A 288,358-nucleotide genomic window follows, 5' to 3' on the forward strand; every position below is an offset into this window, starting at 1 on the left:
ACTTATTGATACGTTAGGAAAAGCACCAAGGCAGTATTCTGCACAATTGTTCAAAAAGATGTAACTGAATTAAATACTGTTAAACATATTAGGCAACCTGCATTTATGTTCTGGCTCTTCTGCAATGCTTCCCAGCTCATTTAGGTCTCCCTGCGACCAAAGGCATGGGCTTTATCCCTGCCTGGGTGAGCAAGGGTTGGTGATTCAAATTATTAAAAGCTAGTGTGGTGTAGTAGGTAGACCAGCGGACCTGAATGGGAAGCCTGGGTGAAAGATCCCTGCTTTTTCCATGAGGTGCAGTGGTGACCAGGGCCTGTTGCTCTCTCCCCACTACCCCACACTGTTTAATACACCTCACAAGATGGCTGTAAGGGAAGGGAAAAAGACCTACACTGTCCAGAGTTCCTTAGAGGTCGGGGGATGCAAGTATAATAATAGATAAAGTTTGAATGAACAGCTTCTAAAGCAACCGTGGGTATTTCTTATTTGCATAACCCAACGTATAATGTAACCAATCCACCACCATGCCTCTCCTCCTGGTTTGTTGCTTGCTCGCTCTCCCCATAGGATGTTGCTATTTAGAAGTGCAGGGAAGCAAAGCCTTGAAAATCCCCTTCAAAAATTAAAGGATTGAATTAATATAGGAAATACTAATTTGGGAACTAGGCTGGGTTTTCCCACTAGTAAAACTTCTCTTCCTCCACCATAAAACAAGGCTTATGATTTCCCCCAATTAAAGAGCTGTCTGCTACCTGCAAAAATTCTATTTTTTCATCTTTGCTGAAGAAACAATCCCATTTTGTATACCCTTTATCCTCCACCCTCCTCTCCATTGCACCAAATCATCACCTGTGAAGTATGTCTTAGCCAGGCATAAATGCTTCGATCCCTCTGTATTTTACTGATGTCGGAGATCAGCAGCTCCCAGAGGTTGGAAATAAGGAAATGGAAGTGGTGGTGGTGGTGGATGGGGGCAACAGAGTTCTGTAAAGTTTACATCCTTTCTGGCTTCTTCCCCCAAAGAAGCTTTGTGGTTAGTCTGTTAGTTTAGAGGTGGGAGGAGAGAAAGGGACTGAAGTGTGACTGTGTGAAAACCCATTTTGCATGAATATGTGCCAGTTTGCAGATACTTGTGTGAATTATGTGTGCCTGTGTGCGTACATGCAGGAAGTGAGTACCGTGTGCATGCATATATGTAAAGCTGATCCCAATATGTGTGGTAGAAACAGGATGTCAGTATGAGTATACTGATATTACGAACAGTGAATGTTACTGATGGCTTTATCACACCAGGGTTATACTGTGCAATCACTGTGAATTGCATGCAAAGGACTCAGAAGTTTTCCACCTTACAATCTGCTTTGATTGTGAAGTGCTCCCATGCATCCTGCCTTAATTGTGCAATAAAGCCAAAAGATTCACCGTATTTAGCCCCTACTTTTTGAGCGTATCTTCTGAGCTGCCGCTGGGGCGCAGGAGCAGGATTTTAAAGAAATCCTTACAGCTGCGTAAGCTTTAAAGATAAAGACGCCAAAATTGGCACAGTAATAGATATTAGGGAGAGCTTTAAGCATACCAAATTTGAATTGAATTGGGTCATCTGTTGATTTTTAATGATTTTTTTACATTTCCCCCCTTAAACTCACTTCCTGGTATGCAAAGGATCGCTGTCGCCCGGTAGCAAAAACAACAACAACTACAAGCAGATACGTGGGATGAAGCTTTGACTGTGCTTTGGTATTACAGCCTTTTTCAGCCATTCAGTGCCAGCATTGAACAAACACATGTGAGGAGGTGGCAGGGACTCCAATTCTTCATTAAATACCTGGACAGATGTATGCACAGAGGTGATATCTAGCAGCATGGCTAGTAGCCACTGATAGCCTTACCCTCTACGAATTTGTTTAATCAATGTATAAGAGGAGGTAGGGAAGCTTCATTGGATGCAGTGCAGGCAGAAAGGGTTGATACAGTAGAAGGTATTGCTAAATAGGGAGAGGCTGATGATCACACTTTACATTTTAGCATTTATATAGTGTTTTTAGAGGGTTCAAAGCACTTCACATATATCACCTGGTCTAATGGGGGACTGAGGCCGTAGCTAGACCTAAGGTTTATCCCAGGATCATCCTGGGTTTGTCCCTGCCTGAGCGTTGGATGCCCTGTGTGGCACTTAGATGAACAGGTTTGACCCCAGGACAATCCTGGGATAAACCTTAGGTCTAGCTATGGCCTGAGTGTGACGGAGAGTATCATGTCTAAGGCCCTCTCTACCTAGTAAGTTCATAGCAGAAGGTATATTTGAATCAGGGACTTCCTGAGCCACAATTCAGACATTTTGCCACCATGCCACATCAGGACCAAGTCCAAGGAACCTTGCCAGGGATTTGCCTGTTGAACGTAGATATTTTTGGTAGTGCATGTGCCACCTTGGGTTTATGTATTTATTACATTTTTAAACTGCCCGATAGCCGAGAGACTCTGGGCAGTTCACAATTAAAACCCTAAACTACCACAAGTTGAAGAGACCTAACCAGAAAGCATCTTAGAAAGAATGGGGCGTGAGTTTGTGACAGAGAGGGCACGATCCAGTCAGAGTTAACCCCTTCTAAGCCGCCCTTAAACTTCATGAGAGAGTTGGGCATGTTTTGCAATGTACATTTGGCTGGATTGTGTCGTGTGTGTGTGTGTGTGTGTGTGTGTGTGTGTGTGTGTGAGAGAGAGAGAGAGAGAGAGAGAGAGAGAGAGAGAGAGAGAGGATGTCTGCCTGCCTGCCTGAGAGAAAGACAGAGTGTGTTTGAATTTGCTTGATGGGGAGGAGATGTAGGTGTGCCATCGGGCCCCCTGCAAAGAGGAGCAGCAAGGCCATATCCAGAATAACTCTGAATAGGAAGTCCGGATCGAGCCCCGCACCCAGGCTGCCCTGCTTTCCCTCGGGAGAGCTCGCCGCTTCGACGGCTTCTCAACCTCCCTCCACGCCCCCCCCCCCCTCCCCGCGTCTCTCCGCAAAGATCTGGCCGTCTGGCTGCTGTGTCCTTTCCTCGCCGGCCTGCTCTGGACTCCGGGCTCATGTCCAAAGCCAAACTCCGTTTTAAATATTTCAGGAGCCAAGAGGTTGCAAAGCAAGCCGCGATCGACTGCAGCCCCCCGCGGCTCGTCCTTCGCCCCCCGTGGAGAGGCTGGCGCTTGGAGCGCGGGATTCGCACCTGGGATCGCTCCTTTTAGAGTTCTGGCTGGTTCTGACCCTGACAGAAACCCAGGGTGGATTCACAGCCTCGCCGACATCGGAGCCCCCCCGCCTCCACTGGCCTCCCCCCGCTCCCTCTGCGCTTTCGCCTTCGCCTGCCCGAGTTTCCCCGCGCAGCCCTTGCGCTCTGCACAGCCCCGGGCCGCCCTCCTTCGCTCCTGAACCCGGACCCAGCCACTCCCGAGCAAAGCAAGGCGGCAGGCGGCAAGACCGGGGTGGGGGGGGGGGGGAGCGCAGCTTCGCCTCTTGGCCAGAGCCACAGCCGAGACCCCGCCCCCGCCGCCTGGGCCAGGCTTCTGGGCCAATCACGCGCTCGCAGGGAGCCGGAGCCAGGCTGCCATTGGCGGAGGGATCTGCATGCCGGCGCCCCAAAGAGGCTGGCACGGGAGGGCGGCGCGGCGCGGCGCGGCGTTGTCTGCCAGGCACTTTCCGCGAGTGGACCGGCAGGTGACGCTGCCTGAGGTCGGGAGCCGGAGCGACGCTGCTGGGCAGCCCCGGGCGGCACCAGGGCGAGGAACGCGCGGCGCCCGGCTTCCAGCCCCCCGCATGGCACGGGAGGGTCGCCACGCGGCTCGGGCGCTCGTCTCGCCGGGCGCTGGGCATCCACGCTAGCCCAAGGGCAAGGAACGCGGCGCCCTTGCCCGTGCGGAGGGTGGACCATGCCCGCCCAGGTGGCTCCCTTCTCCGCTCGGATCCTGCCCTCGGTCCTGAGGAAACGGGCTGCCCCTGAGACGGCTGGGCTTGAAGGGAAACGGCAGCAGGTAGGGCACGAGAAGGAGCTGCGTTGCCTTTGCCTCTAGATCCAACCCCCCCCCCCGGCCTCTCCCTCCCTCCCTCTGCAAGAGGCAGGGCGGTTTCTTCCCTCTACCTGCCCCCCCTCCCGCCCTCGGCCCCAGCCTCCGTGCCAGTAAGGATGGTGGCGGGCAGCGTCCATCCAGCGGAGCGGCAGATGGCACGGTGGTGGAGCCCGGGCAGGCGAGGACCCAAAGTGGCACCGGTCCAGGGACACCATTTCTCCGTCCACCCGGCGCAGGGAACTTCTCCAGGGAGGCCTTAAGAAGAGCCAGGGGCACGGGCGCCCAGGGTTCCCGGGAAGAGCGCCGCGGCCGCCTCTGGATTGCTAAGTGGAGTTAGTTGCTCGCAGTGGCCCATCTGTACCCTTCTCCGCGGTGGCAGCCGTCGCCCCCGTTCCTAGAGCGTTGGGGGGAGGTAAGTGTCCAAAGTTCCTGCTCGCTCTCATTGGCAGCTGCCCTCTGGCCATGGCCAAGGCAGCCTGCTCTCTGTCGCCGGTCCGAGTTGGCTCCCTAATGCGAACCCGAGCAGCGTGCCTGTTGCTGCTGGTGAAGGGAGCACTAACTGGGGGCCAGAGCGGGGGCGGGGGGTAGAGTCACATTTGGTGAAATTGTCGGGGCATGCCATGCGCAGTGCCTGGCGATGCCACACATCAGGCAGGGAGTTGAGTGCTACAGGGGAGATCTGATGGAGAGTACCTTAACACTAAGGTGGGGATGCTGGGCTCTCATCCAGTGACATCGCTATGGTCTCGGAGTCCTTTCAAGGCAGACTGTGGATACAGACTTGGTGGGGCCTGGGCCCCAGTTAGCAGGGACATGATGGGTAACGTGCAGGTTGAGTGAGTCTGTCGTTAGTTGCTGCGACTGATTAGCTGGCATTCATCCATCCCAAACCTTTCCTATCTTCGCAGTGTCCGTTTTACACTGTCGCGGGTGGAGGGAGGCAAGTTTAGACCAGCCCTCCGAGGGGATCTGTGTGTATTTGTGGCTCCACCCTGTAAACGCTTGAGCCGTCCTCAGTTTGAAGACTGTGCGCTTGCCTAGCGAAGGCTCAAGCCAAGCAGGCAGTGAGCAGGACTTAATTCCGAACAGGGCTTCAAACCGAAATGTGACGGCTCGGCTGTGAAACGTGTAAACGTAAAGAGTTCTTGTGAGCGTGTGCAGCGCGAATTTCCCTCACCACACAAAGTAAGTGCAGCCCCTCCCTTTCTACCTGGGATGATGGGGGTAAGGGCCACTCAGCTCCTGGATGTGATTTCCAGGCTGGCAGCCCTTGGTGGTCGTGAGGGTCCTGCTCCCAAACAGATCACAGTGGGAGTTCGGCTAAATGAAATGAAGTTTCTCACTACGGCTGTTGGGTGGGGATGGGGGAAATTGGCTATTGGCAGTCCATGAGGAATATGCAGTCTTAAAGTTCCACATTTTAAATTTGGGGGCTGCAGCCCCCCTCAATTACCAGGTAACCACCCCTTTCTAACTCAGAAGACAGGGACCTAACATCCCATCCACCAAACCTGCAATGCATTTTGCTGACTGCACAATTGGGAACCATTCAAACCTCTGCTTCCACTTTAAATCACCATCTGCCATTCTCATATGCAGCCCTCCGTGTGACTGGTGGCGTAAAAAAGGCAAAACCTTTGCAGTTTACAAATACAACCAACCCTTGAATCCCAGGACTAGCACGCGAGGCGATCAGACACCTTGTTGGGGCAGAATCCTGGCTCTCATCTCAGAAGGCTTCTGTAACCCTCCGGATGGCAGCCTTCTGACAGCCACAACGTGGAGAAAATAGTCATAATTAATTCTGTGGAGCAGCATTGAGCATAGTTTGTAAACAATTTGGCTGCAGCCCTTTGGAAATGCATATATTTTATAACATATACTGAATTTATACCTGACATTGGAGGTTATCTACACACTAGCCCTATATAGTTGGTGGGAAAAGAGTAAGAGAGCAACAAGGTTGTTATCCAGGATTTTTTAATTTTGAAAATATTATGTTTTGGAAATGAACTGTTCTGTGTCAGTAAATTATCGATATCAAAATGTAATCAGGAACTTTTGGGGATTATAGGGAAATATCTATTTGGAGGCTAATATTTGATATCGTGTTTGGCAGGGCATTTTGTTGGACTCCATGGAAGTCCTTTTCTTATTTGGGATGCCAGGAATTCGTATTTCACTTCAGGTGAGGATCATTTTACACCATATGAAGAGGGAAATCCAGGTTTTCAGTAACATCTCCCTGATGAATGTACCTGTATGATATATTTGCTTGATGCAACCACACTTTAGATGCCCGCTAAGCACAACTTAGGTTGACATCTAAAAATGTAATTGGTGAAGTGGTCCCAAGTGGACATGTTTTCAAATGTAACCCAGACCTGTTAAAACCAGAGCCCTGCAGTTGACTTAATCAGAATGTGGATTGCTTCCTTCCATCCTCTCTTGGAGAGGAGGAATGAGAAAGGACAATAAAGTTACACATTTATTTATTTAATTAAAACATTTGGATCCCGCCCTATATCATTAAGATCTCAGGGCGGCATACGTAATGACATAGATCTAGTCAGCTCCAAAGGATGTTTTCAATTAATTCATTAGATCCTTGTAAAGCATGAGTGATGGTTTTCCCTCCGTTCAATCCATGTGTTCTGTTAAGTATGTACTTAATAGAAACAAGAAGAGGTGGGTGGTTATAAAGTTCTTCTTTGTTGTTGCAAGTAGAGGGCAAGGAGTTTAAATGCCCTGTAAGCCAGGATTTCTCAAAGCAGGAGCTCCAGCACCCTGTGACTGAGAAATGTAAGGCGTTGGTGAACGTCAGGGAGACGTTTCAGCTGCCTGCTCCTTTGGCTAGCTGAGAGTAGACGTGTGTGGCAGACAGTGCAAGAAAGAGATGGAGGAAGGTTTGCCTCCTTGCTTTCTGGCAGAGCTCTTGAAGAGCTTCACGACTGGCAGAAATTCAACAGGTTTTGCTTTCTCAGCACGGAGATGGCGTGATGGGGGAATGGTTCAGCTGCTGAATTTCTGCCTGCTAAAGGCACAGGGGGGAGGCAATCTGAGATGGAGATCAGAGATCGAAATAGATTCCGGCAGTGTGAACCACATATGCATCAGTATAGGGGTATGCAATAGCAAAGATAATTTTAGGCTTGGACCTTTAATATAGGGGTGTGTGTGTGTGTGTGTGTGTGTGGTGATTTGATAAAATAAATGGTAAACCTTCTTCAGTTTAGTCTTTCTAAATAACTGTCAGTTTTGTATTGTTAAAATGGTCAGGGTGTTACATTTGAAGACAGAAGAGCTGGGTCTAAATCTTGCCATGGCCAGGAACAAATCACCCCCACCCTCTCTTTCTCTCAACCCACTTCTCCATTTGTAGGAATGTAATATTCATTCTTTAACTGGCTATTTCATAGGGTTATTTTGTGGATAAACAACTGCAGGCTCATAAGACCCTTGTGTATTAACAGTGCGGGAAGGTAATTATTCATCTTAGATATGTGTAGTTAGGGCAAGAATGCAGCTGCCTTGATGGTTCTGGGGACAGTGTAAGATGCGAGAGTGGAGCCTCTCTGTTTGAGCCAGGATTTCCTTGCACATTGTTGAATGTAGTCTTGTGCACAAAAGCATTGGATTATCCAAGAGCAGTTGCCATCTTTTTCCAAATTACATAGGATTGGCCAGTGTAATTTCATCATCCAAATATGCACCCCATCTTTTCCATGACCCGCCCACAGATATCTATTAATGCATGCATGCATTCAGTTCAGTGCTCTTTCTCTGGCCCGTTCTCCCCTTTGGCTTCTTACTGCTCCTCCTGCCATCCTGGCTTGAAAGCTGCCAGCTGATTCAGGACCTGGGACAAATGTTCCATCTGCCAAATGTGCTGTGTGGTTCTCACTTTGTCCATCACAGCATTAGAAGCAGCAGAAGGAGAGCCCAAAGCAAAAGAGGAGAAGCCTCCTATGCTGATAATAGTCATGTAGTAGAAGAATTTCTGGAAGATGAGGATCCTCTTACCCTTGAGTGGCCTGGTTCAGATAATGCGCTAAACCATGCTGCTTAACCACAAAATGGTTAAGGGAATGCATTAAGGTCCCTTAACCATTTTGTGGTTAAGCAGCATAGTTTAGCGCAGTGGTTCCCAAAGGGGGTGGTACTGTCCCCTTGGGGGCAGTGGGATTGCATAGGGGGGGCGTTAAGAGGCAAGGGGGCGGAAGGGGGGGCACTAAGAGGCAAAAGGGCGGCAGGGGGGCGCTCGAGGTGGTCTTTTCCGAGAAGCGCCTCTCCAGAAGGTCTTAAAACCCAGGGTCATTTTTATGGGAGAAGGTAGTTTGGTCCCAAGCCATATAGGGGAAGAATCCACACATGTATTAATACTGTTTAAGAAGATTCCTTTTAACAGTGAATTGAAATGTTTCAAAAGCACCAAAATGCTAATGAAGAGACATACCCTGCTTGGTGTGCCCCGCCACGCCGGCTGCAAAACCGAGGCGTTCACTCTCTTTTCCCTCCCTCCTTTGGCAAGCCTGCGGTGGCTGCTTTGGATTTTGAAAAAAATATCCAATTAATTGTTACTGTTTTGAATTTTATTGTTATTATCTTCCTTAGTGGGTTGTTGAAAACCGCTATTCTGAATAATGATTTTTATAGTGTAGGGTAGGGGGCACTGGGCATGAGTTTGTGGAACCAAGGGGGCGGTTACCTGAACAAGTTTGGGAACCACTGGTTTAGCGTGTTGGCTGAACCAGGCCAGTGGCAAGTGGTTCCTACTTCCACACAGGAAAAGGTACAAGAGCCCCATCCTCCTTTGCATCTGATGATGCCACGAAATCAATAATTCCCAGACTGGTTGCCTTGCAGCACACGATTGTGCTGCAACAGGAGCAAGAGGAGGCCATGTAAGATAAATAAATTCAATAATGGACAGCTCCTCAGAGCACAAATTAACTATCCACAAAGGAAGCTGCCTGCTGCAGCTTGGCCTAGTTCATTGCTCCTAATCAAAGTTTATCTTGGGGACGGACAATTCTGCCACATTTCTGCATTGAGTCTGATTGGATCTGATCCAGAGATGCAGCAATTATCTCTTCCCACTCACAACCTACCCTGGCTCAGAGGAGGCTGCCTGTTGTGTGTCTATAGGAGTCACTGTTCTGGGCTTGCCTCCCTCCAATCAGGAGACACATTTAGATGATGATGTTGTTGATGATGTTGATGATGCTGAGGGTGATGGGCGGTTCTCAAAAAGTGACTCAGACAATAACATGTTCTATTTTGGTGTGAGTGGATCATTTTTACACACTCCAAAGCACATTTTTTCAGGCACAGAATTGACTTACAGTTTAAATTCGGGGGGCGGGGAGTGCTTCAGGGAATGCTTCTGCTATCAGAGATTTAGGGAAAAGTACAGTAATGTCTCGCTGACAGATTATTGCTTAGATCTATTATCTCTAGTACTACTCTTACTTAGAGATAATATTGTAATTATCTCTTGATACAAGGACCAAATGGGTATAATTTTAGGTTTCAAGAGGTGGGGAGCCACGTCCAGCAAAAGTTCAGATACATTAACAAATCAATCGCTTAGCTAGAATATATGGTTGTTGATAACATGTTTATAACCATGGTAACGTTGAGCAAGGGTGCGCAACCTGTGGCAGTCCAACTCCCAGCAATGCCAGCCAGCACAGTTAGGGATGGTGGGATTTGTATTATTATTATTATTATTATTATTATTATTATTATTATTATTATTATTTTATATAGCACCATCAATGTACATGGTGCTGTACAGAGTAAAACAGTAAATAGCAAGACCCTGCCGCATAGGCTTACATTCTAATAAGTACAACAACATCAGAAAGGCCACAGATTGTCCACTCCTGATCAGCGTGTGGGATCAGTGACTAAAGTGTAGAACTAGCAGGCTTTTCTTTAAAGCATCAAGTTTCTTAGCAGTCTTAAATAGTCTGGCTCCTCAGTTGTGAAAGGTGTAATCTGGATAATAATAGTGCAAGAGTGTCTAAAAATCACAGTCAGGTTGAATGACCATGACAGCTCAAGATGTCAAAACAACAACATGTTAGATTTTCAGTTATGCACATGTGTGCACGCGCATGCGCGCGCACACACACACAATGTTGTAGACTTTGGGACCCAATCCACTTGGGAATTCATGACCCATTGGACTGAATAGGAACAGTGCAAGAGAACTCCTACTTATGGCAATAGAGCTCGCTTCGTAGAATCTGCTGTGGGATTTTGTGCCTTCAGTATATGAAATATACACAAGTGGAGAGGGACAAGGAAGAGCTAAATGTTCAGTGACCATTTATGTTATGGCCTATAGTAGTCTACACTCAAATCATAAATAAAGGGAACTTTATTTTTGCATTAAGATGTGCTAGTTTTGAATCCTACCTCTCTGATAACTTTTAACAGCAAAGAGCAGAAGAGTGGTAAAGGGATAAATAAATATATGTAAGTCCTAATCAGGGTTTCATAGATGTGAGGAATATGATTGAGAACTGGAGCCTTTTGAGGCACTTTGTTTAGTCTGCAAGTATGAGGGCTAGAAACTTGAGCAAAGTTTTTTTGCAATCCAAATTCTGGGTTAGGAGGTAGATTCTGAGCAAACCTTGGCTCACCTATTGTTTTACTAAGTTTAGCTGAAAAATTAAGAACTCATGTAGCAGTATAGCCCTGGGGAGAGCAAAGCACTGGTTCTTTACAAACCATGGTTTATCACATAAGACCCAGCACACAGGCTCCCTTCCCTCTCCTGTTTGGTACAAATTCCCTTTTCTCCCCAATTGTTTGCAGTAGCTATGGAAATGTTCTCGTTCCATATGCACCACTGCTATACCCTCCAACTTGCCTCTATTTTCTGCTATTTGTCCCTGAAAAATCACTGTTCCTCTTTGGCCCTCTGTTCTTGATTTTCGCCCTTTTAGCCTCTCTGTGCATGGAAAAAAAAGGACTCAGATTCTGTCTGGGTTAGGGCTTGAGGCAGGGGCAGGGGCAGAGCTTCAGGAGGGAGGGGCCTGGCCCCTGACATTATCTGGCTCCAAGGAAGTGTCCCAAGAGGCAATCTCACCCCAGGGCTGGAACAGCACCCTGCCCCTGCTTTTACAGAATGCCTTCTTAAAATTTTGTTAGGATGAGTTGCTAGTATTTTGTCCAGATGTTTTGGCCTATGACACCCCATCTGCCCTAGCCAAGATAGCCTATGGTGAAGATGATGGGAGTTGTAGGCCAAAAGATCCAGAGAGCCACATGTTGCCTACCACTGGTCTAGACGTTTAACCTCTGAGTGGGACGGGTGGATGGATGGATGCATCTTGTATCTAGCGCTCACATCATAGGGAAATACCTGCATGAGAAGGGTTCATGAAGTGCACGGTTGGCCATTTTATAGAATCATAGAATAGCAGAGTTGGAAGGGGCCATCAAGTCCAATCCCCTGCTCAATGCAGGAATCCGCCCTAAAGCATCCCTGACAGATGGTTGTCTAGCTTCCTCTTGAAGGCCTCTAGTGTGGGAGAGCCCACAACCTCCCTAGGTAACTGATTCGATTGTCGCACTGCTCTAACAGTTAGGAAGTTTTTCCTGATGTCCAGCTGGAATCTGGCTTCCTTTAACTTGAGCCCGTTATTCCATGTCCTGCACTCTGGGAGGATGGAGAAGAGATCCTGGCCCTCCTCTGTGTGACAACCTTTCAAGTATTTGAAGAGTGCTCTCATGTCTCCCCTCCATCTTCTCTTCTCCAGGCTAAACATGCCCAGTTCTTTCAGTCTCTCTTCATAGGGCTTTGTTTCCAGACCCCTGATCATCCTGGTTGCCCTCCTCTGAACACGCTCCAGCTTGTCTGCGTCCACACACCCTGTGTCTGCAAAAGTGGTTTTTCAATGGCTAATAATATACAATAGGACAACTGGGGGTTTCTGCTATATCTTTTACCAAAAGAGCCAGAGCTGTTGTGGCTTTTATATCCGTGGAAGGCACAGGACACTGTCGAATAAAACAAAAGCAGGCCCCCAAATCTGCAATGGGAGATAGGGCAGGAAGGCAACGTTCCTCGGCAAGACAACAGGGGCATTACCAAAGCACGTCTCTCTTTCTATCTGTGATATGTTGCAGGGGGTGCAGTGCTAACTATAGTTTCATGGTCAACTACGTGTTGAGACCATGGGTTGAGGTGGGCTGTCGAACCACATGTTGTTTTAACAACAGCCACTGAGTTGATAGAAATATTGATGCTCCTGAAGAATGACCGTATGGGGTCTGAAGTGTGTCTCTGTGTGTGTGTCCTCCCTTGCCTGCCTTAAATGGCTGGTCTGCCCAAATGGGATGGAGCTACTGTGATGGAGTCATTAGCCCAGCAACCTGCTGACCTGCAGATGTGTTGGACTACAACTCCCAGCATCCCCCAACCAGCAGCAGATTGGGGAGGTCTGCCTTAGAATTTTGGACTAGAGAGTCTCTGGATTAAATCCCTACTTCGTTAGGAAGGTTATGCCATCTTGCAGCCCTATCCTCACAGGGTTGTTGTGAGGATAAAATAGGGGTAGGGAAAGCATGTACACCCCCCACCCCCGAGCTCCGTGGAAGAAGGATAGGTTGCAAACATCATTCGGAATATTGATGATGTCTGTGAGCCCTTCGCTACCTTTTCTCAGGCACCTGAATTTAACTCCTTGGCACACTCTGCAGGCAGCGATCAGCCTGGGAAGGACCAAGGCGTGGCCAGCCAGCCTCAATATTCCCCGATGCAGGCTGCTGGTATTTTGATGACCTGGCATTCTCTAGCTGCACCTTTTAGGAACGCCTCTAAGGAACGCCATTGCCTTCATAACATGATGTTTACGGAGCATTGCCAGAGGGCAAAGTAATCAGCTAGTTTTCTGCGTCACCCAGCTCCCTCCATCCCTCTCTCAGGAGGTGCCAGCGATTCGCTGTGGAGCCAACCGTCACTGTATGGAGGCCCAGGAGGCTGGATGCTCCCATGCACACAAACAAGAGGAAAGGTGGAAAGGGAGGGGGGGGTCAGCCTGCCGGGCCCTGATAGCATGACACGCTGTCCCCTTCCCACCACCCTGGGCACCTTTCCCCCTTGCATTTGTGTAGCCCTTCAAGCTGTGGCCCCATCCTAGCCACATTTACTTGGAAGTAAGTCACCAAGTTCAGTAGGACGAATGTAACCCTGTGAGAGTGTGCCTAGGGCTGGTAGCTTAGTCTTGCAGCAGCCTTGCAGTGTAAGTTCTTGCGATGATATTTCTACTGAAGCGGAGAGACCCCACCTTGTTCAATAAGACTGTGGCTGAGCTGGTTTTCCCCCTCCACCCCAAAATCTAATGCCACATAAACACTCTCCTCCCCCTGTGCTTTGCATTCAGTGACCTCAGCTCCCTCCCATGCCAGGTTCCATATTTACGGCAACACTCAACGTGAACCAGAATCCGTTTTAGCTAGGATTGCCAACTGACCAGAAAAGAACAAGTCTGCCTAGCGTATTCTTGTGTCTTTAACAGAAGCCTATTCCGCACAAAGGAACATATAGAGCTTTTTTGCAGCATGGAGAGAAGTATTTTTGCTGGCTAACGTTTGCTGAACGAGCTACTGCTAAAGGCATCGCTCTGGGGTCTATTGGAAAAGTTTGTTTACTTCACCCCCAAACGCGCATTGATACTGTGGGTGAGAAAGAACATATTCACAACTTGTTATCTTTCTGGACTGTAAATATTTTAAATTGTGTGAAGTGGTAACTAAGTAACTAATCTGTATTCCTAAACCCACATGAAAAGGATGGATTTGGTTTTTAGTGTGAGGTCCCTATCCAAATATACTTGGGGCAGTAAGTGCATTCATTGCTGCTGTGTCCTTTCTTTAAAACAACAATAGCAGGTGTGCCAGAGGGATTTTCATCAGCATTGAGGTGGGCAAGAGGAGTGGGGGTGGGGATTTCTGATGAAATTCCACACTCTGGACCTGCTAGTAAGAGGCAGGAAGTTTTCCATTCAGATTTCACCTAAGCTACTCATGACTTTTCTCAGCCCATAATGTGGGGGTGAAGCTACTACATGCATACCTTGCAAAGTTGTTGCCAAACTCACTGCATGAATGGATATCAAAGAGTTTTCTCATTCCCCCCCTCCCATTCAGGCTGTTAAATGTTGTTGTTATAGGGGAAAGAATTAGGGAGAAGGCAGAAAAATGTCACAGAGGTCAACAAAGAGCCCTTCTACATCTGGGCCAGATAGATTGGGGCCAGCGTAAGAGGTGGCATCTGGGGTAGCAGCTTCAGACATTGCCTGCAAGACTTGTTCTGTTTGAAGACTTCTAGGACATGGTGCACAGTGAACCTGAAGGAGCAGGTTCGTAGCTTGGGGGTTCTCCTAGAAACACCTCTGTCTCTTGAGGCTCAGGTGGCCTCGGTGGCACAGAGTGCTTTCCACCAACTACGTTTGGTGGCCCAGCTATCTGGACAGGGATAACCTAGCATCAGTTGTCCATACTCTAGTAACCTCCAAATTAGATTACTGCAATGCCCTCTACACGGGGCAGCCTTTGAAGACGGTTCGGAAGCTTGCAGCTTGTGCAAAATGTGGCGGTCAGATTGATAGCTGGTGCAGGGAGGTCAGAGCATATAACACCAATTCTGGCCCGCTTGCATTGGCTGCCTATACGTTTCCGAGCCCAATTCAAGGTGCTGGTTTTAACCTATAAAGCCCTACATGGCTTGGGAGCACAATACCTGATGGAACGCCTCTCCCGACATGAACCTACCGTACACTGCACTCAACATCTAAGGTCCTCCTCCGAGTGCCTACTCCGAGGGAAGCTCGGAGGATGGCAACAAGGGAGAGGGCCTTTTCGGTGGTGGCCCCCCCAATTATGGAATGATCTCCCCGATGAGGCTTGCCTGGCGCCAACATTGTTATCTTTCAGGCGCCTGGTCAAGACTTTTCTCTTCTCCCAGGCATTTAACGGCATTGAACAACACTAAGTTTGTTTTTTAATGGACCCCAGAATTGTTGTTTTAAATGGATGCTGCTGTTTTTATACTGTTGTTTTTATGTCTCTGATGGCTTTTTAAATTTTGTATATTTTTAATGTTTACTGTTTTTAGCTTTTGTGAATCGTCCAGAGAGCTTTGGCTGTGGGGTGGGATAAAAATGTAATAAAATAAAATAAATAAATAAATTAGTACTGGGTGAAAGAGGTGTAGGTGTTTATATCTGGTTTGTGTCATAGATCGTAAGGAGGAGTTGCGGAAGTGACCTGGGAAAAGGCAGCTACCCTTTTCTTCGTGCTATCCTGCTGGGCAGGTCCTGTCAAAATTATGGATGTGAGAGTGTTCACATCCCTCACAGCAGGGCTGAGCAACTTGTGGGCCTCCAGATGTTTTGGCCTATAACTCTCATCTGCCCTAGTCAGCCATACAATTTTTCAAGGGGGGCGGGGAGTTTTCTCCAGAGCTTTCTTGAGATGGCAGGGACTGAGCCTCCTGAAATCAAATTCAGAAACAGAACAAAGAATGCAAACTTGAAGAACTTATTCATCATCGTCATCAAGATTATAATTCATGTGATGCCATTAGTGCACAAGGCACAGAAACAAGTCAAAAGCAGGCAGCACCCTGACCCAAGGAGCTCGCAATGTAAAACTGAACCTGGCGAAGGCAAAAGAGAGCGAGAGAGAGAGAGAGAGCAGGGTGGGTGTTTGTGTGTGGGGCGAGACAGGTTCGTGAAGGGATAAATGTGAGCAAATGCAGCTACAGGAATTTAAGATGCATTAAAGGTAAGAGAAGAAGATTAAGGAATTAAGCCAAAGGCCTTGTGAAACTGATGGGTTATGGAGAAATAGAGGTGGGGGGATGACGACACTTTATCATGTTCAGAGAGGGAGCTTTATGCATAGAGGGCAGCTATGGAGAATAGTCTGATTCCTCTTAGGGAGCACAGGATCGCTGTCCTTTGGCTAACAGCCGTAGAGTCAGAGGAGCAAAGGGCCTGGGCAGGAATACAAGGGGAAATGAGGGCAAGAGAATACAGTGGGCTATTAGTGTATTGTCCTTCCTCCAGGGAGCAGGGCTGGTGCCAGACTTTTTTGCGCCCTAGGCAGGTGAGCTGCTTTCACCCACCTACCCCACCCCCACCCCAGTGTACCTGGGCATGGGGTGCCATCTCGCCCACCCAACTGAAGTGAAGCCAGGACGCTGGGGGGGGGGGGCAGTGGGCGAACGGCTTTGGAACGGCGCGCCTGGCCGGAAGCCGCTCTGGGAGAGCCACTTCCGGGCGTGCCGTTCCGAAGCCCCCCGCCCGCCCCCGCCCCAGCGTTCTGGCTTCGCTTTGGTGCCCACCCAGCCAAAGTGAAGCCAGGACGCTGGAGTGGGTGGGTGGCTTCGGAACGGCGCACCCGGAAGCTGCCCTCTCAGAGCCACTGTGGGAGAGTGGCTTCCGGGTGCGGTGTTTGGCGCCCCCCTTACCTTGGCGCTCTAGGCGGCTGCCTGAGTGGCCTCTATGGTAGCACCGGCCCTGCCAAGGAGGTCAGGGCAACGTGGATGGGATTCACCCCTGTTTGATCCACACAACAACACTCTCAGCAGTGGAGGCTGGTGGCTGTGATGTCAGTGGGGTGGTGAATCCGCTCCAGATTTTAGTCAGAATTCTAAAGCTCTTTTTGAGTTCTGATTGTTTCTGACTAAAGCCTGGGGCAGATTCACCGCCCCACTGACATTGGTACCGCCAGCCTCCACTGCCTTCAGTTTGGGTTGGCTGAGTGAAAGTGATTTGCCCAAGACCCTTCACCGTTTGATCCCAGGCCTCCCTGTCTCAATGTTCTAACCATTACACCAGTCTCCCCCAACCTGGCACCCTGCTGGCTGAGAGTGATGGGAATTGCAGTCTAACACATCTGGAGGTTACCAGATTGGCAAAGGCTGCATCACACCACAGTCGCTCTCCCAAATTACTTCTGGTTGTTTTCTTGTCTGAACTGGGAGTCTGTTTTTATTTTATATTTTGCTATTGTTAGCCGTCTTGTCTGCCATTTTAGGCACCAAGGCAGAGATATAAGTTTAATGAAATTAATAAATACATTTCGGGTTTTTTTTTTTTTTAAAAAAGGACACAACTTCAGTGCTTTTTAAAATTTTATTTTAACAAACAGAACAGCCGAACTTTCTAAGCTCACTGAATTCTGGAGATCCCGTGGTCGAGACTGACTTCCAGCCCTTGAAGCAATGCATAGCACCTCTCTTCCCTTTAATGATACATAAGAGCCGCTCCGTCTGAGAAATGTATTCTACCACATTACAGGGCGCGTTGCATCGCCCGAAGCCACGAGTCGAGCTGTGTGTTGTGATCCCAGCCGGTCTTGCAAGCTTACTTGGGTCTCACGACAAATCCTCGGAAAAGCCGGAGCTGCCGCATGATGTCATGGCTTTTGCCAGACAGAAGGGGTCAGTCTCTCCTCTCAGTCAGTGCTGACTGGCTGTGTGTTAAGGCCTGTCGCTTGCTTTGGAACAGTGCCTTCCGGATGAGGCAGAAACCTGAGGTCCATGGGGAGATTGCTCAGACCAGTCTGTAGCCTTAGGCAAATGGCTCTGTGCTGCCTGCCGATGGCTGCCTTCTCCCCTTCTGTCCACGCTTCCTTCATTTTTAGCACAGCAATCTTCCCAAGTCATATGGCCCAGGAACCTGCAGAGCAGAGCTTTCCAAACTTTTCATGTTGGTGACACACTTTCTAGACATGCATCATTTCACAACACAGTAATTCAGTTCTTTTGAATTTTTTGAACCCGCATTTTTGACCTTGCTCGTGTGGCACAGAGCAGTAAGCAGCAGTTACTGCAGCTGAAACTCTCCCCACAGCCTGAGTTCGATCCCAGCGGAAGCTGGTTCTCAGGCAGCCGGCTCAGGTCGACTCAGCCTTCCATCCTTCCGAGGTCGGTAAAATGAGTACCCAGCTAGCTGGGGGAAAGGGAACCACGACTGGGGAAGGGAAGGGCAAACCACCCCGCTACAAAGTCCGCCAAGAACACGTCAGCGAAAGCAGGCATCCCTCTAGGAGTCAGTAATGACTCAAGTGCTTGCACGAGAGTGTCCTTTCCTTTCCTTCCCTTCCCACCCTACAAAGACCTAGCATAGGTTTCCACCCCTACCCTGCCTAGGTAGGTCTGCCCTGCAAACCCCAGTAACCTGAGGCAACCACCAGCCATCAGTGCTATGAAGCACACAATCCTTACCTATTAAGCTATATAAAGGCCTAAAGTGATGGTCATCTTTCTTTGTCCAGCCGTAACATGTTACTAGCAGTCTTTGCATAGAATGTGCTCTTCCCAGGTTTCTGTGCTTGCGTGGAGACAGTGTTTGCACTGTCCTATCAAGAGCCCTGCTTGTACCTTCTGAACTATCCTATGAAGAACCAAATGCAATAAGTGTGGGAGCAAGGAGGGTTACCTGACTCCAGGGTGCAACCTGGACAGGGGCACAAATTGGAAACCAAAGGCTATGTCAACAGTTTTATTAAAAATTAAAGCCAGCATGTAATATTTTCTTGCTCAGAGGCTTAGCAAAGGCAGCAAGCCAGGCAGACCTGACACTATGGGGGTTCTCATTGGCCTTGGGTCTGCAGAGTAAAGCACATTCAACCACTGGAAGAAAAGAAAATCAGAGCCACGTGGCATTTGACAGCAGCAGCAGCGGTACACAGCAGGATTTTTATTTTATTTTTAGTTTATCTGAAAGCTTGGCATTTTAGCCACCTTATCCTTAAAAATGCACACAGTCACTCTTAATTAACCTCAGTCCCTGTTCTGGGGTCGAGGCAGAGCAGGTGTAGAATGAGGAGTGCCCCTGGATGTAGAAATTACTAGTTACCAAACTTTCAGGTTGAAAAGCCTCATCTGGTGAAAATTCTTAGCGGCAAGTCAAAGGAAATGTCTTTATTGTGAACATATGTCCCCAAAGCACAGGAAACATGTTCAGAAGAATAGAGATGCAGAGTGGAAAGGGCTTTGTGATGAAACGTTTATGATGCTCCGTAGTCTCATGTTACAAGCTGCCTCTACCCACCCACCCTGGTGAATTGAAGAGTTCATCATCATTGCATGGATCAAACAATTATTGGACCAATGAAATCCCAGCTGAGCCAGGCCCAGTCTTTTAATTACCAAGCATGGAGTTCCTAGCAGCAAGTCAGGTTAACAGTTCCCTGACTGAAGGTGCTTTCTTGGGAAATGACATATATGAGGAATCCTGAGCAATAAGGAGGACGGTTAGCCAGTGATTCATTTCAGGGGGGATGGAGAGGAGGATTATGAAGTAGAGAGGAAAAAATAAAAACAAAGGCAATGAATAAGCCTGTGAACTCTTGGGGGAGCCTTCCCCAACCTGGTGCTGTCAAAAGGTATTGGACTATAAGTCCCAGCATATCTAGCCAGCATGGCCATTGGCACCAGGTTGGGGGAGGCTGCTGTAGGGAATTTAGAAGCACAGGGCATGCAGGTTGTGAGCCAAGGCAGAGGTCAGCTTCTAACCACGTCCCCTCCCACTGCATCTGGAGAAATGTTCTTGCTGCATGAGCCAGTTGTTGACACAACCATCAAGCATATTACAGTATTACTGGGAAGGGAAAGGCACCGTAGCAGTGTTGTCCCTTATGAGACATACATCGCGCCATCCACTAAATGCAATAAGCTGACGAGGTGCAGGGAGAGCCATTTGCCCTGTGAAAGAGAAGGTGCTTTCCAAGTTCTAGCTCTGTCATTTCCAGAGTGAAAAAGGCACTCAAGTCACAAGGCTGGGGGAACTCTGCCCAAAGATCTTGGAGGGCTACTATGAGTCAGAGTAGAGCAGGAGTAGGCAACATTTTGGGGCCCATGGACACATTTGGGAATTTAAGAAAGTGTCATGGATGCCAACACAAAATGGGTACCATAGGAGCAAAGCACAAGGAATCCATCCCAAAACCTGAGTATAAAGCAGAGGTGCCGTCTGAGTCCCAACACATTGCACAACTCCTTTGAACCCATAGTTTCCAGTGCCAACAGAAAGCTATTTCACAGAAGGCAAACTTTTCTCTCTCTCTGCCCCCATCCAGCCAACTCATTCCCTCAATCTCTTTTTCTTTCTCACTCTGGGTTATCCAGACACACTCTCCTGCCCACCACAGCTTAAGGGACAGAAGTGACAGGAGTCCTTCCCCCGCCCCTTCCCCCCTCCTCCTTCCTCCTTCCTTCTCTTGGTGGCTGCAGGGGCCCCTGCAGAGAAAAGCATCAGCCGGCCACTGCCAACTGTCTTCATTTCCTCAGGATGTCTCTGAGTTCCATGTCTGGCCCAGAGGCATTCATGGTCAATGAAGATAGCAGCAGTGGCAGGCCTTCACTTTGCTTTGAAGTGATCCCAGCTGCCAGAAAGGACATTTGTTAATTAATTCTAAAAAGGTGAGAGGGCTGGAGCACCTCAATGGATGCCAAGAAAAGTGTCTGGGGGCACAATGGTGCACCTGGTGCCATGTTGCCTACGCCTGGAGTAGGCAATGCTGGGCCATAAGAATCAGTGGTCTGATTTGGTCTAAGGCAGCTGCGTGTGTCTAGTCATATGAATAGCTTTGGGTTACCTGCTCCTAAAAATCAGCCAGGGAAGAAAGAAGTCCCACCCTTAACAACTGAGAAATAGGAAAATGTTTATGGTGCCAGAGAGAGAGAGAGAGAGAGAGAGAGAGAGAGAGAGAGAGAGAGAGATTTTCTCTCTGACAAATACAAAAAGTAATGCATCCAGTTGTACTGAAGTCTGTAATCTAATAACATACCTTTAATGTACTTGGCATACACAATTTCTAGTGTTTTCTGAGATAATATGGTGGATGAAAGAACTCAGCATGAGAGGAGGAGGCACAACAGGGAAAAGGAGCAGGAGGGAAGATGGTGGAATGCTGGTTTGGGGGGGTCTTCTGTCTAGTGAAATGAGGTAGATAACTACCCTCTGAATGTAATTTAGCCAGTGTGGTGTAGTGGCTAAAGTGTTGGACTGGGAGTTGGGAATTCTAGTCCCCACTCAGCCATGGAAACCCACCGGGTGACTTTGGGCCAGTCACAGACTCTCAGCCCAACCTACCTCACAGGGTTGTTGTTGTGAGGATAAAATGGGGAGGAGGAGGATTATGAATGCTGCCTTGGGTTCCTTGGAGGAAAAAAGGCGGAATTTAAATGCAATCTATATAAATAAAAATGAAAAAGACCGTTCGTTACTGTCGTTATATCTCCGAAAGTTCTTCACCGATTGCTTTGAAATTTTGACACAGCGTTGCGTTCGAATACGCGAGCGTTGTTATCTATGTTCTCTATGGGGTCAAAGGTTTGTCTTAAAATCGAAGAAATAGGCCTCCTCAAAACCAGTCCTGCTGATCATTGTGACATCACCAACCAGTAGGCCAATCCGCTCCCTCTGCCTCCTCTCCTATTTGCATGTACTCTCGCAATTGGCTGAGTGAATATAGATGTCACACCTGTGACAGTTACACGTTCTGAAGAAAGGTAACTGCCAGGAGTTTCCAGTAACCTCCTCACCGTAAAAACATGCTTTTATATCTCCGAAAGTTCTTCACCGATTGCTTTGAAATTTTGACACAGTGTTGCGTTCGAATACACGAGCGTTGTTATGTTCTCTGTGGGGTCAAAGGTTTGTCTTAAAATCGAAGAAATAGGCCTCCTCAAAACCAGTCCTGCTGATCATTGTGACATCACCAACCAGTAGGCCAATCCGCTCCCTCTGCCTCCTCTCCTATTTGCATGTACTCTCGCAATTGGCTGAGTGAATATAGATGTCACACCTGTGACAGTTACACGTTCAGAAGAAAGGTAACTGCCAGGAGTTTCCACTAACCTCCTCAACGTAAAAAAAAACTTTTTTAAAAACCAAACAAACTGCTTTACTTCATCCAAATAATGCCTCGCAGAAGATCACACTTAGGTCGTCGTACTCGCGGAGCGGAAGCACTGTGACGAGAAATTGCAAATCAGACTCAGGAAGAACGGGCTTCAGCAAATGAGAAAAAAAGAAAAAAAATGGCTCAAATACGTGCCAAGGAATCAACCAAGCAACGTTCAGCCAGACTTGAGGATGCACGGTTGCGAGCACGGCAATCGCGTACTACAGCTACAGATCTGCTTTGTTCTCAACATAATGAACGTGAAATGCTGAGAGGGGCTGAAAGACGTCAACGAGAAACAGCACATCAGCGTCAAACATGACTCCGTGGTAAACAATCACACGATTACAATCGCCTTGCATTCCGGTACAACCCAGCTGATGATTATAGTTTGAGGCGGCATGTTCTCATTGGCACTATGACTGAAGTGTGTCCTTATTGCAAGGCTCTTAAATTTAATGGAGAAACAAAAGGAATGTGTTGTGCTGCTGGAAAAATTAAACTGCCTCAACTTGGAGAACCACCAGAGCCATTACAAACTTTGCTTGCCGGATATACCACTGAATCAAAGCATTTCCTATCTAACATCAGGAAATACAACTCATGCTTCCAAATGACGTCGTTTGGCGCAGAAATCATCACAGCTCCATTTATGCCAACTTTCAAAGTCAAAGGACAAATTTATCATAAAGCCGGCTCCTTCCTTCCGTTTCAAGATAGTCAACATAAATTCCGACAAATGTATTTCATTGGTGATGGCAATGATGAATTGAATGCACACTGCGGAATTTATGCCGGCATAAAAAGGTCCATTGTTTCAAAACTGCAACAGCTACTTCACGAAAAAAACAATTTAGTACATTTGTTCAAAACAGCAATTGACATGATGCCATCTGATACACACAAGATTGTTATTCATGCTGACAAAACGCCTGTTGGAGAACATGTGCGAAGATTCAATGCTCCAACTATAGACGAAGTGGCAATTGTTATAGTCGGAGATCAATCTTGACAGGACCTTTCAAAGGTGAAGATGTCCTCATTCCTTGCATTCCTATGATTCCAACAGATATGCCATTTCAATTTAAGAGATTGCAATTCCCAATTTGATTGGCGTTTGCAATCACCATCAACAAAGCTCAGGGCCAATCTTTAGAATTGTGCAGTTTAGATCTAGACACAGATTGCTTCTCACATGGACAATTATATGTTGTGTGTTCTAGAGTCGGCAAACCAGACAATCTCTATATCTACACAGACAATGGAACAACTAAAAATATTGTATATCCACAAGCATTGTGAAATTAAACATATTAGAAACATCCTCTTTGTCTTTTCTTTCTTTTCAATTTAACCAGACTGAGCCACAGCAACACGTGGCAGGGTACAGCTAGTCTATATAAATAAAAATGTAAATGTTCGTTTGTTCCTAATCTAAAATCTCTGAAAGTTCTTCACCGATTGCTTTGAAATTTTGACACAACGTTGCATTCGAATACGCGCATGTTTTTATGTAACTATATTATAGATGGGGACAAAAGTGTGTCTTAGAATCGAAGAAATAGGGTATATAAAAGCCCAGAGGCCTCCTCCAAGCCAATTATGCAAATAGGAGAGGTCATTGTTACATCACCAACCAGTAGGCCAATCCACTGCCTCTGCCTTCTCTCCTATTTCCATGTTCTCTCCTATATGGCGCCATCTAGCGATGTTTCTCGGAACTGCGGCCTTCTATGGAAGTTCCAAGTTCTGGAGAAAGGTAACTGCCAGGAGATTCCGGCCTAGCAGAGGGGCCAAAACCCACTAACCTCCTCACCACACCTGTGACAGATAAAAACATGCTTTTTTAAAAAAACAGCGCCATCTGTTGGACGTAAAAGGAACACATGCTGGTCAGGCTGGAAGATACATAAGCAGCAATGAAGCTGTATGGCGAATTCTTTCATTTCCCATACATGAACGATGTCCAGCTGTTGTTCACTTAGCAGTACATCTAGAAAATGGACAACGCGTTTATTTCACAGCTGCAAATGTGCAACAAATAGCCCTGAATCCACTGGCTACAACGTTAATTGCTTTCTTCACGTTATGTCAAAATGACGCGTGCTTCGTTCGATGTAGAATTGCATCGTGAACAAAGTTACAACACGGGTGATCTTTTGTCGTATGTGCAATGAAATATTCCTAAGCTAACGCTTGAGCAAAATGGCATTTACGATCAAATAATGCAAACTGTCAATAATGGGGTTGAAGAAATCTTCTTCTTAGATGCGCCAGGAGGAACTGGTAAAACGTTCCTAATTACATTGATTCTGGCAGCAATTTGATCCCAAAATGACATAGCCTTAGCTCTTGCGTCGTCCGGAATAGCTGCGACATTGCTACCAGGTGGAAGAACTGCTCATTCCGCTTTGAAATTGCCATTGAACATGCAATTCATTGAAACTCCCACATGCAACATTTCCAAAGCATCCGGCATGGGAAAAGTATTGCAAAAATGCAAACTTATTGTTTGGGATGAATGCACAATGGCGCACAAAAAATCGCTCGAGGCTCTTGATAGATCATTGCAAGATTTGCGTGGAAACATCAGACCATTTCGGAACACATTAATATTGCTTGCAGGAGATTTCAGGCAAACATTACCTGTAATTCCTCGATCGACACCAGCGGATGAAATAAATGCTTCCCTGAAATACTCTACTTTGTGGCGACACGTAAAGACGTTAAAATTAACTACAACTATGTGTGTCCAGCTGCAAAACAATCGATCAGCTGAGATATTCTCACGTCAATTGCTGGAAATTGGGAACGGAAAGGTGCCGGTTGATCTGAGCTCAGGACGAATTTCATTGCCTCATAACTTCTGCAATTTAGTGATGTCAAAAGAAGAATTGGTTGAAAAAGTATTTCCAAATATTCAAACCAATTATAAGAATCACGATTGGCTGAGTGAACGAGCTATTCTTGCGGCCAAGAACAAAGACGTCTACGAACTTAACAATATTATTCAGTCTAACATTCAAAGCGAGGCAGTCACATACAAGTCCGTCGACACTGTTGTGGAAGCAGATGAAGCGGTTAATTATCCAACAGAATTTTTGAATTCACTCGATCTGCCAGGGATGCCACCGCACGTACTGCAATTGAAAATCGGCGTGCCAATTATCATGTTGCGAAATATCAACCAGCCAAAGCTTTGCAACGACACGTGGCTTGCAGTAAAAAAATTACTGAGCAACGTCATAGAAGGAACAATCTTGACAGGACCTTTCAAAGGTGAAGATGTCCTCATTCCTCGCATTCCTATGATTCCAAAGGATATGCCATTTCAATTTAAGAGATTGCAATTCCCAATTCGATTGGCGTTTGCAATCACCATCAACAAAGCTCAGGGCCAATCTTTAGAATTGTGCGGTTTAGATCTAGACACGGATTGGTTCTCACATGGACAATTATATGTTGCGTGTTCTAGAGTCGGCAAACCAGACAATCTCTATATCTGCACAGACAATGGAACAACATAAAAATTTGTATACCCACAAGCATTGTGAAATTAAACATATTAGAAACGTGCGCTTTCTCTTTTCTTTCTTTTCCATTTAACCAGGCTGAGCCACAGCAACAAGTGGCCGGGTACAGCTAGTAATAAATAAATAAATAAATTCATCCTGTCCTTAAAGGCTTTCTCTTCTACTGACCATAATTCTTCACCAATGTGCTTCACAAACTGTAGTTAGTTCTCAACACCACACAGTTTACAGAACACAGTCCTATAAAGTGAACTTGTCAGCTATCCTTGAGCCACACCTGTGGCTGTGTGGCAGCTGCTTTTCCATGCTGCTATCTTACATGGGTGGGTGTTAAGCAAAAATGATGCAACCAGGTGGGTGGTGTCATATTTGGTGGCTTCAAATTCTTCCTCCCCCACTTAAGCCCACAGAATTACTTAGATGAGGAGTTTCCATCTCCTTTTCCAAGACCAGAAGGTATGGATTGAAGAAGAATGCAGACAAGCTGGAGCGTGTTCAGAGGAGGGCAACCAGGATGACCAGGGGTCTGGAAACAAAGCCCTACAAAGAGAGACTGAAAGAACTGGGCCTGTTTAGCCTGGAGACAAGAAGATTGAGGGGAGACATGATAGCACTCTTCAAATACTTAAAAGGTTGTCACACAGAGGAGGGCCAGGATCTCTTCTCGATCCTCCCAGAGTGCAGGACACGGAATAACGGGCTCAAGTTAAAGGAAGCCAGATTCCAGCTGGACATCAGGAAAAACTTCCTGACTGTTAGAGCAGTATGACAATGGAACCAGTTACCTAGGGAGGTTGTGGGCTCTCCCACCCTAGAGGCCTTCAAGAGGCAGCTGGACAACCACCTGTCAGGGATGCTTTAGGGTGGATTCCTGCATTGAGCAGGGGGTTGGACTCGATGGCCTTGTAGGCCCCTTCCAACTCTACTGTTCTATGATTTTATGATTTGCTGGACTCATCAGCTGCTCCCCTGGTGCAGCCCACATCCAATCCCTCATTGCAAGACTGATCGAGTGGAGCTTTCCTATACAATTCCCATCGAGTCTGACCCAGACAATTGGCCCTGTCCAAGCAGTTGCTTTGTTCACATGTGGCCTCCTGCTGCCTGGGTCTTAACATGGAAAAGTGGCTGAAGGGTACTTCCGTGCTGTCTAAAGGCACAACCATAAAGGTGTTCTTCAGTACAAGCCCCACACAAATGCATAAAAGTCATGCAGGAGCTCTACTGCTCTCACTTCTGGAGGAAACCAAGTCGGCTCTTCCATGAGGCAAGGTGAAGTGGCCACCTCAGGCACCAGATTTGGAGCACCACTAAAGGTGATAGAAGGGGAGGCACAATCCACCATTTTATTGTGTAGGTCCCATTCATTTCAGTGGGTCTGGAGCAGGAGAGCCTCCCAGGGGATTGTTCCGGACATTAATGTTTGTGGGCACATGTGCCATTTGGGCTTTAAGCTCTAAAATGTCTTAGCAGGGACTTCCAGATTCAAGTTGGAGGCAGTTTTGATGATTCTTATCAAAACATTTGGCTTCCCTTATAATTCCTCAAGTTTTCTCCTGGGGAAGCATTCCTAAATTCATCTCAATTTTTAAGCTTCAGGCAAAATCATCAGTCTTGGACAGCGCTAAGCTCTATCCCTCCGAAAGCTAGTCATGAACCCACTTCCTTTCTGAAGCTGGCAGCAGTGACAACCCTGGGGAGATACAGTACACCAAGGCACTGCCTGGATTTCCAATTATTAAGGCATTAGCTAATTGTCGGGGCGATTAGCATTGATTTTTGTCATGCTACATTCATTTCCTGAATCAGCTTTTGCAGTCAATTAAGAATGGTTTAACCAGGGGCCAGACACCTTGTTGGACATGCAATGGGCTGGAAACCTAACTTTCAAGAAGAAGGGAAGCACAATACATGCCATTAACTTTATTGCAGCAAGGTGAATTTACACCAGCTTCCTCAATAGCTTTAGTTCTCCTGCACGGCCAATTATTCTCGTGCCCCTTGAGGAAAGAGGTTCTGCTTCTGGATCCTCGTACGCCAACCCACGTCTGTAATGGCCAATATGCAATGCTGAGGTCACACACCTTACAGCTCTGTTCCAGGGGAAGATGATTTTGCTGCTGCTGCTTCTCCTGGCCTGCTCCCCCAATCCAGGGGGTTGCTAGGTTGCAATCCAGACAGCTTTAGTGGTTGTGATGCAGCAGGAAAGTGGTACCACAGCCATTTCTTCCCTTTTTGTCCCCAGGTGCAATATCCCCCCTCCATCTGCTGAAGCAAGTGGGGTGGGTGGGACTATATTTGTATGCGGGAGGAGGGTGACTGACAGTACTTTGGATGGAATGGGGCAGGAGATGCAGCAATGGTGGTCTCTCCTGCTGCTTCCATATGGGGTTTAAAGGTGACAATTTGCTTCCCTTGATCCTTCTGCCTGCTGTGCTACAGAAGGATAGCTCTGCTTCCTCCAGCAAGTGGGAGAAGAAGAGGCCACCAGTGAGGGAGGAAGCAGCAGCCAGGCACCTCTCCATCGTGCCTGGGTCCAGCTCCAGCTGAGAGCCCCCCTCCCTCCTGCTACCAACTGTCTCTGCAGAGGCCACCAGTGAGGGAGGAAGCAGCAGCCAGGCACCTCTCCATCGTGCCTGGGTCCAGCTCCAGCTGAGAGCCCCCTCCCTCCTGCTACCAACTGTCACTGCAGAAGCCACCAGTGGGGGAGGAAGCAGCAGCCAGGCACCTCTCCATCATGCCTGGGTCCAGCTCCAACTGAGAGCCCCCTTCCCTCCTGCTGCCAACTGTTAACTGTCACTGCTGAGCTTTGCAACTAAGGTTGTAGTGCCTGAATTTGCTTTCCTTTCCCCCCTCCTCCTCCCTCCCAATCCCCTTTCCTTTTGTGTCATGTCTTTTAGATTGTAAGCCTGTGGGCAGGGACTGTCAAGAAATACTTTTGTAAGATGCCGTGAGAGCCTTTTTTGGCTGAATGGCAGCATAAAAATGCTTAAATAAATAAATAAATAAATAAGAAGGAGAAACAGGATGGAAGAAGTTGGGGTTGCATCACCTTTCATTGTTACAGAGCTATTAAAAAGACAGATGTCATCTCTGGAATAGGCCCTGGCACTCCTAACCCACGTCAGCCTGAAACCACTCCAACGGGGTACGGAACTTCTAGCCCATGGGCCCAATCCAGCCCGCGGAAGCGCCGCATCTGCCCAGCAGAAGCTCAGGCGTAGTAATGATTACAAAGTTAAGTCAAGGCCTAAGGTTCAAATACAACCCAGGATGGCAGTTCGTATGGATACTTATTTGGATATTTGGCCCACTTTTGTTGAAGCTTTGCGACTGGGGAAGGCAATAGCAAACCACCCCGCTACAAAGTCTGCCAAGAAAATGTCAGCGAAAGCATGAGTCAGCAATGGCTCAAGTGCTTGCACGAGAGGTTCCTTTGCTTTCCTCTCCTGTTGAAGCTTATATATAATTGCTCGAAAGTTGTATTTTCATGTATATGCATTCCATACGTATTCATTGCTATGGATATATATAAATCTAGCTAGGGTCATGTCTACACCAGGGGAGGGGGAGGATCTTGCAATACCCCTCAGTCCACATGGGGCTGTGCAGCCATTTTTAAAAAACACACGCACAAAAGAAGAGCTGGAGCGCACTCACACTCCAGCGAAAATTACAAGGTAACACCCCCCCAAAAACCCCCACCCGCTCCCCTCCCTACCCCCTATGGGCACGGAGTGCCTGAAGAGCCCCATGCCTGGTTCCCGGCTCCTCACGTTTACTCGTGAGGAGCTGGGATGAAACCGGGATGGCCGTCCACACCTCCCGTGGTCTCGGGACGATTCCGAGACCGCGGGGAAAATTGGGCTAAAAGCTGTCCCAGTTATCCCAGGGAAATGGAAGAATTTTCCCTCTCTACTCCCGGGATCCCCTGTGCATCATGTGGACGCACAGGGATGATCCTGGGGCGATCCCTGGGATAAGGCATGGTGTAGACATGCCCCAGGTCTCTAGCCTGATGAGCATCTATACAAAAGATGTGTGAAAACTGACCATTTTCTGCTTTCTGCCCCGTGGTCTCGAATATGTGGAGTGTCTTGGATAGCCTTGCCTTTAGAAATGCACAGTGCCATCTACCTACTCCATTGCTTTCAAGGGAAGGCGCATGCAAAAGTGTACCTTACAATGATCCTTAAACCCCCAATTAGCTTGCACGCAAGTTTCCACATCCAACCACCACTTTTTCCTTTCTGACAAGCTTGTGCAATAATTTCTTTCTGCCACTGTCAACCAATGGGATTTTTCTCCTCAGAAAGTAAAATCGGATAGATTTGGATACGAGGAGGGTTTTAAATAATTGTCCGCACCCATGGAATGATAATAGCTAGCACAAAAATAAAATCTCGTCAGATTACCACGGCGTCCCTTTTTGTGTGGGAGGATCCACTTCTGATGTTTTAATTGTATCTCCTAAAGTTTCCTTCGCTTTGCTCTGCACATCAAAGATGTTACAAAGGGCGTATTTTTCAACGAGGTGTTTTTCCCTAACCGGTTTAAGCTCTTCAGATAAGCTTTGCAGGAACTGAGCTACTGGAACAAACCAAATCTTCTTATTTATTTTATTTATTTATTTATTACATTTTTATCCCACCAAATAGCCGAAGCTCTCTGGGCGGTTCACAAAAATTAAAAACCATTAGGAACATAATAAAACATCCAACAAGCTAAAAACCTAAATACAAAATACAATATAAAAAGCACAACAACTTTTTGCAAAGTTCAGGTTGGCCTGAAGCGGGAGGGAACATGTGCCACTGCTGCATCACGCCCCATTCCCATCATTGCCTCACGCTTACCTTTCCCACCACTGGGTCGGCTCTTCCGGCTGTGGGGCTCTTGTGAGAGCTTGGCGGGCCAGGTCTTGCGAGAGCTCCGTTAGATCTCATGAGACCTGGGTGAACTCTTGCGAGAGACCCACAAGTCTTCTTGTCGTGCGGCTCTCCATGAAGCCAATGAAAAGGCGCGTGATGAATGAAATAGAGAGCAGGTGGCTGCTCCAGAGAGGCCTGGCAGCCGCTCTTTCACTGTGGCAAATGCCATGATGGAAGAGAGGCTGGCGGGGCTCTCCAGAGCACCCACTGGAGGTGGCAGGGCAGCAGCGGTGGCGAGCCTTTCTACTGGGGGAGGGGTGGGGTGGGGAGGGGTGGGGAGCAGTGCAATTCACCATTCCTTCTGCTCCACCGTCTGATGTAGGCGCCTCACCCTGCTTCATTATAGGGCCAGCCCTGTGTCATCTCCACAGGCTAGTTCTATCCCAGCCCTGGGTCATCTCCACAGGCTAGTTATATCTATACCACTTGCTAACACAAATCATCATTCTGTGCCTAAATAATCCAAAGCCTGTGCCAAGAAAGTGAGACTTCTGCAACGTGTTTATATTTATTTTAGGTAAACTTGCTTAGTTTTATTTTTTTTTCTTCTTTTTTACAAATTGATTTTGCTTCTGCTGATTATAGGGATGGGCAGTGCTGGGTCACAAAATTCCAGTTACCTAAACAGTTGGGTCATCCCTTTGCACACACACTTTCCAGCCCAGCGGTAGGCAACCTAACCTGTTGCCCTCCAGACATTTTGCTATTTTAATCTTTTTATTATTTCCAAACACCAATAAATAAAAAACACTACAAAACAAAATATAATGCATATAAACAGACACACCCACAAAAATCAGGCAAAACAAAAAAATTGAAACAAAAAACAGAATAAAATGTTCTTCCAATATTCTCCCCTGCAAAAATATATAACTATGTTGTTGTTGTTGTTGTTGTTGTTTTTCTCACTCTCTCACTGTCAAATCCAAATCTCTAATTTCTCTCTCAATGTTTTCTACACTATTGGTTGAATAGGACAGAAACCTACACCCTCCAGACATTTTGGACTACAAACCCCATAATCACAGATCATTGCCAAGCTTAGTGATGGGAGTTGTAGTCCAAAACATCTGGAAGGTGCAGGTTTCTGTCCAATTTTCACAGTCATTAGGGCTAGAAATGTGTTTTTAAAAAATAAATAAAGAGTGGGAGCTTAGATTCTCAAAGGAATTCTCTGTTTGAAGTCTCACCCCATGCTTCTACAGAATCAGAACAATACGCGCAGAGCTTTGGGTACTGAAAAATACAGACCTGAATATAAATCACAATAAATTTTGTAAATGCATTACAGCTTCCTAGCAGTGCATGACAAAAGTGCTACATCTATTTTTTCTCACCTGAAGTACATCACTGTGAAATATTCTAAAGCTTTCTACCATCTGAACAGCCGACCCATTGTTCCACAGGGGTTACTTCTGGCATGGCTGGGTGGCAGGGGCTTTGCAGAGAGGAGCCTTGATCTATATACTGTTTTTTTTCTTGGCATTGATTGGCTGGGCTGATGTCACAATGGCTGAGCTGCGATGATGTCACAGACAGACTGAGCAATAAATGGGGATGGGGATAGGGACAGAGGCTCAGAGTCAGGGCTGCTGAAGGAAGGAAGGAAGGAAGGAAGGAAGGAAGGAAGAAGAGCAAGTGTTGGTCTGAGAAGCTGGACCAGAGGAAAAGGCTTGTGGGAGCAGGGGGGAGGAGGCAGCAGGCCCAGAGGAGTGGTGGGCCTAGGAAAGGGAGGCTGGAGGGGGAGAGGAGAGAGAGCCAGAGGGAGGTGTCCGAAGGCTGCAAAGAGAAGCAGTGGGCCTAGGAAAGTAGTCGTGGAAGGGAGAATGGAGCAGTGGTCGGAGGGGATGCTTAATCTACTTCTCAGGGACCATTTTCCTGGTCAAAATCCCTCCCCCCCAGTTGCTTTTTCATCTGTGGGAGTGGGGATATATCAGGTCTTTGTATCTCAGAAGGAAAGAGGTGATCTCTAAGGCCCATTGTACCCTGGTCGCAAAGGATTTCAGCAGAGCTTGAGTTAGGTCTGGTCCGGAGGACCACAGATGGCCCATGCATTGGCCACAAAACTGGCTGTATGTGTCCTTGCTTCTCCAGAGGCAGGGCTAGAACCAACAGGTGGAAATGCCAGGGAAGCAGATTTCAGCTAAACATTAGAAGAAACTTCGTAACAGTGAGAACTGTTCAGCCGTGGAACCGAATGCCTCAGGAGCTGGTGGGTGCTCCTTCACTGGAGGTGTTTAAGCAGAAGCCAGATGGCCATCTGCCTGGGACGTTGCAGCTGCACCTCTTGGTGCAGGGCCCACATTGAGCAGGGGGCTGGACCAGAGGAGTTCCGAGGTCCCTGTCCGTTCTGTGATTCAGGAGTTGGGCTGCGACATTGTGGACAAGGTGCAGCTTCTGAGTTGACATCCAGGGCAAGGAGAGCAGGGATGTGCGAGTGATATGAGCCGAAGTTGGTAAATCCATGGGGAAGGGGGAAAAGCAGAACCATGCCTGTTGGCCCTGCTCCACCATCGGGGTGCTCCGCTGGCTGCACCCCCAACCTATGCACATTAAATAAAACGTTTGAAAGGTTTGCGCAGGGTGCCGGAGAGTACCCACTCAGTGCCAATCTCAGTCCTTCTGGATAAGGCAAACAGTTCTCCCCCCTGCTCTCCCCTTCCTGCACTTGCTCTATACATGGAAACATCTTCTGAAAGGGGTTAAGGTCCAGATGTAAGGGGCAAATCTCCAGCCTACTAGGATGGAGAGCTGACATGGCCCAGGGAACTGCAGTAGAGGCTGGTAGCTCCGATGTCAATGGGGTGGTGAATCCAGGTTTCAGTCTGAACCAGTCAGAACCAGTCAAAAATTGAGGAAGGGAAGCTTCCACAAGGTGCTGGTTTGTAGGCACACCCACACCCACACCCACACACCCACACACACACCCTCGTGGCGTGGCTTTGATGCAGGTTGGCCAGATTCAAAGCGGCAACAACAGAAGTCAGATTCAAAGAGGCAACAACAGAAGTCCTCTGCCTCTCATCATTGTATAAAGGAAGGCTTCTCAGCAGATACAGCTTTCCCAGATTTGTATGACAAGCTGAGCCTGCCTTCCCCAACCTGGTGCCCTTCAGATGTGCTCAACGACAACCATGCTAGCTGGGAATGATGGGAGTTGCAGTCCAATGTATCTGGAGGGCTGGGGAAGGTTGCCCAACGCAATTCTTCACACAGCAGCTGCGTCTCCCTTTGCAGGTGGTCATCCTAGCTGTGGGGTTAAAGAAATCCCTGCATCCCTGCATGGACTCAGGTTTTAGTCTTGTGGGGCTGGAGAGTCTATCCCACTTTCGCTTGCTACCTCTAACCGTGGAAGCACAGAGCCCGCTTTGATTTTGGCCCGAGTTACAGTTGCCAAGGCAGATTTCAATGAATCCGAAAGTTGCTGAGGCAAAACCCTTTGTCAGAGGTTGCCGCACATTCAGTCGAGGACCATTCAAAGAGAATGCAGAAGTGCGTTCTTAAAGGGTTGATTTGGTACCTTGAATCCGATAGAGCTCATGTTGAAAGTCTTTTCCTCCCCGTGCTGAAATGCTGAAGTGGAAGTTGGCAGAGGGGGAATGTGGAAGGCTGTTTGCCTACTGCCAATCTCTAATATTGCTGTTCTCTCTCCTACCACCACCACAGCCTCTGGAGGCACAGCGATTTCATTTTGCTTATTTGGCTGACAACACACAACCTGCGAGGCTGAGCGAGGTTCCTTATATATAAACTTTTTTGAAGCTGGGATTTAATTAGCAGCTGCCGGGTAGGAAGAAAAGTACGCAGCTTGAAAGGGCTCGGTGATTCAGGTCTGCAGGATTCAGCAATTTGACATTCTAATCCTGCTATTTTTCACCTTTAAACCTAACCAAGCCAGCAATGCGGCTCTTTTATTGTTCAGCCGCTTCTGAATTCTTCAGTCTTGTCTCTCCGCTGAATTCAAGTGGGGCCATTTGTGCAGGACTGAAGGCCCTCCTCCTGTGCTGCTTGGTATCCTCAAGTGAGGGCTGGGTTCTGGGCAACTGTCTGAAGTGAGCCAGGAGCCTTGGCTTAAGCCAGGAGTCAGCGCTGTTGGGCAAGGATGCGGAGCTCTGGACCACCTTGTTGTTCAAGCCAAGCTCAGCAGGAACAGGAAGTGTATACTATTCCTTCATGTCTGGAAGGATCCAATGGCAAGGCTGGGTGAGGAGTCAGGCTGGAAGGTACTTCACTGAGAAGACAAGGGCCTACAGTTTGGTGGTTCACCACACACGGCAGCCAAGAGATACTGCTGGTGTGCTGCCCACCCTGTGGTCCAGTAGTCTTCTTGACTGAACTGACAGAGGTGGTCTCAGGTTTGGTGTTGAATAGGGGGACCATATGAAAAGGAGGACAGGGCTCCTGTATCTTTAACAGTTGCATAGAAAAGGGAATTTCAGCAGGTGTCATTTCTATGTATGGAGAACCTGGTGAAATTCCCTCTTCATCACCACAGTTAAAGCTGCAGGAGCTGTACTAGAGTGACCAGATTTAAAAGAGGGCAGGGCACCTGCAGCTTTAACTGTGGTGATGAAGAGGGAATTTCACCAGGTTCCCCATATATACAAATGACACCTGCTGAAATTCCCTTTTCAATACAACTGTTAAAGATACAGGAGCCCTGTCCTCCTTTTCATATGGTCACCCTAGTGTTGAAGCCCCCCTAGATTGTTAGTCTTGGGAGCCTCAATAGTCATGCTAAGATTGCCTAGACAGGGGAGTCTCAGTGCTTCATCATTGCCATGGCAACTATGGGACTGTTCTATTATCCCAAAGTCTCATTGCGGCCCAACCCATTTAGGAGGACACACTCTGGAGTTATTTTTCTCAACTGAAGTGGATGGTACTTGAGTGGGCCATTGCTGTACAACTTGAGGTACTCTTGACTGAGGTTCTAGAGCTGTTTCAGTCAGGATTCAGACCTGCTTTTGGTACTGAGTCTGCTTTGGTCACCCTGATGGATCAGGGTGAGGAGGATGAGGGGCGCATGATCCTGTTGATTCTCTTGGGGCTCTCAGAGAGGAAAATAACTCCATAGCGGTGCATTTTAAGAGCATTTATTGTGATTACATGTTCATGTGTCATGCTAGAGTTGGCAGAGGGCCAGTCCACTGCCTCCGTAGTGCTGCCATTTTGAGTTTGTAGGTATCACCCAAGAAGGGTGGAGTAGGGATGTACAGATTTTGTGTGTTCCGCCTGTGTTTCACAGATTATCAGGTGCCTTTTGTTCCATTATCGGCTCGTTGACGGAATCAAATGTTCCCCAATTTCCTGAATTTGTGCAAATTCGCGCTTGCAGAAATACACAACTCCTCCCCACAAAATGTGCAGATCCTCCCAAAATGTGCCTTTTCATGCTTTAGCTTGTGGGGGAAATGTGCATTTTGGCCAGTGTTTTTTTTTTTTTTTTTTTTTTACATATTTTTCTTCAACTAAATCTGTGTAAAATTCCAAAAGTAAAAATAACGGTCCATAAGTCTGCAGAATCTGTGGGACTTGGAGGAAACTGGTCTGCTGCAGCATCCACTGTCAAATTCATAGAAACTCAATTTAATTCTGTTGTGGATTTCTCCGACTCCCTAGGGTGGAAGCAACATGAGGGAATTCTCAGTTTCCATGCCCTTCCTTTTCCAGGTTAATGAGTCCTCAAATCCTGAAGCTGGTGCTGCTGAGGCCATTGCTAGACGAGGATTTAGCCCGGTGTGAGGCCCGGGCTCCCTGCTGTGCATTCAGAGTGAGGGGGCGAGCGAGCAGATGGGTGAGCGAGGGGGCGGGCGACCGAGCGGGGGGTGCAAGCAGACGGGCGAGTGGGGGGCATCAGACATTGTGGGGGGGGGAAATCGGGGGCAGGGGGGAGCGGGGAACCCTTTTTTTTAAAAAAACCCCTACCTTCTCATTGGTGCGCTCCTGCGCATATGGCCCTTTAATTAAAAAAAAGGAGGACGCGACGGGGCTCTCCCTTACCCCGTCGCGTGTTACGTCTAGCTAGGGGTGACGGCCCATGCTAGCTGCAGCGTGGCATCGCCCCTACTCCCCACTGGATTATCAGGTAGGTCTAGCAAGGCCCTGAGAAAACATTGCATAACTTTGCGAAGTGCTGGTATGGATTCTCCTGAGGCTGGAGACAGACAATAGATGGGTGTCTTCCTTTTTTTTAGAAAAGGTAGAGTAGGATGAATCATAGAATCATAGAATAGCAAAGTTGGAAGGGGCCTACAAGGCCATCGAGTCCAACCCCCTGCTCAATGCAGGAATCCACCCTACAGCATCCCTGACAGATGGCTGTCCAGCTGCCTCTTGAAGGCCTCTAGTGTGGGAGAGCCCATGATAAAGCCTTCATTTCTCTGTTGAGCATACTTGGGCCTTTTTCTCCCATTATTTTGTCTGGTCCAACAATTCTTTTGCAGGCTTTTGTAGTGCTTCCTCCTGGGAAAAAAAGCCCAGTAAAACATTTGATCAGAAACTGATGGTTTTATTTATACTTATTTACATAGCTTCCTTCCCACTGCCAAATCACAATACAACAATTAAAAGATAACACATAAACCAAACTGTAAAGCCCAGCTCAAACAGCAGATGACATTCCTACTTTTTAAGTCCGTCGTTAAAAAGATGGCCTTCCTCGCATCCCCTCTTCCCAAATTGAGAAGGGAGGTTTCTTGCTGCTGCTTCTTAGAGGCCTCTGAGCAGCAACAGTAAAAGCCCCAATTGTAGCTGTAGCTCATCTCCCATTGTAATAGGAGCACAGTTGACACCTTTTAACCTGGCAAATTGTGGACAGTCTCGCCATTCACCACATCAGTAGGTCAAGAGGAGAAAGCCATCTCAGCGCTTACAGCGGCTGCTTTCTTACTTTAAGCTAGCACAGCATTTCTTCTTCTTCTTCTTCTTCTTCTTCTTCTTCTTCTTCTTCTTCTTCTTCTTCCTCCTCCTCCTCCTCCAGGGCAATGGATGTTTCCCCTTTGTCCCAATTTCTGCTTCGGTTCTACGCCTTGTGTGGCGCAGAGCGGTAAAGCAGCAGTTTCTGCAGCTGAAACTCTCCCCACGGCCTGAGTTCGATCCCAGCGGAAGCTGGTTTCAGGCAGCCGGCTCGGGTTGACTCAGCCTTCCATCCTCCCGAGGTCGGTAAAATGAGTACCCAGTTAGCTGGGGGAAAGGGAATAACGGCCGGGGAAGGCAACGGCAAACCACCCCGCTATAAGGCCTGCCAAGAAAACATCAGCGAAAGCTGGCGTCCCTCCAAGAGTCAGTAATGACTCAGTGCTTGCACGAGAGGTTCCTTTCCTTTCCTTCCTGGCCTGTGCCAAGGGACATTCCTTCTCTGGCATCAAATCGTTATAAGTTTCATGGCAATGCAGTCTGCCCCAGACTGACGGGAGATGTATTGTTTCGTTCAGTCGACCAAAATGGCGAATACCTCATCCAGGACTTGTCACTCATGCGATATTTACTGATGTCCTTTTGGGATTCTGTTTCTTATGTGGAAAGATGTCTGAACACCTTCCGTGATATGTTTCCAAAATATGAACAGTCCATAACAATTTTCAAGGGGTGGATGTTCTTAGCGTGCATGGGGGGTAGATGAGGGTCCCACCATAGGCTTCAGCTTCCTTAAATACACTAGTACCTGTATCTAGCCTTTAAAAAGCCTCCCCTTCTGCAAAGAAGTTCCTTTGCACTCACGGGACTGTGGCGGTTAACCTCTGCCTCTTGTTTGTCTTTAGCACAGGAGTCCTTCATAGAACTCATTGGAGAATCAGGGGGCATCTGCAGGGGAGGGTCTTACTTCACCAAATGCTCTGAGTGTGGAAATTGATGTGCAACTTTTCAAGGCATCTTTGTAGGTCTTTTCTTCCAGGGTGAGGTCACAGTGGCTACGCGACTACTGTCTTTCCGTCCCCACAGTCCATGCTTTCACTGCTCTCTGGCCATGTTGGTATTCCAGGTGTCCTCACTGCAGATGGTGTGTGTGTGTGTGTGTATGAGAGAGAGAGAGAGAGAGAGAGAGAGAGAGAGAGAGAGAGAGAGAGAGAGAGAGAGAGGCTGCCCTTAGAGAGGCAAGAAACATCAGTGAGAAGCATAGTCGTACAATAGAGGCCCAGTTCTCAGGGTCAAAGCAGACATGTGAAAAGCTTCCAGACTCTCTTGACCTCCTCCTCCTCCTCCTCCTCCTCCTCCTCCTCCTCCTCCTCCTTCTTCTAAAAAACCCTGAAATGCAGCTTAGGGCGGATGCCATTTTGCTCCCTCAGGGGAAAAGATGTGGGGACTCTGTATCTTTTCTCTTGCAGGTGGGAATGAAGCTTTGGAGGGGAGAGGTGATTTTGAGCAGAGAAATTACAGGAGGAGAAAGGGTTAAGTCACCCCTCCCCTACCATTCAAATCTGCAACATCGCAAAGGATTTTTTAAAATTAGAAATGTTCAGTGTTCATTCACCTCTCATACACTATGATTTCTTTATTTGATATATGAAAAATAATTCTAGACTGTCCTTTATCTTTTCAAATTCCAGACCAGTGTGTACAATAAAAAAACATGGTATCAAAACAACATATCGTCATCCTTCACATAACATAAAACAAAGAGAAAGAAACCCATAAAACTGCAGACAGTGTCAGTAAAGCCCATTTAAAATGCCTGGGAGAAAAGTATGTCTCAACTTGCCGCTGAAAAGATTGTAATTGCCACTCAAACGTCCTTAGTGAGTGTGTTCCTGGAATGCCGTGTCACCACAGAAAAGGCCCTCTCCTACATACAGACATGATGTGCTTCTCCAACTGATAGAGCTTGGGGACGATTTTAATACAAGAACATGATGGCATGAGAGGAGGCACTCCGTCAGATAACTGGATGGTCCTAAGTCAGGATGGGCGAACCTATGCTGAGTGAATTCATTATTTACTCAGTAACAAAACCATCCTTGTGAGTTTGAATGAGTTCTCCTTCAATACAAAACTGCGTTCCATGTATAGGAGTTTTTGCGCAGGCACAATATCCAAGTGCAACTTAGGAGCTGTGGTTTGGAGTCATGTGGTGGGGCCTGACAGCTTGCCTCATCAGGTCATGTGCCCTCTTTCTGATTGGTTGTTTTCACGTGGCCTGCCTGCGTGATGATGTCAGGTACTGTTTATTCGCCCTCGTTGCTTGCAGGTATGAAGATGGTCCTCCTCGGAGTCAGAGCTGTGGCGGCAGCGATGACAGTGAGGAGTACTATCATTAGGGTGACCCTATGAAAAGGAGGACAGGGCTCCTGTGTCTTTAACAGTTGGATAGAAAAGGGAATTTCAGCAGGTGTCCTTTGTATATATGGAGAACCTGGTGAAATTCCTTCTTCATCACAACAGTTAAAGCTGCCCTCTTTTAAATCTGGTCACTCTACTATAGCTCCTGCACTTTAACTGTTGTGATGAAGAGGGAATTTCACCAGGTTCTCCATATATACCAATGACACCTGCTGAAATTCCCTTTTCAATACAACTGTTAAAGGTACAGGAGCCCTGTCCTCCTTTTCATAGGGTCACCCTAACTATCATTAGTTGCTTCATGTAAGTTTTAGGGGGATCCAGGTGGTGGGATGACTGAAAAGTTACTGGGGGATCTGCGTACTATTTTACTATGAGTGCTTTGAAGCTCACAATCAAGTCTGAACTTAACAGCGAATTTGTAATAGTTCAGTTCGGGCTCACTATGAAGGTGAGCTTTACAAACAGACAAGTTTCCACCAATGAGCCGACTAATTAAGAATTCAGCAGCATCGCTTGTATGGAGTGGTTGAGGTCTCTTAAGCACCAACACTTTGAACTGGGCTCAGATGCAAATAGATGACCTGTCAGAATTCTCGCAGCTGAATTCTGAGTTAATGGAAGCTTCTGAATCATCTTCAGTTGGGAGATTACCAGAGCAGGGAGCACTGTGACCGGGCTTGTCTTATACATGTCACATACTAAGCACCATCAAAGTTGGCTGACTTTGGCAAACTTTATTGAAACAAACAGGAGCTGCAGAACAGCACAGGCACATGTCTGCGGTGTGCATGGAAGCACTTGGGTGGTTGGTTCGACATGGGGGAAAGGGCAATTTAGAGAGATGATTCTGGGGGGAAAATAAGAGGCTATTCATCACTAATTCCCAATCTGAGATCCACAAGAAGCAAAAAGGTGAGCTGAACCTGAGAACAGCGGCTTGCCTACATGAAAAGTTTGCCCTGGGGTGGTTTCACAGTAGTGGCACATCATCTATATGATGCATCCACCACTGCGAAGACATCCGGAGGCAAACCTGGAAACTCCGGTCCAAAAAAGTTGGGTATTTACCCCAACTTTTTTGGCAGCGGAGCCCATGGTGCCCTCTGATTGGTCGCCATGGGCAGCCCCATGCCTATAAAAGTAAAAAAAATGGAGGGGAGGAGAGGAACAGGGTCGTTCCCCCCCTTTTTTAAAAAATCTATATCTGCACAGCTGCACAGCTACACATAATAATAATAAAAGAAATAGAGGGGAGGGCCAGGCAGCCAGCAGGAGTAGAGGTGGTTCGCCCTGAGTCCCTGCCCCTTCTTTGCGTCCTCTGACTGCCTCGTTCCTTCCACCACCACCCCGTTTTTTAAAAAAAATATTATCTGTATATCTGCAGCTTCGGAGATACAGATAATAAAAAATTTAAAGAAGGGGAATGGCCCCGTTCCTCTCCTCCCCCTCCCATTTTTTTTAAACTTTTAAAGAGGGGAAAGGTCACACTTGCGTTCCTTCCCGTGTAGATGCCAGGAAGGAACGCAAGTGCGGGAGCAAGGCGCCTCACGGCACCAAAGCACCACCGTAAAGTCAGGGTCCAGGAGGCTTCATAATAGCATCACAGAGCAATTTAATGAATGAAACTTACTTATGATGTGAGTGGATAGGAATATAGGAAGCTACCTTATTGTGAGCCAGACCCTTGGTCCACCATGCTCAGTGTTGTTGAGTTTTCCCTGCCCTGCCTGGAGATGCAAGGAATCGAACTTGGGGCCTTCGGCCTGCAAAACGGGTGCTCTGCCACTGAGCTATGGCCCCATGTGTCCTACTTTATAGAGGACAGTCCTCCATTTGAATGAGCCCTCTGTCTGAAGAGTTGTCTAGCCCAAGTCCAGTTTAAAGTCCAAGAATCAGAAGAAGACAAACCAGAGTTCTTGAAATTGCCCCCGATCAGCGGACTGAGCAGGCACACCGGTCAACTAGTCACAGCATGCTTGACTATGGGGATATAAGCATTCCATTTCAGTTTGAATTATAGTAATTCTTTCTAAATCTGTATGCAGATTTTATGCAAATTTGTCCTCTTTTGTCCTCTTTTTGTGCGATGCATTTCTGCAGTTTTGGCGAAGTGCAAGTGGCCACCATAAGCGCATTGCTGCCTAATATCGTGCTTCTGCTTCCAGCTAACAGCAGAAAAGCAACACCTCGGCTGTGCGACGGGGTTCTCTTTTGGAAGCCCGCTGCCCCAGTATTGCTTCCAAAATTCCCAGTATTGCTTCGGATAGCATCTCTTCCACACAGAGCTTGGAGGTCCCATTCACTGCAGATGCTGGGGAGGTAACCTGGGACCGTGAACTTCCATACAAAGTATGGGCTCTACCATCTGGCTGTGGGTCATAGAATCATAGAATAGCAGAGTTGGAAGGGGCCTACAAGGCCATCAAGTCCAACCCCCTGCTCAGTGCAGGAATCCACCCTAAAGCATCCCTGACAGATGGTTGTCCAGCTGCCTCTTGAAGGCCTCCAGTGTGGGAGAGCCCACCACCTCACCAGGCAACTGATTCCATTGTCGTACTGCTCTATCAGTCAGGAAGTTTTTCCTGACGTCCAGCTGGAATCTGGCTTCCTTTAACTTGAGCCTCTTATTCCGTGTCCTGCACTCTGGGAGGATCGAGAAGAGATCCTGGCCCTCCTCTGTGTGACACCCTTTAAAGTATTTGAAGAGTGCTATCATGTCTCCCCTCAATCTTCTCTTCTCCAGGCTAAACATGCCCAGTTCTTTCAGTCTCTCTTCATAAGGCTTTGTTTCCAGACCCCTGATCATCCTGGTTGCCCTCCTCTGAACACGCTCCAGCTTGTCTGCGTCCTTCTTGAATTGTGGAGCCCAGAACTGGACACAATACTCTAGATGAGGCCTAACCAGGGCTGAATAGAGAGGAACCAATACCTCACGTGATTTGGAAGCTATACTTCTATTAATGCATCCCAAAATAGCATTGGCCTTTCTTGCAGCCATATCGCACTGTTGGCTCATATTCAGCTTGCGATCTACAACAATTCCAAGATCCTTCTCGTTTGAAGTATTGCTGAGCCAAGTATCCCCATCTTGTAACTGTGCCTTTGGTTTCTTTTTCCTAAATGTAGAACTTGGCATTTATCCCTATTACATTTCATCCTGTTGTTTTCAGCCCAGCACTCCAGCCTATCAAGATCACTTTGAAGTTTGTTTCTGTCTTCCAGGGTATTAGCTATCCCACCCAATTTTGTGTCATCTGCAAATTTGATAAGCGTTCCCTGCACCTCCTCGTCGAAATCATTAATAAAAATGTTGAAGAGCACTGGGCCCAGGACTGAGCCCTGCAGTACCCACTCGTTGCCTCTCCCCAGTTTGAGAAGGTTCCATTGATAAGTACTCTTTGAGTCCGATTCTGTAGCCAACTGTAAATCCACCTAATAGTTGTTCCATCTAGCCCACTTTTAGCTAGTTTGTTAATCAGATTGTCATGTGGTACATTGTCAAAAGCTTTGCTGAAGTCAAGATATATGACGTCCACAGCAGTCCCACAGTCCACAAGGGAGGTTACCCGATCAAAAAATGAGATCAAATTAGTCTGACAGGATTTGTTCCTGACAAATCTATGTTGGCTTCTAGTGATCACTGCATTGATTTCAAGGTCTTTACAGATTGACTTCTTTATAATCTGCTCCAGAATTTTCCCAGGGATGGATGTCAGACTGACTGGTCTGTAGTTCCCAGGTTCCTCCTTTTTGCCCTTTTTGAAGATAGGGACAACGTTAGCCCTCCTCCAGTCGTCCGGCACCTCACCCGTCTTCCATGATTTTGCAAAGATAATAGACTTCCGCTAGCTCCTTCATTACTCTAGGATATAGTTCATCGGGCCCTGGAGATTTGAACTCATTCAAGGAAATTAGGTGTTCTTTGACCATTTCTTTATCAATCTCAAACTGCAATCCTGCCCCCTCAACTTCTACTTCACTTTTTCCAGGGGGGTCATAGACCCGCTTTTGGGGGAAGACTGAGGCAAAGTAGGAATTGAGCACTTCAGCCTTTTCTTTGTCCTTCCTCTCCACCCCCCCACTTTCTTTCGCCTCTTCCTCCGCTAACCATGGGCAGTTTTCATGCCATTTGCCGGCTTTGGCAGCTCTCTCCACCCTCCGCTGCGTTTCAGGCTCCCCCTTTCAGAGATGGACACATCCCTCAGGGGAAAGGGGCCAGCGTTTGCTGCGCTCGCTGTGTCCGTTGGATTCTCAAGTGACCGAGCAGCATCTGACATAATGCCAGAAATATTTGAAGCCTATTTCTAGAAGAACAGATGGGTATCTCACTGGCAAAGCAGAAAGTGCAGCCGGGCACACATGAAGTAGAGGATTTATAAAGGAAGAAAAGGGGGGTGGGTGGGTAGGGCTGAGGAAAGGTTAGACTCAGATAGCGGGAGAGGGCCAGTAGCTGGGCGCTGCTGTTTGTTCTTTGATTTCAATAGGAGGCGGCTAAATTACAGCTCCGAGAAGCTGGGCTGCTGGAGTGTGGGGAAATGGGACACTATAAAAACCTCTCTAATAGGCTGAAATTAAGGAAAGGGTATGCATAAAATGGCTATCAGGAAACATTTCCTAGCAGTCCGAACCACCAGACCGTGGAATTAGCTCCCTGGGGAAGCGGATGGAGCCTTGTCGCTAGAATCATTTATTGCTGGACAAGACAAAGTAGTGGAGAACGATCCATAGGGACCAATCCTGCATTAGCCACTGGAGAGAAAGAGATGAAATTGGGTTTTCTGCCTCCTAATTTCTGCTGCCCCTGAAACGCGACAAATAGGTACACATCAACAGGCAGGGTTTTGCGCCGCTGTGCGAGGGGATTGGGACCTGCTGGGCCCAAAAGTGACTTAGAATAACGTGAGAGCCAGTGCAGTGCTGTAGTGATAGTCTTGAGTTACGAGCCAGCTCAGATCTCGCCTTTGCCACAAACTCCTTGGAAGTCCTTAGCCCAGCCACTCTTTTCTCAGCCTTGGCTCTCCATCTGCCACGGGAGGGTAGTAATTACACCTACTTGGCAGGGCTGGTGGAAGGACTGCAATAAGTCAGGGGCAGGCAACCTGGTGCCCTCCAGATGTTTTGGACAACAACTCCCATCAACCCCAGCCAGCAAACTGATAGACAGGGCCGATGGAAGATGGAATCCAAAAGTTCTGAATGGTTCCAGGTTGCCTGCCACTGACTTACACTTACCCCATTGTAGTCCTTCCACTAACCCTACCAAGTAGGTACAATTACTACCCCCCTGTGTCAGGTGGGGAGCCAAGACTGAGAAAAGATGTTGTATGTGAATGTTTTTACCACATTTTAATTAAAATGTGGCAGAGCCAGCAACAGGGTCTAGAAAAACATTTTTGGTGGGCCAGATCCAGTCCACAATCACCCGGTGAACCCCGCTTTAAAGAATAATTCAGCACAGTACAGAAGGCTACATCCTTTGCAGCCAAAGGTGGCGGACATCTATACAGACGGTAAAAACAAGACCTGGAGCTGACTGTAGTTCAGATCATGAACTTCTTATTGCACAATTTAGAATCAAACTAAAGAGAATAGGGAAGACCCACAGATCAAGTTAGATATGAGCTCACTAATATTCCTAATGAATATGCAGTGGAAGTGAAGAATAGATTTAAGGGACTAGATTTAGTAGATAGGGTCCCGGAAGAACTATGGACAGAAGTTCATAACATTGTCCAAGAGGTGGCAACAAAAAACATCCCAAAGAAAAAGAAAACCAAGAAGGCAAGATGGCTGTCTGCTGAGACACTGGAAGTAGCCCAAGAAAGAAGGAAAGCAAAAGGCAACAGTGATCGGGGGAGATATGCCCAATTAAATGCAAAATTCCAGAGGTTAGCCAGAAGAGATAAGGAATTATTTTTAAACAAGCAATGCACGGAAGTGGAAGAAGACAATAGGATAGGAAGGACAAGAGACCTCTTCCAGAAAATTAGAAACATCGGAGGTAAATTCCAGGCAAAAATGGGTATGATCAAAAACAAAGATGGCAAGGACCTAACAGAAACAGAAGAGATCAAGAAAAGGTGGCAAGAATGTACGGAAGATCTGTATAGGAAGGATAGTAATATTGGGGATAGGTCAGACGGTGTGGTCAGTGAGTTAGAGCCAGACATCCGGAAGAGTGAGGTTGAATGGGCATTAAGAAGCATTGCTAATAACAAGGCAGCAGGAGACGACGGTATCCCAGCTGAACTGTTTAAAATATTGCAAGATGATGCTGTCAAGGTGATGCATGCCATATGCCAGCAAATTTGGAAAACACAAGAATGGCCATCAGACTGGAAAAAATCAACTTATATCCCCATACCAAAAAAGGGAAACACTAAAGAATGTTCCAACTATCGTACAGTGGCACTTATTTCACATGCCAGCAAGGTAATGCTCAAGATCCTGCAAGGTAGACTCCAGCAATTCATGGAGCGAGAATTGCCAGATGTACAAACTGGGTTTAGAAAAGGCAGAGGAACTAGAGACCAAATTGCCAATATCCGCTGGATAATGGAGAAAGCCAGGGAGTTCCAGAAAAACATCTATTTCTGTTTTATTGCCTATTCTAAAGCCTTTGACTGTGTGGATCATAACAAACTGTGGCAAGTTCTTGGTGGTATGGGGAGACCAAGTCATCTTGTCTGCCTCCTGAGGAATCTGTATAACGAACAAGTAGCAACGGTAAGAACAGACCACGGAACAAGGGACTGGTTTAAGATTGGGAAAGGAATATGGCAGGGTTGTATACTCTCACCTTACCTATTCAACTTGTATGCAGAACACATCATGCGACGTGCTGGGCTTGATGAATCCAAGGCTGGAGTTAAAATTGCAGGAAGAAACAATCTCAGATATGCAGATGACACCACTTTGATGGCTGAAAGCGAGGAGGAGCTGAGGAGCCTTGTGACAAGAAGAAAGAAGAAAGTGAAAGAAGAAAGTGCAAAAGCTGGGTTGCAGTTAAACCTCAAAAAAACCAAGATTATGGCAACCAGCTTGATTGATAACTGGCAAATAGAGGGAGAAAACGTGGAGGCAGTGACAGACTTTGTATTTCTGGGCGCAAAGATTACTGCAGACGCTGACTGCAGCCAGGAAATCAGAAGACGTTTACTTCTTGGGAGGAGAGCAATGACAAATCTCGATAAAATAGTTAGGAGCAGAGACACCACACTGACAACAAAGGTCCGCATAGTTAAAGCAATGGTATTCCCTGTAGTAACCTATGGCTGCGAGAGCTGGACCATAAGGAAGGCTGAGCGAAGGAAGATAGATGCTTTTGAACTGTGGTGTTGGAGGAAAATGCTGAGAGTGCCTTGGACTGCAAGAAGATCAAACCAGTCTATACTCCAGGAAATAAAGCCAGACTGCTCACTTGAGGGAATGGTATTAAAGGCAAAACTGAAGTACTTTGGCCGCATAATAAGAAGACAGGATACCCTGGAGAAGAGGCTGATGCTAGGGAAAGTGGAAGGCAAAAGGAAGAGGGGCCGACCAAGGGCAAGATGGATGGATGATATTCTGGAGGTGACGGACTTGACCTTGGGGGAGCTGGGGGTGGCGACAGCCGACAGAAAGCTCTGGCGTGGGCTGGTCCATGAAGTCACGAAGAGTTGGAAGCGACTGAACGAATAAACAACAACAGAAGGCAGAGAGAAAATTTCAGTGACTGAAATAAAATGGTGACTGCCATTGTTATTACATATGATGACAATGGCTTTGGCTTCCCCCTCACACAGACTTGTGTTTCCCTTCTTTCAGGACCAAGTACACACACACCCACACTTTTTCATGTCACATGACTGTTTTTCTTGGCCCAACTCACTGATTCTGCTTTCATTTGAGTTTAGGTAGGGTGACCATAAGAAAAGGAGGACAGGGTTCCTGCATCTTTAACCATTGTTTAGAAAAGGGAATTTCAGCAGGCGTCATTTGTATGGCAGTAGCACCTGGTGAAATTCTCTCTTCATTCCAACAGTTAAAGCTGCAGAAGCTAAATAGAATGACCAGATACAAAAGAGGGCAGGCCTCCTGCAGCTTTAAATGTTGTGATGAAGAGGGGATTTCACCAGGCGCTGCATGCATACCAATGACACCTACTGAAGTTCCCTTTCCTAAACAACCCTTAAAGATTAAGGAGCCCTGTCCTCCTTTCCATATGGTCACCCTAGTTTAGGAATAAAAAAGTAACCACAAGTAATGCCCTTTACATTCACCATTTGTGTGTGTGTGTGTGTGTGTGTGTGTGTGTGTGTATCTTGGGGGAGGGTTTTTTGGGGGGATGAGGGGTTGCAATTAAATTAAACAGCAGAGCACTGTTTGGAATATTTCTTCCTCTCTTCCTGATTGAATCTTTTTGGTCCAAGATTGAAATATGAAATATTTTATTTTATCTTTAAAAACATATTTATAGCACCACTTCTGGCATCGTGGCGCTTTACAATAACACATAAAACAATTTCCATTAAAAAAATAGCGCCCCCGTTGAGGACTAGAGCTCTGGATAAATGTGTCATCTGTCCAATAAAGAGATGAGATGCCCTACAAATATTATTCCTGGCCCAGTTCACCATCAGCTTCATCAACTATAGCGTCCTACTCTCTCGCTCAACATGCGAGAGACCTCTTAGGTTTGGACCTCTTAGGTCCAAACGTGAAAGCAATTAATGTGAACATTTTTAATGTAACGATTAGCTGCCATGGAGGTGAGGGAAGCAAGCAGGAACATGACCACAGCATGCAGGGAAGCAGGGAGGCACAGCTTGACCCTTCCCAGGTGCTGAGCAGCAGTTTCTGCAGCTGAAACTCTCCCCATGGCCTGAGTTCGATCCCAGCGGAAGCTGGTTTCAGGCAGCCGACTCGGGTCGACTCAGCCTTCCATCCTCCCGAGGTTGGTAAAATGAGTACCCAGTTAGCTGGGGGAAAGGGAATAACGGCCGGGGAAGGCAACGGCAAACCACCCCGCTCTAAGGCCTGCCAAGAAAACATCAGTGAAAGCTGGCATCCCTCCAAGAGTCAGTAATGACTCAGTGCTTGCAGGAGAGGTTCCTTTCCTTTTTCCCATTGTGCCAATGCTAAAATGACACAGTTATAGAATACACTGTCCTCTTCAAAAGATCCCGATGCAGGCTGGTTGGTTGTTTTCCACAGTTTCTTGAGGGGTAGCTGAACCGTCAGACCTTCGTTGACCTCAGTGCCTTGGGAACAGGATTATAGGAGGGCTTGTATACATTTGCATTTGATTCAAGCCTCTTTCACAAGTGGAGATGGGCCATTTATAAATATGGCTAATGCAACATGCAATGCTGGACACACAGCGAGACATACACAGCATATTTAGGTTGAACGACAATCCTTGGAAGTGGGACTATTACATTTTTAATGGATGCTCCTTATCTTGTTCTTGGGGACAGAAACAATCCTAAAGATGCCTCGTATATCACACTGAACACTATCTTCACCGTAGAAAAATGTAGCAGCTAAGCTCCCACTACAGCAGAAAATGTTGGCCGTGCAGTTTATACTGGCAGTGTTTAAATAATTCAAAAGTGTGTGTGTGTGTGTGAGAGAGAGAGAGAGAGTGAAGAAAGAGGGAAGTATAACAGAATAGCAACAACAACAACAACAACAACAACTAGGCATTTGTTTTGTACACGGTGCTTGACAGTATTCAGAGCACATATATTACCATTGTACACAACAACCTTGTAAGGTAGATTGTTGTTATTATTATTTCCGTTTTGCAAATTGGAGCTGAGACTGATGGCCTTGCTAGACCTACCTGAAAATCTGGGCGTGTGTGGGGCCAGCCCGCGCTACGTGGGCTATCGCTCCTATCCACACATCAGACGTGACGGGCTACAGGAAAGCCTCGTTGCGTCCGCCATTTTGTTTTAGACTTAGAGGGCCGGGTGCGCAAGAGTGCACCACTGGCAATGGTAAGTGTTTGTTTGTTTTTTAAAAAAGGGCTCCCCGCTCCCCCCGCCCCCAATTTCCCCACCCTGGCTGCGATTCCTCCCCGCGATCCCCGCTTCCCCCCATGAACTCCCCACGATCCCCGCTTCCCCCCCGCGATCTCCACCTCCCCCCCGCAATCTCTCCCCATGCCTCAATTGGCCCAGCGCTCCTCTGGAGCGCTGCGCCCCATCTGCCGCTTTTCCTGGCTACTAGCAAGTAATTGCGGTAGCCGGGAAAAGCGGCGGACTGGTCTACATGCCCACGGTCTTGGGCTCAGCCCAAGACCGTGGGAAATACCAGCCCACAAGCTGTGCCAGTTATCCCAGGCCAAGGGACGGTTACCCCTGCCTGAGCCCGGGATCATCTGGATGCACAGGGGCGGGTCCGTGGCTCGCACTGGGCTAACCCGTCATCTAGCAAGGCCCTGAGAGAGTCTGAGTTCCCAGGCTTCCTTAAGAACCTCTCTGTGCCTTCTGTGCTGTGCTGCATTATTGTTTAAAGCAGGGTTGACCGGCAGATTGTGGACTGGATCTGGCCCACAAAACAACTTTTTTCTGGATTCTGTTCCTGGTTCTGCCAAATTTTAATTAAAATGTGGTTAAAAACATATTTTTGTATACAATTTAACTGATAAGAAAGCCGTTTTCAAGATGTGTGTGATTAAATGAGGGAGAGATGAGAGAGATTGCACACATCATAGTCATAGCCAATTTATTTGTATTCTGTACTTTCCACAAAGTGGTTGACAGAAAGAAATAAAATAGCCATAATTATAATACAATATAAACTCAATTACAGTTCAATTAAAACATAACAAAAATTTAAATAAGCACAAGCCATATCAATAGGTCAGTTAACTATATCCAGTGCTAATAATATCAACATTATAATCACATTAAGCAATTCACATAGCAGTTCATGTTAAGAGACCTAAGAATACCTCACCTACATCAAACCCACAGCAAAAAAAGAGGAAAGAAACCCACCACGTGAGGCCCATTAAGAAGCAGAAAGAGACCCTCCTCTTGGTCTGAGCCCAGAAAGGACACCCTAATCCCATAGCAGCTCCCCTGCCCTCCCCATCTAGAACATTACAAATCTATTTGGCTTTTGGATGTCATGTCCCAACCGTGTTCTGGAACAGTGAGGACATCACTGCTATATGTGGCATCAACTCTTAGTACAGAACCACCGCAGCCCAGGCCCTGGTTCTTTCCAGACTGGACTATTGCATCCTGTGGTATACAGGGCTTCCCTTGAAGCAAATCCAACACCTACAGGCTGTACAAAATGCAGCAGCCAGGTTGGTCAAGGGGCTCCCAAAGTGGTTTCCTATCACTTTGGTGCTTCAAGAGCTCCATTGGCTGCCGGTGGCTGCTAGGGTGCGATACAAGGTCTTGTTGACCATGTATAAAGCCCTGCATTGCTTGGGTCCTGGATACCTGAGCACTCGCCTCTCTCTTGTGTCTCACCATTGGCAGACTCGCTCTCAGGAGCAGATGGTCCCCCGCTACAAATTGGAATGTGCGGGGGCCAGGGCTTCTTCAGTGGCTGGCCCCCGGTTATGGAACAATGTGCCACTGGAGATTAGACAGGCTCCCACTCTCAGTTGCTTCAAACGCCTTTGTAAGGTGTTTTTATTTTCACAAGAGTTTGAGGAGGGGGGTGGTTTAAATTGGGGTTGAGGGCTTTTAATGGTTTGGGGGTGAGGGTTTTAATGGAATTGTCTTAATGTGGGTTGAGGGTTTTAATGGAATTGTTTTATATATTATTGTAAAGCGCCTCGATGCCAGAAATGGTGAGGCGGCGCTATAAAAATGCTTTAAATAAATAAATAATAAATAAGAACATGGCCACCTGTGAAGGGGTTATGTTGTGGAACCTTTGCTTCAGCAAATTTTACAAAATGATGCCACAAAAAGTTTGCAGTGCTTACAACTGATCTCAAAATACTTTCTTGTCCTAATTGTCAGTTCTATGCTGTTGTTTCCCAGAACTTATTTCCACAATGCCTCCCTCAGTGATCACTTGGTCCCTACTATTATTTCAGGTTGTGTGGTAAAATATATCTTATCCTGAAATGTCAGGCCTGGAAAACATGGTTCTAATAATGTCAGAGCTACACAATAAACACAGTAATGATATGAAAGGACTGCTGGATTTGGCTTGGATGGGGTGTGCTTCCTGAGAGGAGCCACAAAGTAGCTGAGGGCAACACCCACTGCTCCTGGCCTGAGGAAAGAGAGGCCACAGCCTGAGAGAGCTCAGCGGAGGAGCCTTTGTTTAAATAAAACTTGAAAGTTCGTTTATAAAGCAGAGGCTGTTGGGTTCTGTGGGATACAATCTACCAGCTTTGGTACAAACATCAGACCATTTCCCCTCCTTTTTCATTGTGGGAACAGAGGTATCACAGGAAGCCTTCGGCCAAGCAAAAAACCTTAGTCCTGTGTCTGCATCTGCTGTTGCTGGGCCAGCACAGTAGAGTTCAGTGCAAGTGTCATGACAGAAGTTGCACAACTAGCTCTAGGGATGCTGCTATGTGGGAGAACCTGGCCCTGACATCACCGCTGGTTGGCCACTGTGGGAACATGATGCTGGACTTGGTAGGCCCTTGTTCTGATCCAGCCTGGCTCTTCTTATGCAAACGTGGTGCAAAGGCCGTTATGCCAGTGCACATGGATTTCACCCCAGCCTGCCAACTGCATTATCTTTATTGATGCTTACATAAACAGAGGTGGCAGGGGCCATTGCTCAGCAACAGAGCTCCCAAGTTGAAGGTCCTCAAAAAAACCATCTGGCTCCTCCAAGATCCCAGCCAGTAGGGATGGGTTTGCCTTCCCCAATAACCCAAGCAGACAGAACTGGGCAAGACTGTCCAATGGTCTGATTCAGTATGGTCTGATTCATATGTTATTCATGTGTTACTAAAGACCATTTCCATATTATTCCAGCCCGGTTCCCTCTTCTTTTGCTTCCTCTTCCTTCTCGTCTTCTACGCTCATTCATCACTAATCTTCACTTCACCTCCAAGGATTCTATGCCTTGCTCTTGCTGTATGCATTGTCCTTAGTTTCCTGTTATTGCTGGAGTGACATCCCTCCTGCCCTGACATGATTCCTTCATCATCCTCATCAGAATACGGTTGCTTTTTTTACCCAAGCCTTCACACATGACTTGCTTCCTCTTCCTTTCTGTTTCCTGACCCTCGGATATTTTCTCTCTCTCTAGATCAGCTTTCCCCAACCTGGTGTCTTCCAGATCTGTTGGACTGCAACTCCCATCATTTCCAGCCAGCATAGCCAACTCATGGGAGTTGCAGTCCAACAAATCTGGAGGACACCTGGTTGGCGAAGGCAGCTTAGATCATGAACCTGCTGGCAAGGAGTATTTATTTTGAAGCTTTGCATTGCGCCTAGTTCATTTTAGGCACTTGAAGCCTAAAGTGTTCAAAAGGACTAGGTGTATGTACGTTCTAGGTTTATAGAATCATAGAATCATAGAATAGCAGAGTTGGAAGGGGCCTACAACGTATGTATATACGTTGCCAATGCACAAATTACCAGATTTAAACAGGTGCAGATGGAGCCTTGGGCAAATGGGTGTCAGAGCCATAGGATGAATTATGGTGTTTTTAAAAGCAATGTTTATAAAGGTCATTAGTAATTCTAAATGCTCAATTTAACTTCATAAAAGGACTGGATTTCTAGGACTGTGTGCTCAGCAGTTTGTGAAAACCGAAGTCTCCAGGTTTTTTACTATACTTTATAGCTAGCAATAGTGTAACTAGATCGGGGTAATACAGGTCTGTGCAGTGGATGCTACCTGGACAGGAGCAAAAATCGGAGAGATCACATTATTCATTGACATCAAAATAAATATTGAAAAATTCCATACAATAACTGTGCACGTTTTCAAGAACATGATAAGCTAGTACTTGCTTGATCAGAGGCTTAGTGAGGGCAATAGGCCAGGCAGAGTTGTGCCACTTTAGTTTCTCCTTGGTCCTGTGCCTGCAACCTAACACTGTAAAACACATGCAGACACTGAACACAGCGGGTGGAGGAGGCGTACAGTATATGACCCTGGCCAGCTCATACTGATTGAATGGCAGCTCAAGGAGCATCTACCTGAGCAGTGAAAACATTTTTGAGCAGCAATATCTGAAGAATCCACAGCACTCCTTGGCTCTTGAGTATCGGAACATTTATGCCACTGATGCAGACTGCAAGGTTGAAAAGCATCTGGCAATCGGAATTATTATTTACCTACCCCCTTCAAAACAACGTTTTAAGAAAACCTTGGAAAATGTTGGGGCAGTCTTCTTTTCTCCCCTCCTATTTCATAGAATCATAGAGTTGGAAGGGGCCTACAAGGCCATCGAGTCCAACCCCCTGCTCAATGCAGGAATCAATGTACATGGGGTTCCCAGGCAGTCACCCTTCCAGAAACTGACCAGGCCTAGACCTGCTTAGCTTCATCAAAGTTGCACTATTTCTCCCCCACCTCCTCCTCCTATCTGACTTTCAACTAGCCAGGCTCCCACAGCAGCCATTATGTAACTAGCCACATCCTCCGTGGGCATCATTTCGTGCCTATAGCAAATTCCCAAATGTGTCCATGGCTCCAAAAAGTTCAGGAACCCATGAGTTAAAGCTATGGGTATTATATTGTATTTAACAAAATCCTGACTTTCCTGACCTTCATGCTGATTTTCAGTTTTCGTCCATCGTTCCTCTTTCTCAGTTTTGGGTCCCTTGGAAGTGCCCTCGAATTGAGAGTCTGGCATGGGAGTAAAAAAGAGTGTTCCTCGGTGGTGTCTCTTCCATCCATGGCTGGAAGCAAAGAACTGCCTGTGCTCACATGAGACATTAATGCTAATCTGGGGGGGGGGGGAAATCCCCCTTTCAATGGCAAACCTTCATTCCATATTGCAAATAGGGATGGGTGGATCACTCTATTTCTGGTCTGTGTCAGTTTCTCATGTTTTCAATCACAAGTCCATTTGGTCCCATTTCTATGAAAACCAAGGAAGGAAAGGAAAGCAACCTCTCGTGCAAGCACTAAGTTATTACTGACTCTTGGAGGGACGCCAGCTTTCGCTGATGTTTTCTTGGCAGGCCTTATAGCGGGGTGGTTTGCCGTTGTCTTCCCTGGCCGTTATTCCCTTTCCCCCAGCTAACTGGGTACTCATTTTACCGACCTCGGGAGGATAGAAGGCTGAGTCGACCCGAGCCGGCTGCCTGAAACCAGCTTCCGCTGGGATTGAACTCAGGCTGCGGGAAGAGTTTCAGCTGCAGAAATTGCTGCTTTACCGCTCTGCGCCACACAAGGCTCATATTGAAAAACAAACCTTCACCTAAATATGCATTTAAATTGAATGGGCAGCACCCCTCCAATTCTCTTCCAACCCACTGATTGCATTGTGCATGCAGCTCCCTCTACTTGCACAACAGTGTTTTAGTGCTTCCGGGGCAACCTAAAAGAGTGGAAACACTCAGATCTGGAAGGTGGCAGGTTGGCGGACATCACATAAGGAAGCTCCGCTGACCTGCTTCCTTCCAGAAGCTGGCTTCCCCTAGGAACCATGAAACCTTCCTTGCAGGAGTGGTGGGTCCCACTTGTGCAATGGAATTGGCAGGACCCACCACTTGTTGAAGGGAATTGACTGGGCATGTTTAGCCTGGAGAAGAGAAGATTGAGGGGAGACATGAGAGCACTCTTCAAATACTTAAAAGGTTGTCACATAGGGGAGGGCCAGGATGTCTTCTCGATCCTCCCAGAGTGCAGGACACGGAATAACGGGCTCAAGTTACAGGAAGTCAGATTCCAGCTGGACATCAGGAAAAACTTCCTGACTGTTAGAGCAGCACGACAATGGAATCAGTTACCTAGGGAGGTTGTGGGCTCTCCCACACTGGAGGCATTCAAGAGGCAGCTGGACAAGCATCTGTCAGGGATGCTTTAGGGTGGATTCTTGCATTGAGCAGGGGGTGGACTCAATGGCCTTGTAGGCCCCTTCCAACTCTACTGTTCTATAATTCTATGATGGGGCGGAAGGGAATTGGCAGGGGGATAGGCGTCCTGTTGGATTCTGCCCAATGTATTCCCCCCTCTAAAATACTCATTTTTGCATACACTTTCCTTCAAATATGCTTTTTTGTGCACCTTTTTTGATCTGAGAACTCCATTGCAAAATTCAGAGAAGTGCGGTCTACAAGGTAACTGAATTCTGACAATGTGTTATAGTCTGGGAAGTGTGAATTAAGCCCATTTGCTTAAAAAGGCAGACCTAACGAAATCCCCAATGGCACTGGGAGATGCCGCTTGACAAAAGCAAGGCTCATTTTCACCAGGCCGTGGTTTGCAGGTCTCCACTCTAACAAGGGGAAATGCTCACTGTTTATGAGGCAGAATGTGTAAGGCAGCCTTCTCCGGCCCGGTGCTCTCCAGATGTGCTGAACTACAAATCTCATAATCCCCAGAAATCAGGGAGTTGTAGTTCAACACATCTGGAAGGCACCAGGTTGGGGAAGTCTGATGTAAGGCTTTACTTGTTCCTACACATGTGGACACATTCTTGACAATGAAACAATGCTAAAATATAGACATATGGTAACGTATCTATGATTGGGCTTCCATGCCTAAGCAAATTGTTGAGCAAGTTATAAAAAGTGGTGATCATCAATAGACTACTGAACAAAGGCTCAATTTTTCTTCCTTAGGGCCAGATTTTCAACTTCTCATTAAGTTGCCAAAATCAATGGCCAGCTTATCAAATTGCTCACTGGGTTGTAAATCATCCGTTTAAATGAAATGGATTGGGGGAGCCACTTCCTGGTCCTTGGTCCTGATTACAATTAAGATGACAGTGGATATGTATCAGACTGCAAAGAGCAGGAAGAAGAATAGTTGCTCTGTAAGGAAAGTGCAAGGACCGTAACACTGTGATGGGAATGTTCATGAGCATGAGCAATCGCCTGTACAAAATATACAATGGAGACAAATGGGGGAGATTAAAATAATAGATGTTAATGATGCAAAAATAATGAGGTTGGAATATTAAAGGATGTGTGCAGCATAAGTGTAAGACGAAATAATATGGGGTAAAAAAGCAAAGCCAGTCCTATAGCCAGGCTGGATTTAGCTATGGAGAACTTCTGGGGTAGCCACAGCCCAGTGGTGTGTGGGGCAAAAGGGCTGGGGCCAAGATGCCCAAAATGGCAGCACATATTAGCTTGAAGCTCATACTGCAAGTAATTAAGCCTTTGGAGAGGCATTTCGAGATTTTAGAATAGGGGGAAGAACCACACAAAAGGCAGGGAACCACCAGATGATTGGCTGTCCTGGGAAAGGGGGTGGGGCTAGGGAAAGCGGGCATGGCCCTCTGGGGAACCCTGTGGAGCTGGACTCATGGGTCAGATTTGGCCCACGTGCCTGACGTTTGACACTCCTGCCCTATAGTTGAATTCAAGGACAGGGAACCCCAGTTGGGTGGGGGCTGGTGACCCCCACTTGTCCCTTTCCAGGCCTGATGGTGTCATGGGGCATGGCCATGCTCCCGCTTCCATCAGGGCCTTGGCCCCATCCCCTGGTGCCATTTGGTCCCTGGAGCCCTTCCAGCTGGCCCTTTGGCCAAGGAACTGGCTTTGCTGCTGCCCTCCACCCAAAAGCAAAAAAAGAGAGGAACCCTCACTGTGTGAGACTGCAAAGAAAGGGAAAAGATCCACCAACACTCCTGGAGTTGAGCGCACAAAATGTGTTTTGTGACATGTGTTTGTCTTTGTTAATCAACAGTAACTTTGCTATTTATTAAATGTTTGCTAAACGTCCATTGACATTCATTATATGACTACTGGCTAGGATCAATTGTGCTAAGGCTTTCGTATATGCTCAGCACATTGGGCTCTTTTCCCTTTCTTTGCTGTCCTCCACCATGCACCCCCGTTGGTGCGGCTTGTCTTGTCTGGCATTTGTCTCCCCCCATTTGGGAGAACAGAGGGCGGGCGAAGGACTTCGTGCACCACTCCCCCTCCCAATTGGAGATAATACCAGGGATTTCTCTTCCTGCCTCCTCCCCAGTTTTCTTTTGCCACTAGGGTGACCATATGGAAAGGAAGACAGAGCTGCTGTATCTTTAACAGTTGTATAAAAAAGGGAATTTCAGCAGGTGTCCTTTGTATATATGGAGAACCTGGTGAAATCCCCCCTTCATCACAACATTTAAAACTGCAGGAGCCCTGTCCTCTTTTGTATCTGGTTACTCTAGTATAGCTTCTGCAGCTTTAACTGTTGGAATGAAGAGGGAATTTCACCAGGTGCTGCCTGCATACAAATGACACCTGCTGAAATTCCCTTTCCTAAACAACTGTTAAAGATGCAGGAACCCTGTCCTCCTTTTCTTATGGTAACTCTATATATGGCATTTCCCCTTAGTTCCCAGGTACCTCTTTGAGTTTCAGGGTTTGAAGCTCAGTCGACTTGGCACTCCAGTATCCAGAACCCTTCATCTGGTGAGGGATGTTCTGTTTCAGGGGTCAAAAGGGGAAGACCTTCTGGAGTGAGACTGGGAGAGTACTAGTAGTCGATGCAGTGTCAGGCACCTGGGTCGCATCATGCAAGGCCTCAAGGCTCTCCTTCTTCCTAAAGGGTCCCTGAAGTATAGGGGCAAGAAGCTGCTTTTCCTCTCGTTCTAGCAGGCCATGGATTCCCTGAGAGGGGGCTTGAGACTGAGCTAGAGAAGGCTGTTCTCCAAAAGAAAGGGAAGTGTGTTCGAAACCCTTCAGAAAGCCGTGAGGTCACACTTAGGGTCAGCGCAACCCTTTCATCTTTGCCTAGTGGTAATTGCAGAGATGCTGATCAGTGGACTTCGTTTTGCGCTTAGAATCGCAAGCTGAGTTCAAACCCTGTACAGGAAAGATTTCCACCTTGGAATTGCAGGGCTTAAGAGACAGAGTGGAATCTCTCTGAATTTAGGAGCAAACCCCTTAATCGCCCTGAGCTGAAATTTAAATAAAATCTGAGCCTTTTGAGATTGCCTAGTGACTGTGACCGACTCTTCAGACTTCCCCTATAGCTAAAATGATGTGAAATAGGATTGTTCACACTCATGCCAAAAGTATGTCCAAAATTAGTTATTTGGTACCAAAAAAAGCCATTCAGTATATACTCAAAATAAACTCTGCCCATCAATAAATGAATGCTGATTGACATACATCTGCTCAATTTGAAAGTGTTATTTTATGAATAATATGAATTTAGGGCTGTGCCAGATTTGTGCTGGAAAAAATGAGGTTGGGGGAAATTTCAAGAGAACTCTCCTTCCCCCCCACACACCATTGAGAGCTGCTTCATTCCTTCCAATCTGCAGGGGGGTGTCTATACGCCCTATTTACCCTATCATGGCTGCACAGTGGCGCTGCGTTGTTCATGTGATGCAGCCACCAACTCGCAGCCATGACGGGCTTTTTCTCCGAAGCAGCGCTTTTAAAAAGTGTTGATTTACAGTGACCTTTTCCTTTGCTCCAAGGTCCCCATGTTCCCCCCACCCTGTGTGTCAGTGGTGGCCTCGGTTCAGGTTGTACAAGTGGGCAGATTGGTTAATGTTTCCTTATCAGGGCAGGCTTACCAAGCTGAATGGCTGCTGGTGCTGCAGTTTATAGCCCGCGCTCCCTCCTGCTGTCTAATGTTATCGCTTCTGCCTCGCACAAGCGATGCTGCGGAGTTTTGAGGGAATGAGACGCCAATGCAGCATCGCATAGACACCCCTCCGGTTTCATGCCGTTTAAAGACAGCAGCAAGAAATTCCCTAAGGCTTCTTTCTTTGAGGCCAATCGTGAGTCTTGTAGGCATTATTATGTCATTATTATGCAGCCTGTATAATTTGGCTATGTGTTGATGTCACAAAGCCAAATCTAAGTAAAGGCAATGTGTCCCACCCTTTGAAATATCATATTTGTCCTGGTTTCCAGCTCCCCACCCCCAATTGTAAAAATCAACTAAACTAAATACTGAAAGAGGAAGGGTGTTTTCACAGAGCATGAAGTTTTTCAAGAAATTCACTACTTCCTAGTTCTGTCTCAATCCTATCAATGTATTGGACATTTCTGGCAAGAGGCTTACCTAATCACACCGATTTTGTTATTTGAAGGCTGCAGCCTTATGCAGAGATTCCTATTTTTATTTTTCTCCCCAAAGAATACTGAGATTCTGGGGTCCCGGCAATTGCCTGAGGGCGCAGTCCTGTGACACGTTCAGTCCATAAAAGGTTTTGGTTTGGTTATCAACAGGGCTCTCAAACGATGAACTGCCTGTTAAAATAAATAAATAACGAAGAGGTGGCAAAGCTTTTATCTTCTTTTGAGCCAGGCAAGGCCTGCTTTCGCGTTTCCTTTGGAAGCCCATTTGGCCAGGTCACTGCTGAGCTGCCAGAAACGTGTGTCTTACAAGTTTATTCCCTTTTCTTCCAGGCTGCTGGTGCTGAAGGGCCCTTGGGGAGAGATGATCACTGCTGTGTTGAATTGTTTGTCACATTTTCCGTTCGGCTGCCTTGGAGTCCCCCAGGGGAGTTCAAGTGCGCCAGAGCCCACAGGAGGTGATAACCGTTCCCTGTTTGCACATGCAAGGGAAGCAGGAAAAACAGCAGGGTGAAGCTTCAGCATGGAATGAGCTGTCTCTGGCAGACAGTGGCGTCTCTTGCATTCACAGCATCGGGGTGGGGTGGGGGATAAAGTGCCAGACAGTGCTCTGGTGGCACCGCACAGGTGGCCGAGGCTCTTTGGGGAGAAAGGGGGCCTTGGGCAGTGGTGGGAAAAGGCAGCTGTTCCTTGGTGGCAGTTGGCGCTTGATAGAAACAGGTGGTGGTTGAGGGACCGGGAATGAGAACTGATCGAGGGGGGAATGGTTTGGGCCATACAGGCCTCCTCCTTCCACCTTTGCTTACCAGGCCTGGCTGGCTGGCATGTCAGGATCCAAAGGGATTGGTCTTTAGGTGGACACTTAGGCATTACCAAAAAAGAGGACAAAAAGAGGGCACTGGCTCGCATAACGTTTGCATATGCAAATTTATGTGTAGAGGAGCAAATTTAGAAATAATAAGGACAATTTAAATAGAAATACAATAACATACTGGGGAAGACTGGCTAGATGACCGGTGTGCCTTCTCAGTGGGCCTGTTCAGATGACGCTTCAGGCTCTGTGGTTAGCAAAACTGTGGTTCTCTGGGGTTAGCACTAACCATAAGCCGTGCTGTCGTACACAACACTTTAAGCCACGGTTAAAGCCGCTAACCCTGCTGCAGACAGTCCGACTGTGGTTAGCGAGTCAGCAGGGTTTAGCAAAACATATTGCACAAGACACCTTAAACCCTGCTGCTTAACCAAAAGCCTTAACCAGCAGGGTTTAAGGTGTCTTCTGAACAGGCCCAATTTTCTGTCAAGACACAACTTCAAGGCCTCTCTGTGCTGCTTCTTTCCTTATGGTTCTTTGACAGTAAATTGGACCAGTCAGACCTTTAAAAGGAGGACTGTCCTCTGCCAGTTCTCCAAAATAGAGGACTATCCTCTGGAAAGAAGGACACCCTAAGTAGAAATGTGGAGTGTCTCCCATATGTGCAAGTCTGTGTAATGTTGCTGCCTCACCCCCCAGTGTCAATAAAGATGTGGACAGGGATGATCCCATAGAGATTGTTTACTTGGGCTTCCAAAAGGCATTTGACAAAGTCCTTCACAAAAGATACCTGAGCAAACTTAGCTGTCATGGAATAAGAGGAGAGGTCCTCTTATGAATTGGAAAGTGGGTCAAGAACAGGAAGCAGAGAATGATCAGTTCCCACAATGGAGGGATATAAACACAGAGGTCCCACAAGGAACTGTCTCTCGGCCGTTGCTTTTTAATTTGTTCGTAAATGATCTGAAATTAACGAGGTGGCCAAGTTTCCTCATAATCCCAAATTATTTTGTGTGGTTAAAACAAAAAGGGATTGTGAAGAGCTCTGAAAGGATCTCTCCAATCTGGGAGAGTAGGCATCAAAATGGTAAATGTGGTTCAACGTAAGCAAGTGTAAAGTGATGCAGGTTAAGGCAAAAAACTCAGCTTCACATATATGCTGATGGGATCCGAGTTATGTCTCCCAGAATTGGAACCGAACTCAGATTATCTAGTTCAGCCTTTCCCAACTAAGTGGCCCTCCAGATGTGTTGGAGTACAACTCCCAGTTGGTGCCAACATTGCTATCTTTTCGGTGCCAGGTCAAGACTTTTCTCTTTTCCCAGGCATTTAGCAATATGCAATGAGCTTAATTGGTCCTGGATCTGCTTTTAGGTTTGGCTGACAGCTTATAGTTGTTTTTAGATGTATGTTCTTGTCTATACTCTCTGTGGTATGTTTTTATGGTTTTAAATTTTGTATATTGTTTTTAATGTTTTAATCTTATCTGAACCACCCAGAGAGCTTCAGGTATGGGGTGGTATAGAAGCATAGTAAATCATCACCATCATCCCTCCCCATTAGTTATGCTGGCTAGGGCTGATTGTAGGCCAAAACATCTGGAGGGCCACAAATTGCCCACCCCTGCCTTAGGCAGATAACCCATTTGCCCTCAATGCCAGAAGGAGATCCTCAACAAGGGCCCCATGAGACACTGAGAGGTGTATGCTCCACAGCTAGCTCCTCTCTTCCTGGTTATCTGCTGGGCTACAAGGTGTACTGGGTTCTTTCTGAGTAAACGCTTCCTCTTGAGGAGACCCTGGAGAGGGAAACTCCCTTCAACCAGCCATGCATTACCTTCTCCCATATGAGCCTGCCTGGTTCTTCTGGACATGCCCTTCTTTTGAGACCTCCACCTTCAGAGGCATGTTTGGCAGTGACCTGAGAGAGGGCCTTTTCAGTGGCTGCTCCCAGGCTGTGGAACTCCCTCCCAAGGGAGGCAAGGTTCGTTCCCTCTCTGCTATCCTTCTGCTATATTCAAGAAGGCCTTTGCCCTGGAAGTGGATCTGTGGTTTGGATGCTGTTTCTGTTCTGTAATTTCTGTTCTGTTGTTCCCCGCCTTGATCCAAGTAGAGAGGCGGGTAAGAAATATATTACTATTATTATTATTATTATTATTATTATTATTATTATTAATAATAATAATAATAATAATAATAATAATGTTTGTTATTGTATTTTAATGTGTTTTATTGTTTTAATCTATTTTAAACTGGTGTAAATCCATGTTGCCATGGGAACTAATAGTCCTGCACCTTTCCCACTCACACCCCCCCCCTCAGTCCACTCACTACAGAGGATCATAGAATCATAGAATCGCAGAGTTGGAAGGGGCCTACAAGGCCATCGAGTCCAATCCCCTGCTCAATGCAGGAATCCACCCTAAAGCATCCCTGACAGATGGTTGTCCAGCTGCCTCTTGAAGGCCTCTAGGGTGGGAGAGACCACCACCTCCCTAGGTAACTGATTCCATTGTCGTACTGCTCTAACAGTCAGGAAGTTTTTCCTGATGTCCAGCTAGAATCTGACTTCCTGTAACTTGAGCCCGTTATTCCGTGTCCTGCACTCTGGGATGATCGAGAAGAGATCCTGGCCCTCCTCTGTGTGACAACTTTTTAAGTATTTGAAGAGTGCTATCATGTCTCCCCTCCATCTTCTCTTCTCCAGGCTAAACATGCCCAGTTCTTTCAGTCTCTCTTCATAGGGCTTTGTTTCCAGACCCCTGATCATCCTGGCTGCCCTCCTCTGAACACGCTCCAGCTTGTCTGCGTCCTTCTTGAATTGTGGAGCCCAGAACTGGACGCAATACTCTAGATGAGGCCTAACCAGGGCCGAATAGAGAGGAACCAGTACCTCCCGTGATTTGGAAGCTATACTTCTATTAATGCAGCCCCGAATAGCATTTGCCTTTCTTGCAGCCATATTGCACTGTTGGCTCATATTCAGCTTGTGATCTACAACAATTCCAAGATCCTTCTCGTTTGTAGTATTGCTGATGAGCTGATGAGTAGTGCAAACATGGCTTATGCATAGTAAACCCCTCCAAAATGTGCATGCAGTGTGGCCCTGCCCCCTCCCTTGCAGACCTCGATTGGCCACCTCCATCCCCCTCTCCCTCTCCGCTGGTGGTGACAGCCTATCCACACAGTTGTGCCCGGGGCTTGCCTTGGTGTCACACTGGCCTTTGCTAGACATACCTGGGAATCCGTGTGGGAGGAGGGGCGAGCCAGCGATACAAGTAGCATGGGCTGTCACTCCAATCTAGGAAAGCCCCGTTGCGTCCACCATTTTTTTGTTTAAAGGGCCCGCTGCGCAGGAACGCTCGAGCGGCAATGATAAGGTTTTTTTTTTAAAAAAAATGTCGCTGCTCCCCCCGCCCTGATGGGCACAGCGCTCCTGAGGAACGCTGCACCCCGTCCGCCGCTTTTCCCGGCTACTCGCGAGTAATTGCGATAGCCGGGAAAAGCGGCGGAACGGTCTACACACTCACGGTGTTGGGCTCAACCCGAGGCCGCAGGAAATACCGGGCTACAATTGGAGCCCGTCACCCCAGGGCCAGGGAGGGTTGACCCCTGCCGGAGCCCAGGATCCCCTGTTCATTATCTGGATGCACAGGGGTGAGCCCGGGGCGAGCCCCGGGCTAACCCGTGGTCTAGCAAAGGCCACTGTTTGGCTGAACAGGGCTGTGCAGAATTGTATTGCTATTAAAGCTCAAGCTTTGAACTTTTGTGACCTTTCAACATTTTCTCCACATCTACGCTGCTCAAACTCCAGTTTAAAAATGAGCAAAATTGGTCTGGTAGATCTCGAGTAATAAGCTGTACATTACCTTATTCTTATACAAGGTTGATATGTAAGCTACTTTGAGTGTTATTTTTTGGTAGAAAGGTGGGCTATAAATAAAATAAATGAATACTTAGCTGGCTCTGGATTTTCCACTAGGTCCATCGCTATTGTGGGAGTTGGGGTTCAAGGCTGAATGTGAGAGGCTGTCATGCCCCCCTTGGCAAGATGTGCTTAAGACTCGGTAACTTAGCTGCCTTTTCAGATCTCCAGCCATACTGTGGTTACCCACAGAGTCCCAGTCTTCCTGTTTGGGTGAGGTCTCCCCAGGGTCATGGTTGGCAAGTTTGCTGGCCTCAGTTTTTTAATACACTGGCATGAGGCCGATTTTGAAACCATCTTGGAAATTGCTCTCTGAGCTACGCATTACTAAGCCTTTCGTCTCCTCCTGCTCATCACTGGAGCTGGAATAGCCAGCATGCTTCAGGTCAAGATTAAGGGGTCTCAGCCGAGAGGTGCGGAGACTTGAAACAGGGGTTGGAAGGGGCTCCAGAGGCCGGTAATAAAACACAGCGGTGGCAGTTCTTTTGTACATGCGGAGGAAGAGATGGAAAGGCAGGGGGTAATGAAGGCCTTGATCGAGATTCTGTGCAAGAGCCATGTGGGGACCCAGGACTTGAATAGCAGGGAGCGCACTGAAAGTGCTGATTGACATGCATTAGGACTGGAAGAGCAGGAGGAGCGGGGTCACGAGCGACGTGCGTTAGCGGAGCCATTTGAGGTCCTTTATAAGAAAACAGCAGGGCTGTTACCAGTCACATCCAAAGTGTATTATTAGAGCTTCATGGGAGCCAAAGACTGGCATTTTACAGTGGGCTTTTGGACTAGGCCTGAATGGCGCAGCCAGATAATGTGTGCAAGGGCCATCGCTCCAGCATTGACCTGCCACACACGTTGTGCATGACTCAAGCGCAAAGTTAATCAGACGCATGGAAATAATCCTTCACATTGCAGTTTCCTGGAGCGCTCTCTCTCTCTCTCCCTCTCTGTGTGCACGTGTGTGGTTGGATGGAAAATGCTAGGGCTGTGATCCGCTTCTCCTCAGACCAGAGAAGCAGAAGCGGATTGGGGTGCTTCGCCTCCACTTAAGGTGGAGGCGAAGAGGATCAGGGGAGCAGTGGAGCATCACGGAGCGGATTGAGGTGAATGCGGATCCTTCGCCTCGATCCAGAGCTCCGCAAAAAAGGTAAGGGGTTTTTTACTTGGCCCTGCCGCTGCCGCTGCCGCCCATGTGGCGACGGCGGCAGAGCCAGGTAAGGAGGCAAGGGGGAGGGGGGTCTTACCTGCATCCGTCGCGGCCCATCGCCGGCTTCACTAGAGCCTGCGGCTCAACCCGGAAGTGTAGGCCATAAGCGGGGCCTACACTTCCTGGCTGAGCCACAGGCTCTAGTGAAGCTGGCGACGGGCTGGGATGGATGCAGGTAAGGGGGAGGAGGGAGGGGGCCTTACCTGGCGCCGCCCCCCACTGCTGCGGAGCTCCGATTTGGAACTGGAGCTCCACAGTGGAGCGGAGCAGACCCTAGGCAGATCAAGGCGGGGCGGAGCAGGCCTGATTCGCAATTTGTGAATCGGGAAGAGAAGAGGATCGGGGGGTCCGTGCACAGCCCTAGAAAATGCATTGTAGGCTGGAAGAGCTGGTTACCAGACTTTGTACTCTATAGACCATATTTTGATAACAAGATGCACTGATATCTATATCCACATCTGTGTATAGCCATAACTAAATCCTCCTGCCCACCTCCTATACTTGCCTTTACAGTTCGATATATGCTGCACGGGTGGGGTGCGGGAGAGTCATAATGGATTTTCCCCCCTTTTCTTTCTTTTATAGATAAGCAAGCTGTAAGTAATTCATTGGAAATGTTGGAATCCAAAAGATCAGATTTATAGTGGCCTGTATTGCACTCACAGTGAAAGAACAGGAACACCAGGTGCTGTGTGTTGATGGCATCAAACAGACCTGGGCTGATGTCCAGCTGTTGTGGCTCCTTGTTCTGCTCTCCTCAAACATGGTGGTGGAAGAGGCAGTGGTGGCCAGTTCTGGACCCAGGTTTTTGAGGGCCCTTGGGCAAGACCCCCCCTCCCTCAGTTGGCCTTTTCACTGCTGTTTTCACCAGATGCTGCTCCTCATCCTCTTTCTCATAGAATCATGGAATCATAGAATAGCAGAGTTGGAAGGGGCCTACAAGGCCATCGAGTCCAACCCCCTGCTCAATGCAGGAATCCACCCTAAAGCATCCCTGACAGAGGGTTGTCCAGCTGCCTCTTGAAGGCCTCTAGTGTGGGAGAGCCCACAACCTCCCTAGGTAACTGGTTCCATTGTCGTACTGCTCTAACAGTCAGGAAGTTTTTCCTGATGTCATCGTTACTATTTGGTTGCTTGATACTCAATGGCATCTACTTCTCCTCCTTCTCACCTATAACATTGTCCAGACCAGAATTAGAAGCCAATGAACCAGCAGGTTACAAAGGTGAAGAAGAGAAGCAACTCTAGGGGGTTCTGGTCCATGGGCTCCTGCTGGAGTGTAAGCCCTGGGCAGCTGCCTGACTATGCTTACCCCTGAAGCTGGCTTCGTTGGTGGCAGGAAAGGGATGTCTGTGAGGGGTAGACATGCTTCAGAGTCTTCTGCCCAGACCAATATGCTTCAGAGTCTTTGCCTGCAGCCACCGCTGCTCTGAACAGACTTTGTGGCACTCAAGAGACATTGGCTATTAGAGGGATCAGGCGGTATAAAGGCCTCTCCCCAGTCCTCCTGCAAGTGGCGACAGCAGGGGTTCATGCTGTTACGACTGTGTGTACAATACACCATTATCTATCTATTCTATATTAAGGGGGGCACCACCACATCATGGCCTTGGGCTGCTACTTTTGCCTATGAGTGGGATTGTGGTCTCTTTCCTCTTTGTCAGGAAGGTCATTTCTCTGCCACTGTTTGCTTTTTTCACTAAAGATGTGCAGAATTCCTCTGAGAAATGTTGCTAATCTTCCTGCGACTCTTAACTTCCCTTGAAATGTCACAGATACTTTACTCAAGCAGGATCCGCCAAATGCATCTCACGAGTGAATTAGGGATGTGCGAACCAGCACACACACACAATGTGTGCATGCGCGCACACTTTTGCTAGACTTATTGAAATTTCTTTTTGCTTTTTGTTTTGTTGTTTCTCTGACATTTTGCCTGAAAAGAAGCTTTCCACTTTTACTTCAACATCCCATGGCTACTAATTGTCATCCACTTCCTTCGAATTCTGGTCTGTCTCAGAGTGCTATAAAGCTGTGACTGTTTATAAGAAACACAAAAAACAATCAAAGAACCATAATTTTCAAACAGGCAAGGGCACCCTGGGCTTTGCCCACTGAGTCACTCCTGTGTGAGTCAAACATGGGCTAACAAAAAGCTCTTCAACCCTCTTCAAACCTGCCTTGAAATTCAGTTCATCTCCCCCAACCCCACCGCCACTTGAACAGATTGGGTCTTTACTCTGCTGGCCCCTTCCCTTTGGAATGACACACACACCCTGCCAGGGCCAGGGCCAGACTATTTTGTGCCCTAGGCAGGTGAGCTGCTTTCACCCCCACCCCCATCCCAGCGTACCTGGGTGTGGGGCACCATCTCACCCGCCCAGCCGAAGTGAAGCCAGGACGCTGGGGTGGGGGAGCTGGCGGCTTCGAAACGGCGTGCCCGGCCGGAAGCCGCTCTGGGAAAGCAACTTCTGGGCACGCTGTTCGAAAGCTGCCCACCCACCCCAGCGTCCTGGCTTCGCTTTGGCTGGGCGCCCACCCAGCTAAAGCGAAGCCAGGACACTGGGGTGGGGGGGCCAGCGGGCGGGCAGCTTCGGAATGGCACGCCCGGCCTGAAGCTGCTCTGGGAGAGCCACTTCTGGGCGCGCCGTTCTGAAGCCACATGCCTGCCCCCCCACCCCAGCGTTCTGGCTTCACTTCGACGCCCACCCAGCCGAAGCAAAGCCAGGACACTGGTGTGGGGGGCGGGTGTGGCTTCGCTTCAGCTGGGTGGGCGCCCAGCCAAAGCAAAGCCAGGACGCTGGGGCAGGCGGGCGGCTTCGGAACGGTGTGCCTGGAAGCTGCCCTCTCAGAGCCACTGTGGAAGAGCGGTTTCCAAGTGCGGCGTTTGGCGCCCCCCTTACCTTGGCGCTCTTGTGCTTTTATAATGATGTTTTGTTTTATAATTTGATGTAAACCACTGTGGGATTTTCAAAAATAGGAAGTGATATATAAATATTCTAAAATAAACAAATACCTAAATATTCAGGATTAAGGTAGGCCCTGAGCAACTTCTCCTTCCATCTTCAGATAGGGCAGAAAGGCCTTGCATAATGGATTTCCCCACAAGCAGCATAAGGATTGCACTGCTGTGGGTTGCGCACATCCACATCACACCCGCTGCACACATCATTGTACGCCTGTGTCAGCCCTCTCATGGTAATAGTTTACCATACAAAAAGCAAGAGCTGCTAGTTGCACAGCTGTATTTGCATTAGAAGAGCATGTCACATGCTGTGATTGGCACGTCTTGTTTCTTGCACTTTGAACAGTTCATTATTGAAGGTGGTGATGGGGATCTGTTTGCAAGTTTTGCATTTACTCTTCTGGAAGAACTAAATTTGCTCCCCTGGGGAGATGCTTCTTGCTCAGCGGGGCGCCTGCTTCAACCAATGAGTCCACAAAGGTTTGTCGGCTGTGTGAAAGCCAGAATATAGCATGTGAATCAATTAGAGCTGATTGAAATACTTTCCTGCTGGAGCAACATGGCTGGGTAAAAATAAGGAATATTCCACTGGGGAGCAAAAAGTCAATTTTCCTGAAAACATCTTGATTTCCCTCTCTTGTCTGCTGAATAAGATGGAAGTGAAAAAACATCATCATACAATAACACTTGCCTGGTCCTTTGATACGTGTATAGGTAGGCCACAATTTAACACAATCTGAAAAATCAATGGGCTTAAACTAGCCTTGACTGTAAACACTAGTCTGGTTGCCATTGGTGACTCAAAATTGCATGCAGGCAAAAACATGAGGGGTGGAGCAAGGGATGTAGGGATGTTGTGAAATCCATTCCATCTGTTTTTCACAGATTGTCAGGTGCCTTTCATTCCATCATCAACTCATTGACAGAATTGGATTTTCCCCAGTTCCCCAAATTTGTGCAGATTCACACTAGCTCAAAATTCCCATTTGCAGAAATTTGCACTTGCTCAAAATACGTATTTATGTAAATTCACACCTGCTCGAAATTCCCATTTGCACAATTTTGCATGTGTGAAAATGCAGAAATCCCACCAATGTGAAAATCCCCACCCCCCAAATGCACATTTTCATACTTTAGCCTTTGGAGGAAATGTGCATTTCTGACTGTTTTTTTAATTATTTATTTTTTACATTTATGTATTTTCTACAGCAAAATTTGCAGAAAATTGTGGAAAGTAACCAAAACAAACAAACAAACAAAATCCAGTCTGCATATCCACGGAATCCATGCAATTCAGAAAAAGCCGGTTCATTGTGGAATCTGCTCGTTGGATTCACTGAAATTCAAACTCATTTGATTCCGTTGTGAATTTCTCCATCATCCCTAGGTGGAGTGCTGCAGCTGTCCTCTGCACCCAGTATAGAAATGCAGTTCTTTCTTCATCCTCGGCTAGCCCCAGCCAGCTAGAAAAAACATTTTCTGGCTAGTAACATTTGTTGACTTATTTACAAGGCTGGCTTAAACGTGCTGAATGACTTCTGGGCGAGCAAGGAATTAGTGTATAACATAAGAAACAGCAGAAGAGCAGCTAGGTGTGCCACTTGAAAAGTGGGAAACAGAAATGAAGCGGAATAACGAAACCAAATGGAATAATAACAAAAGTGACAGTGATTTATTAACTGAATAACTTAACAAATGAAGTTTCAATAACAGAAAATAGCTGAAATGTAAAAAAAATTGCACATTCCTAGAAGGAATTAGATTTAGTGTCTCCCTTAACTTCAAAAGACAAAGGGCCCATTCAGAAGACACCTTAAACCATGGCTTTAACCACAGCGAATAAGGCTTTTTGTTTTATTCACCATGGTTAATGCCGTGGTTTAAGGTGTCTTCTGAACATAGCCTGGCTTTCTGGCTTAACCACCGTGGTTAAAGCCATGGTTTAAGGTGTCTTCTGAACAGGGTCAAAATGAAAATCAGAATTAACATTCTGAGGTTCTTAAAAAAATAATAAGTAGGATTAATTGGTGGGGGGAGGTGAAATCCCAACAATTTTTACCTGCAGGAAGGCACTGAAGTCCTCTGTCTTCTTAATAACCATTGATACATTATGTGGGACTTTCTCAATTAACTGAAATTGTCCAGATTGTACATTCCCTGGTTGCAGAGAAATCTTCTACAACCATGGCTGCAGTTCCACATACAAACAAGTGTAGTGCAGTGAAACCACAAATTTGATGAAAATTAAATCAGGGCGAGCAAAAAGCCACGGTGCTGTTCCCGAAGTTTGGAGTTCTGTACCGAGCGTGCTTGCATGTTTTGCAAGCAGGAAAAAATCTCATAATCTCTACAAGTGTCTACCATTCACAAACTGTTGCGGTGATGACACCCTCTGCTACTCAGACATGGAGGGATCCAATGCACGTGGGGCATGCCCCTAGGACATGCTTCACCACAGCAGCACCCCCATACCATGGGCTCCAGTGACACAGGCACCAATGGTGGAGCTGCCATTGCCAGGCCCTCCTGCAAGCAGGGGTTCAAGTCCTGCTATAGGACACACTGCTCAGGCCAGAATTGGGGGCTAGCAAGTAGTATCATTTTTTAAATTGCAAAGTATAAAGGGAAGGAAGGAGAAGCCACTTCACAAATAGCCCCCACAGCTGAGAGGACACACAGCGCTCCTTGGGAGAAGGGTTCAAAATCCCTCTGTGTGTCTGCAGGTGGTGGGGGAGTTGCCAAGAAGAGAAAGGGTGGGAGTCTTATCAGGCAAAAAAGGAAACCCCAATCACACACTGACAGCAACAACCTCCAGTAGTTCAACAAATAGGGCATGAGGTTGGGAAAAGGGTGACGTGAATCAAGACCCATCATGGGAAGTGGGGGAGGATATTAGGGCTGTGCATGGACCCCCCCCCCGATCTGATCCACACCCGATCCGCAAATTCCAGATCGGGTCCGCTCCGCCCCGCGTCGATCTGCCTATGGTCCGCTCAGCTCTGCTGTGGTTGCAGCCTGTCCTTCCGGTTTGAATCCTCGGGCTCAGGTGAAGCCGCCGGCGGACTGCAATGGATGCAGGTAAGACCCTTCCCCCCTGCCCCCTTACCTGGCTCTGCCGTCGCCGCCGCATGGACTGCGGTGGCAGCACTGGCACCAGGTAAGGCCCCACTCCCTCCTCTCCCCTTACCTGCGTCCGTCGCATTTCGGCAGCGGCTTCACCTGAGCCCGAGGCTCAAAGCAGAAGGGCAGGCCGCGGACTCAGTTAAGACCCTTCCCCCCTGCCCCCTTATCTGGCTCTGCCACTGTCGCCACACGGACTGCGGCAGTGCCAGGTAAGCCCCCACTTACCTTTTTTTTGGAGCTCTGGATCGAGGCGAAGGATCCACTTGGTCTCGATCCTCTTCGCCTCGATCTGCAGCCCCCCCGACCCGCTTCATCTCCACCTTTGTCGGAGGCAAATCAAGACGCCTTGCTATTGCTTCTACGCTCCGAAGCAGAGCACAGCCCTAGAGGGTATGCTTGCCTGGCCATTGGTAGTCATGTAAGGGACAAAAAAGAGGTGGCTCACAGGAACTGAACCCCCATTGCACAAGTGCCACAGAGCAGCTCCTCCCCCTTCAGCCCCAGCAGCAAATATGGAACAGGGACACCATGGGGCATTCATCTCCCTTCCTCAGCTGCTAGCACTAAGAATCAGCCACATCCATCACCAGGATCCCATGGGCTGCAGTTGGAGCCCCGGCCTAATGGAACAGCTTAGGGTTCACATACAGAAGATCCCGTGTTTGCATCCAGGATCTAACTTCTCACAAGAAAAGATGGGAAGGGGCTCTCTCAGGCACATCTGAGCCAATCAGGAGAAGCATTGCATGGATCAGTAGCTCTTCTGGCCTACCCCGCAACCTGGCCAATCCCCCCCCCACCTCTGTTTTGCCTGATAGCACTGCTGGGTAGCACCCAGGAGAACTCTTCGCCCATCTCCTCCCTCCAACGGACTGCTGCATACACTATGGAAGCAGGATCTATCCCATTTATGAGCCCCCAGAGCAGGAAGTGGAAGGGGCCCTGGCCCTGGTAGCATCAAGTTTCATCCACCCATCCGAATCTCATTCTGAGATTAGCCAAAGCCAGATTGGACTAACTAGGGCAGCCTTCCCTGACCTGTCTTGGACTACAACACCTATCACCCCCAACTGGCAAAACCACTGGTTAGGGATGATGGGGATTATAGTCCGACACATTTGGAGGGTGCCAGATTGGGGAAGGCTGGACGAGGGTCATTGCCCATCACCCTAGCCACAAAGAAACGACGACTGCGGCAAAGTTCCAGCCTTTGTTGTAGAGCACCAGGGATGGAGAAAACCCTAAAAGTGACAAAGACCCAGGTGTGGCATTGCTCATTTGTTACGCCAGCAGGGCCCCTGTGCACACGTTAAGCTCCTCAGAGCAGGGAACTGTTTTTTGCATCGTTCCCCTCTGTGAGATTCCATGTTCATTGATGGTGCGATATAAATAATACCAGCAGTGAAGGTTGCTGTCACTTGTTCTATTCTTGCTACGGTTTTTTCTGGCGTGGGGGGTAGGGTGGGAAGGGGACATGTTTGCACTTTTGAGAACAGAACAGAATCACGCGTCGACTTGGAAATGAAGACCCGCGGGAGCAGATTTCCAGCTGCTTTTCATCCAGAACTGGGGCGGGATTTATACAGGAAGCAAAGTTGCCCTCACACCCAAGGCCCTTGAAGTCATCCACACATCTGTCTTCGTTCTGAGATGGGCATTGAATTCTGTGGAGAGCGGGAGAAATCCCTGCCCCAGACTGGGAGTGAGTGGTGCTCGTTCAGACTGGGTGCTTGTCGGATGTTGTGTTTGCTTTGTCTGTCTGGGATTTTATTTATTTCTTTATTTTACGTGTCTCGCTAGTTTGGCAAGTGGCTCTGTGATCCTGACAAATTATTCCCGTTGCTGTCACTCAGCATTTCATTTCCTCAGCGACGGAGGCCTGAGAACAAAAGAAATCAGCCGTGCTCCTTTTCAGGGCACGTGTGGCAGCGCTAGGATTGACAATGTCTGATTTGTAAAATACTGGTCCCGCAAACAGGGTAGGGGATGGGGGTGGCAGAGCAGGCGCCCCCTTGAAGAACAACTGGGGCATAGCACAGAGGCAGGTGGTCGGCAGGTACAGACACGGCTGAGATGTAGCCTGTGATGGATAAATGCTGGACAAATTTAAGGGATACGTGACATGAATAAGATTCTATGATTCTGTGACAAAAGCGAGCTGTGAGCCGGGCATGCTATTATTCTTTCTCAGTGTGAGCCCCTGTACCTGTAATATGATTAGGATATTGGCCTGCTTTTATAGGCCAGTTGTTCAGTAGGGCTGCCAGTTTTCCAAGAGGCTGTGCAGTTTGCAGTGCTGACATCCAAGGGTGATAGTAGAAGCATGTGCTCATGCTTCTCTGCTCCATGTATACTCAACACATGTGGGGAGAGGACGTTGGATCTGCCGGCCGGCCCCTGCTACTTTGCCTGCCAGCCCAATCCCCAAATCTTGTGAATTCAGCACATGCACAGAAAAGGATGCCCATGCACAGCTGTCTCACTGTCTGAACGTATGGTATACGTGCTCAGGTCAGGAAGCAAGGCCGGATGCGTGCGGATGTTGGGGACATGCCTGGTGGCACGGGCTCGCTTCCCAATGCACACATTCATTGAACACAACATGTGCATGTGCGGGAGATTGGGACAGTCTAATAATGTCCGTCTCACCATGCTGTGGAAAGCTTCATCTGCCAACGTCTGTGAGTCAAGCTGGTCTCAAAGGCATGAGAGCAGGCCAGGCCGTGTCCCTGAGTCACTCACCAACCCAAACTGGCACTTTAGTAACGTCGTATGCTGCCTTATACTGAGTCAGACCATTGGTCCGTTGGTACTGCCGACACTGGCTGGCAGCCATGGCTCTCCAAGTTTTCAGGCAGGAGTTTTTCCTGCCCCACCTGGAGATGTCACTTTGATTCTTGAGCTGTGCTATGTAAATGCTGTGTCAGCCTTCTCTGATCTATTGCCCTCCAGACGTGTTGGGCTGCACATTGCTGGGAATGATGGGACACCGTCCAACACATCTGGAGGACAATAGGCTGGGGAAGATGGTGCTATGGGCTGTTATTCAATGTGTGAACATTGTATCAGGTGCCTAGTCTGGGCCGCTGATGCAGGCATGCTGTCGCTCAGTGTAGGGGAGCACATATTTTGCTGCCAGAAGGCCCCTGATTCAATAGCTGGCATCTCCAGTTAAAAATATCTCAGTTGGAAAGACGGCCTGAGGTCCAGGAGGGTGACTACCAGTCAGTACAGACAATACTGGGCTAAATGGACCAATGGGATGGCTGAGGGCCAAACCAGAGGTTAGTTTCCCTTTGATTCTAGAGTAGGTGGGGCAACAATATGGATCATAGCGCAAGGATAGGCAGATTTAGCACTCCTCCGCTGTGGGCCTGGTACAGATCGGAGGGGGCACTTGCAATTTCAATTGCAAAATAGTGAACCATTTGCTGTTTTGTAACAGAAATGGCAGGTGTTAGGGGGGAGGGGGAAAGGGGGAACCTTACCCCCCTCACTAGGGTCCTGATCCAGATTGGGTCTCTGCACCCATTCTAGAGTCAAAATGGAGAAAAGTCATTTTATTCTACTTTTATTCACGTTATCGTTAATGCACATTAATCCCACCCCACCCCACCCCAGTAAAAAAAAAAACCCTCCAGTCTGCAAGTCCATGGAATCCACGTGACTTGGAAAAAAAATGGTCCATTGCAGAATCCGCCGGTCGGAGTCGTAGAAATCCGAACACACTTTCCCAGACATCCCTGCATTCAGCTGCAGCTCTCTTTCAGATGCCTGAACCTACAATGTTCCATCCCATGAATCCTGTTTAGGGGCAGGGTATAGCGTTACTGGCACCTCTCTCCTCCCTCAACTGTTAGCCCCAGATGGCTCAGGACAAAAGAGCAGGATGGAGACAGTGAGGCCAAGAAGCAGCCTCTCCACATGGAGCGACATGCTCCAGGGCCAGCCGGTGGTTCTGAGTCCGGAGAGGTGTTCCAAGCTGAAGGATGCCTATCCCGGTGGGAACTGGACTCAGCACCACTCCTACCATTTAGCAGGAGCCCAGGTGGCAAAGTTTTAGTGTACCACTGAAAGTCAGCACATGGTCAATTATTCAATGTGTATCTTTACTACCCCAGGTGGTGGCTGTTTGGTTTTTCTGCTTGGACCATCTCTCGTAGGACCCCGTGTTCGGAAACACTTCTTCACTGGAAGCATTCAGCTTGGTGGAACACACAAGGTGTGCAGCCTTCCTCCTAAGTCAGCCTTCCCCCTAATCTGGTGCCCGCTGGACCTTTTGGCCTTCAGCTGCCATCAGCCTGAGCCAACATGGCTAACGCTCAGGAACTCTGGGATTTGTAGTCCAAAGCATCTGGAGGGTACCAGGCTGGAGGGCACCAGCCCTCGGTACTGTTTGGTTCATCTTCTTCTCCTTGTGCCTTCCCAGTGCAGGAAATCCTGACGGAGTGCCAAGAGGGAAGGAGTGGAGAGAGAATGAAGAAGCCAGCTGAGCAGGAGAAGCATGAGGTGGCAGCGCGACGCTCGGTTTAACGGGCTCCGGCTGATGGTCCCATGGGTGTCGTCGCTATTGGTCCTGGCCCTGGGCTGCTGGGGGCTGGCTGCTGCCGCCGCCGCCATTGCCACACCACACGAACAGCATGCCTCCAGGGCCTCCTCCAGCCAAGTGCCGCTGGACTGGCTGCTCACTGACCGAGGACCATTCCACCGAGCCCCTGAGTATGCTGACTTCATGGAGCGCTATCGGCAGGGCTTCACCACCAGGTACAGGATCTACAGGTAAGCCAAAGAGACTTGATGGGGCTGTAAAACCAGAACGCCCTTTTGTTTCAGCAGGTGAAAAAGCCAAGTGCCTGGGATGTTCTCGTCAATGGATGTCTCTGGGCATATCTACCCTAGGGACTCCAGCTGGTTAATGGCCATTCCTTCCCATTCAGGCAGGTCTGGGCAATTTGGGGCCTTCCAAATGTCCTGGCCTACAACTCCCATTAGCCCTAAGCAGCACACCAATGATGAGGGATGATGGTTTTTTTGGGCCAGAGCATTTGGAAGACCACAAGTTGTAATATCAGTTTTTTAGGCATCAAAAGAGCGCAGAGAATCCATTTACACTGTCAATTTGTTAATTTCCATGAAGCAGGTAAATAATATAAAAGAGTGTGTACATCACTGAATATTAAAGACTGTTCCAGGACAAAAATTATCTATACAATAACCTCTTCTCCAAAACAAGCAACTACGGGACATTTCCAAAACATATGTTTAAAAGAAGCATTAGCTGTATTGCACCACCAGCAGTTAGCAAAATTATGCAATCCCTTATTAAAGACACATTGCGGTGTCCACTAGACATGAAACAAATGTTTCTGCTGAATAAGGCGCAACCTAAGATCCATAGACATGACATGTAGACATCAAAGCAGCTATCCACTTATTAGGCATTTTGTGGTGGTGCCCACAGCAGTTTTTCCAAATTCTCAAATGTGCCCACGAGTCCAAAAAGGTTGAAGAACCCTGCTTTAGGAGAAGCCATAACAGTTGTTTGCTGCATTAATTTGTGGGAGAGGAGTTCGTTCTTTCACTATTCTGCCAGGCACCAAAATGTCTACAGCTACCTCAGATGGAGATCCGATGCTGCCCGTAATGGACTATTAACAGTGGGACAAACAAGACCCTCCTTTCTCAAGATCCACTGCTTTACCATCATCTAGGGTTCTCTCCTCCCCCAACCCTTATTTCTGAGGTGTAGTTTCTTCACAATGCTCCAATTCCGTGGCTATTTTCACTGTTCGGAAGGACTCAGCAGCGATTGTCTAGTCTAGCCTTCTCCAACCCAACACACTCCAGAAATATTGGACTGCAACTCCCATAATTCCCAGCCAGCATGGCCAATATCCATGGGAGCTGCAGCCCAACGCATCTGGAGGGTGTCAGGTGGGGCAGGCTGATCTAGGCCTGGAGGGACAGGCTCCCAACCACTTTCAAGCTCCCCTGGAAGCATTTTGGTATGGTGTCACTAGGTTTGGAACCAGCAGAAATGTTGGCTCATACCAAACCAGATTGTGATGGCAGTGCAACTGCTGGTCGGGTGGTCTGAGGGCCAACAGAAGTTGGTACTTCAGCCTCCTATCGCAGTCTGACATGAGATGATCATTGCCCATATTGGGAAAAGTGGCAGAACTGCTTTGTCACCCTTACATCTGGTTTGTATTTGCCATGAGCTCCTTTTGAGATGGTTTCCCTATGTATTTTAAGTGGGAGCCAGAGAGATTCTGTTGTGTTCCTTTTCTAAATGAGGGCATAGATATCCACCCATAAATCCAACTTGGATCATTAAAGATTAACAATCCTCTGGCATGGGCATTCAATCACCCAAGCCCTGGCTGGTGGGAGAAAAGTCACCGCCTACTTCAGGATCCCATCCCTTTCTGGACCTCTGCATGCACAAGCATCTGGCAAGCAACCCCCTTCTCCACTAGGAGGGTCTCCATCCCACAGCTTGAGAAGCACTGCCACAGAGGAAGGAAAAGGAAAGGAAAAGGAAGGAAAAGGAGGAAGGAAAAGGAAGCAAAAGGAAAGGACGGGGCGCTCTTCGAAGCCCTAAATGCATGTGGGGTGGGTGGGAGTGTAAAGCTTAACCCGTAAAAGACCACCTTTGGAATGGTGTTTGCTCAGCTCAGCTTTGGCATATGGAGTGTCTGGCATGTAGCTCGATTGTCCTAAGCCAACATTTGGGGATTTCCTTCGCTAGACTTCATGCTATTTAACTTTGAAGAATGGTCATAAATATTTCAGTGGCTCTTGTCAGAGTAAATAAGTAAAGCCTGTTTTATGAGGCAGGATCCGTGGTTCAGTCATTATTATTATTTTTTAAAATGTGTTGTGGTTGTTTGCTCGCTTAGTCACTGGCTTGCTAACTTTGGGAAACTGCAACAGAACTGCCCAGGCATCAAATTAGATTGGAAAAGCAGGCATTTTAGATCTTTAATTCCTTGAGAGACCCAGAGGCTTGCATGCAGTTCTGCTCTTTCTGAGACATTTCTCTCCGAGAAGGGATTTTAGAAGTTGCCGATACTGCAGTGTTATTTGCACCTCCGCCTTCATTGGTGTGTTTGTGTAATGCACTAGCGACTTTCCATCAAGTCACCAAAGTGCATCGATAGCATAACGTTTTGATCCAAAGTACAGATCTGTATGTGGACAGTTCCACCGGACAGTTGGTCAGATGAATTACAGTGCAATCCTATACATGTTAAGAGCCTCGTGTGGCGCAGAGCGGTAAGCAGCAGTTTCTGCAGCTGAAACTCTCCCCACGGCCTGAGTTCGATCCCAGCGGAAGCTGGTTTCAGGCAGCCGGCTCGGGTCGACTCAGCCTTCCATCCTCCCGAGGTCGGTAAAATGAGTACCCAGTTAGCTGGGGGAAAGGGAATAACGACCAGGGAAGGCAACGGCAAACCACCCCACTATAAGGCCTGCCAAGAAAACGTCAGCGAAAGCTGGCATTCCTCCAAGAGTCAGTAATGACTCAGTGCTTGCACGAGAGGTTCCTTTCCTTTCCTTCCTATACATGTCTACTCAGATGTAAGTCCCATTGGTGTAAGATCGCAGCGTTAGCATTTATGTCTGGGACAAGCCACACCCAAGTCTGAACTGCAGGAAGAGAAAAAACTTGTTTGGCTAAGTACAGCATCACAGTCGTAACAGAAGTAACATAGACAGCCGAGCGTCATGTCAAAATTAGCCAAATGTAAGGTTGGCTCTGACTTTTGAGAACATTGAAGGCTCTGCCAAGCAGCAGACTAGGTGGAGATCCATGTTCAGGTGCCACAACTGTCGGAATCCAGAGTTAGGGTGCTGGAAGAAGAATGATCTGTTCCACGTCAATAAAGTGGTGAGTGTCATGTCCCTGTTGGAATCCTCCTCTGAAGAGAGAGAGTTAGAGGCCTAACAGGGGATGATGCCCAATTCCTGCCAGGGCCCACATCACAACAAGGACCTCAGTCTGTGGAGGGGCCTGCTGAGGCCCCAGCTGCTCAAGAAGAGGGCACTCTGCATCAGAGGGGGAGGCTGAGCGTCCCCCAAGTCTCAGGGCGTGACCACGCCAAAGGAGGCAGGCCCAACTCAGGGGGCACCAACCAAGTGCCAGGCTGCAGTGGCACCTACTCAGGAGGAAAGGGGCTCCTCATGTGTAAGGTCCTGATCAGAGAGCTCTAACGTACTGCAGCTAACCCAGGGTGGGGCAGCTGGCTCTGCTGTTAAAAACCTTCAGTCTGCCTAGGCAGCATTGGAAGCAACATCGTTCCAGTGCTATGTTCTGTGACTCCCAGGTCTTGCCCTGTGACTGATGTTCTGTGATACTGCCTCTTGGGCCTCCTTCTTGACTCTGTTTCTGGACTGTGCAATGTATCTCCCTGTGTTTTGACCTCTGCCTCCTCTTTGGTCCACCGCCGCCTTCACTCGACCTGGTGTATCTGACTGCTTGCCTGTGCTTGACCATTTGCCTGCTTAATTTTTGTGAACCGCCCAGGGAGCTCCGGCTATTGGGCGGTATAGAAATGTAATAAATAAATGTAATAAATAAATAAAATTAACTGACCACTCTACTGTTGACTTCCTTGAGTTGACTAGCAAAGAACCGGGACGCGGTTTAGAGTGAGTCGGTCTGGTTCTAAATGTACATGGAGAGGTTCTAGTAAACATCACCTCCTAGCTAGTGTGACATAGCTCAGGATGGAAGGCTGTAGCTCTGTGGGAGAGCACGTGCGTTGCATGCAGAAAGCCTCGGGCTCGTCCCCTAGTAATGCCAATTAAAAAGCGTGTTAGGTAGCCGGGCTGGAGAAAACCTCTGCATGAAGAGCCTGGAGGAGAGCTTGGATGGCGCTAAAAAAGATTAGACAAGGCATAAAGCGTGTGGCTATCAGTGACTGCTAGTTAAGATGGCTGTATATATTGAACCCAGTCGTAGAATCTGAATGCCTCCGTGTACTGGTTATTTGGGAACAGGAATGGGAGGCAGGGCCGGTGCTACCATAGAGGCCACTCAGGCAGCCGCCTAGAGTGCCAAGGTAAGGGTGGCGCCAAACGCTGCACCCAGAAGCTGCTCTCCCACAGTGGCTCTGAGAGGGCGGCTTCTGGGCGCGCCGTTCCGAAGCCGCCCGCCTGCCCCAGCGTCCTGGCTTCGCTTTGGCTGAGCGCGCACCCAGCTGAAGCAAAGCCACAACGCCCCCCCCCCCACTCCAGCGTCCTGGCTTCACTTCGGCTGGGTGTGCGCCGAAGCAAAGCCAGAATGCTGGGGGGGGGGGGCAGCGGGTGGCTTCGGAATGGCGGACCTGGAAGTGGCTCTCCCAGAGTGGCTTCCAGCCAGGTGTGCCGTTCCAAAGCCACCTGCCCGCCGGGCCCCCCACCCCAGCATCCTGGCTTCAATTCGGCTGGGTGGGCACCCAGCTGAAGCAAAGCCAGAAGGTTGGGGCGGGGGGACGGCTTCAGAACGGCACGTCCGGAAATCGCTCCCCAAGAGCAGCTTCCGGCCGGGCATGCCATTCCGAAGCTCCCCCCCACCAGCGTCCTGCCTTCGCTTCAGCTGGGCAGGCAAGATGGCGCCCCGCACCCAGGTACACTGGGGTGGGTGGGTGAAAGCAGCTCACCTGCCTAGGGTGCAAAATAGTCTGGCACCGGCCCTGGTGGGAGGGTGCTGTTGCCCTTCTGCCCTTCCCACTGGGGCAACTGGATCTCTTAAATCCAGCAGTGCCGTTTTGATGTTCTTCTGAACACAGCTGTTGCTCCAAGTAGGCAGTGCGGAAGTAGATGGAGCAGTGTTCTGACATGGCATAAGGCAATCTCGTATCTTTGTAGATGTTCAAGGCAGCAGTGAGGTCAGTGGTCAAAGGTAGACACAGTCAATATGTATGTAGAACAGAGTTCTGAGCAGGATCAATGCTGGGTTAGCAGTAAACTACACAATGCCTCCCAAACTTGCTGTGGCTTCACAGGGAGCTTTGAAGTTTGTTTTATTTATTGGCCATCTCGCTTGTAAATGCAAGCTCAGCTGCCAGCCACTTGGGGCTGGAGTGGCAAAAGTGGGCCAGACAGCCTAACCGGGTTTGATAAAGTTCACAGTGGGTTTTATGGGCAGCTGTAAGAATTGTCATTAAGCTAATGGCACTTTGTGTTTTGTTAGAGGAGTTTCCCAGACCTTCTGGGAGAGGAGGCATCTCGCTTCTTTGCATGCTACAAGGGAAGAGGTACTAACAGGTGCTTTTAGTGCTGAGTAGTGCTGCTCTGAGTATCAATTCTATGAATTAATCAATAAACCTTAATAATACTAATACAGAAAGTCATGCACCAAGAGAGACAACTCCAGTAGGGAAGGAGTGCATTACCCTTTCCCTATCACTCTTTGGAGAAAGCTTTATTCTAAATCTAGTCTTAAAGGTGATCTAAAGATATTTTTAGATAAATGAAATAGCTAACTCATGATGTGTTGTGCGTAACAGCCATTCTACATGTTACAGAAAATGTGATGGTAGATATATTTATTTAACACATAGTTACCCTACTCTTCAGGCAAAAAGTCTCCCATAGTGGCTTACAAATCAATTAGAAAACAATACATTTCCTGCTATACAATCTAAAAAATATGACATAAAAGGATAAAGGGATGGGGAGGGAGGAGGAACAAAGCAGGCACCAGTTCATAGTTACATATGATGACCAGCTGGGATGAGAAGTGTTCAGGGAGAAAGGGATAAAAGGAGCTGGACTTTCAGGAGAGACTATGAAATGGCCCTATCACTCCTCCTGCTACAGCCCAATGGAACACCTGCTGCTAGGTTGGGAACTGGGAAAAGTGCAATTGAGCAGAGCTGGTAGAATGACACTGCTTCCTATCAGCTGAGTTACATCTGTAAAAAGAGAGATGCAAACAGGCACTTTTATGTGTAAATAGCTTCCACTGAATAGTGTTGGGTAGCTGCAACATGAGAGGACATGAAGAGCCATTCTGGATCAATTCAAGGATCCATTAAGAGGTTAATCAGATGAGCATTTTATTGCATGCTCCTTGCTGCCTACTTATGGATGGGCGCGTGTCCATTAGATGGCAACGTCCACCTCCTGCTCCTTCCACTTGTTCTTCCGTTGCAAAATAGACCACTCTTAATCCAACTTCTTTTAAAAAACAGAATGTGCTGCGATCTCCTGCTGTGTGCAGGAAAAGCGGCGTGATAAACACAGCCTCTGAATGGGCCACATTGTCTTTGTTTACTTCCTCTTTCCCCTCCAGGAAGAATGAGGAAGTGCGGAGAAGCAAGGGTAAGGAAATGTGATTTCCCTCTTTCTGATGATGATCTAATTTTCATCATCATGTCACCAACAGTGGACTGCCAGTTATTTCTGAGAAGCTAAGAAGCAGACCCTGAAGACAATAATCCTTTCTTGCTGTTTGCTATCTCATCCCAACCCTGATTCACGCAGCAATTTGTATAGTACACCTAGAATGTGTTCTGCAAACTGTATTAGAGTTCCATCATGGCACACGCTCAATGATGTCATCTACGCTGTGCTGCAAGGCCACTGGCCTTTCATGCAAGAGCATGGCACAATGATATTGTTGTGTACTTTAGATCTTTGTATATGAACAGTGAGACTCATCCAGAGGAGGGCAATCAGGATGATCAGGGGTCTGGAAACAAAGCCCTATGAAGAGAGACTGAAAGAACTGGGCATGTTTAGCCTGGAGAAGAGAAGATTGAGGGGAGACGTGATAGCACTCTTCAAATACTTAAAAGGTTGTCACACAGAGGAGGGCCAGGATCTCTTCTCGATCCCCCCAGAGAGCAGGACACGGAATAACTGGCTCAAGTTACAGGAAGTCAGATTCCGGCTGAATATCAGGAAAAACTTCCTGACTGTTAGAGCAGTATGACAATGGAACCAGTTACCTAGGGAGGTTGTGGGCTCTCCCACACTAGAGGCCTTCAAGAGGCAGCTGGACAACCATCTGTCAGGGATGCTTTAGGGCGGATTCCTGCATTGAGCAGGGAGTTGGACTCGATGGCCTTTTAGGCCCCTTCCAACTCTACTCTTCTATGATTCTATGAGAAATCTACTAATGTCCAGACGGTGGAATGTGGACAAAATCTTTTCAGGAGTGAAACTCAGCGGTTTCACCTATCTTTTCAAAAGACCATTCTATTTCGTGGGATTGGACTTCTATCAAAGGATCAAACTTGAAAGGATCTACAATTTTTAGTATAGACTCTGTTTTTTAGTTGTTTTTTATCCAATTTTGTATGGCATCATTTTAAAGTTATAAACCACCCGAGATACTGGGATGAGTCAAGCCAGAAACTGGATTTAAAAAAATAAAGATATCCCAGCATGCAAGCACTGAAAGGCACTCTTCCCTGAAATGAGTAGGAGCATATATGGTGATGCACCTTCTGTCTTAGGCTTTTGAAAGCCTGGTGGTTTCTCCTGAAGCTCCAAAGTCAAGTGGTGCCATTGCTCTCAATGGTTAATTTTTCAATCCTTGCAGAGCTGCTTTCTATCAGGAAGCCAGAACTGCTAATAAAATAAAGATTTACTGTGGAGAGAAATGAAACGTGCAAATATTTTAAGGCAGTTAAGACACTGCTCTGGGCATCCAGAGGAACTGGCTTTTGTCTGTCAGTGACTGTTCTTTGTGTGCCAGACTTTGTCGCTGTTTCATAGAGGAGAAAAGATGGAGAATGGAGATAGGGCTGTGAAGGCAACTGGGGAGTGAAAGGGCTTCTTTACATAATCAGGAGCATTGAAGCTCTTTCAGTTTAGGTGGTGCTCCAAAATGAGAAGATTTCTTCTTGAATTTATTTATTTATTTATTGCATTTCTATACCGCCCAATAGCCGAAGCTCTCTGGGCGGTTTAAAAACAGCGAAGAGTCTTGTGGCACCTTAAAGACTAACTAACATATTATGGGATATATACACTGTGTGTGTATGTGTGTGTATGAGCGTGTCATCAGACGGGCAGATTTTCACGTTTCCCTACCGTCATTATGGCCTCCTGCTGCTGTCCCACAATAGTGACGGTCTCTTTACATGGGTAGAGAAAGAAGCAGAAGCAACAACCACATGGCCCATCTCACGCTCCTTTTCCTGCACACAGCAGGAAATGGTGGCACATTCTGGTTCTTTTTTTAAAAAAAGATGGATTAGAAGGGGTCTATTTTGCGACAGAAAAACGAGCGAGAGGCAGACGAGGAAGTGCGAGCATCCGTAAGGGAGCAGTAGCGAGCATGCGATAAAACACTCCCCTGATGACACTCTGTGTGTGAATTATAAGTAGTGAGATCTGAGGGGAAAGAAATGCAAAAAGTACAGACTGATAATTACATCAAACTTTAAATGTATGTAAAATCATTTCATTGACCATTCACAAAGTATTGTCGATAATACACACATCAGGGAATTGGTAAGCCAATTAACGCCAGTATTGGGTTAAAACCAGTTATCATGATTTAGGCAATGATAATTGTAATTGAACTTCTCAACAAGTTGTAATTCAGCAGTTTCCCAATGGAATCTCCCTTTGACATTCCTTTGTTCAGGAATGACCACTTTAAGGTCAATAAAAGAATAGCCAGGGGAGTTTGAATGTTCACCAACTGTTTTCTGAATGATTGCATTTCTGGTTTCTGAATTACTGCATGTCCATTTATTCTTTTGAGTAGAGGCTGGCACTCTGGGCAGGTGATAGCATTTATCACATTTGAAGATGAGCAACTGAGCAAACATTTGATGCTGTGGCTGATGTTATTAGCTCCTGTAATAGTGTTGCTTATCGCAGTTGGTGTTAACCCTTTTGCTAGTTATCTTGAGTTGCTCTTAAGTAACTGGGCGTTTGGTATGAATCCAATTAGAAAGTTACTCAATTGTACCCTGAGATATACCATTTGAGAACTCTTTTTCCTTCTCTTTTTTTGGGGAAAAACATATCTCGGAAACCAAATTGGAATATAGGCATTACTTAATTTTCTTTTCATTTGAGGCTTCTGGTAGGGAAAAAAAAACATCAGGGGAAACTGCAGGGGTGGGATGGGTGGGGTGGGGTGGTCGCTTCTCCCACCTTGGTTTCCACACACCCCATCACTCTCCCCCCACAACTTTGTATTATTAATTCCACCTTCTTAAGGAACTGACTCTGGCAATATTTACATGGGCAGTTATGCCAATATGAATGAAAAAAACCCAGAAGAGTTGCTATTGTTGTTGCACTCTTCTGCTTGTTAATATTTCAAGGTTGGAAGGTAAACCATTTAAGAGAGTGACCTATTGCAAGCTTAAAGGGAGACTGAAACAACCGTTAAAACATTGTAAATGATTGATCTGGATTCTGTTACACAGAAGACTTCCAAACTGTATTTCCTTCTTTATATATGATGCCTTCCCTTGTTATGTCAAGAGCTTATGGGGGGAAGATTACAATATTTGGGGTTGGTCTGAATGGTCTTTCAGGTATCCCTTATAGGCCAGTGCCTCTGATTGCAAAGAGATTCGGGATCACTTCCAACCAACTCTGTAATTCTTGAATCTAAGATTTCTTTAGGTAGAGCTATTGGTGTAGGAGACCCATGATGGTATCTCTTAAGAGCTTGTCAGAGAACAGTGGATAGCTGGCAAAACGTTGGTGATATGTTTCAAAAGGAGCTATAAGGGACCAAGATGGCATGGGTGATGGATGGAGGTGACTCATCTCCCCGCCCCCTGCCCCTCACTAGACAAGGGGAAGAGGCAAATGACATCTCTCTGTGTAGCAGGAAGTCAGTCAGAGACTGAAAGGAAGCAGAGAGCTGACATTGTTCTCTGCATGAAATCTAGGCCATGAGGGTTTCCCCTAGAAGCTTAATGGGGAACTAAACTCTGTTGGAGTTTTATTGCTTTGAACCCCCATTTTATGCTCAACTCTGTGTGTGTGTGTGTGTGTGTGTGTGTGTGTGTGTGTGTGTGTGTGCCTGCCTGCCTGCCTGCCTGCGTATATGTATGTATGCATGCCATCAGTCACAGAAACGCCACAAATCTCCAATGACCTCTTTTCATGGAGACTAGACCCTGGGTAAACAGTGGAATCCCTGAAATGTCTCACTGCTTGGAAGTGGGGTGGATGTGCATAACTATATCTGTCTTATCACAGCAGTCCTGCGTAGGTGCCCTGTGACAACAGTCCTGTTTAGCACTCAAAAACGGGTTCTCAAAATTGTAATTTCAAACACCTGGAACTTCACGTATGGAGAAAAATTGATTTCTATTTTTGGGATTGTTTTCTCAGGTCCGTAGAAATGAGCTTGGTGAGGGCATTGGCCACAAAATGCAAACAAATAATGTATCCATCCCTCCTACTTAATAACAGCACTCAGTATTTATATAGCACTTTTGAGTGTGCAAAGCATTTCACATATATTATGTTGTTGTAGTTCCCTGCAAGGTAGAACAGTGTTATTATCCCCATATTGTAGATGGGAAAGCTGAGGCTGAGAGGGAGGGAGGTTTGGGGTTGTTGTTTTTTGCTGAAGACCACCACCTAGTGAGATCAAGATGGAGGCAAAATGTGAATCAGAGCCCTTCTGAATCATCATGCTGTCTTTTAGACATTATGCTACAACACCTCTTATCCACCCAATACCTGATGTTTTCATACTCCTGTAAACATCTGGTTCTGAGCCAATCAGCATGGCCCAATTAATGAGGTGCTGTGCTGAATCAATCCCTGTTGTCTTGCTAGAAGAAGGCAACAGGGTGCTAAGACATGCAGCAGACGGTTGGGGATTGGTCTGAAAAGCACTCACCTCTCCTAGGGAAGGAAACAAGTGCTGAGACCAATCCCTACAAGTCATTTGAAAGGAGGAAACCAGCTGTTTTCTGGTATTCAAAACAAGTGGTGGTGGAAGCGGCAGGGGACAGGTTCCACGTATTCCCTCTTTGAGGGTGACATAGCAATTGGCCTTTAGATGCTGTTCTGTGTGCCATATTCTACACCAATCCTCTTTCTTTGCACCAGCAGTGAAATTCTCCCGTGGTCAGAGTAATTGGGAGAAGACAGCATGTAAAAATACAGAATCATAGATTCTCCATCTCGATAATTTTATTAGAAAGTGGTAGGAGGCTGAGTCCGTAGATCCAGAAGTTTTCCTTTCTGTCAAGGATGTCAGTGTCCTTTGTTTGTTCAGCTGAAAGCAACTGTAAATCTGAGAGACTATGTGCAGGTGAGTTAAAATGTCTGGAAAGAGGCTGTTCTAGTCTTTTGGTAAGAATCACAGACTAGAGGTTATAGCAACTTGCTCTTAGGTCCATTGCAGTTTTTCATATGCAGTTACATTTTGTATATATTCTCTCTCTCTCTCTCTCTCTCTCTCTCTCCCTCTCTCTCTCTCTCTCTCTCTCTCTCTCTCTGGGTGTGTGTGTGTGTGTGTGTGTGTGTGTATTCAATTGAACATTCAATTTTTCAGCCCGTTTGACAGAGTGAGTACTTTCACTTAAGCCCTAAACCTAGTTTGTAGAATCTCAGAATGTGTCTTAGGCAGTGCTGTAGTGGGACATCTTGAAGTGCAGGTCCTCATCATAGCAGCGCCCATAGCCACGTCCCCAAAGTGAGTCCAAAAGTTCAGGCTGCTATGTTGATCCATATCACCAAATGGCCTTTTGTGAAGGAAATGAGTCTTCATTGCCTATTTAAGACCAAGTCACCCCAACATAGTTTGAATTACAACAAGGGCAGTTCATAACAATATATTGTTGCTGGGAACATCCATTTTGTGTGAGGATTGCAGCTCAGAGGGAACAGGGGAAGCCTAAGGGGTGTGTGTGGATCCCCGCTAATAAGAAAAAGTTCCGATGCTACATCCCTGTGGGCCCTGGCTCCATTACATCACTGGTCTTAATGCCACATTCATAACTTGCCTGCAAAGTTCAGTAATAAAACAGAGATGTCTCCCCCATTGTGATCTCTCCAGGCTGGGATTCAGTGCATTTGGTGATATTGGCACATTTATTTGTACTCCCCAGTAGCAAACTTAGAAAATCGCTGCCACCAGGATTGTAGCCAAAGTGGGTCTACAGGGAAACAAGAGGGAATGCTTGCGGGAACCTTGAGGTTTTGTAGAAGTACAAAAAAACACATACACACCCGACGAAGAGCCCTCAGTATGTATAAGATCTATGGAGTGTAGAGCAGGGACTATAACTCCCATGATCCCTGACCATTGGCCATGCTGGGAGTTGTAGCCCAAGACACCTGGAGGGCACCAGGTTGTCTATCCCTGATGTAAAGTGACAATTGGAAAAGAAAAATTGAACTCGGGTGGTGGCAGCAGGCACTGGCTGCTTGTCACAGGTCTCATTTGTCCTGCTCAAGCCATACATGGACTATGTAAAATCTTTTGTGAACCGCCCAGAGAGCTCCGGCTATTGGGCGGTATAGAAATGTAATAAATAAATAAATAAATAAATTTTCTGTCTGACATTGTCAGGTGCCTTTCGTTCCATTGTCCAGCGAAGAACAGAATCGGATTTTCAAATTTTTAAGTTTCTGAATTTGTGCTAATGTGAATTTGCACAGATTCGCACATGCACAATTTCCCCCCAAATACTTAAATTCTCCCAAAATGCACATTTGAGGAATTTTTTTTGCATATTTGTGGGGAATTAGTGCATGTGTGCACATGAGAATTTGTGCAAATTCACAGTTTGGCCATTTGGTGTTTTTTTTAAAAAAAACCTGTGGGTTTTTTTGCCTCAAAATTTATGCAAACTTCCTGATGGTTAGGAAAATGGCCTGCAAGTCCATGGACTCTGCCTTTCAGGGCAAAAGCTTGTCTACTGCAGAATCCATGGGTTGGATACATGAAAAAATCTGAACTCATTTGGCTCCATTACAGAGTTCTCCAACATCCCTTCTTCTGGATGGACAATAGCATTTCTTTTTCTCATTCATTTCCATAATAATCCTGGGAGGTAGATGCCTACTATTCTGTTTTACAGATGGGAAGCTGTATGGTACGTATCTGGTGAGATGCTTATTTGCTTGAGGCAACCAAAGCAGTCCATTGCTAGACAGGCTTTGAATCTTACCTCAAGAGTTATGGGAGCCGCTACGGAATGGCTAACTGCCACACTGCTGCATCAACAATGTGGCTACTTCCACTACCAGTGTAGCCTGAACTCTTGGGGCAGAGCAGCGTTGTGATGGGAAGTAACTGTGGCACCTCAAGCATCGATCCTCATGGTTACAGTAGTCCATTTCAGGCATTTACTTCCTCCCCATTGAACTGGCAATGCTCCCGACCTGACCCATGATTTGCTGAGTCTGAAGGGGGCACCTTCTCACACACACAGAGTTCCCAGCAGCTGGACAGGAGCCCTAACTATTCAGACCACGGTCTCCCAGGCCTTCCTTCACCCCTCAGTCTTTCTCCTCATCCTGGCTAATGCAGAGGCCATGAGGAGGTCAGAACATTGACAATGTTTTGATATTTGGCTACTCGCCTAACGGACATTTATTCGTTCAGCTAAAAATTCTGTTCCAGCTTATCCGGCTCTTTCCGTTCCCTTGTTTGTGTAGGCTGATGTGTTCTGGCATCATTTACTGATTTTTAGCCAGTGGGAAGGTAGATGGAAGGAGGCGCCACAGGTCATGATGGACGAGCTTCCACAGAGTCCCAAGCCTAGCAGTTTTTCACGGTGTTTGCTTACAAGCTGCCTCGTTCTAATCAGTGCTGTCAATTTCTCACTTTAATGAGCATCATCAAAGCCCACCAAATTATTCCTGAAAGAATTGTGTGCATTTCCCCCCTCTCCCTGCTTACAAAAGCCTTAACAGCCCGGAGGTGGGTTGGGAAAATACACACAGGAATGAACGAGATGCTAAAAGGCATCTGACAACAGCATCACTGCCGGCGCCGGGACCTGGTCTCGGTCTGTTGTTCTCTCAAGCCCTGTGCCTTGAGGGAGCCTGGGGATTTCCTTCTCCTCTTGCCTATACTCTCCTTCTTTTCCACTGTGGGACCTCAGCCCTCTTGAGGTGCTCCTAGTGACGGAGATGGGGCAGGAAGAGACAACCCTGTGAGACCAAGGCAGCCTCAATCTTTCCATTGCACTCGGGTGGGGAGGCAGACAACTGCTAAGCTTTTGTGTTTTCTTTGAGTAGACTAATCCACTGCTGATTAATTAAACACACACACACACACACACACACATTTCCCCCCGCAGCATTTTAACAGGGCAAAGTGATTCATAAGCTTTACCTCAGACCAATATTTGTTCCTTTTTGATGGGATTATTCTCTTTCTCTTCTCCCCAGCGAAGTTTTCGCAAGAGCATTCTTGCTAGGGAGCAGATCCAGCCATGGAGGGGGGGAAAAGCGTTAAAACTAGGGCTGTGCTGAACTTGGGCAACTTACTCTTTTGATGTCAAACTTGACATGTTAGAACAACTTTCCCCAAGCTGGGGCCCTCCAGATGTTTTCGACTACAATTTATGGTATTCCTGAACGTTAGCTACACTGGCTGAGGTTGATGGGTGTTGAAATTCAAAACATCTGGAGGGCACCAGATTGGGGAAGGGTGTTAGAACCTAAGGACATTGCTGAATCAGATTGTGGGTCCATGTAGTCCAGAATTCTGTTTCTCATACAGGCCCCCTGCTTCCAGGAAGCCTTTCAGTCAAGGCCTGAAAGCTAGTCACTATCTCTCAACATAACTTACCTCACAGTTATCCAGTTTATAAGACTTTTGATACCACCCTTTTATAGAGCTCAAGTTTCCCCCTTTTTATCCTCTCAAGAACAGAATGCAAGGTAGCTTCCGTTAAAAAACTAAACATGTGGGTGATTAAGATGTGCCGCCATATGCCTGGGCAAAGAGGAAAGTCTTAACCTGGCGCTGGAAAGATAGCAGTGTTGGTGCCAGGCGAGCCTCGTCAGGGAGATCATTCCATAGTCTGGGGGCCACCACCGAAAAGGCCCTATCCCTCGTTGCCACACTCCGAGCAGTGTGATGCAGAGATACAGAGTAAGTACATATGCAATGGGAGAGAAAACTCTAATAGACTGATGTCCATCAATCTGGCTCTGTGTTTCTAAAAACAGGTAGTTCCACCCTCATTCCTATTTAAATTAGTGGGATCTACTTCGAAGAAAACATGTCTACAATGTATGTGTGTCCCCCCCTCCCCAGGCTGTTCAACATCAACAACTTTCCCTAGATTGTAACTGCTGCTGGGTTTATTTTGGTTTTTCATAGTATTTTTTCAAACCTTTAAACCTTTATATTATGTTTTGATTTGCTGTATTTTATGGGTTTAATTGTGAACTGCCCAGAGAGCCTCTGCTATGGGGCAGTATAAAAATGTAATAAATAATGAATGAAATACATGAAAACCGTTGAGTGCGGTCATCCAGAGTTTTGGAGTACATTGTCATCAGTACACTGATGACCTGCAGCTCTATTTCTCCTTTTCATCTCCATCAGGTGAGGCTGTGGATGTGCTGAACCGGTGCCTGGCCGCGACAGTGGGCTGGATGAGGGCTAATAAACTGAAACTCAATCCAGACAAGGCTGAGATGCTGTTAGTGGATGGTTCCCCTGACTGGACAGTGGGTGTTCAACCTGTTCTGGTTGGGGTTGCACTCCCTCTGAAGGAGCAGGTTTGTAGCTTGGGGGCTCTCCTAGAACCATCTCTGTCACTTGAGGCTCAGGTGGCATGGAGTACCTCCTACCAATTTTAGTTGGTGGTCCAGCTACACCCCTATCTGCGCAGGGATAACCTGGCTTCAGTTGCTAATGATATAGTAGCCACTGTTAGATTACTGCAATGCACTCTATGTGAGGCTGACTTTGAAGACGGTTCAGAAGCTGCAGCTTATGCAAAATGCAGTGGCCTGATTGATAACAGGGACCAGAAGGTTTGATCATATAAGACTGACTCTGGCCTGCTTGCATTGTCTGCCTATACATTTCCAAGCCAGATTCAAAGTGCTGGTTCTAACCTTAACCCTAACCCTAACCCTTACATGACTTGGGACCAGAATACCTGATGGAACGCCTTTCCCGACATGAACCTACCTGTACACTACATTCACCATCTAAGGCCCTTCTCCATGTGCCTACTCTGAGGAAAGCTCAGTGGATGGCAACAAGGGAGAGGGCCTTCTCAGTGGTGCCCCCCCCCCCAATTATGGAATGATCTCCCCAGTGAGGCCTGCCTGGAGCCAACATTGCTATCTTTTCGATGCCAGGTTAAAACTTTTCTCTTTTCCCAGGCATTTAGCAATATGTGATGAGCTTCATTGATCCTGGATCTGTTTTTATAGTTCTTTATAATTGTTATATATCTAAAAACAATTTCTGTGTATGTTGTACGTTATTGTAGTTTTAAATTTTGTATATGATTTTTAATTGGTTTAATCTTATGTAAACTGCCCAGAGAGCTTTGGCTATGGGGCAGTATACAGATTATGATGATGATGATGATGATGATGATGATGATAATAATAATAATAATAATAATAATAATAATAATAATAATAATAAGTGTCTGTGCCTGGAGTAGAGAAAGAGAAGGGCTTATTATGCCTGAATAAGGGCAGTAATTCACAAACTGTGTTCCACAAAAAAATAATTATTTAAATGAAACCAAAGACGTTGCCCACTGCATCTCTACATGATCTGCTACTCCTACTTTGCCTTCTACCATTTAACTTTTGCTGCAGTGGCCCATTCTTTATAGTGTTTGAGCAGAGCATTCAGTTGCTGCTGATGCAGATACGCAAGAGAATTACCCACTTCAGAGGAGGGGTGCTCTTGCCGAGTTTCTGCATTGGTCTCTGCTCAGAGATGGCTCCTTTAAATTAGGAGGCACACTCAGGACAGTGACTCAGGCAGAAATAGAAGTGGGTGGGCTCCACGGAGAGTACTTAATCTTTATTCTGCACACTCTAGAAATCAATATTTTCAGGTGAAAAAGTGAAGTGTGCCTTTAATTACAGTGCAGAAAAACATGTGGCCTCAGCAATCAGTGGTTTGGGAAACACTGACTTAGGGTTGCAATCTTGCAATTGTCCTTTGAGCCTAAACTCCCATCTTCAAGCTTCACTTCACATTTAGCCTGGTGTAAAACCCCGCTCAGCGGCCGTGTGGGTGGATGCATATATATATATATATATGTCTTGGAACTCTTTGTTATTGCTGGCTTTGCCAGGCATCCGTTAATCCCCTGCTTCTCCTCCATCTTTCCCAATCAGACTTAATTAAAGTGTTTGCAAGCCACAACCTGGTTTTAATTACAGTGAAATTGTCAAGATTAGAATGAAATTGGCCAATCATTGTTTACAGGGGTATTGTTCAGGGAACACAGCAGGCTTCTAAATCTTCTCCATGCCAGCCATCACAGTGCAAAGACTATGGGAGGCCTCTTAAGCGGAGGTCTGGTTGGCATGTATCATACAGTTTGCTTCACAGGTTGCCCATGTTAAGCTGATAGGTATAAAATAGCCTTCTCCGACCTCCAGATGTGTTGGACTGCAACTTCCATCATTGCCAGCCAATGTATCTGGAAAGCAGCAAGTCGGGGAAAGGCTAGTATAAAATTAATGAACGGCAACACATTTATCTTTGGCAGAGGTCTCAAAACAAAGTATGTCCTGATAGGTGGCCAAGAACTATTCTTGCTAATTACATTTTTATCCCATCATTCTGAGGAGCTCCGGGTAGCGCACATACAATGTACCATACATAACAACTCACACAAGCCACCCTGCAGAAAAATGTGCTGCATTCAGACAACACGATAACCCACGGTTCAAAGTGTGGCTTGTTGTTGAACTGTGGGTTATCGTGTTATCTGAATGGAGCACGTTTTCCACAGGGTGGCTTGTTAACCGTGCAGTGTGGTTTGTTAACCACTCAGAACAACCCAGGGAGCTTTGGCTGTTGGGCGGTATAAAAATGCAAATAATAATAATAATAATAATAATAATAATAATAATAATAATAATAATAATAATATAAACCAAGGGTTCTCAAGATGGCTTGTTTGAGAAAAAAACCACACTGCATGGTTAACGAGCCATCCTGCAGAAATTATGCTGCACTCAGACAACACAATAAGCCATGGTCAAACAAAAACCCATGGTTCAACAACAACCCAAACTCAGCCACTGAGTATGGGTTAGCGTCCTGTGTGAACCCAGTCATAGGGTATGTTTCTTCCTCCTCTCCCTCCAGTTCTCATAACATTCCTGCTGGTTAGACCAAGATATCATGATTGGCTTATGGTTATGTACCTAGTATCACAAATAATCCCATATTTTACATGCAGAAAATAAAAGTTGTTCCATAACTGGAGGGCTTTTAAAAAAAATTATTATTATTAATGACTAGTATTTTCTACGACACAGCTGTATGGCTCCATTTACAACAGCACACATACCTTTAGTAAGGGTGAGCAGATGAAAAGGGTGCAGCAAGGCTCCTGCACCTTCCAAGGGGAGGAAATTTTGGCAGGTGCAGATTTTCCATCCCCTCCATGACAAGCTGCCCCTGCCAAACCACTCTCTTCTGCATAACTGTTAAAAGGCCTGGGAGCCGTGTTGGCCTCCTTCACATTTTGTCACCCTAAGCAGGGTTGTGAGCAACACTGTGGGGTATAGTCTGATGTGGACTCAGAATTCATCCTCCAAAGAATCAAGAGCTTCTTTTCTTTTTGTTTGTTAAAAAAGCCCCCAATGCTTCTAGCCATTAAGGTTATGAAGTTATGCTTGAAAGTCTCTGTTATCTCCTATGAATTGGATGAATTGTTGAAGGAGATTTCATCTGAAATTGTCTTATACCAATTCAGACTGTTGAATCATTCCAGCCCTAGTGTTATCTCTTCTGACTGACGGCAATGCTCAGGCCTTCGAAGGACTATGAAGACGAATTCCTTTTAAATGCATTTTCAGTGTTTAATGATTCCCTGTTTAGCTTTTGATAGGTTGCTTTTCTTACTATTTGTGTTTGATAATTTCATAGAATCATAGAATAGCAGAGTTGGAAGGGGCCTACAAGGCCATCGAGTCCAAAACCCTGCTCAATGCAGGAATCCACCCTACAGCATCCCTGACAGAGGGTTGTCCAGCTGCCTCTTGAAGGCCTCTAGTGTGGGAGAGCTCACCACCTCCTAGGTAACTCGCTAATCTACCGGTGTGTGTGTGTGTGTGGGTAATAGGAACAAAATGGAAGTCAACCGTTGACTTCCAAAATGGAACCGTTGACTTCCAAAATGGAAGCCACCTCCCTGGTCACTGGTTCCATTGTTGTATTGCTCTAACAGTCAGGAAGTTTTTCCTGATGTCCAGCCAGAATCTGGCTTCCTTTAACTTGAGCCCGTTATTCCGTGTTCTGCACTCTGGGAGGATCGAGAAGAGATCCTGGCCCTCCTCTGCGTGACAACCTTGTAAGTATTTGAAGAGTGCTCTCATGTCTCCCCTCCATCTTCTCTTCTCCAGGCTAAACATGCCCAGTTCTTTCAGTCTCTCTTCATAGGGCTTTGTTTCCAGACCCCTGATCATCCTGGTTGCCCTCCTCTGAACACACTCCAGCTTGTCTGCGTCCTTCTTGAATTGTGGAGCCCAGAACTGGATGCAATACTCTAGATGAGGCCTAACCAGGGCTGAACAGAGAGGAACCAGTACTTCACGTTATTTGGAAGCTATACTTCTATTAATGCAGCCCAAAATAGCATTTGCCTTTCTTGCAGCCATATCGCACTGTTGGCTCATATTCAGCTTGTGATCTACAACAATTCCAAGATTGTTCTCGTTTGTAGTATTGCTGAGCCAGGTGTCCCCCATCTTGTAAATAAACTCATTTATTTACTAAATAAACTCATTTAGTTTATTTGCTAATGTGTTTTTTAGTATGTAATTTGATCAATTGTAAGCTACTTTGAGGGCCACTTATGTGGTGGAAAGGCTGCATATTAATGCCATAAATAAAAAAATGAATGAATAAAACCCTCCAAGGTTTTGGGCCCTTTTCTCAGTCCTCCTGCCTGGAATCTGTGGATCCTTTTCACTGTGGGGGCTATGGGAGCTGAATATGGGACGTTCTGCATGCAGTGAAGATGCTCCCCTTCTGATTCAGTGCAGTGGGAGTTGGACAATTCCAGTGCCCTGCTAGGGGTGGAGAAATTCATGACATCAATTTTTTTTAAAAACAGATTTACCTGATCCACACCTCCTGTACTGAACACAGAAACAGGTGCAGCTTGCAGTCGGAAATTCATCCATATCAGGGCTTGTGATAGGTTCCATGAAATGGGCACCTTTTGATTCAGCACAGGGCATGGACTTCCCGTGCCCTGTATTCAGTTGCCATATGTACCTACTTGGACTCCTAAGGTCATCCTCAGGGGTCCTTCTCCGCGAGCCCCTGCCAAAGGAAGTGAGGCAGGTGGCTACCAGGAGGAGGGCCTTCTCTGCTGTGGCACCCCGGCTGTGGAATGAGCTCCCTAAGGAGGTTCGCTTGGCACCTACATTATATTTTATTTATTTATTTATTTATTTATTACATTTCTATACCACCCAATAACTGAAGCTCTCTGGGCGGTTCACAAAAACATATGCCTTCAGACGCCAGGGTTTGTCCCTTTTTATTCTCCCAGCATTTTAACAGTCTATAAATAAATTTTAACTTGGTGTTTTAAATTTGTAATTTTGTATTGCTGCTGTTTTTATCTGGTTGAGCTTTTATATTGTATTTTATAGTATGGTTTTATACTGTTGTTTTATACTTTGAATGGGTTTAATTTTTGTGAACCGCCCAGAGAGCTCCGGCTATTGAGCGATATATAAATAAGTAAATAAATAAATAGTTCTGTGCCCTTCCTCATGGGTGCCAGAAGAAACAATGCAAATTAGTTCCCCCACTTCCGAATTATGCAAAATAAGAGAAAGTATGCAAATATTCTCAGTTCAAATTAGTTTTGGAAACTGCAGCAGAATTTAGGCTGCTGTTGAAGAAGTGTGGAGTATAATTTTAAAAAAGCAAACCCCAAACCAAGTACAATTCTTTGAGCAGATTGATGGTGGCCTTGGCACAGAGATTTTGATAATTTCTTTAGCACAAGCCTGACCTGAAGCTCTGGTTCTTCTGGTCATTCCAGGCAGTTCCTAATGTGGCAATGCCTTTCTAGTCTATTGACACTTAACAGGTCCTATGAAGTTACCTTACACTGTGGGCCTTGCTAGACCCTGCCGGATAAGCCGGCAGGGAGGCGGGGCGACGGCGTGCTAACTTTAGCGCGCGCCTCCCCGCCTCCTAGACGGCCGACGTGCAGGAACTGCGGAAGCCCTGTAGCGTCGGCCATTTTTTTTGTTAAAGGGGCCGCATGCGCCCCGAAGACTCCGGAGAAGGTAGGTGGGTTTTTTTTAATTAAGCCCCCCACCCTTTTAAAAATTAAGCCCCCTGCCCACTCTTTCCCCACCCTCCCTCCCTGTCCCCGTCCCCTGTGTCGCCCTCCGCCATCCCTCCCTGTCTCCCGCGTCGCCCTCCGCCATCCCCCTCTCCTGCCGGTCCGGCCTTCCCCCCCCCCCCGGGATCCCCCCGGCCCGATGGGCACAGCGCTCGTATGAGTGCTGTGCCCAGTCCGTGGCTTTTCCCGGCTACTCGCGAGTAGCCGCAAAAAGCCACGAACCTTGCTAGACGTTCCGCAGTCCCGGCCTGAGGCCGGGACTGCGGAAAAGGCGCGCCATAAGTGACTTCGCTTATGGCGCGTTAAGGGAGGTCTGAGCCCGGCTTGACCCCGGATTCCCCTGTGCGTCATCTGGACGCACAGCAGGGAAACCGGGCCTCAAAGCGCGCTAAGGCCTCGTCTAGCAAGGCCCTGAGTCAGATTATCCATCCATCTAATGCAATGTTCTCTGCTGCTCTCTGGAAGGTGTTCTTTCCCCCTACCTTCTTAAAGAGACCTTTCAGGTCAGCCTCCTCCAGCCTGGTGCCTTCAAGATGTTTTGGACTTCCAACTCCCATCAGCCCCCAGTGCTGGGATTTGAAGTCCAAAGTACCCCCCCCCCCACAGTTTTATATATCTATGTAAATATTAAAAATCATATATAAATCAAATTAGGGTTATTGTTGGCCATATTTAGCTTCATCTGCTGAGCAAAAACAAGTCTCAAGTTGTGCTACGTTGTCTTCTGTCCATTACCCTCTCTCCAGTGGTGAAGCAGATTTCTTTATTTCTGCCACTCTCATTTATGGCAGTCCATTCTAGGTGTCACTTGCTTCATTCCTTAGCCATACTTTGGACCCATAATACTACATGGAAGAGAGGCAGAAATGCTGAATTATTAAATTTAAAAAGTTGACCCAGTAATGATTTTTTTTAAAAAAGTGATTGCATTAATAATGAATATTTATGGCAGAAGGGGAAAGGCTGCGCCTTGAACATATATTACCAAGAAACCTCTAATTACAGAGTCTTAAAATGGGTATAAATGTAAAAACCTTATGTCCATTGCCAGCTATTCTTATAAACATTTTATAGAGGGGTTAGCTGTATTAGTTTTTTCCAGCAAAAGCAATAAAGGTTCTTGTGGCACTTTAAGACTAGCACATGTAGGGCATCCAATTTGGTGGTGCATAAAGGATTATCCCCAGCTCTCTCTCTCTCTCTCTCTCTCACACACACACACACACACACCCCTCTGGAGAAGGAAAAATGTTATTATTGGGGTCAGATGGAAATGAAATGCAAACAACACAGCCTGTGACAATTACGTTAAAGGTTAAATATGTGCAAAATAAGCATAATGACCATTCACAAGAACAGTAATTTGTCCTGACAACTGAAGAGAATACTTCATGCATCTGATGAAGTGGACTTGTCCTGGAAAGCTTCAGCGATAATAAATGTGTTAGTCTTTAAAGTGTCACAAGACATTTTGTAATTCTCACATAAATACCAAGCACATACACAGCTTTGATAATTCACTCGTCCAACCTTTCCAGGTTGGAGTCCTGGTCTAGTTCCAATGGGAGGCCCAATAGCCCATTTCAGATCCTTTCAAAACATGGAATTGCATTTATTGGATGCAGGGCCAGTGCCAGACTATTTTGCGCCCTAGGCAGGTAAGCTGCTTTCACCCACCCACCCACCCGCCCAGCCGAAGCAAAGCCAGGACACTGGGGTGGGGGGGCCGGCGGGCGGCTTCAGAACGGCGTGCCTGGCTGGAAGCTGCTCTGGGAGAGCGACTTATGGGCGCGCTGTTCTGAAGCTGCCCACTTGCCCCCCTACCCCAGCGTTCTGGCTTCGCTTCAGCACCCACCCAGTCGAAGCGAAGCCAGGACACTGGAGTGCAGGATGGGTGTGGCTTCGCTTCAGCTGGGTGGGTGCCCAGCCGAAGCGAAGCCAGGATGCTGAGGCGGGCAGGCGGCTTCGGAACGGCGCGCCCGGAAACTGCCCTCTCAGAGCTGCTGTGGGACAGCGGCTTCCAGGTGCAGCGTTCGGCGCCCCCTTACTTTGGTGCTCTAGACGGCCGCCTGAGTGGCCTCTATGGTAGCACCGGCCCTGATTGGATGCAATGATGGTCACACGCCCCTTTTGTTTTTTTAAACTTTTTTGTGAATATGCAACCCCCACCCCCATTTTAAGCATTTTTATGGAAGCTTGGCAACAAGCAGTTACTCCACCTCCCATGCTAGTTCCTCTGTCTCCATTCCAAGCATAGGAAGAAGAGATAACCAGAAGGTTCACTGCAGACAGGAGAGGTCTTTTGGCCTCTCCTTTGCTGTACATAAGTTTCAAGAGCATCATTTCCTGCTAAAGGAAGTGAGGCAGGTTGCTACTAGGAGGAGGGCCTTCTCCACTGTGGCACCCCGGCTGTGGAATGAGCTCCCCAGAGAGGTCCGCCTGGCGCCTACACTGTACTCCTTTTCTCGCCAGCTGGAGACCTTTTTATTCTCTCAGTATTTTAACACTTAATTTTAACTTAAATTTAAATTTTACTGTTCTAACTCTGTATTTTAATCTTATATCAATTTTGCTGCGTGGTTTTATCCTGGTTGTGCTTTTGATACTGTATTTTGTATTTGTGCTTTTAACCTGTTGGTTGTTTTATTATGGTTTTAATTTTTGTGAACCACCCAGAGACCTTCGGCTATTGGGCGGTATAAAAATGTAATAAATAAATAAATAAATAAATTGTAGTTTCGGCTGCCTTCTGAATCAAGAGGCAAAGGAAGCTACTAATCCCATCCTGTGTAGCCGTCGCTCCCTGCTAGGGAGAAGCCAAGTAGAGGAACGCCTTAGGAGAAGCTGTGGACTTTTAAAAGGAAATACAGTGAGTGAGACCCAGAGTAGCGGAGTTCCACTTACACTGGACGGAGCGGGTGGGGAGGTCGTCTTTGCCATTCCTCCTGCCCCTTGTAGCCGCATGTGCCTCTTGAAAAGCTCCCTGGAAGGCTGGGTAGGGGGACCCTCTGGTGCAGTATGGGAGGAGGGGGGCTGCAGGAGGGAGGGGGAATGAGCCAAGACCGCCTCCCTGCCCTCCTCTTCCAGCGCAAGTGAATGGAACCAACGCATTGTCTCATGTTTTCCCTTGGCAGCCCTGACTCCGGCTGAAGCAGATGTGCAGGCGTCTTGTTACTCTCCAGTGAGCTCACCTGCTTGACTATTTTATAAAGGCCTGGAGGAAGGGAAAAGTGTGGCCATGCATATAGATGCCCCTCTCCTCCTCCTCCTCCTCCTCCTCCTCCTGATATTTGGGCCTTCTTGCTTTATCTAAGATTGCCTATAATACTAGCTTGACTTGTGTAAAGCCTCCCTAATGCCCTGCCATCTGGGAATGTTGGTTCACGCAGATGGAGCGTGGCTCACAAATATTCCTTTATGGAACAGGATCAGACTGATATGAACTGAACCCCTTTAGCACTCTTGGCCTGGTGCCACAATGTGTCTCTGCAAGCTGTTGGCGGCACCACTCACTTCTGGCGGTAGCAGTCAGCAGTGGTGTGAGCGACTTGCTGTCAAGGTACTAGGTATGAGAATGAGGTCTTCAACATAGGCCCTTTCTATACCATCTGTTTTTCCAGGGATCATCCCTGTGCATCCAGGGGATCCTGGGAGCAGGGAAGGATGAGATCTCCATTTCCCGGGATAATGGAGACCTCAGTTATCCTGGTTTTACCTGTGGTCCCTGGACAATCCTGAGGACTGCAGGCAGGGCTGGTGCTACCATAGAGGCCACTCAGGCGGCCACCTAGAGTGCCAAGCTAAGAGGGGCACCGGGCAGCACTCACACGCGTTGGCTGTGAGCCGGCACGGCCCAAGGATTCAGCTGGGCCTGGGCAGGCGAGATGGTGCCCCGTGCCTGCCCAGCCGAAGTGAAGCCAAGGACTCTGGGGTGGAGTGGGGGTGGCTCCACGTTCGGACTTCTGCCCAGAAGCCGCCCTCCCAGAGGAGGGCAGCTTCCAGGTGGAAGTCCGAACGTGGAGCCACCCCCACCCCACCCCAGCGTCCCTGGCTTCGCTTCGGCTGGGCAGGCGCAGGGCGCCATCTCGCCCGCTGAAGTGAAGCCAGGGACGCTGGGGTGCGTGGGTGGGTGGCTCTATGTTTGGACTTCCGGAACGCGAATAGGGTGCATGGGGGTCTTTGAGTGAATGCATGTGTTCATGCGTGTGTTTGTTTGGAGTGAGTGATGCTGAGTGTGCATGTGTGCGCAAGTGTGTGAGTTGGGGGGGATGATTTGGAGGTGCTATTCCTATTAAATAATGCATTTTAGACCCATAGATGTTCCTTTCCAATTTGTTTGCTATAATTGGCATGATGTATTTCTTTAAAATAAATTTAGCAGTTTCAAGTTTTGTGCTTCTTATTTTTTCCAGGAAACATAAATCAAATTTGGCATTTTTGGGTGTGTGTGTGTGTGTGTGTGTGTGTGTGTGAAAGTAGCTCACCTTGCCTAGGGTGCAGAATAGTTTGGCACCGGCCCCGACTGCAGGCAGTGTGGGCGCCTGTCCCAGCTTCTTCCCTCCTCCCCACAAGTTGCAGGGGTCACCAGAGTGAAGGAGCCAGAATAGGGGGTGTCCAGGGCCATTGGAGGTGGGGTGTGGAGTGGGATCAGGGCTTTTTTTTTAACCTTAATTTTTGCTGGAGCGCAAGTGCACTCCAGCTCTTCCTCTTTAAAAATAAAAATGGCCGCCATGACGAGCGCAACGACTAGGACATTGCGCAGCCCATATGGACTGAGGGCGACGATCCTGGAAGCAGGTAAGTCCGGGATCCCCCCTCCTTCCCTCTACACCCGTAGGTGTAGAAAGGGAGTTGCCATCACATATTCCTGAAGTAAAACGCTAGATGCGAGTCGGGAGGTTTCTGCTTGAGAAAAACCTCCAAGGAATTTTGAGGGCAGCAGAAGGAGAGCCTCAGTAAGGCTAGAGAAATATCTGGGGTGGGTGGGATGGCGGTGTTGTGTATATCTTTACCAGGGGCCCATCAAAAACATTCTCACAGGTTGTTAGCCAAGCTGTACTGTGGAAGTTGTCTTCTGCCCCTCGCTAGCATGGACTATCCTGTTAGGCATCTGGGGCTTGTGAAACAGTTCTCCACACAGTGGCTAAATTGGCAATACTTGCAAAAATAAAATGCCACGGTGATGAAAAACGACATGCCGAATGTACTCCCATGTTTGCTTACTCAGAAGTAAGTCTCACTGAATTCAATCAGATTTATTTCCTAGTATTTTTTATTTTATTTTTTATTTTATTTATTACATTTTTATACTGCCCAATAGCCGAAGCTCTCTGGGCGGTTCACAAAAATTAAAACCATTAAGAACATAATAAAACATCCAACAATCTAAAAACCCAAATACAAACTACAATGTAAAAAGCACAACCAGGATAAAACCACACAGCAGAAATTGATATAGGATTAAAATACAGAATTAAAATAGCAAAGTTTCAATTTAGGTGTTAAAATACTGAGAAAATAAAAAGGTCTTCAGCTGGCGACGAAAAGAATACAGTGTAGGCGTCCGGCGGACCTCTCTGGGGAGCTAGTTCCACAGCTGGGGTGCCACAACAGAGAAGGCCCTCCTCTTAGGCTTAAGGACTTTTTTCAGGGTGATCATCTCTAGTTTTCAGTCTGATTTTCATGTAGTATCTTTCTTCTTTCAGAGATCTATGGCTGCACTTTCAGTTAAGTGTAAAGTGTGAATAGGTATTGAATGTGTTTGTGAGGTTGTTTACAACTAACTACATCCTGGAAACACCATATACAGTATATCTGTCTGTATGTCTGTGAATCTATTTATGAAATCTATTTAACAAATCCCTCCCTCCCTCCCTCCCTCTCCCTCTCTCTCTCTCTCTCTCACACACACGCACCACGCACGCACGCACGCACGCACACGCACACACACACACACACACACACACACACGCATGCACACTATTGCCTATTCTGATGCACAGCAGCTTTCCAAGGCCTTAGGCAGCGCTCCGTCTCCCCCACCCCCAAACATGCAAATGAGGCATTCAACCCACCAGGATGTTCTCTCTGTCTTTAACAACTGCATCACAGACAGGTTCAATGGATTAATTCTCTTTCCACTGCACTTCCACAATGTGACACAGTGCAAATTGAGGATTGTGCTTAAAAAGATGTATACACAAACCCGATGTGCCCAAAATATTTAGCAGAACCTGTAAACACACATTCTCAAAGGGTTTCCTCCCCATCGTGCTCTGAAGTGTTAGAACCTTGCTCTTTTGTATTTTATAAAATGTATTTTATAAATTTTTTTACATTAAAATCACTCCACTGGCTGCCAATTAGTTTCTGGGCGAAGTACAAAGTGTTGGTCATTACCTTTAAAGGCCTACATGGTTTGGGTCCAGGTTACCTGCGGGATCGCCTTCTCCCATACAGTCCGCCCTGCACACTCAGGTCCTCTGGGGAGAACTTACTTCAGTCAGCTAAAACTAGGCTGACATCAGTTTCCCAGAGGACCTTTTCTTCTGTCGCCGCCAGATTGTGGAATGGCCTGCTGGAGGAGATTCGTAAAATTAACTCTCTGTGTGATTTTAAGGCAGCTTTAAAGACTAGCCTTTTCCGGCAGGCCTATCCAGATCAACGTTAAATCAAGAATTTTTAAGATGTATTGATTCCTGTTCTAATGTTGTTCCCCGCCTTGATCCAAAGGGAGAGGTGGGTAAGAAATAAATATATTATTATTATTATTATTATTATTATTATTATTATTATTTATAAACATTCCTTGAAACGGGATCTTTCTTGGTTTTTCCTCCAGAGAATTTGCTCGTTGGAAGGTGAATAACTTGGCATTGGAAAGGAGAGATTTCTTCAGCTTGCCTCTGCCTCTGGCTCCAGAATTCATCCGCAACATTCGTCTCCTGGGGCGCCGGCCCAGCCACCAGCAGATCACTGAAAACCTGATTAAAAAATATGGGACCCATTTCCTGCTTTCAGCCACTCTTGGAGGTGAATGCTTCGCTTTATTCCTATGAGCTCTAAACCCACAAGGCATAGTCCCAAGCTGCCTCAGCTGATTCATACCTGGGGCTTTGGAAATGAGCTAACTACAATAGCTGTGAGAGTGCAGGCTGTTTGGTGATGGAGGCACTTACTTACGAAAGCTCACACAACAACAACGATCCCAAGCCTGTTTCTCAAAAGTAAATGAGTTGGGTTAAGTGGAGCTTACTCCCAAGTAATTGTGTATAGAGATGCAGCCTTATAGCCCTTCCTAGGGCTTGTCTGTATGCTCTAAATGCCCTGTCATGGCTCGCAGACACTTCTGGCTGTCCCCCTCAAAACTGCGTTGCAAAGTGTCGATTTACTGCGACTTTTTCCATTGCTCCTATGTCACCACAGCTGTATCTCTGGCCACAGCTAAACCTAAGGTTTATCCTGGGATCCTCCAGGGTTCGCCCCTGCCTGAGCACTGGATCCCCTGTGTGTCACCTAGATGTACAGGTTTGGACGATCCAGGGATAAACCTTAGGTCTAGCTATGGCCTCTGTCTGTCAGTAGTGGCTTCGGTTCAGGTTTAGAAAGTGGTTGTACCTAGGGGTGGAGCCCAGCGCAAGGTAGGTGCGGGGAATGCAGGACAGGGGGCAGGCTTGACGAGACTTGTAATGGCTGCCATGGCGATGTAGAAGTCAGGGAACGAAAGTAAGGGCAGTTATTATCACACACATAAATTAAACTAGGTTGACCATATGAAAAGGAGGACAGGGCGCCTGTATCTTTAACCGTTGGATCGAAAAGGGAATTTGAGCAGGTGTCATTTGTATGCATGTAGCACCTGGTGAAATTCCCTCTTCATCACCACAGTTAAAGCTGCAGGATCTATGCTAGAGTGACCAGATTTAAAAGAGGTCAGGGCACCTGCAGCTTTAACTGTGGTGATGAAGAGGGAATTTCACCAGGTGCTACATGCATACAAATGACACCTGCTCAAATTCCCTTTTCGATCCAACGGTTAAAGATACAGGCGCCCTGTCCTCCTTTCCATATAGTCACCCTAGTTAAACCGGCTTTCAAAGTTGTCCAGAGTTGCCATGGAAAAAAAAGAGGTTTTTGCAGTTTCCCGATCCTTCAATAATTGCTCCAAATTCCTGCCATCTGACAACAGCGCTGTAATGGATCCCGGGTTGGTTAGCCAGTTGTCACTCCTGCTGCGTAACTCTTTTGATTCTTATTCACAGCAGTGATGCTGTGGGGTTTGGGGGGAGGAATCAGGAGGCAAAGCGGAGTTGTATATCATCAGCATTCCCTCACTTGGTGCCCTCCCATCAACACCAGCCAGCATGGCCAATGGCCAGGGATGCTGGCTGGAGTTCCAGGGAGCTGAGGACAGCATGTGGGGACCTCCCTCCCCAGCTCCTCAAAACAATCCTGTGAGATGGGGTAGGTGGAGCGACTGTGGCTGAGTTCAGACGACTCATAGAATCATAGAATCATAGAATAGCAGAGTTGGAAGGGGCCTACAAGGCCATCGAGTCCAACCCCCTGCTCAATGCAGGAATCCACCCTAAAGCATCCCTGACAGATGGTTGTCCAGCTGCCTCTTGAAGGCCTCTAGTGTGGGAGAGCCCACCACCTCCTAGGTAACTCGCTAATCTACCGGGTGTGTGTGTGGGTAATAGGAACAAAATGTAAGTCAACCGTTGAGTAGCGTGTCATCTAAACTCAGCCTTTGTGTAGTAGTCAAAGATGTCGGAGCTTCCTTCTGAGTGAGGATTTGAAAGCAGGCTTCCTCAGTTAGGGCGTAACCAATTTCCTAATTTTACAACACTGGACTTATTCACACTAAGCCATGGTTAGGCTGCTAGCAGTTTTGCAGCAAATGGTTCGTGAGCGTGTTTAAACCACAGTTATGTAGCCACCATGGTTAGGAATGGTTCAGACAACACACTAAGTCATGGCTCACACAACATGCTAAGCCATAATGTTTCGCTCAAAATGCTTAACCACCGTGGCTAAACGTGTCGTCTGAACACGGTCATTGTCTTTTCATGGCTTTTCACAGCCCAGCCCTCTTCATTCTTGCCATCTGTTTCCCTCTGCCTCTTCTCAGACCGGCTTTGAACCCCTCAAGGCAGCAGGGGTCCATCGGATCACCTTTTCCCAAAGCCTGGCAATGAACTTATCACACCATTATTAATTGGTGTGGAGGATTTGTTATTATCGATTAAAGCCATCATTCGAGGGAGGACTTAAAGTAGTTGCATGGATTTTTAGAAATCCATGAGTCATGTCTACTAAAAGCAACCAAACAAGCCTGCCAGGCAGCTGAAGACAATTAGTGGCCTTTTACTGTGTGCGTGAGTGATGGGTTTAAAGGCTATTTTCCCACTTTGCCAAGGCTGCTGCTTCTTCCGCTATCCTCCTTTGCCAGCATTTGTGCCAGACATCCTTCTTTGTGCTCTGAACTGCTGTAGGTGCCCATCTGTTGAATGTCCGTTGTGGAAGTGCCACTCATCGTATGTGTGGTGTAACTCGGGTGAGGAATCCATTCCTCAGGTGAGGAATCCAGTTGTTGGTGGACTGCACCTCCTGTCAGCCCTAGCAGCAGAGCAAATAGTGAGGGATGACAGGAATTGAAGTCCAGTCGCCTCTGGATGGCCACACATCTCCCACCCCCGGTCTAACTGAACTGTTGCTAGCCACGCCGAGCAGCCACGCTCCCAGGTCTAACCAGATCTGACTGTGCTATAAAGGAAGGAATTGTCCAGAGGCAGGACAATAACCTTAGTTCATTTGTTCAATGAGAGTTCACTGGACATTCCAATCGTATCCCCTAGGCTGACGCTTTGCAAAGCAAGAAATATGGGCAGCGTCAAGCATTGTGGGGCCTTTGAATCAGGAGTTGGTTCACTGCTTCTTGCACCACCAAAGTCACTGTACAAAGGAGGGAGCTGCAAGCAGTTATTTATTTGAGATATTTATATACTGCTAAATATAATAAAATCTCTAAGCAATTCACATATAAATATAGTTCAAGCTGTGACTCTTCCAGAATAACCCAGAATCCTCCTGGTTCAGGGAATCTGGTCACAGCAGAGGGCCAATCAGAGCCTAGTGCCCCATATGCAACTTCCAGAGAGGGCCGGTGCCAGACTATTGTGCGCCCTAGGCAGGTGAGATGCTTTCACCCACCCACCCCCACCCCACCCTCATCTCAGTGTACCTGGGCACCGGGCACCATCTCGCCCGCCCAGCCGAAGCGAAGCTAGGACACTGGGGTGGGGGGACCGGCGGGCGGCTTCAGAACAGCACACCCGGCCAGAAGCTGCTCTGGGAGAGCGACTTCCAGGCGCGCCGTTCCAAAACCTCCCGCCTGCCCCCCTACCCCAGTGTTCTGGCTTCGCTTCGGCGCCCACCCAGCCGAAGCGAAGCCAGGACGCTGGAGTGGGGGGGCGGGCGTGGCTTCACTTCACTTCAGCTGGGTGGGCACCCAGCCGAAGCAAAGCCAGGATGCTGGGGCAGGCGGGCGGCTTTGGAACAGCGCGCCCGGAAGCCGCCCTCTCAGAGCCACTGTGCAAAGTGGCTTCTGGGTGCGGCGTTCGGTGTGCCCCTTACCTTGGTGCTCCAGGCGACTGCCTGAGTGGCCTCTATGGAAGCACTGGCCCTGCTTCCAGATCTGCCAGCTTTCATTATTCTGTTGAAAGGAAAGTCACCCTAATGGGGCATTGGTCTAAGTTCCTTTGGATTCCACTGTGGGACAGACTAAATCCAGTCCCTCCATGTCTTTGCAGGAGAAGAGTCCCTGACCATTTTCGTGGACAAGCGCAAGCTCAGTCGGAGAGCAGAAGCGGGTGGTGCATCAGGAAGTGGCGGGAGTAACACCACGGTCTCCTTGGAAACACTGCACCAGCTGGCTGCCTCGTACTTCATCGACCGTGAAAGCACTTTGCGGCGCCTCCACCACATCCAGATAGCAACAGCTGCCATCAAGGTACACCCTAGAAGGGCAGTGTGAGGGCAGAGAGGTGTTCTGGGCCAGACGAAACCTTGAAAATGGACTTCTAAATTAGCCCTGTGTGGTGTGTATTGCAGTAATTTAGGCCTGGAGGTTGCAAAGGGGTGAATGATGGTGAGTGGGCCCTCATGCCTGTAAAATGGGGCTTCTGCTGTCTCACTAGAGGCAGGTGGTGAAAAGTACTTCAGGACAGGTCCGCCACCTGAGGCTCCCTCTTCCTCCAGTTTTGACAGATGACTACTCCTGTTTATATAATCCTAGTCCAGGTCCTGGCACTTTGATGGACAGGTTGGGGAGTGAGGCCCATGTGTGGCTGCCCAGTGCATGCGATTCTTCCCCTTCAAAACTGGTGGTGGTGGGGAGATTGCATGAATCAAGCTTTCACCCTGCATGTAGTTTTGCACTACTTAAGGTGTGTGAGGGATGGGAAGGTGCAAGTTCACTCTTCCACTGTGGTGTAGAAATACATTTTGAAGTGTAGACGGATACCCATCAGGACAACCTCCAAAGTCCCAGCCCCAAGGAGAGTCCAAAAATTCCGACAGCTGTGTGGATCTCTATCCACAAGAAGAAGATATCAATAAAAATCATTTAAAAAAATCTTTTAGATTTTTTTTTAAATATCGAAGGGGTGTGTGTGTGTGTGTGTGTGTGTGTGTGTGTGATGCTCTCCAAACAGCCCAATGTATGGAATGCTACCTCGTGTGTGAGGATTGGCATGGAATATTCATAGAATCACAGAATAGCAGAGTTGGAAGGGGCCTACAAGGCCATCGAGTCCAGCCCCCTGCTCAATGCAGGAATCCACCCTAAAGCATACGTTACAGATGGTTCTCCAGCTGCCTCTTGAAGGCCTGTAGTGTGGGAGAGCCCACAACCTCCCCAGGTAACTGGTTCCATTGTCATACTGCTCTTACAGTCAAGAAGTTTTTCCTGATGTCCAGCTGGAATCTGACTTCCTGTAACTTGAGCCTGTTATTCCGTGTCCTGCACTCTGGGAGGATCGAGAAGAGACCCTGGCCCTCCTCTGTGTGACAACCTTTTAAGTATTTGAAGACTGCTATCATGTCTCCCCTCAATCTTCTCTTCTCCAGGCTAAACATGCCCAGTTCTTTCAGTCTCTCTTCATAGGGCTTTGTTTCCAGACCCCTGATCATCCTGGTTGCCCTCCTCTGAACACGCTCCAGCTTGTCTGCATCCTTCTTGAATTGTGGAGCCCAGAACTGGACGCAATACTCTAGATGAGGCCTACAGGAGCGCTTCTCACTGCTGCTGTTTTAGTGTTTTATTATTATACTGTAAGGGTTCTTTAAAATAGTTTTTATGGTTTTATCCTTGTTGTTAGACACTTTTGAACAGGAATTATTTTCAGCAACCATATCAAAATAGAGTCCAATTCTCAATTGTGTCCCAAGATGCCACCATTATAAGAAAGCAATTCTCATTAAAAACAACAACGGCTTCTCTTGCCTGCTGGCACAGCTTTATATCTATTATCCACCTGTGATATGAATCGCTGGATTACTAACATGCTAGGAAACGAGGCATTCGCATAGCCATGGTTGCACGGTAAAGTTCTTGTTCCACGGGAGGCCCATGACAGCAACATCAACACAACAAAAATGGAGCCCCGAGTCAGAATTAGCCAAAAACAAAGCCAAGAAAAGGAAACAAAGATGCGGACTTTGCATGAACAGATGAATCTGCCTGGTATGGAGTCGGACACCTGGCTCACCTTACCCAGTGCTGCCTCCTGCAGCAGCAGTTCTCAAAGGCTTTGAGCCCTGCCTACCTGAGACCTTTTATAGCTCTAGCTGACGGAGGTGGAACCTGGGATGTTCTACATGAAAAGCATGCCAGCCTCCCTCCCTTGCCCCCCCCTCTTCCTTCTGTCCCCTCCCCATTTTAGACATAGCAAGAGAAGGATGCCTTTTCCCACTGGCAGCTCCAGTCCCCACCCCACCTTCTTTCCAAAACAGGAGTAAGAGAATGTTTGAGTTGAACAAACAAGTCTTAGAGATCCGGTCCCAGGGTTTCCTTCTGCTGCTGCCCATGCCCTGACTGATCCCATTTTCAGCCATATATCCGGGGGGGGGGGGGGGGGGCAGGCAGAGGGGACAAAGTTGATCCAGAATTTCAGCCCCCCTCCCCTGCTTCCTCCACGAGTGTACAGCAACAGCCAGGCTCCAAACCAGAAAAGACACTTCCTTCCCAGTTCCCTTTACTTTTGTATGCCATTTCTAGTCCCCCTGCCCCCATATCAGCCCCTCCATACGTTTAGATTTTAATTTGCAGGTTGCTTAAGCAAGGCTGCCATCCCTGAGATCGGCTATCGGGCTCTGCAATTATAAACCCATCGCTGTAGTCAGCCTTCCACAAGCTGCTCTACTCCCCCCTGCCAAGCAAACAGGAGGGGCAGCAAGCAGGGAGTCAGAGGCAGACCACAGTCAGTGCCTTTGTGCTATTTATGGGAAATTGGCCCAGATAATGATGCTGAGCTTCTTTGGAATGGGGGAAGGCTAGAGGCAGGGTTGTCCTCTGTCAACAGGCCAATTACCGCACAATTATTTCCTCCTTTTAGAGGCAATGCAACTTCTTGCATTGTCCTAGGCTTGGAGCGCTGGGCTCTTGCTTGCAGAACGGGCCTTCAAGACTTGTTAATTGAAGGCTCCCTCTTATTTGATTGTGTTTGGACGAAGAGGTGCAGGGAACGCTGATCAAATTTGCAGATGACACAAAATTGGGTGGGATAGCTAATACCCTGGAAGACAGAAACAAACTTCAAAGTGATCTTGATAGGCTGGAGCGCTGGGCTGAAAACAACAGAATGAAATTTAATAGGGATAAATGCCAAGTTCTACATCTAGGAAATAGAAACCAAAGGCACAGTTACAAGATGGGGGATACTTGGCTCAGCAGTACTTCAAACGAGAAGGATCTTGGAATTGTTGTAGATCACAAGCTGATCTACAACAAGCTGATCAACCAACAGTGCGATCTGGCTGCATCATCATTATTATTATTATTATTATTATTATTTATTTATATAGCACCATCAATGTACATGGTGCTGTACAGAGTAAAACAGTAAATAGCAAGACCCTGCCGCATAGGCTTACATTCTAATAAAATCATAATAAAACAATAAGGAGGGGAAGAGAATGCAAACAGGCACAGGGTAGGGTAAACAGGCACTGGGTAGGGTAAAACTAACAGTATAAAGTCAGAACAAAATCAAGTTTGAAAAGCTTTAGGAAAAAGAAAAGTTTTTAGCTGAGCTTTAAAAGCTGCGGTTGAACTTGTAGTTCTCAAATGTTCTGGAAGAGCGTTCCAGGCATAAGGGGCAGCAGAAGAAAATGGACAAAGCCGAGCAAGAGAAGTAGAGACCCTTGGGCAGGCGAGAAACATGGCATCAGAGGAGCGAAGAGCACGAGCGGGGCAATAGTGTGAGATGAGAGAGGAGAGATAGGAAGGAGCTAGACAGTGAAAAGCTTTGTAGGTCAAAAGGAGAAGTTTATATTGGATTCTGAAGTGAATTGGAAGCCAATGAAGAGGCAAATGCTATTTTGGGCTGCATTAATAGAAGTATAGCTTCCAAATCGCGTGAGGTACTGGTTCCTCTCTATTCGGCCCTGGCTAGGCCTCATCTGGAGTATTGCGTCCAGTTCTGGGCTCCACAATTCAAGAAGGATGCAGACAAGCTGGAGCGTGTTCAGAGGAGGGCAACCAGGATGATCAGGGGTCTGGAAACAAAGCCCTATGAAGAGAGACTGAAAGAACTGGGCATGTTTAGCCTGGAGAAGAGAAGATGGAGGGGAGACATGATAGCACTCTTCAAATACTTAAAAGGTTGTCACACAGAGGAGGGCCAGGATCTCTTCTTGATCCTCCCAGAGTGCAGGACACGGAATAACAGGCTCAAGTTACAGGAAGTCAGATTCCAGCTGGACATCAGGAAAAACTTCTTGACTGTTAGAGCAGTACGACAATGGAACCAGTTACCTGGGGAGGTTGTGGGCTCTCCCACACTAGAGGCCTTCAAGAGGCAGCTGGACAACCATCTGTCAGGGATGCTTTAGGGTGGATTCCTGCATTGAGCAGAGGGTTGGACTCGATGGCCTTGTATGTCCCTTCCAACTCTGCTATTCTATGATTCTATGATCTCTTTCTTGGATTTCTGTGTTAATGCCACCCTCGTTTTGAGGTTTAAGAGGATAATGTTGTGTAAACAGGGAGCCTTTCTACATGAAGGATTTATTGTGCGCTTGTGATTCCTCACTCATAGTTGTTTGTGCTTTACATAATGTCACCATCTTCCAGGGCCTCTCCCATGCTTTGGAAACATTATAGTGTTTTTCCCCTCTAATAAAGAAAGTCCAGTATTTTTGTGAATGGTGGCATGAAACCCTGGTGTATTTGTGCAATTCCGCTATACCACAGTGTCACCTAGTGGTTGTGTAATGGAACATATAGAAAGGCAGAGAAAGAAAAACGGGGGGTGGGGTGGGGGAATGCGTAAAGGAGCCTATCTTAATCCCATAAAGAGCCCAGAAGCAGAAGTCTTGGTAAAGTGGCAGATTAAAAGCCTCATGTAGAAAAATCCAGGGTGCCTAATGTGAAAATGTAAATGCCTCTCCCCACCTGGGCTACTTAACATGAGTAAAATCCACCGGAAATGTTTCCTGTGCAAGCCTCATTGAAACCTATGCGAGCCATGTACGCGGAACATGTCCCCTTCATTTTGATGGTTCTTGTACAGAAGGTGGTCCTGGTGGGTTGTGCCCAACGGCACAGATCTATCTGTCTCCTACTCTGCCACAGTTAATGGCACCCAAAATCTGCCACCACACCTTGCTTCGTAGTGGCACCACTTCTCTGTATATAATGTATACCAGTGGTCCCCAACCTTTTTGGCACCAGGGACCGGTTTTGTGGAAGACAATTTTTCCACGGACCCGGGGGTGGGTGGGTTTGAGGGGTTAGGGAGGCACCAAGGGGTGGGCCGCCCCTTTCCTTGCCAGCTGCAGACACCCTCCCTCCCTCCTCCTCCCACCAAGCATCAGCTCAAGCTGCAACCTGTTCCGCGTTCGGAGTGCTGACGGCGCCGTGTGCCTCCAGCCCATCCATGCGCAAGGCCTGGTCCTGCCTGCAAGCGGCGGCGGCGGCCAGGGTCATGCCCGTCTGGTCCCCGAGAGGGAGGAGCGGAGCTGCGGCAGCCTCCCCACACCCACCGCCGCACCTGGAAGCCGCTCTCCCACAGCGGCTCTGAGAGATGCTGGAGTGGGGCAGGCGGGTGCCCAGCTGAAGCGAAGCCAGGATGCTGGTGCAGGCGAGCAGCTTCGGAACGGCGCGCCCAGAAGTTGCTCTCCCAGAGTGGCTTCCGGCCGGGCGCGCTGTTGCGAAGCCGCCCACTCCAACACCAGCGTCCTGGCTTCACTTCAGCTGGGCAGGTGAGATGGCACCCCACGCCCAGGTACACTGGCGTGGGTGTGGGTGGGTGAAAGCATCTCACCTGCGCAGCCCGGTTCCTAACGGGCCACAGACTGGGACCGGTCTGCGGACCGGGGGTTGTGGACCCCTAATATATAGAATGAAACCATATGGCAACACAAATCGATGGATATTGAAATTATGCCACGCTTAACTCCAGCTCTTTGCAAGCCGGCCTAAACAGATAGTGGCTTCAACATACAGATGGGTAAATTTCTGAATTTCCTCTTTCCTGCATCCGAAGGGAATGGAAAATTGGGCAGGCGGGTTGGGTGAAGGTAATGACCACCTCTTCCTTTTGTGACATCAGAGGTTGCTAAAACTTGAGATGCAGGGGGCAGAGTGATTTCCATTCCTCAATGCTAAAGAAGATCAAGTTCTCTTGGAAAGCCTGGGCGGAAGGTTTAGGGTTAGTACTCAAATCATAAGGGCCAAATAGGGGTGAAGCAGCAGACATTTGGGCCTCATCTTCACAAGCACGGGAGGAGCGTGCATTGTTGTTATTCTCCACAGTATACTGAAATTGACTCTGCTCCATCTGTGTTACAAGGCTGAGCCAGCTGTCCCTAAAATCTGGCTTTTCAGTGCCGAAAAAGGCATACTTCCATGGCGGGGCAGAGTAGAGAGGCTCGTTACCCACCCCACTCCAGGTGTCCCCTGCCACTACAGTTTAATGAATGGGTATGGGGAGTAACTAACCCACCATACTGGCTCCCCATGAGAGCACCCACTGGCACAAATAAACCCCACTCCAAAACCAGCCCGAACACTACTTCAGAGAACCCAATGAACTTAGCTCCCAACTGTGGAGTTCTGCAGCTCCAGAGCTAACACCACATCAGAGAAGTGAATTAACACAGTCCCTTTGCAACTCTGGAGCTGCACAGCTCTGGAGCTTACAAACATTAGAAAATGTCTCCGTGCCCCCATGTGTGGCCCAGACACCTTCATGGGAAATGAAGGTGACTGTGGCTGGAAGCCCTCCCTTTGCTTTGAAGGGATCTGAGCTTCTAGTCAGGTTTATTTTTAAGTGGGAGGGAGAGGGCACTTTGGCAGGCTCCAAGAAAGGTGTCCAGGGGTGGGGGTGGGGGCACTGGTGCACACAGGTGCCATGCGGCCTTCTCCTGATTTACAATGAAGTTCAAAGGCCTGCTTTGGGGTATATTTGAGATTTTTTAAAAAATTAAGGAACAGCAAAGCAATCTGTTTTAAGAGCATTTGTTGTGGTTAGACCTCATAACAACCTCCACAACTGAAGAGAAAAGGGAAATTGGAGTAGGAGAACAGGCCCTTGAGGAGCAGGAGGCCAACTTGTCCGCGACCCGAGGATGTGAAAGGTGTGCAACGATTCTTAGGCATGGTAAACTACCTGGCGAAGTTTTGTAAAGGGTTAGCAGCTGACTGTGAGCCACTCAGACAGTTGACACACAAAGAAGTAGAATGGGAATGGTCAGAGAGTCATCAGCAAGCATTTCATAAAATTAAGGATACTATATCCAAGACCCCTGTACTGAAGTACTACAGCCCAGGAGAACAGCTAGTCCTACAATGTGATGTCTCACAAAAGGGGCTAGGAAATTGAAAAAGAACTGTTAGCTGTCCTTTTTGGGATGGAACGCTTCCACCAACTCACTTTTGGACAGACAGTACATGTTCAATCTGACCACAAGCCACTGGAAACCATTGTGCGGAAACCATTATTGAGTGCCCCAAAGAGGCTTCAAAGGATGTTGATGAGATTGCAAAAGTATGATGTACAGATCCAATATCATCCAGGCAAGCACCTGGTAATGGCAGACACATTAAGCAGAGCATATCTCTTAGAGCCCAGTGAAGATGGTTCAGTTGAAAAGGACATAGAGTCAATAAATATGCTGCAATATCTACCCATTTCATGGCCACGCCTACAAGCAATACAGGAAGGCACAGAGCAGGATACCAACTTACAGATAGTTAAACGCATTGTCCTGGATGGTTGGCCAGAGACCAAACATCAGCTACCAGTGGAAGCTACACCCTATTTCTCAATGAGAGAGGAGCTCAGTGTGCAAGATGGAATTCTCTTTAGGGCAAACAGAGCTATCATCCCAGAGGCAATGCGCTTGGACATAATGAAAAGGATACACTCCTCACATATGGGAATTGAGAGCTGTCTGAGGAGAGCGAGAGAATGCGTATATTGGCCTGGCATGAATGATCAGCTGAAAACTTACATGGCACAATGTGAGATCTGCAATTCTCTAGGTGACAGACAGCAAAAAGAAACACTCCACCCACATGAGATTCCAAGGAGGCCTTGGGAAAAGGTAGGAGTAGACTTATTCAAGTTGCAAGACAAAGACTACCTCATAACGGTGGACTACTATTCCAATTTCTGGGAGATAGACTCCTTGCTAGATACCCGATCTCGAACAATTATCAGAAAGCTTAAAGGACACTTTGCCCGTTATGGAATACCCGATGTTTTATTTTCAGACAATGGCCCTCAGTTTGTGTCTGAAGAATTTAGGGCCTTCAGAGCACAGTGGGAATTTGATCATCAGACATCGTCACCGGCCTATCCCCAGAGCAATGGGAAAGCTGAGTCAGCTGTCAAGACAGCAAAGCGTATTTTGGTCAAAGCCAAGAAAGCTGGGACAGATCCATATCTAGCTGTCTTAGACCACAGGAACACCTCATCACAAGGCTTGGATGCGAGTCCAGCTCAGAGTCTCGTGGGTCGAAGAACTAAGACCTTACTTCCAATGCGAGGAAATTTGCTGCAGCCAGAAATCCATAACAGACGAGCTGACTCTATAGCAGAACAAAAATCTAGACAGGCCCATTATTATAATAAGTCGGCCAAAGATCTACCTGATCTACACAGTGGTGAGCAAGTCTGGATTCAGCCAGCAGGGCAAGAGAACAAGGAATGGCGAAAGGCAGAAGTACAAAGGCAAGTGAACACACGGTCATTTGAGGTGGTGACACCAGAGGGTCAAGTCTTCAGAAGAAACCGTAGACATCTGCGGAGGAGCAGCCAACTGGTATCAAATGCAGGTGTGCAGAACCACAACCAAGAACAGCAGTTCCAGGAGGAGAGAGCACCCACTTCACAGTCTGGCCTCCTGGCAAGAGGTCATTCGGAATCCCCTGCCAGAGAGACTGGGGAGATAGTTGAAATGTCCTCACATCCTAGGGATACCCATGATACCGCTTATCACCCCAGAGAAACTACATCTCCTATAGCAAAACAAGTAAGAACTCGAGCAGGTCGCCTGGTACAGAAGCCACACCATCTACAAGACTATGTTTAACTTTTTTGGGGGGTAAATGGGAGTTGTAATGTATTGTTGGTTAAAATAAAAAAAGGAAAGATGTATCAATAGGTAGAACTAAGTGAGACACACAGGAAGTCAGATGGAAGAAGAAGTCAGGGACACAGACTTTGATTGAAGGAATACTCGCCCAATCAGGAGGTGACACAGCAGGCAGTGACTCAGCACTCTCAGGAGTCAGTCAGGGCTGGAGAGAAGTTAGTTAGAAGCTATGTTTGTTTGAGGCAATAAAAGTTTTATTTTTATATAATACTGCATTCCTCATTTGCAACAAACCTATCTTTGAAACAAAAAGGATGCCCACATTGGCAGGATCAGCTGGGGCAGGGGAAAGAAGGGCCCCTTGGTATGGGAGTCTCATCCCAGTGGGAAGGAATAAAACCACTGGTAAGGAGGTGAGTCCCTGGAACGGCCCATAACAGTCAGGAGGGAATGGATTTGAGAACCTGGGTTGCTGAGGCAAGGCCAGGGTTGTGTCCTCTGAGGCGGTAGGGGTGAACATCACACCTTGACATGGGTGGAGCAGTGAGAGAAAGAAGCCATGATAGCAGCCAGACCTGTTTCTAGATCCAGCCTTATCATGAAACAGTGCAAAGGACTTGCTTAACCAGAAGGAGAGGCAAACTGGTGCCCCCCCAGATGTTTTGGACTGCAACTAGGGTGGCCGCTACTGCATCACACACACACCCAAAAAAAAGAGGACAAAAGAGGGTGCAGATTTGCATACCGTTTGCACGTGTGCTAATTTATACATACAAATGAAAATTTAGAAAGAAAGTCTATCATTTAATTAAAAATACAATACAGCTCACCATAGAGGTAGAGCAGACGGTGACCCTGCTCTCTAGCTGGAAACTGCTAATCAGCAGCTGCGGAACCCGTGCCTACTCTCTCTTTCTTACGGTTCTGTATCTTTAAACCAGATTTGGACAGTTCTTCAAAAGGAGAACTGACCTCTATAAAGTGGGACACATGGCTACCCTAACTACAACTCCCATCAGCCCCAACCAGTATGGCTAATGGTTGAGGATTATGGGAGTTGTTGTCCAATAGTATTTGGAAAGCACCAGGTTGCTGGCGGGCAGGCATCCTTTCATCTTTTCGCTTCAAGTACTTAACGTTGTGCTCTTCCCTTGCGTAGGTCACTGAAACCAGGACAGGGCCACTTGGCTGCAGTAACTATGACAACCTCGATTCTGTGAGCTCTGTTCTTGTCCAGAGTCCTGAGAACAAAGTTCAACTGCTTGGTAAGGGTGTTTATCCTTTCAACTACCCAGGGGTGTATCTGCATTAGTCATTTGATACTAACAGGATCCGTCTTCTAATTTGTGTACAAGGCGGGAAGTGCGTTCTCAATACAGTGCTGCAAAGAATGCTAAAACTCATTTAATGCAATGTATTGCTTACTCCAGAGAGCTCCTGGCCTACAAACATCACTACTTTGCCTAGGAATCTATGTATATGTCAAAGAGCCTCAGAATAGGAACTGAATTACATGACTGGCATCTCTTTCCCACCCTAATTAAAGGATTAAACCTAGTCACCATGGTAGGAACACCTCCCAGGCTCAAGACTGTTGTTGCACAGGAATGCTACCCCCATCCCAACTTCTATATTCATTTCCCAGCTCTGCCCCTGGCCACATCCACGGCTACCCCAGTGATGTTGTTGTAAGTCATGTGGGGCCCTGTGGCTGTACCACATCCACAGAAAAATAAATCTACTTGAATACGTGTGTTATTTCAGACAGTAATGTCATTTTATGTACATTGAATTTTTGCGAACCTCCCAGAGAGCTTCGGCTATTGGGGGGTATAAAAATGTAATAAATAAATAAATAAATAAATAAATAAATTGAAGGTTAATGCAATTTGACTGGTAATATACATAAATACTAGGGATTGTGTACATCCCCCATGAAGGTACAGAAAATGCTTACAAATTAATAGAACTGACAAGAGACTTCATACATTATCCATTCAATATGGATAATCACTAATGGATGCTGTAGAATGTAAATTGATCGGAGACATTATGTTACATTACTGATTAACACGTTCCACATACATTTTATACATCGCCCAGGCAAAACACAGTCTCCAAGTACAGAATATGTACATTGTCCAGGCAATACGTGCGCTACCAGTTGATATGACCGTCGTTGTCTAGTGTGTCACTTGGAGACATATGTGTTTTGACTGAGCAATATGCACAATTGTAAGGCGTATTAACTTGTTTGGGTGGGGGGGGGTTGGGGGGGGAGGATAGCTAGCACTGAGACAGAGTCCATCCTCTAGGACTGGAAAGACAGTGTCCTTTGAGTCTGGAGGAGGAAGCGTCCCATCTCTTACACCCCAGAGAGGCAGATTCCAGCAGGGGTCCTCATGATGCAAAATAGCCAACCCACCCACCCACCCACCGACCCACCCACACACACTTACTTCTGTAGCAGAGACTCAAAGAAAGCCAGGGAGGGAGCCAATATGCCAGAACAGCCCCCAGCCAGGATTTCTTCTCAACGGGATCTGAGCATTAGGGAGCCCCAGCTACAAATGAACTTCCAAGCATCAGGGGCTTGCAGAAGAAATGTGTGAGGGCTCCTGCCAAACAGATGACTCTCCCAACACTGCCGAGGGCTGCCACAGCATTTTTCTTCACCTCACAAGCAACCAACCGCAGAGGCTACCCTCCCCACCATCTGTGGAAACCCTTCGGCTTCAGCCAACCAACAAGCAATGCCAATGAGCTGCTCTAAAGTAATCCAGTCCCTCTGAGATCACCTTGGCTCTTCCACCAACCCCCGCTGTCTGCTCCGTCCGTTCTGTTATCCGCACCTTTTGACAAAATTGGCTAGAAAAGAGTGGCTAAAGGCATCGAAAGCCAAAGTGCCTCACCTATTCTGTCATGCGTCCTTAGTAGTTGTAAGAGGGCATCACAAAAGAACTGGCCGCTCCTGAAAGAGAGGTCCGCCTTGTAGCCCTCACCTCAAAAGGACTGTTCCCTTCTGATGCAGAAGATCTCCCAATAAGACAACTGGGCAGGAGAGCGGAGTCTAGATATACACACGCAGGGATTGTGATGCCTCAGCCCTGGCCCTCTGGGCATCATCTACAGTGTCTTTGTTTGCAAAGTCTGCATGCTGCATTCATCTTGCTCAATGAGAATTTGGACTAAACTGGCTTTAACCAAAAAGCCAAAGACATCTTCAGGAAGCACTCTCTCTCTCTCTTTCTCTCTCCTCTCTCTCTCTCTTTCTCTCTCTCCTTCTCTCTCTCTCTCTCTCTCTCTCTCTCTCTCTCTCTCTCTCTCTCTCTCTCTCTCTGCCTCCCCAGCAGATACTTCACTGGACACTGCAGCAGGGATCTAGTCCCAAAGCGCTCTCTCTCTCTCTCTCTCTCTCTCTCTCTGTGTGTGTGTGTGTGTGTGTGTGTGTGTGTGTGTGTGTGTGCCTTCCCAGCAGGTACTTCACTGGACAGTGCAGCAGGAATCCAGGCCCAAAGCTCCAATGTGGTTGCCAGGAAACATCATAATACTGGGCAGCCTCCCTTTGTGACGCAAGACAACATGGAAAGTAGTATGGGAAGAGACTGCCAAGGACCACCAAAGTGTCCTGTATTCAGTGCCCAGGGGCTATGTTTGGGGTTCGCCAGGATCTCACGAGATCATGTTTTTCTGGTACCCCTATCCAGCAATCCAATGGAAGATTTTCAAAACAGTCCTGCACCAGCTGAAGATCATGGCCATAGAACTGGTCCCCATTCTAGAAAAGAGATGTGTGTGTGTGTGTGTCTGTCCTTCTCTGTTTTTCACTATGCTGAGGAAAAATAAGACTTGAACAGTTCCAGACTTAAAACCAGCTATGGCAGCTATTTGCTTCAGCTATGGCAGCCTTCCCCAACCTTGGATTGCAACCCCCATCATTCCCAGCCAGTAGCCAGAGCAGGCTGAGCTACAGTGATCAGTGATACCAATTCCACATCCTTCTCTTCAGCCTCCAGGTTCAGCCGTACCCTGGTGGTGCCAGTGCAATGGGAGATTTGCATTTATCTCTGTGTAGATGACCTACTAGTGCATTTTCCATCCAAGGATCAAGGTTGGAAGCATATCGAAATGACAATATTTACACTTCATTATCACAAATCGTAATCAAGGAGAAAAGTCTTCTGACTCTACCACAGTCACTTCTCTACCTGGAGGTAGCTCTCAGCACTGCCAAAGACTGAGTCTCCCTCTCCCTCGAGCAATAGTATTTGGTGAATCCCTGGGCTTCTCATCCAAATTGGCTCCCCAGACTTAAACTCTTAATTCCTGGCAAATCATCTAAGGTTAATGCTATCATGCCTAAATGTCTTCTCTTGGGCAAGGTTTCGCTCCAGACCACTGCAGACCCTCCTGTTGGATTTCCAGACATAGATGGACAAGAACCCCCAAATCTGGGTCCCTTGCATAGTATGCCATTAAAAATAATAGTGCCAGAGCTCACCACATCATCTGAACCAGGGACATCCCATTCAAGAACCTCAAAGCAGGATGGCGACAACAGATCAGTCTCAACAATTGGGGAGCCCACTGGAATGAAGCATGGCCCCAAAGGACCTGGTCAGCCATAGGACAAGAGGTGAGCTCAAACCTCCAGGAACTGCAGGCAAATCCCGTCTAGCATCGGAGAACATTCTAACTACTTCTCTTGGGAGAGGGTGTGGCATCTGCAGCCTAGTGGAAGAAGAGAGGTCTTCCTTGAAGGAGATATGCAGGGAGGCCACTTGGGTGTCCATGCATGCCTTCACCAAGCATTAGAAGATCCCTTTGCCTCAGCTAAAGGAGTCTTTGGATGATGAGTCCTCGAAAGAGTTCTGCCATCATAGGCTATGAGACATATTAAGGGATTGGCCTAGAATGGCCACTTATGCATTGCCAAAAAAAGAGGATAAAAGTCGTGTATGGATTTGCATAAGATTTGCAGATGCTAATATATGTGTGGAGGTGCCCATTTAGAAATAATGACTATACTTTCAACAGAAATACAACTCACCTCACCATCTTCAGGATGTGACCAGGTAAGCAGTGTGCCAGCTGCTCAGCCTGCTGTCCAGGTGCTAATGGCTGATGAGCAGGATCTAGGCCCCTTCCTGCTCTCCCTTCTTAGGGGTCTTTCTCTTTAAAGCTGAGTTGGGCTGACCAGCCGTTCAGACAGCAGATTGTCCTCTATAAAGTATGACACATGGACCCCCTTGACTGGTCCACCCTAGGAAATACAGCTTCTCAGCAGGGCCGGTGCCAGACTATTTTGCGCCCTAGGCAAGGTGAGCTACTTGCACACACCCCCCCAAACTGTGCGGAAGTCCGAACGTGTGCGCCGAGTGGAGTGCTGGGACTGGCTCACTTCGATTTGGGACCGAGCCGTCTGGAATTCCCTGGGACTTACTTCCGTGCGAACGCAATCCGCTATGCAGCCTGGCATCCCGATCCCCTCCGCACGTTTACTCGGGGGAATAAGGCTTCCGAGTACGGAGGCATAGGCGGATCGGGCCGCACTGGTGCCTCCCGGTGCAACGCTTTCTCGGATGCAAGTCCCGTTGATCCACGCACACAGGATCGGGAAGCAGGAGAGTTTGCCTTGCGAGGAGTCCACAAGTCCCTAGCTTTCCTGGGGGAAGGGAGAGGGAGTCCTGCTTGCCCGCCTGCCTGGACATCATGGCCTGCTTGAGGAGAGTGGTGAGGCGACCCGGTGCCCTTTCCTCGGGAGTAAGGCAGAGGCTGGCTTGGGCCAGGGTCGAGCTCACCACGTGCTTTTTCTTCTTCTGGCAACGGCGGCCTCCCAGCTCTGGGAGGGTGGCTTCCGGGCGGCTAGAGCGGCTCTGGGGTGGGGAGAGGGGGCGGCTTCCAGGCAGAAGTCTGAACATGGAACCCCCCCACCCCAGTGTCCTTGGCTTCGCTTCGGCTGGGTGGGCTCAGGGCGCCACCTTGCCCGCCCAGGCCCAGCTGAATCCTCAGGCTGGGCCGGCACGGCTCACAGCCAACAATGCGCGTGAGTGCTGCACCGTGCCGAGCGCCCGTCTTAGCTTGGCGCTCTAGTTGGCCGCCTGAGTGGCCTCTATGGTAGCACCAGCCCTGCTTCTCAGCATCCAAGGTTAGCTGTCTTTCTTCCCTCGAGGGGAGAAGCAGATATTCTTCACCTACCTGTGCATTTTCATTCCCCTTGAGGGAAGGATGCCAACTAAGCCCAGCCTAGGAAGAACTGCAGTATCTTCTTCCCAACAGTCTGGCTCCAACAATTTGGTGGAGAAGTTATAGCTAGTCTTGGGACTTTCCTCCCCATCTCTCTCTCTGTGTGCTTCAATGACTCCCTCCATATCTGAATGCCCTTTCATGGGACCTTTCATAGGGAAGAAGGGACAGGGCTTTAAATGAAACGAATAATAATACTCTCAGCCCAACCTACCTCACAGGGTTGTTGTTGTGAGGATAAAATGGCGAAGATGAGGGGGATTATGTATGCTGCCTTGGGTTCCTAGGAGGAAAAAAGTCGGGATATAAATGAAATGAAATGAAATGAAATAAATATCATGGGCTATGTTTCTTCATTGCTAGTTGTTGCCATTTGTTGATTTGGCTTTGGTGCAAGTACTTCTTTTGCAGCTATATCTGGGGATCCAGAGGCAAGGCCCTTCCTCCTCGCCTTCCTCCTCCTCTTCCTGATTCAAGAACGGAAGGCTGCCGTCCTAGCCCCAGAGGAGGGCCCTATTCCGATGCTAGCTATCCAACTTCCCTCAAAGAACAGAAATTCATGTTAACTCCAGAACTTCCATTCTACTGAGAGTTGGGCCCAAATTCCATCTAGCCCAGTATTGCCCATTCTAAGGCCATAGCTGGACCTAAGGTTTATCCTTGGATCGTCCAGGGGTCAAACCTGTTCATCTAGGTGACACACAGGGGATCCAGTGCTCAGGCAGGGGCGAACCCTGGAGGATCCCAGGATAAACCTTAGGTCTAGCTGTGGCCCAAGTGACAGCTGTGAACCAGAGTCTTTGACAGAGGTCCTTCCCAGAACTGCTCCATAATATCCTTTTACCTGGAGATACTGGAGGTCGCGCCTGGGACCGTCCACATGCAAAGCGTGAGCTCTGCCACCACTGAGGCATGAGCTCTGACCAGCTTGGGCCTCTGCTGCACACCTTCTCTTGACATGGGCAGAATCACCAATGTTTACGCACGTTCTCCGGTCAACTCACATTAAGCACAACATGTGTATGCCCTGTGTGTACATACAGGTGTAGATATAAATCACAAACCAGTGATTTAGGTCAGCTTCTGATATTTAAAGATTTGGTATCTTGAAAAGGACCGTTGTTGCAATGGGTGGGTAGGTCAGAAAATCCTGTTACGGAAGGGTGAATGCAGCTCTTTGGTTTCCAAAGCACCTCTTTATTGTTGAGGCAGATCCCCGTAACACCTCTGTACACTTTTTGCAGGCCTGCAGGCACTGCTGCCTGAGTACTTGAGGGACGGCTTTGTGGCTGCTGCCCTGAGCTACATCACCTGCAATTCAGAGGGGGTGCTGATCTGTCGAGAGAATGACTGCTGGTGCCATTGTGGGCTTAGTTTCCCACAATGCAACTGTCCTGAAGCCGACATCCAGGCTATGGAAGAAAGCCTCCTCCAGATCCAAGGAGTTTGGGAGAGTCACAACCAACAGTTTCAGGAATCAGGTGAGTTTTGGAAATGTGGATTTTCCAAAACATTGACTTTACCTATGTAGACCAAGGCATAACATTTATATTAAAAGAAATGGAACTGTTTTGAAAGTGCCATCAATGTGTTCAATACAAACATACTTTTTTTCCCCTGTCTAAAGGTCAGCTGTGAAAAATATTAGTTCTGCATGTTTCCAGCATGGTCAGTTTGAACTGAGGAAAAGCTGGTAGTGGCGGCCACCAATTGGCTAGTCCTCATGGTGTCCCCTATACACTTTCTAGGCAATACATGAAGCAGTCTGTGATTGTGATATCAGTTGTAAACCTGAACTCACACCACAGGTGAAGAACCCACTGTCTCTGTTCTTTAAAATTTTTACATTTTTTTTTTTTTTTTTAACCAGGGAATTCCAAATTCAGGGAAATGGTCACATTGTGATTTGGGACAAGGTGTTGCACCTTCAATCTCTAGGAAAATCATAGAATCATAGAATCATAGAATAGCAGAGTTGGAAGGGGCCTACAAGGCCATCGAGTCCAACCCCCTGCTCAATGCAGGAATACACCCTACAGCATCCCTGACAGATGGTTTTCCAGCTGCCTCTTGAAGGCCTCTAGTGTGGGAGAGCCCACCACCTCCCTAGGTAACTGGTTCCATTGTCGTACTGCTCTAACAGGAAGTTTTTCCTGATGTCTAGCTGGAATCTGACTTCCTGTAACTTGAGCCCATTATTCTGTGTCCTGCACTCTGGGAGGATCGAGAAGAGATCCTGGCCCTCCTCTGTGTGACAACCTTTTAAGTATTTGAAGAGTGCTCTCATGTCTCCCCTCCATCTTCTCTTCTCCAGGCTAAACATGCCCAGTTCTTTCAGTCCCTCTTCATAGAGCTTTGTTTCCAGACCCCTGATCATCACTTACAGCTTCCTTTGAAAGAGATTGCCATTTTCTCAGTGAGGGGGACAACAGGTTTCTATCACTGATTTTGTCCTACTTTTGCACATTCCGAAGGGGCAGCCATGTTTTCTGTTTCCAGTGGCACCTTAAATTGCACTTTAGGGTGCAATTCTATGCAAGTTCAGACAGAAAAAAAGAAGTCCTACAACTCTCAGCATTCCCTGCCAGCACACTTTTTCCCACAAATGTGTGATAGTTGAGGCACACTTTTTTCTAACTTAAAATGGGATGCCCATTTCACTCTTGCACCTGAAAAGGTTTGCTTTTATTAAGCATGGAAGTAAAACGTATGCGAACTTAGAGGAGCATGAGTCAATGTTCTGAGCTTGTTGGGAAGGGTGGGTCATTCAGCTGTGCCTTTCTGTGTCAGGATCTGAGTGAATCATCCCTGTGCAGCCAGGGCAGTAACTCATACAGAGAAATGGTGGGCACTGTGGTTGGGTTAAGGCCCCACCCACTGTGGGTGGGTGGGTCCTTAACAAAGGCTTCAATCATTTCATTCTTCCCCCCTACTCCACATTTAGATTTATTATTGGTGTTGAATTTGAACAATAACATCCAAACGTTAATGTTATCCCTAAAAATACCTGGTGGTCATCATCCATCATCATCATCTATTGCATGTAGTGCCATCAGTGTGCATGTTGTTTTCCAGAGTAGTAATAAAAGGACAGGCCCAGTCCCAAGCAGCTGACTGCCTGGACAGTGGTGCTGTAGCTGCATCCTGCATTGCAGAGCTTGCACTGTGTATGGGTTGGACTAGATGATCTCTAAGACACCTTCCAATTCTATGATTCTGTAAAATTCAACACAAGAGGAGGTTACAGAGGACGATGGAGGGGAGGATAAGAGAGGATGATGAATGCCAGTTCAATTCAGTTGCAAGGACTTGAGGTAACTTTCAGTAAGGGATGAAGACATTTTTATTCACTTTAAATATGAGCTCATATAAAAACTGGGAGGTCAATACAATTACATCAAATACACGACACTTACAGAGTTTATAAAATGTTTGCGAACATCACAGCTCCTAAAACAAGACGCAAAATATTGGATTCAACTTCAATAACATTTATCCAACTAAAATTGGTTTTCCGATAATTTATTTCCCAGTACTGTATGAATTTCTAAAGAATGCCAAGGTGCTGGCTTTTTTTGAGGGGGGGGGGGGAAATCGAATTCTTCCCTTCCTAAACCTAATACGGTATGTCAGCTTTAGTAAATCTATTGTAAGACAGCAATTATTTAACCATAGCTAAATGGAGGTTAGAGATTAAGGCTGCCTTCCTCTGCACATGAATTGGCACTCTCTCTCCCAACCCCTGAGGGCAATTCATAGCTGCTGAAGGAGAGGTAAAATAAGCCCAGCATGGTGACCAGGGGCTCCTGCCCCCTCGCCATGGGAGTGTCAGAATTCTCAGCTGTCAGAGCTTGGCCTACAAGTTAACTAACCTTGGTGTGATGGATGCGGAATTTACTCTAACATTTCCTTCCAAGGTTTGAATTTTGACTGTATGATCCCAGAGCTTAAAACCTGAAGACTGGGATTTAGACAAGCGTGTCTGAATTGGGACTGGCCTGAAATGGTTTCTCCACCCCACAAGCCCAGCTCCAATTTTATAGTCCCATTTGCAGGCCACAGAACTGATGAGACAGTATTGGCCGCTTCCAGAAGTTGAATGCACAGCTTTGAAAGGGCTGGAGAGTTGCTTGGGAAGAGCAGCCAAAATCCAGGGAAAAAGTCTTTTGTTTTCTTTTAAAATAACACACACACCCCACACACTTCACAGTGGTGGTAGGAAATTTGGCATAAAAACAGGAGGGGGTGGGGAAGCTAAAATCCCCTCTCCCAAATTGTGATGGTCCCAAACTGGGGCTGCACACACTGACCTAGAGGTTAGTCAATCATGTATAAACACACTGTGTTTGGAAGAGTAGCATTGCTTATAAAGGAGGCCTTTTTTTTACATGTTTTAAAAAAGAAAAGAAAAGAACATCCTCAGCCACTTTGCCCTAAAAAGCAAGGAAAGCCCCCCTCCCTCCATTCTGAAAATTTGGCATATATATGTCGACACAGGTGCTCTGCAAGGCAAGAAATGCAGGTGTGTGTGTGTGTGTGTGTGTGTGTGTGTAGAATCTAATCCCAGCAGGGGTATAGACTAGTTGTGCTGCAAAGGCCCCTGAGATATATGCTGGGAGCAAGCAGGAGGACCAGCCTACTGTGCCCATTTAAATTTTAAATGTTACATTACATTTGTAACATTCGTAAATTCTTCTAGCCCGTCTTCAGAAGACAAGATAGACAAAAACATCCAATTTACGGAGTACACTGGTGAAATGTAATCTTCTAAATATGTCTAACACAAGTGAAAGGTTAAATACCCGTTCCCCAAGAGAATAATTAACAGGTAGGTTGGGCCTACACTTTAAAACACCTAGATAGCCCAGGCCTGCCAAATCCCAGGCCCCAAATTCCAGCACAATAGCTGGGAGCACCACGATTTTAGTCTTTAGGGAAGGGTTGTGTGTTTGAAAGCTGCTTCATGGGAGGGACAGTAATACGTCAGGGAGAAAGCTAGGCTGACGCGTCTTCCTGGCATACCAGTATCCTACGCACAGAGAGTTTTTTCTTGGGAGAGCCTTGAAACATGCAACTCTCATCCTCACCCCCAGCAACAGCCTGAAGTAGGTACAGTCTAGGACAAGCGTTGCCACTTGGTCATCTTCATCCTTGAAGCTTGAGCCATCTTTGTATTGTGTCGTAACATTTTCTTCTTGTTGACATTCCCTTCCATCCTGACAGAGGAACTCCAGTCCCTGGTGAAGAATCTCCCAGTGGACCGCTTCTTGAACAAAACTGCCGTCTCCCAATTCTGGGCAATGGATCTTGATATTCAGCATCGCTACCAGAAACTGGGCACCACCTTGAAGATGCTTTCCAAGAAGACCCATCGGATTGTCCGACGCCTTTTCAATCTGGCCAAACGCTGCCACAGGCAACCTCGCTTCAGACTTTTGAAGGAGAGGTGTGGTATATTTATAGTAGGGTTTCTTTGGCCTCAATCCAAGATAGGGGTGGTGCCTTGATGTCTGTGGGCTTGAAGTCTGTGTTGGGGTGTGGCTGGTGTCCTTTGGGGTCCTTGTGGGAAACATTTTGCATGGGAGCTGTTACCTAGTATGGAATTTGAATGTAATGCAGAATGGAGCGGTAGAATGAGAAGTGTAGTGGGTTCTGGACTGTAGCACTTCAGGTGGTAGGTGGTGTGTGTATGTGTGGTGTGTCATATATCTTTGAAATGCTCTCATGTAAAAACATGGCAAACAAGTATATTGCTGAATGTTGATGTCTGTTCCATGGAACTCCGAGATCTGAAATATGGAATATCCATTATGGGAGAAGTCCATTAAAGTAAGGAATAAGAAGGTGTGGACATCTCTTCTTTTGCCTTTCATGCCAGGGATCGCACAAAGCAATCAAGCTCCAAAGGCAGGGGTGAGCAACTTGTGGCCCTCCAGATGTTTTGGCCTACAACTCTCAGTATCCCTCACCATTGGGTAGGCTGACTTGGGCTGATGGGAGCTGTAGGCCAAGACAACTGGAGGGCCACGCATTGCCCACCCTCATCAGAATTTATTGACAAAACACAAAACATTTTGAGCAGAAATATGCACAATGCATATTTTAGGTAAATAAAAATGTAAATGTAAATTACTAGTTATATATTTTTTCTAATAACAGAAAATGGAAAGTGGATCAGTTAGTGTGCAATCCTATTGGATCCACCCTGGAAAAGGAAAGGAACTTCTCGTGCAAACACTGAGTCATTACTGACTCTTGGAAGGACGCCAGCTTTCACTGAGGTTTTCTTGGCAGGCCTTATAGCGGGGTGGTTTGCCATTGCCTTCCCTGGTTGTTATTCCCTTTCCCCCAGCTAACTGGGTACTCATTTTACCAACCTCGGGAGGATGGAAGGCTGAGTCGACCCGAGCCGGCTGCCTGAAACCAGCTTCCACTGGGATCAAACTCAGGCCATGGGGAGAGTTTCAGCTGCAGAAAGTGCTGCTTTACTACTCTGCGCCACCCTACATACTCATAAACCTCTGAACTTGGGAGGCTTATTGAATCCAATGCATTTTAGCTAGACAGGTGTTTCCCCTCATCCAGCAGAAGCTTCGGGGAGGGAAATGGAAGGAGGCTGGGAACAGCTGGGGATAATTTGCTCTCCATGACCCCAGTCTCCTCCACTCCCTGCCCACTGACACCCCCCCTTTAACCTCTCTATTTATTTATTTTATTTATTTATCATAGTTATACCCCGCTCCTCAGCCAAAAAAGGCTCTCGGAGCGGCTTACACTTAGCAAAAAAGACAGTCCCTGCCCTCAGGCTTACAATCTAATAAAGACATGACACACAAGGAAAAGGAGTCCAGGAGGGAAAAGGTAAAGAAGAGAGAGAGAGAGAGAGAGAGAGAGAGAGAGAGAGAGAGAAATTAAGTGGACCGGGAACAGGGCTGATGGGATTGTCCTGTTCCTGAAGGAGGGGAGTCCAACAAGAGCAGGCCCCGATGTATCCTCCGCCTGCTCCTGTCCATGTCTATGAGCTCATAGAAGCAGCTGGTGCATCCGGGGAGCTCGGTTTCCTGGCTTCGACGTCGGACTGCTGCCTCCAGGCTCGGATCCAGGAATCCGAAATATCCTTTGTCCCTCAGACTCTCTCTAAGGGACATAGGATTGCTCCCTCCAATACTAAAGCCATTTCCTTTAATCATTTTATAGAAACCCTAGCAGCTTAAAAGACAAGACAAGAAATGTACTGATGGCATGAAATACTAAGTTACAAGAAGGAAAAGTTTTGTCATCTATACTAATTTAAGACTTTTTTGCTGGGGGGGGACGGGACGAAATCTGTACAGCGATTTATATTTTTAAATGTTGTTCCGTGTTATTGTTGTTATGTTTGATTAAGCATCCAGTCTTGCCACCTCTACCACCTCCTTTTGCATGGCTTGAATGCAATTGTTGAGTAGCTCCTCAGCTTTCATTGGAAGGGGCAGTGGGCCGGGGGAGGAAGAATTGTCTAGGAACCATTGATGTGGGATGTATTTCTTAGCAAAACCCAGGCCAAGCATCTTTGAGAGCTCAAATGCCAAGAGAAGAAAGGGAGGGAGGCTGCTGGGCCATTGGAGGCTCTGGGCAGGACCGGCCTTAGGGGTAGATGAGCTGGACCCTCACACCCAGGGTGTCAAGCTGAGGGGGCTGCTGAGCTGAGCTCGGTGACTCTGGCCTTAGCTAGACCTAAGGTTTATCCCGGGATCGTCCCGGGGTCATCCCTGTTCATGTAAATGACACATAGGGGATCCCGGGAGCAGGCAGGGACGACCCCGGGACGACCCCGGGATAAACCTTAGGTCTAGCTAAGGCCTCAGTGTTTATTGAGCGAACTGCCTGCAATGAGCAGCAGCAAAGGAAAGCGGTACGTTTCTTTTGCCTTCCCGGCCCCCCTCCCCAAGCTTCTGCAGGTTGTTCAGGTACTAAATATAAAAATGAACGTCCATCAGTTAGATCTAAAGGATGTTCTTTTCTCCATTTCCAGTTTAATGTCATTTGTTTTAGAACACGGATTTATTTTGAGACAACGTTTCCAGGCTCGCACATATGATAACGGACCGTAGATAATAATAGAACGGCACATGTGAGAACAGAGGTGCAGTTCTCCTTCCTGTATGGCAGTGGAGCTTTGTGCCATTTTGGCTGCCTCACTGGCCAGTTCTGGGACCAAAAACAGCGCAGTTGGGTGGTGTCAGGGTGGCGGAGTGTCCACAGGTTCCTAGGCCTTCCCCACTCCCCGGACATGCCAGAAACTATGCCAGCCCAACATGTGATGTAGTTCTTTCCCTTCCATTAGAAGCAATGGGGACGCACACATACATACACACACAAATCTTAGAAACATAGAATCATAGAATAGCAGAGTTGGAAGGGGCCGACAAGGCCATCTAGTCCAACCCCCTGCTCAATGCAGGAATCCACCCTAAAGCATCCCTGACAGATGGTTGTCCAGCTGCCTCTTGAAGGCCTCCAGTGTGGGAGAGCCCACAACATCCCTAGGTAACTGATTCCATTGTCGTATTTAATACCTGAATTCTGCATCTCACATGAGATATTTAATTTCATGGTTTGACAGTTGGGATGACTGCATTTGATAGTTGACCTTTATTGGTACTTAGTTTTTGTTGTTGTTTATTCGTTCAGTCGCTTCCGACTCTTCGTGACTTCATGGACCAGCCCACGCCAGAGCTTTCTGTCGGCTGTCGCCACCCCCAGCTTCCCCAAGGTCAAGTCTGCCACCTCCAGAATATCATCCATCCATCTTGCCCTTGGTCGGCCCCTCTTTCTTTTGCCTTCCACTTTCCCTAGTATCAGCCTCTTCTCCAGGGTGTCCTGTCTTCTCATTATGTGGCCAAAGTACTTCAGTTTTGCCTTTAATACCATTCCCTCAAATGAGCAGTCTGGCTTTATTTCCTGGAGTATGGACTGGTTTGATCTTCTTGCAGTCCAAGGCACTCTCAGAATTTTCCTCCAACACCACAGTTCAAAAGCATCTATCTTCCTTCGCTCAGCCTTCCTTATGGTCCAGCTCACACAGCCATAGGTTACTACGGGGAATACCATTGCTTTAACTATGCGGACCTTTGTTGTCAGTGTGGTGTCTCTGCTCTTAACTGTTTTATCGAGATTTGTCATTGCTCTCCTCCCAAGAAGTCAACGTCTTCTGATTTCCTGGCTGCAGTCAGCGTCTGCAGTAATCTTTGCGCCCAGAAATACAAAGTCTGTCACTGCCTCCACGTTTTCTCCCTCTATTTGCCAGTTATCAATCAAGCTGGTTGCCATAATCTTGGGTTTTTTGAGGTTTAACTGCAACCCAGCTTTTGCACTTTCTTCTTTCACCTTTGTCACAAGGCTCCTCAGCTCCTCCTTGCTTTCAGCCATCAAAGTGGTGTCATCTGCATATCTGAGATTGTTAATGTTTCTTCCTGCGATTTTAACTCCAGCCTTGGATTCGTCAAGCCCAGCACGTCGCATGATGTGTTCTGCGTACAAGTTGAATAGGTAAGGTGAGAGTATACAACCCTGCCGTATTCCTTTCCCAATCTTAAACCAGTCCGTTGTTCCGTGGTCTGTTCTTACCGTTGCTACTTGTTCGTTATACAGATTCCTCAGGAGGCAGACAAGATGACTTGGTATCCCCATACCACCAAGAACTTGCCACAGTTTGTTATGATCCACACAGTCAAAGGCTTTAGAATAGGCAATAAAACAGAAATAGATGTTTTTCTGGAACTCCCTGGCTTTCTCCATTATCCATCGGATATTGGCAATTTGGTCTCTAGTTCCTCTGCCTTTTCTAAACCCAGTTTGTACATCTGGCAATTCTCGCTCCATGAATTGCTGGAGTCTACCTTGCAGGATCTTGAGCATTACCTTGCTGGCATGTGAAATAAGTGCCACTGTACGATAGTTGGAACATTCTTTAGTGTTTCCCTTTTTTGGTATGGGGATATAAGTTGATTTTTTCCAGTCTGATGGCCATTCTTGTGTTTTCCAAATTTGCTGGCATATGGCATGCATCACCTTGACAGCATCATCTTGCAATATTTTAAACAGTTCAGCTGGGATACCATCGTCTCCTGCTGCCTTGTTATTAGCAATGCTTCTTAATGCCCATTCAACCTCACTCTTCAGGATGTCTGGCTCTAACTCACTGACCACACCGTCTGACCTATCCCCAATATTATTATCCTTCCTATACAGATCTTCCGTATATTCTTGCCACCTTTTCTTGATCTCTTCTGTTTCTGTTAGGTCCTTGCCATCTTTGCTTTTGATCATACCCATTTTTGCCTGGAATTTACCTCCGATGTTTCTAATTTTCTGGAAGAAGTCTCTTGTCCTTCCTGTTTTATTGTCTTCTTCCACTTCCGCACATTGCTTGTTTAAAAATAATTCCTTATCTCTTCTGGTTAACCTCTGGAATTTTGCATTTAATTGGGCATATCTCCCCCGATCACTGTTGCCTTTTGCTTTCCTTCTTTCTTGGGCTACTTCCAGTGTCTCAGCAGACAGCCATCTTGCCTTCTTGGTTTTCTTTTTCTTTGGGATTTTTTTGTTGCCACCTCTTGGACAATGTTATGAACTTCTGTCCATAGTTCTTCCGGGACCCTATCTACTAAATCTAGTCCCTTAAATCTATTCTTCACTTCCACTGCATATTCATTAGGAATATTAGTGAGCTCATATCTAACTGATCTGTGGGTCTTCCCTATTCTCTTTAGTTTGATTCTAAATTGTGCAATAAGAAGTTTGTGATCTGAATTACAGTCAGCTCCAGGTCTTGTTTTTACCGTCTGTATAGATGTCCGCCACCTTTGGCTGCAAAGGATGTAGTCAATCTGATTTCGGTGTCGGCCATCTGGTGAAGTCCATGTATAAAGCCGTCTTTTAGGTTGTTGGAAGAGAGTGTTTGTTATGCGCAGTGAGTTGTCCTGGCAGAATTCTATCAGCCTAAGTCCCGCTTCATTTTGTTCTCCTAGACCATGCTTACCTGTAATTCCAGATGTCATTTGACTACCCACCTTGGCGTTCCAGTCTCCTGTAACGAAAATAACATCTCTTTTTGGTGTATTATCCAGTAGGTGCTGCAGATCCTCATAGAACTGATCTACTTCTGCTTCTTCAGCATCTGTGGTTGGGGCATATATTTGGATCACTGTGATGTTAAATGGCTTACCCTGAATTCGAATTGAGATCATTCTATCATTTTTTGGATTGTATCCAAGCACTGCTTTAGCCACTTTATTATTAATTATGAAGGCTACTCCATTTCTTCTGTGATCCTCTTGTCCACAGTAGTAGATCTGGTGCTGATCTGATGTGAAGTGGCCCATTCCAGTCAATTTCAGTTCACTGACACCCAATATATCTATATTTAATCTTGACATCTCACCAATAACCACATCCAATTTGCCCTGGCTCATAGATCTTACATTCCAGGTTCCTATGGTGTGTTGATCTTTAGAACATCGGATTCGTCGTTTACCACCAGCACCGTCGGCCACTAGCCATCCTTTCGGCTTTGAGCTAGCTGCGCCATCACATCTGGGGCTAGTTGAACTTATCCTCTGTTCCTCCCCAGTAGCATTTTGACCATCTTCCGACCTGGGGGTCCCATCTTCCGATGGTATACCGACATATCTCTGGTTGTACTGATCCATTTAGTTTTCACGGCAAGAATACTGGGGTGGGTTGCCATTACCTTCCCCAGGGATTGAATTTAGTCTGACCTCTCTACCATGACCTTCCCGTCTTGGGTGTCCCTTCATGGCATGCTCATGGCATCCTTGAAGTGCTCAAGCTCCAGCACCACGACAAGGTAACGATCTCCTTTGCTGGAGATTGGTACTTAGTATTTGACTATATTTGACAGTTGGCAGATAACAGGTAATAGTACTTAATATGCGACAATATTTTGACAGTTAATAAAGCACAACATTCCATGAACGATGCCTTCCAAAACCAAAACAATCAAGAAATTTCAACAAGGCTGAGTTACATACTAAGGTCTCTGGGAAGGTGTCCCAGGGGCCATATGGCCCAGGGGCCATAGGAAATTTCGGATTTCCCCTTCCAAAGAGGATAGAGAGGTGCAATCTCAGAAGGGGAGACCTGACCTTGCAACCTTCCTCCTAGCCACCGAGGAATTCTTCGTAGTCCTTGCCTCTCTATCCACTTTGGAGCTCCAGCATTGGTAGAGGGAGGGACGTACGCTGATGAGTAAACATTAACACCCGATGAGTGGATTTTCCTGGCGACTCTCTTAGGTTGACATTTTGGAGCCTTAATGTAAATTGAAAATAGGATTAAAGGAGGGTAAGAGGTCAAGGAATCAAATCTGAAGAATCGTGGTCATGCCAGAGGGGATTGATGGCTTTGTATCACATACGCCATTCTGCTTTGAGCATCAGGCCTGGCGCAAAATGGCAGATTTCTCCTGTGCTTTCTCAAACGAAAATAAAACCTTATTTTCTATGTCAAACTCAGCAGAATATTGGCTTGGCTGGCCACAACGCGAAGTTCAGTTCTGTTTGCAAATCACTCAGAAATGTTCTGTTCACAACCCTAAATGTGAACGTGAATGGGAGTACATGTTCTCTGGATAGGTTCACAAATTCTCGAACTTGTGTTTGTGTTCACAAAATGTGTACTTGCAAAACTTGTTCATTTTTTAAAGGGTGTGGAGGGAAGTACCCACTTTTAAAAATACACACATTAAGAAATGCACACTTTTAAAATTGCACAATTTTAATGTGTACATTTAAAAATGCACGTGTTAAAACACTCACATTTTCACACTTACATGGGGCAAAGTGTAAACTAGTAAAATGCACACATTGAGAAATGCACACTTTTAAAATGCATGCTAGTAAAATGCACACATTGAGAAATGCACACTTTTAAAACGCACACTAGTAAAATGCACACATTGATAAATGCACACTTTTAAAATGCACACTAGTAAAATGCACACATTGAGAAATGCACACATTGAGAAATGCACACTAGTAAAATGCACACATTGAGAAATGTACACATTGAGAAATGCACACTAGTAAAATGCACACATTGAGAAATGTACACTTTGAAAATGCACACTAGTAAAATGCACACATTGAGAAATGCACACATTGAGAAATGCACACTAGTAAAATGCACACATTGAGAAACGCACCCTTTTTAAAAATGCCCACTTTCAAACATCCACATCTTCATGAGGGTGAGGCTTGGATCTGCCGGAAGCATGGCATCCCCATGGCCCTGATAACGCCACCCCCCTCCTCAGGAACTGGGGAAAATGTATATCAGCCTGGGATCTTGTGTACACAATTTCCCTCCTATTGCAACCAATGGGAGAGAAATTGTAAAAGTTAAGGGGGAATAATGAGAATCAGGGGGAGAATAATAACACTTCTCCTCCCTTCTGCCCGGGCAAAAAGAGCCCAGCGCTTCCTGCATAAGGCCGCTCCTCTGCCTTCGGATTTCCCACCTCAGTTGATAGGATTGCTTCGCCCAGCGATGTAAAATGTTCCTGTTCAGCATGTGGGTTCAAATTCCAAATATGGAATTTCACATTCGGAAATTTGGCAGATATCAAAGCTTTGCCAATATTCATTTAGATCTGAATAAACGAAGCCGAATCTAGCACTCTGGAGAAGTTCACCATCCTCTTTGCGGGGTGGATGTGGTGGAAGTGCAGGGTACGGCCAGGCCTCGTGCTACGTCCCCTGGCGTTGGTAAGACAGCTCACTTTCCTTTTCTTCTCCCTTCCCTCTTGCAGGCCCTTGGCCTACTGGTGGAGCCGCGCTCAGTCCCTGCTCTACTGCAGTGAGACCGCTGTGCCAGGGACCTTTGTGGAAGAAAGCCTCAGCTGCACCTGCCCCCATGACCAGCCCTCCTGCCAGGGGACCATCCCCTGTGCCGTGGGGGACGGCCCAGAATGCGCTGCCTGTGCAGAGGACAATGGCACCCAGTGTGGCTCCTGCAATCCTGGCTACGTGCTCACCTTGGGACTGTGCCGCCCAGAGGTGGCCGAGTCTCTGGAGCACTACTTAGGGCTGGAGACAGACCTGCAGGACTTGGAGCTCAAGTACCTTTTGCAGAAGCGGGACAGCCGCATCGAAGTGCACTCCATCTTCATCAGCAACGACATGCGCTTGGGGACGTGGTTCGACCCCTCCTGGAGGAAGAGGATGCTCGTGACCCTGAAGAGCAACAAGTACAAGCCGAGCCTGGTCCACCTCATGCTGGCCCTCTCCCTCCAGATTTGCCTCACCAAGAACAGCACCCTGGAGCCAGTCATGGCGATCTACGTCAACCCCTTTGGGGGTAGCCACTCCGAGAGCTGGTTTATGCCCACCAATGAGAGTGGCTTTCCTGACTGGGAAAGGACTAACGTGGATGCCTCTGGCCAGTGCCAAAACTGGACCCTCACGCTAGGCAACAAATGGAAGACCTTTTTTGAGACGGTGCATGTCTACCTGAGGAGCCGCATCAAATCTCTCAATGACACCTCCAACGAAACCATCTTTTACGAGCCCTTGGAGATGGACCCTTCCAAGAACTTAGGGTACATGAGGATCAACAGCTTACAGGTCTTTGGCTACAGCCTGCCCTTCGAGTCCGACGCCATTCGGGACCTCGTCCTTCAGCTGGATTACCCGTACACTCAAGGCTCCCAAGACTCTGCTATATTGCAGCTGATTGAGATCCGGGACCGAGTGAACCGTCTCTCTCCACCCGGAAAGATCCGCCTCGACCTTTTCTCTTGCTTGCTCCGGCACAGGCTCAAATTGGCCAACAACGAGGTAAGTCGGATCCAGTCTACCCTGCAGGCCTTCAATGCCAAACTGCCAAACCCAGTGGAGTATGAGACTGGTAAGCTGTGCAGCTAGCCTTGGGCGTGGGGCAGGGCCGTTCTTGTAACCCTGGAGGAGAGGACTGGGGAAAGAGAAGTGGAGACTTCTAAAGGCCTTACTTTCATGCCAGTTGTGCGCTTCGGAGACACAGTCAGGGGACAGCCAACCAGACTCCATTGTTTGCAGGGTCTCTGGTGCCAACTTGCAAACGAGCGATTGCACAAATCTCTGGAATGTCGTAGCCGAGAGGAGGCCAAAGGGCAGCGCTGCTGCAAGTGCTCTGCTTCAGCTTCTGAAGAGGCGACATTATCTCCTTCCCAGCAAGGCTACGTTTACGGGGCATGCAAGAACCTGTACAGGCATGTGAACAATCCAGGAGAGGATGTAGGGCAGAGAAAAGGGACTGATGGCAAAATGGTGGCAATAGAGACTTGGCTTTCATGCTCTGGGGTTGTGCCAGTAAGCCCTCAAACTGGGACGCAGAGAGGAACAGCAAAAGGGCTGGACCCCATTCTTGCAAGTGCTTCGAAAACACCCACTTAAGAGAACACTCCCTTGGTGCAGTTTACTTTTGTATTGTTTTTATGGGTGTTTCTAACAATGGCATAGCCTTTACATTCTCGGTGTTTCTTTCTCAAGCTGCCACCCTAAGCACACTTTTTTGGAAGCCAGCTCTGCTGCTGTCAGTGGGGCTTGTTCCTCCCAAAGAAATGAGTTTAGGGACAGAGTTTCAGCTGCCTCGTCACTGCCCTGCTTCGCATTCCCCTGATCCATTCCTTTGGCGGTGGTGGGGTGTGTGAGATCCTTTTGGTAACTCCTGAGTGGTACCATCGGGGACATGCAAAGTGTGCCTGAATTGTCCCTTTCTCCCACCCATTACCCAGGATCATGACACACTCTTTTCTGTTACACTCATGTTACATGATCCTGTCACACCTAACTAATTTCACCAAGGAAAAAAAGGGCATCCATGGAGCGCACCTGCGGTGACATCCAGGCAGTTTTGTTAAATGTGTATTTGGAGCCCAATGGATGACCGGCCTTTTAAGCATTTATTTACTTATGTAATGGTTTGAATTGGTTGGCTTTTTAAAAAAGTATTCCACTTTTGCATTTATTTATTTTTATTTGGAGTGGGATGTTCCATTTCCAGTTGACTGTTCCAGCTGAGTTACACATCTTAGCCAAATGTATGTTTTACTATATTTTGTAAAGGCAGGGGGAGAAAAATAACATTTTTTTTGGAGGGAAAAAAAAGGAAGCAGTAAACAATCAAATTCCTCTAAATGTCTTCTTGAATATATGCAGTCTGTGTGGTGTGGTGTGGATGTGCATGCCATAGCTATGCGCGCCATTCATGCGTGTGTGTGTGTGTAAATCTGTGGGTGTAAAGAAATATGTGGCTTGGGGGGGGGTGTTCACACTCACGCTCCTAAAACAGCAGACATTCACTCCGGCAGTAGCTTCAGTGGTAAAGCACATACCTTTGCACTGTCAGCTCGCTTGCTCCTGAACTGTGGGTGCAAATTGTACGGAAGTAAAGTCACTGATATGGTAAGCTACTACTGTTTGAGAGTGGGAACACCCCTCTATTTAGGCCAGGGAACTGACAGAGAGTGTTGTCTATGGGGTGAGATGATGAGAAGGAAATTAGATAAATCTGGTGTCCCTGTGTTGTGTATTCCCTTGTTACTCCATAAAGATCAGGGTGCTCTTTTCACTCTCACAGCAACCCTGCCGTAACCTTGGGCCAAAGCGAGGAAATTATTGTCCTGGCATCAGGGCCGGTGCTGGACTATTTTGCGCCCTAGGCAAGGCGAGCGACTTGCACCCCCCCCCCCAAATTGCCAACTTCGATTTTTAAGAAACGATGTTTTGTAGAAAAAAATAAGAAGCACAAAACTCGTTAAGTCCCCACTGCTTACAGAACAACGGTTTAGTGCTGCCAAAGGCGAAGCTCCAAAACGGGCGGAAACACTTGTTTCAGGTTGGTGCGCTAATCTGGTGCTCGCTTATGTAAGCTTGGCCACCCTACCCGCTTCCAGAAACTAGCATTTCCACTCACTTCAGCTTGCCTCCAGAAACGCTAAACCGCAAGCAGTTCCACAAGTGGCAGGGGTCACTTGCAGTCCAGAAGTCGTGGGGCTGATGGCACAGGCAAGGGCAGTTCTGGATTCTGCCCCAAGAACCAGCGATGATGATGCTAATAATGCTAATAATGCATTCAATCCAGGAAAAATAGAAAAGTCAGATAAATTAAAAGTAGATTAGCACCACAAACACAGTAACCCTATAAAGGGAGGGAGGCTGGGAAGGGAGGAGGAAGATTCAACAAACACCCAGGAGGGAAGGGAAGCGAGGAGGCGGAGGAGGTAGGGGGCACCTCAGCCTCGGGGGGGGGGGCTTTCCCCTCGGAGAAAGCGGGGCTCGCCAGAAGCAGCACCAACACGGCAGGAGCCGCCCTCAGCCACATCCTGCACTTCCCAGGGTGGCCGGCCGCCGCCCCGCCACCACACTGGGCTCCCGCTGCCCCCCCAGCAGCTGCCTCTCATGCCCTGCCCCGAGGCGCCGTCGACCAACCGCATCAGCGCAGCCCTCTGCTGCAGCAGCGTGGGGAGTCGCCCGCCGCTTGTGGAGGCGGTGCGAGCGTTGATTGCTCAGAACCTCCCGTTCCAGCCGCTGACCCTCGTAGACTAGTTGTCCCCCCTCGTCATCTTCCTCCTCGCGCAGCGCCCAGCACGGTCTGCTGCTGCTGCTGCTCTTCCCGCCAGCTGGCTCATTGCTTCCACTGCTGCGCAGTCAGTTCAGTCAGCCGGAACGGTGACCGCCTGCGCCCCTAAGGGGAGGCGCCCTAGGCAACCGCCTGACTTGCCTACTCCTGGCGCCGGCCCTGCCTGGCAACCTGCTGCAATTGTGTGCTATGCTTCAGGGGTGGGCACAAATTAGCTTCGTAGCAGCAACTGGCCAATCACAATATTTATTTGTTTGATTGATTTATAGCTCGCCTTCCCACCCTCGAAATGGCACTCATTGGTTTGCTGGTTTGTCTAACCCCAGAAGCGCTCCTTTGCTCCCTCTCATTTCCACAGCCTTGCCAGCTGCAGGGTGCCTGCTCTCCTCTGCCCATCTTAGCCAGCATCCTCATGAGCAGCTGATGCCCACGTGACCCACCCTTGCGCTCCGTCCCTTTCGTACTGGACTCAGCCATTTGGACCCTTTGCCTGTTACTCCCTTCCTTGCTTCCCCGTGCCCCCTGTCCCTACAGTGTTCCTGCTCAATGGAATAACATTCCCTACAAAAAGGGGAAGGATCTTCTGTTTGCTGGTGTAGTAGAAAAGTCTCTGCCACCCCTCCACCCTTCCCTTTGCTGCACAGATTACTTCCTTTGGTCTCTAGTGTGGCTGGCCGTGAATAATCCCTAATGTGTGATGGCTAGAGGGAATTCCCAAATCGAGAGCTTTGGCTATTGGGCGGTATAAAAATGTAATAAATAAATAAATAAATAAATAAATAAATAAATAAATAGTATACTAGGGCTGTGATCCGCTTCTCCTCGGACCGGAGAAGCAGAAGCAGATCGGGGGGCTTTGCCTCCCCTTAAGGCGGAGGCGAAGAGGATCGGGGGAGCAGCGGAGTGTCGCGGAGCAGATCGAGGTGAAGGTGGATCCTTTGCCTCGATCCGGAGCTCCGCAAAAAAGGAAAGGGTGTTTACCTGGCCCTGCCGCCACCACCACACATGCGGCGACGGCAGCAGAGCCAGGTAAGGGGGCAAGGGGCAGGGGAGTCTTACCTGCATCCGTCCGCGGTCCCGCGGCTGCTTCAACTGAGCCCGAGGACTCAAACAGGAAGACCAGGCTGCGGCCTGGTCTTCCTGTTTGAGTCCTCAGGCTCAGTTGAAGCAGCTGCGGGACCACGGACGGACGCAGGTAAGTGGGAGGAGGGAGGGCAGCCTTACCTGGCACCGCTCCCTGCCGCTGCGGAGCTCCAATTTGGAGCTGGAGCTCCGCAGCGGAGCGGAGCGGACCCTAGGTGGAGCAAGGCGGGGCAGAGCGGGCCCGATCCGGAATTTGTGAATCGGGAAGAGAAGAGGATTGGGGGGTCCGTGCACAGCCCTATTGTATACTCTGGAAATCAGATGGCGGTGGTGATGGGGCAAACAAGAGGGGCGAGCACTGCCATCATGCCTTGCTTGAATGCTTCCCAGCGGCAGCTGCTGCCTTCCCACTAGCAGAAACAAAACACTGGGCTAATCCAGCAAGGCGGGTTTGATGTTCACATAGCTGGGATAAAACTCCAGTTAGTGAGCTGCTTTCCTTGTTTTTGGCACCAACTCATCCTGTAGCAGGGGCCAGAGCTTAATCCAAGTCTCTTCACGACTCTGCTTCTCTTCTGCAAGTTAAAACTCCACCTTCTCTGGACTCCAGCGTGAAATCCTTGAGAGATGCTGAGATTAGCAATTAAACTGCTCCCTTGACTAATGCCAGAGCTCCTAAACATCTCACAGGAAAGCACACCTGCCAGCTTGCTGCAATCCCAGTTATTACCCCTTACGTACACACCTGCTACAGTGTGTGTGTGTGTGTGTGTGTGTGTGTGTGCGTGCGTGCGTGCTACCAAGAATGAGCTGCTACCAGGACTCTGCCAGGCAGCTGCGTTCTCTCGTTCTGTCCTTGTAATACACACTTGGTGCTTGTTCCAGCTACACCCCAGGAGAACTCACCTGCCTGCCATGAAATTGAACACAGCGCTGTGTCCAATTAAAATTCTCTAGGAATGTCTAGGAAAAAAATGCTTTCTGTGCTGTTGGTAGAACCCACTTGCATTATCAGTCCAGTTTCATCCTGTGGAATCATAAGGGATTCCAATAAGACATCACAGCCAATCCATTTCCTTTAAGCGTAGGAGACATCGAAATGGCCTGACAGCTACTTGGGCCTTTTCTTGGGAACCTCCATACCCTCTTAATGGCAACTTCTTGGCCACTGTTTGAAGAGAAGGCTGGACTAGATGGACTCTTGGGCCATAGTTAGACCTAAGGTTTATCTCAGGATCATCCCGGGTTTGTCCCTACCTGAGCGCTGGATGCCCTGTGTGGCACTTAGATGAATAGGTTTGACCCCAGGACAATCCTGGGATAAACCTTAGGTCTAGCTACGGCCTTGGTTTGATCCAGCAGGGCTCTTCTTAGGTTCTTACAGGCTCCATCGTTGAGCTGAGCTTTTAGATCAAGGATGGCCAGGTGGCAGCCCATGAGCTACACCTAGCTCCCACCCCAATTTCATTCAGCCCCTCTACTGGCTGCATCACATTAGAAGGCCAAGGCACCCTTCGGAGTGGGGAGGGAGGGAGGGAGGGGTTGTTCCCCAGCCTCCGGCCAGGAAAACAACAGTTGCTTGCCAAACTTCAACAGCTTCTGAGTGGGGTTGGATGATAGCAGCGGGGGAAGCAACTATCGTGGCTGCTCCCCCCCACCCCACACATCATGTACACAGTAACAAAGCTTTATTGTTCCAACCCATGGTTACAACAAGCACAATAAAACCAATAACAACTACCATTTGCAATATAACTGCCATTTGCATTATTCCCTGCACTGCAGCACAGGTAGTTGTCTGAACCTGGCACACAGCATGCAGGGTGAGGGAGGAGCCCTACTGAACGTCATGGGTTGTAGGGTGGATATGATGCCCAGGGCCAGCATGACCATATAGGTGAGTAAGGCAGCGGCCTAGAGTGGCAGATCTCAGAGGGGTGCTCTGTGTGTGTGTACGCGCCTCCATGTGACCAGCGGGAGCCTCACCAGCCCGGCCCCCTTTGCACGCAACGCCCTGCCGGAAAGGGGGCCTCGCGGGGCGGACGCTCTGCTGGCTGGCTGGCTGCACGGCTCTGCCTCCTCGGGAGGGAGGGGAACTCACTGGACTAGATCCGGCGAGGAAGAGGAAGAGGAGAGATGCGTGTAAGGCACTGCGCGCGCCCGTAAGATACAGGATGGCGGGGGGACACTTGCCGGCTGCGCCTGGGCTGATCTCCTCGGGAGCAAGGGCCATCCAGGTCTGGGGGGCTTGCTTCTGAGGAAACGCCCCCCACCCTGGAGATTGGAAGCAAAGGGCCTGGTGTGGCCAGAGAGGGGGCCTTGCGGGACGGACGCTCAGCTGGCTGCACAGCGCCGCCTCTGCCTCCTCAGGAGGAAGGGGAGCTCACTGGACCCGATCTGAGGAGGAGGAGGAAGAAGAAGAGAGACGGATGACGGGGACACTTGCCATCTACGCCTAGGCTGGTCTCCTTGGGAGCAGGGGCTGTCCAGGTCTGGGGGACTTGCTCCCGAGGAAACGCCCCACCTCGGAGATCGAAAGCGAAGGGACTGGTGCTGCCCGACACCCCCTGCCCGTGTCGGCCTCCCCGGGAGCAAGACTTTGAGGAGTTAGATTCTTTTCTTGGGAGTGAGGCAAAGTCACTGTGGCCCTTTCTGTTTTTAAGGAGGGGTAGGGGTAGGAGGGAAATGTGGAGCACCCCCCCTTTCCCTTCTAAGGTGTTCAAGGAGAGGCAGGCACCACTAAGAAAATCCCCGCTCCCCTGGTATTTTTCCTGCCAAAAGTGAAGAAAAGGGCAACTAAAATGATTAAGGGGCTGGAGCATCTCCCCTACAAAGGAAGGTTACATCAACTAGGATTGTTTAGCTTGGAAAAAAGGAGGCTAAGGGGAGACATGAAAGAGGTGGACAAAATGATCCATGGTGTGGAGAATGTGGACAGGGAGACATTTTTCTCCTTCTCTCAAAATACTAGAACCCAATGGGGTCATCCCATGAAACTGATTGGTGGGAGATCCAGGACTAATAAAAGGAAGTACTTCTTCACACAGCGCAGAGTTAATTTATGGAACTCACTACCACAAGATGTACTGATGGCCACCAATCTGAATGGCTTCAAAAGCGGGTTGGATAAATTCCTGGAGGTAAAGGATATATCCATGGCTACTAGCCCTGATGGTTGTGTGCTATTTCTAGTATTCAAGGCAATAAGCCTGTGTGCACTAGTTGCTGGGGAACGTGGGTGGGAGGGTGCTGTTGCACCATGTCGTGCTTGTTCATCCCTGGCTGATGGCTGGTTGGCCACTGTGTGAACAGAGTGCTGGACTAGATGGACCCTCGATCTGATCCAGCATCAGGGCACTTCTTATGTTCTTATGTTTCAAATTTTGTGCTTTTTATTTTTTCTACAAAACCTCTGTTCTTAAAAATCAAAGTTGCCAATTGGGGTGGGTGGGTGTCAGTAGCTTGCCTTGCTTGGGCGCAAAATAGTCTGGCCCCGGCCCTGATGATGCCTCCTTTGTCTTGCCACGTTCGGATATATGCTAACTTGTGCTGCAATGCAGGGAATAATGCAAATAGTGGGCGCATGCATGGCAAGTGCAGGGGCGGGTGTGTGTGTGAGGGGTGGATCAGCCATGATGGTTGCTTGCCCTGCTGCGGTCATCTGAATGCGGCGTCTGTGTCCTGAAATATGTCTCTCACAGGAGACATTCTGATGGAAAATAGACATTTTCGTAGCCAAATCGCTTCAATGGATCCCAGTGTTGACAAATGCACTTACCTTATCTGTGGGCATTCTAGGTGGTGGCTGGTTGTTTCTCCCTCTCCCCTCCCCCCTCCCCCCTTCCCTTTTGGAAAGGCTCCTAGCCTTTGCCAGTATTTTCTACCTCTTAGAAGTTGTGCTTTTCTTTGGAGCCTGAATCGATCTCCCTGAACTTATATGCCTCTTCGCCTCTGTTGAACTCTAACCCACAATAGGCCTTGACGTGACCTGAGCGATGTCAAGAAGGACTCATCCTGTGCATCAACATCCTGAGCTGGTCAAAGGAAGTTACCAGGAGGCACCACCCATAACAAGTGTCCTTGCACAAATACGCCAGAGTGGCTCAGGTGATGCTCTTTGACCTCTTATAAAGGCTTCCAAGTCAGGCTTGCTAAGTTTTTCCCTTGTGATACCCAGACTGTCACTGCCCACGAACATGGCCTCATGGCCTAGGAAAATACATTTTGGATGTTCCCACAAGCACAGCCATGCTTCAGAGCATGGATAGGCAATAGGGGTGTTCAGAGAGGGTCTGCTCCTCCCTGAAATTCAGGGAGAAGTTCAGATGAGGCTCTGCTTCCCCACACCACTGGATTACTTATCAGAAAACCACTCCGTTTTTGGAAAACTGTGCTATTATTGGCAATGGGAATTAACAAAAATGTATACATCTCCATTTTAAAAGATAAAGAGATGAAACTTGGCACCCTGGTAACTCTTAAGTAGGGCTTTATCCATGCCAAGTTTAAAGCAGATCCCTTCATCCCTTGATTTTTAGGATATTTTTTTAAAATAACCCCCTTCAACCCCCCCCCTCCTCCCCATACACACACACACACACACACACACACACACACACCCCGAAACTGTGCAGGACCTTTTACCTTTACTTTGCTGATGCACTGTTGTCCATCTTCAGTTTCTAAAATAGAGTTCTGCTTCAGTTTATAAAAATAGAAATCTGTTCCCTGACTGTTTGCTCTAATGGGGTGATATGGGTGTGTGTGCCCTCCCTATGAGAGGTCAGACAAGAAAAAAAAATGAATACAATACATTTATTTTTAATATATTTTTCAAAGCATATAAACTTGAGTCCTGTCTTCAAAACAGGAGACATACCAGTACCAGAAATTTTCTCTCTCGCTGCCCCTTCTTCTCTTGACTTTATGCCCGACCGAGTTGCGTCCATACTTGCAGTACACAGATCATCCTTTGACACAAGATTCTTTTCCGTATCCTAATATTAGCTTGTGAGACTATATGGATCTCAGCCATCATCACTTCATGGGACAACTCATTTACATGGAATGGTTTTCATTATTTTCATAATGTGAGCCATTTTTCCTAAATCCTTCCTTTCAACCAACATCAAGTGAACAAAAGTTCAGACACAGCTTCCATAATTTAAACATATGGTACCAAGTCAACAACCATGGAGAACTTTGATTTTTTTTAGGAGGTTAGTTTCTGAAAGTTCTGCAAGCTCTCTTGAGAGAAGATGAAGTGCATATGGGAAGAGGAACTTGGACTCTTTCTCTCCTGCTTACTTCCTACTGCAAAGTAAGTAGGAAGTAAATGAATGAGTTCCAGGGCAGGGAAAATGGGTTATATCATTTGCAAAAGAGAATTCCAGCAGGTGTCATTTGAATGCATGTAGCCCCTTGGTGAAATTCCCTCTTCATCACAACAGTTAAAGCTGCAGGAGCCCTGCCCTCTTTCGCTAGAGTGACCAGATACAAAAGAGGGCAGGGCTCTATTGTGATGAAGAGGGAATTTCACCAGGTGCTGCATGCATAAAAACAGCACCTGAAATTCCCTTTTCTATACAACTGTTAAAGATACAGAGGCCCTGTCCTCCTTTCCATATGGTCACCCTAGATTAGGACCAGCCATTACAAGCCAAAGTTCCCTCCCCTAGATTTGTACAATCACTTGTACTCACTGCTGCCTGTGAATCCCGAAAACATCAAGAGGATTTTTCACCTTGCATGCTACAGTGGAGGCTGGTGGCTCTGAGTTTGGTGGAGCTGTGAATCCATTCTGGGTTTCAGTTAGAACCATCCAGTACACTAAAGGAACTATCCAAGGTCCTAAACCACAATCCCCAAAATCACTTCACCACCTTGGATAGCGCCTTTGTTGCTCTGGCTGTTCTGACTGAAACCCAGAATGGATTCACAGCCCATTGAAACCAGAGCCACCAGCCTCCACTGGTGTGTTCTCTAAATTGATGCCCATGGTCAGTTCATACCATCAAACATTTTCTTTTAACTTTTATTTTGCATATGAGGATTCAATGTAACTTCAACTGACTTGTAAAAATGCCTAATCCAAATATAGGTACTATATTTTCAGCAGCTGTATTGCTTCTAAAAGGTTTGAGAAACCCACGGGCCCAACCATTTCACTGGCCAAGGCTGGATCATGAATCAACCCCATCATCACAAATGATTCCGTAACCCACTTGCTTTTCCCCGCTTGGTACAAGGCACTCCACGAGGTAGGCACGAGGCAAGTCGGAGAGCAACATATTGTATTGGCCGGCAACATCTTTTTTTGCTCTGAACACAAAAATTGAAAAAGCTGAGCTCTAGGATCACCAATGTTCTTTTTAAAAACCCTCACTGGACCAGCACAATGTGTATTTCTCACATTTCCGTGTCTTATCCTTGAAACCAAAATGGTATGGCTAAGGAAACCAAGTTTTTGGAATCGGAATAGAATCAGACCACTTGTGGGGCTGCAAGGAGAAACTGTCGGGGAATCCTACCTCACCTCAAATACATCATCATCATCATCATCATCATCATCATTTGTTGCATTTATATCCCACCTTTTTTCCTCCAAGAAACCCAAGGTGGTGTACATAAACCTCCTCTTCTCCATTTTATCCTCACAACAATAACCCTGTGAGGTAGGCTGGGCTGAGAGTTTGTGACTGGCCCAAACTCACCCAGTGGGTTTCCATGGCTGAGTGGGGACTAGAACCCGGATCTCCCAACTCCCAGTCCAACACTCTAGCCATTATACCACACTGGCTCTCAGTGTGAGATTAATGAACTCTGGGACCTACTTCCCTATTGCTGAGTCTTAGCCTCGGGAAGATGTACACCTCATGGAAGCACCATGCACAGAGCAGGTATGTCAGTGAATAGCATTTGCTGGGTAGGTGATGGGGGGAATGGAACAGTAGGGGAGGGCTTCTCCTTCATGTCCTGCTCGTGGGCTTCCTGTTGGCCACTGTAAGGACCAAACTAGATGGCCCCTTGCTGTGATCCAGCAAGGCTTCTTCTGACACTAACCAGGGTGAATAAAGAGGCAGATCATGAATGTCTGAGAGGGAACTGGGTGTTGTGGGGCTGTGGTTGAAGGACAATTTCTGAAAATAGAGGGAGGTGGCAGAATAGGGCAAGCCAGAAACTCTTGCCGTCTGATCCGAGGCCTGGGATGAGGAGGGGAAGACACTTTTGTCAAGGGAGCAACTCTGTTTGCCTTACGCAAAGAGCTGAAATCCCTGTTTTGTAAGAGACACACTGAATCACCTTGGAAAGATTACTTTTTCTCATTTCTAAAAAAGGGAACAGAAGTCTCTCCGCCTGCCTCATGACAGCCGGCAAGATCAAGATTGTAAAGCACTTTGCACATATAACAATAAAACATGGTTGCTCACAGAGGCTTTCTTCTCTGCTGTACTTTCCCATCAAAGAGAGCTATTCATATTCTGGCCTAGATAGATCAAAGCAGTTTCTACTGAGAAATACTAGTTCTGTGATCAAATAAGACGAACCAATTATTTAAATGCATCTCTGCCTCTCATATTGACCCCCCCCCCCTCCACACACACAATTGCAGAACTGGTGAGCTTTATAAAGGTCAGTAAGGGCTACGCTGTGTTATAGAAAATAAAGCCCACAATCCTCACATGTACACTCTAACATTTTGCAAATAGGAAAGAGAAATCTTGCTCGAAGGAAACAGAATTCTGCAACTTGTATACATTATGCAAATTAAGCATCTATGTCCCCCTAATTTATTCTGCATCTTGTATTATTTGTCATTATTTATTTTGGTTTTGCTCATCAGGGAAGCCAAGCAAGAACTGAAGCCATGATCCCAAGCACTGGAAATCTTATTAAGACACCCATTTTTCTTCTGAGATTTCAGCAGGCATGGCCCACATATTTGCAATTGTATTTACAGCCATAAGGACTAGAAACCTGTTGTTCTAAAAACTAAAAGCTGAGCTTTGGGGAAAGTTGAATTCTTGGTCCAATACTCCATTGTCATCCCACCCCACCTACATTCTTACAGAATCACTGCATACACACAGCTCTGAGTAAATTGCAGAACAGCCTATTTGTCTTTAGAGACAAAAACAGGGGAACCTATCACTATTGTTGGACCAAATGATGCTGCCATTGGAGTAAATGATGTAAAATGCACAGTGATTATGAAGTAGTCTCTAGGGGAGAAAATACTGTTTTTCATTATTTTTTAAACTACTTCCTAAATCCCCCCACAAAAAACCAGGATATAAATCTGTAGTACAGAGTTTTAAAAGAAGTTCTATTGTCCTGAGGACTAGAAACTTGCTGCTTTGAATACTTGTTAGAGCTTTTTTGGGGGTGGTGGTGGGGGTGGTGCAAGTCTAGGGTGACCCTATGAAAAGGCGGACAGGGCTCCTGTATCTTTAACAGTAATGTAGAAAATCCCTCTTCATCTCAACAGTTAAAGCTGCAGAAGCCCTGCCCTCTTTTGTATCTGGTCACTCTACTATAACTAGTGTAGCTTTAACTGTTGTGATGAAGAGGGAATTTCATCCTCTTCAATTGACACCTGCTGAAATTCCCTCTTCTACATTACTGTTAAAGATATAGGAGCCCTGTCCTCCTTTTCATATGGTCACCCTATGCAAGTCCAACTTTTGCACTGCATATATTTTTGCATATGTAAAACTTCAGAAAATGAATAGCTCGAAGTTGCTACTGCCCTGCGATCTCTCTTCTGTATCCTTCACTCCCACACCCGTACCATACACACAAGCAGCTAATGGTAGTGGTACAAGAAAAGGAAAGCAGCGTGTGCACCATTTTTAGAGCCACTTAGAATTGGCAATGATAGAGCTTGGTAACACACAGGTAAACATGGCTGTAGTTAGCAGATCCTCGCAAGTGAAGTGTAAGGCCCCTCATGAATGCTTAATGATTCTCTGAATGGAGTGGTAGTTAAACCTCAGCAAATATGCCTTTAATCATCACTTGCAATCAAATCGGCCAGCCTGTTGAAGGGCCGGAGAGCTGACTTGCGTTTATTGACCCAGGTAGGAAAATAAAATAATTATATCCATCGACAGCAAGCTGTCTGGGCAGCCATGGTTGTTTGCAAAGCAGGTTGTAAGATGCCCTCTTCTCCAATTGGCTGAAGGGCACAAAAACTCTCCCCTCCTCCTCCAATGAGAACCCCTCCATCCAATTAAGCAGAGAGAAAGAAACTGTCACTTTTTCTGCAGCCATCATCCATCAAGGGGGATGATTAAAGCTCCATCAGTCATTTAGAAGAGCTGACAGGTCCCAGCTTAAAGAAATTCCAGGGCACTGCAAAGATACCATTTACTGGCTGTGGGAAATAACCTGCAATTTCATTTGACTAAGCTACAGGTTGAGTAGTGAATTTCCCCCCTTGCAATTTCTTTCTTGCTCTCTTACTTATTATTTCATGCACAACAACAAAAACGGCCATTGATGGGAACAGTTCACCACACCAAGTACCAGGGAGCTCCAGAGTTCATAGTGCAACAGAAGGCTAACCCTGAGGAATGCGTCTTTAGGCGCCTCCCTCTGTCTGGTTCCCCCTGAGGTGATAAATCTCTTGTTTGAGCTGTACCACGTTTCAGACTGGAGGCGGGGGCTCACATGGTGGAACGCTCCTTCACAAATTCAAATCAATACAAGTCCCTCCACATAGAAAATGGTCTATCAGGGGGAAAGGGTCTGTCTCCCTGACATGCTTACTTTCTATGCGGAGGGATTTTTTATTTTATTTTGGTGTGGAGGAGTACGCAGTCATGTGACTGAAGTGGTACAGATATTTGAGTATACAATGCTGGCGAGGGCTGATGGGAGTTGTATAGGGTGACCCTATGAAAAGGAGGACAGGGCTCCTGTATCTTTAACAGTTGTATTGAAAAGGGAATTTCAGCAGGTGTCATTTATATATATGGAGAACCTGGTGAAATTCCCTCTTCATCACAACAATTAAAGCTGTAGCTGCCCTGCTGTTTTAAATCTGGTCACTCTAGTATAGCTCCTGCAGCTTTACCTGTTATGATGAAGAGGGGATCTCACCAGGTTCTCCATATACACAAACGACACCTTCTGAAATTCCCTTTTCCATGCAACTGTTAAAGATACAGGAGCCCTGTCCTCCTTTTCATAGGGTCACCCTATGCATTACCCATTCTGGTATCCTTCTCAGGACATTTGCTGTCTAGGGTGACCAGATGAGTTAGAAATTACAAATTTGACAATCTGATAGGTCTGGCTGTACAACATACCAGAAAAATCTGAAAACATGAAGATTTGGGTTTTAAGTATTTTTTTAAAAGAATTTAATAATAATAAAAAAAACACCACTAGGCTTACACCTACAACTCCTAACATGCCGTGGGCACAACTCCCAGCATGCCATGTCAGTCTTGAGCAGTCAACCCAATTCCACATAAAAAGGAACAACCCACATAAATAGGCTGCGTCCATTTGCGGTGCCTCCTCCCACCCAACTTGTGTGGTGTTAAAATCATAACTAGATACAACAGCATGACTTTGAGAGGCCAAATTCTGAACATGCTCAAAGGTACCCTGTCCTGATTTTGCTGTTTTCTCAGAATCCGTGGGAAGTGCTCACATGACTTTCACCCTTAAGAGGGAGGGAAAAAGGGGAGGCACTCTGCACATGCCCAGAGACAGGCCCAATGAAGGGGGGAAGTGGCTGGGCCAGCCCCAGCCACTCATTACAGGCTCCTGATGGAGCACGTTGTGGGCAAAAAGTGCAGGCTGAGGCAGTCCCAACAGGATTGGCTGGAGCTGGGCACGTCCACTGACAGCTGTTTGCCTCCCCTCGTTGGCAATGGTACTCCTCGATGCTCTATCAAGGAGCAGCATTGGCCACGAGAGGAGGGAAGCACCTCTCAGAGGACGTGGGCACCTCAGGGCCACCAAAGGCATGCTGGGAGGTGTAGTACTGGCCTGCAGAGTGGATGATTTTAAATAAAGCATGGGTTAGCAAACCAGGTTGTTTATGTGCAAACTATCTCTCAACCCTAACTCATCTCCCACTTTCCTGACCTCTCACTAACTGTCTTTGCTCTCCTTCTACCTGACTGTCTCCAAATGCAACTCACCCCACCCACCACTCCATTCTAGCCTCAGCTGTCAGTCTTTCCTCCATTCACTCTTCTGCTTCAATGGTATAGTCAGGCTTTTACATAAAAATCATACACTTTATTTAGTAATTGCTGCATCTGTCTTTGAATGTTGTGGTTTGCTCTGCCAGGGGAAAATGCAGCATAAAAAATCTCATCAAGTTAAAAGGTCTTGGGATTATTATTGTTTTAAAAATACACTTGTCACTAGACAAACCTGCCTGGGAAAGAGAAATCCATAAGCAGGGTGCCACAACTAAGAAGGCCACTTTCCAGTTGCCTCCCATCTCACCTCAGATGGTGTTCAAAGATTAACATGTTATTATTTAGAGACCTAGGCTTATGCCTACAATTCCCAAGGCTTACTGGGCTTTGGCAGCCATCATCAGAAAATGGCTTGCCATCCTGGCCCTGAACAGAGAGTGACTGGAGCTGGCTGCCGAGGACACTAGGCGCCATCAGGAGTGGGAGGGAAGGAGGGCCCAGTTCCGGGCCCCTTGCTGATGGCAATGACCCAGCTGTCAGTTAATCAACCTACCTATGGATACTGATTGTGCAGTGTAGCATGGACCAGCGCAGCCAGACTTCATTTCCCATGAGCCTTGATGGCAGAATTCCCATTGGGCAAGTTGGGCACCATGGTGAAAGGCATGCTGGGAGTTGTAGTTTTTGTTTTCTGCAGGGACAACAAAAATCATGGTGGTAGCTTCTTCCTTAGGTCTGAGTAGGCCCAACAAAGGGGGCAAGTGCCCAGGCTGGCCCTGACATTTCAGTGCAGCCTCCTACTGGAGCACTTGGTGGGCAAGAAGCATGAGCCGAGGCAGGCATAGGCCTTCGACCTGGTTGCCCTTGGAGTAGGGTGACCATATGAAAAGGAGGACAGGGCTCCTGTATCTTTAACAGTTGCATAGAAAAGGGAATTTCAGCAGGTGTCATTGGTATATATGGAGAACCTGGTGAAATTCCCTCTTCATCACAACAGTGAAAGCTGCAGGAGCTATACCAGAGTGACCAGATTTTAAAGAGGGCAGGGCGCCTGCAGCTTTAACTGTAGTGATGAAGAGGAAATTTCACCAGGTTCTCCATATGTACAAATGACACCTGCTGAAATTCCCTTTTCAATACAGCTGTTAAAGATACAGGAGCCCTGTCCTCCTTTTCATAGGGTCACTCTACCTTGGAGGCTTCCTAGCGCCTGCCAAGAACTCCAAGCAGAAGATGGTCGGGCAGGCCATGGAGAGCTGCAGCTTCAAGATGGCCCTGGGTGTGCATCACGGGGGTGAGAGAGAAAAGGAACACATTTCATTTGTTTTAAGGTTACCTCACAGGCCTAGCACCAGCCTACCTTACAGGGTTGTCATGAGGGTGAGAGAGGGGGGAGGAAAGTGGATTTAATTCGTTTAACAGTTAACTCACAAGCCTAGCACCAGCCTACTGCTTTAAGATGATTACCTCGCAGACATATATCTTGGGGGGCGGGGAGCAATGCCGGCCAGGTATATCAGCTAGTATTACATAAAGTTTAATTCAATTGCATCCCAAAATGTATGTGAAGAAGCAAAAGCATTCAGGCACTTGCTACTGCTGTACTTCAGGGATTGGAGTCCTGCTCAGGTTAGGTCTGACTCTGGGTTAGGTAGGGTGACAATATGAAAAGGAGGACAGAGGGAATTTCACCAGGTTCTCCATATTATTAATATTATTTATTATTATTTATTTATATAGCACCATCAGTGTATACAAATGACATATATACACATGACACCTGCTGAGATTCCCTTTTCTATGCAACTGTTAAAGATACAGGAGCCCTGTCCTCCTTTTCATATGGTCACCCTAGGTTAGGCAAATAATGGGGCAATTCCAACTGGCAAGTCAATTAGGTCAGCAAATAGTCAAGCACAGAATTATCAGTCCAGTATGGGACCAGTTCAAAACAGGAACAGTCAAGATACAGGCAATGATCAGAGCACAGTATCACCAGGCAAGTGTGTGGTTTCCAAAAGAAAGGTCTGGAGTGCAGCAGAGGTCCAAACAAGTGGTCAAGGAGAAAGACAGTCCAAACAAGCAGACTCTAGAAGTCAGTAGCATGGAGGTTCAGGTAGGGTGATCCTATGAAAAGGAGGACAGGGCTCCTGTATCTTTAGCAGTTGCATAGAAAAGGGAATTTCAGCAAGTGTCATTGGTATATATGGAGAACCTGGTGAAATTCCCTCTTCATCACAACAGTTAAAGCTGCAGGAGCTATACTAGAGTGACCAGATTTAAAAGAGGGCAGGGCACCTGCAGCTTTAACTGTGATGATGAAGAGGAAATTTCACCAGGTTCCCCATATATACAAATGACACCTGCTGAAATTCCCTTTTCAATACAACTGTTAAAGTTACAGGAGCCCTGTCCTCCTTTTCATAGGGTTGGGTGACCAACTGTCAGGATTTCCCCGGATTTGTCCTGGTTTTTGTTCTTTCCATGGTGTCAGGGGGGATTTTCTATAATTTTCAATAATGTCCTGGAATGACACACCTTCCTCTTTAAGGCTGCCATTAGTATGGCAGGAGGGAATGACATGCTTTCTTGAGGCACATCATTCCCCCACCCCGAGCTCCAATTGAGGTCTTAAAGGGGAAAGTGGGTCATTCGTGGACATTATAGAAAAGGCCCCAATTGGAGTGGATGGTGGTGGTGCAGAATGAAATCCTTTCCCCTCCTCCACTCCAATCGGGTTCTTTAAGGTGGCGGGGGAATAACATACTTTCTGCAGGACTCAGAAAGCTGCTTCCCCCCCACACACACACACTAGGTGTCCTCTTTTTTGGTTTCCCAAATATGGTCACCCTATCATAGGGTCACCCTAAGCTACTAGTAAGGCATATGAAGGCTTCTGTAGTCAGGGCTTCCAGAGCCCCATCCAGGGCTCAGCTGCAGTTCATTACAAGCCCTCTGTCAACAGTCCTTGTCATGAGGAAGGCTTTGATCCCAGTGAGTCTTTTCCTCTTCACAAGTCCTCCTTTATAACTGACTGCAGCCCTACTGGCCTGCCTCTTGAAGGAACACCACTCTCAGAGGCTGGGTGGTCCACCAGCCTCTTCCTCAGAGGCAGACCTCCCCTCTTCCTGTGGGGATGGACCCCCCTGGTCATCTCCCCTGAGGGCCCAGACTTTCCTGGGTCTCCTGACATGGGTGGTTCCTTCATGTCACCTGTCTGGGAGCTCTAGCTCCTCAAAGGAGGTGTATTCATCCAACAAGGGCATGGCAGTGATAAACCTATTTTGGCCCAGGATCTGGATTCTCCCCTGGACAAATCCAGAGGGCCAGATGACATGGAGGAGGGAGCCCTCCCCCTGAAACCTCTGCCCTTCTCTGACATAATCCAGCCCTCCCCCATTTTACTTTCCTCCATGCAGAGAAAGACAAGGAGCTCTGTGCCTGTCTCTGCACGGAGGAAGTGACTCAGCTGACTGTGTGGCCAGTGGGACAGTGCACAGTGTGCAAAGGGACTCAACTGGTGTTTGGAGAACCAGCTCCTCAAAGCACCTGACAAGCTGTGCCCTGCCTTCATGCACTACTTCTGGTCTTGATCGGGGCATCTCCAAGCTCCATCTGAGTCCCTTTCTCCATGCAGAGGGAGCCATGGAGTGCCATGCACAGAGAAAAATAAAATGGTGGTGGAGGAATGATGTTAGGAAATGGGGGCAGGACCTAGGGGAGACAGCGTCCCATGTAGAGTCCTCCATGGCCCAACGGTTCTCCACCCCTGCTATACCTGAAAGGGAAAAAAAGTAACCTGAAATCATAGTGTGTGAAAATGCAGTTACAGAAAAGGTTAATGTGGGCTCTTAAATCTAAGGCTTTGTGAAGTGTCCCCGGGTTTTGTCTTGCCAAGTTGTATTTTGTTGCAAACGAATGGTTGTATAAAAGCTTTGGACTGAATGTTTTTTTCACATGAATGATGGTTTTTCGAGGCCTCCTTTTGTTGGCCAAACACAGTACAGCGAGAAGGGCCGAATGCGAATGTAAGGAAGAGGGAAACAAATCGTGTGCTATTCCGCCCCATTCAGAAGTCTGCCGCCTTATAATGCAAAGCTGCACCACAATGCCTATGGACAAAAGGGACCTTGGCGTTCCTTGACATTTGCTTATTGAGTTGGATGATCGGAACAGAGCGTTTTCATGTTCCTAGGTTTGGAGAAACGACATCAGTAAGTACACCACTGTGATACATCCTCCGGCAAAGGATGCTGGCCTCGCTCTCGTTCCTTTAACACAGGGGTGGGGGTGATGTGGCCCTCCAGGTGTCGTTGGATTGCAACCCCCATTATCCTTCAGCACTGACTGTGATGGCTAAGGATGATGGGGGTTGCAGTCCAATTACATGCAGTCCAATTACATGCAGTCCAATTATTTATTTATTTATTTATTTCATTTCATTTCTATACCGCCCAATAGCCGAAGCTCTCTGGGCGGTTCACAAAAATTAAAATCATAGTAAAACAATCAACAGGTTAAAAGCACAAATACACAAAACAATATAAAAAGCACAACCGGAATAAAAAACATGCAGCAAAATTGATATAAAATTAAAATACAGAGTTAAAACAATAAAATTTAAATTTAAGTTAAAATTAAGTGTTAAAATACTGGGAGAATAAAAAGGTCTTCAGCTGGCAATGAAAGGAGTACAGTGTAGGCGCCAGGCAGACCTCTCTGGGGAGCTCATTCCACAGCCGGGGTGCCACAGCGGAGAAAGCCCTCCTCCTAGTAGCCACCTGCCTCACTTCCTTTGGCAGGGGCTCACGGAGAAGGGCCCCTGAAGATGATCTTAAGGTCCGGGCAGATACATATGGGAGGAGGCGTTCCTTCTGGAATCGACCATCCAAGTAGGAGCGGAACCACTGCAGCGCAGTACCTCCCACTCCCAGCTCAGACAACCTATCCAGAAGGATACCATGGTCGATGGTATCGAAGGCCGCTGAGAGGTCTAGGAGAACCAACAGGGTCGTACTCCCCCTGTCTCTCTCCCGACAGAGGTCATCCCACAGGGCGACCAAGGCAGTTTCCATTCCAAAACCAGGCCTGAAACCCGATTGAAATGGATCTAGATAATCCGTTTCATTCAAGAGTGCCTGGAGTTGTCCTGCAACCACCCGCTCAAGCACCTTGCCGAGGAAGGGGATATTAGCCACCGGCCTATAGTTTTTAACATCTTCCCGGTCCAGGTTTGGCTTTTTCAGGAGTGGTCTAATTACCGCCTCTTTTAAAGAGGCCGGCACCACTCCCTCTCTCAAGGAGGCATTCACAACCTCCTGGACCCAGCCGGCGATCCCCTCCTTATTTGATGTAATGAGCCATGAGGGTCAAGGGTCAAGCACACAGGTGGTCGACCGGACTTGGCCAACCACCTTGTCCACATCCTCGGGCATGTTTCCCACCCCTGATTTAACACAAAAGTGGGCTACCATTTTTAATATCAAGGGCTGCCTTCCCTCATGGGTAATTTGTTGGGGCCCTACCCTCTTTTGTATCTGGTCACGCTAGGCAGGGCTCCTGCAGCTTTCACTGTTGTGATGAAGAGGGAATTTCACCAGGTGCTGCATGCATACAAATGACACCTGCTGAAATTCCCTTTTCAATACAACCGTGAAAGATACAGGAGCCCAGTCCTCCTTTCCATACAGTCACCCCACCATATGAAATTAGTCCTGGGGCCACAGCTTGCCCACTCCTGCTTTAACAACAGCCAGATGTGTAGGAAATAAACAGGTGAATCATTTTGATATTCATGCCTGGAAAAGCATCACCTGTGGAATTACTGCAAGTCTGTCTTGTATCTCATTGAAGCCACAGGTGCATCACTAGCACCACATTGGCTATCTAGGATGGTCAAGATAGGAGCAACCTGCAAATGATGGAAGCTGGCACAGCAGCAGGGAATGTAAGCTATGGACCCTAAAACGAATAAACGAGCCACACCAAGCACTGTTGCCTCCTCCAGTGACATGTCTGTTTGCGCGTTTTCCGTGCTGCATGTCCCCTTGAGGGAACCCAGCGCAGGCAACTAGCACACCAAACTGCAGGGAGGTCTTCTGTCGCCACCAAACCTCATCCCTGCTGTTGGCATTTGGGTGTGTGTGGAACAGAGCTGATTGAGATAGAAAGAGGGCCAATGCCCAAAGGCTGCCTCTTCCAGTTAAGGCAAAACTGCAAATGTGTGCGGGGGAAATCTGTCTGAACTCTAAAATTGTTTCATGACCTGTGAAAACCTCCCTCCCCAGGCGCAGTCTGGCCCAGCCAATCCGGGAGACCTTTTGAAGTCTGCCTCTGAGCTGCGGAATGCAGTGTGCTAGCTTTGACCAGGGGGATTTATTATTCATCCACTTAGCTCAGCTCTTGCGCCGTATGTTTTACCATGCTAGGGAAGTTAAGCCAGCCGGAGCGTCAGCATCTGCTGCCAGCTGATATGATACATCTCTTGTTGCCTGTTGAAGCTACCGTTAGCTGTCCGCCACCCAGGGAAGACGTTTTGTGGTGGCTTGCGATTGAGGCAGCCATTTGGGGCTGCTATTAAGAGCAGCAGAGCAGGAGTCAAGTGGACTGACCTATCAGGCACAATGTGGTGGAAAGTTCTTCTTGGCAAGCCCCACCAGACACATCTGCCTTACGCAGTTCCCAGTCATATCAAAGGTGGTGTGTCCGTGTGCAGTGGAATTTTTCACCTACTTGTATCCCACCGAGCTGAAGTACACTGCCCCAAACATCTTCAAATGTGGTGGTACACACCCATCCGCACACACACCTGATGTCCATCTTATAATTTGGGCATCAAAGTTTGAAATATAGTTTGAGTTTTAACCGAATCAAGGGGATGTCTCCGGGCGAGCGAACGACTGCAGAAAAATTGGCTAAATGGGAGTGCACATCAGATACTGCTACTGAAAAATCATTGGGTGTCAAATGCTGACAGTGTGCATTGGTATTCACAGACAGAGAATACTAGGAGAATACTCACTATCAAAGTTTGCAGAGGCAGTTTTTTAGAGGCCAACTTGCTTCAGCTCTAGTTGCCCTATGTTAATTAATGGGTGGGGGGGCATTTATATTTTTGGAACAACTTCAGAGTGTGTGTTTACATATAGCAGGAAAATAGGTTCTGCTTCCATTAGATCCTCTACATATGACACATGTACAATGCTACCCCCTGCTGGCTCACATGAGAATAGACCAACTTTGTGCCATGCGCAGGAATATCTTGGAAAGAAAGTAGCAGCTAAAGGCAGTTCTCATAATTACAACTCCCCGCCCCCCAATTTTTGGCAGAAGAGCAAATCCTGGACCATAGTTTGGAGGCCATTTTGTGTTGTACATTTCCAACAAATTAAGCCATTTCCTGGGTTCCGTCTCACTCTAACTTGATCAAGAAATGGAACCCAGTGTGAGGCTACGGAAATGAAAGATGGGAGCTCTACAAACAGGAGATCCCTTAGCTCCCCAATGGCTCCTTTTGAGTTTTTATTTTATTTATTTATTATTGCATTTGTATCCTGCCTTTTTTCCTCCAAGGAAATCAAGGCGGCATACATAATCCTCCTCCTTTCCATTTTATCCTCACAACAACAACTCTACGAGGTAGGCTGAGCTGAGAATTTGTGACTGGCCCAAAGTCACCCAGTGGTTTTCCATGGCCATGTGGGGACTAGAACCCGGATCTCCGGACTCCCAGTCCAACACTTTAGCCACTACACCACACTGACTCCATGAGACATCATCATCATCATCATCATCATCATCATAGAAATTTTTTATTTATTTCTTACCCACCTCTCCCTTTGGATCGAGGTGGGAAACAACATTAGTACAGGAATCAATACATCTCAAAAATTCTTGATTTTACTTTGATCTGGATAGGCCTGCCGGAAAAGGCTAGTCTTGAAAGGAAAGGAAAGGAAAGGAAAGGAAAGGAAAGGAAAGGAAAGGAACCTCTCGTGCAAGCACTTGTGTCATTGCTTACTCCTAGAGGGACACCTGCTTTCACTGACGGTTTCTTGGCAGACTTTGTAGTGGGGTGGTTTGCCATTGCCTTCTCCAGTTGCAGTTACCTTTCCCCCAGCTATCTGGGTACTCATTTTACCGACCTCAGAAGGACGGAAGGCTGAGTCGACCTGAACAAGCTGCCTGAGAACCAGCTTCCGCTGGGATTGAACTCAGGCCGTGGGGAGAGTTTCGGCTGCAGTAACTGCCGCTTACCACTCTGCGCTGCCTTAAAATCACACAGAGAGTTAATTTTATGAATCTCCTCTGGCAGGCCATTCCACAGTCTGGGAGTGGCAGAAGAGAAGGTCCTCTGGGTAGCGGTTGTCAGCCTAGTTTTAGCTGATTGAAGTAAGTTCACCCCAGAGGACCTGAGTGTGCGGGGCAGACTGTATGGGAGAAGGCGATCCCGCAGGTAACCTCTACCAAAACCATTGAGGGCTTTAAAGGTAATGACCAACACTTTGTACTTTGCCCGGAAACTAATTGGCAGCCAGTGGAGTGATTTTAATGTTGGGGTAATACGCTCACCCCTAGATGTACTGGTGACCAACCTGGCTGCCATATTTTGAACTAGTTGATAATAATCAGGCAGTTTAGGTTAGTGCTTGGGCTCACTAGTGGCAAAATTTAGCCGTCATCTCAGTAACTTTCCAGAGGGAACCGTTTTGACTTTCTGACATTCATAGAATCATAGAATCATAGAATCGCAGAGTTGGAAGGGGCCTACAAGGCCATCGAGTCCAACCCCTGCTCAATGCAGGAATCCACCCTAAAGCATCCCTGAAAGATGCTTGTCCAGCTGCCTCTTGAAGATCTCTAGTGTGGGAGAGCCTGCAACCTCCCTAGGTAACTGATTCCATTGTCGCACTGCTCTAACAGTCAGGAAGTTTTTCCTTTTGGGAACAATAGAAGCTTGAACAATGTTCCCGGGGTCATCCCTGTTCATGTAAATAACACAGAGGGGATCCCAGGAGCAGGCAGGAACAACCCCGGGACAATCCCAGGATAAACCTTAGGTCTAGCTAAGGCTTCAGTGAATGAATTGGGATGACCCAATGCTCTAGCTTTGTAGAGGTGTGGGCTTGTCACCGGTGTTTGGACAGAAGACTTTTGGGAGCCCTCTTCTGGCTGTTCTGAGCTCTTCAGAGCAGACTTGCCCAGCCTGGTGCCCTCCAGATGGGTTGGAGTATACCCAATGTAAACCTGCAACTCACATAGCCAGCATTACTGAAGAGGGAGTAATAAAATTAATAAAAATGCTCAAGCCAGGCTCCAGTGTCATGCAAGTTCAGGGTTATCAACTATTATAAACAGGACTCCCATACACTGACGCTCTGTATGTTCAAATACCAGATGTAGGGACTGTGGCGTTACACCCCACAAGTCAATTCCAAATGTATGTCTGCAGTTTGTAAGTCTGTGGTTTTTAGAATGTTGGCCTGAGTGGGCGGAGTTAGAATGTCTTGGGAGGGGGAGGAGTGATATATAAGGGAAGGACAGAGGGGATTGAGAGTTCTTGTTCTTGTTCTTTTCAGGAAAGCTTTTCAGGGAGACTTGTTAGATACTCTTAGAGTCTGTAGTGCTCTCTGTGTTTATGGTACTTAAATTCTGGGAAATTTGAGGGTCAGTGTAGTGCGTGGTGTCTTTAGAGTGTGGTGTGCACGTAGTGGAAGTATATTAATCAATACTGAGAATAAAGAAAGTTCAAGAGTGATTGTGTGAGAAAAAGCAAAGCGCGAATGTGAGAGTGACAGGATTGTATGGAAGGTTTCAAAAAGGTTTTTAAATGTTGCTATTTGAAACAAAGCTTATGAACTTTTAAAAATAAATTTTGATTGTTTTGTTTTTAAACTACCACAAAAATCCCACGTGTCTGTTTGGCATTTATCATCTTAAGTTTACACATATAACACCCACTCTGACAATCATTCACCTGGGCAGATATAACTCACAGCGCATTATTATATATATTAAAATCCATTCTCCATTTTAAACCCTTTCTCCACATAGTTTGGAGGAAGGTGGGCTTTATCCCTTGCCTCAGACGTACCAAGTGGTGGTGCTTGGCTTGAGCAGGGAGTAGCCTCGGCCGGGTCTGGTGTTCAGAGCCTGTGTTGCCCCATAATAAGTGGTGGCAGACGTGAGGTCTGGTGTTCAGAGCCTGTGTCGTGGCAGAGACCACCCAAGGTCAACTCCATGTCTTACTTGCGAGCTTCCAGAGGTTGGTAGCTCATTAGTTGCTGCTGGGGTGGGGGGAGAACACTGTTTGACTAGATGGACTGTGGCTTAATCCAGCAGGACAATTCTTACCTTAACGCAGGTGGCAGCTGCTGAAACATACTTTCAGTACTATCATAAGAACTAGGAAGTTAAGTTAAGATTTGACTTCTTACGGTGTTAAGCCTTTGATTGCAGCAAGAGGAAGAATTTAAGCTGTATCCTGATCCCACAGAATAGATATAAAAGTCCACATATTTCCAGAGTTTGGTAGCTTCTCTAAGGCAGGAGTAGGACAATGTTTTGGGCAATTTGAAAAACTGTGCTGGGCACCACCACAAAATGGCTGCCAATCACAAAGAAAAAGTAACTTACCCCAAAGGCAGACTACAAGGCAGAGGTGGGGTCTGAACCCCAATACACCAAACAACTCTTTTGAACCTATGGCTGGTAAGAAAATGTGTTAATATTAAAAAAAAAAAAGGTGGGGTAGAAGGGCACCTAGCTGGGGACCAGGAATGGTGCCCAAGGGTGCAGTGGAGTCTACAGGTACCATGTTGCCAACCCTTTCTCTAAGAGCAGGTGAGGTGGCAAACCCATGTCTGGTCTGTATGACTTCAGATGGTAGGCAGAGGATCCTTCCATTGTTTGCTGCTCTACTAAAAATAAAACATTTCCCCACACAGAAAACTAATATTACGGTGACCATACGTAAAGGAGGACAGGGTTCCTGTATCTTTAACAGTTGTACTGAAAAGGGAATTTCAGCAGGTGTCATTTGTATATATGGAGAACCTGGTGAAATTTCCTTTTCATCACAACAGTTAAAGCTGCAGGTGCCCTGCCCTCTTTTAAATCTGGTCACTCTAGTATAGCTCCTGCACTTTTAACTGTTGTGATGAAGAGGGAATTTCACCAGGTTCCCCATATATACAAATGAAACCTGCTGAAAATTCCTTTTCAATACAACTGTTAAAGTTACAGGAGCCCAGTCCTCCTTTTCATATGTTCACCCAAACTAATATGTCAGGGAAAGGCCTTCACTAAAACCCTTCTCCTGGAGGAGCTAGTTCCCTATATGCATGGAGAAGCCACTTCATGCAGGGATTCAGAAGCATTCTAAAGATGTGTGTGTGTGTGTTGTGTGTGTGTCAGTTATAACATGATGGATTTTGCCTACTTTTCATGCACACTTTTACACTGCTTATTTAATTGTCCTTCTGACATTGTCCTGAAAGCTATCCAAACATCAGTTTCTCTTATGAATTATATATAGTTCTTAATGCAAAAGTCAATTTATGCTGCAAAAAAATTGCTGTAATTGCCTGCTTTATGTATAATATATATGCTTGCCGGCAATTTACAAAACACAAATGTAAGAAAAACACATGATCCTGTATATGTTTACTTAGCATTCAGCTTCACTGAGTTCAACATTACAAGGTGAGGTGGGAACCAAGAACAAGGACTGTGCATTGCATGAGTATTGCGTCCAGTTCTGGGCTCCACAATTCAAGAAGGATGCAGACAAGCTGGAGCGTGTTCAGAGGAGGGTAACCAGGATGATCAGGGGTCTGGAAACAAAGCCCTATGAAGAGAGACTGAAAGAACTGGGCATGTTTAGCCTGGAGAAGAGAAGATGGAGGGGAGACATGATAGCACTATTCAAATACTTAAAAGGTTGTCACACAGAGGAGGGCCAGGATCTCTTCTCAGTCCTCCCAGAGTGCAGGACACGGAATAATGGGCTCAAGTTAAAGGAAGCCAGATTCCGGCTGGACATCAGGAAAAACTTCCTGACTGTTAGAGCAGTATGACAATAGAACCAGTTATAGAATCATAGAACAGCAGAGTTGGAAAGGGCCTACAAGGCCATCGAGTCCAACCCCCTGCTCAATGCAGGAATCCACCCTAAAGCATCCCTGACAGATGGTTGTCCAGCTGCCTCTTGAAGGCCTCTAGTGTGGGTGAGCCCGCAACCTCCCTAGGTAACTGATTCCATTGTCGTACCTAGGGAGGTTGTGGTCTCTCCCACACTAGAGGCCTTCAAGAGGCAGCTGGACAACCATCTGTCAGGGATGCTTTAGGGTGGATTCCTGCATTGAGCAGGTTTGGACTCGATGGCCTTGTAGGCCCCTTCCAACTCTACTATTCTATGATTCTTCAGGATAGTTCTCGGAGCAATAATACGGGACGTGCCAACTTCATGGCAACTAGGGCTGTGCATGGACTCCCCAACCCACTTAGGAGGCTGATTTGGAGCTTAGGGTTTGCCCCTGATTTACTTCAGACCAATTTGGAGCTGGTCTGTCCTGCTTTGGACTCTGAATCCAGAGCGAGATTCAGAAATCTGGATTATTCAGATTTTGCGTTTCCCCATTGATTTGCCTTGGAAAACAGAAACAGCCATAACCTTTTTAGTTTTTAAGGTAAATACATGAAATTTGGAGACCTGGCAGCCCTGTGGAGGGGACTAAACCTATGAAATTCCAGACAGATATTTTGTGGGAGCCACAGGTAAAATTTGCTTTTTTCAAGAAAATCTGTCAAAGCAAAGAGCTCTAATTTTTTTTCTGCTGCCACGTAAGTGCATGGAATTTGGGGATGTGGCAGCTCCTATGGAGTTGACTGAATCTACTAAATTTCAGACAGATAGGTCCAGTGGTAGGCATGCATAAATTTTCTTTTTCTCAGAAATTAAAGCAAAACATTAAAAAAAACACCTGTCAAGCCTTACAAGGGATTAGAGATTGTAATCGTTTAAGGTGACAATCAGGAGGACACAATCACGAAAATATGGTTTAGTGTAGGCTTTTGAAGTGCCAAATAACCCCTCACCCCTAGCACTTTTCTTTTGTCTGTCCTAAATCTGCCACTATTATTCAGCCTCAGGCTCTCATTAAAGGAAGAAAAAGTTACATCTCTCTTTGGCTGCAATGCACATTACCTGGGCTGCCCCCACCCCCTAAATTAAATAGCCCAAACATTGAAGCCTTTCCTTGTAGAGGAGTTGTTCCAGGCCAGTCCTGATCATTTTGGCAGCCCTTTCCCCCATTTGTAAAAGGAAGAGTAAGATGAAGCAAACATTTTTTAAAAAATGTATATACTATAGCCTGATCAAATTCTTCTCACAATCATTTGATGTACACAAGGGAAACCTAGTGGCAGGCAAACAAGCAACAAGCTTTTGCCAAAGGTAAAAGTTTCCCAGTGTTTCTTACAAAAGTAAATAAGCGCCCTGAACTTACAGCCAGAGCCAGCAGTAGTACTAGCCAGCCACCGCTCAGGTGAGCACGTTCGAAGCTGGCACAATCCCTTTGACAGTGGAGGAAATTTGCAGCACGGCGTAGGTGGAAGATGCAGAGATGTAGGCAGAGAGGCAGCTATGGGCATGGGTGAATCAGGGTGCATGTGCACCGTAGGTCTGTAACACTGAGGTCACTGAGGCCAGCTACATCGCCCTGGCACAAAGCAGACAGACCAGGAGGCTGATCGAGTGGCAGAGTGGCTGTAGACGTCAGTTGCCAAGGCTCAGTTCCTGTCTCCCAACAGGAAGAGAAGATTGAGGGGAGACATGACAGCACTATTCAAATACTTAAAAGGTTGTCCCACAGAGGAGGGCCAGGATCTCTTCTCGATCCTCCCGGAGTGCAGGACACGGAATAACGGGCTCAAGTTAAAGGAAGCCAGATTCCGGCTGGACATCAGGAAAAACTTCCTGACTGTTAGAGCAGTACGACAATGGAATCAGTTGCCTGGTGAGGTTGTGGGCTCTCCCACACTAGAGGCCTTCAAGAGACAGCTGGACAACCACCTGTCAGGGATGCTTTAGGGTGGATTCCTGCATTGAGCAGGGGGTTGGACTCGATGGCCTTGTAGGCCCCTTCCAGCTCTGCTATTCTATGATTGTATGATTCCACTGCTCACCCTCCCTCCTCTACAACTTGTTGCATTGCCCAGACATTGCCCAGGCTGTCTGGGTTTCAAAAGCATTCTGAAGTGCTGTTGTTTTTAAATGGATACTGTTGTTTTTATACTGTTGTTTTTATGTTTTTAAATTTTGCATACTTTTAATGTTTACTGTTTTTAACTTTTGTAAACCGCCCAGAGAGCTTTGCTATGGAGTGGTATATAATGTAATAAATAAATAAATAAGTGCTCTTATCACTTCAGAGTGATCTGGATTCACTTTGGATTCGGACTGACCTGCTCCGAAGGACCCTTCTTCAGTTTGGATCCAGGATTCAGATCCAAAGCAGTGCACAGCCCTAATCCAAACCTTTTAACAGTCCCTTCTCTGGAAATCTCTTCCAGGCAGAAATTTAACAGGTGAATTCTTTTCCTAGCATAGGCATAAAGTAATAGGAAAACCTTCCTTGGGGAATTCCTGCCTACCAGGCATCAGGAGCTGGGCATCTGCAAAAGAGATGGCCACCCCAATGACAGGGGTATCACCACCATTTTATTCCTCCACATTTCCATCCCTTGAGGGGTGGACAGGAATCAGAATTGACTGTCGGGGGAACCGACTGGCTGATTAGCTGAGCCACCTGTATGACAGGCCAGGGAGTCTGAGGCGGGAAAGGCTAGGAAGGTGGGTTAGCCACCCCCCCTTCCCCAGGAGGGGCTCTTGACAGCACTGTCAGTGGAAGAAACCTGCCAGTTGACAGCTTGCAAGAGCGCTTGGAGAATTTCTGCTATTTCTCTCCCTAGCCCCCCACCCCACCCCCATTTCTTTTTCTATTGTTGTTGTAGGTCTCAGAACCTGACTGGAATTTTAAGGAATACCTGTTTGAAAGCTTCAGGAGTCCTATTTTTTACAGGTGGAGAACTCACTGTACTCCACTCTGCTTCTCTCAGTTGGGCATCCGCCCCAGTGCCCAGGGGAACAGAAGCCACACGCAGCAAACATGCCGAGAGCTAGGCGAATGAGGAACTCACACACAACCCCCTTGACTGAACCATACTGCTAGGTGAGGAGGAGGAGAGCTGCCCTCTGGATAGCATTGCCAGATCATAACCCGGAGAACCTTGCTGCACTGTTGCAATTCACCTCTCTGAGTCCGGCGAAAGGGGCAGTTGCAGCTTCCCCTCATCCATTCTCCCTCTGCTTCATGTAGTTCAGACTTCCCTGATTGGCTGCCTTTCAGATGGTGTTGCACTACAACGCCTAGAATTCCCTGCTAGCATGGTTAATGGTCAGAAATGCTGGCAGTTGTAGCGCAAAAGGCCTAGAGGCCAAGTTGAGGAAAGCTGAAAAGGACTCCAAGTGTGGGCACAGAAAGAAAGCAGACTGAGGAAGAGAGAGGATGAGAGAGGGAAGGAATGGGAAAAGCCGCAGTCATTCAAACGACAGTGCATTTAAAAATACAATGGAATCTAGGGGATGAAAAATCTTAGGGTACTGATAAGCCCCAGATTTCTTATTAATAAATTAATTACATTTTTATACCGCCCAAAGCTCTTGGGTTAATAATAAATATGAGGATTTTAGACAGAGCCAGCTCCAGACGATGCCCAACTCCAGCAATTGCCAGGGCCCCAAGACTGGCAAACCGCCCCTTTGAAGTTCTCATCGGAAGAGCCCTGCTGCATCAGATTTTAGAAGGACGCTCTAGTCGGGCATTCTGTGTCCCACCTGATGCCTACGGGAAGCCCACAAATAGGGCCTAAGGTAATCATAGACCTCCCATGCTGGTATTCAGTGGCATACTGACTTTGAATATAAGGATTCCGTATAGCTATGATGGCCAATAGCCGTACATAGACATATCCTCCTGCAGGGATTTGTCTAATCCCTATTTAAAGCCATCCCAAGTTAGTGGACATCACTGCAACCAGAGGCAGCGAATTCCATTGTGTGGGAAAAAAACCCACCTTGATTGATTGCCCCTTTCTGAACATTTTAAGAATACAAGAACATAAGAAGAACCATGCTGGCTCAGACCAAAGGGCTATTTCATCCAGCATTCTGTTAACAAAGTGGCCAAAGAGTTGCCTGTGGGGAACTCCCAAGTAGTGCCCTCCCACCCATGTTCCACAGCCACTGGTGTACATAGACATACTGCCTCGGATACTGGAGGTAGCACAGAGACAGTAGGACTAGGAGCTGTTGATAGCCTTCTGCTCCAGGAAATTGTCTAAATTCCTGTTAAAGTCATCATCCAAATTGGTGGCCACCACTACATCTTGTGGTAGCAAATTCCATAGTTTAACTTTGTGCTGTGTGAAGAACTTCCTTTTATTTGTCCTGAATCTCCCACCATTCAGCTTCATGGGGTGACCCTGGTTCTCCTATTATGAGAAAGGGGGAAATGACCTGGTTTGCAGAACTGTGGCTTATTTAATGCTTGGACTTGGCTTGTCATGTTGTGCAAACCTGGGGATCATGGGTTATGCAAGGTTTAAACAACCCTTGTCCCAACAGGACAAGCTGAGGCCAGGTGTTGAATATTCAAAATGGCTGCCTGACCACACCACAGCCCACTGTGGCTCAAGTAAGCTATGGTAGGCTGTTTGACTGTGTGAACTGGCCCAGAGTCTTCCAATCCAATTTCTTCACACCATGCATCATTTTTTACTCCTCTTTCATCTCTCTCTTTACTTATCTTTTGTTCTAATAATAATAAATTTATTTCTCGCCCACCTCTCCACTTCGATCGAGGCGGGGAACAACAACAAATGACAAAATACATAATAATTAAAACATAATTTACATAAACAGTCCCAGATGTTATAACTTTTCCTCATAGGGAGGCCTTATGATATTCCAGCTTTACAATATTCTGTTTGAGTTGTGGAGGCAAGCATTGTAGACAGTATTCCAAATGTGGTCATAATCTCTCTCTCTCTCTCTCTCTCTCTCTCTCTCAAACACCCACCCACCCCAATGGAAACTGATTATGACACCTCATTCTCTAGAAGTGAGAGGGCTAATAGTGGTATGACCAGCCCACTGACACTGATACTTCAGGAATGAGCCTTCCATTATCCCTGTGCTTTCAAGGATACCAGGGCACCTGTGTTGCTGCTTTATAAACTGCCAGCTGCAATTCACATAGGTATTGACCTCCACTAAAGCCATACTGGATCAATAACAATGTGGTTATTTTCTTATTAAGGACCAGCAATTCACGTTCTTTTAAAGCCAAGTAAAATAATAAACAAGCACACACAATGACATCAAAGTCCTTTCCCTCATCAATGCCCAGCTTCCAATTGTCCTAACTCTTGGAACCACACTGACCAATCCCAGCTCAGTAAAGATGCCCAAGCACCACGATGTTCTACTACCAGCACAAGGACATCCAGAAATGAATTTAATTTGCTGAAGGTTGGAAAAAACAGCATTTTCCCTTTTCAGCACACTGCTCACCTCAGATGGAGAGACATTTTGACAGGAAAACCGCCCAGAGAGCTTCGGCTATGGGGCGGTATATAAATGTAACAAATAAAATAAATAAATAAATAAATAAATAAAAAGTTATAGGCTTCTGTTGAAGTTTGCATTGGTCAGGGTTCCCCCCCCCCCCATCTCTCCTATGCTTTAAGAACACAAAATCTGCTCCAATGTTACATTAATGATGCATTAGAAAACGTGGAGGCAGTGACAGACTTTGTATTTCTGGGCGCAAAGATTACTGCAGACGCTGACTGCAGCCAGGAAATCAGAAGACGTTGACTTCTTGGGAGGAGAGCAATGACAAATCTCGATAAAATAGTTAAGAGCAGAGACACCACACTGACAACAAAGGTCCGCATAGTTAAAGCAATGGTATTCCCCATAGTAACCTATGGCTGTGAGAGCTGGACCATAAGGAAAGCTGAGTGAAGGAAGATAGATGCTTTAGAACTGTGGCGTTGGAGGAAAATTCTGGGAGTGCCTTGGACTGCAAGAAGATCAAACCAGTCCATACTCCAGGAAATAAAGCCAGACTGCTCACTTGAGGGAATGGTATTAAAGGCAAAACTGAAGTACTTTGGCCACATAATGAGAAGACAGGATACCCTGGAGAAGAGGCTGATGCTAGGGAAAGTGGAAGGCAAAAGGAAGAGGGGCCGACCAAGGGCAAGATGGAGGGATGATATTCTGGAGGTGACAGACTTGACCTTGGGGGAGCTAGGGGTGGTAACGGCCAACAGAAAGCTCTGGCGTGGGCTGGTCCATGAAGTCGCGAAGAGTCGGAAGCGACTGAACGAATAAACAACAAATTATTATTAGAAGGCAAAACCATGCTTAACACTGCTACTTTTATTTTGAAGGGAAAATAGCTGCAGGGCCCCAATCAGCTGTACTGCTGATCTAGATTGGGGCTGCTGTGTCCAAGGGACCTTGGAAGTAGGAGTCTCGTTCCACACAAGATTTAGGAGATTGTGGTTTATTTTAGTGTTCTTTCCTTGCAGGCAGCCACAGGCAGACTGGCCTTTGCCTTGCCAGCCTGGTACAAATCCTGGGTAGATTATCAGTGCTTAATCCAGATCATTCTGAAATCCTGGCCTGGCTCAAGGCCTGTCACAAGCACTACATCCCTCCTTCCCCCACAAATATGAAAAACATCAATATAGCTATAAAGTTAGAACGTTTGAACGACAAAAAAACAAAAAACAAAAAATAAACAAACCTGCAACTGTGTAAGAAAAACTTCTCCCCAACTAATACAAGATACTAAAAATACACAAATCAATCAATTAGGCAAACAGGATAATTTGCTCATAGTTCACAAGAACAGCTTCTTTTATTTAATATAATGCTTGGAGCACGATGGCTGGTCCTTGCTGGATCTCGGTCAATGGGCTCCAAAATTCAAGAAGGACGCAGACAAGCTGGAGCGTGTTCAGAGGAGGGCAACCAGGATGATCAGGGGTCTGGAAACAAAGCCCTATGAAGAGAGACTGAAAGAACTGGGCATGTTTAGCCTGGAGAAGAGAAGACGGAGGGGAGACATCACAGCACTCTTCAAATACTTAAAAGGGTGTCACACAGAGGAGGGCCAGGATCTCTTCTCGATCCTCCCAGAGTGCAGGACACGGAATAACGGGCTCAAGTTAAAGGAAGCCAGATTCCGGCTGGACATCAGGAAAAACTTCCTGACTGTTAGAGCAGAACGACAATGGAATCAGTTGCCTAGGGAGGTTGTGGTCTCTCCCACACTAGAGTCATTCAAGAGGCAGCCGGACAGCCATCTGCCAGGGATGCTTTAGGGTGGATTCCTGCATTGAGCAGGGGGTTGGACTCGATGGCCTTGTCGGCCCCTTCCAACTCTGCTATTCTACGATTCTATGAATGGGATGGAATTATCGCCTTGTGTGAAATCATCATCAGAATCATCAGCTCTTTGAGTATGAGGGAGTGCTGTGAAGTAGTTCGAGATGGGAAATATTCCTTGTGATTTTATGGATATCCCTTCGTGCAGCAGCCATCGTGCCATTTATCGTTGTGATTTGATACGGTGCAGGACAGAAAGGCGCTGAAAGTTTCTTTCGAGGCTGGAGGTTCTTAACAAGTGCTTTAAATGGAACTGCTCTGGTCATTGTACCATTTCATGGCAAGTTTGGCCTTATCGTCATGATGGCACAGATGTGCATCCTTGAGTGGGACATCTCTTTGAGGTAACTTGGTCTGTACCTGTCTGCCAAACATTAGGGCAGTTGGTGCCACACCAATGGAACCATGGGGAGAAGTTCGGGTTGCTTGTTGCGGTGAATACAATGACTTTCTTCTCTTTCCTCCCCTCCTTTTGAAAACAGACTATGATCATCCGTGGGGAACTGCTCAATTGTCTTAGATAGATTTATTATGATTTATTATTTATTTATTTAAAGCATTTTTATAGTGCCGCCTCACCATTTCTGGCATCAGGGCGCTTTACAATCACATATAAAACAATTCCATTAAAACCCTCAACCCACATTAAGACAATTCCATTAAAACCCTCACCTTCAAACCATTAAAAGCCCTTAACCCCAATTTAAACCACCCCCTGCCCAGACTCTTGTGAAAATAAAAACGCCTCACAAAGGCGTTTGAAATAATTGAGAGTGGGAACCTGTTTAATCTCCAGTGGCACATTGTTCCATAATCGGGGGCCAGCCACTGAAGAAGCCCTGAAAAAGCACATTCCAATTTGTAGCGGGGGACCATCAGGGCTCCCTGCTCCTGAGAGCGAGTCTGCCAATGGTGAGACACAGGAGAAAGGCGAGTGCTCAGGTATCCAGGACCCAAGCAATGCAGGGCTTTATACATGGTCAACAAGACCTTGTAGCGCACCCTAGCAGCCACCGGCAGCCAATTTGTATTTTATTTTACTGGGGGGGACGGGACATTGGAACAAATACCTGATGGCATGAATAGCTCTTTGTTTCTGTTTTGTTTTGTTTTCTTTCTCTATACTAGGTTTTTCCCCACCCCTACTTTCGTCACAGGTGTTGTATCCAGGGACCTGGGAAAGTCCCATTATGTACATGGGATTCTAGCCCAAATTACTTTTGTGGAGTTTTCTGCGGTCTGATACTTTCTCAGAAATAAGTCTTGAGTTGTGAGTGTGGTACTACACACTGTCCAACCCATTTTACTCCATTGACTTGCCTACCCTTTCAACTGAATCCTTTGTCATTTGTGTGTTGTTTCCCTTTTGCATGGACTCTAGCTTCAGCAGTGAGGGAAAGGCACTTGGTGCCAGTGAAGGCTGGTGACTATCCAAGGTGCTGTACCTATTTGGGGGCTAGGGTTCCCCAAAATAAGTTCCACACCTTGAAGAGCTCCTTTAGAGTCCTGCCTGGTTCTGACTGAAGCCCAGAAAGGATTGACCCCCCCCCCATTGAAATTGAAGCCACCAGCCTTCACGGCTTGGTGCATGGTCAGAGGAATTTTCTCTATAACATAGCCATTGGCTGGATCCTGGTGAAGCCTTGGCACAAATTTAGTTATGGGGAGGAGGAGAACAAGAGCTTGCATACAACAAGGAGGAGACAGAGGAGAAAAAAAGAAAAACAAAGCATCTGTTTTTATGAAGATTTGTTGGAGGATGGAAAAATGAAGAGGGGTGTTGCGTGGAAGGGAACAGAATGTATGTGATTTGGTTGTTGTTTTCTTGCAACAGGTGTGGTCAATGCTTAATCTTTTTTAAAAAAGGAAATGCTGAGGTTTTAATCTCTGTGGAATATCTTCCATCACTGTGAAGTGTGTGGGGGGGGGGGCTGTAATTGCTCACTGCTATTTTTGCTCACATTGTGAAATGGAAATAAATTATTGCCGTTCTAAATGTGCTCGCTTTAGCACATGCAAATTTGTGTCACGGGCCTGTGCCCTGGATCTTTTAAGCACCTAACGAAGCCCCTGCCTGCCTGTGAAGGTCACACCTGAAACTGTTGGTAAAATATAGCTTGTGCTACCGTGGGAGCACACGGGATCAACTCCTTTTGACAGAGTGTTACAAAGACAGATAACGGCACTTACTCACTTGGCAACCAACCTACCAGTCACATCAACATTGCAGGAACTTCCTTGATTGACATAATGAACGCAATTTGTGTTTTGTTTTGTTTTTAATTTTTTTGCTAAAAACGATGCCTAGAGATGCCCTAAGCATCACACGCAATTTGATGCATTAACAGTTTCCTCTTCCTGCTCTTAATGGTTTAAGCTGTCCTTAACCTCTAACTGGCATATATGTGTTCTCCCCACACACACACACACACTGCTGCCCGCCAAGTCATGAGAAACTCTTTAGCTTGGTCTCTTTGCATTCTGCTTTCAGCTGGAAGTTGCCAATGGCATTTTTAGCATGAAAAAAAATGTGTGGTTTGTGGCTTTTCTCACCCAGATTTTCACCCCCTGCTAGTGCTGCTATTGGACTGAGATGAAGCCATTCATCAGCAGACTCATGTGAGGACTATACCACTTCAGTCTGCAGGCAGGAGGGAGGCGGAGGAAATCAGCTATCTGAATGCTCCTTTATGTAACCCCCCTGCACATCCAAAATAAGCATGTCAGATTTCCAAAAGACCAGAAACAGGGACGATGATATCCACCCACCCAATCCCTACTAAGCCTTTTTGGGCTACATACGTTTTGGACTTCAACTCCCAGGAGCCCTGGGCAGCATGGCCAATGATCAGGGATGGTCTGTTTGTTTGAAATTACGGTGTTTTAACCGATTTATTAATGTTTGTATTAACATGTTTGTATTAAAATAAAACATGTTTGTATTAATGTTTTATATGAATGTTATAGCAATTATATGTATTTTAATGTAATATTCTAATGTATTTTGTGTACCACTTAGAGATATTTTTAAAAATGTTCAGCAGTATTAAATCTATTAAGTGAATAAATAAATGAATAAATCAATAAATTATAGGAGTTACAGTCCAAAACATCTGAAGGGGACTGGGTTGCTTAACCCCTCCCTGCACTAGAGTTTGCTAGGCTCTGTCACTGACATGCCCCTGGTTCCACTCTAAGCCCTACCCAGATACAAGAATTTCTTGAATCAGATTCTGATAAGACATCTAGCACACCAGGCGGAAGCAGGCAGACCATCATGTCTGTCCATGACATTATAGAAACCTGGGTCATAGTTAGAGCTATCTAGCTAACCTTAGAACTAGTCCAGGTATGTTTGATGGAATGTACTAGCCACTGTTACCTGACTGATGAGGGTGGTGCTGTTAAATAGAGGTTGGTGTATCTTCCTTTCTGAGATCATATGACCTGTCCTTTAGCTTCCATCCCATCTTGTGTGAGCAAAGTTTGCTTTAAATAAAATCCAGTCAATGACTCTGAAGAAGTGCTGATTCATCACCAGGACTAAACACACCTGGATCAGCTGGGGGGAGGCGGGAAAGGGGGGGAAAGCCCTCTGTGACCCATATCTGTATTTTGGATGACGCCAAAGTACTCTTATTCATCTTCTTGTGTGGACCTGGTCCATGTTGTAGAGAGGACAGGGTCACTGAATAAGACATTTTAAAAATAAAGGTTTTCAATAGGGGTGTGCAAAGTGGGTCTTCTCCGCCTTGAAATTTGAGCTGGAGCTCCATTGAGGCAATTCTCTACCCCAATTTTGGAGTGGCTCTCCTTACTCTGCCCCGTCGGATTACCTGTTGGGAAACCACCTGTTTTTGGATAACCGCTCTAGTCAATGGAAATGAATCAAATGCTTCAAGCTCCCTCATTTTTAAAGATAAAGAGATGAAACTTGTCACAATAATCGCTCTTAAGGAAGGCTTTAGCCACGCCAAGTTTGAATCAGATCCGTTCATGCTTTGATTTTTAAGAATTTTTAAAATCGAAATTAACAAAAATACTTACATCTACATAATTTTTAAAGATAAAGAGATGAAACTTGGCACAGTGATAACTCTTCCTAATCAATCTTGGTTTGAATAATAAAAATACTAAAATACTAAAAATGCTAAAATTCATTAGATAGCCACCCATGCTTTGTAAACATATGGGCATTACGAATATAATAGATTCTACCAATGAACTGCCTAATTTCAAGTTTTGGTGGCAAGCCTAGGCTTTGCTACTGCTGGAATATTGTTAGGACACATACTAGCCCTTTGCTTTTCACGGAGTAATTATTCCAATGCGCAGCTAACATTACTTTCTCCCCAGTGTAAGAGCAGCTTTGAGTACAGATGGACTCTAATCTTTGTCTCTTCCTCTGTGGTGGTGAGATTGAACTAACCACTTCAGTGTGAATTCCCCAGGTTGTTATTTCATATTATGTTAATGCAGGTTCTTACAATATTGACTGCAAAAAGCTTCACAAAAGCCTGTGCGCCACTGGGAAATTCTTCTCAGGGTGAAAGAGAGAGAGAGAGAGAGAGAGAGATGCTCACCCCTTTTTGATCTGGATCTGATTCCTCTGTTCCAGGAGTGACCCTGGAGTATTCCATCTTTAGTTCATCTAGACACTGTGGATGTTTACCCTCCATAAGTCAGGTAGGGGCTAGTCTTAAACCTTTAGATTGGTGCCTATAGAAAGCAAGGTGCAGACTAGAGGCTGTTTAAAATAAAAAGGAAGAAAGAAGAGTTCAAGCAGTGATAGGAAAAAGAGGTTGTCAAACTGCATTATTGCATGTTTGCACCTCTAGATAAATGTGTACGTATATACATTATTCTTCATAGTGTGTAAATATACAATGTTTGTGCTATTGTTTTACACACCCACACCCACACACCCCACCCCTATGTTCCTTCAGCAGTGTTGGACTGCAACTCCTATCATTTCCAGCTAATAAGCTGGCTGGGGTTGATGGGAGTTGCAGTCCAATACAGTTGGAGGGCACCAGGTTGGGGAAAGCTGATTCAATGTTCATTAATGACCCATCCTTGCATTATTAACTGATAAGATGAGCAGAGAACATATTTCACTGGTTCTGCAAGAGCTTGACTGACTCCCAGTTTTTTTCTGGGTACAATTCAAATTGGTGTGATTTTTTTAAAAAAACCTCACAACTGTATAATTTTAGAAAAAGAAAACAGAAAAAAAATGCTCAGCATACTATACAAAGTGGAGACAATTATTACTGCTCTGATATTGCACACACATTAATAGTAATTTTCTGTATGTAATCTGATGTGTTCCTAGAATTCTATTCCAAAAATTGAGAGAAGGTGCCGGTCCGTTTCATAATGAATGGAAGGTCCCCTCCCAAGCCAAATTGTAGCTTCAGGGAGAGATGCTGTTTTCATTGGGACCGCAGAGTAGGAGGAAAGGGTTAAGCTCCTCCCTGCAGTCCCAGACCTTAGCTAGACCTAAGGTTTATCCCGGGATTGTCCCGGGGTCATCCCTGTTCATGTAAATGACACACAGGATATCCCTGGAGCAGGCAGAGACGACCCTAGGACGATCCTGGGATAAACCTTAGGTCTTGCTAAGGCCTCAGTTGGGATTGGGCTCTCTCACACATGCTATTGAAATGTTTGCAAGAGATTTGTGTAAGTGACACATTTAAAGCTCCATCACACCGGGGGGGGGTTAACACACTCCTTACCTTGCTTCTCCGCCCGTGTTAGGGTGACCATATGAAAAGGAGGACAGGGCTCCTGTATCTTTAACAGTTGCATAGAAAAGGGAATTTCAGCAGGTGTCATTTGTATGCATGTTGCACCTGTTGAAATTTCCTCTTCATCACAACAGTTAAAGCTGCAGGAACTATACTGCAGCTATACTGTGACCAGATTTAAAAGAGGGCAGGGCACCTGCAGCTTTAACTGTTGTGATGAAGAGGAAATTCCACCAGGTTCTCCATATATACAAATGACACCTGCTGAAATTCCCGTTTCAATACAACTGTTAAAGATACAGGAGCCCTGTCCTCCTTTTCATATGGTCACCCTAGCCCGTGTTTTCCTTCCTCAAGTTACTTCCTCTTTCAAAAGAGGAAGTACCCAACGAGCACGAGGCCCATTGAGTCCGCTGTTCTAATGGTGCTGCTTCTCCTGCACACAGCAAGAGAGAGCAGCAATTCTGAGTTTTTTAAAAATAGGACTTAATGAGGGATTTTTTGTCGCGCTAGGAAGGCCAAAAGGGGCGGAAGGCGCGCGGGAGGCAGACAATGTCATGTGAGGGACCTGAGCAAACTCCATGAGTGCCCAGTAACGAGTGTGCAATAAAACGCTCGTCGGATGGAGCTTTTAGCATCACATGTACTTTTGGCCCTCAGTCCACTAAAATGAGAGAAGTGGCTACACGGATACATCTTAATTGGGCTTTTGCCTGCGCAGCGCCTCCTGCCCGGCTTGTTCGCAAATGGCCTTTAGATTTATGATAAAACATTCTCATTTTTGTAAAGCATTGCTTAGATGAATTGAACATTGCTCTGATGGCCTTGCATCCTATTTCCTACTCTGTATTATTTTGCTTATTATTATTATTAGTATTAATCATTAGTGGTTTTATGGGTATATAAGCTGCCATGGGGGGAGGGAATATCTTGGAGCTGAAGCGTGGGATGGAAAATTAATTAATGTCACAGCAGGCAAGCTTCTGTCCCTGCTGAAGATAACTACTTGCATACATTGGAAAAGGTACTGTACATGCCAAAACCTGTAAATATTATACATGCAGGTTTTCATATAAAGATGGCAATTGGGGGTGGGTGGGTGGGATGAGCCAGGATACAAACAGCTGTGCAACTAGTTGTGTAAGCTCAATGGAGCTCTATTCAGTGTGTGTATGTGTGTGTGCGTGTGTGAGAGAGAGAGGCCGTTTCTACACCTGCCTTTTTTCCAGGGATCATCTCGGGATCATCCCTGTGCATGCAAATGACACATAAGGGAGCCCGGGAGCAAGCAGGGACAGTCCCTCCATTTTCCTGGGATAATCCTTAGGTGTAGAAAGGGCCAGAGAGAAAGAGATAGATAGAGGGGATCTACACTAGTCAAGTTAGAACGTGTCTTACTGTTTTTAAGTGTGCGTTTGATAGTATTTCACCACATGACGTTCAGTTTGTGACGTTTTATTGTTGTCTGTTCTCCAGTTCTTATTTTGAACTTCTCTGAAATAAGTCGTTCTATTTGGTATGATGTGGCCGATTTCATCAAATGGGTTTCCTGTAGTTCTTAATTAGCCAAACGCATTCCTGGAGGGCATGTTTATGTAATTTCCGCACCCAAAGTTGGAGCCGTTTTTTCTTTCAAGCCTCTTTTTTGCAGACACTTTTAGTTTCACTTTTGGGAGGCTGCTTGCTGGATCATTTGTAAGTGGAGGATTCTCGGAGAGAAGAGGAAGTGGGAGAGGAAATTGGCAGACGGGGAAAAAGAACAAAAGGATGTCTTTTCTTAGTGTGGCCAAAAGGAATGTATTCCCACGGAAAGAGAAAAGTAAGTAAACATTTTAAAAACTGCTACGTTTTAAATCGTTAAAAAAAAACATGTTCAATGACTGTAAAAACAAAGTTTCATATACTAGTGTAGATCCTGAATCATAGAATCATAGAATAGCAGAGTTGGAAGGGGCCTACAAGGCCATCGAGTCCAACCCCCTGCTCAATGCAGGAATCCACCCTAAAGCATCCCTGACAGATGGTTGTCCAGCTGCCTCTTGAATGCCTCTAGTGTGGCAGAGCCCACAACCTCCCTAGGTAGCTGATTCCACCGTCGCACTGCTCTAACAGTCAGGAAGTTTTTCCTGATGTCCAGCCGGAATCTGGCTTCCTTTAACTTGAGCCCGTTATTCTGTGTCCTGCACTCTGGGAGGATCAAGAAGAGATCCTGGCCCTCCTCTGTGTGACAACCTTTTAAGTATTTGAAGAGTGCTATCATGTCTCCCCTCAATCTTCTCTTCTCCAGGCTAAACATGCCCAGTTCTTTCAGTCTCTCTTCAGAGGGCTTTGTTTCTAGACCTCTGATCATCCTGATTGCCCTCTTCTGAACAAGCTCCAGCTTGTCTGCGTCCTTCTTGAATTGTGGAGCCCAGAACTGGACGCAATACTCCAGATGAGGCCTAACCAGGGCCGAATAGAGAGGAACCAGTACCTCCCGTGATTTGGAAGCTATACTTCTATTAATGCAGCCCAAAATAGCATTGGCCTTTCTTGCAGCCATATCGCACTGTTGGATGGAGAGAGAGAGAGAGAGAGAGAGAGAGAGAGAGAGAGAGAGAGAGAGAAAGAGAAAGAGAAACACAAACCTACCCATACAACCCATTATGTTGCATGGCAAACAATTCATTTGGAACTGATGGGAGTTTCAAAAAGCAACTTGTGATATGCTATGAAAGGGAGGGGATTGCTGTTCAAGCAGTGGGTGGATCAGGGAGTCAAAAATTCCACTGGGCACATCTAAAGTGGCTCTTTGGACCCTGGCCATGGTGGCGTTTTGTATCCATCTTGTAATTACTCTCAATGCACACAAGCACTGGCGTGCTGGGTCAGACCAACAATCCATTTAATGCGTCATCCTATCTACCTGAGCCCCAGATGCTTCAGGGAGGTTTGCAAATAGAGCATGAAAGCAATATCCAGCCTGGCATCTGGTACTTGGGGCCACTTCTAACATTCCCCATGTGTGATTTAAACACATGTCAGAAACCAGTCAAAAAACACACAGGGATTCTAACCCCCTCCCCAATACTATGCAAATATCTCCCTAAAATTCTAGGGTTCCAGATGTCCTGACTTTGGGCCTTGCTAGACCTACCTGTTAATCCGGAGAGGAGAAGGAGCGAGGCTGCACTGCAGCTAGCGCGGGCCATCGCCCTTTTCTACACGTAAGTCGCAACGGGGAAAGGAAAGCCCCGTCGCGTCCTCCATTTTTAAAAAAACTTAAAGGGGTCATGTACGCAGGAGCTCACCAACAATAAAGTAAGTCTTTTTTTTTTTTTAAAAAAAAAAGCGTTCCCCACTCCCCCCTGCCCACGATTCCCCCCAATGTATGATTGCCCCCCGCTCGCCCCCCTCGCTCGCCCATCCATCTGCTCGGCCCCCCACTCACCCCCTCATTCGCTCGCCCCCCTCGCTCGCCCATCCACCCCCGCTCGCCATGTTCACACACACCCCACTTGCCATGTCCACCCCCCAGCTCACCTGTCCACCCCCGCTTGCCATGTCCACCCCCCCCAGCTCACCTGTCCACCCCCGCTTGCCATGTCCACCCCCCTGCTCGCTCGCCCACTCACCATGTCCGATGCCCCCTCTGCCCCCCGTCCGTAATCTCCCCCCCAGCCCGATGGGCACAGCTCAGAGCGCTGTGCCCAGTGCGCAGCTTCTCCTGGCAACTCGCGAGTAAGCGAGCAGCCAGGAAAAAGCCACAGAACTAATTAGACCTTCTGCAGCCCCAGGCCACAAGCGGATCCGGTTATCGCGGGTCAAGGGAGGGTTTAGCCTGGCCTGACCCTTGGATCCCCTGTGCGTCATCTGCACGCACAGCGGGGAGCCTGGGCCTTGCACCAGGCTAAACCCTCGTCTAGGAAGGCCCTTTGTTTATGGAATCGCAGTGATGCATGAGCAACTTACCATTTTTCCATTGTTGTTGCTGAAATAATTTTCTTCTAGACCTTGTTCTGACTGTTGAACACATTCAGTTTTCTGCCATTTTCAGTTCATTTCCCCCCATACAGGTTATAGATGGGTATGAGCACATATGCACATTATTTTTTATTTTGTGCACATTGTACAAAAAACCGAACCTTGGTGTGATCATATTGTAAAGTGGAATGCAGAGGGGAGAGGCACAAACTGAAAGCTGCAGCAAATGAATTTTTAAAGTTCTCTAAATTGAACAGAAGGCAGGCAGATCAGGGAAGAGGCACAGTTAAGTTAACCCATGGGATGAAAACAATATGGAACAGGGACATCTACTCATCCCAAAAAATAGTCAAGGATGCCCGTATCCATAATTTTGCAAAGGGTCAAGTATAAGGCTGACATATTACAATGGTCTCACATATCTTGGTTCTGAGACTACCTTAACATTATAAAGATACATTCCTGATCCACTTTCCAGATGCTTCTCTACACTTACGTTGCATCCAGACATACAATTTGCAGCATGAATAAACTGTCCTTGAATGGTGCTGAGAAGGAAGGCGAGGAGATGGAGGGAAACAGAACACTCAGTTCCTCTCGTGTTTTTTTTTGTGTGTGTACTTGCACAGATATGAATATCTTTCACTGGGAGCTGAATTCTCCATTCTCTCTGGTCACCCCCCACCCCTCTCCTATCAATCACTGTGATGATGCAGCAAGACATTCTGTAGCAGCAGGATATGACACTTTGAAAATGGTTTGAAAACTGTCTATGGAGTGTGTCCTGGGCCCCAACAGTTGTCAAAACTGATACAAACCATTTTAAAGCAGTAGTGTAGATCCTGCCTCTGAAAAGGAACAGCACCCCTGGGGCTTAAAATCTCTCTCTCTCTCTCTCTCTCTTTTCTCTCTCTCTCTCTCTCTCTCTCTCTCTCCCCCTCCATCAGCTGTTTAATTGGAGTTTGCTTAGAACGTTCCAGCCTCGGACCCAAGAAAATATCTGCTCAGGTTATGGCTTCTCATTGGGTGGCATAAGGGCACCTTTTAATATAAATCAAAACAAGGGTGTATTTTTGATATAATTTGCAGAGCCAGAACCCTTCACTTACAAGGGTGCTGATATTGGCAGCAGCACATCTAAGAGACAATGGCCAGATCTACACCAAGCAGGATAAAACACTATGAAAACCATATATGGAATGTGTTGTGGGTCCTAACAGTTGTCCATGCAGTTCAATGCTGTTATAAAGCAGTAGTGTAGATCTTGCCTGTCTCAGCAACAACTGGCTATAGAAGTGAATCCCCATAACCCAATCATGGCTTTCAGGCAGGAAAGGGAAACCACAGGCCCATGGGCCTGATAAGTTCATTTCTTTACTCAATCATTTATTTTACCCTGCTCTTCAGACAAAAAACTCTCCCAGAGCAGTTTACACATATTAAAACAGTTCCTGCCCTCGGGTTTATAATCTCGAAGACACAACACAAAAGGAAAAAGGAGTGGGAGGGAAGAGGGGGAAAAAGCAAATAAAATTTAGGGGTTGTAAAGCGCCAGGAGTGTGAAATCAGCCGCTTTCTACATGCACATAGATACGCTGTGAATATCCATACCGGCTTTCCAATCTATTCCACTGAGGCACCACCGATGCAACTGGCTAGATGGCAGCACTGCAGCTTCTGGTTCAGCAGCTGCCAGGTGACACATGGGGCCAATAGGACTTGTTCTGGACACTACAAAGTGTGCACATTGAGACAGCTATTCCCCACCATGGGGTTGCTCCAACTTTTGCTTAATGAAGCTGTCATTGAACTTTACCTAAAATGAAGTTTCAGCATAGATTTTGAGATTTGGGGCAGAAATGAAACATCTGAGAAATTTCACAATAGACAAAAACGAAAAAAGGTTTAGATAAAACTCCTGAAATGTCTGGAGGGGGGTGGGGGCGGATAGCCCCTGCTTATCCCTAAGATTGCAATGCATTTTGCGTAAACTGACATTTTAGGATGAGTCTGGGGATTCCTGCTCAGATAAACTATCTGTGGAATTTTGAGGGAAGTCAGCATTGAGACAAGACCAGCCATTTTCCCTGTCGTCCCTGGAAGATTCCATAAAATCCTAGTACAAGCGATGAAAGCCTATTTTTTAGTGAGGCCTTAGCTAGACCCAAGGTTTATCCCAGGATCGTCCTGGGGTCGTCCCTGCCTGCTCCCGGGATATCCTGTGTGTCATTTACATGAACAGGGATGACCCTGGGATAAACCTTAGGTCTAGCTAAGGCCAGAGTCTGGGCACCCACACCCAGGGCTGGGCCCTACCTTTAGGTTGACAGTGGCATCTGCATCAGTCACTTGATTTTGGGTGTCCTCAAATGCAGTAAACTCTTAGTTATTTAATTTAATATTTTTAATTCTAGAGAGAGGAACTTGTGGGATTTTCGTTTTGTTTTTTGGCCTCCTGTGCCAAAATAACTTGGCCTGCCTGCCTAAGCTGCCATGCACATTAACCTACTTATCTATTTATTTATTTATTTATTTATTTCATTTCTATACCGCCCAATAGCCGAAGCTCTCTGGGCGGTTCACAAAAATTAAAACCTTGACGAGCATAATAAAACAACGAACAATTTAAAAACACAAATACAAAATACAATATAAAAAGCACGACGAGGATAAAACCACACAGCAAAAATTGATATAGGTTAAAATATGAAATTAAAACAGCAGAGTTTAAATTTAAGTTAAATTAGGTGTTAAAATACTGAGAGAATAAAAAGGTCTTCAGCTGGCGATGAAAGGAAAACAATGTAGGCGCCAAGCGAACCTCTCTGGGAAACTCGTTCCACAGCCGGGGTGCCACAGCAGAGAAAGCCCTCCTCCTAATAGCCACCTGCCTCACTTCCTTTGGCAGGGGCTCATGGAGAAAGACCCCTGTAGATGATCTTAAGGACTGGGCAGGTACATACGGGAGGAGGCGTTCCTTCAGATAACCTGGCCCCAAGCCGTTTAGGGCTTTGAATGTCAATACCAGCACTTTGAATCGGACCCGGACCTGGACTGGCAGCCAATGAAGTTGTAAAAGGGCTGGCGTAATGTGATCTCGCCGGCCAGTCCCTGTTAGTAAACGGGCTGCCCTGTTTTGTACCAGTTGAAGTTTCCGGACCGTTTTCAAAGGCAGCCCCACATATAACGCATTGCAGTAATTCAAACGAGAGGTTATCAGAGCATGGATAACTGTAGCTAGTCTATCTCTGTCCAGATAAGGGCATAGTTGGTAAATCAGCCTGAGCTGATAAAAGGTGCTCTTTGCCACTGAGTTCACCTGTGCCTCAAGTGACAATTCTGGATCCAAGAGCACCCCCAAACTATGGACCCGATCCTTTAGGGGGAGTGCAACCCCGTCCAGGACAGGACAACCTAGAGGTTAGCATTTTCTGTTCTACCTCAGGCGGCGAAATGTCATGGGCCAGCCTTGCCCCTCCTTTCCCTATCTAAAAGCCACTTCAAATCCAGTCCAGCCCAAACTGTATTTGAAAACCTCCCAGGGAGACTTGTTGAGGCAACTTCCTTACAAACTTGCATGTTTTCTGAATGGGCATTCAAACTTTTAGATTGGACTCTCTCCCCCTGCACATCCCTGTGCTGATAACGCATTTCTTATTAAGCTCAGTAGTGGGCACAATGTATTCTCCGCAAAATACACTAAAGGGCAGCCCATTGATCGGGATAATTTCGGCTGCTGCACCGAGGCAGACTCAATAGCAATGGCTGCGACCTCCAGCTATGGGGGCCATTCATTATGTGCGGGGCTGAAATGGTTCCCTTTTTATAGCTGCGGGGGAAATTTCCCTGTGATAAATCACCACACACTTAGGTAGCTTCTCCAAGTGGAAAATCAAGTTGTTGCTACCAGGTTTGGAAGAGAAGGATTCAGATAAAAATAGGAACTCATCCAAACCTTATTATTTGTATTTTGCCACCCTGTGTGAAGGGGGAGTGGTAGGAGGTGAAAAACAGTCTTATCTCCTGACACAGAGTGCAACACCCCCACAAAGCTGGTGTGATTTGTGTGTGCAATCCGATTTAAAGTGCTAAAAAGAAGTGAAGAGGGGGATATATATATATTCTCCACTGTGTTTGATAAACGCCCTGTCTTGGATAATAACTGATCGTTAATTGTGAGTTGTGATAATAGTTTGAATTTAGAAACACTTCCTCCTAGGATGTTGAGTTTGGGAAGTTGGTTTTGCAAGAGGAGCCATTACCAGAGATGGAAAGTACCAGAGATAAGTGAAATTCCAGAACCATGCTGAAATAAGGGGGGGGGGGGGGAGAGTCATATTTCATGAACATTTTCGCCCCATGAAATATACTTCCTTTTTGGTGGGGAAGTGATTTTGGGGGGCAGGAATATAGGGTTTTAATTAATTAAAGGTGCAATTCTATGCATGTTTAGACAGAAAAAAAGTCCTACAATTCCCAGCATTTCCCAGCCAGTACACATATATATTCATTTACATGTTTTTGCCCACATTGCCTCTTGAAATGGCAATTTTGACCAGCAAAATAAATAATTTAAATAAAAATAAAATTTAAGGGCAGGGGTGGGTGAGTTCAGCACAGCACTAAGAAGCTATTCTCTTTTTTTATTTCATTAAAAGTCATTATTTTTTTGTGGTGGTCAAACTCCCATCAGCTCAATTTGAAATTGGACCAGCAATTTCACGTTTTATTGAAGAATGTATTAAAAAAAAAAAACACAATTTCTCCCCAAAGACTTCTAAATTGACTTGTGATGCTAGCTCATCATATTGCCTCATCATATTGCCCTATTTTTAACTGCCCCTCAAAGTTGTATATTCTTTTTGTCCAAGGGCCTTCCTAGATGAGGGTTTAATCCGGTGCGAGGCCCGGGCTTCCTGCTGTGCATGCAGACGACGCACAGGGGATCCCGGGGTCAGGCTGGGCTAAACCCTCCCTTGACCCGGGATAACTGGATCCGCTTGTGGCCCAGCTTTTCCGCAGCCCCGGGTTGAGCCCGGGGCTGCGGAAGGTCTACTTAGTTCCGTGGCTTTTCCCAGCTGCTCGTTTACACGTGAGTAGCTGGGAAAAGCAGCGGATGGGCCACAGCGCTCCATAGGAGCACTGTGCCCATCAGGCTGGGGGGGGGAACACGGGGGGGAGGTGGGGGCCAGGGGGTAAAGAGCGGACCCAGCGGGAGAGATGGGGGGGAAGAGCGGAGCCAGGGTGGAGAGATCATGGACCGGGGGGGGGGGGGCGGAGGGGACATCGGACATGGCGGATGGGGGGGGAAGGAGAATGGGGACAGGGCAACCAGATCCGGGACGGGGGTGTGGGGGAAGGAGAATGGGGACAGGGCAACCAGATCGGGGATGGGGTGGGGGAAGAATAATTTTTTAAAAAATAAAAACACCACTTACCTTTCCTGGCTCCTGCGCTGGTGGTGGTGCTTTAAAAATAAAACAAATGGCGGCCGCAACGGCTCTCCTCCAGAGCTCGTCGCGGCTGACGTGTCCATAAGGGCAAGATATCGCGTTAGTCATAACGCGAGTTCTCCCCTCCTCTCCCCTGGATTTTCGACTAGGTGGGAATCTACACTGATGTTATTCTAACGTTTTGAATGGGTTACTGTGACGCACAGCGTCACGTGACCCTGGGTCTCCAACGTTGCAAATGAGTTGTACTTACAGATTCTATTTCTTAGTTCCAGCGTGGCTACAGATTCATGTGCCTCCTTCTACCGGTAATTTTCCTCTCCCTTTCTCAGAGCTGCTGGGTTTGCTCCGCCCACTTCCTGTTCTCCTTCCTTCGCCCAGTTTGCTATCTTATCTGCTACAGCAGATAAATCACACCAGTGTTATACTGTGCAATCACTGACAATTGCATGCAAAGGACTCAGAAGTTTTCCACTTTAGAATCTGCTTTGATTGTGAAGTACTCCCATGCATCCAGCCTTAATTGTGCTCCTTTTGCAAAAGATTAACAAAAGTCCAAAGTCCAAAACTCATGACCAGCGGGGCTTAAATGGGGCTGCTGCTAAAACTTTTCAATTTGGTCTCCCATCCAAACTCTGACCAGACCCAGCCCTGCTTAGCTTCAGCAAAGTGGCTATCTCCTATGCATTCAGGCAATTCCCCAGGACTTGTGTTAAGATGTTTTGGGAGGAGGTTTGTGTGTGCTTATGACTATTGCCCTGCCCTGCTCTGCTCTGCTGGCTAGGAATGAGGCAGGCAGTGGGCGGAGCAAACCCAGCAGCAGAAGAGGGAGAACAACGGAAGGATTGAACCATGTGCCCTGAAGTTCCGTTGCAGCGAAACGTAAGTTACGCAAGTGTGTCCCCTGATACAGAGAAACGATACAGAGAACCATGTTAGAAAGGGACACTAGCAATGGTATAAGTGTAGATCCGGCCTGGGTCTAGCAAGGCCCCAAGTCATGCTGGGAGTTGTAGGACTTTTTTTCTGTTTAAACATAAGCATAGGATTGTGCCCTTAATTAATTCCATTTATATCCCAGCCTTTCACTAAAATAGCGCTTAAGACCAATAAAATACAGAAAAATGACAAAGTTATAATTAAAACTCATCATTTAAAAACACATCCAATAAAATATAAAAAATAGACAAATAAAAGCACACCGCCCCCATGAGATTAATAACCAAATTCAGCAGCAAATCAGCAGAGATGCCAAAAGCATCTAATGTTCACAAAAGGGTGGGTGGGAATTGTGATGAAGAGGGAACCACTTCCCCATTGCTGGAGAAACCAGGCTGAGATGCCCTCACGCAAATCCAGTTATGCTTAATTTAATATTCGGAGCAGAATGTGGAGGGTTTCATGAATTCTCCTAAAAGGAGGAACCAGAGCTTTCAGAGATCAAGCGCACCCCCAGATTACCCGATGTCAGAAGACCAGGAGGAGCCTGGGCCCTCAAGGAAGATGGCCACAAGGTCGTCCCTACAAGCAGCAGAGGTGGAGCAACCCCTGGCCCCTAGGAATGCCATCTCTTCAAGAAGCAGGCCAGTAGGGGTCCCTTGATAAGGACTGCTCTATGACAAAGGAGGACTCCTCAAGATAAAATGATGAGTAGGATTCCTACCAGAGGGCTATAATGAACTACAGCTGAGTCCTGGGTGGGGCTCAGGAAGCTCTGACTAGTTTCAACCTAGTCAGTGTTGTAAACAATGCTATTTCTTCAGTTCCTCGTGCTTGGGATCTTACACCCTGACCGTGACTTGTGTTTCGAACAGCGGAGTCTAGTGGCTCTGATATCAAGTGGGGGCAGTAAATCCATTCTGGTTTACACTCAGAACAAAGGAGCTTATCCAACGTGCTTCCTTTAGAGTTATGACTGGCTCTCACTGAAACCTGGAGTGGATTCACTGCCCCTGACATCGGCGCCACTAATCTCCACTGGTTTGGACCTCCATATGATTGACCTTGGATGTCTGCTGAACACCGCCTCTGGATTCTGATTATATTTGCTTGCTCTCTTGTGCACTTGGCTGTGGCTACATTCCTGACTTACGTTTTGTCTTGGCAATCCTTGTTTGAGGGTAAAAGCTCTGCTTTGCTTTTGGCCTGCTTAATTGTTTCCTTCCATTATAATTGATAGTGTGTGCTTGTATAGCAAGGAGCTGAACAGGACAGTTTGTTTCCAGTCCCCAGTGCATGCTGGAGTCTTTTCTGCAAGAAAGCAATGGCCTAAGGAATCAAGCAGCTCAGGCTGCAACAGCCATGCATGTTCTGCCTGCCTGTCTTGACCAACTTAGGGCCTAACAGCTGCCTCCACCAATGACTCTATGACAAAAGTGCTCAGTGGCACCAAAAAGGAGTGGTTTTGCTAGTGTCGGCTCCAGGTTTTTGAAGGCCCTTGGACAAGACACCCTCAGTGGGGCCCTCCCTCAGTGAGTCTTCCCTTCTTGCCACCATTGTCACTAGCTGCTATTGCTTCTTATCCTCTCTTTCTTCATTGCTTCTACTTGCGTTCTTGACAGGCAGAGAGCCAGTGAGCAAATAGGCAGCCATATCTACTGCCCCCTGCTCCCCACTGTTGCCTGGCCCACAGTGCGAAATTGGTAAACAAGCAGGTTGCAATGGTGAAGAGGAGCAGCAACTTCAGGGGACCCTTGTCACTGGACTTCTGCTGGGAGTGGGTCCTTTGCAGGTGCTAACCATGCCTGCACTTGACATTGGCCCTTGCTGTTTCACCACTCACAGGATTCATCATTACAGAGATCTCTGCAGGCACTTTAGAAACATTGACCCCTAAGAAGACCCACATATATTATACAGGGTCAAAAGGCGTTGGGCTACTTCAAGGAATAAAACTACATTCAACATCCTGAGACTTTGGGCCTTGCTAGACCTGCCGGATAATCCGGCAGGGAGAAGGGGCGACAGCGCGCTACAGCTAGTGTGCGCCGTCTCCGTCTTCCAGACGTAACACGTGACGGGGCAAGGGGAAGCCCCGTCGCGTCGGCCATTTTGTTTGGCTGCTTAAAGGGGCCATGTGCGCTGGAGCACCACCGGAGAAGGTAAGTTAACTTTTTTAAAAAATAAAGCCCCCCCCCCCGCTCCCCTGCCCCTGATTCCCCCCCTGCCCGCTCGCTCGTCCTCCCCCCGTCCGCCAGGCCTGTCCCCGTCCCCAATCTTCTCCCCCCCGCTTGCCAGGCCCGATGCCCGCTCTTCCCCCGCCCTGCCCCGCTTGCCAGGCCCGATGCCTGCTCTTCCCCCGCCCTGCCCCGCTTGCCAGGCCCGATGCCCGCTCTTCTTCCCTCGCCCCCGCTTGCCAGGCCCGATGCCCGCTCTTCCCCCGCCCTGCCCCGCTTGCCAGGCCCGATGCCCGCTCTTCTTCCCTCGCCCCCCGCTTGCCAGGCCCGATGCCCGAGCTTCCCCCGCCCTGCCCCGCTTGCCAGGCCTGATGCCCGCTCTTCCACCGCCCTGCCCCGCTTGCCAGGCCCGATGCCCGCTCTTCTTCCCTCGCCCCCGCTTGCCAGGCCCGATGCCCACTCTTCCCCCGCCCTGCCCCGCTTGCCAGGCCCGATGCCTGCTCTTCTTCCCTCGCCCCCCGCTTGCCAGGCCCGATGCCCGAGCTTCCCCCGCCCTGCCCCGCTTGCCAGGCCCGATGCCCGCTCTTCCACCGCCCTGCCCCGCTTGCCAGGCCCGATGCCCGCTCTTCTTCCCTCGCCCCTTGCTTGCCATTCTTGATGCCTGCTCTTCCCTCGCCCGCCCCCGCTTGCCATTCCCGATGCCTGCTCTTCTTCTCTTGCCCCCCACTTGCCAGGCCCGATGCCCACTCTTCCCCCCCAATCTCCTGCCAGGTCCGGGAGCTCTGTGCCCAGTCCGTGGCTTCTCCCGGCTACTCGCGAGTTAGCGAGCAGCTGCAAAAAGCCACGGACCCTGCTAGACGTTCCGCAGTCCCGGCCTCATAAGCGAATCCGCTTATGCCAGGTTAAGGCAGGTTTTAGCGCGGCCTGACCCCGGATTCCCCTGTGCGTCATCTGGATGCACAGGAGGGAAACCGGGCCTCACACTGCGCTAACGCCTGGTCTAGCAACGGCCCTGGTCTCTTCTTTCCATTGGGTCATTTTGGATGTTCTCCACTTCTGTCTGATCCTGATGTCCAAGTCATGGACAATAATTACAAAACCCTGTGGAGTGATTTTTAAAGTTCTAGGGAATTATACACAAGTCTAGGAAAGCCCCATAACAGCTAAACGATCATGCTATTTGTAATATATTTTATTATGTAAACTTTTCTGATGTTGTAAGTCACTTTGAGCATGGTTTATCATGCAAAAGTGGCATACAAATACGGTGGTGGCGGTGGTGGTGGCGGTGATGGTGGTGATGATGATGATGATGATGATGATGGAAGAGGACTGTACAAGAACTTACCCATCCAAAGGCACCCATCACTTTATACAAATACATTGGCTTGGCTCCTAAGAAGCATGCATGGGCGGAAGCCCATGCAAGGAAACTTTCTGGACCTCTGTGCCCCCAAAAGCCTGTCTAGAGGATTTGGGGACTATCCTGAACAGTGTGGAACAAGGTACGGGAGGCTGCTGGGGGAAGGGGAAATCGCCCCAGATCAGGCATAGCCAGCTGTTATGTGCTAGGTGATTTCTGCCTGATTTGGAGCAATTTCCCCCTCCATCCGCAACTTGACACACCCTAACCTACAACATTCAGAAGGGTCCCCTCAAGCATCCAGAGAGGCTTTTCTGGGAGAAGAGAGTTTAGGAAAATCCCCCTTGTGAGCTTTCCTCAGTTTGCTTTACCTAGGATCTAAGTCCCCAGGGCCGGTGCTACCATAGAGGCCACTCAGGCGGCCGCCTAGAGTGCCAAGCTAAGAGGGGAGCTGGGCACAGCACAGCACTCACGTGTGTTGGCTGTGAGCCGGCCCGGACCGAGGATTCAGCTGGGCCTGGGCGGGCGAGATGGCGCCCCACGCCCGCCCAGCCAAGGCGAACCCAGGGACACTGGGGTGGGGGTGGGGCAGCTCCATGTTCGGACTTCCGGAATGCGCCCAAATGAGAGAGAGAGAGAGAGAGAGAGAGAGAGAGAGAGAGAGAGAGAGAGAGAGAGAGAGAGAGAGAATGAGAATGTATGGGTGAATGGGGTGCATGGGGTCTTTGAGTGAATGCATGTGTTCATGCGTGTGTTTGTTTGGAGTGAGTGTGTGTGTGTGTGTGTGAGTTGATTTGGAGGTGATATTCCTAGTAAATAATGCATTTTAGACCCATAGATGTTCCTTTCCAATTTGTTTGCTATAATAGGCATGCCGTATTTCTTGCACTTTAAAATAAATTTAGCAGTTTCAAGTTTTGCGCTTCTTGTTTTTTTCCAGGAAACATATGTTCTTAAAAATCAAAGTTGGCATTTTTTTTGGTGGGGAGGGGGGGGGATTTGAAAGTAGCTCACCTTGCCTAGGGCGCAAAATAGTCTGGCGCCGGCCCTGCAAGTCCCTTTATATGCTCCCCATCAGCTTTCCCTTTTCTTGAACTTTTTTGAGGTCATGGTGAGGCCAAAGCCATTTTCCCCAGAAGCCTCAATGTTAAATGAAAATGAGATGATTTCCCTACAGTTCTTATAATAAAGGTATCTAATTTGTATTTAACAATGAAACTTTTTGGGGTGAAACCCCTCCCCCCCCATAAGCTACAGGAAACCTAAGGAGTGTATAGAAGTGAATATAAAGGGCTAGAGGAGAGGCTGACAAAGATTATACGAAGAGCCTTTACATAAGGTTCTTTTGGGTTGGGTGCTTCACTGTTCAGACAAGTTTGTCAGTAGTCCAGCTCCCTCCTTCTCAAGATTCAGTAAATTTCTGGCTGCGTCTGTTCTCTAGGGCAGTGGTTCTTAACCTTTTTGGTGTCACACCTCCCTTGTGAAATACCTTATGACCCACGCCCCCCATGTGTTAATGGCCTAAAATTTAGGCTTAGGCCGGACAAGTTTGCATTTTTTAGTTCTGTCTCTGGTCTAAAAAAAATTCATATTCAATGAAAGGAACACAAACACAAGCATTGAATAGTTTTGTAGCCGACTGTGGAGGAGTTTTGTTTGTTTGTTTGTAAACCACCCCTCGGCACTTGGAAGATCCCAGCCACACAATCCAATCAAGTTTAGGGAGAAGAGGCCTATGCTGGGAGTTGTAGGCTAGGGTGACCATATGAAAAGGAAGACAGGGCTCCTGTATCTTTAACCGTTGCATAGAAAAGGGAATTTCAGCAGGTGTCAGTTGTATATATGGGGAACCTGGTGAAATTCCCTCATCATCACAACAGTTAAAGCTGCAGGAGCTATACTAGAGTGACCAGATTTTAAAGAGGGCAGGGCGCCTGCAGCGTTAACTGTTGTGATGTAGAGGAAATTTCACCAGGTTCTCCATATATACAAATGACACCTGCTGAAATTCCCTTTTCAGTACAACTGTTAAAGAGACAGGAGCCCTGTCTTCCTTTTCATAGGGTCACCCTATTGTAGGCCTTTTCTCCTGTGCTCCTAGGCAAGCAGTTGGAGACCATGTGACCTCACCCTCTCCAAACAGCATTCAGATAGCACTCTTGGGCTGCTGCATTTTCAAGGGGCGCTTTTAAAAATATAAAAAAATTGAAAGAAGAAAGGAACAACTGCTTAAACTTCAAAAGGTGGAAACCCTGTCCCTTTCCCCAAGGAGAAATTCTCCAAAAATTTCTCCTTCCCCAAGCCTTTTTCTCCAGAGTTTTCGTTTTCCTTCCACCCCTCCACGAAATGCCAAAAAATGGAACAATCAACACTTTCAGCCCAGCTCGACTTTTTGCAATAAACCGGAAAAAAGTGACTTAGAACAAAGCAGTCACTTACCTTGAAAGATTGATTGTTTTTCACGAATGCTAACACATGTGTAGCTGGTAACGATAACTACGATAACGTACGTGGTGTACAAATGAGCTACGTCATACCTCCCAAGATTAGTAGAAAGAAATAAGGTTGGGCCAAGCTGCGGTGCTATGTACTTGTAAAATAAACAATTTATAGTTGAGAGGCTACTCACACCTCCCCTGGGGAGGCGTACCCCCCCCCCCCGATTAAGAACCCCTGCTCTAGGGCCTTACAAATCATCGTTGGAGGGGTTTGCTTAGTTCCACCTGGGATGTGACTAGTGTAGAAGATGGAAAAAAGAGACTAAAGACTCTCACTTCATCTTTTGACCTGCAGAACCTCTCAGAGAAATGACACTTATACAAATTACATTCCCAATTAAGCATTTTATTTATTACATTTCTTTCCTGCCTTTTCTCCTCTTGCAAGGAACGCAGGGCAGCTTACATAGTCCGCCTCCTTTCCACTTTATCCTCACAACAACCCTGTGAAGTAGGTTAGAGTGAGAGTCAGTGACTGGTCCAGAGTGAATTTCAGGGGCAAATAGTGACTGGAACCAAGATCTCTTGAACCAATTAGTCCATCTAACAGTGCAGGAGAGGCTGGAGCACTCATCATTTATGGGCCGTACATAGACCAACAAACGCTGAAGCTGAATATACTGCCAACTAGTACTAGATGATAAATGATATCTAATCCACAATACTGAAAATGGTAGGAATTCATCATCCAAACCTATTAGTTGATCTAAAGTATAAATTCCATTGTCAGCCCAGCGCCTCCACATAAAAGGTCACCTCTCTGTTTTCAAAACTGGATTCTCTCATAAGGTTTAGTTGAGCTCTTGAGACCCAGCCAATGCTCACTATACTACACTACATTTGAACTGCTAAATTTGAACCGTAAAGTTTGACATCACATGAGTAATTATTTTCAGTCGTATTCAGATACAAATGTTTGTATGCAATGGACCCAATGATTCCAACAAGGTGTTAAAAGTTGACTTTCAAATCCTGTTTTTGACAGGCCAGTATGTTAAACTAGCACAAAGAACAAAGGCTTTTGTAGTGTTTCAGAATCTCAGACATTTCCCCACTGGTTGTCTAGAGGCCAGAAACGCGAATGTTAGAATATTCTGGAACTACCGCAAAGTGATCTGAAGTATGGATTAACACTTTGCTTACCATTTTATTATACTTCTATGCAAAGAGTGATCCTGGTCAGTCAGGAAAGATTTGAAAGGAGAATTTTAAACAACAATGGTATCCTTATTGTGACATCCTTAAGAAATACTCAAGTCACCTCAGTATTTGAGTAACAAAATTACTTTGAGTAGCTTCTGTCTGTTTGGTAGGACTACTAGTAGAAATTACCCTGTGTGTAGGGAATCATCCCATGTGTCATCCGTTCCTGAGCTGCCGGAGTAGAACATTGGTGATGGTGGTTGAACCTGAACCTCAGATTTAGGGACCAAATGAAACTAGGGCCATAGCTAGACCTAAGGTTTATTCCTGGATCGTCCAGGGGTCAAACCTGTTCATCTAGGTGACACACAGGGGATCCAGTGCTCAGGCAGGGGCGAACCCTGGAGGATCCCAGGATAAACCTTAGGTCTAGCTGTGGCCTAGGTTTCCCCAATGGCTTATATTCTGTGGGTTGGATCCAGACATCAGAAGACACATTGAAATAAATGGGACTTAACTAATATATGTCCTATTGATTTTGGTGGGTTTACACAAAGTATGACTAAATATGCATCCAACCCAGAAACTTCTCAACCCTAGGCTTGAGTCTTAGTAGAGGAGAGAAAAATTGTACTTCATCAGCCTGGGTCTGCGACAGCAGAGTAGTCCAGCAAGGGTGTCTTCTCTGTTTTTAATGCATGAATCTTGCTATAAAAAAGCAAACAAAGAAATGTCAACCTGTATGCATTTTTAAAAGACACACAATCAACACAAGCTCTCCCACAACTTTGCATAATGCATGGCCAGGACATCTATCCATTAAACATGACTTTTGAGATGAGAAATAGGAGCAAGATAGAGAGCCAACTTGGAGATGGAAGGGAGGAGGTCACTTCAGGGAAGAGTTCGCTGAGGAGAAAAAGGGAAATGTGAAAAACAGAACTTCAGAGGAAAGGAGACTTAAATAGTACTAGAGTTGCCACTGAATTTTGCCTGAAGTGACATTTTGAGATGAATTTTGGGGTGCTATATTCAGATAAGAAGATACAAATGAAAGAACACAAAGAGAGCCATACTAGATCAGACTAAAGACTTATCTAGCCCAGCATTTTGTTCCCACAGGAGGACAGGAGGGCAATACCACCCTAGCACCCTCCCATTCTTGTACTCTAGCAACAGGTATTTAGAGGCATATTGCATCCAATACTGGACGTAACATAAGCCATCATGACTACTAGCTAAAAATAGCCTTATACTGCATGAATTAGTCTAATCCACTTTTAAAATCATCATCCAAATTGGTTGCCATCACTGCATCTTATAGTAGTGAATTTCATAGTTTAACTATGTGCGGAGAAGTACTTCCTTTCATCTACCCTGAATCTTCCCCCCATTCCGTTTCATTGATTTTAGTATTATGAGAGAGGATGAAAATATTTCCCCTATGCACTTTCTCCACACCATGCATAATTTCTAACATGTCCCCGCTGTACGCTGGAGAGCTGCATCAGCCAGAGAAAGTGGCTGGCATGGCTCTTCCGTGAGATGCCCAGGCCCAAATGCTTGCCTCGGAAGGGGCCCTTCCTCAGAGCCAGGTGTTATGGGAGACGTGTCCAAGGAGATCATCTGGCAGGCGTGGGGGAAGAGTGCAGTTCCTGCTCCACTGCCTGAGGCAGGGGATTCATCCCATCTCAGGGGACGGCTGGACCTGCCTTTATGAAAAACCAGGAGGCATGAACCTACCCATACACTACACTCAGAGACTAAGGCCTTAGCTACACCTAAGGATTATCCCAGGCAAATGGAGGGTCGTCCCTGCCTGCTCCTGGGATGCCCTGTGTGTCACTTGGATGCACAGGGAGGATCCCAGGACAATCCCAGGATATAGGCCTGGTCTAGCCATGGCCTAAGGCTCTCCTCCAGGTGCCTCCTCCAAAGGACGCTCGGAAGGTGGCAAAAAGAGAGAGAGCCTTCTTGGTGGTGCCCTTTCCCAAATATGGAATGAACTCTTCAATGAGGCCCACCTGGTGCCAACTTACTTATCTTTTTGGCACCAGGTTAAGACCTTCTTCTGCTCCCAGGCATTTGGCAGCATATGACAGGTTTTTAATCAAGTCTGGATATGTGTCTGTGTGTCTGTTTCTGTGTATCTGTTTATATGTTTGTATAATGCATAATACTGTATTTTTGGCAGCATATGACAGGTTTTATTATGCATAATACTGTATTTTTAAGGTTTTTAATCTCTGCAAATCGCCCGGAGAGCTTTGCCTATTGGGTGTATAGAAATGTTATAAATGAATGAAATGAAAAACAAATTACAATGAACAAAGCTTCAGAATTCATGGTGCATGGGGACAATGCATTTGGAAACAAAATATTAAGGAGTGCAGTGGACGTTTGATGGTGTGGATACTAGGGATGTGCTCCGCTCCGATTAGGAGCGTAGAAGCAGTAGCGGATTGGCCTGCTCCGCCTTACCCAGAGGCGGAGTAGGAGCGGACCGCGGACCCCCTAGAAGCAAGGCGAAGAGAAGCGACCATTTTTCGGAGCTCCGAGTTCAGGCGGAGCGCTCCGGTCGCCATCTTGAAAACATTTCGCCATAGGATTGCATTGCGGCAAATAATCGCGCATAACTACGTTGTTTTTGAAGCTATCGTTCTGGAAATTCTTGTGCACAGAGAGTCGTGGATGGGGGTCATTTTGAGACCACTCTCACCTCTCTGCGTGCTGTGGTTCACGTGCAATATTTTTTTAAAAATCGGGTCAACCGCGGGGCTCAAACTGCGTTTCGGCTTTTCGCCCATAGGATTGCATTGAGGGAAAGAATCGGGGATAACTGGGGGGGGGGTTTAAGCTATCGTTCTGAAAATTCTTGTGCACAGAGAGTCGTGGATGGGGGTCATTTTGAGACCACTCTCAACTTTCTGCGTGCTGTGGTTCACGTGCAATATTTTTTTAAAAATCGGGTCAACCGCGGGGCTCCGTTTCGGCTTTTCGCCCATAGGATTGCATTGAGGGAAAGAATCGGGGATAACTGGGGGGGGGTTTAAGCTATCGTTCTGAAAATTCTTGTGCACAGAGAGTCGTGGATGGGGGTCATTTTGAGACCACTCTCAACTTTCTGCGTGCTGTGGTTCACGTGCAATATTTTTTTAAAAATCGGGGTTTGGGTTTTTTTTATTTTTTTTTTTTATTTTTTTGGAAGCGATGACAGGCACATTCAACTCCCAATCCTGATGAGAATTGATCTCCTCAGAAAGCATCCTCCTCCAATCCCAGCGTTGGAGGGGGGACTAAGGCAGACCCACCCTGAGAACTTTCTGTTTTGTGTCTCTTTGTGGGTTGGCGTTCGTGGAGGGAACACTTACTTAGCTAGTGCTCCTGCTTTGGAGATAGATTAATTTAATATAGGTTTAGTTTGGCGCGTGTGTGTGTTTGTTTGCTTCTTTCTGACTTGTAGCTTAGTTTGCCCTGTGTTTTCCCCTTACTTTGATTTAATATAAACTTTATTTTTGAATTTTGGAGTGTGTGGTTGGGTTGGTTGCCCCCCCCTTCCCTGTATTAAAGCCTGACTGTTCTGCTTTTGTGAAAGCTTTCTTTTGAAAGCATACACACACTTTTTGTCCCATTTCCCTACATTTATATTCTTAAACATATTTTATTATATTCTTTCACATAGTCCATTAGTATATATTCTCATACATATTATATTAGTATTCATATTTTGTTCTTCTTATAGTAGTGGTTGGTTCTTTTCCCCCCTCCCCTCTCTTAAATCCTGATTGTGTTTCCTTCTATCTTCTATATACCAAATATACCAAAAAAATTGGATTCTCTTTTTCTTCTCTGTGTAACTTCGACGGAGTGGGCTGCTTTTGTCAAGTTCAACAGGCAGCCACAGATTGAGCATTTTGGGGAAAGCATACGCACACCATTTCCCTATTCTTAAACATATTATTATTATATTCTTTGACATAGTCTTAGTAGTCTATTAGTATACATTCTCATACATATTATAGTAGTGGTTGGTTCTTTTCCCCCCTCCCCTCTCTTAAATCCTGATTGTGTTTCCTTCTATCTTCTATATACCAAATATACCAAAAAAATTGGATTCTCTTTTTCTTCTCTGTGTAACTTCGACGGAGTGGGCTGCTTTTGTCAAGTTCAACAGGCAGCCACAGATTGAGCATTTTGGGGAAAGCATACGCACACCATTTCCCTATTCTTAAACATATTATATTATATTCTTTGACATAGTCTTAGTAGTCTATTAGTATACATTCTCATACATATTAGTAGTAGTAGTATTCATATTTTGTTCTTGTTATAGTAGTGGTTGTCCCATTTCTTGTCCCATTTCCCTACATTTATTAGTAATATTCTTAAACATATTATTATATTCTTGTAGATATTCTTAGTAGTAGATATATATATATATATATTAGTATATTCTCATACATATTAGTAGTAGTATATTTTATTGTTCTTGTCCCATTTCCCTACATTTAAACATATTATATCTTCTTATACATATTCTTAGTAGTACCTTATACATAGTATTAGTAGTATTAATATTTTGTTAGTCATCATGAAAAGAGGAAGCAGGCGTGCTGAAAGCAGCAAGGCTCAGTCTGCCAGCAGTAAGCAGGCTTCCTCTCCTCCTGTGAAACTCAAACGGGCAACTCCTTGGCTGACTGCTCCAAAACAGAAGCAGGACAAGCAGCAGGCAGAGCCACTCTCTTCTGCAACTTGTGCCCGGCGTTCTCTTTTTGAGGGTGGGAATGGGAAAAGTGCCCGTTTGCAAGAGGCACGTGGCAGCAGTGCCATTAGAGGAGGAGGAGTATCCCCAACTCCTTCATTCTCCTTTCAGCCCACGAGCCCGATGATGGACCTAGACGAGGTCCTCAGCACAGTGGAGGGGGGGGAGGAGGAGGAGGAGGCGGTGGGCCTCCAGGATGTGGGGGCTGAGGAGGAGCAGCAGCAGGCCGAGGCTCTCTCCCCAGTCTCATCCCACACCCCTGTTTCTGTGGCAACACCAGAGAGCTCAGGCGGGCAATTGGTGGTGTCACCACGGAAACGAAAGACAAGCATCGTGTGGGACCACTTTGAGTTGGGAGCGGATCCCCGCTTTGCTGTCTGTCGCCACTGCAAACTCAGCCTAAGCAGGGGTTCATCGACAGGGCATTATGGAACCAGCAGCATGAAGATGCATCTTAAGAGGCAGCACCAGTCGGTCTTGCTGGGGAAAGAGGCGGGCAAGGCGACTGGTTCCAGGGGAAAGCCGAAGGCGGCGGCTGCTGCTGCTGCTGCTGCTGCTGCTGCTGCTGGCACTTCCAGTCTCAGCTCTCCATCTCCCATCCCCACAAGGGTTAGGCAGGCAACCCTGCCGGAAATGGGGTGGGGGAAGTATGGAACCACAAGATGGCGTTTTCCAACGCCCTCCCAGATCACCACGTCAATCGGTGAGATGGTGGCGTTGGACGACCAGCCATTCAGCCTCGTCGACAACGCAGGCTTCAAGAGGCTGATGGCGCTTGTGGTGCCATACTACAAGCTGCCGTGTCGCACCACCCTGAGCAGGCGGGTGGTGCCTTCCCTGTACCGTTCCTGCAGGGAGTTAGTGCTGGGTCGTCTGTGCCAGGCAGAGGCACGGATGGTGCACTTCACCTCGGACATTTGGTCCAGCGAGGGCGGAGTGCACGCTTACCTGTCCCTGACGGCACACTGGTGGGCAGCCGTGGGGCAGGAAGGATCCAGCACTACAGGGACTGGCAAGGAGGGCTACTGCTGGGCCCTCCTCCACACGCAAGTGATGGACCAGTCCCACACGGCAGGGGAGATTACGGAGGCCATGAACCGCATGGTGGATGGGTGGCTAGCTGGGCAGAAGGTCACCCGCGGTTACATGGTCACGGACGGGGGAGCCAACATGGTGAAGGCGGTGCGCGACGGCGGATTCGAGGGCGTCCGCTGCATCGCGCACGTCTTGAACCTGGTGGTGAGGGATGGCCTTGGGATGGGCAGCAGCAAGCCCAACCTCGGTCCCCTGTCCGGGATCCGTAACCTCCTGGAGAGCTGCAGAAAGGTGGCAGGCCATTTCCACCACAGCGTCAAGGGCAGTCGCTTGCTGCGGGAGAAGCAGGAGGAGTTGAATCTCCCGCAGCACAGGCTAGTGCAGGATGTGGTGACACGCTGGAACTCCACCTACCTGATGCTGGAGCGGATGGTGGAGCAACAGCGTGCCATCCACGACTTGTTCAGGGTCAGGGACATGGGCGTCCACCACCTGGGCAAGCAGCAGTGGGACGCCATGTCCCAGCTGGTGGCGGTCCTCAAGCCGTTCCTGAACGCCACCGAGACCCTGAGCAAAAGCTCTGCCCTCCTCAGCCAGGTGATCCCTGTATGCAGGCATCTCCAGAAACAGATGGGCGACTTTCTGGAGTACAGGGATCCCGTCACCGGCAGGCGCTTCGAGCCCGAGGTCCGCGAAGCGGTGACTAGGCTGAGGGACGGCGTGACGCGGAGGCTGGAGCCCATCCAAACCGACAGGGTCCACATGTTGGCAGCCATGTGCGACCCTCGTGTGAAGGATGGGCTTTGTGGGCCAAATAGCAGGCAGCACTGGGTGGAAACGCTGGTGGGCGAAGTGCGGGCGGCATGGGCCAAGAGGGTGGGGCAGAGTGAGGCAGAGGAGCAGGCCACCCCTCCCCGCAGCAGCACCAGCAGCACCAGCAGCAGCCTCACCTGCATCCCTCCCAGCAGCAGCACAGGCGAGGGGTATTGGGAAGAGGCTCTGCACACCGTGTTTGGGCAGAGACCCTCCCCAGCCACCAGCCAGGATGACGCTGCAACCACCGTGCAGCGTTACCTGTCAGAGCCCATCGAGGACTCCTCCATGGACCCCCTGGCCTACTGGTCATCCCGTTTTCAGATTTGGCCGGACCTGGCGCGGGTGGCCATGGATCGACTCAGCTGCCCACCCACCAGTGTTCCAAGCGAGAGGGTGTTCTCTATGGCGGGCGACATAGTGACCCCTCACCGCTCTCGCTTGGAGCCGGACTTGGTGGAGCAGCTGGTCTTTCTGAAGGGCAATCTCCCCCTGCTGGGATACCCCACCCTCAAGCCCTCGTGGGAGTGACAGGCAGGCTCCCTTTAATTCCACCCCTCCTTGGGTTGGCAGGCACACTACAGTTCAGGCAGGCTGGTTTTTTCTCTGTAGGCACTAGGCAGAGTTTGTCACCGTGCGTGTGTGTGACTGACTGTGAGGGCAAAGCACCGCACTTGAGTTCATTTCATTTCTGTGGCGTCCGGTACAGCTTAGTCAACTCATCCGGATAGTTTTCCACCCAGTTCCAAAAGACTCCATTTATTTATTTATTTATTTATTTATTTATTTATTTATTTAATTAATTACATTTATATACCGCCCCACAGCCAAAGCTCTCTGGGCGGTTTACAACCGTTTGTCCATGATTGACTGCACGTTTAGGTGAGGTGCAAGCAGGGGGCAAGGCAATGCCTGGCACCACCACCACCACTAGCCAGGCTGCCTCTCTCCAGCAGTCCACGGGTCGCCCTTTGGAGTGCCCTGGGAGTGGAAGACGTACTCCCTGATCCAGAAGTATGGTTTTTTGAGAAGCAAACAGGCGAGTCCTCGCCTTTGAGAAGCAACCTTTCACTTGAACTCATGGAAGTCATTGACTTCAGCACAGCCACTACATAGAGGCTGTGGACCTCTGGGTGACTCCATCAGTGTGCTGATTTTGAGAAGCAACCTTTCACTGAAACTCATTCACTTCCCCAATTGAGGGTGAGGGAGGTTACACTCCAGCAGTCCACGGGTCGCCCTTTAGATAGCTCGGGGATCAAATGGAGTCCTTGATCTGTGTGCTGATTTTGAGAAGCAACCTTTCACTGAAACTCATTCACTTCCCCAATTGCGGCTGGTACTCCAACAGTCCACCGAACGCCCATAGCACAGCCACTTAGTGCATAGGGACAGTTTAAGTTTCCTCCTGAGAAGTGAGCACTCACTTCAACTCATGACAGCCATTGACTTCACCACAGCCACTACTGCGGATGCTGTGGTCCTCCAGGATGTGGGGATAAGTAGCAGTCGCTGGTCGAGCTTCTCTCCCCAGTCTCATATGGAGCAATTTTGAGCTCTCACTTCGACTTCAAGTTCAGACACTTGAGCACAGCCCCTACGGTGGAGGCACAGCTGGCCGTGCCTCTCTCCCCAACCACTGACTGCACAGGGACAGTTTAAGTTTCCTCCTGAGAAGTGAGCACTCACTTCAACTCATGACAGCCATTGACTTCACCACAGCCACTACTGCGGATGCTGTGGTCCTCCAGGATGTGGGGATAAGTAGCAGTCGCTGGTCGAGCTTCTCTCCCCAGTCTCATATGGAGCAATTTTGAGCTCTCACTTCGACTTCAAGTTCAGACACTTGAGCACAGCCCCTACGGTGGAGGCACAGCTGGCCGTGCCTCTCTCCCCAACCACTGACTGCACAGGGACAGTTTAAGTTTCCTCCTGAGAAGTGAGCACTCACTTCGACTCATGACAGCCGTTGACTTTACCACAGCCACTTCCTGGTGGATACTTTGTTCCACCACGATGTGGGTGAGGAGGATTAGTTGCAGCAGCTGGCCGTGCCTCTCTCCCCAACTACTGACTGCATAGGGACAGTTTAAGTTTCCTCCTGAGAATTGAGCACTCACTTCAACTCATGACAGCCATTGACTTCACCACAGCCACTACTGCGGATGCTGTGGTCCTCCAGGATGTGGGGATAAGTAGCAGTCGCTGGTCGAGCTTCTCTCCCCAGTCTCATATGGAGCAATTTTGAGCTCTCACTTCGACTTCAAGTTCAGACACTTGAGCACAGCCCCTACGGTGGAGGCACAGCTGGCCGTGCCTCTCTCCCCAACCACTGACTGCACAGGGACAGTTTAAGTTTCCTCCTGAGAAGTGAGCACTCACTTCAACTCATGACAGCCATTGACTTCACCACAGCCACTACTGTGGATGCTGTGGTCCTCCAGGATGTGGGGATAAGTAACAGTCGCTGGTCGAGCTTCTCTCCCCGGTCTCGTCCCACCCCTCTTCCGCTGTAACCCTGTCTTTGAGAAGCAAGCTGTCACTTCAACTCATGGACTTCCCCTATGTGCGGGTGGTACTCCAGTAGTCGACCGATCGCCCATAGCACAGCCACTTAGTGCGTAGGGACAGTTTAAGTTTCCTCCTGAGAAGCAAGCTGTCACTTCAACTCATGGACTTCCCCTATGTGCGGGTGGTACTCCAGGTGTCCACCGATCGCCCATACCACAGCCACTTTGTGTGTACGGACAGTTTAATTTTCCTGAGAAGTGAGCACTCACTTCAACTCATGGACTTCCCCAATTGCGGCTGGTACTCCAACAGTCCACCGAACGCCCATATCACAGCCACTTAGTGCATAGGGACAGTTTAAGTTTCCTCCTGAGAAGTGAGCTTTCACTTCGACTCATGACAGCCATTGACTTCACCACAGCCACTTCTCGGTGGATGCTTTGTTCCACCAGGATGTGGGTGAGGAGGATTAGTTGCAGCAGCTGGCCGAGCGTCTCTCCCCAGTCTCGCAATTCAAGTTATCTGAGAAGTGAGCTTTCACTTCGACTCATGGACTTCCCCTATGTGTGGGAGGTACTCCAGCAGTCGACCGATCGCCCATAGAACAGCCACTTAGTGTGTACGGACAGTTTAATTTTCCTGAGAAGTGAGCACTCACTTCAACTCATGAAACTCATGAAAGCCATAGACTTCCGAAGCAACCTCTCTCTCCTCAGTCTCATCCTCTTCCTCTTCCCCTTCTGCTGTAACCCGTCTTTGAGAAGCAAGCTTTCACTTAAACTCATCATTCACTTCCCCAACTGAGGGAGGTAAAGTCCAGCAGTCCACGGGTCGCCCTTTGGAGTGCCCTGGGAGTGGAAGACGTACTCCCTGATCCCGAAGTATGGTTTTGAGAAGTAAGCTGTCACTTGAACTCATGAGCCTCTGTGCAAAAGCTGTCCTTGTGTGTGTGGTTGTGAGTGTTACTGCAGCTGCCTGTCTCGCTGCGAAAATGAAACAGGCAAGTCCTCGCCTTTGAGAAGCAACCTTTCACTTAAACTCATGGAAGTCATTGACTTCAGCACAGCCACTACGTAGAGGCTGTGGACCTCTGGGTGACCCGATCAGTGTGCTGATTTTGAGAAGCAACCTTTCACTGAAACTCATTCACTTCCCCAATTGCGGCTGGTACTCCAGTAGTCCACCGAACTCCCATAGCACAGCCACTTAGTGCATAGGGACAGTTTAAGTTTCCTCCTGAGAAGTGAGCACTCACTTCAACTCATGACAGCCATTGACTTCACCACAGCCACTACTGCGGATGCTGTGGTCCTCCAGGATGTGGGTGAGGATTAGTCGCAGCAGCTGGTCGAGCTCCTCTCCCTGGTCTCGTCCCACCCCTCTTCCGCTGTAACGCCCTCTTTGAGAAGCAAGCTGTCACTGAAACTCATGAAAGCCATAGACTTCCGAAGCAACCTTTCACTTCAACTCATTGACTTCCCCTTTGAGAAAAAGCTAAGCTCCAGTAATGCACCGTTTTTCCGTGGGACAGCTCTCTTTCGAGAAGCTGCACTGCATATGCAGCAGTGCCATGGCTTTGAGAAGCCGAGACCCATCCCAGCCACCGGGAACCGGAGGAAAACTCCAGCAGTCCACGGGTCACCCTTTAGATAGCTCGGGGATCAAATGGAGTCCTTGATCTGTGTGCTGATTTTGAGAAGCAACCTTTCACTGAAACTCATTCACTTCCCCAATTGCGGCTGGTACTCCAACAGTCCACCGAACTCCCATAGCACAGCCACTTAGTGCATACTAGGGACAGTTTAAGTTTCCTCCTGAGAAGTCAGCACTCACTTCGACTCATGACAGCCATTGACTTCACCACAGCCACTTTGTGTGGGATGCTGTGGTCCTCCAGGATGTGGGGATTAGTAGTAGTCACTGGTCGAGCTTGTCTCCCCGGTCTCGTCCCACCCCTCTTCCGCTGTAACCCTGTCTTTGAGAAGCAAGCTGTCACTTCAACTCATGGACTTCCCCTCAGAGAAAAAGCTAAGCTCCAGCAGTCCACCGATCTCCCGTAGCACAGCCACTACGTTTCCTGAGAAGTGAGCTCTCACTTCAACTCGTCTTGTAGTGCGCCCGCCGAGTTGAGCACAGCCACTACAGTGGAGGCGCCTGCCCGCCTGCCTGGGAGCCATCCTTGTGAGGTAGCTGGATCTGCTGGGACTGACTCCCCCACAGATCTATGGCTTACTTGTGCAAGGTACCAGCTTTTCTGGGCCCGCCAACCCATGCCTGCCTGCCTGTCTGCCCGCCTCCCCCGGGGTGCTGCTGTGGTGGGGCATCTGCCAGGACTGACTCCTCGCCTACTCTGCCTGCCTCTCTGCCCGCCTGGTGCCTGGTTTGCTCCCAATCGTCCTCCTCTGTGCCCCTCAAGGCGTAACTGCTGGCTTAGAAAGAAAGAACCAGCCATCTTTGCCTCACTTTGCGCCCACTTATGGGTTGGTTTGCTATGCGTTAGTGCTCAAGCCATCCTTGCGGCACTACAATGCATGCTGCCTGCCTGCTTTCCCTCCCTTCTCCCCTTCCCGCCTTGCAGCGATGGTGTATGTGTCTTGCTTTGACTAAGGGGAGAAGTCCTTCCTGCGCTCACTTAGACTTTATCAAATTCAATAATCCCTTTTTCAAATGTGCCAGAAGATTTAGGGTTATCTCGTGGCATGTTGGGATTGCCTTGGAACTGGCCCCATTGAGCTGTCTGCAATTGCAACTTTAAATCCCTGACATACTGGAGTGTTCAAATTTCAAAAGTTCCCCTAACATCAGGGGATGATGGGATTGCCTTGAAACTTGGTGTCCATGGGGACACATGGGTAAGCTGTCATGGGACCAAAGGATAGGTTTCTAACGTGCAAATTGACGTAGTTGTAGAATGGGACTTGATTTGGGGTGAGTTAAAAAGTTTAAGCCGCGCCAAAAATCAGGGGATGATGGGATTTGCTTGCAACTTGGCGTGCATGTGGACACATGGATAAGCTCTCATGGTGCCGAGTTTGAGGTTTCTAACATGCAAATTGACGGAGCTATCCCAAGGGGTGTGAATGGGGTGCCCGATTTTCATAAATTCCCCAAAAATCAGGGGATGATGGGATTGCCTTGAAACTTGGCGTGCATGTGGACACGTGGATAAGCTATCATGGTGCTGAGTTTGAGGTTTCTAACGTGCAAATTGACGTAGTTGTAGAATGGGACAATTTGGGGTGAGTTAAGCCATGCCAAAAATCAGGGGATGATGGGATTTGCTTGCAACTTGGCGTGCATGTGGACACATGGATAAGCTGCCCTGGTGCCGAGTTTGAGGTTTCTAACATGCAAATTGACGGAGCTATCCCAAGGGGTGTGAATGGGGTGCCCGATTTTCATAAATTCCCCAAAAATCAGGGGATGATGGGATTGCCTTGAAACTTGGCGTGCATGTGGTCACGTGGATAAGCTATCATGGTGCTGAGTTTGAGGTTTCTAACGTGCAAATTGACGGAGCTATCTAAAGGGGTGTGAATTAGGGTTATGGGAGGTGCGTTAGAGGGTAGAGCCGCGCCAAAAATCAGGGGATGATGGGATTTGCTTGCAACTTGGCGTGCATGTGGACACATGGATAAGCTGCCCTGGTGCCGAGTTTGAGGTTTCTAACATGCAAATTGACGGAGCTATCCCAAGGGGTGTGAATGGGGTGCCCGATTTTCAAAAATTCGCCAAAAATCAGGGGATGATGGGATTGCCTTGAAACTTGGCGTGTGTGTGTATACGCCCATGAGGTGTCATGGTGCCAAACGTGAGGTTTCTAACTTCAACGGAAAAAAAGTTGTTTACTTTTTTAGCTTTCAATGCAACCCTATGGGGGGGCAAAAACGGAGCTCCGGATCCGGATCCGGAGCTCCGAGCGGAGCGGAGCGGAAGTGGGCGGAGCGGGGGCGGGGCGGAGCGACCCGCTCCGAAAAATGGCGGATCTGCAAGTGAAGCGGAGCGGGGGGTCCGTGCACACCCCTAGTGGATACAGCCTTAGATTAAAAAAAGAGAGAGAAAGAGCAGAATATGTGTTCTGATCATAGCAGACACACAAAGTAGAAGAATGAGCAAGTTTATAAAAGGCTGCAGAGAGAATGGAGACTCAGTATGAATTCTGGAACTGGTAGCTTTGCTTATAGCAATACCAATATATTTGTGAGAGATTTGCTTGGTCGCAGAGCACTGGGCACTGCTTGAATTATTCTTCATGTGCCCAGCACAACACCCCACAAACTATTTTCCCTGAATCAAAGACAATGAGAGGGTTCCTCTGAGCATTTGAATTTTACTTCCCCAGGAAAAAAACACCCAGAACTAATGGGAGCAGTTTTTTGACAGTGCTCTGAACTCTTTCAGCATATTATTATTATTTTTTTTAAAAAAAGTGCTTTTGTAATACCGAGTTTTAGACACACAGATCCAGAGGTGGGCTGACACTTGGACTATGCCAAAGCTATTCATCATTTTTCACAAACATTTTTGACAGTGTCAAAAAATTGTCACCTTTTCCGGCATTCTTTCATCACTCTGCAAAAACAGAAAATAGCTGTTTACAGAAGCATATAATACAATAAAATGTTTAAACACATAGATAGGGACAGAAAGTTCAAACCCAGAGGCAGTTTAGAATACAATGGATAAATATATGCTTATTCTTGGGAAATCAGGTCACTTGGAACTTAAAATCCCCAAAGAAAAATAAGAATGTATTTCTCAATCTGGCTAAAAAGCAAACAGGATTTATCCCATGTTGATCTAAAATGTTAGGTACAAGGCACACGCAAGCTTTATAGCACAGCCCTACGCATGCCTACTCAGGGGCAAGTCCCATTGAACTCTTTGGGACTTACTTCTGAATAGACATGGATGGGATCACACTGTAAGGACACCCCTGAACATGGAGGTTTCTGAAATTCCAAGGCCCTCCCAGGCTGAAGCCAGCAGGGCACGAGGAGGAGTGGAGGAGGTAATCTTTGCCTTCCTGCCCTCCGATCTTTATTTTCACTTGATGTGCTTTTCAGCGAAGGTGCTTTGGAGAGGGAGGGAAGGAGGCTGGAGGAGGCTTAGGATAAATCTTATCCTGGCCTTTTTGGTCTCCTCCCCTCCCCGCCCACCAGAACGCCCCTTTTTCCTCCTCTCCGATGTTGATTTTCTGACTGTGGAAAGGCAGCCAGCGCAGTTCTATCTATGTTAGCAGTGATGAGTTAGGGTCAGCTCTACGACTCCTACTTCTGAGGTTGGAGCACTGTCTCCAATTTCGGCAGGGGTTTTCTGAGCTAACATATGGTCCCTAGGATGCTTGCCCAGTGCCCTAAGATTGCTCTCTAAGTTACTCATTTTTAAAGAATCTATTTCCAAAATGTGATCCAGGGTCTAAAGGAGCTAAAGGGTAAGACTGCATTGTACCGAAACACATTTCTCCAGAGAGGAATATATCCCATTGTAGCAAATGTGGTGTTGGAGGAAAATTCTGGGAGTGCCTTGGACTGCAAGAAGATCAAACCAGTCCATACTCCAGGAAATAAAGCCAGACTGCTCACTTGAGGGAATGGTATTAAAGGCAAAACTGAAGTACTTTGGCCGCATAATAAGAAGACAGGATACCCTGGAGAAGAGGCTGATGCTAGGGAAAGTGGAAGGCAAAAGGAAGAGGGGCCGACCAAGGGCAAGATGGAGGGATGATATTCTGGAGGTGACGGACTCGACCTAGGGGGAGCTGAGGGTGGCAACGGCCGACAGAAAGCTCTGGCGTGGGCTAGTTCATGAAGTCACGAAGAGTCGGAAACGACTGAACGAATAAACAACAAAGCAAACGCTGTGTAGCCAAATCAAACAAAACGAATAAGGAAACCAAAATAAATCTCCCTGGTACCATGTCCTACCCTTTATTAGAGAGAAACTTTGCAAGGACGCCAGTCCTTTTACAACTTCATTGGCTGCCAGTCCAGGTCCGGGCCCGATTCAAAGTGCTGGTATTGACATTTAAAGCCCTAAATGGTTTGGGGCCAGGTTATTTGAAGGAACGCCTCCTCCCATATGTACTTGCCTGGACCTTAAGATCATCTACAGGGGCCCTTCTCCGTGAGCCCCTGCCAAAGGAAGTGAGGCAGGTGGCTACTAGGAGGAGGGCTTTCTCCGCTGTGGCACCCCGGTTGTGGAACGAGCTCCCCAGAGAGGTCCTCCTGGTGCTTACACTGTAGTCCTTTCGTCACCAGCTGAAGACCTTTTTATTCTCTCAGTATTTTAACACTTAATTTTAACTTAAATTTAAATGTCACTGTTTTAACTCTGTATTTTAAACTTATATCAATTTTGCTGCATGGTTTTTATCCTGCTTGTGCTTTTTATACTGTATTTTGTATTTGTGCTTTTAACCTGTTGGTTGTTTTATTTGGTTTTAATTTTTGTGAACTGCCCAGAGAGCTTCGGCTATTGGGCGGTATAAAAATGTAATAAATAAATAAGTGAGGAAAGGGAAACACCCACTCCTTGAGGGATCCAGGGAATGTTCCAGCAAGGACCAACCCAATCGGACCTGCCGAGCCCATGCCAATGAACTTAGTTCCACACAGCAGAACTGAAGAACCCAATCTGCTCCACACACAGTTGGGAGCCTCTATTACTTTTCTGCATATCCAAAAATGTACTCCAGATTACTTCTGGCACAAGTCTGTGCGAGTCAGTCCATTGCTAGTTTTTATCTTTGGGAAAGTTCCTAGTCCACTTCTGAGTGTACTAGTATTTTCATTTATTATTATGGCAACCCTGAATGGGTTTTAGCCAGTTACAAGTCATATATAAAATCAAATACAACAAATACATCAATACATATATTACATTATATTACACAGTATTATTCCAAATATGGCTTCCGATAGGACGCCATTTGAATTATCATAGTTCTTACAGTACATACTTATTCAAAAAGGCTTTCCTGATTTTTGCTGCATTCACCGCAAAATAGGCTAGATTCAACAATATAGAATTCATTGTGAGAAGATGGACGATTTTGTCCCAGTCTGTGCAGTGGGCCGTTTGATCCAAGTACCTTGCTAAAGAGTGTACTAGTAAGCAAAGAAATTATTTATTCATTTGCTGCTTTTCAAGTAAAGTCATCCAAAGCGTCATAACATTAAAACAATTTTGAGAACAGCACATTGGTAATAAGACAGTGACATTTAAAACGTTCATACCTTCAAAAGGAGAGCCAACTAAAAATAAAGTCGGCATAATGGGCTAAAGCGAAAAGGGGACTGAACTAAAAAGATATTAAGGACCCATCTAAAACAGGCAGGAAGTGAGCCAAGCAGGTATCTCAAGGAAATGGAAATCACAAGTCGGGGGCCACTTTTGAAAAGTCACTTTTACCTGCAAGTCCCTTTGCTGCTAATGGCAGGCAAATGAGGAGGATCACTGTTGCACTTCTCACGGCACAAGTCTATGTTGCTAGTTGGCAGCCTACAAAGTCAGAGGCTGCCGAGTAGCCTAATGCAGGGTAGCCAGAGCAGGGAGGCAATCCTTGCCCCTCCATGCTTTGCCTATCTTGTATTTTTTAAAAAAAACTTAAAGGGGCCATGTGCACAGGAGCGCACCAACGATAAGGTAAGTCTTTTTTTAAAAAGGGTTCCCTGCTCTCCCCTGCCCCCGATTTCCTCCCCACAATGTCTGATGCCCCCCACTCACCCCCCCCACTCACCCCGCTTTCTCGCCTGTCCACACCCCCACTCGCCTTTCCTCCACCCCCCCCGCCCCCCCGTCCGTGATCTCCCCCCCAGCCCAATGGGTACAGCACTCTTATGGAGCGCTGTGCCCAGTGCGTGGCTTCTCCTGGCTACTCGCAAGTAAGCGAGCAGCCGGGAAAAGCCACGGAACTAGCTAGACCTTTCGCAGCCCTGGGCTCAGCCCGGGGCTGCGGAAAAACTGGGCCACAAGCGGATCCGGATATCCTGGGTCAGGGGAGGGTTTAGCCCGGCCTGATCCCTGGATCCATCTGCATGCACAGCAGGGAGCCCGGGCCTCGCATCAGGCTAAACCCTCGTCTAGAAAGGCCCTTGGAGTAGGAGGAAAGGAGGCTGGGGCAGCATAGGAAGTTGCATAAAGCAGCTCCCCTTGCCTCCCCCCCGGACCACCCGTCCCCCACCTCCATGCTCAGAGTGTAGAGAGGTCCCTGGCGCAGTTCTCTCTGCACTGGCTACGAGGGGGAGGGGGCAGGGAGTGTGGTTTCCTGACTCCGAGGTCAGAGCACCTTCGCTGATCTTGAAGCTAGTAAACCAAACAATCCTATGCCCCCCTCCTCGACACTGTCTTAGGCCATAGGATTGCTCTCTTGATGGTTCAGTGGAGTTCATAGATGTGTACATGGTTCTTCAAATAACTCGGCCCAAAACCGTTCAGGGCTTTAAAAACCAATCCCAGCCACTGGACTTGAGCTCAGAAGTGAACAGCCATCAGTCCAGCTGCCCCAAGTAGGTGGAACATGATCAAATTGCATCTGGGCCACCGCATTCTGTGCTAATGGAAGCTTCTGAACAGTCTTTGAAGGCATCCCTGCAAAAAGCAAATTGCAGCAGGACGTAACCAGAGGAGGCACCCAATGAGGGGTGCATAAAATGAGATACCTTTGCCTTAGTGCCCCTCCTAAGCATAGCAGAGATGGATGCTAGAGCACTACTTGTCATCAGGGAATTCTCTGGGCTTTCAAAGGTCAGATTTCAATAAACTGCCATAAAAAGGAGCCCTTTCGCGCTTCCGAGCCCCACACATTTTGCATTCGGCTTCCTTGGAAGAGTCAGAGATGTAGGGAGTCTTTTCTGTTGTTGTTTTCTCCACCTCACCCGCCTCTGAACTGCAATGCCTGACAAATCCTGTGAAGCAGTGAGCCAAGATGAAGGGCTTGCTGGTTTCTTTCCTTCCCCCCTCACCTTCCCCCTGACAGGCTCAGAAGTGCAGTGCAGGTGGCAAATTAGCTCCAGTTCCTTGTTAATTGGCAGGCATGAGTGTTTTCCTGCTGTTCGGGTTGTCACAAGCGACTTCAGCACATTTACAGGTGTGTGTGTGTGTGTGTGTGTGTGTGTGTGTGTGTGTGCACCCGCTTGTGTTTTTTTGCTTTTATAAAAGTTGTTGAGGGCTCTTATCCAGCCACCGTTCCCTCCCCAGGGGCTCCTTCTGTTCAAAAGAGACCGGGAGACCATCATGGCAGGCCCAGGTGAGAGTGGAATCATGATTACGGATTGCTACTCAGCAGCCTCTTTTACTCCCATTTCCAGGTTTGTCCTTTTTTTATTTGGGCTCTCAGGTGAGGTACAGGAAAGAGAGCCCCAAGTGACATGTGGCTAAGCGAAGAGGTAGGTGGGAGGAAGGACAACAGGAAAAGCTGGATTTAACCAACAGTAAAAACAAACCCCAAAAGGCAGCCATGATACAACAGTAGCTGACAGTGATTGACGCCCACACATTCTGGAAGGATCAAACTGCACACCTCATGCCACGGAATAATGAGCAAAGATATGCAAGAAATAATTGACGGCTACCTGAATGATGCCAATAAAATGGATCCTCAAAGATGTTGGATAAATCATTAATATTTTTTTCTATTTCTGCAAATCTGAACCTGAAATAAGGGGAAATAGCAGCAAGAGTAAAACAATGGACTCTCTGTATGACATAAAAGCCCTGCAGTGAATGTGCGGTGGAGCTGCATCTGTTAAACAACACAACAGCTACCTCACAGCTGCTGCAGGGCTTTCCTGTGAAGCTGTGCATTGGAAAAGTTGGGAACTTACCACAGCTGCTCCTGCTGGAGCGAGATCACTATGTCTCTTCCACCATCTGACCTCACTCCAGTATCACACTTGCAGTTCCCAGGTAGAAGGCGACCTCTGATTAGTCACCAGAAGCTGGGCAAGGGGATGGGCCCGGTGAGCTGAATTGCTCCTCCAGTGAAGATTACTCACTGCCACCCCACAGCAGCGATAGCATGGGGTTTGGTGGCAGAGCAGCGGCAACGTGCAGCCGTGAAGGCCGGGTCTTGATGTGCAAATCTAGGGAGTGCACACACCCAACAATGACTTTAAAACAATAATTCAAGCACTGGTTTTAAAAATTATGGTCGACTACCAAGCCGGGGTACCTTTGTTGCTGTTTGAATGTGAAAAGCACAAACAACTGGCATGGCGATGGGATGGAAACAGCTACTGAGGAAGTAAGAGAAGAAGTGACAGAGTGTTTGGTTCCTTTGTAACAAGAATTAGTTAGAAGAAATAAGATGCATTTTCCCCAATATGATTTACAGTCGTGTAAAAAAGAAAGTACACCCTCTTGGAATTGTATGGTTTTAAATATCAGGACATAATAACAATCATCTGTTCCTTAGCAGGTCTAAAAATTAGGTAAATACAACCTCAGATGAACAACAACACATGACGTATTACACCGTGTCATGATTTATTTAACAGAAATAAAGCCAAAATGGAGAAGCCATGTGTGAAAAAGGAAGTACACCCTTACTGCTTCCATAGGAATTAAGATGCTAAGTAGCAGACAGGTGCTGCTAATCAAATGCCCGTGATTAATTGATCATCAGCAAGTATGACCACCTCTATAAAAGCCAAAGTTTTTTCAGTTTGCTGGTCTGGAGCATCCAGGTGTGTGTCAACACAATGCCAAGGAGGAAAGACATCAGCAATGATCTTAGAGAAGCAATTGCTACTGCCCATCAATCTGGGAAGGGTTATAAGGCCATTTCCAAACAATTTAAAGTCCATCATTCTACAGTGAGAAAGATGATTCAAAAGTGGAAAACATTCAAGACTGTTGCCAATCTTCCCAGGAGAGGACATCCTAGCAAAATCACCCCAAGGTCAGACCATGCAATGCTCAGAGAAATTGAAAAAAACTCAAGTGTTACATCTCAGACTCTACAGGCCTCAGTGAGCATGTTAAATGTTAAAGATCATGACAGTACAATTAGAAAAAGACTGAACAAGTATGGTTTGTTTGGAAGGGTTGCCAGGAGAAAGCGTCTTCTCTCTAAAAATAACATGGCAGCATGGCTTAGGTTTGCAAAGTTGCATCTGAACAAACCACAAGACTTCTGGAACAATGTCCTTTGGACAGATGAGACCAAAGTGGAGATGTTTGGCCATAATGCACAGCGCCACGTTTGGCGAAAACCAAACACAGCATATCAGCACAAACACCTCATACCAACTGTCAAGCACGGTGGTGGAGGGGTGATGATTTGGGCTTGTTTTGCAGCCACAGGACCTGGGAACCTTGCAGTCATTGAGTCAACCATGAACTCCTCTGTATACCAAAGTATTCTAGAGTCAAATGTGAGGCCATCTGTCCGACAGCTAAAGCTTGGCCGAAATTGGGTCATGCAACAGGACAATGATCCCAAGCACACCAGCAAATCTACAACAGAATGGCTGAAAAAGAAAAGAATTAAGGTGTTGCAATGGCCCAGTCAAAGTCCAGACCTCAACCCGATTGAAATGCTGTGGCGGGACCTTAAGGGAGCTGTGCATAAACAAATGCCCTCTAACCTCAATGAACTGAAGCAACATTGTAAAGAAGAGTGGGCCAAAATTCCTCCACAATGATGCGAGAGACTGATAAAGTCATACAGAAAACGATTACTTCAAGTTATTGCTGCTAAAGGTGGTTCTACAAGCTATTGAATCATAAGGTGTACTTCCTTTTTCACACATGGCTTCTCCATTTTGGCTTTATTTCTGTTAAATAAATCATGACACGGTGTAATATGTCATGTGTTGTTGTTCATCTGAGGTTGTATTTACCTAATTTTTAGACCTGCTAAGGAACAGATGATTGTTATTATGTCCTGATATGTAAAATCATACAATTCCAAGAGGGTGTACTTTCTTTTTCACACGACTGTAGGTCAATTCCAGACTTAGGTCATAGCTAGACCTAAGGTTTATCCCAGGATCATCCCGTGTTCATCCCTGCCTGAGTGCTGGATGCCCTGTGTGGCACTTAGATGAACAGGTTTGACCCCAGGACAATCCTGGGAGAAACCTTAGGTCTAGCTATGGCCTCACTTTTCACACTGAATTCAATGGGACCTAGGTTCAACTAACTGAGACTGCAATCCTTTCCCCACTTATCTGGGATTAATTATAATGCAAGACACATTCTGATTATAATACAGCCAGACCAACAGTGCAATCTTCTGAATGTTTCCTCAGAAGAAACCCCATTCTTCTGAGGAAACATTCAGAAGATTGCACTGTTGGTCTGGCTGTATTATAATCAGAATGTGTCTTGCATTATAATTAATATTTTAGTGTACTCTTGTGTCATTTTTTAAAATGGCAAACGTATCTTTAAAATGCTACAGGTTGACAAAATGGCAGAGGCACTGGTGTGGAGCTGTACAAGCTAGCTATCACTAGTGACATCAGAGATAAATGCCAACAGATCCAGGTGTAGATCCAACCACATTCCACAAGGCAATCTCCCTAACCTGCAAACCAAAAATGGGGATGTTCCATGTGTGCTGTCCTGTGCTCCTTAGGCCTGGTCTATAGATGCTCAAGAATGTTCCAATGTAACTACAACAAACCCCTGCAAAAAGAAAACTAGCATATCAGGGAGAAAGGTTCTAGCACAGACGTCTCCCCAGCTGCCGTATTATTTTACTTACATGAGGCTCTGGAGTAATTTGTGTATTTTGTCTTCCCAGCAGGCTTGCAATTTGTCAGGGCCTCTTCTCTCTGATAGATTCCTGACTAGTGTTCTGTCCCCAGGGACGAGCACAACACCATCCACTCTCTGGTTGTGACAGTGCTTTCCCACAGACAGCAGCTGTTTAAGAATTCTGCAGTTCGTACGTTTCTTTCATCTGCTCTATCTGTTTGACTACGTCAATATCATGATCTCATCATGGAGATGCTGTGCAGGGTGAAACACCAAATGCAATGCCTATTGGAAATATCACATTCAAAGCGGAGAACCTTCTTACAACTGTTTGAATCAATATCAGGTTACATTATGGATCACCCTGGGTAAGGAAGTCCTACCAGGCGGCCTTTCATTTGTGTGGGCAGTGCTTAATTGCATCCGGTTGGCGAGGGGAAGAGAACAATTTAGAGACAGAAGTATAGCTGGGTTTATAAATTGGCCAGAACTTCATTGACTCACTTGAATAGGCTTGGTGGTGGCATAAGGTGTGGATCCTGTTATTGTCCAGCCTGCCTGCTAACTGATTCCACGCCCTGGCCTACCTGCCAGGAGCACTTTGTGGTGGATGGCAAGGGCCGGGGACACACCACAGCATGGACTGCTAATGTGAACCTGTTTCCACTGCCCCAGACATGGCCAGCTCACAACCCCTATACTGGTCTGGTCCTCATGTCATGTCCCCAAGATCCCTTATGGGGAGTAACAGCAATCTTGCAGCTGCATGGGAGGTCTGCCTTTAGGAACTTCAAGTTGAACTGGAATGAGATCAAGGAAAAGATGTCACTCTCCTGGGTCTGTTTCTTTGGCCCCACCCCATCAAAGCACTGATTGGCTTAGCTGTCCACTCCTAGGAAGTAGATGCCATTGCTGAAGTTGTGCTTTTTAGTTGTGTTTTTAGATTGTTGGCTGTTTTATTATGTTCTTCATGGTTTTAATTTTTGTAAACCGCCCAGAGAGCTTTGGCTAGTGGGCGATATAAAAATGTAATAAATAAATAAATAAAACTGCTCTTCACCAGCCTTTCTCCCTTTGCTGCCTGCATGCCTCCACAAATCACAGCTCCCCATTAAGAGGGGAATTTGGCTTCTCTAGCAAAGTCCTTAACATGGTCAACAGCATCTGATTCATTCTTTCTACTTTGCCATTATCTTGAGAATGGTTTGGAGCAGTACATGTAAGGTGAAAGCATTATTTCCCCCCCCCCCCACAGTACAAACTTATAATACAGACCCTGTACACATACATCTTATAATCCTATTCTGTTCATAATATCTCATGAGCCTTGAGTCTCACAAGCCATGGAAGAAAAGTTTAAATTTTAATTCTGAAGTAATATTTTTAACATTTCTAAATTACACATGGCTCACACTCAAGGTATTTTACCATGGGAGGGATACTTGGCTCAGCAGTACTACAAACGACAAGGATCTTGGAATTGATGTAGATCACAAGCTGAATATGAACCAACAGTGCGATATGGCTGCAAGAAAGGCAAATGCTATTTGGGGCTGCATTAATAGAAGTATAGCTTCCAAATCACGTGAGGTACTGGTTCCTCTCTATTCGGCCCTGGTTAGGCCTCATCTAGAGTATTGCGTCCAGTTCTGGGCTCCACAATTCAAGAAGGACGCAGACAAGCTGGAGCGTGTTCAGAGGAGGGCAACCAGGATGATCAGGGGTCTGGAAACAAAGCCCTATGAAGAGAGACTGAAAGAACTGGGCATGTTTAGCCTGGAGAAGAGAAGATGGAGGGGAGACATGATAGCACTCTTCAAATACATAAAAAGTTGTCACACAGAGGAGGGCCAGGATCTCTTCTCGATCCTCCCAGAGTGCAGGACAAGGAATAATGGGCTCAAGTTAAAGGAAGCCGGATTCCAGCTGGACATCAGGAAAAACTTCCTGACTGTTAGAGCAGAACGACAATGGAATCAGTTACCTAGGGAGGTGGTGGGCTCTCCCACACTAGAGTCATTCAAGAGGCAGCTGGACAACCATCTGTCAGGGATGCTTTAGGGTGGATTCCTGCACTGAGCAGGGGGTTGGACTCGATGGCCTTGTAGGCCCCTTCCGCTATTCTATGATTCTATGCTTCCACCTCCAACCACCATTTTTTTAAAAACGTTTTACTTAACTTCACATCCAGCCGGAAGAAGAGTCCTGAAGGAGCTTGCTGATTATTTTCTATCTTTTTAAATTGATTTTAACTCTAATAAAGGAATTATCATGTTGATCTTTTGGTGTGTTTTTGATCAAAACAGATCAACACAGCTGCAAACATTTTATAAATAGACCAATTGACTTTAAAGCTGCCTTGAGTGCTTTTTTTTTTTTTTTTTTTTTTTTTTGGTAAAGAAGTGGGGTACAAATCAAGTCAATCAATCAATCAATCAATCATTGTTTTCTTCACCCTTATCATTACAAAATCATGAATTATCTCACTAAAATTCAATTTCTCTTGCATGTTCACAACTCGATAACAAAATAGCGAGGTGACTTAACTGTTCTTGTGCCATAGTAGAATGCTTGCATTTTTTGATGAGTGCAAATGTTTTTCAGTTTCTGCCACAGTCACTGGCAGTGTGCAAATAAATAAATCTATAGAGCTATGCCCATTTCACTGAAAATCAGCTGCAAATTTTTGGGGTGGGTGGAGAATCTCATGTAATAAAATAAGTGGTTATACTTCATAAGCTTTTCCAAAAGTCAACTTGAAGGGTGTTTTTCTTCTTCAAATTCTCAGATGGTCTCACTTTTCCTTGGAACAATGCCTCTGATTATTATGGTGCTCTGTCCCTTCTACCTGCTGAACCCCTCGTGGTAATGGGGTTGCAGACTCAGCTTTGCCCTCCTATGCTTTGTCCCTGAGTAGAAAAAAGAGTTGATGTTACAGTAATGCTGTAGTTGTTTAAAAAGATGGTTTTCCAAATTCTCCACCTTGATCATGTTGTAGTTGTCAGGGAAAACCAAATCTCAATATAAAATAATTGAAGATCTTGTCTGCTGCCATCCTTTCAGACTTTTTACTAGTAGAATAAGCCCAGATGGACCTTGTAAAATGATCCACCAGAATGAAAATGTATTCATATTGTCCCTTGATTCTATCTTAGGGTGACCGTATGGAATGGAGGACAGGGCTCCTGTATCTTTAAGAGTTGTATTGAAAAAGGGATTTCAGCAGGTGTCATTTGTATGCATGCAGCACCTGGTGAAATTCCCTCTTCATCACAACAGTTAAAGCTGCAGGAGCCCTGCCTTCTTTTGTATCTGGTCAAGAGGGTAGGGCTCCTACAGCTTTAACTGTTGTAATGAGGAGGGAATTTCGCCAGGTGCTGCATGCATATGAATGACACTTGCTGAAATCCCCTTTAAATACAACTGTAAAAGATATAGCAGTCCTGTCCTCCATTCCATATGGTCACCCTAAGATAGAATCAGGGGACAACATGAATATCTGTAGGCACACAGAGACATACACACCTTACATAGGCTATCTAACCTCTGGCTCCCGTCATTAATTAGATATTGAACTTCCTTTTTAGTTGTTTTACTCTAGCTGTCCCATAAGCATATCCATGATATACAAAGAATTGTAATTAGTGAGTTTCCTTATTTCTTCAGCGATTTTCTTGTATTGCTATGTGCGTTCTTCTTGTTTTATTGCCTCCATTTTTAAGCACATAGGATGGTGATGATGATGATGATGATGATGATGATGATGATGATGATTAAACTTTGTTAACTGTTTACGGAAACTTTGAAATTATCTGAATGGAAAGCTTGCGGTTTTACCATGTGGCATCAGGAGTCCAGTGACATCATCATCATCATCATCATCATCATCATCATGCTAAATGACAGATACCCCTTTGCAAAACAAAAGCAAACATGCATTTCTTTGCATGACTTTTGCTTTACTTTTGCCCATAATAAAAGGAATAATTAATGGCTTCTTATTTGGACACCAGGCATGTCGCAGAATCTGTACTGAGCTGACGGTACCTCGGGCATGCATTAATAATTAGAAATTCCTTGAGAGTGCGAGAAAAGTTGCTATCCCAAAGGCACCAATTACGTCTGTTTAATATTGATAGCTGTATATATAAAAGAGAACTTCTCTCTATTGCTCAGTGGCAGGGCCCATTTCTAGCCTCATTTCTTTACGAACTGGCCCTTCAGGACTTTGTCTTCTTGGAACATTTGTGAATTTGTGACAGAAGCAAAGACTGGAGAACAAAAGTCTAAGCCAGGATGGAACAATTTGGATTCAATGGATTCAATTTGGGCCCAGTCCAGCAAAAGATTTATGTTCTAAATTTGAAAAATTAACTATTACCACAAATGTATTTATTGAACCATATTTTTTACCCTACCTCTTAACCCAAAGGTTCATGAGGTGGCTCACAACATACAAAAGAACATAAAAGTGATTAAAAGCAGAGCAACAGGCAGCAAAGCTAGATAAAAAGGAGGGCAGGGCTCTTGCATCTAACAGTTGTATAGAAAAGAGAATTTCAGCAGGTGTCATTTGTATGCATACAGCACCTGGTGAAATTCCCTCTTCATCACAACAGTTAAAGCTGCAGGAGCCCTGTCCTCTTTTGTATCTTGTCAAGAGAACAGGGCTCCTGCAGCTTTAACTGTTGTGATGAAGACAGAATTTTATCAGGTGCTGCATGCATACAAATGACACCCTGCTGAAATTCCCTTTTCTATGCAACTGTTAAAGATGTAGGAGCCCAGTCCTCCTTCCCATATGGTCACCCTATTGTGATAAAAACCAGGTAAAGAGCAGCGGCAAAACAGAGGGAGGTATTACACAGGAGAAGTGCCATAGGTGAGAAGGTCCTATTTCTCATTGCCACTCACACCTCACTTCAGAACGTAAGGGCATTCTGAACAGGGTCCCTGACAAACACCTTAAAATCCACACAGGCTCAAGTGGGCCTGTTTTAGGGCTTTAAAGGTTAAAAATAGCATTCTGGGTGTGCCTGGAAACAAACTGGCAGCTGGTCACATTCTTTTAAACCTGGCAAGATGTGTTCCTTATTATTTGAACTAGTTAGCAGACTAACTGCTGTGTTTTGTACTAATTGTAGTTTCTAAACAGTCTTCAAAAGCAGCTCCATATAGAGTTGGTTGCACTAGTAGGGTGACCATATGAAAAGGAGGACAGGGCTCCTGTATCTTTAACCGTTGTATTGAAAAGGGAATTTCAGCAGGTGTCATTTGTATATATGGAGAACCTGGTGAAATTCCCTCTTCATCACTACAGTTAAAGCTGCAGGTAGTACCCTGCCCTCTTTTAAATCTGGACACTCTAGCATAGCTCCTGCACCTTTAACTATTGTGATGAAGAGGGAATTTCACCAGGTTCTCCATATATACCAATGACACCTGCTGAAATTCCCTTTTCTATGCTATGCAACTGTTAAAGATACAGGAGCCCTGTCCTCCTTTTCATAGGGTCACCCTATGCAACTGTAAAGGCACCACCTAGTTTTGCTGTCCATCTGTTAGTCCCCACGTCACAGGGACGTAGATTAAAAGAGCATGTACATCTCCTTTTATCACAAATTTCTCAAGAACAAAATGTATGCAAGCAGTGACTTCCAGCCAAAAAGAAGCCTGATCACGACGTGCCCCAAACATATGCCTCAGTGAGGCATGGTCTCACTACATCACCAGCATCTGGCAGAGATAGCCAGCTTCTCTTTAGCAAGCCTCTGTGGTGTCCAATACACACGAAATATCCATTTTTGCTGACTCTCAATCTCAATTTTAAATCTACAGAAATAGTACATATGGAAGCTAAGGCAATTTCCCATTGATTAAACTGTAGAGCACATTCTAATTCCTTGTTCCATTCATCTCTGACCTCCTGAACATCTACTGTACTACATTCCAGAAGACTTTTATAGACAGCTATTGCGGGCTTCACTTTCTGTAAGGAACCAATTAGTCCATCTAACAGTGCAGGAGAGGCTGGAGCACTCATCTTTTATGGGCCGTATATAGACCAACAAATGCTGAAGCTGAATATACTGCCAACTAGTACTAGATGATAAATGATATCTAATCCACAATACTGAAAATGGTAGGAATTCATCATCCAAACCTATTAGTTGATCTAAAGTATAAATTCCATTGTCAGCCCAGCGCCTCCACATAAAAGGTCACCTCTCTGTTTTCAAAACTGGATTCTCTCATAAGGTTTAGTTGAGCTCTTGAGACCCAGCCAATGCTCACTATACTACACTACATTTGAACTGCTAAATTTGAACCGTAAAGTTTGACATCACATGAGTAATTATTTTCAGTCGTATTCAGATACAAATGTTTGTATGCAATGGACCCAACGATTCCAACAAGGCGTTAAAAGTTGACTTTCAAATAGTTTTTTTAACAGGCCAGTATGTTAAACTAGCACAAAGAACAAAGGCTTTTGTAGTGTTTCAGAATCTCAGACATTTCCCCACTGGTTGTCTAGAGGCCAGAAACACGAATGTTAGGGGGCGGAGCTTGGCAGCCATGGAGGCGGCGAGTTTCTTTTGAGGCTCTAATCGGCTTTGCCGGAAAAAGCAATTATCTCCTTTTTAATGGGCATGAATCTTTGAGCAATTGATGGAAAAGGACTATGAATGCTGCCGGTGTTGGAAAAAGCTGAAAAGATAAGGTGAGACAGAACGGAATGTTTTTATAAGCATCGGCTGGGAAAACGAAACTAAACCAGGCTGGCCTGCCGGGCTGGCCTGCCTGCTGCTGTGACGCAGTTTGTGCAGAGAGAGTTTGTTTTTGTTAGATGCTGACCTGATTTATAGCGATTCTCACCTCTTATCTTCTATTTCAAAGTGGAAAAGACTGAAATACTGGCTTTATAAAGTGGAAGCTGTTTGTTGTAGTTATCGTCGGCTGGCGAGAAGGGGGTGTGTGCGGTGGTGGAAGAAAAGCAGCGTTCGGTGAGGGGGCGAAGTGAGACATTAATAGACTGTGTATGATTAGTTCTGGTCCCCTCTAGTGAATGCTGTTGTGAATCTGATATATCCCCCCCCCCTTGGGAAGAAGGAAGAGTGTTTAACACACAGAAGATAAGCTAGTAAAAAATGCCAAGAAAGTGAGCTGGACTCTAAGATTTATGCCCTGTCCAGAAGTGTCCTATGTCTAACATCAAAAGGAGAATTAGGAAGGAGTGGAAAAGGTTAAATACACAAAAAAAGAAACCATCCAATCATAACTTCTCCTACTTGGAAAATCCAGTCCCTGAAGCAGAACAGGAGGAAGATACAGGCCCAGTTTTCTTAGATACAGTACCAAAAAAAGAAAAAAACATGGCTGAAGGGGGAGAAGCAATTGGCAGTCAGCCACCCTCTTTAGTGGAAATTAAAGCTGCGATAGCGGAGAATAATACGGTTATTTTTTAAAAAATGGATCAGCAAATGGATGTTTTTAGACAACAAATGCGTGTCCTGGCTGATAAGACAGCTGATAACTCAAAAAAGATCAAAGATTTGGAGGCAAAAGCTGATTTGAACCAGAAGAAGCAAGAGGCTTTTGAAAAATCAACAAATATTCAATTTAAAGATTATGAATTAAGATTGATAGCCTTGGAGGATCAATCTCGTCAATCGTCTATTCGAATAAAACAGCTGAAGCAGATACAAGGAGAAGATCTAAGAGAAATCATTCTGAATTGGTTCAAGGAGCTGATGCCTGACTTACCAATAGATGGATCAGATTTGGATCGAGTTCACCGTGTGGGGGGGCAAAACTACAAAGGGACTAGAGACATTTTGGTGAAATTTGGTAACTACTACAAAAAAGAGCAAGTTATGAAAGAATTGAGATCCATGGTCCAGTTGCAGTACAAAGGCAAAGCAGTGCAAATTTATAATGATCTTTCTCAACACACACTAAATTGGAGACGCAGTATTAAACCAATAACTGAAACACTAATGAACAAAATCACTTATTCGTGGGGTTATCCTGTTTTTCTAAGATTTACATATGGGAGGGGGGAACACAGAGTAACCTCACTGGATCAAGGTAAAGAGTTGCTGAAGAGGCTGGGTCTGTATGGGGAAGCAAGTGGGACTGGAGTGGGTGGGGGGGAATGAGGCTGGGACATCTGGGGAGTAATAGAACTGTTAATTATGTTTTGAGATAATTGCAGATAGAAATGCCAAACATAGAAACTTGCCGGCCAGGCGCAGCACTGCCTCCCCCCTCCCTTTAAAGTAGATGGCTGGAGTACTAGACTCACGGGGATGTGGGGGGGATCAGAGTGGGGGGGTGGGGAGGGGGGAAGGTAGGAGGGAAGGGGCTGGGGTAAGAGGGTGGGGGTTTGTCGTATGGAGTTTGTGTTTTTATGTAAGTAAATTTGAGTTGCAGAGCACAAGGGATCGGAAGAGACTTCAAAAGGGTGAATATGGATAAAAAGATAAAAGTATCAACACTCAATGTTAAAGGTTTGGGGGCAGTCGTGAAAAGGAGGAGAATAGAACAAATGTTTAATAAAGAAGGATCGGATATTATAATGGTCCAAGAAACACACCAAAGCTCCGAGAATTTGAATATGATAAAATTAAAGTGGTTAGCCTATTATGAAAAGTCACTAGGGACATCAAAAAAAAATGGAGTGGCCACTTTGATCTCAAAAAAAAGTGGGTTTATATTAGAAGAAACAAAAAAGGATGATAATGGTAGATATCTTATGTTAAAAGGTAAAATTGAAGGAAAGGTATATACGTTAATTAATGTGTATGCCCCAAATGAGAGACATAGAGAGTTTTTTATAAAGTTATTTAAAGAAATAGAAGAATTCAAGGAGGGGTATGTCATATTAGCTGGGGATTTTAATATGGTTATGGATAATAAATGGGACAGGTCAAATCCCACTAATGTTGAAAAGAGGAATAATATAACTATATTGAATAAACTAGTAAAAGGAAATGATTATACAGATTCGTGGCGTTTACTTAATGGGATTAAGCCTGGATTCTCATACTTTTCCCCAGTTCATCATACATACTCCAGGATAGATTATATATTTGTCTCAAAAGACTTTGCAACGAAGATTTGTAAAATGGAAATGGGGGTAATAAAAGTAACTGATCATGCCTTGTTAAGTTTAGAATTTACAGTCAAGAAGAATTATAAAGAGGCATATAGATGGAAGTTGAATACAAAAATATTGAAATATAATAAAGTGGTAGAGAAAATTCAGAAGGAATTGTCGGAGTCATGGGAAATTAATGAAAAGGGAGGAACAGATGGGTCAGTCGTTTGGGACACCATGAAGGCTGTAGTAAGAGGAATCTGTATTAGAGAGACGTGTAGCTTAAAAAGACAACGTGCAGAGCAGAAAAAGTTAGAGATAGAAATTAGAAATTTGGAGGAAGAATATTGGCGAGGTAAAGATAAATATAAATTAGTAGAAATACAAGCTAAGAAGAAACAATTAGAAAATTTAAATATAGAGGAGGTTCAAAAGAATTTAATTTACATGAAAAGGGAATATTTCGAAAACAGTAATAAGAATTCTAGGTTGCTTGCCAGACTCACACAAAAAGAAAAAGGGAGGAATGGGATAGAAGCATTGAAGGATAATCGAGGGAATTATTGTCATATAATGAAAGATAAAATAAAAATTTTCCAGGAATTTTATCAGGAACTATATAAGGGTAAAGAAACTCAACAAGAAAAGGTGGAGGAGTATATTGGAAGGTTTATAAAGAATGGAATAAAACCAGAATATAAAGAGTTAATGGAGAAGGTAATAACTCAAAGAGAAGTTGAAGATGTCATTGATAATTTAAAAGTTGGTAAATCACCGGGAGCAGATGGTTTAGGACCAGAATATTATAAGGTCTTCAAAGAATTTTTAGTTCCAAAGCTACTGGAACTTTATAATAGGATATTATTAGGAGAGAAGATACCTGAATCATGGGAACACTCATTGATAATTCTGATCCCAAAACCAGATAAAGACTTGACTAGTCCTGATTCTTACAGACCTATTTCGTTAATAAATCAGGATGCCAAAATTTTCTCATCTATTATGGCTAAACGGTTAAATAAATTTATATCAGAATATATAGGAGAAGATCAATGTGGGTTTGTGGCAGGAAGGCAGATGCATAATCTAGTGGGAAGAGTTTTAAATGTAATAAATGTAATAAAAAAATCAAATATCAAGGCAGGAATTATGGCATTGGATAGTTTTAAGGCCTTTGATTGTGTGAGCTGGCAGGCATTAAAGATTATTGTAGATAAATTGGGATTTGGAAATAAATTTAAAAACATAATAGAACAGTTATATTCCCAAAATACAGCTGTAGTGGTGGTAAATGATGGACTCACTGAAAAGATACGACTAGCCAGAGGAACAAGACAAGGATGTCTGCTCTCGCCGGTCCTGTTTGTAATGGTTATGGAAGTATTGGCGAAGGCACTAAGGGAGGATGAAGAGTTAGAAGGAATTGGAGAGGTAAGGGAAATAAAGTTAAACATGTTTGCGGATGATACTTTATTGACCATTAAGAACCCAATAAGAAAATTAGAAAGAATTAAACATCAGTTGAGGGAATTTGAAGAAATTACAGGGTTAAGAATAAATTGGTCTAAATCAGAGATGATGTTGTTTAACTATACTAAGAAGGAAGAAAAGGATTGGGAACATAAGGGAATAGAAATGAAAGTTAAGGAGGAGATTAAATATTTGGGAATTAAAATTACAAAAAATTTAGAGAATCTTGAAAAGGAAAATTTAACGAGGTTAAAGAAAGAGGTATTAGAGAAATTGGAGAAATATAAAAGATTAAATTTATCTTGGTTTGGAAGAATAGCTTTAATAAAAATGAAGATATTAGCTAAAATTAATTTTGTGTTTAGGATGTTACCAATAAAAATATCAGAAACTGAGATAAAAAGTTGGCAAAATATTATTAATAAATATTGTAACGGAGAAAAGAGACCAAGAGTGAATAAAAATAATTGGTACCTAAGCCAAAAAAAGGGTGGATTGGGTCTCCCAAATATAAAATTATACTACGTAGCAAATAGATTAAGACATATTGTAGAAGCAATTATAGGAGTAGGAGATTTATATTGGATGGAAGAAAAAATTATAAGTAACGTAGAGATGAACTTGGACAATGTTTTTTTTTAAAGATGGAGGGAGAAAGTGGGTTGGAAGTATAGATAATCCACTCCTGAGGACTCAATGGGAAATTTGGAGTAAATTTAAAGGGAAGCTGCTTCCGAGCAACTCTCCCTTAGCACCGATAATAATGTTAAAGAATTTCCCAGAGGATCTGAAGGGTAGATTATGTAAAATATTAAAAGAGAAAAGCAAAATGAAACTAAAAGATTGGTTAAGAGATATAAAAACAAGAGAGGATATGGAAAAATTGTTAAAGGAGAAAAAATTATCTTGGTTAGAATATGGGCAATTAGAACAATGGAATAAAAAGTGGATTAAAGATAATAGAGTTTGTAGGAAGATGACGAAGTTTGAAGAGTTAATAGTAAATAAGGAAAAAGGGAAAGGAGGTAGTATAGTGTTAAAAGGGTTAATGAGTGAAATATATAAATTATTGTTAGAAAAGGAGTTTAGAGAGAACCCAGAGAAAATGGTATGGGAGTCAGATTTGAAGGTACAAATAGGGCGACAGAGATGGGAGGGACTATGGAAACAAAGAGTGTTGAGAAGTTTATCAGTGAGAATAAAGGAGAACTATTTTAAAATTTTATGGAGGTGGTACCTAACCCCGATTAGATTGAATAAGATAAATGATCAGCATTCAGCAAATTGTTGGAGAGGTTGTGGGGAAAAAGGAACGTATTTACATATGTGGTGGCAATGCAAATATGTACAAAGATTATGGAAGATGGTGTTTTCAGAAACTGAAGAAATAGTGGGAATGAAAATAGAACAAACACCAAAGATTGCATTGCTGTCACTATTTGAAGATATAAAGTGTGGAAAAGAAACTATAGAGCTGATATCGAGTTTGCTGGTTGCAGCACGATTGATGGTAGCTAGGAACTGGAAGATTCAAGGGGAATATTCTATTGAAGAATGGTACAAAGAAGTATGGGATATAGCCATTAATGATAAACTGACATGTAATATTAAGTGGAGAAAAGGCGTAACCAAAATAAATGAGTTTGAAGGAATCTGGAAACAGTTCCTAATATTTGTGTTTACTAAGGGAAGTGGGAAACCGCCAGCAGAAGAAACGATCAGATTTTGGACTCAGGAATAGATCCCGAGGTGGGGGGTGCACTTTTATGTTAAGAATGATTATGTTGTAGTATGATAATGTATAGGTAATATTTCTTCAACATATATGTACTCAACATTTATTCAATACGTATGTAGCAGTTGTTTGATGTTTCTTTTTTTACTGTTATTATTATTGTAATGTTGTACGTATGTTTATATAGTGTAGAAAATAAATAAAAAATATTTAAAAAAAAAAAAAGAAACACGAATGTTAGAATATTCCGGAACTACCAAAGTGACCTGAAGTATGGATTAACACTTATTGTGACATCCTTAAGCAATACTCAAGTCACCTCAGTATTTGAGTAACAAAGTTACTTTGAGTAGCTTCTGTCTGTTTGGTAGGACTACTAGTAGAAATTACCCTGTGTGTAGGGAATCATCCCATGTGTCATCTGTTCCTGAGCTGCTGGAGTAGAATATTGGTGATGGTGGTTGAACCTGAACCTCAGATTTAGGGACCAAATGAAACTAGGGCCATAGGTAGACCTAAGGTTTATCCCTGGATCGTCCAGGGGTCAAACCTGTTCATCTAGGTGACACACAGGGGATCCAGTGCTTAGGCAGGGGCGAACCCTGGAGGATCCCAGGATAAACCTTAGGTCTAGCTGTGGCCTTGGTCTCATTGCTAAGATGGTTGGTGGAGCCACTCTTTTCTTTTTAATATCCCTGGATCTAATACCTGCAAACCTGATCCTTCATGTGGAGTGCAAACCTGATTGTGTGATCTAGGTTTTAATCCCCCTGGTCAATTTTAACTGGTCATTTTAATTATGCATACACTCATCCATTCACCAACCCTCAAAGGAAAGCCTTATTTACTTTTAACTAATTTGGAGATCATAGAATCATAGAATAGCAGAGTTGGACGGGGCCTACAAGGCCATCGAGTCCAACCCCCTGCTCAGTGCAGGAATCCACCCTAAAGCATCCCTGACAAATGGTTGTCCAGCTGCCTCTTGAAGGCCTCTAGTGTGGGAGAGCCCACAACCTCCCTAGGTAACTGGCTCCATTGTCGTACTGCTCTAACAGTCAGGAAGTTTTTCCTGATGTCCCGCTGGAATCTGGATTCCTGTCACTTGAGCCCATTATTCTGTGTCCTGCACTCTGGGAGGATAGAGAAGAGATCCTGGCCCTCCTCTGTGTGACAATCTTTTAAGTATTTGAAGAGTGCTATCATGTCTCCCCTCAATCTTCTCTTCTACAGGCTAAACATGGCCAGTTCTTTCAGGCCACAGCTAGACCTAAGGTTTATCCTGGGATCCTCCAGTGTTCGCCCTGCCTGAGCACTGGATCCCCTGTGTGTCACCTAGATGAACAGGTTTGGCCCCTGGACAATCCAGGGATAAACCTTAGGTCTAGCTATGGCCTCAGTCTCTCTTCATAGGGCTTTGTTTCCAGACCCCTGATCATCCTGGTTGCCCTCCTCTGAACACGCTCCAGCTTGTCTGCGTCCTTCTTGAATTATGGAGCCCAGAACTGGACGCAATACTCTAGATGAGGCCTAACCAGGGCCGAATAAAGAGGAACCAGTACGTCACGTGATTTGGAAGCTATACTTCTATTAATGCAGCCCAAAATAGCATTTGCCTTTCTTGCAGCCATATCGCACTGTTGGTTCATATTCAGCTTGTGATCTACAACAATTCCAAGATCCTTCTCGTTTGTAGTATTTCTGAGCCAAGTATCCCACCTGCCTTTCCTATCTGGGCAATGTCCTAGTGTATAATGGCACTTTGTTGTCCTGCATGTTCAGACTGGCCTTTCTGCCATGGAAATAAATTGGCTCCATACAGTTGCCACTGAAGTTTGACCATGAAATTCAAGAAAAACGTGTGGAGAGACATTTTCAGCTGAAACATCTTCAGGGATGTAAAGGGGGACACAAAATACATTATGTTTAGCACTGTTTCATGGGACACGGACACACATACACACACACACCCTCTGTATGTTGCCACCAACTGTAGCTTTTAGCCAAAATGTGTGCTACGTTTTGGAGAGTCCACTCATAGCGAAACAGCTGTAGGAGTTCCTAAGGAAGTTTAAAGGGTTGCAACAGTAGCTGTGAAATGCTTAAAGGTGGTGGCACACATCGATGATTGCTCTTCTATGGGCTGTAGGGTGGGTTGGGGAGGCCAGGCTGCAGGGCCTCTTTGGGAGGCTGTTGCCCCATGCTGCTTTTGCTGACAGAAGGGAGGCTTCCGGCAGCTCTGGTGGTGGAAGGAACCACAGTCAACAGATCCCTGTGATCAACACCCGGCCTGGATTGTCATCTACATCACTTCCCAATGGTATTTAATATTAGGGTGACCATCTGAAAAGGAGGACAGGGCTCCTGTATCTTTAACAGTTGCATAGAAAAGGGAATTTCCACAGGTGTCATTTGTATATATGGAGAACCTGGTGAGATTCCCTCTTCATCACAACAGTACGTACGCAATTCACAGTGATTGCACAGTATAATGCTGGTGTGAGAAAGCTCAAAAAGAGCTACTTCTCCTGGAATGGCTGGCTGGAGAATGCTGGGAGTTGTAAGACTTTTTTTCTGTCTAAACATGCATAGGACATGCCTTAGTTACATCCCGATTGGATTACTGTAACGCGCTCTACGTGGGGCTGCCTTTGAAGAGTGTTCGGAAACTCCAGCTGGTTCAAAGAGCTGCAGCCAGATTGTTGACCGGGGCTGGTTACAGGGAGCACGCAACTCCCCTGTTAAAACAGCTCCACTGGCTTCCAGTCTGTTTCTGGGCACAATTCAAAGTGCTGGTTATGACCTATAAAGCTCTATATGGTTCGGGTCCAGGTTATTTGAAAGACCGTATTCTCCCTTATGAGCCTGCCCGTGCTTTGAGATCTTCTGGAGAAGCCCTTCTTTCAGTCCCACCTTCTTCACAGGCACGCTTGGTGGGAACATGGGAGAGGGCCTTCTCGGTGGCTGCTCCGGTGCTCTGGAACTCTCTTCCCGGGGAAGCTAGGCTGGCTCCCTCCTTGATGGGGTTTCGGAAGCAGGCTAAAACTTTTTTGTTCAAGCAGGCCTTTGGAGAATAATCCAGCCCTCCATCTATGTTAATGTCTTATAATTTTGTTGTGTATTTTTTAATTGTTTATGGTTTTGTTTCCCTCCCCCCCATGTATATTTTAAACTTTGTAAGGCCGCCTTGAGGCCCAGCATTAGCAAAAGACGGGATACAAATAATAATAATAATAATAATAATAATAATAATAATAATAATAATAGCACTATGAAAGCAGCATATAAGATGCAGGCGCCACACTGAGCATGCTATAGCACTATTTATTTTTATTTATTTATTGCATTTTTATACCGCCCAAAAGCCGAAGCTCCCTGGGCGGTTCACAAAACCTAAAACCATTCAAAGTATAAAACAAACAGTATAAAAACATGATATAAAATACACGTTAAAACGTGATTAAAAACATACCACACATGATTAAAATATCTTTAAAACATCCTTAAAACATTCTAAAATTTCACTGGATAGGCCTACCGGAATAAATCAGTCTTTATTGCTTTTTTAAACTATGACCCGGTACACTATGAAAGCAGTATAAAACGGTATATGGTATGTGTCATGGGCCCCAACTTTTGTCAGTGCACTTCAATACAGCTATAAAGCAGCCTAAAATGAATTACACCAGTCTTCAGGGAACTGCGAGCCTCGTGTGGCGCAGAGTGGTAAGTGGCAGTTACTGCAGCCGAAACTCTCCCCACGGCCTGAGTTCGATCCCAGCGGAAGCTGGTTCTCAGGCAGCCGGCTCAGGTCAACTCAGCCTTCCATCCTTCCGAGGTCGGTAAAATGAGTACCCAGTTAGCTGAGGGAAAGGGAATAACGGCCGGGGAAGGCAACGGCAAAGCACCCTGCAACAAAAAGTCTACCAAGAAAACAGCGAAAGCAGGCGGCCCTCTAGGAGTCAGCAATGACTCAAGTGCTTTGCACGAGAGGCTCCTTTCCTTTCCTTCAGGGAATTGCACTGGCTACCAATACATTTCCTGTCAGAATTCAAGGCGTTGGTAATGACGTTTAAAGCCCTAATCGGCTTAGGACCTTGATATGCCTATCCCTATGGTCTTAGCTAGATCTACTTCATAGTCCACGACAGAGGAGGGAAGATCTTGCATTGTGATTAACGTGAGATCCCTCCTCCATTTACACGTGAGGCGCAGTGACCTCAGGAGAAGCATTGCGCCCGCCATTTTTTTATTTTTTAAAGACACAGGAGCACACAAACGCGTGTGCACTAAGGGTAAGGGTTTTTGTTTTTTTTAAAAAAGGACTTTTCCCACTCCCGCCACCCTACCCCCGATGGGTGCAGTGCTCCTGAGGAATGCTGTGCCCTGTGCACGGCTCACAGCTCCGTGTGAGGAATCACGCGGAGCTGGGTCAAACCGCGGCAACGGGCCACATGTGGACGCACAGAGATGATCTCAGGGTTCGCCCTGGGATTTCGCCCAGTCTAGCTAAGGCCTATATCTGCCTGCCCGACACCTGAGATCTGTTGGAGGAGCCATTCTCCGTGCCCCACCAACGTGAGCTATATGCTATGGTGGGACATGGGAGAGGGCTTTCTGAGTGGAGGCCAAAATCTCTCTTTGGCCTCTGCTATGTAGAACTCCTTTTTGTGCCCTCTGTTCATTGACTGTACGCTGAGCCAAGAAAAATATGCAAAATGTTATGTGCCAGCAAAAGGTATGCAAGTTGTGGTGGACCTTTCTGTGGGCTTTTCTGAAAGGGGAAAAATCCAGTTCTGTTAATAAGCAGACGGTGGAACGAAAGATGCCCAACCATCAACAAAACACAGATGGAAGGGATTAAAGAAAATCCGTACAGAGGAATGTACCATGTTAGAGAATGAATGTTTGAAGTGATCACCAGTCATGAATAGAATTATCTTATTCTGCCTACCCAGGGAAGCAAGCTTTTCAGATCATTAGTTTCTCCTTTATTCCCATTGCTTCAGTTGCTGTCCCCTCAGCCTCTTTCCCTCCAATAATGTGGGAAATTGGAGACATCCATTTACCAAGGAGTAAGTGGCCACAGGTGCATATGGCTTCTTAGTAAGCCAGGTTTCTGGGATGGCACAGATACTATCACATAATGGCACAGTAATCACATAATCTACCACACATCTGAACCAGCAGTATAAAGCAGAGTGCCAACCAGTGGTAAAAATAAAAACACCCTCCACACTAAAATACAGACAACTAAAACAAACAACTAATACAATTGCAAGCAATTTCCCCAATTTAGATGTTGTTTTCTCAAATCGACTCACTTCTGTGTGCATGTTCCCCTACTGTATGCATTTTTGTATGCATGTATTGATTGGAGGACACCATTTCAAAATTCGGAGAAGTGTGAATTTTGAAGGATAACTGAGGGCTCATCTACAGCAAGCAGAATATTCCACTATGAAAGCGGTATGAAAGCAGTATATAAAAGACAGGAGCCACACTACGGCTGTATAGCGGTGTTGAAGTGCACTGCAGGATCTACACTACTGATTTATAGCGGTACTGAAGTGCACTGACCACTGTTGGGGCCCAGGACACATCTACACCAAGCAGGATATAGCACTATGAAAGTGCTATGAAAGCAGTATACAGCATGTGTCAATGGGCCCCAACAGTGGTCAGTGCACTTCAATACCGCTATAAAGCAGTGCTGTGGCTCCTGCCTTTTATGTACCGCTTTCAAAGTGGAATATCCTGCTTGGTGTAGATGAACCCTGAGTTTCGGTTTGCGTACAGGTTCAAAAATGTGAAATTAGATAAATCTGCATTAAAATGTGAACCAAATTAATTTCTCCCCCACACCTAATAGGCACCAATTCTCCTGCATGTGTGTAAACTGCCACCTTGCAATCTCTTTCTTACTCTCCTATGCATAGGTACAATTGTCATAGGAAGAAAGAAGCTAGAACTAATTGTTACTGCCAAAAATAGCAGCCGCAAATTGTCATCGTCTCCTCCTCTTCCTCGTCCTCGTCCTCGTCCTCGTCCTCCTCTTCCTCTTCCTCTTCCTCTTCCTCCTCCTCCTCCTCCTCCTCTTCCTCCTCCTCCTCCTCTTCCTCCTCCTCCTCCTCCTCCTCCTCCTCCTCTTCCTCCTCCTCCTCCTCCTCCTCCTCCTCCTCTTCCTCTTCCTCCTCCTCCTCCTCCTCCTCCTCCTCCTCCTCTTCCTCTTCCTCCTCCTCCTCCTCCTCCTCCTCCTCTTCCTCTTCCTCTTCCTCCTCCTCCTCCTCCTCCTCCTCCACTGCTGACTGTGGCATTTATTGCCTTCTTTGTTGCTTTGAATCGCGTTCTTATTATTGTCATTCAGATTCCTAGACTTTTAAATTAATTTTGCTGTTAACCACTTTGGATTATGTATGGAAGAAAAGTGAGACAATGCAAAATAAATAAATAAACGTTGCACCATTCAAAGTCATGGGGGAGAGAAGACGAGGAAACCGGGGGGGGGGCATTTCTTCTTACAGCAGCCAAAAATCTGCCATAATGTCCAGGGCAAGACACCCAGCGAGAGGCCTTGCCAGTTATACTCTCTCTACCTCTCTTCTTTTAGCCTAGTATCTCTCTCCTCACCCTGCCCCCATTCCTTTGACTTTTCCATCTGAAAAATTTAACTCGCTCTAGATTACATAATGGGCTCCTTCGGGGACGGGGTATTCATCTGGTTGCTTTGAATGTGGAACAAGCTGCCAAAATGAAATAATAATGGCTGGTGTACACAAAAACCCAATTAAAGGGAAATGGCAGTTAGCAGAGAGAAGAAGTACAGAGAGTACTGGATAAATTTCTATTCCTGTCACATACTTATTAGCTGTTCCCTTTCCAGAGTCAGCTTCAGCTCCAGTCACTAGAAAGTCCAGCACCAGAATCTAACCACCACTAGCAGAAATATATTTAAAGGAGCGCATTTGGGATTTATTCTTCCCGCGCCCAAAAGCTTTGCCAGTGATCATCTGTAAATCAATTGACATTAGAACTGAAGAGTGACGAGTCTTCTAAAATTGACTGTTCAGGGGTGGGTGGGTGCAGAGGCAGGATCAAATTCCGCCCCCAGTGAAATCCGCCCTAAAGCCACAGCAGTTCTGGCAGGGATGGAAGCATTTCCAGAGCAGGCTTAGGACTTATTGCTTTCCACCGCATCCCAAGCACACGCCATAGAGAAAGGAAAGCCTCCTGTCCGGGCAGAGGGATGTGACTTTGGGCCTTGCTAGACCTACCAGTTAATCCGGGGAGAAGAAGGAGCAAGACCGCGCTGCAGCTAGCACGGGCCGTCACCCTTTTCTACATGTGAGACGCGACGGGGTAAGGGAAAGCCCCGTCGCGTCCTCCATTTTTAAAAAAACTCAGACTGGGAGTTGGGAGATCCGGGTTCTAGTCCCCACTCAGCCATGGAAACCCACTGAGTGGCTTTGGGCCAGTCACAGACTTTCAGCCTAACCCACCTCACAGGGTTGTTGTTGTGAGGATAAAGTGGAGAGGAGGAGGATTATGTACGCCACCTTGGGTTCCTTGCAGGAAAAAAGGCAGGATATAAATGCAATTTTTAAAAAAATATTAAAGGGGCCATGTGCGCAGGAGCGCACCAATGATAAGGTAAGTCTTTTTTTTTAAAGGGTTCCCTGCTCCCCCTGCCCCCGATTTCCCCCCCACAAGGTATGATGCCCCCCCGCTCGCCCCCCTAGCTCGCCCATCCACCCCCCGCTCGCCATGTCCATACACACCCCGCTTGCCATGTCCACACACACCCCGCTTGCCATGTCCACCCCCCCAGCTCACCTGTCCACCCCCCCGCTCACCATGTCCGATGCCCCCTCCACCCCCCCGTCTGTGATCTCCCCCCCCAGCCCAATGGGCACAGCGCTCAGTTTTTCCTGGCTACTTGTGAGTAAGCGAGCAGCCGGAAAAAGCCACAGAACTAGCTAGACCTTCCGCAGCCCCGGGCTCAGTGGATCCGGTTATCCCGGGTCAAGGGAGGGTTTAGCCCGGCTTGACCCCGGGATCCCCTGTGCATCGTCTGCATGCACAGCAGGGAGCCCGGGCTAAACCCTCGTCTAGGAAGGCCCTTTGTCTCCATACCCCTGCCTTGAGGGGTACCCTGTAAGCCACCCTAGATCCTTCACTCAGGGTGTTTCAATACGAAGGACTCACAGTGTTACCAATCCAAAGACATTGTGCTGCTATTCTGAATTTCTGTCTGCAGTGGACTTTTTATCTTTGTGTTATGAAGAAAGATGGAAGAAGGGGTGGGGAAACCCAAGAGGGTTAGAAATGGAAGACGATGATGCCTGGGCCCCAACCCATACAATTTAGTGAAAGAGGCAGGACGATTGCTCAATAGCAGCCCCATTGGGAAGCACACCCGTGACCACATCCCAAAATGAAACTCTCAGACCCAGCAAGAAGACAGTAATAAGGACAACTCTCTCATTTGATTTGAGACCTGAGGATGAGAGGAGAGAGTCATACAAAACTCAGGTGCTGCATTAGACCCCCACTCCCCGGCTTGAATGCAAAGGACTCTGACTCGCTTGAATGGGTGTGTGTTTTATTATTCGCTTGCCTGGATCGGAGTGAATCACAGAAACCATTCCAGCTTCCACAGTCTTTTCTTGAGTTTTGGCAGAGCTGAATGAAATAATTCGGCCCTTCACTCAGACCCAGCAAAGTGGAACCAAGCAGTTCCACCCGTCTTAATTATATCATGTCACAGTAAAGGAACTCAGTGGGATTTTTGTTGGTTTGTTTATTTTAACACTTGGGGACAGGATTGAAATGATTACAAAACAGAGTTGGCACACATGGGCTTATTTAGGCCCTTTCTACACCTAAGGATTATCCCAGGAAAATGGAGGGATCGTCCCTGCTTGCTCCCGGGATCCCCTGTGTGTCATTTGCATGCACAGGGATGGTCCCGGGACGATCCCTGGAAAAAAGGCAGGTGTAGAAACAGCCTTAGTTTACTCTCTAGCCCACCTCCATCAGTTTTGCTTAAAATCTACCTCTTCAAATGTTGCTGTTGAATATTCACCAAATGTTGGAAGCAAATTTTGGAATTCCTGCATGGGCAAACACCCAAAGAATGCTGAAGACTTTCAGTAAGGCTATTTATTTATTTTATTTGAAATAAAAACCCCACCCAACCCAATAGAACCTGTTTCTGGTCTCGTGTGGCGCAGAGTGGTAAGCGGCAGTTACTGCAGTCGAAACTCTCCCCACGGCCTGAGTTCGATCCCAGCAGAAGATGGTTCTCAGGCAGCCGGCTCAGGTCGACTCAGCCTTTCATCCTTCTGAGGTTGGTAAAATGAGTACCCACCTAGCTGGGGGAAAGGTAACCGCGACTGGGGAAGGCAATGACAAAGCACCCCGCTACAAAGTCTGCCAAGAAAACGTCAGCGAAAGCAGGCGTCCCTCTAGGAGTCAGTAATGACTCAAGTGCTTTGCACGAGAGGTTCCTTTCCTTTCCTGGTCTTGTAGCACCCCTGACTCAGGACAAACTTGGATGAAGGCAACATAATCAGTAGGGTTCCACACCTGGATGGGACACATGTACACAGTCACTATTGGGAAGGCCTGGGGTCACATCTCCCCTCCCCTTCTTGCACAATTTGGAATGATTGTGGAATATGGCTGAAGTTGCATAGTGAATTATTTTCAAATTCTCATTCTCATCAAGGCTCCGATTCCTCCCCCTCCAATGTTTATGGAAGGAGAAGCAAGCCTGGGTGCCATTAATTGTGCCTTTCCCTCTGGATTAATAAAGGCGGCAATGAATTCAATCCTAGATACCTGGACTGGACAGTTATGTGTCTAATGGAGCAGAACAATCACAAGACAAAAGGAAGAGAGAGAGCAAGAGAGAGAGAGAGAGAGAGAGAGAGAGAGAGAGAGAGAGAGAGGCACAATCCAGCTGGCTGGGATATGTGTGTGTTCAATCACAACTGGCAGTTATTCCACACAGACAGCCACTTCTGCCTTAATTATTAAGCTGGGCTGTGTAATTAGAAGATCTAGCTGCTTAATTAGAAGATCTAGTGGCTCACCAATTACTGGATTGTGCCAGCATTTCAGAAGTAGGGAGACACTTGTCTTCTTGCAATACCTCTGTTCTCCCACTTGTGGGGCTGACTTCTCTCTCGACATCACTCCACCCTGAAGGTTGCTCCCTGCCTGCTGAATACTGTAGAATTTCATTTGTTTTGCAGCTATTGCTGCAGACTCCCACGTGGTGCCACGGGCATCTCTCTTAGCATCTGCCTGGTCCCCCCCCTCCTGATTTTTATTTGATATCTTCAGGTATTTTCATTTAAATGTGTGTGTTTTTCCAAACTGGGAGGCTGGCATGCTGTGAAATGAAGGGCTGCCATCTCTATTTGGGTTCAATTTTATTTTATTTATTTATTTTATTGCACTTATATACTGCTCCCATAGCCAGGGCTCTCTGGGCGGTTTACAGAAATTCTAAAATTGAGATAAAAATGAGTATACAAAATTTAAAATTCTAAAACACAGAACATACACACATAAAGCATTAAAAAACGTTAAAAAAAACTAAACATGTGGGTGATTAAGATGTGCCGCCATATGCCTGGGCAAGGAAGAAAGTCTTAACCTGGCGCCGGAAAGATAGCAGCGTTGGTGCCAGGCGAGCCTCGTCAGGGAGATCATTCCATAGTCTGGGGGCCACCACCGAAAAGGTCCTGTCCCTCGTTGCCACACTCTGAGCCTCTCTCAGAGTAGGCACCTGGAGGAGGACCTTAGATGTTGAACGTATTGACCGGGTTCAAAGGAGTGGGTTTTATGTTTTGGCGCTCACACCCCACCTCAGATTCTTGGAGAGGCCCCGTTTCTTTTCACCAGTTTGCCTTCTGCAAAATTAGTGTTCTCTGACCAGAGATGTCCACCATGGTAGTGATTTTATGAATGGGCCAGCCTTCCCCTCGGCAGCCATGTTGTGAAAGCACTCTCGCAAAATGCCAGATGTGCCCACTGAAGTGGGATGTCTTAGTAAACTGACAGTAAGAGTTTCTTTTTCCTTTCTTTTTTGATACATTAAGACTTGTCTTATAGAATGTCTACATTGGAACAGATTTTTCCCTGCAGAATAAACCCAGTTTAAAACATATTCAGCAACAATAATGGTCTGGATAGGTGATTGGCTATTCTGGGAAAGGAAGAGAAGCAGCATGCTGTCATTTTTGTATTCAGATAGCTGAGGAAGAATCAGTTGGGTCTGGTCATGATTTAAAAGCAAATGAGAATGTTTACTCAGATCACCAAACAGAGACTACTGGATATAGACCATCAGGAGCTCCAGGGAACTGCTTGGGGACCATGTTCCCCCCAATCATTGGGTCTCCCAGTCCCTTCTTGCAAAGACGTTGGTTGGTTAACCATTCCCAAATACAGGAAGGCATTCACCCTAGCAAGATTTAAGGTCTTCCCCTCCAAGTTGCTGGAGGGCAGATATAAGAAAATTCCATCCAAAAACAGATACTGCCCATGTAATAACATCGAGGTGGAATCCATTCTGCATGTGCTCTTCCATTGCAATTTTTACCAACAGGCAAGGAAAGACCTATTATGCAACATTTCCCTGGACGCTCCCCCGAGTCACTTCTGATTAGTTTACTTCAGGGCTCTAGTAAATCTACCACAGAGCAGGTGGCCAAATTCCTGAATTTGGCCATCCGCACCAGATCTCATATGGATGTCTGATTGTGCTTAAATCCACAGATTAGCAATTTTATTATCTATACATCCCTCCCTTTTTTCACTATGCTAGGCCCCAATAATCCAATTCTGTTCCCTTTTCAAAAACCAAAAAATAACAATCTAGTATCTTTAGTGGTTCTGTAACACTCCCTCTTCTTTCCTTATCCCTACTTTGTATTGTTTTATATAATGGTGTATCTTCTTGTTTTACATTGGTCTATTGACTGTAAATAAAGAAATGAAATGAGAATGTTTACACTTTTGCTTCAGGATAGAGCAGGGTGGTGGTGACCTTAATTGTGCTATAGTATCTTATCATACTCAGCGGTTCAAAATGACTCTCCCCAGCTGCAATATATAAAAGGGCACACTGAATGATGCCTTAATGTTCATGTGCATGCATGTGCACAAGAGACAAAATGCTCTGGCCTTCCTTCTTCTCACATCAGTCCGTTGGTTTCTGTTCACCACTCTGCCGCAAAGATCATCTTCTTAGCTCGCCGCTCCGACCATGTTACTCCGCTTCTGAAATCTCTTCATTGGCTTCCAATTCACTTCAGAATCCAATATAAACTTCTCCTGTTAACCTTCAAAGCTTTTCACGGTCTAGCTCCTTCCTATCTCTCCTCTCTCATCTCACACTATTGCCCCGCTCGTGCTCTTCGCTCCTCTGATGCCATGTTTCTCGCCTGCCCAAGGGCCTCTACTTCCCTTGCTCGGCTTCGTCCATTTTCGTCTGCTGCCCCTTACGCCTGGAACACTCTTCCAGAACATTTGAGAACTACAAGTTCAACCACAGCTTTTAAAGCTCAACTAAAAACTTTTCTTTTTCCTAAAGCTTTTAAAACTTGATGTTGTGCAGACTTCTACTGTTACTTTCTACTGTTAGTTTTTCCCTACCCTGTGCCTGCTTACCCTACCCTGTACCTGTTTGCATTCTCTTCCCCTCCTTATTGTTTTACTATGATTTTATTAGATTGTAAGCCTATGCGGCAGGGTCTTGCTATTTACTGTTTTACTCTGTACAGCACCATGTACATTGATGGTGCTATATAAATAAATAAATAAATAAATAAATAATAATAATAATAATAATAATAATAATAATAATCAGCGCTGAACCCAAAGATAGAGGCCGTAGCTAGACCTAAGGTTTATCCCAGGATTGTCCTGGGGTCAAACCTGTTCATCTAAGTGCCACTCAGGGCATCCAGCGCTCAGGCAGGGACGAACCCAGGATGATCCTGGGATAAAGCTTAGGTCTAGCTACGGCCATAATTTCTAGAGACCAGGGAAGAGGTTGATACCCAAAGAATAGCAACTCTGGTATCCATTTTCACACACTGACAATATTTTCAAAACATCCCCCTCCCTAAAAAAGAAGTGTTTACAGGGACTGTAGTTTACTGGAACAGGTTCCAGAAAATGCAGACCATCTCTGGTACAATTGGTGTACACGCAGTTCAGGTTTTTTTTGTTAGTTGTTTTTTTGCAAAGCTACACAAAGTCTTTCTGGGTGAAACTCAGGGCCAAACCACATAATCAATTAATTGCAGACTGTCTAGTAGGTTTCTTTATTTTTGTGTAACTGTGGATGGCCTTTTCCCCAGACATTTTCCCTGAAATTCCACCCACCCCTTTTGGGGATGGGGAGGTGTTTTTTTAAAAAAGGGAACGTCTCCATTGTTTGCAGAAGTACAACAAACTTTTAGACCCTCAAAATAGCCCCATGAAGAATGGAAAAGCAGATTGGAGGGCGAATGGAACACTGCTGGAGGAGGGCACGGCTCATTGGCTGGAACAGCAAACAGGTGAGTTCTACCTGGCGACATCCCATCCCTAATATCCACAATGGGATGAGCAGCCAAACCCCCCCCCCGCCCCAACCCCTTCTAAAAGCTACAATGTCTGATACAGTTGAAATTCTATGGCTATCCAAGGCTATGGAACAGAAAACTTTGTAGAAAAAAAGGTACAGGTTTTTAACATATCTGATTCTCACCTCTGCTGTGGCTCCTCCCCTTTACTGTTGCAACCTGCTTCTTCCCCTGCCTCTAGCTCTGGCCCAGAAAACCACGGTGGTGAGAAGGAGGAGCAGTAGATGCCATGGCCTACTTGCCCAGTGGCTCTTGGCCTGTCAGGCAAGAAAGTGGTAGAAATAATGAGAAAGAGGAGAAGGAGGAGGAATAGCAGCTAGAGACAATGGTGGTGAGAAGATGGACTCCTTGAAGGAAGGAGGGGTGGCTATTGTAGGTGTCCTGCCCAAGGGCCCTCAAAAACCTGGAACTGACATTGCATGATGTAAACATCTCTTGGTGTTCAGTTCCTTGGATCTGGGAGCTGCTCTCTTGTGCCTTACTTTGTCTCTTTCCCAAACTGGTTTGTAGTTGCATGTTCACACCACTCGGGGTCTGAAGTGTGCCTCAGAACTTCAGCTTTCAGTTGTGGTTGCTTCGCTTACATTGATATCAAACAGTGGGCAAAGGGAGTGGTCCTTTGCAGAGGACTGGTACAAACTGGCTTGCTACTGTCTTTAATTTAAAGTCATCAAGTCATTTGGCATCTTAAAGCAGATGAGTTTTAATTATAGGTGTGCATCGAACACAAGATATGACTCAGAGTCCAATTCAGCACTTTGAGAAATGACCCGATTTGACTCAAGCCGATTTGGAAGCTGTCCATGTCATCTCGGAGCCAAATCGGATTCCTGATTTGGAGATCCAAATTGACATTTTTCCTATTAACTATCATTGGAAATCAATAGATGGGTATAATTTTGGATTAAATTTGTTGGCATGGTGGCTCCTTATGAGGGGATTAGATATGCCAAATTACAGGCAAATGGATACGTAGGGGGGTTAAGTGATTCACTTCCGTGTGTGTGTGTGTGTGTGTGTGTGTGTGTGTGTGTGTGTGAATTTGTATGAAAATGGCTTATGTCATAAAGGTGACTCTGGTAAGAAATCTATAAAATTTCATAAAGATAACTGCAGGGATTAAGAAGTTATGATGAATTAAAAAGAGAGTTTGAAGCTATTTTGGTGTTTTTTGTTTTTGCTCAATTAGCAGCAAATTCACAGAAAGTGCCATAGCATGGGGTGGATGATAGATGGGGAGAATACAGTAGCAGAGGCAGAAGGACTTGAAAGTCCGGCATTTTCGAAGCAAGCATCCAATACTACAGCTTCTCAGGTCCCACAGACACTCCACCAATGGTCAGATGTGCTCAGCGTGCAGCAGTGTGTGAGTTAAGCCTACTGCACCTGACACCAAAACAGTGAGTACAGCACAAATGAAACCTCTTTTAACTTCCCTGCTCCTGGGAGAGAGATATAGCAAAAAGCTGCCACGTATTATTTCAACGATCCTCCTCACAAGCACTGGAATAGGAGAGCCCTGGCAAAATCATTCATTTATTAGATGCTAGATCTGCCAGTCGGAAAATTTCACCCCCTCCTCTCCCTCCCTGTCCTGGAGTTTTCCTATTTTTTAAACATATATTCCTCATTGTTTTCTTTAATATGCACACTTAGGAGTAGCAGATCACGAGAACTTATATCTGGTACTTCAAGTGCATTTTCATTGCTCACAGACAGCTTACAACAGATAAAAATAATAAGATCAAATAACAAAGACAACCATATAATAAACCAATAAGACAAAGACAGGTACAGATGATAAGCACCATCTAAACATTAGGAATTTTCTCTACTATTCCCAGCTCCCACGGAGCGCATGTGAGTATGTGTGCATGCTGGAACACAATAGGTCTTTGATCTGTTTGTACACCTCAGAAATGAATGCTCAGATGTGCTCAGCGTGCAGCAGTGTGTGAATTTAACCTACTGCACCCGCCACCAAAATGATGAGTGCAGCACAAATGAAATGGGCAGGGAGAAAGATTATATTAACCCATCATCTCAATCTATTGTGTTGCTTGAATGGTGAGTCAATTTTTAAAACTGTTTTCCTAGCCTCAGGGCAGCCAGTCTTATGAATTAGCAATTGGCAATCCCCCCAAAACAAATCTGGCACGAATGAGTGGTGCCACTAGGCTCTTACTTGTTAAATCGGTGGGCCTATTATTGTTAATTCTGTTTTTGCTTTCTTGTTTGCTCCTTTTTTTTTTTACAGTTGCTCTTCGTTATAGAATTCTAGAAGCCTCCCTGCAGAGCCCCCCCCCCATGTTCTGTTACTAGGAGTAAACTCTGAGTGGTCCCTAAAGTGCCATTGAGGTGGGATCTTCTACAGCAGCTTCCTCAACCTAGTGCCATCCAGATGTGTTGGACAAGAACTCCCATAATTCCAAGCCAGCATGGCCATTGGCTTCCTTGAGAGAATTTTTGGATCTAGTGATGCAAGTTGCAGTTTGGAGGTCACCCCACCCCACCCAACCCATCTAAATCATGCCTCCCAAAACTTGGGCCCTCCAGATATTTTAGAGTACAGTTCCTGCTATCAGGGACGATTGGTCATACAAGCTGGGGCTGATGAGAGTTGTAGTCTGAAACACGTGAAGAGCACCATGTTGGGAATGACTGCTCTAAATCATCCACTGAAATTGGGGATGAGGCAGCTGCAGTGGCTCTTACTTTCCTTTTATCTAGGATTATGTTGTCATTCCCACAAGTGATACAGCAGGGACAGAAGGGGAACATTCAAAATGGCTGCAGCCTTGTCAAGAAAATTAGCTAAATCTCTCTCATGTATGACTGTACGGCCATCATTCATGACTCAAATGAGCAATGATTTCATGCTCTGTGACAAACTTCCTGACGTGTTGCTTTTCAGATGTTTTGGACTGACTCCCATCAGCCCCTGCCAGCATGGCCAATAGTTAGAAATCCTGGGAGTTGTGGTCCAACACATCCTGAAGACACCATGTTGGGAATGGCAGCTTTATCATTTTGGTCTAAGTTTGGAATGATAGGAACAGTTGTTAAGACGCTAAGAGCAAAACACAAGGGGGGGGGCTTTTTCAATGTTTCCTTATGAATAACACCTCCGTGATGACTCAATCAAAATTTGGCTAGAAACCAATATTGCAGAACTGTTATTTGAGCTAGTGAGGAGCTTAATAAGAATTATATAATTTTATTTATTTAGTCCTTTAATCTGCCAGTGAATACCACTCAATACATGTGTGACATGGGTTGTCATGGTGTTATACAGATTTCCACTGTTACAGGAATTCAAAGCTACTAAACAATAACACCACCCAGAAAGTCCTCCCAGGAGGTCCCACATACGGGGATATAAGAGTTACAGTACACTCACGCACACACAAAGAAGAGATACAAATCAGTAGATAGTGTGATGTTTGGGGGGAGTTCCCATGGGCTGAAGACAAAGAAGCGTACGTAAGTGATCAAATGAACCAATAAAGTTTGAATACTAACCTCACCAACTTAATCCATAAGCTGCCTTTGCACATGCATGTTTACTATCTCAATAAATGTTTCATTGCACTAACAAAGCACATATCAACATTACTAACCACATGGTAAATTACATGGACCAATGAATGTAAGCTGATGGTGTTGATAACATAAATGTATAAAAACAACCCCTCATTCTGGTTCCTGACTTGGAGCTGAGCAGAAGCAGGGAAGAGCAGCTGGCCCAGCTCAAGTAGGAGCTATAAAAGTAAGCCAGATTCCCAGGGAGCGAGCGAACAGGAAGAGCAAACAGGAGTTCGGCAGGGGAGGCCAAAGTGGAGGCCTCTTAAATAAATAAATAAATAAATAAATAAATAAATAAATAAAATAAAAAAGAGGTGGGAAAAACAAAGAAAAGCATAAAGAAAAAAAAACCCACAAAACCACCACCAAAAAACAAAACAAAAAAAAAAACCCAAAAGATCTTACTTTCCCTTAAGACATCCTCATATAGTTGTGTACCTTCAGAGAGGACACAACAAAGCACAGGCAATTCTACTATAATCAAAAAGGAAAAAAACCAAAGCAGAAATCAACAATATGGATGGAAAGGAGTCCCTAGAGGTGGCGACCTGCAAAGGGTGTGCAATGTTCGTGTTTCTGCCTGAGCTCAACATGGCGTATACCTGCAACAAGTGCAAGCTGGTGGCACTTTTGGAAGAAAAAGTGAGAGGACTTGAGCGGCGAGTGTCCACCCTCCAAGGAATAAGAGAAGTCGAGGAGTTCTTAGACCGAACGCTGGAACTGCAACAGCAACAAGAAGCACATGAGATTGAAGAACAACAGTCAGCTGAAGCAGAAGTGGAGTATGCTGAGGGGAGGAAAGCCAATGAAGAGGAAACTCCCTGGAAAAGAGTGACAGTTAGGAGCGGAGGAATTAGAGGGCGTTCTGCACCGGTGGAGCCATTGGAGTTAAGCAACCGCTTTCAGCTTCTGGAGAATGAGACTGAAGGACAGTTTGCAGAGGAGGAAGTACAGGAGACACCGTGCAACAGTGACCAAGAGGCCGAAGGTAGGTCAACCAAGAAGAAGAGAACAGTAGTCATTGTGGGAGACTCCCTGCTGCGTGGGATTGAAACCCAAGCATGTCGTGAAGACCCATGGACTCGCCAGGTGTGCTGTCTCCCTGGAGCACAGATTAGAGATGTGACTGAAGGGTTACCGAAGCTCATAAAGCCCACGGACACATACCCCTTTCATCTCATCCATGTGGGAACAAATGATGTCGCCAAGCAGAGCTACGAAGAAATCATTTCAGACTTTGAAGTTCTGGGAAGGAAACTGAAGAACTTTGGGGCCCAGGTAGTTTTCTCATCCATCCTCCCGGTTCTTGGAAGAGAATTAGAAAGGGAAAGAAAAATACTCCGGATGAATGACTGGCTTCGAAGGTGGTGCCGTTGTGAGAGTTTTGGATTCTGGGACCACAGGCTACGCTACTTGAAACATGGACTGCTGGCAAGGGATGGGTTGCACCTCACAAGGGCTGGAAAGAATGAGTTCGGCCACAGCATGAAGAACTTCATCAGGAGGGCTTTAAACTGAATCTTACGGGGGTGGGAGACGTAAATTTTGAGGCAACAATGGATGAAGGCCAATGCACCACAGTACAGAGAACAGCTCCAACAGTGTCCCAAAATAGTGTCTGCAACAAGGTAGGAACAAAGCCAGACTATAAAACACATGGTCTTCGATGTCTATATACTAATGCCCAGAGCATGGGAAACAAACAGAATTAACTTGAACTCTTATTACATGAAGGCAAATACGACTTGATAGGTATAACTGAAACTTGGTGGGATGACTCCCATGACTGGAATATAGCAATTGAAGGATATAACTTGTTCAAAAAGAACAGAAGAAATAGAAAGGGAGGTGGAGTTGCACTATATGTTAAAAATACCTATCCCTGCACAGAAATACAGGCGGATGAGACTGGGAGCCCCATCGAGAGCGTCTGGATTAAAATAAATGGGGCTAGGAATAAAAAGAATATGATAATCGGAGTCTACTACCGACCACCCAATCAAGGAGAAGACGAGGATGAAACTTTTGAGAAACAAATTGCCAGTGTTTCAAGGAAGTGTGATGTAGTAGTGATGGGGGACTTCAATTACCCTGATATCTGTTGGGAGACCATTACTGCCAAAAGCAGCCCTTCCAAGAAATTCTTGACATGTATGGGTGATAACTTTCTCCTACAGAAAGTGGTGGAAGGAACTAGAGGATCGGCAATCCTTGACTTGTTATTGACCAATAGGGATGACTTAGTGGATAAAGTGGCAGTTACGGGAACTCTGGAGGAAAGTGACCACGTCATACTTGAATTCTTGATTATGAAGAAGACAAAAGTCGAGCGTAGCCATACACGTACTCTGGATTTTAGGAAAGCTGATTTTAATAAACTCAGAACTATGATAAGTAAGGTCCCGTGGCAAATGAGCCTAATGAGAAAAGGAGTGCAGGATGGGTGGGAGTATTTAAAAAATGAAATTTTAAAGGCACAGTTACAAACAATTCCAACAAGGAGAAAAGACAGAAGACAACAGAGGAAACCAATGTGGCTCCACAAAAAGCTTAGAGATGACCTGAAAACAAAAAGGGATACATATAGGAAGTGGAAGGAAGGCCAGGCTACAAAAGAAGAGTACAGACAAGTGGCGCAGAAGTGCCGAAATGGCGTCAGGAAGGCTAAAGATGTGAATGAGCTGAGATTAGCGAGGGATGCTAAAAGCAATAAAAAGGCTTTCTTCAGATACGTGAGTAGTAAATGACAGAGGAAAGAAATGGTGGTTCAACTGCTTAATGAGGATGGCAAATTGATAACAGACGACAAAGAAAAGGCTGAAGTGCTCAATTCCTACTTTGCCTCAGTCTTCTCCCAAAAGCGGGTCTATGGCCCCCCTGGAAAAAGTGAAGCAGAAGTTGAGGGGGCAGGATTGCAGTTTGAGATTGATAAACAAATGGTCAAAGAACACCTAATTTCCTTGAATGAGTTTAAATCTCCAGGGCCCGAAGAACTGCATCCAAGAGTAATGAAGGAGCTAGCAGAAGAACTCTCAGAACCTTTGTCTATTATCTTTGCAAAATCATGGAAGACGGGTGAGGTGCCGGACGACTGGAGGAGGGCTAACGTTGTCCCTATCTTCAAAAAGGGCAAAAAGGAGGAACCTGGGAACTACAGACCAGTCAGCCTGACATCCATCCCTGGGAAAATTCTGGAGCAGATTATAAAGAAGTCAATCTGTAAACACCTTGAAATCAATGCAGTGATTACTAGAAGCCAACATGGATTTGTCAGGAACAAATCCTGTCAGACTAATTTGATCTCATTTTTTGATAGGATAACCTCCCTTGTGGACTGAGGGAATGCCGTAGACGTCATATATCTTGACTTCAGCAAAGCTTTTGACAAAGTACCACATGACATTCTGATTAACAAACTAGCTAAAAGTGGGCTAGATGGAACAACTATTAGGTGGATCCACAGTTGGCTACAGAATCGGACTCAAAGAGTACTTATCAATGGAACCTTCTCAAACTGGGGAGAGACAACGAGTGGGGTGCCACAGGGCTCAGTCCTGGGCCCAGTGCTCTTCAACATTTTTATTAATGATTTGGATGAGGAGGTGTAGGGAACGCTGATCAAATTTGCAGATGACACAAAATTGGGTGGGATAGCTGATACCCTGGAAGACAGAAACAAACTTCAAAGTGATCTTGATAGACTGGAGTGCAGGGCTGAAAACAACAGAATGAAATTTAACAGGGATAAATGCCAAGTTCTACATTTAGGGAATAGAAACCAAATGCACAGTTACAAGATGGGGGACACTTGGCTCAGCAATACTACAAACGAGAAAGATCTTGGAATTGTTGTAGATCGCAAGCTGAATATGAGCCAACAGTGCGATATGGCTGCAAGAAAGGCAAATGCTATTTTGGGCTGCATTAAGAGAAGTATAGCTTCCAAATCACGTGAGGTACTGGTTCCTCTCTATTCGGCCCTGGTTAGGCCTCATCAAGAGTATTGTGTCCAGTTCTGGGCTCCACAATTCAAGAAGGACGCAGACAAGCTGGAGCGTGTTCAGAAGAGGGCAACCAGGATGATCAGAGGTCTAGAAACAAAGCCCTATGAAGAGAGACTGAAAGAACTGGGCATGTTTAGCCTGGAGAAGAGAAGATTGAGGGGAGACATGATAGCACTCTTCAAATACTTCAAAGGTTGTCACACAGAGGAGGGCCAGGATCTCTTCTCGATCCTCCCAGAGTGCAGGACACGGAATAATGGACTCAAGTTAAAGGAAGCCAGATTCCGGCTAGACATCAGGAAAAACTTCCTGACTGTTAGAGCAGTGCGACAATGGAATCAGTTACCTAGGGAGGTTGTGGGCTCTCCCACACTAGAGGCCTTCAAGAGGCAGCTGGACAAGCATCTGTCGGGGATGCTTTAGGGTGGATTCCTGCATTGAGCAGGGGGTTGGACTCGATGGCCTTGTAGGCCCCTTCCAACTCTGCTATTCTATGATTCTATGTTTGAGGGGCATGACATTGTTTCTGCATGAGCGGCAGTGTTCACCCTTAACTGCAGTTCAGTAAAATAAGAAAAAACCAAGAAGCCTCCATCATCTTTCTACCAAGTGTATATGAATCTGAACAGTATGTTGCACTTGGTCCAAGCATATTTGTGTAACAATGGTAATGGAAGGAGGGGTATAGAAGGGTGTGGCAGTTGGGCTCTGTGCTGGACAGCTCTCCTGCTAATCTGATCTTCCTGGTCCTTGATCTACAGAACTCTCCCTGGGAAGGTTGGGAGCTGACTTTCATAGTGGAGATAGCAAGAATGGGGCAGTGGGGACTTAAGCAAGAACTGAATATTAAAAATTAATGGAGGAAAAACCCTAGAGACTGAACCAAGCCCTGTGTGCTGACCCAAGGGCTATAGCTGCATGCCAATACATGGGGATGGCAGCTGCTTGTCTTCTTACAAGAACACTTCACAAGTGTAGGCACCTTGGTCATTTTGGGTCCAAAGTTGTTGTTTTTAAATCACTCATCCATAACCAGCCTATGAAAATGGAATGTCTGGATTAGCAGGGATGTCATTTCGCCATATGATAGATTGGTGATGTGCCTGTAGTAGTATGGCATGTTGGAGAGCAGATTGTGTTGGTGACATCTTCTCAGACTCAGCAACCTTCAACAGAGAGCAGCTGACATCTCCATCATTAGTTCATGTAGAGTTGGGCAGGAACAGCTTGCAGACAAAATGTTCGAATGCAGCATCTGATGGGGTTGCACCTAGTCCAAGGTCAGAAAAAGCCTGTGTTCATCTGATTGCTGGAAAGCCTTCAAGCAAGGAAGCTTGCCTTTCTCAGCCAAGTCACCACAACCAGTAATGGTATTCAATGCGGAGACTGATTCAGAGCTTCCAAATTGGCCCAGATTCAACTTGGGGAGCCTTGGCACTGTGCCCCATCCCACTTTAGATTCAGGTTTGAATCTAAAGCAGGCCAGGTGTTGTGACTTCCTGGGTGCCTGGAAAAGCTGGGTGTGAGGCCAACTGGGAGTCCATTGGATTCCCCTCCTGTCCATACATCCCTACCCATCCATACATCCTCAAAAAGTCCATACATGCCTACCATCAACAGAGGATGATTGTGGTCATAGCATGGAGGTTCACTGACATGCTAGCAATATAATATCAGTATCATGTAAGTGATGTGTACTAAAGCAGCAAATGAATGAAATTGAATTTTAGTCTCAGCTTCTTCTGTACACTCCCCCAGGTAATCCAACTGACTGCCACTGGCTGACACTGTTGGCCCCCCCCCCCCCATGCTACATGTCGTTGTTGTTGTTTGCCAAAATTGTCAATGATCTTGTGTGCCATGCACACTGTGAACTCTGCTTTTGCCTACACATTTGACAGCAACACTATCTGTAAGGCACTCTTGACCCTAGCGCTGTCTGACGTGCAGCATATAATTACCAGAGGTTTGGCACAAGTGACACTTTCCACAGTGGTCTTAGAATGTGGTACGTCTCAACCACAACTTGTACTGAATCATAGGAACCATAGTAGGACTGTAATCAGTCTAGGAACTCATTGGCAAGGTCTCCACACGTACAGATGACGGGAGGCTTCTCAAGCAATACCATACACTGTTGAAGATTGCAACCTGCATGAGCTGTGGCACTGTCTTCTCCATCAGTGCCTGCTGCATCACTCATGCTGGACTCAAACATTGCAAAGTCCCTCTTCTTGGTTAGAATGGTTCTTTATTTCAGGCTGCCTCTTCATGGGCAAGGGAGCTCTCAGGTCCCATATACTGAGGTTAGAGAGAGAGAAAAAGGGGGCAGCCTTATCCTTCTTATCAGATAGAAGCATGCAGAACTGGCCTGCCACACAAGGCTGTTGTGGCATGGTGCATCACTACAGCCCCCTTCAATTGTGAGGTGTATGTGAGTGCACAAGTGTGTAACTACATCAATATACCAAGGCCATGCTCGGGTGGGAACGCCCCCTTGGGGGATGGACATGATGGTGGGAATGCCCCCTTGGGGCGGACATGATGTCCTCCTTTTTGGTTTCCAAAATATGGTCACCTTACCTAATTGCCCATTCAAGGCCAGGCCACCCCTAACTACTTCGCATTACAACAGTACCTTGCTGCAGGGGGAAATTGTTTTCCCACTAGCTGCTGTGGAGCTCAGAGGCCAGAGGGAAGTCTGAGGAGATGGCAGATGATGTCATCATCCCTGCTAACCCAAAAGTGCTTGGGGATGTGCCCCTGTGTGCCCTGCCTCCACTACAGCCCTAGTTGCTGCTGGTGTTGCAGCATCAGGAGGCCCAGCTGTTCCCTGCAACTCTCGTTCCTCCCCCAGAAGTCCCCTGGGAATGATACAAAATGGGGGGAAATGGGAGGGGGGACTGCTTGCTACTGGAATGAACACTGCTTGTTTCCATTGCTGCTGCATCCCCATTCCACCTGCACCCCCCCCCCCGCCCATAATCCCATCACCCAATGTCAGTTACACAAATGTCCCTGAGAACCAACTGCCTAAAGCTGTGATCCCACCTGGGAGTAAGTCCCACTGAATGAAACAGGGCTTGCTTCAGCGTAGGCATGTATCAGCCTCCGCTGTCTTATTCTATACCCCCCCTTGCTTTGCTGCTTTTCTCCTGCCGTACCTTGCATGCCCCCGTCCTAATAAGCACACTCTCAACATTGTAAGGAGAAAAAACACACAACCATGGTAGAAGACAGGGAAGTGTAACACCTTGTACAGAATAAGATGGTGGGAATCTCTGATGGCAAGACCAGGAAAGGATCTGAGGTGAAGGTAAGACATATTTCTGGTGGGACGCTTCCCTCCCAGCCTGAAAACATTGGCCAGGTGGTGCTTGCTTTTTGTGGTGCTAATATGCAACATAAGAGTAAGGAAAAGGAAAGGAACCTCTCGTGCAAAGCACTTGAGTCATTACTGACTCCTAGAGGGATGCCTGCTTTCGCTGACATTTTCTTGGCAGACTTTGTAGCGGGGTGGTTTGCTGTTGCCTTCCTCGGCTGTTATTACCTTTCCCCCAGCTAGCTGGGTACTCATTTTACTGACCTTGGAAGGATGGAAGGCTGAGTCGACCTGAGCCGGCTGCCTGAGAACCAGCTTCCGCTGGGATCGAACTCAGGCCGTGGGGAGAGTTTCGGCTGCAGTAACTGCCGCTTACCACTCTGCGCCACACGAGGCTCTGTAACATAAGAGTAAACTTGCATTTTTTGAGAAAATGCGCTGCAGGCATTTTTCATGTCTTAATTTTAGCGTAAACTTGTTGTTGTTGTTTTCTTTTCAACTTTTGGTAGCCCTTGTTCATTTCTTGCTACATCCTTAATTCTTATGGGGATGTACCATCACTTAGTCTAAGGTGTTAGTAATTAATTTTCAATTACTTCCAATTTTCATGTAGCCTGCCTTAACTCATCCATAAATCCATCCTTTTGGCACAATGTGTTTGTTTATTTAGGGAAGGTGTAGATTGCAAGTAGTTTACAGGTTCTGGATTTAAAAGTAATGTTTTATTCACAGCTTATATTTCTGATGCTAGGATTCCATACACGGTGGCCTGGGGACAGAGCTATAGACGTTTCTGTTGGTTATGAGGGTATTGCTTCTACCGAGTACCCTCCAGATATGTTGGACTACAGTTTCCATCACCCCAAGTCTCCCCAGTTGGGAGAGGATGTATTTCTTTGAGGCCCCACCTGCAAATGTAACAAACCCACTTAGCAAGGAATGTTAGTTATGACCCCGCTTAGAAGAGATATATCACAGTGGTTCCCAATTGCTGGTTCGCGGACCCCAGGGGGTCCACATAACCCACCCAGGGGGTCCGTGGCACCATTCACATATTCACCATTCATTTCTGGAGTCCGCTGATGACGAATTCCTACCAGAAGTAAAATATAACATCACTGAGCACCTGCGTGATTTAGCGATTGGCTTCAGAGATTCCTTCCCTGCACCTGATCCTGAAAACTCATGGAGAAGGAATTCTTTTGAATGTGGTGATATACAACTAACAACTCTATCTGCGGAAGAGCAAGATGCACTTGTTGACGTGACTTGTGATGGTTCATTGAAATCATTTTTCAAAGAATATAGACTGGACCAATTCTGGGTGAAGGTTTTTCCGGATTATAAGAAGTTAAGTGAAAAAGTTTTGAAACACCTAGTTCCCTTTGGTTCCACATATCTTTGTGAACAAACATTTTTGACATTTTGTTATATGAAGAACAAACACAGAAATTGGCTCGATGTTGATCCAGATTTGAGATTAAAAGTAGGAAATATTGAACCGGATGTGGAAGGGATTGTTCGGGACAAAAAGAGGCATGATTTCTCCCATCACATTTAGGTTTAGTAGCTGCTAGACAAGTCATAATTTGTTCAATTGTAAACTAGATGTTAGTAAAATTAAATTTGTTTAATTTAAAATTCCTAACTAAATCATTATTATTTTTGCATGGTAATATCACAAATATCACACATTTTATGGTCTGTTTTTTAGTATCCCTAAAATCCTTTACTTATTAGGGGCTATCCCTTATTTTCTCCCAAAAAATTGCTTCGCACAGGTAACTACCATAGAGATAACAATTTTTTCAAAAGTAGGGGGCCCATGGCTTGGCATTTGAAAAACAAGGGGTCCGCAGTACTTAGCTAATTGGGAACCACTGATATATCCTATAATCACCTCCCATTCACAGAGAGAGATTGTTCCTGCATTTAAAATATCAGCTTTAAACTTCCCTTTTCCGATTCTCCCCCATAGGCTTGCACCAGGGGTGTGCAGCGTGTGCCCAGGCACACCCTAATGTCTCAAGCAATAATGTCTCTCTGCCAGAAGCCATATTTCAAAGAAGCCAGGAAGAGGGGCCCTGGAGGCTAATATCACCTCGTAAGACTCTCCTCCGGCCAGTGTCACCACAAAGCCCCACCAATGCTGGGGCTTGAGAAGTGCCTCCTCATTCCCTCCCCCCTCAATTGCAATGGCCCTCCCCTAGTCAGGCAAGCTGAACATGGAGAAGGGCATCAGTATCGATGGGGTTTAATAAAGAAATGAATAAAAATAATGCCCTTTATGACTGAGTATTCAATAATGTTCACCTTTAAAAAGTAAATAAAGAAATAAAATTCCCTGGGTTGCACATCGTAATGAAATGTGCTGCACACACCAATATTCTTCCCTCCCATTTTTATATCTCCACACCGGTTTCCCAAGACTGATTCAGGTATCCCGGTTGTTCCATTGCCCAAACTGAGAACTGGTCCAGGTGTTAAAGAACTAGGCAGGCTGGCAAGATCTCAGGCAGGTGTTCAGAAACATGGAGGAGCTCTGTCCACATATTCAACCTTTCCTTTGTAACTATGTAGTTTAAAACTATCCTTTAAAACACACACAGAAAGAGAGAGAGAGAGGCCTTAGTTAGACCTACCTTAAAATCTGTGCCAGGCGAGGGGAGAGCCCGCGATGCAAGTATCGCGGGATTTCGCCCTCATCTACACGCGAGGTGCGACGGGTTAAAGGAAAGACCCATCGTGTCCGCCATTTAAAATTTTTTTTTAAAGGCACCAGATGCGCATGAACACTCGTGTGCTTGGGTAAGTATTTTTTTTTAAAAAAAATCGTTCTCCCCACTTCCTCCACCCTGTCCCCGCTCCCCTTCACTTTGCCCCTGATGGGCGCAGAACAGGCTACACGCTCGCGGTCTCAGGCTCAGCCCGAGACCGCGGGAAAAATCAGGCCTAAAGTGGTGCCCATTATCCCAGGGCAAGGGAGGGTTGATCCCTGCCTGAGCCTGGGATCCCCTGTGCGTCATCTGGACGCCGGGTATCAGCCTGGGATAACCCCTCATTTAGCTAAGGCCAGAGAGATTGAGAGAGAGAGAGAGAGAGAGAGAGAGAGAGAGAGAGAGAGAGATGAGAAAAATAAAACTTACCACTTATGCAAAGTGGGTGTGTTCAAAGCAATTCACATATTTTTACCTAGGGAGGTGGTGGGCTCTCCCACACTCGAGGCCTTCAAGAAGCAGCTGGACAGCCATCTGTCAGGGATGCTTTAGGGTGGATTCCTGCATTGAGCAGGGTTTTGGACTCGATGGCCTTGTAGGCCCCTTCCAACTCTGCTATTCTATGATTCTATGATCTCAGTAATCATCACAGCAACTCTGTAAGGCAGGTCAATATCCCCCCCATTGTTTGGGAGGGGGCACTGAGGCTTAGAGAGAATGGCTTGCCTAAAACCACCTAGTGAGCTCATACCAAAGGCGGGACTTGGGCCTAATCTTCAGCTGCCATTTATCCCGGGGTACTCATGAAGTTGTCCCCGCACATCCAAATGATGCACAGCTGATCCTGAGGTGAACTAGGGATGAACACCCAGTTCTCCCAGGATAGCTGCGACTGCTTCCCCCTGCCCCTTTTCCCCACCGTCTCAGGACCATCCTGAGCTCCGTGTGTAGAGCTGTACATGGGAAGTCTGTGGGCATTGGGGTTGGGGAGAGAGCACTTTCGCCATCTTTTGGGATGGTGCTTGGCATCTGCTAGCACTGAGTTTGTTGAATTGAAAAATAAAAATAAATATCTCACCTTCACGCGGGATCATGCCTGCGCAATTGTGCAATTGTGCAAATGTCTCCTCTTGAATATATTGCCCCGGACTGTCCCTCTTTTCTGCTGGCATGCGCCCTCTGAGGGACGATCCCAGAAGTGGAAAACTCTGCGATGGTCCACCCCCCACTCCCCAAAGGGCTGCAGGTGGAGATGAGCCCTTGAACTGGGGTCTTCTTGCTTTGAAGCTCAGTCAGTCATTTATTTGCAACCCAAAAGCCATTAATAAAACCTAGACAACATTTCAAAAAGTAATTAAACAAAATGTAATTGATAATTAAACAAGCAAGCAAGCAAGCAAAGAGAGCTCAGGGGATCTGAACAAAAATACATCTAGGGGCATGTCTACACCATAGGGTATAGAGGGAGGGCGGGGGCAATCCTGGACTTACCTGCTTCCAGGATCATCCCAGGGTGACTACACAGATGCACGATGTCCCGGAAGGGAAGAGGGACATTGTGCCCTTTGCGCCCGTCATTCTTTGTTTAAACAAACAGGAGGTGGAGCACACTTGCGCTCCAGTGAAAAAGTAAGTTAAAAAAAGAAAAGAAAAAAGCCCTGAATGCGCTCCCCACCCCCACCCCAATGTCTCTCCCTGGCCCGGCTCCTTTGCTCTGCTGACCCCCACTACGTGCAGGGAGGAGGGAAGAAGCCAGGATGGGTTTCCACACCACCCACTGTCCTCGGGATTGTCCCAGGACCGCAGGAAAACAGGAAAAATTGTCTGCAGGTATCCTGGAGAAATGGAGGGATTGTCCCTACCTGCTCCTGGGATCCCTTGTGCATCACGTGGATGCACAGGGATGATCCAGGGATGATCCCCAGGATAAAGACTGGTGTAGACATGACCTAGGTCTTTACACCAAAAAATCATAAGCAGCTCAGTCTCTTGGCTCACTAACACTGAAATCAATGTGCCCCAGCTAACCAGTCAGGTGGTTAGACCATGGCCTTAGCTAGACCTAAGGTTTATCCTGGGATTGTCCCGGGGTCATCCCTGTTCATGTAAATGACATACAGGGGATCCTGGGAGCAGGCAGGGACGACCCCGGGACAATCCTGGGATAAACCTTAGGTTTAGCTAAGGCCCATGACTTCCAAGTCTGGCTCTGGTTTGTTGGCTTGTAGGGAGCCTTCTTTTGGAAGAAAAGGCCATCAAGCCATCAAGAGCAAGCAAACTTAGAGGCAGGAAAGTGACCGTCAGCTGGGAGAGACCTGAGACGGGGAGCTGTTTCATGTATCCTCAGTTTTCTAACTAAAACTTCAAGATAGTGACGAGTGGAACCACTTGCCTAGGCCTTATTTCATATGAAGTATTCTGAAAAAACAAGAAAGAGGTCTGCTAGGTGAATTAATCAGGCTCATTACGGGTCTCTGGCAGTTGCTGGAATTATCAAGGCAGGTTTGTGTGTGCCTTTGTGGGGCAGGGCTGTGGACATTCATGGTTGACTTTCCACCAATTTCGTTTCCTTTCTTTTCCTCCGTTATGTGTCTTGTCTTCATTCTTAAATTGTAAGTATGTAAGCAGAGCCCAAGACGTATTCTGTTTCTGGTACAGCACTTAGAAATGTTTTAAATAATGAATTGCAATAACCATTTTTCCAGATGAATTAATTGAAGATTTTGCTGAGACCTGTTTGCATACTGATGATATCCCTGGGCATGCAAGGGGGCATGTAAAAAGGCCCAGAAGCATCTGGAAAGGGGAGAGAGAGAGAGAGAGAAATTTGTTTCAATACGTTTTTAATCAAGATTTACCCAGTTCATAGCTTCTGGGCCAAACACAGGCTCAGATGCAATCTATGGTCAAATTCCATATATTTCTGATTACAAGGCAATTCATGGATAGAAAAAATGCATTCAACGGCATGCATATGTTTGAAAACGCAAATAAAAAGGTACTTTTGAAAAATGCACAAAGAAAAGTATGTGTACATTTCAAAGATGTGCACAATTGTTCCGTATATTTGGAAAAATGAAAAACAAAACAAAACAAAGCTCACATTCTGATATGGACTCAAGTCAGAACGAGCGTCGAGATGAAATTCGGAGAGATTCGACAAACTCATGTTTTGCAGATCCGAACATCCCATATCAGCACGTCCAAATTTTATGTTGCATCTAATGCGCCATGAGTGCTAAATAAATTATGTTGCACTAGCATAAGGGACCTCTGGTGCAACACCAATAGCCTTAGCTGGTGCACAGGGATTCCCTGGAAAACCCATTGCACCAGGGTATTAGAGTTGAGCTAGAAGTCCTTTACACTAGTGCAACATATTTTAGGGTGACCATTTTAATTTAGCCCCTGTGCCACATTTGATAGTGTCCTATTTCTTTTTTTGGCCTCTTTTTGGGTGATGCATTTCCTCTTTTTTGGTGAGAACTCCGTGGTGCAGCGCTTGAGGGGCTGTACAACTTCAAAGTGCTTGCTGGGGTTTGCATGTTTGAATTCTTTCTGTGTTTAAAAACAACTCTAGCATGTCAGGGAGATGGCTTTCCTGGGATCTTTTGGTTAGATTATGCCCAATATTCTCTGAAACATTGAGGATTAGAAATTGATATTCTGTGTGTGGTGTGGGAATTTGTTATTTTGTAGGGTGACCATATTTTGGAAACCAAAAAGGAGGACAACATGGTCAGCCCCCAAGGGGGCGTGTCCAGCACCAAGGGGGCGTGCCCACCCGAACATAGCCTTGGTCACATGTCTGATTTTACAGCACACATGTTAGATAAATCTGTTCTACGTAACATCTTAATGTTAAAATCACTGAAATAAAGAGCAAGTGAGAGATTCAATGTATCTGAATTTAACTTCACTCACTCCTACTTTTGTAGGTTTTGCTGTACTTTGAAGCTTTTGCTATGCTCTGTGTTACATTCTCCCCTTCCCTCAAATATCTTTTCTGACTGTATCTTCGCTCATTGCAAGCTGCTGCTGTTGTTAACAGGGTTTGCTACTGGCCAGCCGGATGGCTGGCTTTTGTTAATTTCAATTTTTTTAAAAAGCTTGTGTGTAATTGTCACAAGTGTCTCTACTCTAACATTAGGGTGGGTGTTGTGGCAGTGAACACTTCTCACTTATATACATTAACTTCTCAAGGCTTGTGTATTATTATTATTATTATTATTATTATTATTATTATTATTTCCCGCCTTTTGCCCAATACTTTAAAAACCTCTGCCACCAGCCGCCTCCACCTCCTCTCCTCCTGCACTACTTCGATGCACTCTTAAAACACTATGCGTGGCAAGCCAGCCTCAGGGCCAAGCTACAGGTGCATCTGGGTTGCCTTCAGCCTCTCTCTGCCTTATGCCAGCCTGCCAACATTTCCAGCCTCAAATAATCCCCCACCCCTCTCTCTCTGCCAAAATCTCCCAACGGTCCAGCCAGGCTGTGCACTTGTACCCTGTGGCTGGGGGTAGGGCAACAGCTTATAGCTTGTTTGCATCTGGTGACTCTAGTTTTTTTTTAAAAAAACTCCACCGCCAGCCACCTCTGCCTGCACCAAAACTGGACTCTTAAACACTCTTAAAAAGGCTCTGTGTGGTACAGCAGCCTCTCAGGGCTCAGTTACAGCCATCTCTGAGTTGTGTCTTCAGTCTAACTCTGTCTCTAAGAGATATGCCAGCCAGCCAAAGCCACAAATCTATCTATTTTTCTCTGGTATGCACTTCAAGTGTTCTGCATTGCATCCCAGCAGTGTAGTCAGAGCCTAGCTCACAAGTGTACAAAGTGAAGTGGAAGGGAAGTGGTAGCGAAGCAAAGCAATGATATGCCAGGTTCCAACATTCGCAGCAACCGGGCATCCGCAAAGAGGGCCTCTCTCTCGACTGGCACCTTACTGTTGGTCATGAGAGTTTTTCTCTAAAGATGACCCTTCATCACCCATGATGTGGAAATTTGAGAAAAAGGCTTCTGGCCCATTCTGTTTTGCCTTGTGGGCTGCTTTGACTGACTTCTCCTTTCCCACATTTTGATTTGTGGATGCCTTGCCTCTGCTGAGCTCCAGGTACCTGACTGCACACCAAATCTGCAATAGGAAAGGTGCCCTGCTTGCCCAGGACTTATTACCCAAAGACTGGAGATCCCTTTAATGCCAAGGGCTGAAACTGCTCAATGTGCAACACCCCAAAGAGGAGGTTTGACAACCTGAGTTTGAAGGATATGGCTCAAGCAGTTTTAAAAAACAATAATTTTAAATCTTTGAACTTTTAAAAAAATCCTAAAAAATATGGATAAACAGATCTGATTCAAACTTGGCATGGCTAAATCTCTCCTTAAGAGCTATCATGGTACCAACTTTCAGCCCTTTATCTTTAAAAATGTCATTTAAAAAAAAAATTTAAAACCTCAAACTTTTTTAAAAAAACCTAAAACGCAATGGATGAACAGATCTGTTTCAAACAGATCTGTTTCAAACAGATCTGTTTCAAGAGCAATCATGGTGCCAAGTTTCATCTCTTTATCTTTGAAAATAACATTATTATTTTTTTTTAAAAAAATAAATCCTCAAATTTTAAAAAATTCCTAAAAATCAATGGAAGAACGGATCTGTTTCAATTTTGGTATGGCTAAAGTTCTATCTAAAAGCTATTATGGTGCCAACTTTCATCTCTTTATCTTTAAAAATGACGGTATTAAAAATAAAAGTTTAAAAACCTCAAATATTTTAAAAATCCTAAAAAATCAATGGATGAACGGATCTGTTTCAAATTTGGTACGGCTAAAACCCTACCTAAGAGCTACCATCATGCCAAGTTTCACATCTTTATCTTTAAAAATGACGGAGTTAGAAGCATTTTTGTTAATTCCCATTAGAGCTGCTCTTTGGCTGGGGAAGACTGGGAAATCCAGATTTCCCCTTCCCCTCCCAGATTTGTCATCAAAAACCCAGACAAATCCAGGCAAATCCGGTCATATGGTCACCCTATATTTTGTTAAAAGCAGCTGAACATTTCAGGAGATCACCTAATGTATTGCATAAGTGGGTCTCTTCCCATGCAGTCATGGCTGGTTTGAATGTTACAAGGAAGCAACTGTAGAGCAGGGGTCCCCAGTCTTTTTGGATCAGTGGGACCATTTGGAATTTTGAGACAATGTCATAGATGCTTTCACAAAATGGCTGTCAACAGGGGCTTTCCCATTCATAAAATGGCTGCCATGGTGGGCGTGGCCAGTCTCAAAACACCAGTGTTCCCAAGGCAAAGTGGTGAGCTAGAGGGAAAGTAATGTGCCAAAGAACCTACCGTATTTCTTTGATTGTAAGACACCATCAATTGTAAGACGCACACTAATTTCTGTACCACCAACAGAAAAAAACCACCCTCAGACACACCCACAATTCTAAGACGCACCCCAATTTTAGAGACGTTTATATGGGAAAAAAGTGCGTCTTTGAATTGAAGAAATAGGGTATGTACAAGGCAGAGGTGTGGTCTGAGTTCCAAAACACAAAACCACTTTTTTGAACCCAAATAAAGATGGTGCTGGATGGTAAGACTTTGCTTTGCAACATTCAGATGACCATATGGAAAAGAGGACAGGGCTCCTGTATCTTTAACAGTTGTATAGAAAAGGGAATTTTGCATACATGTAGCACCTGGTGAAATTCCCTCTTCATCACAACAGTTAAAGCTGCAGTTGCCCTGCCTTCTTTTGTAGAGTGACCAGATACAAAAGAGGGCAGGGCTCCTGCAGCTTTAACTGTTGTGGTGAAGAGGGAATTTCACCAGGTGCTCCACGCATACAAATGACACCTACTGAAATTCCCTTTTCTATACAACTGTTAAAGTTACAGGAGCCCTGTCCTCCTTTCCATATGGTCACCCTATGGCAGTGTCCCAGTTTTTAAAACAACAACAACAAATAAACATATCTTAAGAAATTAAATAAAAAATCAGGAGCAGCAGCAGTGAGTCTGGTGGATGCTAAGAGAGCTACCGTAAATTTCATGTTGGAGACCCCAGTTGTAGAAGACGTGTGAGGGATTGGCACATCATTCTTCCATACTTGTAGGTATTGTGTGCACTTTAAAAAGTACCTCCTGGCTGCAGTCACTTGTGTAGTCTCTGTTGCTGCTCACACCATTGAGACCATTGGCTTATTGCTTTCTGCCTTGCCTTTTCATTGCAGATTTCACCAAAGTGCTGTGTGAGATATATTCCCTCTCGTCCCCTCTGTGCATGGATGTACTGTGTTTTCCAAGTTAGTTTTCCATGCTGTTGTTGCTAACTGAGCAGTCTAAAATTACAGCCTATTGAAGTGTCTGTGCCCAGAGAGTTGAATGAGATTCCATAAATCTTTGGCCAACCACAGAAACTTTGACCGTTTAACCCAGCGGTTCTCACGGGACCCCTTTGGGGGTCGAATGACCCTTTCACAGGGGTCGCCTAAGACCATCGGAAAACACATATTTCCGATGGTCTTAGGAAACTGTATTGACTGAACTATGTCATGTATCATCTTTTGTATTATTAAAGCTATTGTTATGTATTATTTTCATTAGCAAACCATCCCATGACAATGGATCGTGTAGAGAAGAACGAAAATAATTTTATGGTTGGGGGTCATCACAACATGAGGAACTGTATTAAAGGGTCGCGGCATTAGGAAGGTTGAGAACCACTGGTTTAACTGATACCTGGCCAAGTGGTCTGCTGAGCTAAACTGCGCTGTCTTTCATTCAGCAGGGCTCCTTTGATGGACACCAACTGATGGTCTGGCCCATTCCCTCTGGGAAATAGCTCTTACTCTTGTGAGAGGGGCAGCAGACATTTCTGGATGGTGATCTCAGTGACTGAACTGGAGATTACCCCAATTAGATTCTACTAGCATTTATCTACCAATTTCTGTTCTGCCAAGCACTAAAAGCTGTTTAATGATCAAGGGAGTTGGAGAAAAGAACTTTAATGTTCTCTCCACTTAACACTTATATATCTTTCTCCTGCCACTCCCTTCATGCATGAGTGAAGGTTTTGTTTTGTTTTAAAAAATAACGATAATCTATTCAGCCAGCATCTCCCTGGTTTCCCTCTCTCTCTTTTTTTTTTTACTGATTACCAGAATTCACACACTGGCACGATCAATACCAATGAGAAGCAAGTTGTAAGTCTTGGGGCCTTGCTAGACCTGGTGGAAAATCCGGGGGAGAGGAGGGGAGATCTCGTGTTATGAATAACTCAAGATCTCGCCCTTATTCAGACAGGAGCCGCGACGAGCTCTGGAAGAGAGCTGTTGCGGCCGCCATTTTTTTTATTGTTAAAGTGGCAGGACGCAGGAGAGGTAAGTAGTTTTTTTTAAAAAAAAAATCTCCTTCCCCCGCCCACCCCCCATCCGTGATCTCTGATCCCCCCGCCCCCGTTCTCCTTCCCCTGCCCGCCCCCCCATCCCCGATCTCTGATCCCCCACACACACCCCGGCCCCGTTCTCCTTCTCCCTCCCGCCCCCCCATCCGTGATCTCCGATCCTCCACCCGCTGTCCCCCCTGATCTCCCTTGGGCCACGATTTCCCCCCTGATTTCCCCGACCTCCGTTTCCTGCCCCCCCCATGCCCCCACCATAGCTCTGATGACTGCCGCGCTCCTGTGGAGCACTGCGGCCCATCCGCTGCTTTTCCTGGCTACTTGGGACTAAATCCGGTAGCCGAGAAAAGCAGTGGACCTGGCTACACGCCTGTGGTCTCGGACTCAGCCCGAGACCGCAGGAAAAAACGGGCCTGAATTGGTGCCTTTTACCCCGGGCCCAGGGCGGTTTGAGCCCTGCCTGAGCCTGGGATACCCTGTGTGTCATCTGGACGCACAGGGGTGAGCCCGGCGCTCACACCAGACTAAAGCCTCATCTAGGAAGGCCCTTCGTCTTTTCTGCAACAAATCTAGTTTTACGTTGCTGGTGTGGTTCCATCTAGGACTGTGCTGAAACAGTTTTGAAACTGCTTTCAGCAGTGTGAAAAATATTTCGTATTTTTATTTATTTACAATCAGGGTGGCCATCCACCGGGCTACGCCTCTGCCTCACTCCGGAGTGGCGATAGACGGTGGATGTGCTGTTCATGCCTCACTCCAGTGAAAAAAGTCGGGGTAAGTCCCCGATATTTTGACTTTGGAGCTTTGGGGGAAAGCCCCAGGATAGCTCTGCAGTGGCTGCTGCATCGTATAAGTGCCACAGCACCACTGCGGAGCCACCCTGGGGCCTCCCCTACATATAGACAGCCCTTTGGTGATGTGGAAATGAATGAGCCATTTCCATGGGACCAAGGGCAGGGGGAGCAGAGGATGTCAAAATGTTTCGTTGAAAAACAAATGGGTTTTGAGCTTTAAAATGTGTATTTCCTTCCAATGCCTAGGTACATTGAATAACCTTGAATGGACTCAGTGGTAGAGCACCTGCTATAAATGCAGAAGGTCCCAGCTTTGATCCCCGGCAGGAGAAAAAACTCCTGCTTGAAACCATGAGGTGCTGCTGCCAGCCAGTGTTGACAGTTCTGGGCTAGATGGACCAATGGTTTGACTCAGTATAAAGCAGGTTCCTATGTTTCTATCTTGTGTTTCCACACACCCTCCTCAAAAAACAAACAAACAAAAAACCACTTTCAGAAGTTTTAGAATCTGTTACTTGCTAAAAGCACTGTGAGATTCTATTTTAAAGTCAGATGGGAAGGTAGCAGCTATAAAGGCACAGGTAGCAGCTAAGCTCCAATATTAAAGATATTTCAGGGCAACAACTAAGAACTGGGATGCCTACTGAAGCTGTCTCCCACAATTCTGTGGCAGCTAATCATTTGTAACTAGTTGATATGCCCGGCGTTGCTTGGGTTCATGTTTATAACATCTATTTGATAAATAATAAATTTCTCTGCAACTTATTCATCTTTAAGTTGGTTGGGTTTTTTTTAGTTTGGCTGAGTTAGTAAATTTCTTCCCAGCGTTGCTTGGGTGCCCTAAGATATACAAATCTGTGAGGTAATCATCTTAAAGTAGCAGGCCAGTGCTAGGCTTGTGATTTAACCTTTAAACAAATTAAATTCATTTCTTTTTTCCCTCTCTTATCCTCACGACAACCCTGCAAGGTAGGCCAGTCCCAGGTCTGTGAGGTAACTTTAAAACAAATTAAAATAGTTTCTTCTCTGTCTCTGTCTCTGTCTCTGTGTGTGTGTGTGTCTTCTTCACTGCCTGTCCAGGACCTCCTTGCAGTCATGCCGTTGTACCTAGTTATGATTTTAAAACCATACATGGCAGGTGGGAGGAGGCAGCGCAAATGGATGCAGCCCATTAATGTGGGTTGTTTCCTTTCATGTGGAATTGGGTTGACTGACTTTAGGAATCACAATGGCCACCAATTTCATTGAGGCCGTAGCTAGACCTAAGGTTTATCCCAGGATCATCTCAGGTTTGTCCCCGCCTGAGCGCTGGATGCCCTGTGTGGCACTTAGATGAACAGGTTTGACCCCAGGACAATCCTGGGATAAACTTTAGGTCCAGCTACAGCCTAAGTCTGGACTACCGCCCAAGGCATGCTGGGAGTTGTAGGCATAAACACAGGTTTTAATTAAATTCTTTAAAAATACTTAAAACCCCAAAATTCATGTTGTTAGATTTTTTCGGATCCATGTATACGAAGACCTATCTGGGTGAACAGCATTAAGGCAGCACCATATGTGGAACTGGGTAACCATTTTGGGACATACGTGACATACTGTATACATACTTTCTGCTTTATAGGTAGAGATTATGATTTATCCAACATCACTTTTATCCTGGAAATCCTTGTGCATTTAGTCAATTCTAACGTTTTTCAAAATAACTTTGGAACTGACAAAGAATTGTGCTTGAATGTATTATATTCTAATTTCTTATTCAAGACCAGGTTCCTTGTGTCTGTCTATTCCCCAGAACATGCACTCTAAACCAAAAGGGGAACAGAAGGAGCTGAGGACCTCGATCCTAAGTTTTGATTTCAGCTTAGTTCCATCCCTACCAACCCTTCCCAGTATTTGGAATTGCTAAAAGGGGTCTATCTCCATTCCTACATACTGTCCTGGTTTACTTGACACAATTCTGCGGCAGCGGAAATCAGAATGTTGTTGTTATAAACTTGCAAGTCATAGAATCATAGAATCATAGAATAGCAGAGTTGGAAGGGGCCTACAAGGCCATCGAGTCCAACCCCCTGCTCAATGCAGGAATCCATCCTAAAGCATCCCTGACAGGTGGTTGTCCAGCTGCCTCTTGAAGGCCTCTAGTGTGGGAGAGCCCACAACCTCCCTAGGTGACTAGTTCCATTGTCATACTGCTCTAACAGGTAGGAAGTTTTTCCTGATGTCCAGCTGGAATCTGGCTTCCTTTAACTTGAGCCCATTATTCCGTGTCCTTCACTCTGGGAGGATCGAGAAGAGATCCTGGCCCTCCTCTGTGTGACAACCTTTTAAGTATTTGAAGAGTGCTATCCAGTCTCCCCTCAATCTTCTCTTCTCCAGGCTAAACATGCCCAGTTCTTTCAGTCTCTCTTCATAGGGCTTTGTTTCCAGACCCCTGATCATCCTGGTTGCCCTCCTCTGAACACGCTCCAGCTTGTCTGCATCCTTCTTGAATGGTGGAGCCCAGAACTGGACACAATACTCTAGATGAGGCCTAACCAGGGCCAAATAGAGAGGAACCAGTACTTCACGCAATTTGGAAGCTATACTTCTATTAATGCAGCCCAAAATAGCATTTGCCTTTCTTGCAGCCATATTGCACTGTTGGCTCATATTCAGCTTGCGATCTACAACAATTCCAAGATCCTTCTCGTTTGTAGTATTGCTGAGCCAAGTATCCCCCATCTTGTAACTGTGCATTTGGTTTCTATTTCCTAAATGTAGAACTTGGCACTTATCCCTGTTAAATTTCATTCTGTTGTTTTCAGCCCAGCACTCCAGCCTATTAAGATCACTTTGAAGTTTGTTTCTGTCTTCCAGGGTATTAGCTATCCCACCCAATTTTGTGTCATCTGCAAATTTGATCAGCGTTCCCTGCACCTCCTCGTCCAAATCATTAATAAAAATGTTGAAGAGCACTGGACCCAGGACTGAGCCCTGCGGCACCCCACTCGTTGCCTCTCCCCAGTTTGAGAAGGTTCCATTGATAAGTACTCTCTGAGTCATCAAAGCCATTCTGTATAAACCTCAGAGGTAATCTCTCACCTGCTATCTCTGGCTCTCATTCTATGTGAGTGCAAATGTTCAACTCCTTAATCATTTCTGGAGGGCTACTTGGTCAGATTAATAGGCTTTTGATAAGATCTTCTACTTTGAAATCCTTTCTAGGATTGCTGGCGTTAGTGGCAAAGTCTAAGAATGGGTCCCTGCGCTGTGACAGCATGCAGCTGCTATGATATGCAAGTTTGTTGTGTTTATGACAGTCGTAGTTAATATAGTGCTGCTGTGGTACCTGGCATTTTCCAGAGTAGCATAATCAAAGGCCTGGTCCCCGTGGGAAGGGGATGGAGAAGGAAGGAAGAGCTAACAAAACAAGAGAGAGAGAGAGAGAGAGAGAGAGAGAGAGAGAGAGAGAGAGAGAGAGAGAGATGTATCCCCAAAGCCACATTCCACTCCAATTTCGCGCTTGTGTCTGCTACAACTCCCACAACAATCAGCCACCATGGATTGTGGGAGCTGTAGTCCAAAACATCTGGTGGGCACCTGGTTGGGGTGGCCTGGCCTACAACACTTTCATCCCACACTTGACACCTGCTGCTTCACCTGAGCTAGTGGCTCAGTTCATCCTTGGCCACTCTGTTCACCAATATCGCTACCTCTTTAGAGTATTTGCCCCACCCACCCCAGGACCTGCTCTTCTCTTTCTGTTGGGGTTGTATCTCTAGTGTCTTTCATTCAGGGCTGGGCCATGGGCAGCATCAGAGGTGAGCTGGGAGCCAGGAGCCAGGAACCATGGGACAAAGCCTTAGTCATGCGACAAAGTCAGGAGACTGAAGAACAAACCTGGAGGCCGGACGAAGGAGCCAGGAATAAAGAGCAGGCAAAGGACAAAGCAGGAGGCTGGCATGAAGAAGAGGTCAGGGCTGAAGGACAAACCAGGCGGCAGGCTCGAGAAGCAAGTCAGGAGGCAGGAATGAAGGCAGACTAAAGAATGCAAGAACACAGCAGGAAGAATTTGTCACTCAAGCCCTCTTATAATCCCTTCTTGTATAGGAGAATTCCAGTGACCAGCTTGGGTGGGTGGGATCAGTCCAGGACCTGAAGATATTAATACTGCAGCAAGCATTTCAGTGGCTCACCATACAGGGCATGCTGTGCACCAATCTAAAGGTTCCCAGTTCAAGCCCTGGCGGTTCCTGACATTTCTCCTGGGTCCTAAGACACACTTGGTTTGCTTCTGCCCCACATCCCTCCAGGGCTCCCCCCCCCCCCACACACACACATGCACCATGCCTATTCTCTGCATGAGGTGCCATGGCCATGCCACAGGAGAAATGGGGGAGGCAAGGGTGCATGTATGACTTCCATTTGAATGTGTTTCTTGTTTGGCAATTTCTCTGTGCCTTTGAGGGAGAAAGACAGGTTGAAAACTCTTTGTATTGATTGGTATTAAAATAAAATAAAAATGTACCCCCATGCCCCCCCATGGATACTGTTGCTATGGTAACCCAGAATGTGGGTGCAGGGATGCAACGGTCACAGTATGGTATGAGTTTCAGACAGAAAGATTGCTGGAGGGGTAAAGGGACACTTTGGGAGAAGGCAGCTATAATGAGGCCATTGCAGCTTAATTGATGTTTGTTTGTCTAGCTCATCTGTGAGAGGAGAAATGGAATAAACCACCCCCGGAAGGAGACGTGGGTGGCATTAGCTACTGTATATTTCAGTACCGCAGGTCAATTGATGCTGTGCGTTTTATGGATCAGAGATGTTAACCTGCCAACCCTTAAGCCAAAGACTCTCAATAGAGTAGGGTGACCAACTGTCAGGATTTCACCGGATTTGTCCTGGTTTTTGTTCTTTCCATGGTGTCAGGGGGGATTTTCTATAATTTTCAATAATGTCCTGGAATGACACACCTTCCCCTTTAAGGCTGCCATTAGCATGGCAGGAGGGAATGACATGCTTTCTTGAGGCACATCATTCCCCCACCCCGAACTCCAATTGAAGTCTTAAAGGGGAAAGTGGGTCATTCGTGGACATTATAGAAAAGGCCCCAATTGGAGTGGATGGTGGTGCTGCAGAATGAAATCCTTTCCCCTCCTCCACTCCAATCGAGTTCTCTAAGGTGGCGGGGGAATAACGTACTTTCTGCAGGACTCAGAAAGCTGCTTCCCCACACACACACTAGGTGTCCTCTTTTTTGGTTTCCCAAATATGGTCACCCTACAATAGAGCACATTCTTCCCTGGAAGGAACAAGCCTGGTTGATGCACCTTGTGGCTGGGTGTGTAAAGGCGAGTGCATGCAGTGGGGCAGCTAGATGATTTTAGACCTTGGACTTAATGGTCTTATGCCCCCCCCTCCGGCATTAGATGCCCATCTGTATTACTGCAGTTCTGAAGCACACAACTCACATTGCTCTTCTCCCTGCCCTAGTCTTCAACCGCTATTCCATGCTTTACAAGTTCTTCTACATTCCGGATATGTTAGAGAAACAACAACAAACATATATATACGTATGTCATTTGCCCTCCCCTCCTGACTTTGCCCCCAAGGTCTAGCCCTAGCTGCATGACTACCATGTGGGCTGTTTTCTTCCCTGTTCTGATGTTGGGCCCACTTGGTTCAGCCGTGCAGGTTCGTGGTGCTGTGGACTGCCAGCCTACAATGAAGAAGAGACCACACCTAAAACAGGATATTGTAGAGTTGCCAAAAGTGCAGAAAAGGGCAACTAAAACGGGTCATCCCATGAAGCTGATTGGTAGGAGGTTCAAGACAGAGAAAAGGAAGTACTTCTTCCCACAGTGCATAGTCAAACTATGGAATTCACTACCACAAGACATATGGATGGCCATCAATTTTCATGGCTTTAAAAGAGGGTTAATCAAATTACTGGGGGAGAAGGTTCTCAGTGGCTACTAGTCCTGATGGCTATGTGCTACCTCCAGTATCAGAGGCTGTATGCCTATGTACACCACTTCTTGGGGAACATTGGTGAGAGAGTACTGTTGCACTCATAGAATCATAGAATCATAGAATAGCGGAGTTGGAAGGGGCCTACAAGGCCATCGAGTCCAACCCCCTGTTCAATGCAGGAATCCATCCTAAAGCATCCCTGACAGGTGGTTGTCCAGCTGCCTCTTGAAGGCCTCTAGTGTGGGAGAGCCCACAACCTCCCTAGGTAACTGGTTCCATTGTCGTACATTGTCGTGCTCATGTCCTGCCTGTGGTTTCTGGTCAACAGCTGATTAGCCACTGTGTGAACAGAATGATGGACTAGATGGACTCATGGTCTGATCCAGCACGGCTCTTTTTCTGTTCTTAGAAAAAGAAGGAGCCTGAAAGTTGGGGTTTGGTGGGCTGGGCTGGCTTGAATGGTGCCTGCAAAGAGGCCTCAGCTGTGCATGCTCAGAGTATGGAGTCATGCCGAAGCTCCTTAGAGAGGAAGCAGAGCTGGCCCAAGACATTTTGCGGCCTGAGGTGAAGAACAAAATGGCGCCCCTTTCCAGTCCGTGTACAAAAGCCACCTGGACTGGCAGATGAACCTATCTTCAGCACCCATGATGAGGCAACACCTTGCTGCCGCTTCCTAGCACCTGCTGCCTCAGGTGAGTGCTTCATTCTGCCTAACGATAGGGCCAGTCCGGAGGGATTATCTTCTCACTCTGGGGGGTGGGTTTGAACTTTGGTGGCTTTGTGCTGGCTGGCTGGACTGTGTACGTACCAGTGCGTTACTCAAACAAATTACCTGGAAATGCATGATATTATTTATCCATATTGGGGTTGGGAAAGAATGAAGCAGGGTGGGCAGACCCCAGTAAGATATCCAAATCTCCATGCACTTGCTTTCACTTTTATAGAAGGCATTTCATAAAAAAAAAAAAAAACCCAGCGAGCATAATTTATTCATTCGGTTACTCATTTATTCAGTTTGTTTTCTAGCCTGCTCCATTGCTGGGTTGAGTGGTAGCAGCTTTAAGATCCGATGAAAGGACATCTGATAAAATCACGGCAGGAGATGTTCAAGAGCTAAAACAGCCCATCCCTGAGATGCTTGAGCTTGGTCACAAAGCCTGGCCCCAGTAAAAATGTCCCTCAACACTTCTGAAAGTTAATCAGAGCAATTTGTACGGTCTACCTTGGAGGTTCTGGGATTGGAGAAATTGCTCCAGCTGTGACCTTTCTGCTCTGCATACGCTGCACCATTCACAGGAGTAGATCTGTGAAGGGTTGGATGGCGCAAAGTTAATGTGTGAACCTGACTTTAGATCAAAGCTTTGGAGAGTTTTCAGAAGAAGGAAGTCCCATGTTTTTTGGTGGGTTGTGGGAGTAGTCATACAGCCAGCCTCTTGTCACTATAACTTTAGCCTGTGTGGGCTCACTTGATACCTAGGGGTGGAGTAAGTGGTAAGCTCAAAATGCAAACAGAGCCCATTTTGAGCCAGATCCAGTGTCCTTTGAGCAGGTGGTGTCGTGTTTTCATAGAATCATAGAATAGCAGAGTTGGAAGGGGCCTACAAGGCCATTGAGTCCAACCCCCTGCTCAGTGCAGGAATCCACCCTAAAGCATCCCTGACAGATGGTTGTCCAGCTGCCTCTTGAAGGCCTCTAGTGTGGGAGGGCCCACAACCTCCCTAGGTAACTGATTCTATTGTCGTACTACTTACCTTTGCCTTGTACTTAGGTTCTTGGGCAGGCTACTTTTCTTTTAGGCCATTTCTACACCAGCCCGAAAATTAGGGCTGTTCATGGCTGAGTCCATGTACATCCAAATGATGCACTCCCAGGAAGAAGGAGGGGCAAGAACGGGTTTTCCCAGGGATAACTACTCCCTGGGAAAATCCAATTCTTCCTGCGGTCTCAGGATCGTCCCAAGACCGCGAAGTGTGTGGCTGGCTGTCCCGGCTCCTTACCTCCTCCCTGTGAGTACTGGATATCAGTAGAGGGAAGGAACCAGGCTGGGAGGAATCAGGGGTTGGGGGGAGCAGGTTCAGGCTTTTTTTAAAAAAGAACTCATTTTTCTTTGGAAAAATGGCAGATGCGACACCTTCCTTCCTCCTGGGATCTCACACCCACATTTAGACTAAAGGGAGGATCTCATGATCAGGATCTCACGAGATCCCTCTCCCTCCCTCTCTCTACACCGGGCTGGTGTAGAAATGGCCTTAGTCTCATGGGTTTGCTTTCTAAGAAATGAGTGTGTCGTGACTGGCTGTGCCCACCATGGCAGCCATTTCATTAATGGGCAATCTTCTCCCTATGGCAGCCATTTTGTGAGACCACTCACAGCACTCTTTCAAAATTCCAAATGTGTTGTTCATGGACCCCAGAAAGCTGGAGACCTCTGTTCTATGGTGCCTCATTCACTGAAGTTTACACTTACACTGAAGTTATGTATGGGAGAGTGTTTCTAGATATTGTCACCTTCTACTCTTGACCCTCCTGTGTTTTCTTGCTACTTCGTTTTTCCTTAATGCAGAAAATTTGTTAAGGAGAAAAATACGGAACCGTTACACAATGCCTTCTAATTGGTAGCACCAGGAGTCCTCCATCTGGAAGCACCCACACTTTGCCTCCACTGTTCCTCTGCCCTCCCTGCCAGTTCCTCCTCTATCCCCCCTCCCCACAAAAGCTTACCTTGGGGAAGGGGCACCCACTGATTACCACTGACTGCAGATGAACTCGAAGGCAATCGTGATGGGCAGACTCCCTTTGGCTTGATTTGGAATGGCAACTATGAGGTTTTCCAGTGAGCATTCGGGGGCAGGGATCTTCTTTTTCTCAACTGAACCATTATGTTTGCATGTGAAGTGTGCAGCACTAACGGTGCTATGCACATGTAGCCTGTCATATACCAGCTGTGGCTGAGAGCCACTTGAAAATGCAACTATCCCCCACCCCTTCACTAAACAGACATACTCAGGAACTGAGGAGACTTTAAATCTGGATGATAATGTCTAATTGGGAAATAAATATACTTTGCAAATCAAGTTAATTTCCCTAAAAACAGAAGATGCTCATCACAGAAAAGGCTACTTGGATGACTAAAGTGGACACATGGTCCACAGCAATCTATTAAAATTTCAGGGAGAGTAAGAGTATAATATTAAACAAGATTACACAGTGACTTTATAGCTGGTTGGCCTGGGAACTTAAAGCTGTCTTACATCCTGCACAAATTCTCTTTTATCATCCTCATAGGTCTTCCCTGAAACATTTGATTTCTCATTCATCAACTTTCTCCTTCAATAATTGGGTTCTGTATTTGAACTATATTTGCACTGTGTTCAGTGCAAAGCAGGTAGGCCATGAAGTTCATAGGCTATCAATGGCTACTAGCCCTTGATGGTTGTTTGCTATCTCCAGTATTCGAGGCAGTAAGCCTGCATGCACCAGTTGCTGGGGAACATGGGTGGGAGGGTGCTGTTGCACCATGTCCTGCTTGTTCATCCCTGGCTGATGGCTAGTTGTCCATTGTGTGAACAGAGTGCTGGACTAGATGGACCCTCGGTCTGATCCAGCATGGCTCTTCTTATGTTCTTATGTTCTTATTGGCTGACTTTGACTTCGGCCGGATCTACACTAGTCTTATAACGTTGCTAGTGTCCATTTCTAATGTGGTTCTCTGTATTGGTTCTCTGTATCAAGGTACACACTAGTGTTACTTATGTTTAGCTGTAACGTTACTTCAGGGCACACTGTTCAATCCTTTCCGTTCTTCCTCTTCTCTGAGAGTAAGCAGAGCTGCTCGGTTTGCTCCTCCCACAGGGCAATAGTCATAAGCACACACAAAATTCCTCCCAAAACATCTTAATACAAGTCCCAGGGAATTGCCTGAATGCATAGGAGCCAGCCACTTTGCTGAAGCTAAGAAGGTCTGGGTCTGGTCAGAGTTTGGATGGGTGACCAAATTGGAAAGTTTTAGCAGCGCAGAAGGGGAGGCCTGTTTTTGGCAGCCCCAGCTGTTGGGATTATTTCAAACACACCATTTAAGCCCCTCTGGTTAGAGTTTTGGACTGGTAGCAGAGACCCTTGTTAATTTTCCTGCACAGAGCGATCCTTTGCTTACCGGGAAGTGATTTGAGCGCTTCTCAGCTCCTTTGCAAAGAGGGGGGAAATGTTAAAAAAAATCATAAAAATCAACGGATGACCCAATTCGAATCAAATTTGGTATGCTTAAAGCTCTCCCTAATATCTATTACTGTGCCAATTTTGGTGTCTTTATCTTTAAAGCTTACACAGATGTAAGTATTTGTTTAAAATCCTGCTCCTGCGCCCGCAGCAGTGGCTGGGGCGAATCTTTTGCAAAAGGAGCACAATGAAACAGGATGTATGGGAGTATTTCACAATAAAAACAGATTCTAAGGTGGAAAACTTCTGAGTCCTTTGCATGCAATTGTCAGTGATTGCACAGTATAACGCTGGTGTGATTTATCTGCTGTAGCAGATAAGATAGCAAACGGGGTGAAGGAAGGAGAACAGGAAGTGGGCGGAGCAAACCCAGCAGCTCTGCTACTCTCAGAGAAGAGGAAGAGGGAAATTACCGGTAGAACGAGGCACATGGATCAGTAGCTGCGCTGCAGCTAAGCAACAAGAAAGGGGACAACGAAATAGAACCAGTAAGTACAACTCATTTACAACGTTAGAGACCCAGGGTCATGTGGCGCTGCGCGTCACACTAACCCATTCAAAACGTTAGAATAACATCAGTGTAGATTTCCACTTGGGCAGGATCTTCTACACTACTGCTTTAAAATGGTTTATAACAGTAGTGACAACTGTTGAGGCCCAGGACACACTCCATAGACCAGCGGTTCTCAACCTGTGGGTCGGGACCCCTTTGGGGGTCGAATGACCCTTTCACAGGGGTCGCCTAAGACCATCGGAAAACACATATTTCCGATGGTCTTAGGAAACTGTATTGACTGAACTATGTCATGTATCATCTTTTGTATTATTAAAGCTATTGTTATGTATTATCTTCATTAGCAAACATCCCATGACAATGGATCGTGTAGAGAAGAACGAAAATAATTTTATGGTTGGGGGTCACCACAACATGAGGAACTGTATTAAAGGGTCGCGGCATTAGGAAGGTTGAGAACCACTGCCATAGACAGTTTTCAAAACATTTTCAAGGTGTTATATCCTGCTTGGTGTAGATCTGCCCCTGGGCTCATCTACACCAAGCAGGATATAACACTATGAAAGTGGTATATAAAAGGTGGGAGCCACACTACTGCTTTATAGCAATATTGAAGTGCACTGACAACTGTTGGGGCCCAGGATATAACACTGTGAAAGTGGTATATGGTATGTGTCAATAGGCCACAACAGTTGTCAATGCACTTCAATGCCACTTCAATAAAGCAGTCGTGTGGCTCCTGCCTTTTATATACTGCTTTCATAGCAGAATATCCTGCTTGGTGTAGAAGAGCCCAAAATCTCTGCTTCACAAGGCTATATTGAGGGAAACAGTTCATGTATATTAGTTTGGAGAATGAATGGGGCATAAATGTGCTAAGCATTAGGGGTGTGCACTCCGCTCCACAAAAGCAGAGCTCCTTTAGGGCTCTGTCAGAGCTCCAATCTCATGGAGCAGATTACGGATGTCTTCAAAACCAGAGGATACCCTCAGAGCTCCGAACTGCCTTGTAGGTATCCAACTGTTTTTTAGTCTCTCTGAGGCTTGTATTTGAAACAATGTTGCTGGGAGTCAACAGAACACTTCTCCATATAAGGAAAATGCTCAAGTTTTGAGATTGACCAATAGCCACAGTGTCCTCCCTCTCCCCCTCTCCAATCACAGTGCTTAGGGGGAAGGATTGCAAATGATATAACCAATTTGTCCTTGCCCTGGAAGTCCTTCCTTTGCTAGCTCTTGGAGTGTTGGAGGGAAGGGAGGGAAGGGAGGGGGGGAGAAAGAAAGAAAGACTGTGTGTGTGTGTGTGTGTGTGTGTGTGTGTGTGTGTGTGTGTGTGTGTGTGTGTGTGTGAGAGAGAGAGAGAGAGAGAGAGAGAGAGAGAGAGAGAGAGAGAGAGAGAGAGAGAGAGAGAGAGAGAGAGAGAGAGAGAGAGAGAGAGAATGCTTCTGCTTGCTGCTTGCTGTTTGTTTGCAGTCTCTCTCTGCATCTCTGGTTTTCTTTGGTTCTTGTGCTAGTTAGTTCTTCTTGTTGTCTATTCCAATCCCCAAGTTCATTGCACCTTATACCCACCCCAGACTCCCCCTTTGTGTGTTATAGTGTGAGTGTGTGTGTTCTTCTCCCTTATCTTTCCAATCCTTCTTTAAATCCGAGTCTGTCTGTCTCCGTCAGTGTAGTTTCTTCTTGTTGTGTGTATCTGTCTATCTAAAATCCAAGCTCCTTACCCACCCCCTTTGTTGATATACCCTAAGCATTTTTTATTAATTTCCATAGACTACAATAGGCTGTTTATTAAAACTTTTTTTAAAAATCCTAAAAATCAAGGCATGAACAGATCTGTTTCCAACTTGGCATGACTAAATCCCTGCTTAAGCACTACCATAGTCCCAAGTTTCACCTCTTTATCTTTAAAAATGATGGAGCTGGAAGCATTTTGGTTAATTTCCATTGACGGTAATAGAGCGGTTATCTGAAAATGGGGTGGTTTTCCAATGGATAATCGGAAGGTGTGGAGCAAGGGAGCTGCCCTGAAAATGGGAGCGGAGAACCTGATCAACGGAGCCCCACTTGGCACACCCCTACTGAGCATACCGCAATGACTAAATATAAATTTGAATTGAGCAAAACCTACCCATAATTTTTAATGAACAGCACTGAAAATCTCCTCAATTTCCGACATTCTTTTAAAGATGTTCATATTTTGATTTAAATTGCCCTCACTTTCATTTGGCTCCACTGACATGATTGCTTTCCCAATTGGTTGTGATTTTATTTATGGATGACTGGTGATATCCTCCCTTCAGATGTAGCATTGTGACATCATCCACTTCAGTATGTGTTTCCTTGATCAGGTGGGTTCACTTGTGGGTAATTCATGTAGAGTAAGGAGCAGCAGCCAGTGGCAGGGTTGGCACAAGAGGAGAAACAATGTCACTAAAACAGGATTGAAAGAAGGGTGAATATTGCACAGTCTTCACTTTTATAATAAATACTGTATTTCTTCGATTCTAAGACACACTTACCCCCCCCCCCCCCATATAAACATCTCTAAAAATGGGGTGGGTCTTAGAATTGCGGGTGCGTTTATTATTTCTTAGAATCAAAGCTTTTTTTCTGTTGGCGGTACTGAAATTAGTGTGCGTCTTTCAATCGATGGTGTCTTAGAATCGAAGAAATATGGTAGCAAATATTTGGACTGGTGTGTGTGAGGGAGAGTGGGAAAGAGATTGTGGTAAGTTTAGGAGTTGAACAGGAGATGGTTAATGGGAGATAGGTTTAAGTAACCGGAAGGTCTGCTTAAAGTTGGCCAATCCCGCTGGCCAGGCAGGCGCCCCCTTTTGTTTTGCTCGCCAGGCACACCCTACAAGGGATATGTTGCCATGGGAACTAAACATAGTTAGACATTTGTTTCTTGATAAGGACCATTTTTGGAATGTTCAGAATAGGAAAATTGATCAGAGAAGGGGAGGACCACCATCCTTCCTAGTTCAGGATAAGGTAATTTAGGTGTCAGTGTGTGAGAGGAGACTTCAGTTAATCAAACACAGAGGAAGAGCCACAGAGAGTTGGGTTTGAGGCTCTATAAACATTTTAGGGTGTTGGGTGTCTCCCCAGAGGTACCATGAGGAAACGGTAGAGGATTTAAGCCCTGCTGGAGTATTTAAGCTCTGCCTCCACCTATGCATGACCTGTATATTTATAAATAAATGCAAATATTACAAGATGCCAATAAGACTCCAGTGATCCTCTTCCAAAGCAAAACAAACCTGAGTAAGGGATGAACCCTTGGAACTTACCACTCAGAGGAGTGGGGTAATAGAATGGGTGTGTAACTGTGTATGTTATACTACATTGCATTATTTAGTATTGATTAACTAAGAAAGGGATTACACTGTCTTAATCCTATGTTACAGAGCAACGTTCCCTCTTCTCCTTGGTACTCCAGGGGTTTGTGCTGCAGCTTAGATAGTAAGGAAAGCTTTGCTTTAAAACTGCTGGGAACTGTGGCACTATGAACACGTATTTAGAAGTTTCCAGGGAGAGCAGAAAGAGAAATACACCCAGACACATCCAGTCCATAAAACTGCAGTCTGTTTCCCCTCTAATTGGTAATAAATGTAAATGTTTAGTTATGCCTGGCTGGGGAGCTATGAACAACACATCTGTCTGGCTGTTTTCTCTGTCTTCACAAGGACTGCAGCGTTTATGCCATCTGTAGCTGGAGGTATGGGGAGCAGGCAGACGGGAGTGGGGGAGGAGAGCCGGTCTGTATGCTTGAAACAGGAGAAGAGCGGAAGAGGGGGCTGAAGGAGTGAGGCAAATAAAGAAGGAGATGAGTGTGGGGATAAGGTCTCAGGAGGGAAACCAAAGGAATCAGAAGGGATGTAGCCAAGTTTCAAGAAAGAAGGGGGCAGGCAGAGCAGAAAGGGGAAAGGGGGGAATTGGAATGAGAGAAATGGAATCATAATGCCAGAGGACGTAACCTGAGTGGTCAGGGCAAAACCTGGACTCCCTTGCTGTCAGCACTGGGCTGTGGGCAGCAGACTGGGGTGAACAAGGAACCAGGAGCGGTCAGATTAGATCATAGTTAGTACTACCGAACAAGCCAAGAGGACTGCAGGGTAAGCCAGGAGTCAGGACTATGGAGCAGAACCAGAGGACAAACCAGGAGGCAGGATTGAACAGTAAAACAGGAGTCAGGAGTTACATCAATTACATCAATTTTGCTCATTTTTAAAAAACTAAAGCTTGAGCAGTGTACAAAAGCAGAAAAATGTGGAATTAAAAAAAAAAAAGTTCAAAACTCAAACTTTGGATATCTCAGAAAAGGAGAAGGTGGAGGTTAATGCATATGCCCCACACTGCATGTAATGTAACATGTGACACAGTGTGTGTGTGTGTAATAATGCTTACTCCTGTGACCTCATAGAGTGCTGGGCCAATGAATGGACAGGAACAGAATGTTGGGAAAGGGGCTGAAGAAAAGCCACTTAGTGATAGTTGGAGGAGGAGGAGAAGCTGAGCAGAAAGAGCTGAAAAGACACCAGAAAGAGAGAAGACAGAGAAAAACCTTACATGACATGTTTTTGACCTCAGTCTTCAAGAAATGGTAAACAATCAATTTTAAAAAGAACAGGGCTGTGCTGCATGCAAATTTCAGAGGGGGGGATTCACTATGCATGAACTACATTTGCATTATTTACAAGCCCCTCTGTGATGAGGGGACAAAAAAGTGGGGAAGGAACAGGCCTACTAGCACCCATAGTGACATAGGCTGGACGCTAGTAACCAAGGAGGCAGGACCATGCCAGAGCTTGGGAAGACCGCATTGCTCAAGGAAAGGTCTGCTTGAACAAGAAGCCCTCCAATACTGTTCCCTTTCTGGCAGGATCCAGTGGTCAGTCTGGGTGGATGGAGTTGATCCAGAGACAGAATGTTCTTCCTTGAGAAGCTGCAACCCAGCAGCTCTTAACACTTGTTAATTAAAGAGTGATGGGTTTATTGGTGATGTCTGGGTAGAAAATTGGATGTGGCATGAGGAAAAGGGTCCAGGAATAGTTTATGGATATAAATGTGGGGATGTGAGATCAGAGTAATAGAAATCACAACCCTTTAAGAGTGGAAGGATTTGGACTGTGGTTGCCCTCAGAAGTAGATTTCCATGGGAATTCATTACTATGTCATATTCCAGGCATGAACCTTGATATAGAAAACAGATTCTGTTGATCCTTGATGATTTATTTATTTGATTTGATATATACCCCACCTTTCAATCAAGAAAAATGGCACTCAAGGAATCTAGTTTCTGGATCAAGCTATGCCCATGCCTTAAATGACTTTTCCACTTCCAATTCAAAAATTGAGTTTGCTGCGGAACACACAGCAATGTCCCAAATATGCAATGATATTTTTGCAGGAAGGCAGAGATATGTGTGGAATAAAGGGGAATTATGTGCATATTCTTAGCCATAGGTGAGTAACAAACCAGCATCTGATGGGTTAATTGGCATTGTTAATGTTATAGAGATAGAAAAATAAGCCAAATATGTTTGGAGACAGAGAAGGCTGCTGCGGTTTTCTGCACATTTTTATAAGCTGCATTTGATGCATCCTCTTGTTTTAACGTAGAACAATAATTACAGGACATTACTCATCCTTGGTGCTGTCCTTGGTCCTGAAGGTTTCCTGTTCGACATTGTAACATCGCCTTTTAATGCATTTGGCTTGGTTTCCTGCCTCTTCTTTTATGCACATCAGTGCCCAAATTATGGGGTGGGGGAGATCTGGCCTTATTTATTGTGTTGGCACTCTTAGGTACTTTTTTTTTAGAAGGCTGTAGAGCATCCATTACTTGGCTAAAACTGGGAGACTTTAGAATTGGGACATTTGGGTTGCATCAGGAACCTCCCTAACTTTCAGCCCATAGTCTGAGCACAGATACACATTTTGTCATCAAAATTAGATCAATGTTTTCTTTCTGCTTTTGCCAACCGCTGTCTTGCAAATGCTGCACAACTCTTATTCTGGCATTGCTTTCTCTTACTGTGAAGGATGGGTGGATTCTTCATGTTGGCTGTGAATTTCTTTTCCTTAATCAAGTCTAAGTCTGAAATCCAAATATATATCGATCAGAGCAGTTTTCTTAGTGTGAAGCTGATGTGTAAGGAGGAGCAGTGGCTGTTTTGGACCCTGTCAGGGAGTAGCACTGGGAATTGCTCTGTACACAAGTTCTATGAAAAAGGAATGGTGTTTGCAATTATTTCAGCCAGGAGAGAGTGCAGGGATGATCAATCCTCCTGTATGAGACCATAAAAAGAGATCTCCTGCTGAGGTCAGGAGTGAAACATTCCCAGAGGGATGCAGCAGCAGCAGCCTTTGGCTCATTATGAGGAGAGTGGTTGTGCCTTCTGCTGTAGCATCTGGCACCAACCACTTCTAGATCAGACCATTGGCCAAGTCTGCATAGAAAATGATGTTACTTAATGAATGCCCTTGATCGCTTTAGCTGGACTTCTCTAGGCTTTGCATTTCTCCAGGTAAGGCCATGTATGTAAGGTAGATATAAGGATTAGCAGAAGTTGAGAAGTACAAATAGGGCTGGGTGGTTCTGTCAAGCTCAATCTCTTCAAGGTTTTCATTGTTCCACCAACAAGCTCATTCTGTCCCAATTCTGTACACTGTTTTTTGTTTCCCACACAGAAAGTCATATATATATGCTTTTTTCAAAGTTTTGTGTGTGCACATTTTTTCAAATACATGCATTTGTCATGTCTAACCCTACTGCCCCTGTTTTGGGAGAAGGTGTTTCAGGTAGAGGTGTGCTCCGCTCCAATTAGAATCGGAGAATCAGAAGCGAATTGGCCTGCTCCGCCTTGCCCAGAGGTGGAGTAGAAGTGGACCGCAGACCCTTAGAAGCACAGCGAAGAGAAGCGGCCATAGGCGGAGCACTTCTCTTTTCGCGGAGCGCTCCGCCCGCCATTTTGGAACATTTCGCCCATAGGATTGCATTGCGGAAAAGAATAGGGGCTAACTGTGTTGTTTTTTAAGCTATCTTTCTGAAATTTCTTGTGGTTAGAGAGTCGTGGCTGGGGGTCATTTTGAGCCTACTCTCAGCTCTCTGCGTGGTGCAGTTCACTTGCTATAATTTTTGGAAAAATCGGGTAAAAAAAGCAGGAGAGGTACCTTTTTGAAGTGCTGAGAGGCAGAGTCATGATCACATGATCCCAAAGTTGGAGGAGGGGATAGGCAAAACGGGACTTGAGATACTGGGAAACTTCTCTTTCTTAGTCTGAACGGACTTTTTCCAGTGTTTTTTAAAACAGTAGCCCCACCAAATGCACAAACACAACCTGAAATCATATACTAAGCAAATAAATAACAGATAGGAAACACAGCACTGCTACCCACCCTAACCCTGGTGAACAACTGAATAGATGTGGTGCAAGGGGATGAGGTCCCCTAGGGCATGTGGACGTGCCCAGTGCACACATACACTGTGTCCTGCCCTGGAGGGTCATCAGAGTCCTCCAAAGGTTAACCAGTGGAGACTAATGCCTATCATGAGTTGAAGTGGCAGGTCGCTTCTTACACTGGTACTTACTTAGGGCCAGTCAACAATTGGCATAATTCCCCCTCCCCCTGGGCACGTCCACTTCCCTCTTACTGGTAAAAGACAGATATAGTCTTTTTAAAAAAAATTCTTCCTGTTGTTTATTCAGCAACACTGCTGCTTTTAATTCTACCCCTCCTTTGTTTATTTATTTATTCCATTTTATATTTACACCCTATAGCCCATGCTCTCCTGGCTTTTCCTCTTCAGTGAAGTCAGGCAGGCTTTCATTGTGGTTCAACTCCTTGTTGTTGTTGTTGTTGTTGTTGCTATTAATATTAATTAGTACTGCTATTAACATATTATTTTGTTGTTTAGTAATGGCTGTGATCACAGTGCAGTCAATCAACTCTGAAGCAAGGATCACAAAGCTTTACTCTTATCCTCCTAGCCTCCTAGTTATGGGATGCAAAAGAAAAGGCATCTCTCTGTGCTGCTCCCACCTCACAGGGATGGTTTGCATTACTGGCTTTGAAACTATCCTTGGCTCACTTCCTTATGCCTCCAGAAATGTCTGCTGCCTGCCTGCCTTCCCTCCCTCCTCCCCTGCCCGCCTCACAGGGATGGTTTGTGTGTGTGTTGCTTTGACTCAGGGGATAAGTCCTTCCTGCGCTCACTTAGACTTTTGGAAGTTCCAAATCAATTTTTCAACTGTGGAAGAAGATTCATATAGGTTTATCTCTACTCCCCAATTCATGGCATGTTGGGATTTCCTTTGAAATGGCCCCATTGAACTGTCTGCAGCTTTAAATCCCTGAGATACTGGGGTGTCCGATTTTCAAAAATTCCCCAAAAATCAGGGGATGCTTGGATTGGCTTTAGTCTTGGCATGCATGTCTTGGCAGGCATGTGTATACGCCCATGAGGTGTCATGGTGCCGAACTTGAGGTTTCTAACATGAAAATTGACGTAGTTCTAGCATGGGACTTGATTTGGGGTGAGTTAAAAGGTTAAAGCCCCGCTAAAAATCAGAGGATGATGGGATTTGCTTGAGTCTTGGCATGTATGTGTATCCATGGATAATCTATCATGGTGCCGAGTTTGAGGTTTCTAACATGAAAATTGATGGAGATATCGAAAGGGGTGTGAATTGGGGTTATGGGTGGTGCATTAGAGGTTAAAGCCCCACCAAAAATCAGGGGATGATGGGATTTGCTTGAAACTTGGCATGATTGTGGATCTAGATGGCATCTGTGATGGTGCCCATTTCAAAAAAAATTATCTGTCAAAATGTCGGGGAACAGTGCATGTCTGAAAATGGGGTGTCCGATTTTCATAAATTCCCCCAAAATCAGGGGATGCTTGGATTGGCTTGAGGCTTGGCAAGCATGTATGGATAAGCTATCATGGTGCCGAGTTTGAGTTTTTACTTTCTAACATGAAAATTGACGGAGATATAGAAAAGGGGTGTTTGAATTGCGGTTAGGGGTGCTGCGTTGGAGGTTAAAGCCCCCCCAAATCAGGGGATGATGGAATCTGCTTGAAACTTGCCATGAATGCAGATGTGCCTCCTTCCAAGTTTTTATCTGTCAAAATGTCAGAGTAAATCCCATGTCTGAAAATGGGGTGTCCGATTTTCATAAATTCCCCAAAAATCAGAGGATGATGGGATTGGCTTGAGTCTTGGCATGCATTTGTATCCATGGATAATCTATCATGGTGCTGAGTTTGAGGTTTCTAACGTGAAAATTGACAGAGATATCAAAAGGGGTGTGAATTGGGGTTATGGGTGCTGCGTTAGAGGTTTAAGCCCCGCCAAAAATCAGAGGATGATGGGATTTGCTTGAAACTTGGCATGAATGTGGATCTAGATGGCATCTGTGAGGGTGCCCACTCCAAATTTTTTTATCTGTCAAAATTTCGGAGAACAGTCCATGTCTGAAAATAAGGTGTCCAATTTTCATAAATTCCCCCCCAAATCAGGGGATGATGGGATTGGCTTGAGTCTTGGCATGCATGTGTATCCATGGATAATCTATCATGGTGCCGAGTTTGAGGTTTCTAACGTGAAAATTGACGGAGATATCGAAAGGGGTGTGAATTGGGGTTATGGGTGGTGCGTTAGAGGTTAAAGCCCTGCCAAAAATCAGGGGATGGTGGGATTTGCTTGAAACTTGGCATGAATGTGGATCTAGATGGCATCTGTGAGGGTGCCCACTTCAATTTTTTTTTTTATCTGTCAAAATGTCGGGGAACAGTCCATGTCTGAAAATGGGGTGTCCGATTTTCATAAATTCCCCAAAAATCAGGGGACGCATGGATTGGCATGAGGCTTGGCATGCATGTGTATATGTCCATGAGGTGTCATGGTGCCAAACTTGAGGTTTCTAAC

General features: G+C 46.4%; 1 protein-coding gene across 1 annotated transcript; it reads left to right on the plus strand.

The window, feature by feature from the left end:
* Window positions 1-4,401: 4,401 nt before the first annotated feature.
* Window positions 4,402-139,722, plus strand: BRINP2 (BMP/retinoic acid inducible neural specific 2). Its single transcript, XM_063134068.1, has 8 exons — window positions 4,402-4,456; window positions 76,319-76,668; window positions 105,214-105,404; window positions 109,187-109,386; window positions 119,359-119,464; window positions 125,690-125,926; window positions 129,669-129,891; window positions 138,259-139,722. Exons 2-8 carry the CDS (start codon window positions 76,394-76,396, stop codon window positions 139,370-139,372), a joined length of 2,346 nt encoding a protein of 781 aa, XP_062990138.1. The 5' UTR covers window positions 4,402-4,456; window positions 76,319-76,393; the 3' UTR covers window positions 139,373-139,722.
* The last annotated feature ends 148,636 nt before the right edge of the window (window positions 139,723-288,358 follow it).

The sequence above is a fragment of the Elgaria multicarinata genome, chromosome 1 (assembly GCF_023053635.1).
Source record: "Elgaria multicarinata webbii isolate HBS135686 ecotype San Diego chromosome 1, rElgMul1.1.pri, whole genome shotgun sequence".
Taxonomy (NCBI): domain Eukaryota; kingdom Metazoa; phylum Chordata; class Lepidosauria; order Squamata; family Anguidae; genus Elgaria; species Elgaria multicarinata.

What these genes read in the sequence shown, in the direction of transcription:
- BRINP2 (XM_063134068.1), top strand. Translation starts at nt 76,394, where the DNA reads ATGAGGTGGCAGCGCGACGCTCGGTTTAACGGGCTCCGGCTGATGGTC. An exon ending in ACCAGGTACAGGATCTACAG is followed by an intron (nt 76,669 to 105,213) that starts GTAAGCCAAAGA and finishes TTTTTCCTCCAG; the next exon opens with AGAATTTGCTCGTTGGAAGG. An exon ending in GCTTTCAGCCACTCTTGGAG is followed by an intron (nt 105,405 to 109,186) that starts GTGAATGCTTCG and finishes ATGTCTTTGCAG; the next exon opens with GAGAAGAGTCCCTGACCATT.